Raw genomic sequence first — 273,167 nt, 5'->3', positions numbered from 1 at the left:
TTTGAGTTATGCCCCAGGCGGGCCAGAGAGAGAGAGGAGAGAAGTTATGAGAAGGGTTCCCTGGCATCAGGGAAAATATTGTCGAAATATATATCCGGGCAAGGCATTGAAAATCAAAAACATTTTAGCTCAAATATTTTGCAAGGCTCCTTTCGGTTTCTGGTTGGTGCGTAAATTTTACGCTCTCCTGGACTTGCCACAGACTTTCCAAAGCAGTGGCAGTGGCAGTGGGAGAGCAGGGGATGTGTAAGGGGATTCATCATGATGCGTTTGATTTTCATTTGTGTTTCTTGTATTTGTGCTTTGATTTAGATTTATGCATGATGATATGTTTTAAAGCGGAAGCCAGCCAGAGCATATAGGAAGTGGATTGAGGTTGGATTGGGAATCTAGAATCCAGAGTCCTTGGTTCAGGACATTACGCCTCAAAAGCTGCCAGCAGACAGCAGCCAGCTGTGCCACTTGAAGCAATTTATGAAGCATTTTACTTACTTAGCAGCTGATTTACTCCCATCTCTTATTCGCCTTACATGCTCGTATATATAGAAGATATATATATATATATATATGTATACCCCACCCAGCAAGGACCTTCAGCCAAGCACATGTGTTTGCAATTTTTCTATGAATATGAAATAAGTCCCTCCTTCGCATGTGCGTAAATAAACAAACGGAGCAGCAAAAGCCGAGACACCAGTGGAAATGCCAGCAAGGACTCCCTGAATCTGAGTCCTGCGATCGAGTGTTTACCCAAGGCGTTGCCAACTCCGAATGAAAATACACAAAGCGCACTTTACGGCTGCCTGCCAGTCAGCCAGCTAACGAAATTTAATGTGCGTTTTATGCAAAATGGGATCTTAGAAACCGGAAGAAAAGGGCGCTCCATAAGCCCCATAAATCCTCATCCGTTTCCTTATCCCACAAATAATCATCAAGGTCGGGGTTACTATGAAATTCGATCAGTTGCTAGACAACCATGTTTACATATTTTAGACTTAACACAGGGAAAAACCAATTATTTTGTGATTTATTTTTGATTGCTGTATTCGGGAGTGATGAGTTAAAAGTTAATTCGAAGTTGTTAAAACAACCAAAAGGTTGGAAAACTTCTTCTTATATTGGATTTAAAATTACAAGTTCCTTTCGTTAGCCACAAAGTGTAGTCTTGATTGACATTTAATTGATATATAATAGAGATGTTCTTTCTCCAAGTGCATTCCGACATAAGGGTGCTGGAAAATTAATCATAATTGCTCAAAGCCAAAGGGAGGAAGGCAGGACTCTCGGTTCGTTAGGGCATCAGCTTCAGCATCAGCCGCCGTCTGGCCCTGCTGCTGCTGTTGTTGTTGTCTATCCGATGATTTGCCAATTTCGTCTGGCGCTGTCTATTTGGCTTGTTTACATAAAAATATTGCCAAGACGAACACGACAAACGATGACGATGATGGCAATGGCAATGGCAATGGCCGGGTGTGGATTGAGGAAAACATAATGAGGCAGACAACAGTCCAGACGAAAGGGGGGAAAAGTCATGGAGCCAGACTTTCCCGGCTTTGTAGTTACCACCAAAATGCAACGAAAAGAAGGAAAGAAAAAAACACGAAATGCCAGACAAAATGGCAAACAGAAGTAAATGCGTGACTTTCACTTTGATGTCAAACGAGAAGAAGGGGCAGCTGCGAGGATATAACCGAGACAAGTGTCGATTTGACCAAAGCTATTTCTTCATTCCGGCAAAAATACTGCGCTGTTTGCATAGACAGGCACGTGCCATTTTCCAAGGGGTTTTCCTCGTTTTCTTTTTTTTTTTTGAAGCAGCTGCAAAACCTGCGAAGTAAGCAATCAGACAGGTTTCTTCTTTGCCCTCAGAGGTGAATTCGAGTGTGATGAGATGTCCGAAAACAAGACATTAAGGGGGCACTTTTTATCTCCTCAAAAAGGAAAAGCAAAAAAAAAAAAAAGTGCAACACCTTAGGATGGCAAACCTGACCAAGGCAAACACAAATTCTACAGGCCGCTGAAGGCGAACTCAAGTCAACTGCAAAAAACTTTTGGATGAGGAGTAGGAAATGCCAGTCAGGTTGCAGGTGACACACCTTGAGGCGCTGCAGAACAAGATACTGAACTGAGTGAGACATGGAAATTTTTGGGCAGACAGGCGGCTTATCATACCAGAAGCGTTCTCGAGTGAAATGAATGCACCGGTTGGCGGTGGGGCAGGACATGTGAAGGGGGTAATCAGAACCTCAAGCTGATGTCCACTGCCACTTGCACTGCTCCCCAGAACAGACAACTGCAAGATAATGAAGCGTAAACTTGAAAGAAAAGTGAGCTGGGAAATATAGAAATGTTTGCCCAGACTTTGCGATAAAAGTTGGCCGAGCCAAATTGTGTGTAAATACTTAAAAAGTCGTTAGGATGGTGGTTTGGTCAAAAGGAGCGGTCAGAGACACCGGGAAAATGATGCTGAAAAGAAACGCGGAGCTGGGAGTAAGGGAAAGAAACAGTCAGCGAAGTGGAAGGCTTTTAATGAGCAGTTGACGTCATCATCATTAAAAATGTGCAAGCTGCGTTTCTGATGATTGATTGGGTTCTGTTTGCTCCTTTCAGCCGCCATTAAATGCGCCTGAAAGCGCGCAGCCATAAATTTGCTTAATCAAACTATTTAGCCAGCCGGTAGATGTAGATGTCACGCATCGGAAGTCAAGCTGCTGCAGCTCCATTACGGTTACGGGCACAAGGTCCATAGTTCTGGAGACTCTCTACGGCAAGTTGTGGGGGTGTGGTAGGGGAAAACTCACTCACTCCTTCGCCGTAACGAGCGCCTCACATGTGTTGCATGCTTTTAGGCGCTGCTCAGACGACACACATAATCCTAATTAATTGCCGGCATCGGCATCAGCATTCAGGCAGCAGGCAGCCAGGATCCATCCAGGAGCAGAGGCTCCATCTCATCCCAGCCGCCAGGGAATACGCAACGAATGCATTCTGGCAGGTGCATGTGAGCACTTCGTGCGCGCCATTTACCCAGCGAGTATTTGGGTGGTAATGGGGGGCGAGGATGGTGCACTGAGAGAAAATGTCTCTGATTTTGTTTTCTTATTTCCCAAAAGAAATATCTAAAGATTCTGAATCTTTAAAGTAGAAAACCTTAAATAAAATGATTTAAATAATATCCTTAAAACTTCCTTGACTTTCTCCCAGTGTAACTGTCATCTCCTCCGATTTCCCGATATCCCCCCCTCGTTTCATGCCACTGCGCCATTATTTCCTTTTGATTTGCTTTGGCTGCAAAAGTCGTGGCGTGTTGAATGGCGTTCTAGTGAGGGGCAAGCGACGCATTTCATGCACTCGGCTGAGCTTTCGAGTTGCTTAACGCGTTTGATGTTTGCTACCAGCTCAGGCACCCTCATTCCTTATGGCCCTCCTCCGTCGTCCATAAAATTTAATGCATCCTGCGAGTGTGACAGCCTGGCGGGCCTACGAATATCCCACATAATCCGCCGGAGACATCGCCCGGCTGTGTGGGCACAGGGAAAATGCTGTAACTTTTGAGCCAGCCAAGTGATGTGAAAACCCGTTGTCAGATGAAGGATAATTGGGTTTTCACGGACGGAATTTAATTTCTGCATCTTTAAGAGCCGGGCTATGTTGATATTTGAAGACCCGGAAAGCTGCAATTGAGCTGCCCGATCATCCCCAAGGGAAACAGAAAGAAAAATGGCAAAAGTTTTCAACTCTGCGCTGGGCTGAGAAGCCCCATTAAACCAGCCACAATAATCGATTCTCAAGTCGAACATCGAAGTCTTGGGTTTTGGCCAGGCTAATTTCCTTGTGTCGAGGGAAAAGGCTTAGGCAACTGGATGAAAGGGATGACTGACTGCTACTCTGCCCCAAAGTATGCAACACAATTTTAATTAGTTTGCAAAAGTATTTTAATTTTTGCAATTTGAGTGCCAGAAAAAGGGAAATCTTGAAAACCCAATGCCCCTGCGGCTGGCAATCCCGAAATATTTTGAAATTCCTCTCTTTAATGATTATTAACATTATTAGTTGTAATGAGCGTCGTCAGCGCGTTTTAAAGTTCCCCACCACCCCCCTCATTGAGGCATGGCAAATGGCAACAGAAATTTGCCTGCCATTCAAAGACCAAAAAAAAGAAAGAAAAAAAAAGAACAAGAGGCGCGGCTCGAAAAAAAAGTGCCAGCAAAACGCAGAGAAAGTTGAAAAAGTTGGAGAGAAATTTTCGCAATTATTTTTCTGTTTTAATGTAATAGTGGGATTCTGCCTTTTTTTATGATTATTTTTTTTTTTTTCTCTTTCTTTTTTGGCGCGCTGCACGTTCTACGCTTTCAAACAAAAAAGTTTGTTTAAACTATGTGGCCGGCCGGACCGGAATGGGTTTGCCGGACGGAGTCTAGCGGTTGCGTCGGGCACGCCGGAAAATATGCTTTGATTTTTGGCCCGTCCATTGCGTGGAATGCAGTTCGAATTGTTTGGTCCCTGGTTTTTGTGTGGACTTTTCTCGGACATATATATCTATATATATATATATATATATTTTATTTTTGGATATGCCAAAGTTTTCAAATTAAAGGCTGGGGCTTTGACCGAAAGTTTTGCGGCTGTGGGCAGCGGCGGCTCTTTTTGCCATGATTAGTGATTGAGTTTGGTTCTTGGACTTACGCAAAGGCTGGAAGGCACTTACCTAAAAAGAGAAAAAAAAAAAAATACAAAAAAAGTGTTAATTAAAGTTGGAAAAACGTGGAATGTTCTAAAGGTAAAAATATGCTTAAGCTAGGATGGACCAGAGTCAGATTATCGGTTTCATTTTAGTCCCCAAATTCCCCGGGCAACTAAAAGTCTGTTCTGTGAGCATCCCGAACTTAATTACACACAACTCATTTGTCGCACACAAAAACCACTCCCAGAGAAGCGCCGCATGGGACTCGGTCGTCTGGGAAATGGAAAACCCGAAACGAGACGAGAGACGACACATGACATATAGCAAAAAAGTAGATGGAGGAATAGCCGGAGCAGTGGCCAAAACAACAAGGATCCTGTGAGCCATGAGCCACCAGCTCAGACTTTTGTTTATATGTCATAAAAATTACTCATACGTTAATAATTTAAACGGATGGCTGTTGATGATGGGTCACATGGCGTCTGCAAATTTGCTTTGGCCATGGCCAGAATGGCCAGGACTAACTGTGAATCAATACGAAATGAAAACCAAATAAGCAATGTCCTCCTCTACCCACTGATCAAACACAAGGCCGTCACCTCAAGCCGGTTGGCTTTGCTTCGATGCCCGATAAGTTTCGCTATCATGTCGGAAAATTCATAACCAAGGCAATGACAGACATTGAGCATATTATCTGATGTCTGGTGGGTGAATGGGGGGTGTATGGGGCTGGTGCGGTGGCAAATTCATTATTTCATCAATAAAACAACAAAGCAATCAATATTGTGAGCTGTCCAGTTTGTTTGCTTTAGCAGGAATGGCCGAGAGATACTCCTAAGTAAATACACGGCACATCGTATGTGTCTGCAATCATTTATATTTATTCATGAGGCAATATTAGGAAACCGGTATCAATTTCCAATTTGTAGGCTCTTTCCCAGATATCCCTTCATAAGATATCTTTGAATTTAATTTACTAAGTAAAAGTTCAATATGAAATGCTGTTTTGATTTAGCTAGCTTTACTTTCAGATTGTTGGTTTTCTGTTTATTTCGGCTATTGTTAGTTTGGATAGGAATTCGAAAATGTTTTCCTTTTAATTGGCATCATCAGACAGTAGCACATCATCCGGAACTCATCGCACCTTTGTTCTGGTTATATCTTTAGGCTAGACTCATCATCGCATTTCCCTCTAATAATTGCAGCAAAGGGCCACAACAAGGACGAACCTTTTCGTAGTTCGTCCCTTTTGTAGCCCCGTTTACTGAAAGGATTAGAGGGTGTTATTCGACTGAGCCAGAGCACCCCAAGGGTATCGTTGATGGTCAGTGCTTTCAGTTCGGGCAGCAGTCCGCGAGGGCAGCAGCTCTTCTCCAGCAATGGAGTTGGCGGTGCAGTTGGTTTGTACAGAAAGGCAGATCGTGGAAGTAGAGGCCACAGGCACGGATTGGGGAACCTTTCTCGGCTACCCTTTTGCAGGATGGGATCACACTGATCCAACTCCTGATATCCTCTCTTTGGTCTGGCTAAGCCTGTTCGCAGGAATAAACCTAACCCTTGGATCTCGAATCGGTTCTTACTTTCTGGGTTCTCTTTTCTCCCTTGATCCTGCAGCTGCTTAATAAGTTCTTTTTCCTTTCGCAGTCTCTTCAATTCGTTCCTCGCCCTCCAGTTTCTGATTTCTTCTTCTGCTGATTTCTTCCTTCTTTCGAGGATATCATACCATTTCCTTAGGTTAATTAGGGCAAACTTATCTACAGGCTTATCATCCTTTTTGCTTTTTCCCGTCAGGCCAACCTTCTTCTTAATTTTTTCAAAGGTGCTCTTGTTTTTCTTACCTGGATCTTGCTTCTTGTCATTTTCTTCAGCACTCTTCTTCTTAAGTTCGTCTTCTTCTCGTTTTTTTCCGAGTTCAAGTTCAGCACACTTTTTCCTTAGTTCGTCTTCTGAATCTTTGGTTTTATCATCTTTTGGTTTTCTCATCTGTTTTGCATAATTTTCACATCTTTTTCTTAAGCTAAATTCTGCACATCTTCTTCTCAGAGAGAGTTCTTGGCACTTTCTTCTCTCCTCTTCTCTGGCACATCTTTCCTCAAGCTCCGCTTCCTCGCATTTCTCTTTGAATTTTTGAAAGGCACATTTCTTTTTTAATTCTTCCAATTTACACTTTTCTTTTAGTTCTTCTTCTGCGCATTTCTGTTTTAATTCTTCTTCTGCACATTTATCTTCTAGCTTCTCTTTGGCACAATGTTTCTTTAGTTCTTGTTCTTTACATTTCTTTTTGAACTTTTTAAATTTCTCTTGTAAATCCTCTTCTGATTGGTTTTTACTTTCATATTCCTGAGAACATTTGTCCTTCAATTCTTCTAAAGCACATTTCTCCCTTAATTTCTCTTCTTCACACTTTTCTTCTAATTCCATTTCTAAGCATTTCTTTTTTAACTCGGAAAGACATTCTTTTGAGCTTTGATCACATTTCGTCTTTCCTTCATCTTCTGCTAGCTTTTCTTGCAACTCTTCTATTACACGTTTCATTTTCTCTACAAGATCCTCATCGCATTTTTCCGCTTTTCCAGATGTTTTATCATTGACACATCCCTCTTGTTTCTCTAATTCTTCTTCAGCTTTTCTCAATTCATCTTTTATGCTTTTGTTAAGGCTTTCTTTAGTGCACTTCTTCTTCAGGGAACGACTTTCTATTGCTTGCTTTATGCGTTCGCACTGCTTAACAATGACATCAACATGCTCCATAATGCAATGGTCCGTACTTTCCAAGTTTGTAATGCTTGATTTTGACCTTCTACAAACATCATTTCCTTGACTCTTGCGGCACTGCATGTAATGCTTCCAGAAATTTTTCACCAATTTGGATGCATTCTCGTCCTTATCAAACTCTTTCCCATTGCAAGATTCTCCATCTTCCGCTTCTATTTTCTTTTCTACTAGGAACATACATTTGGCCATCAATTCCGCAATTCGAAACTTCACCTTATCTTTTTCATCTAACATTTGAAAGCATTTACAGTAGTCATCTTTTGTAGAACCCTTATTCCTATCATTATCATCGAGTTCCCAAAGATTCTGATGAACCTGGTCCTTAAACAAGTCGTGCAGGCTTTCGTTGCAAGATTGATCATCCAAACTCGAAGAATCTGAACGTAAATTAAGTAGTTTAATATTTGGTATACACTCGACTACATGGATTTGTTTTAGTTCACCTGTTGGCTTATCACAGGATTCGTAATTGGGACTTTTTTGACTTCCAGGTTTATATTCAGTATGTTCCCAAAGATGTTTGTGGTTCTTGTTCTTAAAGATGTCATAGAATCTGCCTGGTTTCTTCTGATCTGAGTTACAATATTCTGAATATGGATCAACCAGTTCTAGTTTAAATTTATTATAACAATCACAAGACTTTTGTAGATTTCCGTCGATCTTCTTGTTTTTTATTTCTTGTCCTGAAGAAGAAAAGGGGGTCTGTTGATCATTAGTTTTCTGTTGACTCTGACTAACTTTTGGTTGTACTTTATCACTGTTCATATTTTCAGGAGGTTTGATCTCAATGGATGTAGTTTTCTTCAGAGACTGCAGACGACCGTTGGTTTCCTCCTGGGCCTTACATATTAGCTTCTCTTCACGAGCCTTCATTATCTCCAAAGAACTTGTAGGTATTTCTTTATCCTTGACAGATTCTTCTTGGCAGCCACTTGTCCTTCCTTCTTCACTTGATTTTGAATTTGAAGTGACTTTGGATTTTCCACCTAGCATGATCACTTCTTCTTTTTGTGGTCTTCTGAAAACATCAAGAACTGCGGAATCTATGGGCCTGTCATTATACTGTGTCTTTCGAACTTTTGGCCTTGGCCTTATACGCTTGTGCTTTTTATATTTATAATGATAACGCTGCATTTTTTCCATGATTCCGGGATGATACTTCATTAGGTCAGCCCGCTTGCCCTCCTCCAGCTGTTGTCTAACTTTTTTTCCCTTTGACACGAGCATTGTTATAAAATTTCGAATGGAATTTCCAGGATCCTGGTACTCGTAGTACTCGGTGTCCTCAGTGTCATCTGGATATGACCTATCAGAACGGGATTTGGGAGACTCCCTAATTACTTGGATCTCTTCTCTTCTGCTATGTGTTCTTGGCGTTCCGTCAACACCTTCGCTCATCAGCTGATTTAGCCGTTTGCTGATTTTCTTGTTGTATCTTTGATTTACGGGCCGAGGCCTTGGGCGGCCATGGAAGTCCCTAGGGTCCCTGCTAGTATCCTTGTGGTACAGCCTACCTTTGCGATTAAGAAGAAAGCCATTCCCAGGATGACTGTTACCACTGACTTTCAAGTTGCGAACTCTGCCCACAATGCAGACCTTCTGACGAACCTGTTTTATAGAAGGTGATGGGCCGGGTTTGCTAAGATCGGTGGTAAGAATGCCGCCGCACATTGGAGGCTCAAACTGGAAGGAGGTAATCGAAGGCTGCCAGCTGGAAGGATTGCTGTGAGAGTCATTGCTCTTAAACTTTGTCCAGGTCTTGAGGTAGGGACTGGGCCGAGAACAGACCAGCAGGCGGTTCAACTGAGAACTTATGCATCTGCGAAACATACCAATGACCTCGAAAGAATCCAGCGGAAGAGTCCTTCAGAGTGCTGCCAATGAAATTTAGATGGTTCCTAATAAAAACTAAGTCAACGTTTACGTGGGGGCAGTTACGGGAATTTTTATTTAAAATACTAAGCAAAGTGAAATAAAATTCATGACAGCTTTTTTTGGGGTCACAGTTTTCTTTTTGGGGTTCCGAAAGCCAGGAGGGCAATGATGCTGCGATGCGATTGATGGACGGCCTCACCATTGACATTTGTTGACACTGACTACATACCATTGATGTTGCTTAAGTTGGCCAAGACCCCGGTGGCGTTCGCAAGAAATATCGCCCAGTTGGTGCAGTCACCTTTTACCTCTTCCTCGAACCTGGAATCAGAATGCGATCTTGACAAACGGCTTGTGGTGCATCAACTGGAGGATAAGCAATCTTGAGACCGCCGCCGCATTCTGAACACTAACTGTCACCTTCATTGTGGAAAAGCTCTGAGTATTTTCGGAAAGTCTGCTTGATCTACATTTTTTCTTGAGCTTTCCTATTCGGGATCGCACTTAGCGGGCGAGGTCTTCTTTTTATCAGCTTTTTCCTTTTCAAGCTTTTCATTTTTTTCAAATTCATCACATGCCTTAAGAACTTTGTCCTCTTCTGCCCTCTTCTTTTGTTCCTCTTCCTCTTGTTTCTGTTTTTCTTCTGCTTCTTTTTGCATCGCTTCTAGTTTCTTGGTCAGCTCTTTCTCTTCTTTCAGCAGCTTGCCCAGTCTCTCACCTAATTCGTCCAGTTTCTTCTTCTTGGCTTCCCTTTCGCATTTTATCTTTTGAAGCTCCTCATCGCATTTCTTTTTCATTTCGTCATCTTCGCACTTTCTCTTTAGTTCTTCCGCCTGACACTTTTTCTTTTGCTCTTCCGCTTCGCACTTTCTCGCCTTCTCTTCTTCTAAGCACTTTTTCTTTTGCTCTTCCTCTTCGCATTTTTTCTGTTGTTCCATCATTTTGCATTTCTGCTCCTTATCGATCTCTCCGCATTTTTCTTTTTCGGCTAGCTCCATCTCTCTCTTTTTCTTCAGCTCATCTTCTTCGCGTTTTTGCTTTCTGGCGGCTTCCTCTTTGGCTTTTTTCTTCAGCTGTTCCTCTTTTTGCCTTTGCTCTGCTCGTTTTTTCCTAGCCTCGCATAGCACCTTTTGAGCTTTCTCTATGCACTTTCTTTTTATTTCCTCGTCGCATATTTCAATGTCTAATTCTTGACATAGTTTCTTGAGCTCTTCGTTAATTTTCTTTATATCGTCCTGTTTTTTGGTTCGTTCTTCGCACGTTTTCTTAAGACATTTTTTCAGTTGCGCATCTTTTTCACAGTTTTCCTGTTTCGCCAAATCATCGCATTTCCTTTTAAGACGCGCGTCCGCACATTTCTTCATGCACGCACATCTATCGAGATTAGCTTTCAGCTCTTCATTTTCAGTTTCTTTATCCTTTTCTTCGTCTTGGCAAGATTTCGCAATCATTTTTTTGGCTTCCTTAGAAGCTTCGAGGAAATCAACTTCATTCTTTTCGGCAAGCTTTTGAATTAAAGGGCAGGATTTCTTCCATTTCAGCTGAACGCATTTTTCGAGCTTTCCTTTACCGCTGGACTCTGCTCGCTTCTGACCCTTACACTCTTCTTTGTTCTTCTCCTCGCACTTGTTCTTCTTCTTTGGCTCCCCAAAGGACTCAGCACACATTTTCTTTATTACCGTTTTACCGCACCTCTTCTTGATTTCCGCCTTAAGGCAATTCTCGACGTCAGAAATTTGTTTCTGTTCTTGCGGACTTAAACGCTTTTGAGTCTGACATAAGTCGTCCCACTCTTTCTTCACGCACTCCTCTAGCTTCTGTTCAAACGGAGTTTTGGGTTTCGGAGGCTTTTTAGATTTCTTACCGTCCGTGGAACACACCGGCTGCTTTCCTTTTTCTTTTTCCTGTTCTTTGTTTTTATCTTTCTTCTCCACTTTATTGCTCTTAGCTTTCGAATCTACTTCTCCCTTAGTCGCTTTCTGCTCTTTGGCCTTTTTGGAATCCTTTGGGCTTTCCTGATCTTTAGGCTGTTCTTTCTTTGCCTTCTTGCCTGTTTCTTTATTCTTGTCGGCGCATTTCTCCTCTTTTTTCGGCACTTCTGGACATTTCTGTTCCTTTGACTTCTTGGGATTCTCCGGGCATTTCGGCTCTTTAGGCTGTTCTTTTTTCTCCTTAGCGGCGGATTCCTTCAAGTCTTCTGCACATTTTTCTTCCTCTTTAGGCTTTTTCTGCACATCCTTACAACTATCTATTTTTGGTTCCTTTTCCTTGTTGGGTTTTGCTTTGGGAGTTTCCTTCTTTTGTGCACATTCTTTAACCTCTTTCTTGGCACAATCTTCTTTGGGAGCATTATCTTGATTTTTATCCTCTTCACAATCCTTCTTGCACTGAGATTGCATCTGCTTTTCTAACTCAGCTTCTAAAAGCTTTGTGGTTTCTTCTATGCATTTCTTAAGCGTTTCTGATTCTTGATTTATCTTTGCGATAGCCTCTTTTTTTTGCTCTTTATTAGGTTCCTCGCAATCCTCCTTCGTGCTTTCCCCTTTCGTAGCAGGACATTGCTTCATCAACTGCTTTATCTTCTTCTCCTTGATCATTCGCTCGTAGCGGTGCTTCAGCTCCTGCTCCTTGCAGTACTTCTGCATCACTGACTTCAAGCAGATCTTCCTAACACCAGTCATCACGCACTCCATCATCTCCTTCATGGCCTTCTGCTCCTCCGCTGTCATGCATTCCATTTTTGCGTTTATTGCCTCCGTCTTTTTTTCGATGCAGATTTTCAACATACATCTTAGCCGTTCCGCATCTTTCCTAGCCGCCTCCTTCTTCTCGGCTGCCTTCTTCTTTTTCACCTCAAGTGCTTTCTTCTCCTTCGCTTCCTTGAAAGCCTTGCACTCCATTAGCGGTGGTGGATCGCCGTAGCAGCGCAGCTGGTATCTGTAAGGTATGATCACGGGTCCACGCGTTGTATGTCTGGACAGCCGTGCAAGAAGGCAGCCGGTAAATCTGGAGGACATATTTAATTCCCAGTACCTCGCCCCCTTGTACAGTATTAAAAAAAACAAAAAATGAAGACCGAGTTTTGAATTTTGAATAATATGCTTATGCTCTACGTCTGGAAGTAAAATTACATTTTCTTTACTTCACCTTCTTTACTTTCTGAATGCCTATCCATGAAAAGTCTACTGTGTTGGGATGATAATCTGTTACCATTAAGGATTATGATAACAATTTCGGTCATTAAGTTTATTTTTTATGTTTAAAACATTTTTGGTAAAGTTGCTTTTAAGTGGTGACCCAAACCTTTCCTAACACTTCATCTATTTAAATGGGACTTTCCCTATTCCCATGATTGATTTCTACCATTGTTTAAATATTTATTGCAGTTAGTTACCAAATTTGAACTATTGTGGCCTCGTTTCCTAAGTGGTTGTGCTGCGAACGCAAGGGTGGTGGGAGGTGCTTCGAAAAGGTTACAATTGAAAAGCTCGTCTTGCCGGCGTCAACAATTTTCCAATCTTTGCACAAACCTCAGAAATGACAACAACGCAACAGAGCCACAACCACGACATAGTTACATACACAAACACACACAGACCCCACCCACTCACACACACACACACACAAAACCCATCGAAAAAGAGAGAGCCAACGGCAGGCAAACACTTTTGTCGAACATAAAATCGAGCACAACTTAATTAAATGTTAAAAGCGCGACCGCAGCGCGTCTGTGGCTGCCAAAGGTGTGAATACGAAGGGGTTGATAGGTATGGGACGGGGGCATGGGCTTTTCCGGTGAGTGGGTGGAAATGCCGTTATCACACCAAAGAAGACGCTGACAGACGCTAACTTCATTTTCGGGGGACTGCTTCAAATTAGCAAACCTGTCAACTGTCAGTGTTTCTGAGTTGAAGTGCGGCCAGAAGTATGCGGGGCGGTCGTTTAAAGGTGTGGGGTAGTAGCTATGTGTCCCCCAGGCGAAAAGCAAGACAATGTGCCTCACCTTGCAACAACACCTTGCAGGAGAACCCCTTACCAACCCCCCTTCCAGCACTCACCATAAGGAAGTTGCTCTGCGAACTTTGCAGTCTATACAGAAGAAGCCTCTATATATGTGTGTGTGTGTGTAGGTGTGGGTGTGAGGTGTGGATGGATGTGGATGGGCTGTGCGGTGAATTATGGCATGTCTACTTCCGCCATCTGCCAACCCCCTCATTGCGTTGTTTGTAATTTGTTAATTTCCCGCATTTAGAAATTAATTTTCACTTCATGCGCCGCCAAGCAGACAACAGCAGACAGGTGAGTTCGAGTTGGCCTACCTTGGCAACACTGTCGCATATAAGTGTGCTTTAACTTTCTGCCACACACACACACTGGCAATACGAACTTGCACCGCAATTACGAGTATGCCTCCCCACTAACTCAAACCCAAGTCCAGGCCCAAAACCCAAACCAGCTCAACCCATCTACCTCACCGAGCTCATTGCGTATTTAAATTCCTTTATGTTGTCATTAATTTCTGCAACTTGTTCGGCAGTGTCGCTGTTAATTTTTAAGCGAAAGCTCTGCCCGAGCAGTCTGCCATGTGTTTGACACGTTTACATTTTAATTGCGCACATGTGTACTGGGGGAAATGCTCATTTTCATTGTTGATGCGAGCGGGCGAAAATGTGAAATGGGTCTGCGGAGTGTAAAACTTTAATTGCTTTATTATGTCGGCCAGCAGGCAGGTGGAAAATATCTCGAGAGACTCAAAATCGCAGCCTACTTTCGCGCGAAATTGGGCCAGGCAACTTTTGTCCCCCTTAAGGGTTAGAAGAAACATAATTTTTGGATTTTCCACAATTTATCTATAAAAAAGATTTACAACTTAATTACCTTTGTAAAACGAAGTTTCTTTAAAAATGTCTGCTTCAAGTAGTCTAAGAAAAATGAGTAAAACCCTGCAACTTTTTCTTTTAACTTAAAATCTAAGCCTATTTTTTCGAAATTGAATGTCTTAAAAATCGAAAAAAAATTGGTATTAAGCCATGACGTCGATGGGGCGTCATCTCTCACGATCTCTACTTTACCACCTTAAGCAGCCAAGATGGAATCGGATGTTTTTGAAATCCCACACTAACTTGCATTCAGTATCCGTTTACCTAGGACAGCCACAAGTGTTCAAAAGTAAAACCAAGGAAAACCCACTGAATGCGAGTTTAATAAGTAGACAAAAATCAAAAATGATGGAGGATCAGTCAGAAGAGAGAGCTTGCCAGAGCAAAGGGGAACCAACTTCATCCTTCTCGAGATCAGTACTTATTAGGGGAAGACGTAAAGTCCGAGTCTCTTTGTTCTGGGACAAAGTCAATGGCTGCTTACTACATTTTTCGCAACTTAAGTCCACTGGCTCGAGTACTTCTACCGATACCCTTACCTACCTTAACCAACAACGATCGTTTTGCAAAAAACCTGATGAAGATAAATGCTATTGTAAAAAGCAAGAGGAAGAGGACTGTTTTTTCGAGCCATTAGAAAAAACAGAACCTCCCAAGTGCCCCAAAAATTCCAGGTTATCAAGAAAGCGAAAACTTCTACAAGATCAGAAGAACAAAGCGACGGAGGTTGAAGAAGTTGGGGAAGAGGAATCTCCTAAAAACAAACTAGACGAAGCCGTTGAGGAGTTGAAGCACAAATGCATGCTGGCTTCCGAGAAGAAAGACTGTGAGCTAAAGCAGTACAAGGCACTCTGCGAAGAATTAAGAACCGCAAAGCCAGAAGGAAACGCAGAAGCGGTAGATTCTCTCGTAAAGTGCATGTTGTCTGGCATTAAGAAGGCCTGTGCTGCTCACGCCCAGAAGATGGTCTGCCAGAAAAAGTATGCTGCAGAGATTGCTGCGGCCGAAGCAGCGAAAAGGGAAAAGCAGAAAAAAGAGGGAAAGCCCATGGATTGCGAAAAGCCTGACGAGGACGACGAGTTTAGCGCTCTAAATAAGGAAGATAAGAAAAAGGCCAAAGAACAAGCCGAGCTGAAGCGTACACTCAAAGGAATAAAAGATAAATGCCAAAAGCAGCGTGAAGCGGCTGTGCTTAAGAAAAAAGAAGAAGCCAAGCTTGCTAAAAAGTGTGAAGAGGCAGCTGCGAAAAAGAAATGTGAAGAATTAGAGGCCAAAAAGAAATGTGAAGAAGCCGAACGCCAAAAGAAGTGCGAGGAAGCGGAGCGCAAGAAAAAGTGCGAGGAAGCAGCGGCAAAGAAGAAATGTGAAGAAGCAGAGGCCAAAAAGAAGTGTGAAGAAGAAGCGGCCAAAAAGAAGTGTGAAGAAGAAGCGGCCAAAAAGAAGTGTAAAGAAGAAGCGGCCAAAAAGAAGTGTGAAGAAGAAGCGGCTAAAAAGAAATGTCAGAAAGCAGCGGCCAAAGAGAAATGTGGAGCAAAGCCAGCCAAGAAGAAATGCGGAAAAAAGCCAGCTAAGAACAAATGTGGAGTAAAGGTAGCCAAGAAAAAATGTGGAGAACCAGCAACCAAGAAGAAATGTGGAGAAAACCCAGCGAAGAGTAAATGTTATGAAGCTGCAGCCAAAAAAAAGTGCGAGGAAGATGCAGCTAAGAAGAAATGTGAGGAAGCGGCAGCCAAGAAGAAATGTGAGGAAGCGGCAGCCAAGAAGAAATGTGAGGAAGCGGCAGCCAAGAAGAAATGCGAAGAAGCAGCAGCAAAAAAGAAATGTGAAGAAGCAGCAGCAAAAAAGAAATGTGAAGAAGAAGCTGCAAAGAAGAAATGTAAAGAAGACGCAGCAAAGAAGAAATGTGAAGAAGAAGCTGCAAAGAAGAAATGTGAAGAAAACGCTGCAAAAAAGAAATACCAAGAAGACGATGCCGCGGCTAAAGAGAAATGTGGAGAAGCAAAGGCTTTGAAAAAATGCGAGGAAGATAAGAATAAGAAACGTGAAGAAGCGGAGCGTAAAAAGAAAGGCGAAGAAGAGGCATTAAAAAAGAAATGCGAGGAAGCGAAGGCAAAACAAAAATGTGATGCTGAGAAAAAAAAACAGAACGAAGAAGCCGAGAGAAAAAGAGATTGTGAACTGGCAGAGTTTAAGAAGAAATGTAATGAGATTAGGAAAAAGGTGAAAGAGGATGATTGTGAAGAAAAGTAGGACAAATAGGTGGAAATTGCAAAGCAAAGAAACCAAAAGCGAAAGCTTACGGAGACGTGAGAGATGGAGTCCCAGGATCAAGGCGAGTTAAATACTGTTATATTTTATAATTCTACACTTTTCAGCTTTAATAAAATTTAATGGTGAAATGATATAGAGCTAAGGAGCAGAAGGTGATCCAAAGACCTAGTGTTATACAACTCTCTTGTATCCAAATCTAGATTCCAGAAGTTTTTTAAATATTCATTTCTAATTACTGTTAGTCTTTAAGTCTGGTTGCTTTTCCACGCTAAAGCATTAAAGCTATTTAAGACTGGCTTCATCGTCAGCCGGATAAACCACTATTGTTTGGTCGAGGAAATGCCAACAGACCCGCTAAGTACAGACTTGGTAAGGGGACAATGATGATGAAGAGCCGGCTGGTGGGGCCGGCAAACAATTGTGCCCGCTTGTCTTGTTTATTGTCATCCATCATGCTAAGGCTTCTGGTGGTTAGGGAGATCGTCTTCAAGCCCCCGATTTGCGGCTACCATCCGGTAGGTGGCTAGGTGACTAGGAGGCTCTAAATGTAAGAGGTGGGCGATAGGCGATGGGCGATGGGAGCTTAACGAGTGGAGTTTACTCATTCAGTCGGCGAGCCGGAGACCCATTCCAGTCTCGGCCTCATTTAGACATTTTGCTGCGCATTTGCCATTGTCAACTATTCTGCTACCCATCTCCGTTGCTCTTGTAACATTTCCACAAGGTTCTTTTTTCCGGCGCTGTGGCTGTTGCTGCTTCTGCTGTTGCTGCTACTGTTGCTGCTGCTGATTGTTGCACAAGGATTTGTCAAGGATAAAACACTCGAGGGCAGTCAGTCGACATTGTCGTAGTTGTCGTCACCGACGCTGCTTCATCATGGTTACGATTATGATTATGTAGCGACAGTTGTCCTGGCTGAATGCTGAAAGGCATTCGAGGTTGGGGGCTGCTTTCACACGTGGCAGTGTGCTGCAATGGTTATTGATTTTCCGTAAGAAATGCATCCGATTGCGTTGCTAAGTGCAGTCCGTGTGGCCTTGGATCTTGCCAGGACATTGCACTGAGAGTTTTAGTATGACTTGGGGTTAAATTTAGGCTGCTAGCTAAGTCCATTAGCCTGATTAGAAAATTCTGTTCAAGGAATGATGATTTAGAAAGTTCTTTAAGTTCTTTGTAGTTTGAGGTAAGAACTAGGTCACAGTAGTTAATTATGAAATATGCATCTTTTAAATCAAAATTATCAAAGGAATGAAGATATTTATGATTTCGTAGAGTACTTCTTAAGTTCTTACTCTTGCAAAGAGTTTTCTTTCAGTGCAGCCGCCGGATGCTTTACAATGCAGGCAGCATAAAAGCTTTTTTAAAGCATTTTCTCATATATATCTGGTATATCTGCAATAGGTGACCTTGGAGCTATATACGTGCACTATATTTGAGTTCATAGTATATAGTATTTGCTTTGGCTCCTCGCAACCGTGCTGCACTTTTTTCCGTGTCCCCAATTTGGCTATTTGCGACAACCCAAATTCGTTTGGCAAACACATTTCACCCACCGAAATGCCAAATGCAAAGCAGGCAGCCAGAAACTGCGGTTGCCAAATTATATGCAACTGCGGTCGCGTGGGCGTGGCATGTGGTTAGTTAAACAAAAAGCACCATGCCCCATAAACTGGGTCAGAATCCGGGGGAGAAACTGTCACAACGCCAGACGCATTAAAGCTAAATTACCTCGCTGGAAGAAAAAACCAAAATCAAAAAAAAAGGAAAGGAAAAACATACAATCCGCAACAGTCAAAGTTCGTAGTACATGGGGCATACTACATACAACATTGTCTCAAAAACACTCGACAAAGTTTCGGTTTCACTTTGGTTGTTGTTGCCACCGATTTTTGCCGTTTTCGTTGTTGTCAACTTCCGGCGGTCCCACCTGTTCCGCTTGATTGTTCTCGATGCTCTCTCCCGCTACCGCTTCGGCTTTGGCTCTGGTTCCCTCGTCATGAAAGGTTAATGACGGCTGCTGTCAGCGCCGAAGGTCACATCTAACGCTGAACACACCCATTCCACCGCCCACTCTGGGTGTTCTTTGTGGGGTCAAGCATGCAGCAGGTAAAAGTTTCGTTTTCCCCGGACAAAAACTCACGGGGATGAGATGAGGGGGAAAAACCGAGGACCTGTGCTAAATAGCAGGACTTCTGGGCCGGGGACAACGGGTGGTAGCAGAGCGTAAAAGTTAAATGAAACGAAACACGTTAATGGCCTCCGGGAAAAAAGGAGATGGAGGAAGGGGGAGATGGGACTCATCTGAAAGGTGAGAGGATGTCCTGTTAAAGCCACGCTCCGTGGAAAGTGAAAACGCCGGCTTGGCAAGTTGGTAGTCCTGGCCAAGAGCCGTGTAATAAAATGATATCGTTGGCTTAGTTAAGTAGCAATAAGCTGGAAAAGGTAGCCCGAAATTCGTTGGGCGCCACCTCTCAATCACAGCGTTTCAGGTTGATATTAAGTTATTTAGGCTATTTAGACGCCAAGTGAAGACCTCTTCGGGCATCTCGACTGGGTCATTAAAGCCAAATTACGGTATATTAGGTTACCGTTTTGGGACGAGGGGTGAAAAAGCCAACCGACTTTTACCAAACTTTCTCCTCTCTCTCTCTTACTGTTCAGGAATTTCACTACTACTAGCTAATAGTGCTGCTAATTAACAGTCTTGAAGCTGTGAACCCAGCAAAATAACCAACTTAAAGCGATTCGATTTTCTCTTGCCACACACCAAAGTTGCACTCAATTGTTAAAGTACACAAAGAAAACGGCGCCAAAAAGGAGCTAGGGAGGGACGCAGGACCAGCCAAAAAAAGGAGAGAAAAGTACAAAGAATTATGTATCACTTCGTTACGACTTACTTCCACTTAATTTATTTTCACTTGCTTTTACCAGCAAAGGGCGAGCCAAAGAAAAGCCGAGCGGATGGGACAGCAACTTTGTCTGAGCCTCGGAAAACGAAAGAAGTCGAAAAGCAGAGGGAATTGTACATTATACAGTTGGTCAATAAAGTCTGCACACATCCAGAGCTTAAAAAAAAAAGGTGATATATATTTCATTTATATGAGATATGCCCAAGAAGATAGCTCTGCAGGGAAAAGTAAACGAAATATTGATTCGAGATGGGCATTAATTGGTTTCTCTCGTATTTTTTTCAGTTTTTCTTTTATAATACTAATTATTATCCTGTAATTTATAAGTTTACTACATATCACTTATGTAGAACGGTCATTTTCAGTGATCTAAGCAAAAGTTAAAATTTACTAAAACTCACATTGATATAAACCAATTTGAGTTATGATTTCCCTCTGCATCTTCTCTCCTATAAACTTTATAAACTCTCCCTTGTAACCTACACTGAATAGTAGCCAAACTTTGCATACCCACTGTCCGGTTTTTGGCCCAAAAGAAGACAAGGCCCGCAGGCATTAGCCAACAACTGGAAACAACTTTAGACGGGCTTCCCGTCTGTCTGTGAAAAGCATTTGACTTTGCATTTGTCTACGACTGCAGGTTGCAACGCTTTCGGCCTTCACACCTTTTGTTGAACTGCTGCTTTGGCTGCCGCTGTTGCTGCTCCCATTTTCCATTTCCCATTTTACCATCCAACCATTTCCACTGCCGCCGCTCAAGCTTCGGAAAACGCCTTTCGAGTGGCCGGCGCATTAATTCTCAGGTGTGCAATTTAGTGTGCGGCCAATTTTGGTCGGTCGGTCGGTCGGTTGGTCTGGACAGGAAGAGGAAGCCCAGAAGCGTCTGTTACGTGTTGACCACACGATGGTTTTTTTTTTTTTTTTTGGGGATGGTGGGGTAGGGGCTTTCCCCGGGGTCAACAGGGTGAGCTTGAAATGTTAGGAAATTTTAAACGGAAGTTCGCGTTTTCTGCCCTTTGCGGCTCTTATTGTTAGCTGTGTTTCCGCTTTTCTGGTATTTTTGGCCTCTCATTCCGCGATACAACGTCCGTGCCCCGTTTCCGGCTAAAAACAACAAGTCTTTAAGAGCTGCGCTTGCTACATTTCTTAACTCACGTCTTTAACACACAAAAAAACGAAACTTTTCAGGCAAAACTTTACGCGCAAAACTTTTCAATGGACTACATTTGCTATGCCATGTTAAACAGCGCAAACCAAAAAAAAATAAAAGAAGAAAACACAAGATGACAGCGTAGAAGGTTAAGACGAGAACCATAGACAGCAAAATGGCGCCGGCTATAATTTTCAGAGCACGACAAAAGCGTTGAAGAAAAGGGAAAAATAAATGCATAAGGAGCGGACAACTTGAAAAACTTTTAATAATTGCATTTTGCGCAAGAAGAGCAGCATCGACTGGGGCACATAATAAACTCGAACAGCCCACCGCCTAACGCTGACCACACTGGCAAGGCCATCCAAAAAGCTGCACCCAACTGCTGCATCTTGTGCATCGACACCCGAGCAACAAGACAATCAGCTAAGAGAGATACTCACCCAGCCGGGGGAGAACAGGCGATGACTGGGCCACAAAAATAACCGAAAAGTAATTCCCCACAAAAGTAAACTTGAGCGTACAAAAGTCGAGTTTTAAAATAAACTTGCAGCCAGCTCTATTTTTCTTTCCATCGGATCGCCAAGGGATCGACGGAGGAAGCAGGAGCAGGAGCAGGAGAAGCAGGAGGCAGGATATGGAGGCGTCTCTGGAGTTGGTTAGCGAATAGACAAAAGTCGTGAGGAGAAACGAGAGGGGTCGCCACTTGAGGCACAAAAGGCGCATTTTCTATGAAAGAAAAGTGGCTAACTAAGTCGCCGACTTGGCAGCCTTCGTACCACAACCCCCCCCACCAACCCACCACACCCATCGACATCATCAGTGCCGCAGTTTCGAGAGACTCAAGAGCAACTGCTCCTCTTCCTTCCTCGTCTCTCCCTCTATTTTTGTGAGCCAAGAAATATGGCTTGCGGTCGGTGCTCTTGGAAAATCAGTAGATCCAGAAATTTAAGCGGCTAAGAAAAACAATCGCAGTCATCTCCAAGGATAAGTTCTAAGTAAATCTGGGTTACTTAACGGGCTGCGTTTAATGAGAAGGAGGCCCTAAATTATGTCAACTTTAAAGTGAAAATACTTTTCCATATTTCTATAGTTAATATAATCCAAGTTTTAAGCTCTAAAAACGATTTAACTTTAAGACCTGCAATTTGCTTTACAACTTCCATACAACAATATCACAATTTTCCATACATATCTCAACGGCAAACAATGTATTTTATTAGTCAGTGGTTTTAATTTTAGTACTGGTATTAAGTTTGAAGAGCTTTCTGTAACAACTCTGCTAGTAAATATTTAACTGCCTGGAGAGTAGAGTCTCTGTGTAAGGGAACCCCCAACGTAATAATATAATAAAAAATGCCATAAAACAACATGGGACATGACTAATAACCTACAAGTGCCCATGAAACAGGTCAATAATCCACGGAATGTGGCAGATCATCATCTGATTTCATCAACGCCGCCCCCTCCACCCCCTATCTCCCATCAAACACCACGCACTAATAAAATGCGACCCACTTTATTAAATATGAAATATGCTCCATCGCCGCTGTCGCCTCGTATTCGCAATGGCAAAAAGGAGTCGAGGGTCCTTTTAGCATGGCCAGCACGTAGCAAACGCAGTACGCTTAAATACATGAGATAAAATGCCGGACATTAAGTCCCTCGGGGGCGGAGGGCGAAGAGGTATAGAGAGTTCAAAGCATTGGTATCCAAGGTAAAATGCCAAAAAAGAACGATAGTATATCCAGTGTATCTTGGCAAAAATGTTCATGCTCAACTTGCGTGTGTCAAAAATGCGAAATTGAAATGCTTTAAAATTTAACATTTCTACCCGACGCTCACATCAAAGTGCGGGTAAGATGCAGCTGCCAGGCTGATGCGGCAAGGACTCCGATCCGTGTTGGTGGGCAAACATTTTTATGCAAAAATATTTTGCATGTCACTCCCATCTGCCGAGGATTGCAAAAAGGGGCATGGGAAGGCTGTTTGTAGCCAGGGTCTGTGTATTTGCCACAGACTTTTGCATGCATAACAAGTCAGCGAAGCGGACGGACGGACAAGCAAACAGAGCAAAAAAAAAGAAATGGCTAAAAGATGGCAAGGGGCAGAGTGGAGGGGAGTGCAGGAAAAGCCACGCACACAACCAGACAAGAAGGAAAAGGCACCGCCGGCAGCAGGAAGCGCATACAAAACTTTAGCGGCAACCGGTCGCATTTCGTAATCTTTGCAAATAAACGCGTGAAATTCCAAGGCGCACCACATTGGGGCATGTTGCCTGGATTGGTATGGTGTGTGGTGGGGTGGGTGGTCCTGCCACAGTCGCCAGTTGGCCGACATGTGCGCGCCATTTTTGGCATACAGCTCACACGCGAAATTGCGCATGCAGATTAAAATTCTTGAACGCGCATTTCCGTTTCCGTTCACTACGTCTGCATTTCTGTGTGTGTGCGTGTGTGTGTGTGTGTTTGTGTGAACTGTTGGGTAAAATGCCGGGCATTTTCTTCGCTTTTCCAACGGGGGAGTGCTTGAATTTCCACTTCAGTTCGGTTTTTGCTCTGTCTCTCTGTTTGCAGTACTGATTGCAACCTTGAAGTGACCCCCGCGCTGAATGAAGTTGTGAACGTTTGGGAATAAACTCAATAAAATTTGTATCGAATGCTACAGCTTGTTAGGGATTTTAAGGGGATTTCCTCTCGATTTGATTAGACTTCTAAATGTCGCTGGCTGAAATCAAATATTGCTCATACGCAGCATGGTTAAAAGTGTTTAAAGGAAGAAATGAACTTTTGATCGTTGAATACGAAACAGTTTTATCCTTTTGCCAAAATCATTTTCATATAAAAATAGCCTGTCAGATAACCTCTTCATTAAGTTGAACTAGAATATTTAACGAAGAGAAATTCTGTTTCCAAAATTTCGTATTTTTCCAAAGCCAAATATGAGTTTCCCCAACCGGCAATATTACTCATACGCCACATGGCCACTGTAAATGACAATAATTAGAGAGAAAATGCGTGATTTTGGCAGTAAAAGAGAATCCCGTTTAGCCAAAAAATAAGTTCAGTCCAATGGAAAATAAATCACAATGTCGCATATTACTCATACGCCGCATGGACCTAATAGACATTGACAATGGCATATTACTCATTGCATTAGAGAGCGAAATAACCGAAAAGAGAGGGGATATGATTTTCGCTTATTTACCGACCATTGCCATTGATATGCAGGACCTGTTTCTGGGACCCATGATATGATGCCAGAAAAACCAGAAAACGCCCAGGGTCAGCTTTCTTCGGCTTCAGCTACGTTTCTTCCATTTCTGGCCACCCAAAAACGCACATCAAATAAAAGAAATGGCTTTGTTTGCTGCATGTGGCATAGAATATCAAGCTGATAAGGGGGATGAGAAGCGGATTACCAAGGATGTGGATATGGTGGATGTGGGGAAGGGGATGAGACTTTGGGCTGGTGTGCTGGCGCATAAATAATGTGACCTGCCTGACTGCGATTATCTGTGAACTATTTTTCACACGTTGCCGGCATACAAAGTGGTCCATTCTCTTTTGCCCCAACGATATATACGAGCTTCTTGGCCTGCTGAGGCCACTTGGCTCATTCATTTTCACATCCTGCCCGAACACACACACTCACACACACAGAGACATAAAAAACATATGTGTGGAGGGAAGATTTTGGCATAGTTTTTTTGTTTGTTTGATTGTTGGCTACTTACATTGTACTGAAATAATGAACAATAATATCCAGAGGCGTCGATCGAATGTCGGTCTCATGACTTCATCACTTATCCACGAATTCGTTGGTATGGATTTTCCTGTTCGACGTGTTTTCTTCTTTTCTAACCGTCCGAAACCGTTCAGCTCAGCTTTCAGATTGGCACATGTGTACTATTTGTCGAGGAATCTGCAAAGCGGAGATTTAATTAGTATGGAGAGTAGGAAAAATGTTTTAAGCCAATTAAACAGTAGTAGGTGAGGTAAGAGGTAAAAATGGAAAATCTAACAACTGTTTGCACATGAAATTAATTAATTTTCCACAAAAACTTTGTTGCATAACGTTAGGCGGATTAACTGGGATGTGAGAGACACAGAATAGAGACATCAGGCGGCAACATTTTCGACAGCATTCTGTCTGCAGTGTTTGGAGTGCAGGGCAAACAAAGAGAGAGACGACATCAACGAGTGATGGGGGATGGGGGATGGGGGAGTGGCACCACTCGGACTCCACAAAGCGTGCACATACTTTCCACCAGCACTGTGTGACTGGATGCCCGGGTTTTTCGGGTAGCGACACAAGGCAAACAAAATTAGCAGCAAAGCTGACGGAGCTGTTAACGAATTGACGTTGCCAGGACTCCCAGGACGACTGCCCCCCCACTCATAACTGACGAGTGACGAGCGGGCCTCGATTATGCATATGTGAAATCTGGCAAAGGACTAGAAAGCAGTAAAGAGAGAGAGGAGATGGCCAACTGGAGAAAACCTGAGACCAATCAAAAGTCCGTTACAAAGTTGTCCAACATGGGCTTACCAATTTGAAGTTGTTACATCTCGGCTTTGGCTATTTGCCGGTCACAAAGGTTTCGATTTACATCGAAAGCAATTTCGTGTACCAAATGCATGTAGAATGGGGTTGTAGCCTATACAGAGACCACTGTATACAGTGTAAACTAATGCAAAACAGCGAATATGCTTGTGCGGCAGCAAACAGTGGGTGCAACAACTATGCGGCCACTATGGCACAACAATGACAGCATTGGGCAAACATATCACGCGATCAATTTGTCAAACAAGCTGCAGCAGCAACATCAGCTGCTACAATAGATGCTGCAGCACCAATAGCAGCAGCAACATCGCCAGTAAAATCAGCAATAAGAGCACAGCAGCAGCAGCAGCAGCAGCAACAGCAACAACAACAACAGTTGACCTCTGAGCAACATAAATGAAGCAACCGCTGCCATTGGGGAAAACACTGACAAACAAGCTGAGCGGAAAAAGGGGTATCCCCTCAGCCATTGTTGCCCACAAAATTGACAGCAACAGCAGCGACATTTGACGCACATCATCAATATGTGACTCTGCATATGGCCAGTCAAAACCGCCCACCAACTGCCCCTCGTATCCTTGGTATTCGTGGCATCCTGGCATTCTCTGGTATCCCATGACATGTCGCACAGCTGTCATTATAGCCAGGCCAACAACAACAACGGAAAACCCAGTGACAAACTATTACACAACGATTGTATGTTAACAGTATAGCTTGAAGGTTGACCGAAAGGCGGCTTTTGAGCCAACTTATCGGACAAAAGTGGCAGATGCATCGAGGCAAGTCCCTCGACCTTCCATTGTCACATAAATCACGCATATGCTGGGTAAAACCATAAAAGCCAGGTGCTGTCGAGGGCCAACGCTAGTGGCTACCTTCTCCATTCACCATTTTCCGCACATTTCCCCAGCGAAATACTTAAATGCCGGTGCGCTCTCTTATTTATGGTCAAAATGTGGAGTGGCTCTTTGGTTTATGGTGTTTAAAATGGCCCGGGATGAGGGTGAGAAAACGAAAGTAAGTTCTTGTGAAAGTTCAAAGATTTTACTTTAAAAGTGCAGAAATCAAATTTGAACTTCCAAGCAGCTTAAAATCTGATTCTTACATTAATGATAATTAAATTAGTTTCAAATAGCTGAAAGCTAACTAAATGTAATGGAGCGTAAGTATGAAAATAACTTTCAAACTTGAATTCCTTACTTTTCTTGATGCTTTTCTGACCCACTGAATGAGCAATTCGTTGAGTGAACAAATCAATAATCGAAAAGAGCCCAGCCCAAGGCTTTGATAAACTGTTAAATAATTAGAAAATGCCAATTATAAGTGTTATTTTGAGAGTTGAGCAAACCAATTAAAATAAAAGCAAAACTGTAAGTGGAGAAGAGAGAGCTGACATTTTAATCGCCACAATTTTAAAGCTATCATCATCATCATCAGCAGGAGGGAGCTCATGATGATAGCAGCGATACATAAACAATAAAAGCCAATGGTATGTAAATTTTACCAATTTACCGCAACAATGCAAACGATCCCGGGGAAAATTGTTAGACGCCTGCCCCGGGGGAAATGTGGGGTGAGGTAAATTCGGATGAAATCATTTCGTTGAGCTTTGTAAAACTGCAAATGTGTTGCAGACGAACATTTTTGGTTAACCGCAAAACATCAGGCAATAGAGGCGACTGACTGCCAGGCGGAAACCAGTTGGCCAAACGCAAATTAAATTTACAAAACCAAAACCGAAGCGAGCCATTCTCATTGGCAAGTTCATTTGGGTAGCTTAAATTTTTATTTTTCATTCCTTGAAAAATCATTTTCATTGACAAGTTTTACGCCCTCCCCCGGCACCCCCCAAATAATAATTGACGGGGTGAAAAACAATAAAACTGTGTTTTCGCCATTGCCATCCATCTGCGGTGGCTTTATTGATGGCAAATGAATTGCCAGTGGGTAGAGGCCATGATGGGTATTGGGTATTTTTCCGGGTTGAGTTGAAAATAAATAAGGATGAAAGACAGAGAGCGAGAGAGAGAGAGTGAGAGTGAGCGGCGGGGGAATAGTCTTAATTTTTCATTCTGCCGATTCGCTGAATTAATATGCGTAATTAAATTTTTCGGTCCTTGTATTTGCTTTTAATTTCGCAACTTTTAATTGCATTTGCGCTGGGCAAACACCAAATGTATCTAATGCATTCCATTATTGCAGATTATTCCGATTTACGCTGATTTATTTTTGAGCTGCGCAAAAAAGTAGGCAAAAGTTTAAAAGCCTCCCGTCAAATAAACTTTAAATTGCCACAGTTAAAGTTCTTTTTTTAGATTTCCCACCTGAGAATCGACACCTGGATCCTTTTCATACACAGCCCAGCTGACACTTGTAGGTGGCCTTAATCAAAGGCTACACTAAGCCCCTGCTCAGGATAATGGCACTGGGAAATGGGGTGTGGTGTAGGGCAAGGGCAAGAGCTGGGACAGGCGCTAGGAGCAGGAGCTAGGGAGCAGGAGTTAGGGACCCGGATCAGGACAAATGCAAAGTTAAACAACTTCGACAGTGTTGCCGCACAGTTCATTGTTTCGGGCGAGAAAAGGCGAGGAGGAGCCTGCCTTCATCCTCCTTTCACTATCACAATTTCCACATCGACGCGCTGCGCTTTCCCTTCTCGAACCACTTGAACAAATTTTTCTTTGTCTTTTGCATGCCCTTCCCCATATACCCCATCCTATTTTCCTTGCCTTTCCACCGACAACATGACTTATGTGGCTTGGAGCGAAACAAATGTGGAAAGCACAAAAGTCAACATATTGAATAATGATTGGTAGGCGAAAAACGAGCCCCCCTTTTTCCCGAAAAAGAGAAACAAAGTTAGAAATGGGTTTTCCCATGTTTCCCTTTTGTCCTTTATACGTTTCTTTTTGCTTCTGTTTTGTTCCTCCTTCATAATCATAGGCGATAAATTCTGGCTGGCAAAAAATTAATGATGCGAATTTCGAATTTTCCTTTCAGAATTTTAATCGAATTTTTCCAAAAACTTTTCACATGTGTAATCGATAAATTCTAAACAATTGATTGATAATACCAAGCGGCTTATCTGCTCTCTTTTTTTCCGAAAAGGGATTTATAATTAATGGGCTTAAGGCATGGAAAATTTGTAAAACTTAAGAGCAGCTTTAAGTTCTCTATCGACTAGGCCAGAACAAAGCTGAATGCCAAGTCAAAATCGACAGACAGGCCAACTGAAGACAATGGCTAGCAGGCAACTGGCATGTTGCCATGTGGGTTACCTGGAAACTGGTAGACTCTGTGTCTTCGAAGAATGTCATTCGATTACGCCGGAGTGGAGTGGAGTGGAGTGTAGTGGGGAGGAGCATGACATGGAAGCACCATTCAGGCGATGGCATATGGCCGAGAAGGCCATCCGCCGATGGAAGCCAGAGAAGCGTCAAAAAACAATCAAGCGGGTAAATTGAAGTCAACAACTAGTTGCAGACAAGTTTACCTAGAAATAACATACAAAGATAATGGGAAATGGAAAAGTTCAAAGAAAATTGACGAGTTATTGAAGAAGGTTTGTCAGTTTTCAATGGGCAAAGTGTATGTGATATGGATTTGGGTTTTAACTTCAAGTTAAGTTAAAAGTAAAGAAATTAAAGATTAAATAGTGACTTCAATATGTTAAACAGTTCAAAAAGTTGCACAACTTTAAGGTTCATATATAAAACTTCTCATAAACGAGTCTTTAAACCAAGTTTACCTTGTTAAGTAAAGAATGGCAACTACTAACTGCCTTGTAAACACTCAATAAATAATTGAGCTATGAAAAAAAAATCCCATTTAAGTTGTTATAAATTTTCAATATATAGTCAAGCCAGCCGATAAACCCCTTGATGATAACCAAACATCTTCCTTCATATTTATCCATTCAATCATAACAACTTCCCTTAACGACCTGACTCACTACAAACTTCGATGTGGGGTAACTTTTTATCTGCGGGCAAGCCTGAACGAACTGGCAAGGGCTTGATCGAAAATCAAATTAAAATTTCATGCTTTAACATTGTGTTCCAATTACTGTCGCAAACAATTTATACGCATGATGGGGGAAGAGACGACCGCCCAGAATCCCGGAACCCGGGCCAAGAGCCATTTTTCAACCCAAAAACTTTGCCCATTGCCGGGAGGATGGTCGATGGGGGTTTGTACCCAATTCGGGCTGCCAATGCCAAGCGGGTCGTTGTTATGTCATGAAAAATGCATTTTTCAGTACACAATAATAATATATGTAACACAATAAATTGCGAAACGCAAAAAACTGAAGGAGAAGGGGAAACGGGATGGGTGATGGGTTGGGCAGAAAATGTTATAAAATTGTTATCGAGCGCATAATAGCAAATGTTGCAAAATAACTTTTGACAAAGTGCACTCAATATCACACAAGAGCCAGCTTGAAGGACCTTCAATAAGAGGGTGTGAGAGTGTGTGCGTGTGAGAGAGTGTATATATATCGGCGAGTGACTGGCAGAATGAAAAATCACAGAATGCAAAGGCAGCAAAACTGCAGGCGAGAGTTTTGTATTAGAAAGCGAAATAAAAGGCAACGGGCATTGGGAATATCAGCACATAAATTGACATAGTTCGATTGAAAAGTCAAGGCGATCATTGGATTCGTTGAGCTTTAAATTCATAAACCCTTGCAATAGTAGAAAAAAATCTGGGAAAAACTCATATTAAACTGCAATAGCGTCAACATTTTCTCGTCATCGCCTTTTCCCTCAGTTTTCCTGCCGCCTGTCAAGTCGCGGGCGTGTAAACCAAATTACGGCAACACATGTGCCGCAAAATATGCAACAATTTGGAGCAGCCAGGCCAAAAAGGAGGGGGGGAAGGGGAATATGGAAAATGGAATAAAAAAAAAGCAAAGGAATCCCAAGCGAACATTTTATCGCAAGGTGGGTGGGTGAGAGGAGAGGAGGAGAAAACGTGGCACGAAAAAAAAAAATTGCAATGCATAACTTTAGGCATTTTCCTGCAACTTTACGGGGGGTTTTTGCCTTCGGGGCTGCTAGAGAGGAGAGGCGTGGCATGTCTGTTGCATGCCTGTTTGCGCCCCCGAAACAATGGCTTGCATATGTGGCGCCTAAAGTTATGCCACCCGCTGATGGTCCGAGAATGGAAGATGTTAACCCGTGCGAGGGCTAGAATGTAACTATTAGTTTCACATAGCTGGGCAGCGGCGACAAATTCCCGGCTAGTCACTAGGCCATTGTGTTGACAAGCCCGAAAATCGGGTCAGTAGTAAATCAACAAAACAACTCGCCCAGCGGCGAACAATAGCAATCATTGTTCTGCGGCTAGTGAAAAATGCATGTGCTGGTGCACAGTCCACACTGCACACTGCATAGTTTTAGAGCCACGTTGATTGCCAGGCCATTGAAAATGTGCATGCATACGAGTTTGTGAAAATGTTGCATTTATTTTTCGGTTTGGCCAGTGGAAAACCAAATGTAATGAATCGATGAGCGCCAAAGCCAATCGTCGAAAATAAACGAAAAGCAATATGAAATCATATCCGGACATTCATGGATTTCGCAGAGGTTTTTCGCAACAATTGCGTTTTAAATTATGCAAAAACAATTTTGGCATATTTTCTGTTAACTTAATAGTATTAGCATTGTAATTTAAACTCTTTCTTTGATTAAAATACCTTCTGAAGGTATCTAGTAGAAAATTGTTCCTTAATTTTATAACAAAAAGCATTTTAGGCATACTAACAACACGAAATCCCAAGCTAAGGTAGTTTTTAAGTTCCTCTCTCTTATAAAAAATCATAATTTAACTTTGTAATTCAAATCTGTAAACTCTTTCTTTGTAAGCTGACTGGAAATTCCGAATAACCCTATGCTTTCCGTAATCCCGCAAAACTATTTTACAGCAGGTTAAATACCCCGCGGCATACCACTTAAATCTGCAATCGTTGCCTTTTCTCGTGGCATGGCAGCATTTTTGAGTAACTTTTTATGACGCCCAGCATATCTGACGTTAATGGGTTAACTTAAGTGCTGCCTTAAAGCCCACATGCCAACATCAGCTATCAGCGCTTCCGTGCACACTTGAATTCACACACAAAAAGAGGGTTCTGATTGAATGCGAGGGTCGTGGAGGGGTCATGAACGAAGAGCAGAGCGCAACAGAAAGAGAGTGAGACAGCGTAGCTCTCGGCGGGGAAGTCCCGACTGGCGATTAATCAATAACCACTCAGCGGCTGGAGCCAAGCGATTTAATGGACACAGGAATGATGAAGCCTCCCGCTGTCTACATTTCGCTAAGGGAACTGCTGTGGTGGGTGCATTAAATTCGCCAAAGGCTACTTTTAGGCGCTGGCCGCAAATGCCAGGCGGTGTGTAATGAAAACGAGGCCAAATGCATGGCCCGGAATCTGCAATACCTCCCTCCCCCCTCCCAGAACACCCCTTTCAGTGTTCAACAAGAATTTCTCATTTGGGTTTCGATTATGGGTGGCCTCCGAGAAATTGAGATGGAGAGTGAGGCTCTATTTCGGCCATTAGGCGTTGCGCATTTTTGGCCTATGCGGTTTTTGGCAGCGAGTGCAGTTCCAGGTCACTAAACTCGGCACAAAGAGACAAATGGAGAGGGGCGTTCTTGCTTTCCGGTTTTAAATTTGCGAAATAAATATTCTTTTTTAGAAATAAATCTAATTGGGTTTTATATTTTTGAAGATTAAACTAGCTTTTAGCTGGCAAAATAAATCAAATTAAATATTTTTATTATCAATTTGAAGAGAAGCAATTAGATTTAATCAAATTTTAAAATTGGTTTATTATGTTGGTTAGTTTATACCAATAAAACTCTGTTGATAGCAATTAAAATAATTTTTTTTATATTTTTATTAAATTATAAACAGAAATAAACTTCTTTTGCCAGCTCTGAGCAGCCATGGTTTACCTTTCTAAACGAAACTGAGGCATTTTTTAAACTAAAAAATACTCAAACTGCTAAAAGTTAAACATAATAAATTAGAATTTGTTATTCTGTTCGCTTTTCTCTTGCACTATAGCCAGGTAGCATTCCATGATTAAAGTGTGATTTTTATCAGTCAAACGCTTAGAGGCAACAGGCCAAGACAAACAGACAGTCAGATAGACACGATTGTCGTCATAAATTTCGGTGGAACACGACCAACTTTGAGCCAAACACGCAAGCCCACACTAACACACACAGTGTCAGAGACAGAGACAGAGACACACACTATAGTTCAACTGCTGACCCACCTGGAAGTAGGCAACACACACAGAACGGAAGCCACATGAAACATGACCCTCGATACAAGCGGCAAAGTTTGCGTGCCAAACAAAACACATGGCAAAAAGGTGAGACAGAGACACGGCAAAGATGAAAGCCAAAAAGTCAACTGCAAAAATCAAAATTGAGCTGAGCTAGTAAGGGACAGGGCCGGTGGCACTCACTTTTGCATGTGGCACGAATAGGGCCAGGCGAAACAGAAGCGACAAACATTTAAAAAAGCATTTCATTCGCATATCTACGTCATACCGGAAATTCTATATCAACGCAAATTGTTTATGGCCAAACATGATAGAGGGGAGAAGAGAACCTGAAATGTGGTAAAAATATGCGGAAAAATAGCAACAAGCTGTGGCCAAGAATCCCGAATTCATAAATACCCTAGGGCTAGGGGGAAATATTCTCAAATTTCTCTAAATGGTTTTTAATGGGAAAAGAAGAAAGTTTGGGATATTAAACTAATTTATTTATTTTTTAAATATTAACAATTTAGTGACTGTTATTTAGCCAACAATTTTAGTTTTTTTCTGATATTTTTAAACTGCTTTCAGCCCTTGCAGCTTTAAGCTAAGAAAATAAAACTTTCTAGTTTATATTTCTCGAAAAATTCCTTTAAAATGCACCCAAAAATGCTAGCAATAAAGTTGAATTTTAAATATGGCACAAAAAGAAAGGATAAACATTGTCCTACATTTTTGTCCTTATTTTGTGCTACTTTTAAGGAAGTTTACCTTTTGAACCTTCGGCTTGTTGCGTCATTTATTTGGCTAGGTAATATGAGACGCCGCCTTTCACTTGAAAATTGAAGTCCCCAGCTAGGTGAACTTAGTCTGAATTTCAGTGAGGCGAGCTTTTTAATAAACCTAAGTGGATCAGAGGAGGAGAATGAAGTGAGAGAAACACGAACTGAGCTCTGTAAAGGGGACAACAGAGACAAATTTTATATATTTATCCTTTTGCCAGCGCTTATGTGGCGTGCCAAATGAAAATATAGCCGAGCGAGCCATGTGAATTTATTTATGTGGGTATTTTTGTATTCGTGGTTGTGTCGAAGCGTTTAACCCGCCATCGAGGTTAATTAAAAGCAAAGCGCGCCCAAAACTATGCCACGAATTATGCACTCCACACTCTCTCTCACACACAAACACACACACACACTCACAGCGGTGGGTCAGCGAGCAGAAAATTATAAATATAAGCTCATTAAAGGCTTAGTCGCTATAGGAGGTAACCCCGCTCTGGCCGTGTCCATTTTAATTAGATAAAATTGCATTTTGCATAATTTTAGATGCCCGCACACATCAATAAATCGAGCTCTCTCGCCCGCGCTCGTTCAGCATGCCAACTAATTTATGCCTTTGCTAATTAAACGATCCACAAAAACGCTGCCACCAAAATGAGGCATTCATTTTAATTGCATGGGAAATACCATAAAAATGCTAAATTCGATTTTCGACAGCGTTCAAATCAATTAGCTGGTCGAATAATTTTGTTACACGATAAGGGTTTTATATTCAACATGTTTTGGAAAACGAGGTGGATTTTTAACTTATTTCGAGAAGTTCTTGTAGGTTTTTAATATGTGTTTTTGAAATATTATTTAAGTTTTAGTTTGTTGTCTGATTTTCTCTTCTTTAAACCCCTTTAAGAACGCATTTTTTTCTAGAAATTTTTCTTAAAAATTCTTAATTAATTATTACACACTTTTATTTATGTTTATTTCATAATCTAACTTAAGAGACTCTTCTTGAATCTTAAGAAATGTGTGAATAAGTTATGTAACTTGTTAACATCCTGCAAAGAAAGTTGCTGCCTACTTAGCGGCATGGCAATTACCGCTCGCCGCAACCAAGACAAACTGCTCGCAAAACGGGAAACAGGAAACACCAGGCCATCGTGATGGATGGCAGTGAGGAGAAAGTGAGGTCGGCGGTCGGCGGTCGACGTTGGTTGCAACGTCGTCAGTGGTTGGAGCTGTCAATTATAACAGTTTGCTGAAAAGTTGCTGCCTGAGCAGCAAAATGCTGCCTGAACTGAACCGAACTACACAAACACCCACCATGTGCGGCCGTAATTAAACAATTAGCGAGGTGAGTGCCACTTAATTAAATAATTTGCAGCCATGCGGTTGTAAGGCAGCGAAAAAGCCAGTAACCGGAGGTAGCAAGGTAAGTCGAATCTGCGATGCCCTGTGTGGCCGTAATTCCCAAAAAATAATTCGAAAGTTAGGCTCGAACAAAAACCCAACGTGCTGTTAATATCCTCATCCAGTTTGGGTGTGTGTGGTGGTCCCTTTGAAATATAACGTCTCATCGGGAGGGGCAAAGCGGAGCGAAAGTAGGCAAATGGCGACAGGTGTTTCAACAACATTTCGTGCATGCCATAAAAATAACCCAAAACACACACTCACACACACAGGCCGGGTATGTGTACATGACATGTCTGACTTTTGCATGAGTGTGAGAGCACATAAATGAAATTATGACATATTTAAATGGCACACAACAGGCAACAGGCTGGCTTTCTCCCTCTCCTTCTTTTTTTTTCATTGCTTCTCCGCCTCCGTGACAGGCGACTTCCGTTTCCGGTTTCTGTTAGCCAAGTTCCCCTAGCAGTTAACCTGGGCGTTCATGTTCATTTCTAGTTGTTGCCTTATATAATTTACAATTTAGCGCCATAAATGCGGTGTTTCGTTTTGCTTTGCCTAGATGGGCCTACGGGGCGTATGCGGAACATTGCGTGCCTGGGTTAGGTCAAGTGCGTGTGCCATGTTAATTAGGTGCAAATGTTATCAGAGTGTCGCCGGCAATCGTTGACACGTCAGTTTGTAAACCTGATCAGCTAATCAAGATTAGGGAAATTAAAGTATAAGTTTATGTATTGATTTATTGGTGGTGAGAAACTAAGAAGAATTTTCCTATAATTTGAATATCTAAAATTTACCTTCCCCCTGGAGTAATATCAATCCTTTTTCGACAACAAAATCCAACTGTCATCACATTAATCACTCACCTGAAAAGATAAAATGATAATATGTTATTAGCAACGCTCTGTGTTTAATTTATAATTTATTTTTTGTATCTACTTTTGGCAACAAATACGAGCACTTTCGGCGATTTGCTTTTGTCATTATTTTGTTTTTTCCGGGTATGTTGGTCCCAAAAGCGAAAGGCTTAAATGATTAATTAAGCGCGTCAATGTATGCGAAAACATTCGACATGTTGTGAATGTGTGCAGGGATTTGTTTTTCACGTTGATGCGGTGTGAAAATCACGTGTTGAAAACGGCGTGAATTCGTCGTTTGAATAGCACACAAACACATTGACAGGCAACAACACACATCTCTTATATACATATAAATATATATATTGGTATATATATATATATGTATAGATAGGGAGAGACACGTGTGCGTTCGCATTTATTTTGATGTCATAGTTTTCGTTGGCGACGCGCTGATTTTAATATTTAAATAAATGCTGTCGTTGATTGCGCATACGACGCGTTGTTTGCCGTCGTTTTTGTTTTTGCTTCTGCTGCGATTGCAGCCTCGCTTGTTTGTTGTTTGCATAAGACAAATTGTATTTGTTTTCGACTTTACCAAAAACCCAATTATATGCCATTGCAGTTTCCCATCCCCATTCCCATACCCATTTGCCCAGAAATCCGATTGCACCCGAAAACATTAAAAATTATACAAATATTGATCTCGCTGGGAGAGTGCAATAATGTTGATGCATAAAGCCATTTGATGGTCTGCAGCTGGCAATGAGTGGTTTAATTGAAATACATTAGCACAGCTTTATGGGGGATTTTCACAGAGCGGAGTGCATGTGTGATAGGTAGGAGAATGATCCTGATAAATATCACCAAATACCTGACAATCCTTATAACAATAAACACGGCTCGTTGCAGTATAATAATACTCTACGGTTGTCAATGTGTGATAGGAGTTTCAAAAGTTTTAACTTAATTTCTAGGAAATATTATTCCAAGCACGTTTATATTCTCAGATTTATTTCATCTTCCAAATGATAGACATGCCAATAATTTAAACTTTCTACACCATTATTTGGGTAAAACTTTTTGATTATGTGCCCCATTACAGCTGACCTATTTAAACACAAAGGGTTACTAGGGGAAAAGTCAGCCCCATCTATCACATTCCAGGACTTTCCACCAGGGCAGCTCTGTAAATGACACAGCGACTCTAATTCATTATTTTCTGGGCGGATGCCAGAGACAGGCATACGTATTTTAACATATTATTTATGGCAAACAATATTTTGGCCGAAAAACTCTATGAACCAAAACCGCAGGACAATAAAAAAAACAAAAATAGAAGAATGCGTATGCAAATGGAATATCAATTTATTATTGCATACTTTTGTGAGCACTCGAAAATTAAAATACAACCAAGTCGCCGACTAAAAACACTTTTAATTTATTAAAAATTCTATTGTCAGGGACTAGGATAACAATAGCCGCAGGACATACGTTCATTTTTTTTATTCACACTTTTTCTGGCGAATTCCTGGTTTGTCACACACAATTTTTATGTCGCTGAACTCGCTCGGCAGCGGCGGCTACTTTGGAGACCCGGAGATCCGGGAATCCCCCTCGACATGGACCCACAATCCGTTCTCTGCTGCTGATGCCTTTCACATGGTTTTGAATGAATGACACATAAAGTTCTTTTTATTTCAGCTGCGTTTTGTTTTTGCGACATTTTTATGAATGCCTCGAAATGTTCTCCCCTTTTTTTTGTTTTGCATGCCCCAGCTTCGGGTTTATTCATGCGGAATGCGACGGATAGGTTTTTTGCCAGTCCCAAGTCCGCCCCCTTTTTGTTTGTTATTGTTTTGCCAACAGTTCAGGCCAAAACGCACACAAACATACACTCTCACACACACACACACACACACGGAGACATGGCTGGAAAACCCTTTTCAACGCAAATATGTTCCATTAGCAATGGCTCGACAACGATTTCAGTGTTTTTTTCGCCTCGGCTTTTGTTTTTTTCTTTTTTTTTCTAGTTGCTGGTAGATGTTAGTAGCTTTCCTTTTGCATTTTTCTGGCCTGGCTAGGCATGTGTTTGGCTTTCTGTTTTGGTTTGTTGGCATACTTTTGCCAAATGGAAATTATAGTCTAGTGCCCCGGCTGCCTTTTTAGCCATTAATTTATGGTGGCAGCAGATGGAGGTCACCATAGTCCCTTGTCACCCATTTGGAATGAATAGAAGAGGAGTCTGCGAACTTTTTTGGGGGGCTCCACTAACCGACGGTGCGTAAAACCAAATCACATCATCTGAATCGACTGTATAATCAAGCCAGGGCCAGTGCTGAAATCCCGTGAAATGCAGACCAGTCGAGTGGGCAGTCAAAGTGCCCTAGCAATGGCCCCGGCCACAACCTGTTTTTAGCCACGAAAGCAAACAATCAAACAAAGGCCTTTCCCTGGACAAATAAAAAACACAAACAAAATGACACGCAAATGCAATTGAATGCACTTCTATGGCTGCTTTCTCTCTCTCTCTCTCTCTGCCTTTCCCTATCAATCCAGCAGTTCTGGTCACTACGTAGTGTTGTTTACCTTTTTTTGTGTTTAAATTTAATTGGTTTCCTATTTAAATTGCTTTGGGTGTGTGTGGTGTGGGTGTGTGTGTGTGTGTGTGTTGTGTTGTGTTGGCTACCCTCGATACTTTTCCCTAGTCAATTGTTTGGCTTTGTGAAAACCCCCACTTGGATTCGTATAATTTGCCTTTGATTGCCGTCTATAAAATTGGAAAAATCCAAAATAAAACTCACATAAATTGGCCATCATTGTCCTTTATATAGTATAAAATTTGATGCCTCATACTTTTATATAGGACTTCATTTATTTAGATAACCAATTGTAGTTTTTCCAATTAAAATATTTCGTACTTCGGGTACTTGGCAAAATGTGAAATTGAATTGTTGCCCGAGGAATAAATTGCATTTGTGGCACAGAGAAGAGAGATTTTCATTTTGGCAGGAAATGAAATATATATAGAGAGAGAGATATATATATTTTTTTACAACTGCATTTTATGACACGCCCGGGGGCAGCCACAGACTTATGCAGCTCAGTGTATGCTTGCCACACTCTCCCTTACGGACTGTAAATTTACTTAAGCCCGGCAAACATTAAAATGGCTCTTAAATGTGAAGTAAATACCCAAATAGCATTAATTCTGAGTTCGTAATTCCCATTCAAATACACACGCTTGGTAAAATAAAATTGGGTCGGCAAATATGCGTTTGTTTTCCCTTCGATGGAAATAAATATAAATATTTATAGGAAAATAGTTTTCCATTCTGACACTTTGCCTGAATGCCCATTCATAATTGTTTTCGATTTTTAAAGCTAACAAAGCAGAGAGTGAGTGAGGGATTTATTTATAAGTGAACTTTGATTTTGTTTTTAATTTTGTTTAATTTTATAAATTTATTATTTGTTAAGATATAATGAATATTTTTATAGATTTTTTAAAAGGTTAAAAAAGTAAAATTTGTTAAAATGCAGATAACTTGCTTGAAAAGAAATGTCTAAAATATTTTTAAAATATTTAAAAAAAGTTTTTTGCTTTCTCAATACTGAAACCTTCTTTATTCACTTTTTAAAAATATTTAAAAAAAATATTTACTATATTAAGTTTAATGAATTTCTTTATAAGAGCTAAAATAAGTAAAATTTGTTAAAAATGAAGATGACAAACTTGAAAAGAAATGCCTAAAATATTTTAAAAATATTTTAAAAAAAGTTTTTTGCCTTCTCAATACTGAGACCTTCTTGCTTCACTTTTTAAAAATATTTACTATATTAAGTTTAATGAATGATTTTTTAAGATCTAAAATAAGTAAAATTTGTTTAAAATAAAGATGACAACCTTGAAAAGAAATGCCTAAAATATTTTAAATTTATTTTTTTGCCTTCTCAATACTGAAACCTTCTTTCTTAACCTTTTGAAAATATTTTTTAAAAATATTTACCATAATAAGTCTAATGAATAATATTCCAAAACGAGTTTTACCTTCATTTTCCTTCCACCACTCAACAAAGAAAGAGAAAAACTTTTTTAAAATACAATTTCCCGCAATCATCAAGCCGCTTTTGTTTATTTTTGCAACTTTCCCATATAGCCAGCTAGCCATTAGGCATTGAAATCAATTTTTAGATCAATTTTCTTACTGAAGTGCCGGCAACTCACTGGATAAATCCTATTTCTAAATAATCTACCAATTTTCACACATGGTATTCGCATCTGAATTCCGTATAAATACCTAAGCCAGAACAAAGCAATGTCGGAAATACAAAAAAAAATAACAATATATATATATATATTTATAACTCGTTAGCCCCTAAGGCCAACGGACTAGACGGTTGGGAAATGGAGTGCGAGTGTGTGTTTGGCTGTGGCTGTGTGTGTGTCTAACTGGATAATAGAGTCGAGAGCAATTGAAGCGCATGCACTGATTCCATAAGCGTTTTCCCATGAGTTCGGTTGGGAATGGGTGTGGTTACTAAAACCCAAACGAAAACCCTTTTATCAGGAAAGGCCCACAACAACTACCAACCGTAAGCCCAACTAAGCGGACGGCGTTTTGAAGGGATTGCGAACGGCAATAGAAAGAAACGCATAAAATATTAATAACTGGATTTGCCCATTGCTGCTGCTGTTGGCCAAACAAAGTCCAAATGCTGTACACACACACACACTCACAAACAAACAGGATGGCGAAACAGAAGTTGGCTAAAACTGCTTTCGCCATAATCCCATTACCGGGGTCAATGCGCCCCTCATCGATGGGTTAAGTTGAGTTGACTTGAAGTTGCAAGCTCAACTTGAGATTTTGGTGGCAACCAAAAAGGGGAAAATCAAAATCAAAATCATGAATCCCCCCCAGATTGGTGGCGTCAAATGCCGGACTCAATATTCGCTGGTTAAAATCCAAAAAAAAAAAAAGGGAAAAAATAGAAAACAGGAACAGCAATACAAGAGTTGTACGTGTAATTGAATTTTGTGGTGCGTCGTCGCTGGCGTCAATTTATTTGACCACGTATTGTGTGTGTTTGGTGGGGTGGGAGGGGCGTGTGTGTTGTCAAATGGGTGGAAAAACAGGGGGGAGGGGGAGGTTGGCTAGAAAAAGGGGAAAATGCGGACAGGCGGAGAGTGGTCAGCGGGCTTTGGGGCGAGTGGTTGGTCACTACGTGCGTATTACACGCCGAAAGGGTTATGGCCATCGTAATTGTATTGGCCGGGCTAAACATGGCGCTCAGTTGTCTGTCTGTCCGTTTGTCCGTTTGTCCGTCGTATACCCCCCAAACACCCCTTTACCCCGCCAACATCCCCTGCGGTCTGTGCTCCACGCACGTTTCTAATTTTGTGCGTGGCTTGTTAGATTTTTTTTCTAGCATTTTTCGCTGCTGTTCATTGCCGGGATATACAAGCGGCCTTCATTTGGCCTAAACGAAAAGCTCTTGGAATTTTCCCTCATTTGCCAGCCGCCAAATAAAAAAAAAAAAAGTTCATTTAGCTATGAGCTGTTTATTATCGGCCGGTTGATTTTTCGCTGTCAATGCTGGGAAATTGGGTTGGGATTGGTTAGAAAGGAGCCGCTTTAGGAAGTACATTTATTTCAAAGGATATAAACCTATTTTAAACGAAAAGCTTTTGGAAGTTAGTTTTTAGGAAGGAAAATGTCAAAGGAAAATATTAATTAAGTGATAAAATATGTGAAAAAACGGGAAGGCTCCTACGTTTCCATAGTACCATTTTTATACCCGTTACTCGTAGAGTAAAAGGGTAAACTAGATTCGTTGAAAAGTATGTAACAGATAGAAGGAAGCGTTCCGACCCTATAAAGTATACATATTCTTGATCAGTATCAATAGCGAAGTCGATTGAGCCATGTCCGTCCGTCCGTCCGTCAGTCCGTCCGTCCGTCCGTCCGTCCGTCCGTCCGTATGAACGCTGAGATCTTAGGAACTATAACAGATACAAAGTTGAGATTAACCATGAAGATTCTTGAGGTCACTGCCACTATCAGTTAGTCGACATGCTTTCTCCGTCAATAGGTGGCGCTTGGGTAATTTCCACTAGCAAAATGAATATTTTAAAATTGTGTAAAACAGTAACGGGTATCATATAGTCGCGGCACTCGACTATAACTATTCCTCTTGTTAAAACTTAAAATACATTAATACAGCCTTCACTTTCCACATTTTTGTCAATGTTTCAACATTTTTTCAATGATTAAGAAGATTCCTCTTAACTAAAAAACACAGTTAATCTAATAATTAAACAAAAATACTTCTCCTCAGAAACTTTTTTAAATATAAAAAATCAAAAAGCAATCCCTCACCAATCTTAAAAACTTCCCAACAGATGTTGCAGGCCTTTAATCATTTTCCTTAAACTTCATTAGCTAATTTAACACAGCACATGTTTAATTAATAACAAAGTCTGCCCGAAGTTCCCCTCAGAAGTAAGCCGTGTTTGCTTTTCTCAGCTCAAACATGCTCTAAAAATACACAATTTGCTTTGGGTAAACAGAAATGTTAATCCCGAACTCTCAACCCCTCAAAAATCCCGGCATCCGTAAGATACTTTTCGTGCTTGGGCCAGGCCAACACAAATCTCATGCATCAACGCTTAACAATGTCCAAAAGGAAGGCAGACAGAGAGAGAGATAGAGAGAGTGAGAGTGAGAGGACCGAGATTCATGCCCCATACAAACACTAAAACTGAAATCAAATACCTTTGCCCTTAAGCACAATTGACATTTTGCACATGACATGGCAAAGCGGGAAAGAAAAGCCGAAACAGAGCGAGAGTGGTGAAGGAAAAGCAGGTGAAACTCGATGCTGCATTCTCGCCCACTGACCTCGACGTTTTTGGGGAAAGAGGGGGCGGAAAAGCGAAGGGAAATGGGGGGGGGGCATGCCATGACATTATACGCTTGTTATAATCCCTGGCAACATTTTTATTGCAATTGTCAACCGGGGCCATAAAGCAGCCGAGAATCCCGACACCTACAACCGTTTTCCCGTTGTTGCCCAACCAATGCGAAGCGACACAAATTGAAAATATGACAAGAAAATTCGCTTCAGCAGCAGCGGTGGCAGCAGCAAGTAGGTCGGAAAAGCGGGTAAAATGTGTGGAGAAAAGCGGTGGCTGCAACTGTGGCAGTTTGCTAACTTGCCAAGAACTGGCGACGAAAGCATATTGATTTCGTTGGCAGTTGGGGGAAATGTTTTGCCAACGTTGCCAAAAAGGAGAAAAAAAGGAAAGACGTAGAGAAAAGTAAAGGGGAAATTACGGGCATGTATATAGATGTGTGTGTGAGAGTGTGTATGTGTGTCTGTGGATTGCAATGAAAAGCGCATGCATCAAGGTGAAGTCAGCAGTTTCCTCCATTTTCGACGACCGCTGATGCTGCAGATGTGCTCAGCCGAGCAAATAAAAATAATATTTTATCCACGGCGGAAAAATCAAGAGGAATGCAAGCAGAAACAATGAGTTGAAAATGCGTTTTCCTTCTGCGCTTTTCCCCCTCCCCTTTTGCCCATTGATATGCGCGAACAATGAAACGCCCGGAAACTGGGCGCCACTAAAGCAGCCCAAAAACACATCCAACATCCATATAGAGAGATCCAGCTTTTACAAGGCTCTACAGCTTCTTTCGGCTGACCCAGATAGTTGCGGCTCCATGCCGGAGTTTATTAGCTTGGCCAAGTTTACGAGCCGCTGCGCAAATCAGTGGTAGCGGATAAAAAATTATGGCACTTTGGGGCATTCCTAATAGTGTGTGAAACAGGAAAATTCGACTCTCCTATCGGTGGGTGGCTGGGTGGTGCGTGGCACAGTGCATTTCCACTTCATAGATTACCACAAAATATAGGTTCATTACCCAGAGGTTTTAACAGGCAATCAGAACTTAACAAACTTATAAAGGGAAACCGTTTTAAAAAGTTTAAAAGGATGAAGGTTTAAGGCCTTTGAATCTGATTTGCTTTTTGAACAGAAAAACTGCTGGAAAAGTAAACTAAAATATATTTAACTAAAATTTATGTTTACACAAAAATCTCAATGGAATCCCTGCAACTACAAAGCCTTTTTTGAAGTGTTTAGAATGCAGGAAAAAAAACAGTTAAGGACCTGCGTTAGTGGTTAAAAAGAGGAAACTACAGCTTAGTTCTGGGCAAGACTCGGCAAGGCGGCCGCATAATGAAGCTCAACTTGAGGTGCAGTCGACGTGGTCATCTGGCTAAAGTGCTTCTGTCGTAATGTCGTAATAATATTAACGCACAAAACAAAACTTTTATTGAGGCCAGTCGGTTGGTGGTGGGGGTGGGGGGATGAGGAGATTGCTTTGTGTTTCGCTTTTTTATGACCGTAAAAAAAAATGCCATAAAAATGTTTAAAGTCGGCCAAATAGGCGCTAAGCAGCGGCAAAGTGCACTTGTTGAGCGCTGTGTTTCCAGTAGCTGGGCACCTCATTTTCTCATTTTCCAGCTTATATTTATATTTTCATTATGTTTTTCACTTTTTCTTTTTTATATGAGTCGGCGGCGCATTCATATTGGTCGGTGAAGTTTTTCGGTATAAACTTTGGGTGCCTGTGTTGATATTTGCCACATTTAGTGGGTTTATTTTAAAGCCTTCTTTATGGCGCTAAGCTTGCCGGTTTTCTTCAAACTTTTACCAAACTGCTCTCAGCTGGCGCTTAAGTGGGTTAAGAGTTTTCCGCACTCGGCCATAAGATTGAAGATATACACTCGTTTCGTTTCGTTTTATGTGATCTCCTTATTGTTTCCTTCCCTCTCATGTCTCATTATTATTGCCCAGGACCCATTTAATCAGGCTAACATTATGGCTTTCGCACTTAAGTAGCTTGCCACACCCGAAACGCCTTGGAGTATGCAATAAAAACTAAACAAATCGCTGCCAATGGCACTTATTATCACCTGAGTAGATTTATCACCTGCTGACCGCAACAGACCAAAAATTAATATACAAATAGCCAACATACATACACACTCCAGCAGCAGGTAAACGACAGTCGTGTTTATAAATGGCAACTGAAATGTAACACGACCAGTGTCTATGTGTGAGAATATGGCCCAAGAGTGGGCGTGGCCTTATCACAAGCACTCACACAATGGCTGGCCGCCCTTTGATAAATTTACTACACAAATTGAGTCGCTAAATTAGAACATTTATTTTTGCTGCCCAACAGAAGAGCAAAAAAAAAAAAATACAGAACGAAGGTTGGCAAAGGAAGTGAAAAGGCAAAAAATCCCCCAAGTGCGTTTGCCACTTGATGTGGCATCTAACGAAACCCGAATCTGCCACACCCACACCGAAACCATCTCGTCCTTGTCTCCCCCCTCTCTCTTTCTTTCTCTCTCTTACCAGCAACCAGCACCCGGTCATGTTGCCTTCATTATTTTGGACCAGCGCATCGACATCGACTGGCTGCACTTCATACTTAAGCTCGTCCAAATCTCGAGAGTGTAATTTATTGTTATCATTTGTTTGGCTAAAAGCAAAAAAGACGACCAGCACGACGAAGGACGAACAGAAAGTACAAGAAATGGAGAAAGTTGTGTGGGTTATTGGGGAATTTCGGATGCTCTTAGTCGTACTTAAGGGGTAGAGAGAGGATGTTTAGTTTGTTAGATCAAAAAATAAGGAAAGGAAAGCTTGTCATTAGGGCCATTAAAGTTTACAGTTATTAGTATATTATTTTGGAAATTAAATAACGCATTTTATATATAGTTTTTAGCATATAAATGGGATTCTCAACTTAAGAAAATTTAAAATATTTTAGAAAAATTTCGGAATAAGGTTGATCTTTCTTTAGAAACATAATCCATCTATAAGGTTGGTTATAAACTTGGGTTTAAAGAGAATTTTGTGGATTTTATATCTAAAATATCCCTGATAGTCTTCAAGAAGATGAAGATGAAGATGAAGTTAAGACCTTCTTATAGCCAACATACCATAACTTCTAAGGGTATAACCAGCGATTGTGCCAAGAGGAAAAAAAAATTAAGAACCCACGAATAAAGCGTGAGGGGGAGGTGAAGGGAGCAAGAAAGCGAAATAGAGGGCGTAGCTGCACACAGACAGACGCGTGCGCACACACACACACACACGCACACACAGATAGAGACTGAGAAACACTCTCATACCCACACACATGTACAGCATTTAGATAACTAAAGTAATTTATTTTATATGGAGGTCATGTGCTCACGGACATGTGAACGTAAATAGTAAAAGGAAGAGACACTCACACATATACAAAGCATGTAGTATGAGTGCGTTGGGGAGGGGGTGTATGGGGATGCTGGAAAATTACGCACCGAAACTGAGACATTTCCGCTCGGCACAAATTTTGTGCTGAGACTGGCAGAAAATAGAAAACAGACCCCGAATCCGGATCTAGAGAAACCAGGACATGGACATCAGTTGGCCCAATTTTATTGCCCACTTTGAGGAGGATTAGCATGCGAATTAACCAGAACCAGAAACTACAGCTACAGCCTAAACCGAAAACCAAACAATCCGTAGAGAGAAAACAAAAATCGGAGTCAAAGTTGAAAATTCAATTTGCCTTCCAATTCCAATTCAACGCAACGAACTTAATTAAGTTTAGTTTTATGCTGAGGAGGCGGTGGCGGAAGGCGAAGGACTATCGAATGTTTGGCGCAAAATAGTTAGGGCATACTTTCTGGCGCCCCCGAAATGATTTAATTGGAAAATTGTTTAGCTAACTACTGGGCCGCTTATCAAAAATGCATGGCCCAAGTTGTGTTGCATAGTTTCGGGCTAGATTGCTAATTGAGCCGAATCAGGCATTAAAAATGCAGTATGCCTATTTTCGGTTACAAGCCCTACGGAGACTTAATTAAAACGGAATTTCCTCTTAATAGGTCGCTGGGGGTAAGGATATATGTATGTATATACCATCCCACCTCCCCCAATTGGCCCATTAAGTTGACCTAACAATGATGCCAATAAGCAACAACTACTCAGACCCGCTTTACATGTGGCCCCCCAAAACAAATTATTACAAAACCTAATGACCTAATATATAAATTTCAGCCAAGAGATCCCTTACCAAACAATGAAACCAGCGGGTGTGCGCTGGGCATCCCTTGCTGATAAGATTTCCCAGGCAGCAGGGTGGTAGCAGGGGTTTTGGGGGGGGTGGGGAAAAAGTAACATGCAAAATATATACACACATACATTATCTGAGCATTTCTGGGCTAAACAGGAAAAATATAAAAACAGGAAAGAAATTGCCTCTAATTTATGAGTGGAAAATGGGGAAAAGAAAAGAGCAACCCTCCCCTCCCCCCCTTTCCGACCATCACATACGCACGCATAAAATAAACGGCCCTATTTTCACTGGCTGCTAATATTTTACAAGAGTAATTTGCTTTTTTATTTTGTTTGTCATTGCATTTACTTTTTTTTTTTTTGGCTTTTTTTTTGTTTTTTTTTCAGTTAAACAAATTGGCAATGGCCGTAGATTTTATGGCTTAGCAGTGATAGGAAGAACCGCAAGAGCGGCAAACTTTGCATACTTTAAGCCAGAAAAGAGTGAATTTTAGCAGCTTCGGCTAACATGTGTGTATATAGGAGTTTGTGTCTGAGTTTGTATGCACTCAAGTGGTTGCATTCTTAAATTGGATTAAGTGGGTTTTTACCATAGAGACCATAGAGACCGCTCCCCACTGCCCACTCCCACTCCCACCAACTTCGTTAGACCAAATGGCAGCTTTTGGCAAGATATTTCCTAGTCGTATTCCCTTCTTCTCTTCTCTCTTTATTTATTTTTTTTTTTGTATTTATTCTTGTTCTAGCTTGGCTTTTCGGTCGAGAGAACTCGAATTTAATTAAGAACAAATATTAAAGCTCTGTTTTTATTCAACATCAGATAAAGTGCAATTTTAGGGTAAGCAGCAGAGATGGCCGATACTGAGGCAAAGTGTTGCCTCAAAAGTGGAAAACAAAGCCAACTTTCTGTCTTATTTAGATAGATTTAGGCACAGTGGGTAAAAAAAGTTTGGGAATTTACAAAATTTATTACTTTTTTATCACAGTTATGAGCTTATAAATATTATTAAAAATAAATGTCATTCTAAAAGTTTAATGCCTAAGAAATCTATTTAAAAGTCAATAAGACTGCCTACATTTTTCTGATTTTATTTAGTTTTTTCCACACAGATTAAGTAACATTTTAAAGAACTTCTTTCTAACATTTTTCAAAATCTCGAAAACAGGAAAACCCCTTAACAACCCTCAGTGTAATCCCCCTTTTGGGGCACAAACTCAAAAAACAATGTGGCAAGTGCAAAATACGTTTTAGTGTTTTATTTACAATTTGCATTTTGGCACACAGAGAGAGAGCGAGAGAAGTGCCAAGGGAGTAGCCGAAATGTTTAAAAACAATATGAACAGAAATTCAAAAATAAATAACCATCTCAATTGAAGGCGAAGAACTACACTTTGGCAAATTAGAAAATCCCAAAGCAAACAATGCCAGTGTGCAGGAGATGATTGCATAAAATTAAAAACAAATTAAATCGAAGGGAGAAGAAAGTAAGGCAAGTAAGGGACTTAATATCCCCTAAGCTATATAGAAAGAATCCGAAGGGCTAATGAGTTTCCCATAAAGAAGGCACATCACAGCAACGAACTGACAAAACAGTCAATCAGTGACGTTATAAATGAAACCTGAATAGACCTCCAATCCACCTGAACTCTCAGATGTCAGACTTGCCCTAAACGCGGCTCCTTTTCAGCACACAAAAAAATAAAAAACACGTGGCAACATTGGAGACGACATCAACAATCAGCCAGGGGAGAGGACAAGGGGACAAGAATGATACGAATCCTAAAGGACTTCGCCATTCAATCAATAGCAGAAGGGTGGGGAGGTGGAAGGGAGAGGGGAAGTAGATCGGGAATAAAAGTACAGAGCAATAAACATTTCATTGAAGACGCAACAAAAAACGCATGGCGCGGCATAAAACAGCATCAAAAGAGCTCAAGGGAAAAGTGGAAAGGGGCAAATGGCCGGGAAACTTGCAGCGTTTATCGGGGTAACACGAGACACTGGGACCGCCAACGCAGTAAAAATGAACCAGAAGTCATAAAAATTGAAAGCTCGCCTGGAGTATTTCCCAACCCGCAGTTTTGGTTTGGGTATGGACTTGGGCGGGCTTTTCCCCAAAAAAAAGGCCAAAACAAGGAGAGAGAAATATGTATAATAAAGAAAATTGAATATGCCCAAAGGCGGTCAGGGAGCAAAACACAAACAAAACTCAGCCACACGCGGTCCAGACGCGCTCGCTTTTGTCCCACAAAGAGCGACAGAAAGCCAAAGAAAATTTCTGCCAACAAACCGAAAAACAAACTCAAAGGGGGGGAGTTCTTTCTAGTCGCAGTGATTAATACCCTAGTTTGAGTTTATTTTAAAAATTATTGCTATATATACTATCGGATTAATATTCGTTTTTAAGGATATTAAAGACATCTTTATCCTTACAGAGGAAGTTTGATGGTTGAGTGTCGAAAAACAAAAGGGTTTTAGACTTATTTTCATTTTATTTTCAATTTCCATGGAGATTTCTGTAGATTTCTGTTCAAAATTATTAACTTTATAAACCTTTTCTAAAACATTTTTATTAATTAACAAAAATCTAAAATTTTCATCAGCTTTCTTCATACCAAAACAAACTCCCATCATACCCCTTAATACTCCTTATTTAGAGTAAATACCATGAGCTTGCGAATAGCGAAAACCAATTTCAGCTTTGGTCTCTAAATGATCCCGGTCCGCCTTCTCACCCCTGTCCACCACCTGCCTTTGAGCTTGCCTTGGTTAAAATGTAAATTTTATCTGAACGTTAAATGGCTGGGCCATGGATACAGATATATATACATATATAGTGGCAAGCTAAAGATACAGCCAACGCTTTCGTCGATTGCGATTTTTATGCGACACAAAATCTGTGGAAAATGGCCAGGCTCTCTGGCTCAATCTGCTTTTTATGGCAGACGCAGCAGAGGAAAAAGAGAAAACGCCAAAGGGGGAAAACTAATGCTAAGCCAATGAAATTTACTTAGTTGGTGACATGCGACCGAAATTGGTTGAAATCTTCGAATGGCCAAGGCCATGAAACTGGGTTGCCAAATGACTTTACAATTTATTGCGGTATCGAGTTTTGCCCAAAAAGGAAAATCAAATTGTTTCTTGGGATGAAAGGGCAATAAATGAAGTGAATAAATATAGAAAAAATACTGCTTAACTCTCCTACTTGCTAACATTTTCCCTTTAACCATCAAATTAACCGATTAGCCATCCCTTATCCATTAACACTTTTCAAAAATACAATTAAATCGGCTCAGAAAACACTGCCAAACCAGGGGAGACCACCATCACCCTTGAGGATTTCGCTGAAAGATGTTCACCGTTTGCCGGAGTCTTTGGGAAACATTTATTTATAAACTCATTTGCATTTTTTGCGAAACAAGACATCCCTTCGCAGAGCCTAAGCTGTTTGCATATGCAAAACTAAGACACAGTGCAAAAATGCGCAAACAAGTTGGCAGATATAGTCATCTATATAAATAGCCAAGGGAAAAACTGTCGCACGTTGCTAGCTCCCCCCCTTTGCCAGACTCCAAAGATTTCATTTCGATTTGGTGTCAAGCAAGTACAGATCTATCTCTGGATTTTCCACTACGTTTTTCCTATGGTTCCTCCTTAGCTTTCCCCCGTTCACTGCGAAGTTGGCTCTGAGAAATGCGCCACGTGGCTGGGAGAGAAGAATAAAGTCATAAAATTGAATTGGTAATTTTTTGTGTTAAAAGCAGAAATTAAAATAAATTGAATTGCCGCTAAGACGAGGAGCAGGAAGGAAAATGCAAATGAGTTACTTTCGATGGGAAAGAAGGCGGAAAAGTAGGGGGGCTAAGGGCGGGATATATAGGTTCGCTTGATTTTTCTGGCCCACGAAATGAAAACAAAATAAAAATAAAAACCTACAAAAAAAAAGGAATCAGAAAGAGCAAAGAAATAAAACGAGAAGGAAAATCGCTCAACAACAAGACCGAAATAAATGCATTGTTGTTGCTATTGTTTTTTTTTTATGGCTGCCAATCTTCCTGCGTGTCCTTCGTCCTTTGGCCTGCTCATTGTTCATTCTGTTGGTGTTGTTGTTGGTGCCGTTGCCGCTGTTATTGTAATAGGATTACTGCATAAATTAAAGTATTTGCCGTGGCATCATCAAATAAGATTTGCAACGCCCCCAACCGTTAGTACCTACCACCCAGGCAGCCACCCACCTAACGAGCTACAATGCGCGAACATCAAAAATCGCAAGGATAAGTGCGGTGGAAAAAAAGCAGCAGGACAAAACAGCCAAGTAAATAAATAAATGTAAGAGTAGAAAGAGATGGAAAAGATACCGACCAAGACTGACAGAAAGAGATGGCTGGCGACTGAACGAAAGAGACAGATAGCGTACAAGTGGCTGTGGGGACACGTAAAAGTAAAGTTTATTGCATAATTTTCGACGGCTTAGTTAAAGTGTAATGTAAACACAAAAGCCGGAAGAAGGGAGAATGGTAGGCAAGCTAGAGCTTGCTATAAGAGAATGGTAGAAAGGTCACACAGAGGGAGAGAGGAAGAGATAAGACAATAAAAGTGCAGATTATAAGAAAATATGTCACCGAAGCTTTTATATTCCCCAACGTTCTTTCCCTAAGAAACTCCCAGCTTAGGAAGATTCCGTACAGCCTGGCGCAAGGCACCCAAAAAAAAAAAACAAATTGATTTTATTAATGGTTCTGGTTTTTCCATAATAACACTGACCCGGCAAGATGTCATAAATGTTGGCTTAGGGTATAAGGAATAGAATTGAGTTTCAGTTAGAGAAAAACTTTCATTCTTAACTGCTTATTTTGTATCCTTAAAAAGTATTTTAAGCCTCAACCAGTAATGAAAATTCGCTCAATCATCCTTGATTTTTATTTAAATCAATCAAAACTGACGTTTCCCCTCAATGAGACTTTCAACGAGTAATTTTAAATTAATCAAACTATGCCTTTCATATTTCACTTGCCAACTTTTCTCTTCGCAATTCTCTGGGGGGGGCGGGGCCCCCGAAACATATACCGCAAAATATATGAAATATTTATCAGAAAACCGCTGCCCATCTCTGGGTTCCCTTATTCCTCAACGCGCCCGGAAATTTTCGTTCGCAGCCAGGAAACAGCGGCAGTGAAATCACTTTGGAAATTTTCAAACTAAACTAAATACACGAAAGCCGCAAATTTCATTTTGATAAAATTTTAATTTGGCCAAAAGCCCAAAGCCAAGAGCGGTCGTTAGTGGAGAACTCTCGAACCCAGAGGCTGCGACCTCGCCGCGCGCCTCAATAATTCAAAGATGTTAAGCCGCAAATTGGCATTGGCAGTGGCAGTGGCAGTGGCATTGAGGCCAAAAGTGGTTGGGGTTTTTGGGTTGGTAACGGTAGTCCGTGCCACAAACCCACAGCTGGGACTCCCGACAGACAGGATATACATCCGCTGGGAAGCTCGCCCCCCGAAAAAGGAGCACCGACTGAAGGTCTGACACGCACGCATTAAACTGTATTGGGTGCTAATGTTTTTCATCTCACCCTCGCTTACAAAATTTTCATAAATTCAGCAATGAGCTTGTCGGCACACACACACACACACACACACAGACTCGACCAGCCTGTGTATGTGTAATAAAAATACGCTAAAATGTTTGTATCACATACATAAACACGTTGCTTATTGCCTACTTCCAGGCGCAGAGTGTAAAGATACGCGTTCGCTGTATGTGTGTGTCTGCTTGGCTGAGTGTTGTTGTGTGGGTTACTGGGCGATTTGGGGGGAGGGGAAATGCTTCCGTTAGGCGGTAATGTTGTTGCTGCTGGTTAAGGTCGTTGCGCCGGCTGTTCGTTTATTAAAGTTCGAGCTTTAAAAATTATTTGGCCCCCATCGCAGGCTGTTTCCAACTCGCAAATCGATTTTAGCCAAGCTAAATAAACTAAAAAGATTATGAAATTAAAAACGCAAATAAATATTATTTAATAATAATACTGGTATTATATAATCCATGGCGTAAATTTCACTTGCCGTGGCTAATTTAAATAGCCTTTGACAAAAAATTGCATTGCTTTTTCAGGGGCTTTTATGAAATACCTTTCATGGGCATAAATATATTTTTTAAGCTGGCGGAATACAAGGATTTAAGCTTGATTAGAAATATTTTAAGCCGAAAAATAACCAATGGTAGCTGATAAGCAGCAGATAGGGTTAAAATATTTGGCTAAAACTAAGTTTTTCCTTGCATTTTTACAGCTAAGAACTTCGTAAGCCTAAATAAATATAATAAAAATATTATTAAAATTATAAATCTAATAACTTTTCCACATTTCCTATTTGCTGTTGCATAATAAGTTTATGTTGGTTTTGGCTTAAACTCTTTGCCAACTGTCAGACTAAAGTTGAACATATTTGCCGGCTTGATGTTATTGGAAATTCAAAGAATTTTTAGTGACTTTCTTTGCAGAGGAACAGAGTGAGTAAGCTTGCCATTGGAACCCATGCCCCGATACCCACACCCTAGTAACCATCTCGGCACATCCCGAATCCATTTGGTATATATGCTTATGCGCGGGCTTATCGGCGCTTCAAGTAAACAGACAGGCAGCTATAAAAATTTGCATTTGACTAATGCCAAATATTCGGAGACGACGACAACGACAACGATGGCTACGAAACGCTATCCGATAAGCTAAAGCATCCTCAGCATTAACCCTCAGCTCTAGCTCCTGCTCCTGCTCCTGCTCCAGCTCCTTTAACCCCCTACCACAGCTGCTCCTCCCTTTAACCCTATGAGTCAACCCTTGCAGACAGGAACAACAATAACAATGTCTTGAAGGAGATGCCAATGCGTTTACTGATTTTTTGAGTGCGATACGTGCAAAGATTTTCTTTCTGCTCTGCTTTTTTCCTTGAGGGTAAAATGGGAGTTTTTGGCGGTGGGTGGTCGGTCGGTCGGTCGGTCAGAGGTGGCTGATGGGAGGATGCTTTTATGCTATTTCCTATTAAGCTATTTGTTGCTGGCTCTCTTTTATCGCTCTTTACACTCTCTCTCTCTGGCGCGCTTTGGCTCTATCTCTTTTCATACCCCACTTCGCTGGCATTGTGAGTTTGCCAAATTTCGTATATGGCAGTTGCATTGCAAAAGATACTAAAAGCTTACCCCACACACACAAACACACATACTCATAGATACTGAGATACTCAGATACTAGGATATACTAACACACAGCCACACACACTCATATGTCTCGTTTATCGATTTTCTTCACCCCATCCGTTTTTGTGCACCCTCCTGTGTGGATTTTTGACATGCCAACGCATTTTAAATTTGCATTTTTTGGCACCCAAACTGGCCAAAATTTTAGCTAAAAGCATTAAGGGGCCAGCCATGGGCTGCTGGGATGCTAAACTTCAGTTCAACAACTGAAATTGCCAAAATATGCCAAACAATAGACTTAGTTTTCGTTAGCAAAATATTGAAAAATATTGCAAAGCAAATATTTAGAAATCTATATGTATATATATATATATCAAAAAAAAATAATTCTGAAAAATTGCGAAAAATTTATGGACATGTTACTAAAGAGAGGGTGCAAAATGGGAATATGCATGAATGCGGTCGAGATGGAACGAATGGGGATAACAATATTCAAATATATGGAATATATATATACGAAATATATGCAGAATAAGTTTAAAGCATGAACAAATTTATAGATGTGCTGGGTAACCGAAAATTTATGCACTTGTGATTGGAAAGATTTATTAAATTTGCAGTTCGTTTTATAAGGAAATTCTAGCTTAAAAAATGCCATACTTTAAGAGAAAGGAAACATAAATTCAAATTCCTTTGCTTTTTAGCATATTACATAATTCTTAAGCTCTGCTTTAAGCATACATGTGTAAGCATACATAATCTGTTGATGTTGCGGCACGCGTGAGTGTTTGACTTTTGGTTGAAATTTAAAAGTTTTGTCAACTTTCACAATCTTTGACCCACGCCCTAGCCTGTTAGCCGAGACAAACGGAAAGCTTTTGGAGTTCTTGTTTTATGAAATTTATGACGAACCATACACAAGAATATACGTAAAGGCTATAATAAGTCACTGTCAGAAGCTATGAGTTTGTATGTGTGTTTGGAAGGACCACAAACCAGTGAGATTTGGAAGGTAACTTTTTGCTAAAATGCCCGTTGATTTATTAAGCCTGACGTATTGGCGTACATTTGCGAAATGCTCAAAGATTCTGGCAACTTAAGACCATAAGTCCTATTTGCCACATGCAAATATTAATTATTATTTTCTTTCTTTTTTGGAATCACTCCCTGGGCGAACATTTAAATTGTTTTTTGGGGGTTTCAAGCGATCTCATTAAGTCCCGACACGCCCACAATTAAAAGCATGACCACCCCCAACCCAAAACTTTACAAAAATTATTATGAGCTCTTATAATAGATTATGTCAAAACGAAACCAAAGTTGCCTGGAGTAAAGAAAATTCCCTGGAATTAATTTGAAAATATAAAATGCGTGCCGAGGGTGGCTGGGAAAATAGCTGTGAATTTGTTGTGTGTCACGTCCAGTCGACTTTTCCTTTAAGCATGGAAATTTTCTTATTTTCTTGGAGGCCATTTCTGGCAAATGGCAGCTAAGCGACGCATAATGAGGACTCAGGCCGACGACTTTGCGACTTTCTGCGGTTTGCCCCCCCATGGCCCCTCCGAAAACAAGAAAGCCCCCAAAAGGGAACGTCTTTAAGAGAGTAAGAGAGGAGGGAAATAAAGAAAATATCTAAGAACAATTGATTTAAGCTGCTTGGCTGGGGCCCTTCACCTAATCCTATTCTTCATTAATCTAATTAAGCCTGCGTACAGAGAGAGAGAGAAAACATTTTCGGTAGACTAGGCCAATCTAATGAAATTATGGCCAAAGACAAAGGGGCCCGGAATGCAGCTCAGGCATTATCGATTAGCTGAATTGAGGTCAATTAGGCCAAGTTGAGAAATTTTTGGCAAGCGAAACTTTCTCAAAAATCCCAATTATCAGGCTCTTAAGTTAATTTTTGGCCCCAGCCTTAAGGAAACACACACAAAAGCGTTAAGGATTTACACGAGCCAAAGTGTTTCCAAAAATATAACGAAAAACAAGCATTCCCTTAGGTAATCTTCAAGCTGAAACCTTGACAGCGAGGAAATATTTAATGCTCACTGCCATATTTAATAATAAAAACCTTTTACACACTGCGCCAAAAACAGGGAAAAATAAAGAAAAGATGAAAAAAAAAAAAAAAAGAAACCGAAGAGAATGTGAAAAGGCCAACAGCAGACGTCCTTTGGGTATTTTCTAAGAGGAGAAGTGCGATAAATAAGGTTGAGAGATGAGCCGGGAGTGCAGGGCATTCAAAACTGCACACTAAATGCTCGGGCGCCTGAAAGTATGCTTTCAATTGTGCGCAATTTAGTGCGACAGGACGACAACAATAGGACCTCTTTGCCAGTTTATGTAGTTTATGTGTATATATGTATGTGTATGTGTGTGTGTGTGTGTTCGTTTGTGTATGTGAATGCAATTGTGCCAGTGTTAGTGCCTGACTAGGTGCGAACAAACACGTGCGAAAACGGCGCCTAAAAACAGGCAGCACAAAAAGGCTAGCGACTTTGGCTCATTGTTTGCCATGCTTTCTGCTTTCTCCTCTCTACCCTACGGTCTCTGCTTTCTGCCTTCTGCTTTCTGCTCTGTGATTACGATTATTATGATTATTGTTTACTAAGGCCAGGACTGGTGAGTGGTGCAAAACGCATAGCAGAAGTAAAGGCAAATATCATAATAAAAGTTCATAAAATAAAACGGCCTGGAGGCCAGGTTTTTCGCCCGGGTTACGCCTTGGTCTGTTCTGCACAGTAAAAATCACTTCTTATGTTTGCCAACTATCAAAAAATTGAGTCATTAAAATGCAGAAAATATAACTATTTCCATTTTAATGTGCCATAAAAGGCAGAAAAAATGGTAAATAGAATTTTGGGTTAAACTTATTTTTGGAATTAATAAAACTAAGTCTTCATATAAACTTCTTTATATCCTTTTCCAAAGTAAAGAAAGTAAATATAGTTCTAAATTTAGATTTATAATATAATTTCGCATAGTTTTGCCTTTTCTTCTTCAGTCAAAAATATATTTTTTCAAATATTTTAATCAAAACTTTCATAAAATTTCAACTTTTACGTATTCTTTCTATAATTTCTCTCCGTGTCGCCGTCTTTTCTTCTGTTCCGTTCAGCCAACAATGCGACATGGCCGCGCTAGTTTTATGTGGCACATAAACATAGCTGCCACTCGCGTTGTTGCACGCTTTTTGGCGCGCAAAAACTTGCTGCTCGCTCGCCATTTTATTGCTTGTCTTGTACACTCACACACCCAAAACACACATACACACACTCGCACACACACACAGCTTTTGTCATTCCATTCCGTTTCGTTTTCGTTTTGTTTTTGCCTCTTTTCGTTTCTTGTGCCAACAACCTGCCACGCCTGAAATATGCTTGCTGCATACTTTTGGGCGTTGGGCATGAAATTAAATGCCGAAAGTATTTCGCGATATAAATAATCCACTCAGGGATCTCAGGACACATAAGCCAAGCAGAAATTCTTTAATAAAAGAAGTTAAATCAAACTAACCTGTTAAGTAGGTAACACCTTTTCCAACCAGAAGATCAAAATTCACTTTAGTTTTTGTATATTAAATTCAAATTTGTATTTTTTGGGAACTTAAGTCTACTCTTTAGACGGAAATTTAGAACTTTTCTGTCTTGGGGGAAAAAAACTCGGATTTGTTTTTATTATTATGGTTTTTTTTTCTTTTTTTTTGTGGTGGTATGAGCTGTGATTACTCTTTTGGCGCTGGCAAATTAATGTTGTGCCTAGTCGGCCGGACAGGGACGTTGCTCCGGCGGAAACGGAAACCGGAAATTGCGCGCACAACAAGCGACCCACCGAAACGCTGGCCACACTCCACAACACTTCCACTTAAGTTCAATTCAGAGTTTTGCCGTTTATTTGCTGTTGTTTTTGTTCTCGAAAACAGTAAAACCGCAGAAAATCCAGCCAGCGATTGACAACAGCGGCCACTCGATGCGTATTTAAAAATGCTTGAAATGCAATTAATTTTGGATTTTTATTTTAACGCCACGCCACGCCACGCACTTAACAGCCAGCGTATAATTAATTATGTTTGCCCTGTTGTTACTCGTATTTATTGTGCGTATTTAACATGTCTGGGGCAAATTGTTTTAATGAATGAAACTTGGGCCCAAACGAAATGCCAAATTGATATAATTTATATTTAGTTTGATTTCTCCGGTTTTAAGTTAAAGAGAAAAATTCCGTTATCATTTACGCACGCCGCACGCTCCGCTGCGATTTTCCATAAAATATATTAACATCAATATATTCGCCACGACGCACGTCCGATGCTGACGACCAACGCTCGCAAACTAACGGCAAATTCGCCAGCGAGGATATAATTTGAGGGCTATGCCTTTTCAGCATCGTTCGTGTTATACGGGCAAGCCGAGAGTGTTATACGGTATTCCAGCAAGAGAGTTGCGCTCTCTGAGAGGAGCTACTCACTCTCTCTCCCTCTCTCTCTCTCTCTCTTTGTGCTCTCTGATTTTTTGTTTGGCGGCATTTGGCAGATTCTCGGAGATGAGATACTACTACATCGCAATTGCCGGCAACCGAGATCCTCCAGAGGAAACTTAACTGCATTTGCTTATAAATTATGTCTTGACTTGGGTGTTAATGTGCACTGAAGCGTTCGGAGTGACGGCATGACAGAGTGACAATCGGACGGACTGACGGCTTGAAGGGCCTGACTTCAACACACATACACCAGCATACTAATGTCTTTGAGCCCTACGACAAGGACACACCTGTTGTGCCACCTGAGTGCAGGTGAAAGGGTTCGGCGCATGGCGAAGGGCAATCGTGAAGGGGGGCAAGTGCTAAATTGCAGGGCCAATTTAACAGCATTAATGTATTTGTGATATCAGCAGGGAAATGGTGAGTCAGAGGCTGGTATTTGAAGGTATTTAGTTAGGAAAGATATAGAAAATATGTAAATGTGAAAGTGATTTGGAAAGAATGATTAAAATTAAACTAAAAATATTATAAAATATATAAAAGAAGTTCCTTAATCAAAAAACTATATTTAATACATAGCAAGTTGTATGATATATTTTTTATGCCGGACTAGATTGAAGAAAAATTAAAAAAAGAAATTAAAAATTGAGAATTGTTTTTACTAAAGTAAACTATTTTTTTCAGTCATTTTCATTGAATTTTTTTAAAGTTATGATCTAAAAACTAAACTAAATAAATAACAAATTGTATGTTCTAATGCTTAAAAGATAAACTAAATTATAAAAATATTTATTAAAATTATTTTAAAATCTTAATTAAAATCTTAATTAAAGTAATCAGTTCTAGTTACTCTCTATATTTAATTTAAATCTTTAAGCTTACACATTTGTATATTTAAACAGCGGTCATAAATCTAAACTGAAAGCAGATATTTAAGTAAGATAAGAAAAGTGTAATTTATCACTGCAAAATAAATACATGAGTCTAAAAATGATTTATTACATAATATTTAGGTAATTTGCGGAAAACATCAATTTCTAGAGCAGTAAAAAATGTTTAATTAACTAAAAAACAAGACATTAACATAATAGACATTTTATGAATAAAAGCAATTATTTAATTTCCATATGAATACAGCCATTAATATAAAGATATTTATTTGATAAATTTCAAGTTATAAACTAGATTTATGTTAGAATGAATTATTACAAACATTTTATCCATTTACCATAGATATTTCGTTTGCCCTATCAACTTATCTTTCAATGGCACTTTAAACCAACTTTGCCCAAAATAAATTTCAATTTAAAATATTTATTTAGCACCCGCTTCCGGCACTTCATTAGAAAGAAGGCACTCAAAGAATGCATTACAAAAGAAGCTACCGAAATCAATTGGCCCTCTGGACCCAACATATTTTCCTCTTTCATTTTCCATTTCTTTGGTTATATATATAGAAATATATATATGTATATATGGAAAGTGTAGAACTCCTCCAGTCAATTAGCTGTTTAATTGTTTTTACAGCAAACTCTCCTCTGGAAACTGGCGGTGAAAGAAAGGCGACATAAATCACGTCAATGCAACGCCCAGAATTTACATAAATAATTGCAGCGTGGGCGGGCATAGTCAAGGGATAGAATCTCATCGGGGATATACTGGGCTATAGTCTCGCCTAAACATCATTAAAAATAAAACCAATTAAAGGTTTCGAGTGCCTGTCGCCTGACAGCAACAATAGCACAATTTACCGAAACACAAAAAAAAAACTACCACCCCAGTGCGTTCCCAAAAATAGTTTCAACTTTGCGAAAAATATGTGAAAAATGAGTCAGGGCAATGTGCGCGACAGAGAGAGGAAGAAATGTCATTGCCATTGCAGTCACACGCATAGTCATAATAGTGCAGTTGTTGTTGTTGTTGTTGCGGTTGCTGCAGAGAGTGTCTGCGAGGAAGGGGACTCTAGGGGTTTCGGGTTCAGATTTCGGGTTCAACTCCGAGGGTTGATGCTGCTGCATCTGCCTGACAATTGTTGCCACTTAAATGCGATTTTTTCTCTGCGATAATCCCAAGTCCACAATCCCGAGTTGCAGGAGAAAAAAAAATGAGGAAATAAAAAACAAGAACTACTGAAACGACCAAAGAATACCTGAGACTTGCCTTTTAAAAAGTATAGCATGCATTTGGGGGAAGAACTATATTATTTCTATCAGAAAGTTGCCTTTTTAGGGTTACATTTTGGATATTATATAAACATAAAATTAAAAAAATAGAGTTTTATAAATGTTTTTAGTTATGGAAGTTGAATTTTGGATAGATTGATAGAAATCCCCATTATTCCCTTTAGCTAAATATGAAGCTAATTTCCAGTTTAAGAAATTAAACCTGCTATTAACTCCTATCAGATTCTTACATTGCACGCAACATATTATTATTTACCAACTTTATATCAATTATATCCCCAAACTGCCACTTCACATACCCTCTATACTAAAAAAAAAAAGCTCCCATAACCCGTACAAATTTCCAGAGAAAATGCAATTTTGTTTGCGCTTCGCCTTGACAGTGACTTGCAGCGAAACTGCCAAACCCCAATGACGGAGCTAAAAACTTGGATTTGAAATTAAATTTGCCACGCGTTCAGTTCACATTTCTGTTTGCTCAAGAGTTTATGTTTATCTATCAATGAACTCTGACCCCAGAAGCGTTTGCCATAAACGTTCTTAAAAGCGCAACTAATAAGGCTGCGAAAATAGCAAGTCATGTGGAAATATGGGAACTATTGCAGCCACTCGATTGAACTGCCACCCCTCAACCCGAACCGAAATTTCGGTGGAAAACACCTCAGACAACATTTATCAAAGTTTAATTGCAACGCTAGCTGGCAACCCTAAGACCGCTTAAGAGAATATTTTCTCTTTTCGCATTTTCCATGGGCTTGCCGCTCTCTGCGCAGTGCATTTTCCAATGAGCCAAAAGCAGAGGGACGATGCTCTTCTTTGGTTTCGAATTAAACAACAACAGAAAATTCATTCAAAAAACCTGAAGCCTCAAAGTGCTTGTAGTTAAATAATTTTTATTGTTGTTTTACGGCTTTTGAGGAAAAGTAAATTTTGCAAAATAATTTCCCAAGCAGGGAAAACTGGCAGTACTGAGAGCTGAAGAAGAGAGAGTAAGGGAATGCTTCAAGGCAACGAACACAAATCAGGGAAAATATAATTTATTATTTCTTGCCTTATCCTTGAGCCACAGCCAAGGCGCATCCTCTTCTCTCCTTTTCTATGATGTGTTTGTCTTTGGCCCCGGCCCGTTGTCTGTAGAGTCCGTAGAGTCGGTAGTCGGTTGTCGGGAGTCCGTAGTCATCCTAACCCCCCTGAAGCCATCCATTCATTCATTCGCATTCGCCAGGACCCCACCTTATACCCTCCCCTCTACCAGCCCTTTTTACCTTGTCCTTTGCAAAATTCTATGCTTAACGCCATTTTTGTGTGCGAGACACGATGACGACAAATTTTCAACGTGCAACCTGACACTGAGCTGAGATTTTCCAAATTCCTTGTCTTCACTTGTGCACCACCCCTAAAACCACCCATCCATCCATCCACCCATCTGCCCATCCGCCCACCCACCAATTTCTTCCCGCTGCATGCATGCAAAACTGCCAGGGACTCCGCTCTAACCCTCTCTCTCTATCTTTCGCTCATCATCCTCGCAACCGTCTCTGTCTCCTAGCACCATCGTCTCCAACTGTGTGACTCCGACATTTGAAAGGATTAGACCAGCTCGTGTGTCGTACGGCTATGGAGATGGCGTTGGCGTTGGCAAGTGGGTGGTGGTGTTGGGTGGTCGGGTGGCTGGCTGGGACTCGTAACGTAAAAAGTATTTGCACAACTCTCAAGTGGGTCAAATGATTAGGCGGCATGATGAAGTGCCTTGCCACTTGAGCCGCCTCTCCTGGCTCCTGGGTTTCAGGACCTCCCCCCTCTACTTTTCCTTTGCGCCCATCCAAAAATAAACAGTTTAATGTTTTGAATGAGCAATTGAATTTGATTATGCCAGGGTGTGTGTGAGTATGGGAGATGGTATGGATGTCTCGTATTCCCTTCGAAAGTGAACACATACATACTTACCACCCAAAGATTTTCCACCTCTTGGCAAATAACTTCGAATGCATTACGTAATGGGGTCTAAGTCAGAATGAGAGGGGAAGGGTGGGGGAGTTTTGGGGAGCCAGAGATTTGCCCATATAGATGGGAAATGGTAAGCGGCTTATGCGAAATAAGACAACACCTTACGTTGGCTTATGCTGCGAACTGAGATTGCCAGAAATTTGACTAGTGATGTAATTATGCCGGAGTATGTTATTGCCGGGGATTACATTTTGAACGCTTCATTATGTAGTTTAAGTCAATTTGTCCACCTTGGGCGGTTCATTAGCGGAAAATCCTTATTAAAATATTCTATATGTGGTTGACTGGAGGTACCTAGGTAACTAGGTGATTATTAATATGACCTACTTATGTTTAACCTTTAAGTTTTTCTATTTTTGTACCTTTTTTATATAAAGGGTGGCCCACGAAAGATTTGCGTTTTAAAATCGCTATAAAAATTTTAATATTTTCCAATTTTCTTCGAGCTTAAACTTTTGTAAACCGAAAACCTTCTACTAAATATCTGCCACATTGACAATGACATTCGAAAAGTCAAAATGAAAATTATTGATAGTTAAAAAAGCAAGCACTACATGGGCCACCCATGGAACTAGTTTTTCTTTATTTTAGATTGATTAATCTTCACTCATATACAGTAGAGTCCATCTAAGTCATATTTATTAAGCCTAAGCTATGATTAAATGAGACATTTTACATGATTTTGCCTAAAACTTATATAATCTTCCTTACTTAAGCACTCACCACTTTCTTTTTTACATTTCAACACACTTTTAAACAGTATCTCTACACCAACCAATTATACTTTAAAGCAATGAATTTGATTGCCTCAATCATAATCCCAAATTAACGCTGGTAGACCTGCGCAGGCTAATATCCTTTCAAAAAAAAATGCAAAACAAAAAAAATCAGAGAGACCCTCACAGCCCTCTCAGTGCCAACATATTTCCACATTCATTACATGACATGAACAACAGGGCCAGAAACAAAACAGGAAATTGCTACTTAAATTCAAAGCCAATCTCTGTGCTGGCAAATGTTCCCAAAATAAGCCAAACAGAAAATAAAAGATAAAAGCCGAAGACAATGGCGGCCAAAATATGGCAGGGACCACACAGAATGGAAATGGAGTTGGGAAGTTACGATGGAAAAGCTGGGGGAAAATCCAGGCCAAGCCCAAGTACCCGACGACATTTAACGTTTTAAATCTGATTATTCCACAACAACTGTCAATAATGCAAAGGGCGAACTAAGGGGCTGGGAATAATGGGCAAAGGCCCCGGCGAAAAGGACCTCACCCACGTCACTAAGCCAGGCCAAAAATGAGCCTGGCGATTTTCCTTCTCCTCCTGCTACGTTTTTTTCTCACTGCCTGCCTGCAAAACCGCAAAACGAGGCGAGAAAATTGTCACCGAAAAAGCGACGGCCATCGAATTGTGTAAATCAAAAAAATAATTGCGCCTGATAACAACATCAATAACAATAAGCGACGCTACCCCTAGGCAAAACAAAAAAAAATCAAAAAAAGGAAAAGGGGAAAGGGAAAGGTAAAGGTAAAGCCACCACGAATTGCACACAATAACCATAAAGGATAAGGGATAATGTTGAAAGGGGTTGAGAGGTTGAGAGCCTAGAGGGCGGCAGCTGGGCGTGGCTGGCTGGGCCTTGTCAAAATACTAGACTCAACGGTCGGGGGTTTCCGCATTTCTCGGTTCTCTCTATGTAGAAACCCTATACTTTCCCCCCTCCTTCTTGGCTAATTTATGGCTCACTCTCTTAAAGTTTTGTTCGAATTTCGGGCTCGTAAATCTTTTCAACACATACAAGCCACACAGAGCGGCACTCCATAATACACTCGACGCGGCGAGTTAACTTCACAGAAAGCCCCTCCACTCCCCACCAGGACACTCTCACAGTCGACTTCAACACTTGCCACCACCACCACCTCCTTGCCTTTATTTACTTCATATTAATATTAAGTTCATTGTGTCAAGTTGGCAGCACCGATTCCTTATCATTTCTTTTTTTCAGCTTTCTTTTTAATTTTAGTCGCGCGCAAGGACAATGGGGCAGAGCGATGAGAAGGACACTTCTCCGGCTTGTTTGCCGCCGCAGCCGGGCCAAAAAGCTTATCTCCTGGCTGCCTGGCATTTACATTCAACGCTTGACAGCTTCTTTGGGGTTTCCTCATCCACACAGTCGCCCATCCACATCCTCATCCCCATTCTTGCTCATCCCATTCAGGAGTGCGAGTGTGAGCAGATTTCTCCTTTGTGATCCGATATTTGTGGAGCTTTTTTTTTTGGGTGTCGCCTCGCCTCGCCTCGCCTTAAAGCGTCTTTAAGTTGCCGCGAATAATTATCGGCAAATATTTGCCCAAGTACACCCTCAACCGATTTCCAGACTTTGCCTTGTGTGTACATTGGATAGCATTATGTTGCAGGAGAAACTGCAAGGCAGGACTTTTGGTTAAGTTATCAAAGGGTCTGTATGTGTATATTCACTTTTTATCAACCTTTTATGTTTCACGAATAATTACGTATTCGCTTTTTCAACTTATTTTTTCTTGAGGAGTTTTCTTACTTCCTGGTTTTCCCTACAACGCTTTTTCTTTTAGTTTCCATTTTAAAATTTGTTGTGCGCTTTTCAGTTAACAGCAAAATTACTTAAGGAACTTCTGTTAAGTCGATAAGTTTTGTGATGGATACACAGGGATTAACTTGTAGGGTTTACAGTGATAACAAGAGGAAACGCTATAGTCGAGTGCCGCGACTATAAGATACCCGTTACTGTTTTACAAAATTTTAAAATATTATTTTGCTAGTGGAAATTCACAAGGCGCCACCTATTGTCAGAGGAAGTATGTTGAGTATGCTTATAGTGACGTCACTGCCCATGTGAGGCCTTATAACCTTAATTTCTTCATAAATAGCGAAACAATGTTCCGATTTGAAAAATCTTTGGTAAATTGATAGATATTAACAGAAATAAGTTATACAAGGTCAAACAAAGGCATTCATAATAATATTATAGACGCCACAGTTTTCCGCGGTTTGTGGGCGTTAGAGTGGGCGTGGCCAAATGCAACTTCGTGGCAAGTTGCAGAGGCATCTCCTAAATATGTGTTTCTAAGCAAAATTGTGTAGCTCTTATAGTTTTTGAGATTTTTGCATTTTTTCGGGTTTTGTGGGCGTTAGAGTGGGCGTGGCTTGTTTGGAAAAAAACAATTCGCTTTAGGAGCATAATAGAAACCTACATTCTTAATCCGAACTTTCTATCACTTATAGTTACCGAGATATCAGCTTTTCTAGAAAATCCGAAAACCGTCTTTTGAGCCTTGTGGGCGTATGGGTGGGTGCGGCCGGATAAAAGTACTACTATAAGATGCGCTGTCATTTAAAGATTATACTTTCTGAATTTCAACTTTCTAACTGCAATAGTTTCTGAGATTTCAGCAATTTTAGTTTTTTGCGATTTGTGGGCGTTAGAGTGGGCGTGGCAGGATGTTGTAATAAACTTGCGCTGTCCCGGGACCTCAAGAATCTTCATGCTTAATCTCAACTTTGTATCTGCTATAGTTCCTGAGATCTCAGCGTTCATACGGACGGACGGACGGACGGACGGACGGACGGACGGACGGACGGACGGACGGACGGACGGACGGACAGACGGACATGGCTCAATCGACTTCGCTATTGATCCTGATCAAGAATATATATACTTTATAGGGTCGCAAAAGCTTCCTTCTATCTGTTACATACTTTTCAACGAATCTAATATACCCTTTTACTCTACGAGTAACGGGTATAAAAATGATTGAGAAACTATACGAAACTAAGCTTAAACCTTTCTTAAATCTTTGCCTTTCTTAGTTTGTCTTGGATTAAAGAGAAATCTCTCTGAAGGCCACCTTCTGCCCATCTCATGATTAAACCTTTCCTAACTTAAATAGCCCAATTAACTCACTTCACCAAATAACAAAATACAATACAATCTTAATTAAACTACAAATTTCTTACAATTATTCAACGCAAACAGACAAAGGGCATTTCCCTTTGATACTTGATATCTTTGCGTTTTAAAGAATGAATTCATGTTGGCACCTCATTCAAGCTGCCTCCCCTTTGACACCGCCGTATCACGCAACTAATGGCCACATTACAAAAAGGATTCATTACCCAAAAAGCGAGCGAAGACCACGGCAATTCAAAACCCCTAAAGTTAATTGCAAAGAAGACATTGACCAAGCCACCCCTGGCACTCATTCAGCATCAACACCACCATTCGAGTCCTTGAGTCCCGTCATCGGGAAGTCGCCCAGTTCATGGAGAACTACCTGCTATCATGCCAGATGTGCTCAAATACACACACACACCAGGAGTCATCAAACAAATAGCTATATATCATAGCTCGCTGATAATGCGCCCTGATTAAAGGCTCGAGTATGAACCATCCGCCCACCCGCTGCTAGAGTCTTAAGACCTTGGGATTTCGAAATGGGGGGCGTGGCGGTGGTTGATCTGCTGACTTTCGCTTCCCTTACTGGATTCTGGATTTGCATGCCGCTGCTGCTGCCGCCGCCCTGTAACGTGCGCGTCATCATCATCATAATCATCAGCGGCACAGTCATCATCAAAGTAATTGCAGCCACACTCCGCGACAATCCCCAATTGCTCCATTGGAGCGTGCTTGGAAATTATTTCACAATTTTTAATAGCTTCAGCTGGCGCCGTGACTGGGCTAATTTAAGATTTTCCTCCTTCAAATTTCCCAACCAACAATTTTCTTCTGGCTTCTGGGTCCTCTGAAGACAATCGCACATTTGGGAGTCCTTCATTGCGATAGAGGGGCCAAAAGGCACTTGTGGTTAACCTTTGAATGCCTGTCGGTTGAGGGGATTTTCCTTGTTTGGCTGTGCGAGTGTGTGTGTGTGTGTGTGATTGCTAATGAGCTAGGTAGTTTATTACAGGGACTCTTGGATAATTTGTAGGCTGATAACAAACATATCTCTGTTTATTCAGTTAGTATAGAAAATTAATCTCTCTTATTGGAATTTTAGGTAAATAAATGGGCAGTCGAAGGAAGTTACTTGAGTATAAGAAATGTTTTGAGATATTTTTGAGAATGGAAGAAAACTTAAAGAAGAAATCTGTGGCAACTTTAAGCTTAAAGAAGCTTATTAAACTTTGCTTATTTTATGATTATTATGCTAATTAATAGGTAAACCAAAACGTTTCTTTAACAGATTCATTTCTTAAACTTAAAAATCTTCTTCCTTAAGCAAACACCTAACTGACTTATGCTAAGAATGTCCAGCTAATGAAATCAAACAAAAGCACTTTCAATTTGACATTGTCCGAGATATCCAAAGGACCTATATGCCAAAGTACCTCAGATCCATCAGGCTCAGTTTTCCCGTCCAAACTCAGCAGAAAAAAATTCAGAAAAAAAGCCAGAAAAAATAGAAAAGACCTCCGTTTCCACCCGACCACATCGAGCAGCAATTTGGAAACTTCAGCTTCACTCGGCGGTTTTTATGGCATTTTATGGTTCCTCCCCCCCCTCAATACACCGCCTCTTTCGGCGGCTTGCCAACTGTTTTCGGGCCATGGCCATTGCACATTGGTAGGAGATACGCTGGCCTTTTGTTACCAAAGCGGGCTCTTTAGCTTCTTATTGTTGTTGTAGCATGACAGAAAATTGAGTTAATTATCGTGTCGCATAATTAGAAAAGTTAAGGCAACTGGACGAAACAGTACCCAAGTTGGTCATTGCGTGTGGGTGGTGTTTGGGGGTTTAGGGGGGTTTTAACGGGAAAACCTTAATTTCACGCTCTTATGCGGAAAACGCATTTCAATTTTCCTAATTCCAGTTAATAACTCAACAAATAAGCCAGAAGGCAAAGAACTTCTAAATGCAAATATTGATAGATACTTTGTTGAGTGTGCCAAGTAACTCAGGCGAACTTCCTCTAAATGATTATTATGGCCAAGAAGATGATGATGAGAAAATGCACGGGCAGCAGGGCTTTGACGGTGATGGTGGCAGTGGCGGCGAAGGGGAAAATAAGTAGCACGTCTAAATATGAAAAGCACTTGGCGGCGGGTCTGGGTACTAAGAAAAGGGGGTAAAAATGATTCAAGTCGCCTTCACTTTGCTGCCAAGCCAAAGACAAACATTCCAAAGGCATCCCAGACAACGAGCAAAAGAGACGGCGAATATATGTGGGTGTAGAAAGAGAGAGAGAGAGAGGCAAGCGGCAAGGGTTAGTAAGTAACTGGGCTGACTGCCCGGGGGCATAATGACAATTACAGTTACCGCGTGCCACGCAGCCAAAGTGAACTTTTTACTTTGGGTTTAAGCAAATAAATCCGTCCGAAAACGGTTTCCATTCCTCTCACTCAGAGTTTCACTCTACCTTGTTCTTCCTCTGTGTTTGTTAGACACTCCATGCACTGAAAGAAATTTTAATTAATACTTTTACAAATTTGAACTCATTCAAAAACTAATCAAAGGAAGAAGTAAAAAGTGGTAGCTATACTTTGGATCAACTTCGGCCTCCAAATTCAAATTACATCGCTGCAAGTCATCTTTAGTTATTAATCAATCTTGTAATTGCTTAAATATCAGTAAAACAAATACTTTTATAAGCAAAACTCTTTAAATATATATCAATCAAATCAATATCAACACCTTTTTTCCATTCAACTTGCCACTCATACTCAGGTTTAATCAACTGGAAGTTACTATAACCCCCCCAACAAGAAATAGTTTTTAGATGGCGATTCAGCAAATCGATCATTAAGCAAAGACCCAAAAGGAATTTCTTTCCGTGCAATTTGGCATCCATGCTCAATGAGACACAAACAAACAAGCGGGGCAACAGCAGCAGCAACACCATAGAGACCGATGTTGCTCAACCCCTCGAGGGTCGGCTGCCAGAGCCAAGCAATTCAAAAGGGGTGAAAAAGCTAAACATGACCCCCAGCGATCCACAGATACTGGGGATGGATGGCTGTGGAGCTGCGAACGAAGAATCTCCTTTCATGTCTCCTGTGGCGGCCATCGACCACGAAAATAAAGCGTGGCAAATACAAATAGAAATAAGTCAAAATGTATCCAAGGGAAACACATTCGCAGCGGAAACGGAAGTGAAAACGAAAACGGGGAAATGCGTCAGGCAAGGAATTCGCTACTATGCTATACTACTACTACTACTATATATGTACCATCTGCTGATGTTTGCTTAATGAATTGAATCTTCTATTTATATACTTCATTTTTTATTTCAACATTATTATTTTTTTTACCACACAAAAGGAAATACGCACAGACAGGCAGCGGAAAAAACAAACAAATGAAACAATTAAAATTAAATGCACCCTTGGGAGCCTGAAGCAAAAAAATTCCTTATCGAGGGAGAGAAAAGTTTACAGCAGTTGTCTCAACTTGGAAATGCTCTATGGAAGTTGGAAAGCAAAACTAAGAAATCGGAAAACGCAGAAAAAGGATTTTTAGAACATAATATTGCATACTTTTAGGCAGCACAAGAACTAAATTACAACCAAAGTTCTTAGCAACTTTGACAAATTACACGTAACAAAGTAACTCCCATGGCTGCAAAGCAAACATCTTATTTCTAATATATCATAAATTATTAAGCAATAAAGAAACTTATCTTTTTGCGCCACGAACCCAGATTTTTAATGGTCTCAAGAAATTGAAATATTATGTTTTTTATGGTTTTGGGACACAATAAAAGAACGTTTTGTGGCGATTTGTTCACCGTTTCGTTTCTTTGATACGATTTGCCTATCCCGAAAACATTTACACTGCAGAATCGAGCAATTCATCACAAGGCCATGACACAAAAGAACTTTTCTATGGCGCATTCCTAAAACCGCAAAACCAAATCATCATCAGTTTTATCAAGCAGCCCATTCATCCTCAAACTAGAAAATACAAATTCATAACCTCAAACAAAAAAAAACAAAATGCGGGAATTATTATAAAAAAATGTGTGGGGGGAAAAACAGTGGAAAAAACAGGGGAAAAAAAACGAGACAAGATTGGACAATTGCATTCGCTTTCGATGGAGATCCTGCGGTCGCACGCATAAATCTGTTGCTGTTTTTGATTTCACTCGCCGCGGATAATGAAATTAATCGTCTGTAATGGTTTATTGTGTGCGGCGATTGCGGAGTTTGTTTCTGGCCAGGCCCAAATGGCCCCGACCGAGCCAACCAACCAAAAATGACCGACGGCCAGATACAAATTCGTTTTGATATCGTTCGTTTTTCCCTTTTTTTTTTAGACTTTGCCTTTGCCATTGCCATTGCCCCAAAATATATTGAATTGCCATTGAATGTCGCGTTGCCATAAATAAGTCGATCTAATGGGGCGCGGTCCATGCAATTTTTGTGATTTACTAGAGGGGCTTTTGGTTGAAAGCAACGGTCCTGGCTTCGAGGACCCTCGTCGCCAAGTCGTATATCAATGGATTACTTTAAAATGTCGAATCGACTGTCACGCTTCTAAACTAATAACATCAGAATAATCAACATAAATCCATAAAAGAAAATCCTATTAATCCGCCCCTAGAGACATGAACATTTTTGATGTTTTCCCCAATCGAAAAGTGGGCGATGAAAGGAAGCAAAAGGAATATTCTCACAGGACACAGGCGACACGTTGAAAATCCACCGCCCCCTCACCCCCTCTATTTTTTGTCTACTGTCTGCGGCTTATAAGCTTCATTCGCTGCCACACACTTCAAATTCAAATTACTACACATTATATAATATCCTGCAGGCTCTCACCAGCACACCACACGTTCGGCCTGATGAGTGGAGGAGTTCTGCCTTCTTGGGGGGAAATGGGTGGCAGGACATGTTGGCACAATACGACATAACAACGTGGCCGTAGGGCTAGAAATGAAAGAGGGGGGAGGTAGTTCCATCCGCCTGGACCTCAGTTTTTCAACATGGCCTCACTCTTTCCGTATCGACACCTTCATTCCAACTTGGTAGTTGATTAAGAAGACATCATTTGAGTTTAAATACACATAATGTTCGAGGAAAGTACAGTGGGTGATGAAAGGAAATGTCATGTCTCCTTAAAAGAAGGAATTTTGGATAAACTTTTTAAGCAAAGTTCCAAAAAGGAGAGGTAGGAAGGAAGGTATTAAATTTTATTATGATTTTAGAACTCTAATGATTAGTATGTCATGAGCATTAAAAAGGAAGTAATGCCTTACTTTTACTGAGAAAGTGATCATTTTTGTTTCCTTTTTTCATCTCTCTAAAACCGAATGCAGAAATTTTCGAGTCCTCGCTTTTGTTTTATCCGTACAGCTTGCCATTGTGCTCTCATGAAAGTTGTAAGAAAGTAATTTTTTGTAGAGTTATTTTTGCAATAAGAGCGCCACGTAGCATAACTGGCGCACACAACTGTACTTTCACACACAATTTCAAGTTATAATCAGTGCTCATTATTATACCAGACACGTTTTCAGATTTCGCGTGATTATGCGCCGCGGCTCGGCAACATCTTCGGAGTTTTTGGGCAAACACGCAGGCGGCCAAGGAGCAAAGTCAAGGAATTAAACTTGAAAATAGCTTAAGAGATACATTCTATGTATCCAGCAGATAGACGATGGAGCATGAGCATGTTGCCTAGGTCCTGGCCAAGCTGGATTTTCTCGAGGCTCAGGCCATAATGCTTATTGTTGTCATTTGCTCAGTGCGGGCAAAGTGGGCGTGGTGCAGAATGGGTGGGTTGGTTTGGTTGGTTGGTTGGTTGGCTGGTTGGTAGACGAAAAGTTGGCGAAAAATATGCAAATTATAATGAAAAACTTGACACTTTACATGGAAAGCAACAGCAAAAACAAGTGGGGGCTTTTCCGGAATGGTTCTCGTTTCTGGGCTCTCGGTATTCTCGTTCCTCGGGCCACCAAGCCGATTCAAATCTGTGGCGGGCGATTAAGCGGGCCAAATGAAGCGCTCGCACTGCCTGCGCATTTTAATTAAGCAAGCAGCCAAATAGAAGTGGTGTCTCCTTGTTTTTACTCCGACATCGCCGGTTGTTCGTTTGTTCGGCTTGTCGCCTCCGTGCGAAAAATGGCACAAAAGACACCAACACCCACCCAAAAATTTTCGAGAACCTCGAGACACCGTATTCATCAGCACTTGAGATCCCGAATTCCCGTAGCATTTGCATAAAGTTTTGCTGCAGCTGCAGCATTGTTACGCCGGCTCTTTGATTTCACCCACAAAAGTCAACGAATGTCTTCAGAAGTTATCAGAACTCGAGGTGTCAGGCAAATTATCTGGCTTTAAATAAAGAAACTTGGATACGTCTTGATTTTAAATATGAATATGGAAATGACTGAGGAATGTTGCCGAATTTATTTACATAAATTTTTGGGTGAGGTATTAACTAGGAATATCATATTTTCTACTTTTTAGTAAGAATCTCTTGTGGTTTGAAGGCATTTTGGAGATGCGCATAAAAGTATGCTACTCAAAATAGGACATTAACATAGTAGCATCTCTTAGACGCCATTTTCAAGTTATTTTAAGTTTTATGGGCTACTTTATGTTTATTTTGCTACTTATTTCACCAAATCTGTTTGTATAAGCTGTAGCTAACCTATTAATATAAACTTTATAATGAACAAATCTCTAATACAAGCCAATTTTAACCAAAAGAATTTCATAATGTTAGCCCACTCCCCAACCAAACGCACTTACCCCAGTTTGGCCTCAGTAACAATCAACTTTAACAGCTCTTTTAACTCCAAACCTCCAAGCCCCAAAAAACTTTCTACGATTTCTTTCGCACACACTGAAAACCCACACACACATACACACACGCACATAGAGTCATAGAAATTATAGCGGAAAATTACCTTAACGAAAGGGCTTCCGCAGCAGTAGGACGCGTATAACCTTTGCGACCCAACTGTACCCGCTTGTAAGCCACTTGTAGTGTGGCATTGCCAGTCTGGGCCGAAAACAAAAGCAATTAGATGTCGCCAACTGGCTGGCTGGGATTGTGGATGAGGATGTGCCGCAGGAAGTTGAAACGAGTGGGTTAAGAGCCTGGTGGGTTAAATGTAATTGCGAATGTGTATGCGTGTGTGTGTGTGTGTTCAAACAGAGATGTAGGAAAAGTAAAAAGTTTGCCAGCGCGATTTTCTTCTTGGTGAAACTATAAATTTACAAGCCACAATCAGGGGCGCCTCCGTTATGTGCGTGGGATTTTGAGAGAGAGAGAGAGAGTGTATTAAAAAGCGTTCAGGTGAACCATGCCCCTACCCCATTTCATCTACTATCCTTTTTCCAGGACCTGACAATTTTCAGCACTTGAGCGTTTATTTCACCGACTCTCGGAGCTGCTGTTGTTGTTGTTGTTGTTCTTGCTGTTGATTTTTATTGCCATCGTTGGCGTCGTTGTTCAACGTTAGTTTTAAAAACTTTACCGCCGCCCGGAGGTCCATTGTGGGAGGTGGTTTGGCTGATTGTCGAGGGATAACATTCGGGTTGCTGTTGCTGGGGCATCTATCTCCGCTACGTTTCGTCCCCACAAATCCTGAATGGATTTTAAGTGGAATAAGTTTAATGATCGAAATTATTCAACGTGTGCTTTGTGTTTTGTGTTTTTGGCTTTTGTGCCCGGTTTTATGGCTGGCTTAAAGTGGAATCGCATGTCGCATGTTTATGACAGCCCCGAGTTTAGGGGCGTGGTAAAATAAACATATTTAGCATAGTGCTTTTAAGTGTGTCCTAAGTTTATTCAACTTCAAACCAAATAGCATATTTGCTTAAGAGATTGTGGTTTGTTGCGAAAAAGGTCGTTTGTAAGGTTAAGTTATAATTTGGTTAAAATAAGTACATAATTAGAACAAGTTACCCAGTTTTTATCCGTCAAAAATGAAAATTTCCTTCAAATTGTAATGTTACTAAATTATTTTATTATTTTTAAAAATTTAATAGCAATAAAATGATTTCTGCAAGAAATTCCCTTTTACTTAACTCAACTTTACGGCGCTTAAGAATCTCTCTTGGCTATTCAAAGGATGCCAAGTTCTCTTCCTCAAGGGATGGTGATACCTCCAAGGACAGCAACGATCTCAAACGCTTGGGCACAAGTCCACGAAATATTCGTGATCATCCCGTTGGATGTACACCTCAAACTTTAAACACAACTGCGTTCATCACTCCGGATTTTATACCCCCGTATACTTATAGAATTGTGGATGAAAAGGAGCAAATCGGTCCAACGGCAGGCAAGGAGGAAACCTACAAGAACCCTGAGTACTACAGCTATTATCGGTACTCGTACTACGACCTTAAAACCATTGTCGATACCATTAAGAAGAAACAAGCATCCAAAAAATAACACAAAAATAAAATACTTTTGAAGCAAAATACTTCTGACAAGCTACACGGAAATATATCCAGAATATACGTAATGTGATTTCATACTTGGTTATATATTAACTATTGTAGATATAGGTAGATATTTTCTGTTTACATTAATCAGTTTTAAATAAAAATTGTAAACGAATGAAATCATTAAAAGTCATATTTCGATGGCACATAGGACACTTCTGGTAAACTGCCAAGGCCACTTTGATGCAGTTGCCACAGAAGACGTGTCCAAACATTGTTGCAGTTGGCTGACGATCTAACACATACTCCAAACATATTGGGCATTTGCAGCAGTCTTTTTCCGTTTTCCCAAGAGGACTGTTAGGGCGTTTTCCCGGTGGTTTTTCTTCATCCGAGTCGGTTAAGTCTATCTTAAGGGGAAGAATCTTTGGTCGGCTATAGTTCATCGGAGACGTCGATCGCATTTTGGAGCTAAGGAAGAGAAGATATAAAGATTAAATACTTCAGAATATTGATTAAATTTTACTTTATGATAGCAGCACGAACTTTCGATGGTGAATGACGAATTTTTTTGACAGCTCAGAAAGGATTTGGGAAAGTTCAGAGACCGAGCTACCAACTCGGCCCAAATCCAAGGTAAATGGTATTTTATAAACAAATACTGTAAAATACCTTACAGGTATTCATTTTTAATACCACAAATATTTCTTGAGAGCCCTTAAAACTTCTGGTAAAGTGTAGAAACTAAGTTGGCAGGGCCTACTTCCAAGGTAAATGGTATTTAAAAAACAAGTGTTGGAAATTACTTAAAAGATATTAAAATGGAAGGAATAAAAAATGTATTCCAACGAAAACATTTTTTGGTTTTAGGTCTATGGACTAGGAAACTAATTTTCGTTCAGTGTAATAGCTCCTCCTGCTTGGCGACACTCTGCCTTATGACACTAATCGTATTAGTTGGCTGGTCGTTAGTTAGGCGGTGCTATCTGCCCCAAATGCGATTTCCGCACAATGAGCTCCTCTTCGTGTCCGTCGTGCAGTTTCCGGATTACGTGCGGCATTTTTCGTACAGGTGACATAATGATCCGGACTCGCCAGCGCCTCGCAGCCGTAATTAGAGGGGTAAGCGGGGGTAGCTCGACTTGTGTACGTCGGACAAAAGATGCTGCGTTGCCAACTAGTGAAGGTGAGTGGGTGGAGGTTCACAGGGAGGAACCTTGTAATTTAGCAAATCGGTTTAGCAAGTCATCGGGAATTGCCGAGAAGAGTGTCGTCGGGAGTCGGAGGAGCCTTCGCGACAAACACGCCTTATTAAATTTACAGACATTAGCCTCTTACTTACACTTGTAGGCGATGTCCATTAGATGTAGCAACCCAGGTGTTTCTAAGGTGTGCGGATCTCGATAAAGCTACTAAGAAAATAAAATCACAAAACTACTAAAATATTAAAAGGAAATAAAGCTGGCTGAAAGTGTAGTATGAGAGGGTAGTAGTTAAAAGTTAAAGTTGGTTTTTTGTTCGTTTTTGGGTCCATTAACTTAAAAATATCCGATAAAAATACAAATTTTCAATAAATAAAAATGCCATCTAATAGTTATAGATTCTAAAATTAGCTAATATTTAATATTAAAACTAAAATTAGGTATTCATTTGGTAAATTTTCTTGCTATTTATGACCTTTAAAGTTGATAAAATAGATAAAAGATATGAATGGATGGATATCTTAACATAGAATAAAGTTGACCTGATAGTAAGAAGTACATATATAGACTTTAAAGTTATTTCTCTCAGTGCACCTTTTAATTGAATCCCATTCTGAGATGGTGTGGGCTGATGTGTTTGTATGGGCCATTCGAGCATACCATTCCCATTCACACATCCTCCTTGGCAATTTATCAATTTTAATCGCATGCAAATTTTATGCAGGCCCGCCATAAGACCCAAGTGACATTTGCTTTCGCTAAAGCTGGGCACACAATTTCCCAAAGAAAATCGAGAATGAGAATGGTTGGAGGATGTACGGAGTATGTGTAGAAGTATGTTCAGTTTTTCGGTTAACAACTTTGGGCCATTTCGAAAGGCTTCGGGAACGGCTTCTGCTAATCACATGGCACTCTTTATGATTGCGACCTTCTCTTCCACTCCCCCTCCCCACCCCCCTTCGATCACAACCATCTTGCATAACATTTGCATTTTGGCAACATAATTTTTGCTGTTTGGCTCTGCCTAAGCCTGAAACATGACCAAATCAAAACATTTGCATAATTAATGAGTGGGAAATGTGTGGTGAGCTGTGAGAGGGGGAGGTTAATAGTTGGAATTGGCTGAAAGTTAGGGCTAACAATCTGTCATAAAAGATAAGAGAGATATAGAAATTGGTAGTAATTGGTATTTCTTTTATTTTTATTGTTGTAAATAAAGTAAAGAATTTTTGATGTAAGCAATTTGTCAAGGAATTTTATAGAAAAAGTTTGTTTATTTAGCCAAAAAATTGAATTAGGAAATGCAATTTCTGCCAGAAGCTAAAAAATGTTTAAAAAATTGTCTCTGACTTAAAAACTAGACATTAAATCATCAAAATATATGAGATTTTTTTTATAAATAATTAAGCTTTTTAAAAATTAAATTATAAAAAAATGTGGTAAGTAAATACCAATTTCTTATAGTTTTCCTGAGTGTCTTATTATCACTTTCTTAGAGCTTTTACCGCACTTTCCTTCTATAATTAAATCCAAGTTTTTCACAAACACAAATCCTTGTAAAACTCCTTCCCCCAAAAATGGTTACAAAAAGGTGAGGTGACATTTTTTCCGCATGTCTGAATGGCCTGAAAATGTATGAGTAACGCTAATTTCCGTCTTGTGATTGATATTAGCCCTTGGGCCAATGACACACGCCATCCATCATGGAAGACAATGGAATATTGAGAGGGGGAAGATGGAAAATAGGTGAAAGGAAATGCTGGGAAATGCGCTTATCATGTAACGGTTAACGGTGAATTGACTGGAAAAGTTCAAAGGTTTTCGCCTTTGATTTGATGGATGCGATGCCAAGGCGAGTGCCTAAAGTGCAGCTTAAAGCCAACGAATCGCGGCGTTATATATATATATAACTATATATATATAGGTAAATATTACCCCAGCTTTATTTTCCAATTTACAGTGGCGAGAAAAGTTTTTGGGGCACGTTTTGCGATGGCAGCTGGGGTTTGCTTAGCTGGAAAAGTTGGCCAAAAAAAAAAAACTAAAATACAAGCCAACACGTAACAAAACAAAATTGCAAATAAATTTTAATTGTTTTGAGCAATTAAAAATTAAATTTAAAAAATACAGTATACACTAGAGGCGGTGCAGTAGGGCAAGCAAACCAAACCAACAATATTCCCGCACACAAATTTCCGTGCTTATTCAATTTGGCAAAATGTTTTGGCAACTCTGGTACTACGTGAGTGTGCGAGTACTTTTGGTAGTCAGTGTCCAATAGCTGCCGCCTGCCATTGCCGTTGCCGTTGCTCCTGCTAAACAAATTAAATTAGACAACTTTTATTCATTCGTTTGACATTTTTATTTGTTTTCAAACTCATTTTCCGAGAGCAAAGGCTGTGGGCTGGACTTTTTGCACAGGATCAGGAGGATGGTTAGAGGAGCAGGACAACAGGACAGCAGGACAACAGGACAGAAGGACAGTTGAACAATTAACAACAAATACAATTTGCAGAGTTTAGTTAAAATTTTTAGCAACTGCTCCCATTTAATTGTTCCATTTTCCCCCGACGACCCGGACTCGATTGTTTGAATTTAATTAAATGCCATTTGCATAAATTCGTCATCCCGCCTCGTTTTTCGGATGTCAAAGGCAAACCAAATTATATACAATTTATGACACTTTCTTTGTTAATCGAACAAAAAGCAAAAAGAAATAACAAAGAGTATAAAAAGAGAAGGTAGGAAAAGCCAGATAACATTGCTTATCAATTGTTGATTACAATCGCAGAGCTCGGAAGTACTCAAAAAATTTATAATGTAAAGAAAAAGGGAAGAAAAAAGCTGAGGTAGTGCCTAGGTTGACTTAAATATAAAATCATTCACAGTGTTTTTATTTTCTATAAAACTAAAAAGAAACTTAAAAAGTTTAACTTTGGAAAACTTAAAACAGATATTGTAATCAGCTAAATAAAAATTATGTAACTATTAGGATTGGTTAATAATTACTTAATTTAGGAGATAAAAAGATTAAAAATAAGTTTATTATTAGCAAAAAATCATATTTTCTTTTTCTTTAATACCACTTAAATTACATATCTTTCCTGCTTCCTGACCTATTTATAAGCCCTTGAAAAATCTATAAGAATCCCATTTAAGTTTATTTTTAAAAATCATTAAAAGCTGCTCTTCAAAGTGAATGACAGCGTATTTGCCAACTTTTTTGATAAGACACAATCTCTGCCCATCGATCGTTCGTTTTGATTGCCATCGCTGCATTATCAGTTCGTCTTCCCCAGTGGCAACATCGAAGAACCTGCCACTTACCCACCTCAAATTTAAAATAGAATATTCCCAGAAACTGAACAATCTTATCGGCAATGCCACTGAAATTTCATCTCTTCTGGCTGCCGTTGCTCCTGTTCGCTTGTCATCTGCTGGCTGAGAGTTAGTATAGGTTTTCAGTTTCTGTTTTATACTATTTTAAATTGCTTGGTAAAACAGCTCCTCAGTGCTTTCACTTCACCTGGGTTGGTGCCTACGATAATCACTCGAATATCCACACTGAGACCTGTGACTCCAGAGTGGGTGACTTTAATGATATACCTTGTGAAGAGCCCTTGGTGGTGACACGTAAGTTTGGTGAATTTTAAGATTAATAAAGGAAACTCGTTGAATATAAATCCAAGAACTAAGAACTTCTTTTAAAGTTTGCCCACTCAGTAACATTTTTGGTTTGAGTTTGTATTTCAGTTTTCTGTTTTCATACCTTTTTAGGTAATACTGAAGAGGGGAAAAGAATTTGATAAAGATAATTTATTCTAGAAACATTAACATTTGTTAGGTCTAAAATAAACAATAATACAATTTATTAATGTTATATGACAACAATAAAAATGCTATCAATAAGCTTTTATGGTTACATTTTTCTTATTAAAAAACTTATCAACTTCCAACAAATAATTAGGCTTTACCCAAAAAACTTAATTACTAAGTAATAAATTTACTTTTTTATATTTCTTTACTTTTTCTATCTACTAATAACTCCATAGCCGACGATACCGTGCCAGATGTAAAGGCTCTTTGGCAGAATACCACCGAGAACCGCGAGAACTTTCTGTGCCAAATGTCGCCCGGCCGTTCATGCGTGAAATACTCCTACATATTCAAAGGCGGAAGTGAGTTGTGCCCGACCCTCTAATAAAGTACACACCACTATCTATCCAGCATATATATATAATAAACTTAATATTTTCAGTACAAAACATCACGTACATGTGCGCCAATGTGAACAGCAGCAACGGATGCTATCGACAGACCCATCCGACTGGCATGGTTGTGGAGGCATGTGTCTGCACCTCACGAGTTGGCCTGATACCCTGTAATGGCTGTACGAAATTTGCACAACGAAATAGTTTAATGGGCTTGGCACTTTGTTTGCTTGGTTTGCTTTATCAATGGCTAAATAAATATCGAATAGTTTGAACTGCAAATACGCCTTTAATGTAATGTGACATTTCCGGACTTTTGATTTTGACAAGTTTTTTGTTTGAAGAAATTTATGTCCACTCTTTGTGGGCCATGAATGTATTTTCGTTTTGAATTTTTTTTAATGTTATTTTTTTCTTTTGGGCTTTCCATGTGGCTAAATAAACTGCCATAATTTATGTGCTCGACCATTAATCAATTGCAAGTTGATGATGACGATGATGACAATGACGTTGACTGTCCGCTGGGCAATTTGCATTTCAGTATAGGAATTTTGTTAAATAAATAAACGAAATGTGGTATATAAATCAAGGCAGCGTTTTTTTTTTCGCCACAGGAATTTATTTTGATGATACTTTCTCGTTTTTTTAATGGTTCATTTAAGCTCACCTAATTTGAAAATATGAAGTGCATGCGTAATCCTCTTCAAAGATAAGCCTTGACAAAGCCTATCAAGTTGTTTTACATTAAATTTTCTATCAATAATTACTTTAAATAAATAACAAATAGCCCGGCGCAAGGGGCGGGGGAGAAGTGTTTCTAGGGGAAGTTGGTAAACAATGCAGGCGATAAACGTAAAACCAGAAACACAACTGCTGAGGGGACACACTGCGTATGAGAAATGCACAACGAACCAATGGCCAAATGGGAAATGTGGAAAGTGGGGTAGGTGGTAGATGGTAGGGGGAAGGCGGAAGGCTGTTCCGATTGGGAATGCCCAGTGGCACAACCGGGCTCAAATAAACTAATTTTAATGCCTTCCATTGTGGCCAGAGCACGCAGTGCGGCTCAATTGGGATGCGAATGGCAGCGCCAGATTGGCGCTCTGGAATGGGTTGCCATTCGGAGCTGGTCTCATCTCCCGAATTGCACAAGATATTCGCATATTTATTTATATTTTTCCAACTACAGTTCTATCTAAAATAATAGTAGTTGGTGGTAAAGACAAACTATAACTTGAAATATATTTTTTATCATTTACTTTGCTTTTCATAAATAAAGTTCTATAAAGGGTTAATATTTTTAAATAATTTCAACATTTTTTTATATTTTTATACATTATTTTATTATCTTTTTTAACATTTTTAATCCAATTTTATTCTACAAAACAAATAAAAATCTAATAAAATCAAACTAACTACTATTTTCTTGCTCACCACTGTACATTTGCCATGCAATATAAAAATCAAGAAAATAAAAGTGTAAACTTCAACAGCAATTTGTAAATTATGCCTTTATGCGTGTGTGTATTAACACTTGAATGCCAGAAATATATTTTTTATGGATTTTTTTCTTCGCAAGCTTTTTGACAATTTTCATTGAAATAAGTTGGTATAAAAATCAGTTCCACGAGCAGATTTTACTTTTTAAGAAAGAGTACAAAAACCTTTTGATATTGATTTCATGAAATTAAAAAAAAAAAAAAAAAAAAAAAAGAAACCAAATTAAATTCAGGAGAAACCGATTCTGGGAATGCCAAAAATAATGCAATTTTCGCAATAAACGAAAATGACAAAAATGCAATTGAGCTATGGAGGAATATAGCAGATATATATATATATATACCCCATATATATATATAGCATATCTGTTGGATAAAGGAGTGGCTGTATGGATAGGCACTGCCATTTGAACCCTCTCTTTCACTTTAATTTGGCAGTTTTATTTATAACTAAGCAGCCAATATAAAGCAATAATTTAAGGTGAAGAACAATACTATAAGGCCTTTAAACTAAAATGTTTGCATATATGAATAGATTTGAAGAGAGACTGAAGGGTTTTCTTCCTTTTAAGGATTGTTTATTCTTTTTTGTATCCTTAACAGAGTTGATCTAGCCAGCTTCCTTCATCTATTCGTATGTCTGTTCTTACAGCTGTGATCTGGGGATCCATAAGAGCTAGAAAGTTGGGAAACTTCATGTTGATTATAGAGAAAAGTATACAATATAAATATATAATGTATATATAAGTACTAAGCTATAAAGTAATGACATGTATTTAACTCTTCAAACCCTTAAAAATGATTACCAAAAAACTATTTTCCACAAGAAGAAGTAGGCCTTGCTAACTCTGTCTCTGAACTTATACAGAACCTTTATAAGTTTTAAAGAAAAACTTGTCATTAACGATCGAAAGTATATATTCAGAAAAAGTAAGTAAGTATATATTAGAAAAATATTTTATCTGCATTTTTTAAACTCTTCAATTCCAGGATGAGTTCGACTATCACCACATTCGTACGCTTTCGATCTAAGGTTATTTGCTATACGCGAAGCAACTTTACCAATTCAGAAGAGGAGAAACCGCCGGAAAAGCGACCTCGCAGTATTTTTGGAGAGACGGATGGCTCCTACGAATGTCCCATTTGCCTGGAGAATGTCTATGAACGCCAGCCAACTACAACAATATGTGGCCATGTCTTCTGCGGGGACTGCATCGAAACCGCTTTGACATTTCGCAAGAGATGTCCCATTTGCTATCGAACATTAAATTCCGATGAATTAACTCGTTTATATGTTTAATGTTTTATTAAAATTGTATTTACTTATTTTTTATTTGTGTTTCTAGAATTCAAAATATGTAAATACAATAATAATGTTTAAACATTAAAATATAATAAAAACATTCAAGAACTTATAGCTATGAAACGCACTGTATTATCTATGGCAAATATATATTCGATTTATGCATATATGCATTAGGCGAATCAACCGATTGCCAGCTATCCAGGGCTTATCTTCCACTGAAGTGAAGAGGAGCAGAGGCAGGCAGTGTTAAAAATAAATAAATAAACATAATTTGTGCCCGTTGCCGTTTATTGGGTGGCTGGAGGGTAGTAGAAGGACTCCTAATATTATGCCATGTTTATGCACTGTCCAAGTTGTTGCTGTTGTTGTTGTTGGCTATTTGTTTAGCATTTTGCCCAGACAGTTTTATGTACCGATAGATACGGGAGGCAGTGGCCAATGTTCCACAGTTCGATGGAACGTTAGATGGGCAATAATTTATTTGTCTGTTTTAGTTGCTTGTTTAACAAGCACTAACAAAAATCAAACTAATGATAACCAAAATGTGATAAGAGCTAAAAGGGGTAATGACTGATCGATGGTAAGAGCGTGTGGGAGAGATTGATAAGGGGATTTGCAAAAATTGATTAGTTTATGATTTGATTTGTCTGTGGATAATCCTCTGATAAATAGCCAAAGGCTGGCAAATATTTTCGTTTTAAATTTTTTGAACATTTAAACTTAAGTTTTAGTTTTGAAAGGATTTGCTAAATTTAAGGATGTTGGGTGCAACTTTTATCATGCTTTAGGAAGTAAAGAAAAAAATAACAAAAAACTTCTTTAATCATATTTAATACAAGAGTACTGGACTTTTCCCTTCGTTTCCATTCAATTCCAAGAAGCAATTCTAAAATTTGGGTTATTTTTGGTATGGACACTCATTCATATTCACCACACACGGTCAATTATTCATTGGCAATTTTTTGCAGCTGCGATTGCAATTTGCAAATGAACCGGGATTCGGGCCGCTGCCTCTGCCGCTGCCAATGCGATGTGTATTTATTTTGAGTATTTTGAGGGACAAAAACAACTGGGCAAGAACGAGCCAAGGAAACCGCAAAAACCGCAACGAATTTAGCACGATGCTTGGCCAGAAAAAGCGTTGGAGGATGCCTAGATCGACTGCATTTGAATTCAACGCCGGACGGTCAAGTCAGGCGTGACAGGTTGGGGAAGCGGTCGCGAAAAAAAAGGGGTCAAAAAGCAGGATACAGTGGCACTAAAAGCGCGAAGGCGCATACAAATATCAAGTATACGCAGCGTGGCACATGACATTTCTTTGGTTATATATGTATGTATATATACTATGTGGCATCGAATCGAAATGCAAATGAAATCCACCGCAGAGCAGGACCTGCCGTTAATTGGCAATTTATAGCAGATACCCAACCAAACTGCCACGCCTTCACCTCCCTTGCCATCGTTTCCATTTTCACGTGTTCGCTCAAGTGAAAATTATCATTTCCAGCGAAACTAAATCTCCAACACCGCCATCCACGCCCTCGCCCAAAAGGAAACAAAGCTAAAGGCAATGGTAGAAAAATGTACAGACACCCACAAAGAAAAAAAAACAGAAAATAATGAAAATAAAAATAAAAATGGCTAAAAGGAACGGAAACGAAGTGAAGAACTGAGGGAATGAAAAGCCGCACAAAAGTCGACAAAAGTTTAGACGGGGACAAACCGTCCGAGCCGACCGCAAAAGGCAACAGCCATCCCAACCTCTACCCCTTAAATCGAGCGTTGCGATATCCAAGGAATATATATAGGCGAGAAGCTGGTTAATTCATTAGGGAGAAGTAAGGATGCCCTAACGTAGATTTTTCAAAGAACTTATAAATTTCCATGTGTCACCTCAAAACATCACCTTTGTGTCAACCCCATTGTCTTTTTTATCCCGAAAGGCTCTCAAACTGCTAAAAGACAGGTCACTGAATAAATATGTCTAAAAGTATGCAACAATATTTTTAGAAACTGAAAAACCGGGGATGAGCTTTGCAAGATGATACTTTTAGATACTATTTTAGGTGATTTTAAAACTAAAGTGATTTTTGTAGTCCTTCTTATTATATTTATACTATATTCCTAAACTAAATAATTAAGTTTATATAGCCTAACCACTGTTAAGATACATCCCATTTGTTAATCCTAAAAACTGACCTGTTAACTTTTTCAAAACCTCTAAACTTAATTAGGAAAACCTTGTAATTTGCCATCAAAAATCCTTGCTTCTTCCGTCAAGCAATACACATTCAGTATTCTGTTATAACTTATCTGAACATCAACTATTCAACTTCAAGATGTCTTTTCAATGCCAGTGCAGCTCGTGCGGACCTGAACATAGTAAACCCATTCGTACAATCGACTTAACCAGTCCAGAAAAGGAAGAACCCCCAGCAAAACGCACTCGCCGTAATCTTGGAGCAATAGAGGACTATTACAAGTGCCCCGTATGCCTGGAAAGTGTGCGTCCCCGCCAGCCATGTGCAACAATATGTGGACATGTCTTCTGCGGCAACTGCATCAAAGTGGCCATGAAAAACTCCCTGAACTGTCCATTGTGCAATCGAAAATTAAGGCCTAATCAGTTACTTCGTATATATCTTTAATGTTATTCAGTTATGTTATGTTTAAATTGTTTTCAAAGTTCGTTCCTCGTTCTGTTGAGTTATATTAAATTTGATTTTTTAACACTAACAAAACGAAAAATATGTTGAAATCTCTCTAAAAAATATTAAATTTAGTTTCTTTAACTTAAGGCAGTTTTTTTCTTAAAAATTAAACACATAAGTTAATACAACCCAAGGACCCTATTCGAAAAGGGTATAAACATGAACCCAACCAGCGATTTATCGCATTTTGCTGTGGTCGGCATTAGTTACGCTGAATTTTATCACAATTGCAATTCTTTCTAGTCGAGGACACCCCCGAAACAGCAGCCGCCAAAAAGGATTTCATTTTCATTTATTTCTTGTTTTTTTTTTTTTGCGTTCCTTTCGCCGTTGGTCTGCAGCCAAACCAGGCCGATGGAAGACCGAAAACCCAAACCCAATCCCGAACCCGAACCCATCGCTGCCTTGGCAACTGTCCGAATCTCAAAATGCCCAACGCTAATTTCCACGCGATGCCTTTAAATAATCATAATTTGGGCTTTTGTGGCTGGTGTTGCCGCTACTGATGCTGTAAATGATTAACGCTGCTGGCGGATTTTAGAGGGTTAATGGTCTGGTGGAGACTCTTTAAAGTGCCCCTTCGGTCGACTTGCATATTTTCAAGCCTGATTGCTCATTAGCAAATTCATTTGGCTGCACTCCAACCCGAGGGGAAGTCCCAGAGTTATCAGTTAGAAGGCATTTAAGTATGGAAGGGGGCAGAGGGAGGGCAAATGTTAAACGCTCAAAGAAAAGTCGAACGTGTAAATTCTCTATTCAATGGTGGAGGGAAAGACCCTAACTCTTAATGATGTTAAAAATGTAAGCTGAAGATTAGGGCAGGATTTTGTGATTTTTATACGAAAAACTTACTTCTCTTTTACAGTCATTTTTTGTCTTTAATCCTATTTCAGTTTTGGGGACTTAACTTAATTGTATTAAAGGTAAGAATAGTTTGTAATTTTAGTCAAATAATTATATTTACTTAACATAAATAACAAAAAGAAGAAAATTAATAACAAACTGTGGTAATACAGTTTAGTAGAGTTTAAGGATTTATTTTACAAATCTAATAATTTTTGTAGACACCAAAGAAGTATTCTTCAAGACCAAAAATTAATCATTAGAAGCAACAAATATACCAAATATACAAAACTTTTTAAAGTGTATTCCCGAAATTGGAAAATGCAAAAATGCTTCAAAAATTATCATTTCGCAGAGCCTAATGACTTGTGCAAAATGTCGCCGTATTAAGATACTCGCACACTCTGGCCTTTTGGCTGCCGAGGGTCCTTCAAGTGGCATCCACACTTATCTGCTCATCTTCCCCCTCATCCTTCACCACCTCCTCCTACTCCTCCATCCCCGAAATCAAGGGGATTCAAGATGAGACCAAAAATGTTGGCTTAATTGTCAAAAATTCGAGCCAGGGAACTATGCGAAAGAAGGAGCCCCTCGAAGAATGGAGGGAGTGAGCCGGATAGTTGATGAGCTGAGGGATGAGCATTAACCCAGTTAACCCATTAAAGCCGTGTCATAAATTCAAAACCACAACAGGACAGCATCACCAACAAAAACAACAACAGCAGCAGCGTCGGCTTTTGCTTTGTGGCCTTTTGTGGGCCAGGCTTGGCACCGTTTTTCGACTCATTAAAGCCAACTTCACGCAATTAGGCTAATAAGCCGCCTGCCCTCGTAACTGTGTTGCAACAACAAGAAAAGGGCCAACATCAAGATGGGTAAGGGATTGAGGGCGAGGGCGGTGGCGAGGTAGGTCGCTCAAAAGCCAGACCAGTCAAGTTTATATGAAACACTTTCCTTGCTCCCATTTCCAACTTTCGCTCAATTAACTGAAGTGACATTTGATGTGTGGAGGGGTCACGCTTAAGCCATATATTTTGAAACCGTATGGAAGTAAATCCCTTTTCAAATAGCTCTTTTTTAATATAATCTTATCAAAAGTTCAATATTTTGTCCAGGGATTATACCTATAAATATACGAAAAAGGTAAAAGGCTTTAACTTTTTAGAATTAATTTTGTAAATAAAAAACAAAAATCATTGCATTTTCAAGCCATTTAATTCTGTGCAACTGGGAGACCTTCTAGAGAAGTCAATGTGAGTAAAATCTTGGTAGTTCCATGGTAAAACCATCCCCCGGAACTCCCAGCTCCACAGGAAACTCTAAACAATAAATTTGGACAAGTCATGGAACAAGACAAAAAACAGAAGTCAAATGAAACAAGAAACGTCGAACTTATCGCCACAAGTGTCCAGGAACCGGAGATCCTAACCGGCACATCACTTGCTCTCCGGACAGGCCATCTGGTATAGGAACTGCACAATGGTCCTGGTGGGTCTTCCAGTCATCCGATCTTTGAGCAGATAAGGCAGCGGCTTGTGTCGCGTCAGCATGCCAACATTCCTGATATCTATATGGGCCCAATCCGCACAGGGAACCAATTCGTGCAACACGGCGGCAGCAATGCAGCTAGAGGCAGGGCCAAGCCCCCTATTGCTGATGTCATAGGTGAGTTGAGGGGTTATAAGTTGCTTAAAGTAACGCCACAGCGGCAAACGCCACAAACGATCGCCCGTAAGTGCGCCAGCCTTTTCGAATTGCTTGGCTATGAAGTTGGAGTTGGTGAACATTCCGGCAGCAGATTCTCCTAGACCAGCACACACGCCGTAACCCACAGTGGCCACGTCAACCACCAGACGCGGCTTATAGGTGGTCTGAGCGAAGAGCAAAGGATCAGCCATGACAACGGTGCCTGCTTTGCTCACATCTACGATGCCCATAGTCTTGCCATTCAACAGGGTGACCACATCCCCCGGCTTCACTGCCATTCCGGAAGGCATATTCTCACAGAGCGGCAGTACAGCCGAGATGTTGACGGGCAGGGAAAGAGCAGCTGCAGCTCGAACGGCGGCCACACAAACCGCCGCTCCAGCCATGCATCCTCGGTACATGTGAAGGCAATTCTTTGGCCGCAGACATAAACCTCCACTGTTGTAGGTTAATCCCTTGCCCAACAACAATATGGGTCTATCCTCGGGCGCAGTGCCACAGTAGCTGACCTCCAGGACCACTGGTGGCTCACAGCTTCCCTTTGCTATCATCAGAAACGAGTTGAGATGGTTAGCTTCTATCCAATCCATAGAGCGCACCTCAACAGAAACACCGCAAGGACATAGGGCATCCACAGCGGACTGGGCGAATATCGTGGGAGTCATTTGATTAGCCGGGGAATCGCTTAATCTTCTGGCCAAGTTTTGAGATTCCGCCTTGAAAAGACCCCTCGTCCAGGCATCCACATCCGGCGAGTCATAGAGATCCAGCTTGGGTATATGAGTTCGATCCTGTTTGCGTTTATTGCTATTGTAACGCCAGATGGCCAGAGCACTGCCCTCCGCCGCCTGTTCCGGATACTCCATGGAGTCCACAAAGACCTCCGTGCAACCCTGTAGCTGCAGGGCTCGAGCTCCCACGCCGGCAGCCACGCGAGCATTCTCCATGCCCTCGTCAATGTTCTCCAAGTCATTAAAGCCGGCGCCCTCTTGACCCAGACCCACCACAGCCACAGCTCGGAATTCGGCATCCACGTTCATAAAGACCTTACCCTTGCCGAGGTCACCCTTGATGCCAGTTTCGCGCAGCAGTTCCGATACCTTACCCTGAGTTCGGTCGTCAAACTTCTCGCCGCTGGACGTCATCTTGACTTCCTTGCCATCGCCCTCCTTAGAGTAAACGCCCACAACCACACCCTTGATGACTGCCCTGCCATCGCACTTGTCCGCTATTGAAGCCAATCCTCTCAAGATTTGGAATCGATGGTTTGTTAGCAGATCACATGCCTTCCACATGCCTTGTGCTTTTCTATAGAAGCTGCGATTGCGGGTTAAGACGCTCATCATGCGAATGGTTGCCATTTCTGGGTTAGTCCGACCTTGTGGGTCCGGTCAGATTTTTAGTGGAGGAGGAGAGGGATAGTTTTTAATTTTTGATCTAGTTGTTCCTAACAATTTTGGAAAGACAGATGAAAGTGTGTTCCTCCGTTAGGCTAAAGGGTAGACTAACAAGGTAATTCCGGACACTGTTTGGAAAGCCAACTACTTTTGACATGACATTCTCTCAAAATCCCAGAAATTTAAATTGCTTAATTAAAAAAGAACTCATTTTCTGGCAAATATATAGTAAAACTTTCGACACACATGTATTTACGCCAAAAAATAAGTCATATAACCATTTACTCCTCGTCGGAGTCACGTTGATTGGAGGGCTTGAGACTACCAAAGACCTTGGCCGGAATAGCTTTTTGCTCGAAGCGCAGTTTCTTCATTACAAGGCCTTCCTCATCGGTTTTTGTGGCTGCTTCGGTGGCGCCGTTCTCATTCGACGGCTCGTTTTCTTCGTCATCCTCCTCCTCGTCCTCATCGCTGTCGCCAATGTCAATCTCATCGGGATTGACCACCGTATCCTTCTTATCCTTGGCTCCTCCTTGGGTTTCACCGCGCACAAACATAATATTGGAAGCTGCCTTTTCGGCGGGCTTTTGTTTGGCCTCGGCTGACGCTTGGCGGGCCTTCTCCTCCAACTGACGCATAGCATCCGGTCCAGCTCCTGCTCCGGCATCTGCAGCTGCTCCTTGGTTCGTGTTTAAGAACTGAGCAGCCATCATGTTCACCTGGGTATTGTAAGTGGCCTGCACAGAGCGCTTGATGCGCAGCATTTCACGCATGGTGTCCTCGTTACCGTGCCGAACCTCGAACTCCTTCCACGTTTGCCAAAAGTCAGCGGTGATGCGGGGATCACAAACCTAGGGGATACAAATTGAAATTAGTTTAAGAAAAATGGTAAAGATGCATTAACCCACCTGTGAGCAATGAGCGTAGATAGCCCTGGCGCGATCCACTTCACCTAGCTTTGTTTCCAACTCGGCGAACTTGACGCACATGTGTCGCATATTCTGTTCGGGCAACGCTTCAATGGCCTTCTCATAGATCTCCCTGGTTCGAGGCAAGCCATAGATTTCTGCCGCCTTCTTCACAAATATGTTGTACATGTCGTACATTTCCTCTTCCTTTACAGCGGACGTGGCGCGATCATAGACCGACATGGCATGCCTGGCGAGACCGTGCTCCTCCTCCAACTTGGCGTACAGTAAATAAAAGTACTTGGCGTGCTCGGGAGGACACTGATCCAGGCACTGCTCAAAGAGATCCCTTGCACGCTCCAGTTTAGTGCCACCGTAACGCTCCAAAAACTTGCTAAGGTATGAGTTCCAGATGTCATAGACATTGGGCCACTTGAACAAAGATATACCCTTTTCATATGCTCGATAGGCTTCCTCGAAGTAATTGTGCTCCTCCAGAAACATTCCATAGTTTATGATGATTTGTGGCGTGCAGATCTTGAGGTCGATAATCCTCTCGTAGACCGCCTTGCAGGTCTTGAAAGTTCCGAATGACTCCTCCAGATCAGCATACATGGACCACACTTTCAAAGAGCGATGAAGACGCGCCTGCACCGTCTCAGTGTCATCGTGATAAGCGATCTTTCGCTTCGGCATGGCCGTTGCCCTTTGCATCAGCTTAAGAGCCGCCTCGAATTGCTGCTGACGGAGCTCCATTTCTGCCCATTCGCACCACACCGCCGCCAAATCCTCGACTTTGACATATTCCACTTCAGTGCCGCGTTCGAACACCACACGGGCATCCTCCACTTGTCCATTGGCCTCGTAAAACTTGGCAAACTCCACCCATAAGGTGTGTAGCTTACCAACCGCCTGCTTCGGCTGCACTGTTTGCACGGCCTCCGTGTATGTGCTGATTATCTCGGCGGGTTTGTCCTCGTATAGCGTCACCCTTTTGTGCCACTCATGGACGTTGTGCGGATTCTGGCGCAGAAGTACACTGTTCAATAGGAGAAGTCGACGCTCCATCAGGTATTCGAAGCGCGAGAGACGCAGTTCCACGTCAATATCATCCTCCTCGGTTGCCGCTTCATTGTTAGACACCTGCTCCATGCGTTTGTTCAACGACAGTTCCTCGAACTGGGCGTACTCATCGAAGACCTGGGTGAAATCCCTAACGGTGGTCACCGTTTGAATGGCCTCCTCGTAGATGTCCCTTGCTCGATCGAATAAACCAGAACGCACGTAGTAATCCGCCAGAGAGTTCCACAGATGACCCAGTTGATCAGTATATCGTCGCAGTCCACCACGAATAATTGCGTCTACATTCAAGGAGTGGACCTTGTGCGGATTCTTTGAGATGAGGTCACAGAGCTCGTTCCACAGCTGATGATTGGACTTTCCGTGCTTGGAAACGAAGTGCTCATTGTCCACGATGTGCGCCAACTGCTGCGCAGCTTCATCAAGACGCTCCGCTTCCTGCAGGTAATCCACATACTCCTCGGTGTCCTCGGGGAAGAGTTTCAGATAACGACGGTAGACACGCAAAGCTGTTTCCGGCATCTCAAAGCTACGTACAAACTTCAGGTATAGTGGCCAAATCCTGCCGTGCTGTGTGATGGGCAGAGCTCTAAGAGCACGATCGAAAACGTGACGTGTGCGGGTCACCTTGCATTGCGCGGTCATGAAGGCACCGTAATCCATCCAGATGCGTGGCATTTTGTGCATGAAAACCAGGGCTCGTTCGAAGGCGCTGTTGACCTCCTCGTACATGGGATCCGTGGGTATCTTTCCGCGCACCTGCTTCCTGCGGGTTCTCAGATAATTGTGCCAGATCTTATAGCTACCAGGGAGTTCCTTTAGGGCACGCTCAAAGACAAGATTAACACCATTATTCGGTGCCTTGGCCTTGTGGTCTATGTAGCGCAGCCAATGTTTCACGGAGTAGGCATTTCGCAGAATTTCCTCCTCGTACGGAACATCCTCCTCTTCCTATGGGTATGTATAAGCTAAGTAAGCTTTTTATTAATGTTTAATCTGTTATACTCACGAAGTTGATGTCTATATTCAGCGATTGCGTTGGTTTTGTTACCATTTTCTGCTATTTTCACAACATAAAAAGCCGCAAACAAATTTTTCTCTCCTCATGCGCGTCTTCAGAAAACAGCTGATCGAAACAGGGTTGCCAAGGGGTTGTAAAAGTAGTGTTTTTTAACATACCAAAAATATACCAAAATATTTATGATTATTATGAGGATATATAAATTTAAAAATAAAATAAACTATAAGTAAATAAACTCTAATATTGTTAAATATTTTTATAATAAGAATCATACAGATTGTAACAATAGTTACTGTCTTTAATTTATTTTTATATATTTACTTTTCTATAAATACGTTTTTTTATAGAAGATTCCGTGAATATAGATAAAATAGAAATACAATTGGGTTGTAACTTTTAAAAACAATTATAATTTTAAAAAAAACATAAACAATCGAAATGATTTTTCTAGAATACCGCAGAAGTATTTTTTGCATCCCGTTTAAAGTGGTATTCAGTCAACCGTAGGCTTTCCAACACTGGCTCAGTTTGTGAATTTATGTCGGAAGCCCATCGTCGCTGCGGCTGATAATTTGATTTTCATACGGTTTTCGTATTCCAAAGAGTCCACTTAACGCGCTCGTAAAATCACAAAAAATCGTGTTAAACGGATCGTATCTAAAGTTTTTATAAACACATTGCAATTGGCTTGCATTTTTGCATAATTTACGCAACGAAGGCAACTGCGTGAGTGCACCAACACACATAGGCGCGCGAAAGAGAGCGCTAGAGAGAACGAGAGAGAGAGTGAGGAGCGCAGGCGAGTTGGCAGCCGAAAAAAAGCGAAAAATCAAAGTCTTTCGAAAATCCACGAAAATATATAAATAGACCAAAATGACGCGCTTGAAACATTTCTCAGCATAGAACGACTATCAATCGACAAAAGTTTAAAATAACACTTAACGACCGGGCGAAAAGGAAACAAAGTGGTAAGTTAAATAAAAGGAAATCGAGAAGAAAAAACACGTCACACGTGCATATGTGTGTGTGTGTGTGTCAGTGGGTGGGTGTCATAAATATTTTCGCACACACTTGTTCTTGCATTGATTTTTTTATAACATTTATTTGGACAGGTTTAAACTTGTGTTTCCCGCATTCCAATTGGTCCAGCTAAATCCAATTAGACTAGATCTAAAGTAAAAACTACCCTCGGGAAAATCTATTTCCCTGCTTCGAAACAGCTGTTTCTGATGGTTTTACGAAAAATTTCCATTCCCTGTTGTTGGTAAAGGGAAATTTTTCGGCATTTTAGGGCCTCCCGATTTAATGTAAACAGAAGGAAAAGCGGAAAAGCGCTTAGATTTTCATTGCCGGTTTTGGCCTACTCTCTCTTTCTCTTTTTCTCTCATATGGCTGTTGCCACCCACAAAACTGACACACTGAGCCACCCACCAACAACAACAAAAACAACTCTCTGCAGCTTTGAGCCGCATGCAGCTTTTTTTGCAGCCAGCAAGAAAGCTTTCTTTGTCTTTGGCAACTGAGTTTTACGACTTCTGCATCCAGCTTGTAAAAATCACAGTAAAAATATTGATTTATTTTAAATTTTTTTTATATAAAATTAAAGAAAAGAAAAGATCCTCTTTTAATTTAAGTTCCGCCAAGTTAGATAAAACCTAAATTAGTTAATATTTTAACTAGTAAATTTCAAGAGAATTATTGAAAAATTAACTTATATGGTGATTTTATATATCCCTCCATAAACCTGCCTTAAAGCGCCGTTTATCATCCTAATAATAGGTAAAAATAGTGCTATAATCCATATACTTTCTTAATTTTTCTCAGCTCAAAACCTTTTATACTTAATTATTAAAATAAGTTAGCTTAAACTGTCATAAAAACAGTAAGACTGCATACCCTTTATATCCCCTGGCAACCTAGTAAACTACAAAGTATATTCCAGAAAATACCCTGCCAAAGCTTCTCTTGGCCAAAAGCAGCTTTCCTGCTGCTTTTTATCGCCGCATTTATTGATTCCATTCCTCTCTTCTATTCTTATTTCTACTTGCAGCCAAAGCAACGCAACGACGCAGTTAAAAAACGCTAGTTAATAAAAGTGCATAAATATTAAAAAATTCCAATTTTTTCTTCCGCCTTAAAAAGTTCTATAAATCTGTCATCATGTCGCGTTCAAGTAGTTTGTTTTTTAATTCGTCTGCTAAGTTAGAGACTAAAAAACTTAATTGATTCGATCAAGAAAAGTAGAAAAAAAGCAGAAAAAAGAGTTAACAAAAAAAAAAGTAATCATAATCGAAACCAGTTTTGTGAAGAATCGCGAAGAGTGTTCCAGAAAGAAAAGTGCAACATCACATTCCGATACAGTATATAGTATAAATATTGGTATAGGAAGAAGGGACTTAACCCACACCCCACACACACAAATACAGAATCCACTTCGGTTAATCTCGCTTGGTTATTAAGGGTTAATCGCCTAATGGCAAGTTCGCTCAACAAGACGAGACACAGGCGCAGACTGGCTGCGATCTCGTTCCTATCGAATATCTCGTTAGATGGCACCCATCGGGACACCAAATTCGGCGCAACATTCGGCAGCAGCCTGCTCTGCAACCAGAATAAGAACCCATCCTCGCTGGGACTCGGCTCGGGGGGCTTTCATCCGCACTATCAGCAACACCACCATCAGCGTAGCCACTCGGCGACGCATCATAACCACCAGAAGCGGCACCATCCGCAGCAGCAGCAACATAATACCCAACACCAGCAGCAGCAGCGGCAACATCACCAGCAGCAGCAACATCAACAACAGCAGCAACAGCAACAACATCAGCAGCAGAATGGCTCACTATGCTCGCCGCTCCTATGCAGCGCCGATGTCCATGTGGGCATCGATGATGGCATCGGAATTGGTATCGGACTGGAGGACTGCGCCACCGGTGCCAGCGATGGGGACGGGCATTTTAGTGAAATTGAAAATATGGGTCAATACTTGATGAACGTCATGCCGGCCGCCGAACACAATTGCAGCAGCATTGTGCCGGCCGAGAGACGCAACATAAAGCGCCCGACCTCGTCGGGTCGTCAGAATCACCAGGCACCGGGCAGTGGCAATATGAGCATTAAGCTCCAACAGCAGCAGCAGCAGCAACAACAGTTGCAGCATAAGTTGCAACAGCAACAGCGGCAGGCACGAAGTTGCACCGCCGGCAGCGGAGGATCGGGTGCCGAGAGCGGCAGCGATTCGGACAGCGTGAAGATACCGCTCAAGGTGTCCAATCTGGGCAGCGGCGGTGGCGTCGCCGGTGGAGCAGGCAACAAGCTATTGCCGCTAAGGGAACGGTGAGTAATCTTTAAGTTTTTGATAATAAGAAATGACTTGTCATTGCGTTCTTTAAAGAAAATCCAGCATACGAGGTGTGTTCAAAAAGTAAGGTGACTCTTCAAATTTCGCGAATTTCAAATTTTTCGATTATCGAAACCTTTTAGAAGTTATACGAGGTGTGTTCAAAAAGTAAGGTGACTTTTCAAATTTCAAATTTTTCAAATTTTTCGATTATCTTCAGTTTTGGGAACAAGAAAAAGTCACATGGGGCCAAATCCGGTGAATATGGTGGCTGAGGCATTATTGTGGTGTTGTTTTTGGCCAAAAAATCCAAATCCTTTGATCCATATTTTTCGATAGCAAAAAATCGCCGAGCTCGCAAAATAACTTGTAACTTTACGCCTCTCACAACCAAACAAAAGAGGATGTTCCATTGAAACTTGGTACAGATGTTAGGGAAGAGTGTACCAATATAACAAAACAAAAAAATCGATAATCGAAAAATTTGAAATTCGCGAAATTTGAAGAGTCACCTTACTTTTTGAACACACCTCGTATCTATAGTGTTGCATCATCCTAGAAGAACTATCCAAAAGCCTAAAAATGGTTTACTATCAGTTTTTAGAAAACAGTTGTTAAAAAATGAAGAAGCTTAGGGATCTTTGATGTTAAAACCAAAACTTGAACTATTTCTATTACTAATTATGAAGACTAAGTTAATGGTTATTTACTGGCCTATTCTTTTATAGTTCAAATAATATAAACAAAAACTTTTCTTTACAAAGTTCAAAAAGTTCCATTAAACTAAATTACGCACCTTAAAAATGATTAATAATTAGGTGATCAATAAGGTAAAAGCTATAAACCTTGAAAAAGTTCTTACATTTCCATTGAAAAGATCAAGGAAATGTGAAAAAAAATTCCTGATCTTGAAAACGCTAAGTTTTCCTATGATTATGCACTCCTCAAGACTCATGAAAATAGATTGACAACTGACGTCAAATGAACACGTTTTTCCCCATAAATTGTTTAATATTTTCTATAAATGCGAGGGAAATTCTGTTTGCTCTTTGTTGGTATATAAAAATAAATTCTGGCTATGAAATATGAATCATAAAGCTTGATCACTGAACTTTTGTTCAATTCAATTAAGCTGTCGTCATAATTGGCATCGATTTTCCTTCTCGTTTTGTTAATTGAAATTTCCGCTTAAGTTTGCGTTTGCCAATTGACACTTGGTCTCTAATTTGCTTACAAAAGTCTCAGTTTGATCAAAATACCGTGAAAACAAAACAATGTTCGCACCCCTTGGGTGGTGTGTGAAATCGAAAAATATTTTTAAAATTCAGTTTTGTGCGAAAATTTGAATATATTAGAGAGCGAGAGAGAGAGAGAGCAATTTTCCCAGATGTCGAGGGATTTGCACGTTTTCAACGCCTGATGGTGCATAATTGGGGGGTCGGTCTGTTGCTGGTCACTTGGCGCTAAAAATATCGCCCCTCAAAAATATATCTAAATAAAGGGTGAGAAGCTTGCTTCCATTCATCGGACGTGTGCCAGCTCAATTAACGTAAATTAGAGAGCGTGCCCAACGAAAAAAAAAAAAGCTGTGCAAACAATTGTTTGAATTGAATTGCATGCCGGCGTTTAGTTTACGTTTAATTCGGAGCTTTTGTGTGTTAGAGAGGCGCGGTTTTGTCCCGGCACTTAAACGACCTGTCACCAATGAATCATAGCAATTGACTATCTAGGTAGACAGGCCAATAAACACGCAATAATTACGCAATGTCAAAAATGCGAAAGCCGCCCAATGAATCGCTCGTAAATCGCTCGCGAAACGCTCGTAATCCTCCTTGAACTTCCGCTCTCCTTCCTTACTTTTCTTTGTCTTTCTCTGCTTGGAGAAAAGAAAAAGAAGAAGAAGAAGAAGAAAAAAGCTAAAATGCATCCCAGAGCTTTCACTACCAATGCCATGAGAGACAAGTTTCGTTGAACTCGTTGACAAACTGACCTTGTTTCTTATGCAGCTTTGCAGTTGCGCCGCTCCGCTGGCGCTTCGGCATTTGCTGCTGCCTCTAGCGTTTTCGGTTTCTTTCGCGTGTTGCCGCCACTCAACTGGTGGCTAACCCGTTTTTGGTACGGCATGGGGAGGGTCTAACTTATTGTCATCTGTTCGGGGGAGGCTTGAGGATTGCATTAGGCATATGCAGTTGGCTTTTAGCCAATTGGCTTGTCAGCGACCTGTCATTGCCATTTGCTGGGGCAAATCATTTTCCCGGCTGTTTTTGGTTTTAGTTAGCTTGGTATTTATACCCGTTACTCGTAGAGTAAAAGGGTATACTAGATTCGTTGAAAAGTATGTAACAGATAGAAGGAAGCTTTTGCGACCCTATAAAGTATATATATTCTTGATCAGGATCAATAGCGAAGTCGATTGAGCCATGTCCGTCTGTCCGTCCGTCCGTCCGTCCGTCCGTCCGTCCGTCCGTCCGTCCGTCCGTCCGTATGAACGCTAAGATCTCAGGAACTATAACATATACAACGTTGAGATTAGGCATGAAGATTCTTGAGGTCCCGGGACAGCGCAAGTTTATTACAGCATCCTGCCACGCCCACTCTAACGCCCACAAATCGCAAAAAACTAAAATTGCTGAAATCTCAGGAACTATTGCAGTTAGAAAGTTGAAATTCAGAAAGTATAATCTATAGATGGCAACTCATCTTATAGTGGTACTACTATCCGGCCACACCCACCCATACGCCCACAAGGCTCAAAAGACGGTTTTCGGATTTTCTAGAAAAGCTGATATCTCGGTAACTACAAGAGATAAAGAGTTCGGATTAAGCATGTAGATTTCTATGATGCTCCAAATGCGAATTGTTTTTTTCCGATCAAGCCACGCCCACTCTAACGCCCACAAAACCCGAAAAACCAAAAATGCAAAAATCTCGAAAACTATAAAAGCTACACAATTTTGCTTAGGAACACGTATTAAGGAGATGCCTCTGCAACTTGCCACGAAGTCGCACCCAGCCACGCCCACTCTAACGCCCACAAACCGCGGAAAACTGTGGCGTCTATAATATTATTATAAGTCCCTTCGTTTGACCTTGTGTAACTTATTTCTGTTAATATCTATCGATTTACAAAAGATTTTTCAAATCGTTAACGTTATTTCGCTATTTATGAAGAAATTAAGGTTATAAGGCCTCACATGGGCAGTGACGTCACTATAAGCATACTCAACATACTTCCTCTGACAATAGGTGGCGCATTGTGAATTTCCACTAGCAAAATAATATTTTAAAATTTTGTAAAACAGTAACGGGTATCTTATAGTCGCGACATCCGACTATAGCGTTTCCTCTTGTTTACTATAAATTAGGGGTTGACATTAGTAAAAACTGATACTAATTTAAATTATTTGAATTTATTTATTTGTTTATAACAAAATTTGAGGACTTGCTTGGGGAAATCGTTTTCTTAGGCTTTTTGGGCTTAGTTAGCTAGGCGTTTACCATAAATAAAGGCTTGACATTAAAATAAATTAGATTTATTTGTTTGTAACAAAAATTGAGGATTTTTGGCTTAGCTTGGGAATTACTATAAACTGAAGGTTAAATTTAATAAATTATAGTACTCATTAAAATAAATTAAAAATATTTTTAAATGTTTTTTTTTATAATAAAAATTGCCAAATAGTAGTTTTCACTAGCCTATTAAACCAAAAGCCTCCTAAAATTTGCATCTTAAGTTTGCAGCTCTAAAGTTTGGGCTGCAGGCTAATCAATAATCAGTCAATGAATAAATTTATTTATAAGACAGTGCAAACTGAAAACAATGCAGTAATAAAAATTAACGAATTCTGCTTAAAAACTTTACAAATTCAGGTTACAATTTCTTATCAACCTCCAAAACTCCATCTTTCTGTTTACAATTTACATTTTTTCTTTATTTTTGTGCACCTTATAGTCTCACAATGACCATCTATTAATTATATATTGACATATCTACATATGACATTCAGCAGATAAGATTAGTTAGAAAAGATCTTGATATATAACCTATACTACCATATCAACAGATCTTTAACAATCAACCAAGTTTATCTGCCATGTGGAAACGATCGAGGTTTCCGAGATTACCAAATCATACGATAAGGCAGCCCATTGACGTTAAAGACAATTTTAGGGTTTCCTTAAGTCAGGTGATATAAATACTTAGTTGCAGGTTGTATTTACCCTTTGTCTTTATAAAAGCAAAGTCATTTCTGATATATGTAAGATAAAGAGAGTCCAATTAATGTGACTCACTTGGTGAATAACAAAGGGGGAATTTCCGCCATTTCATGAAGTAGAAAATTCTTCAAATATTTGTTAAAAAATTCCTTAGTTCTCCCAGCATCTCTCATTTCGCATCTCATAAAAACAAAAATATTTTCCTCTCAAGAAGAACACAAACAATTTTTCTAATTTTACCCACCAATCTAGAGTTACACTTACTATATCCGCTCCGGAATGGGTATAACAATTTGATAATTGCAGAACTTGTTGAATCGACAAATTGTTGCAAACGAAAATATTATGTTATATGAGATGGCCGCATTTTTTTTTTGGTGTGTGGGAATCTTGCCACAAAAAGCTGCGCAGGCGCAAAAAACAAATTGCGTCGCAAAAGCGAAAAACCAAAACAAACTACTTATGTCCAGTTTTTGTTTTGAAATCTGAGAGCTGCTTTGTGGAGTTTGGCTTGATGAATGGGAATGCTGAGGAGAGAGAAAAACAAAGCATAAAAAAAAAGGTAAAACTTTAACGAAAACGTAAACAATTTTTTTTTTACTTTTCAAGCTCAATTTTCACTTCCTTTTTGCAGAGATTGCGTCATGGAATTTTAATATGATTTAAGGGAGTGGTCCTTATATACTTTTTTTTGTTCATTGCTTATCCTACCAGCCGGCAAAGCTTGGCATTGAACTTGGGCGGACGGAGCTTTTTGTGCCCTCATCATCCTGGCGGCTGCCGACGCCTTGTCCAATGTCAATGTCAATGTCGAGGCTGCAAACCTGTCCAAAGCAAAAAACCCTCCCCAAAGCCCCTCTCCTTTCTTACACTCCACCAAACTGGGTAACCTTGAGGGCAGAGTTTTATGCAATCGACGACGTAATAAGAACCGGTTTCCCTTGTTTTTCTTCTTGTTTGTTTTCATTTTGTTCTGCTCGCACTACTTGTTTGCGTTTGAAGGGTTCTAATCCTTGAGGCTTGCAGAAAAAATTGTATTTCAAGGTCGCTCTTCAAAGGGGTTCCTTTATGCCGCAGGGTGGGAAAATGTGTGTCAGTGGTGTAAAAAGCTTGAAGTGCATAGCGGATGCAGTTTTCAAATGCATTCAAGTTTACGCAAACCACCCTTAAAAACTGTTTTTGTGTTGGCTTACACTAGGTAACAAGGTTTGGGGTTAAGCTTATATACATAATAATGTTGGACATTCCATTAGAAAATTAAGGAAAAAAACAAACTATTAAGAAACCCTAAAATCTATCAAAAAGTTCCCTAATTTTTTTTTCTCTCTGTGCATTTTGAAGCTCAGGAAAAACAAACAAAGACAATAACCATAAAGCTCCATTGCCACGCTTGTCGGCCAAGAAATGAACGATAAGCCAAAAGCTGACATAGACACGCCTAATCCATTTCGTAAATATATTTATTGCAATGTCTTTGTTGGCTATATTGCACATTTGTATATGTATTTAGCCGCCCACAGCAAAAACAAAGACCCCCACCAGAGATAAAGCTCCAACTTCTTATCGGCTAATAACTGCGACTTATTATATTTAAATCGACACATGTTCAAACTCCACGTCAGGCCATGTCGCATCATTATTATGTTTTATCTGTTTGTTTCGGTGGCTTTCGCTCGGCACTTTTATGACCAACACTATACTTTTTTTTTGGCAATAAAAGCAGTTAAAAGCGGATAAAATGGGTTCTCTCTCGGTTCAGTTTTTTGTTGATTTCCACTCTGGCCAAAGTTGTTTTTTTTTTTAGCCAACTGACTTTGAAGTTGAAGCAAAGTTTCGCGAAGATGTGGCAATCAGTGAGAACATTTTAATATTTTGCAATTGTTTTTATTCTAAAATATTCGTTTAATAATTGGGTTAGTTGAATGTTATATCAACATCACGGCCCATTTTCTTTGTGTTCTTTTTTATCGACAGCCTTGTAAATACTCGCATTGTTTTGCCCATTTGCTTTATGTAATTACTTTGGACTTGTGTAAACAAACAAAGCAAAAATTGAGCGTTTTTGCTCGTCCGAAATCGCTAGCGTTTTTTGGTATTCCATTTTGTTGCCACTGTTTGTTTACAGCTCAGGCTATTCTTTTGTTACGCCTTCTCTTCCTAACACGATTATTGTTATTGCTTGCTGGCGTACCGCTTTCCACTGCTTCGATTAGGTTCAGTTTGGTGTGAATGTGTGTGTTGCACCTTATCTAGAACACCATTTCGTTCCGAAATCAACTTTTGTTCGAAGGTGAGAGGAGTCTAGCCAGCCGGCTAGATTGATTATGGTAACAACAATTTGCGTCATTCTACCGAATCTCTCACCGAAACAAAGTCTCGAGTATCAATTTTTTAGTTGTTAATTAAAAGTATATATAACATGTTCATAGGTTGTTTTAGGTAAAGGGTAATAGGCAAAAAGGTTTTACAAACAATAATTATCGTTTGAAAAAAAAATGTACTAAAACTTGGTATATATTCATAACGATTTATGACTAATTTATAATTATTATTCATAATAACAAATATTCCTAAAAAAAAAAAAAAATAATATTTATCATCTCAATGTCACGCGTTTCATTAGCGACTTCCAAGCGGTTTACTAGCGATTTCCTAGCGTTTTTAGTAACTATTTTTTCGATAACTTGTACTGCCCCCAAACATGTTTTCAAGAATTAACATATATATTGTATTGTTTTAAATTGGGTTTCCCTAGCATTTCTGGTTAAAGCTTTCAGCACAAGACTTGCCTTTAAGCTGCTTATGGGCACGTGATCTGGTCAAACAGAAACTTATATAACAAACTTACTTCCATTAACATCTGTTTGCATATACCCGTTTGATAATGGCAAATGCAACAACAAGCACACACACGATGACAATAACAAAAGCTATTGCTGATAAAAGCGAAATTGACTCAGTTGATTTGATTGCCCCAAACAAACACACACAGAGAGTACTTATATCAGCGGTAGAAGAGGGGAGAGAAGGGAGCAAAAGATAGCGCAATTAAAAAATTGTATTTTCGATTTAGCTCTGGGCATGATTTATTTGCTTGCTCTTTCGTATTCAGACGTGAAAAGCATATTTAATTAAGCTTTTAGTAGCAGTTTTCGGTCAATATTTGCAAATCAAAATCAAAGAGATAGGCTCTAGACGAAAGGTATATGTATCTTGAGATGTACACAGCTGGGTGCGATAAGCTTTACATTTTCTGTTTTATTAAAATGGTTTTCTCTTAATTTTTAAACAGAGTTTTTGTTTTATAACCCGCGAACATAAGACTTGTTTTAATAACAGAAACTGTTAACCGGTCTGTTGTTTAACATTATGTTTTGTTATGAGTGTCCTAACAGTACTGTATAACTTAACATGTAAGTTTTTATGTAAAGGAAATCTGTTAAGGCGATCTTCTAATATCAGAGCTGCACTGTTACTGTTATTGTTACATAACATACAACATTTTGGGAGAAATACATTTTAGTTACTTTTCTATAAATACTCTCAAATATTTTGGAAAAAATGAAACTAGAAGTACAAAGAAATTCAAAAAATTCTCAATCATTTTTTCAATTCATCAAATCTATTGTTAGAATTTAAATATTGTTTGTTTGGCTCACAGGCGCCCAGAACTTCGTAGGCGGAGTTTCCAAAAATACATAAAACTAAAATAGAAAAACTATACAAAGGAAAACCGGACTAAAACACGCACACTTGAATAGTTATTTGAGTTGCAATGGAGGTCTATAGCTGCTATCTCGCTTCCACACGCACTTTGTCCAATCTCTTATCAACAACGCACACAAACTCATTAGCGAGTCAATAAGTTAGACGAACCAGAAACACAAAAGGCAAACGAACAAAAATAAATGTTTGCCTCGGCCCTTTTCTTCATCCAAACACATACATACATACACATATACATACAAACATACATTTTGGAGTCATCCCCCATCCTTCTTCTCATTCTGCTGCTTCTTCCTACATTTGTAAGCATGTAAAATAAAATTCCAGCTACTATTTCTGGGCGCCTGTTAAAATGCTCCAACTAATTAACGGGTTATGACAGCCTAGGCGCCACCCTTCATCATAATAATTCTGTCTAAGGGTTGGGAGGCTCGGTGAGTTGGGGAATTTCAATGGATAACGAGCTACATGCACTTCATCCAACTAATTAACGTAGAATCGTCACCTCGAGCAATTATAACGGGAGTTTGCCACTGCCCAACCACCACAAAACCACAATTTTTTTTTTTTTTGACTGAATAACCTCGACCTAGACCAATTATCCCAAGGTAATCAACCAGGCGCACAGATGCCAACAAGACGTGTCGACTTCAGTTGGCTAATTGACTTTCGTTGCGTTTGCCCTTCGACAAATGCACAAGTGTGTGAGTGTTGCTAGCGTGTGTGTGCGTATGCGAGAGTTTTCAAGTGTGAATGCCGGTCGCTCTGTTTGATTTCCAAAAATACAACAGCGATAAGAGCGGATCGCCCTTTAAACGCATAAAGGAAAATCTTTGTGCGTTCGAAAGATTGTCTCCTCGTTTCTGCGGCCCTGTGAAAATATCGATCATTGCATGAGGGGTGTGACGATGGGCTATCGCAATGGAGGAGAGCCTCATTTAGAGATGTGAGTTTTCTCGGATCTCTTTAAAAATAGCTGAATTTAGCTATTTATAAAACTAAAGTAACAACAAACAAAGCAAGAGATAAGGGAGATGTTGTTAATGCATGTATAGGTTACAGATTAGATGAGGCATTTAAACTGCCCTTAATGGGAAAGTCTATTTGTGTAGAATTTATTTATAATATTTACATTTTAAAAATTTAGTTACAGATTAAAATATTTTTTTCATAAATGCTCTTAATAATTAAATTACTTAAATATTTCAGTATTTATAAAAAACACTTAAAAACAAAAAAGTTATATATAACAATTTGATATATAAAAGAATTAAAGCTAAATACATAGTTTCTTAATTTTTCTGACTAAAAGCTGAACAGCCACCACTGAGAGTCTCTTCGCTGGCATTTGTCATTGAATTTATAAATACCAAAAAAAAAACGTATTTTTAAACACCAACAACTTGAGGCGAACCGAACCGCCTTCAAGGTCCAGCCCAACGCGTCTTTGTATCGTTTTATGCGCGTTTTTCACGCTACTTGCATTTTTGAGCGCCTGTTGCTCCTTAGATCGCTACAATTCTAACCGATCTTTAAATCTCTTTCCTTCTTCTCACTTGCAGCACCTTCAGCAATGGGGCAAGCGATCAGAGCATGCAGCCAGAGAGGAGGGCACGGTTGAATACGGCGCCGGGGATGCGTGCGGGATCCAATTCGAGCATTGCCATGGGAGGTGGTCTAAAACGCACTTATGTCTTAAGCGGATCGAGCGTCAGCCATATCACCGACGACAGCAGCACGGAGAGCCTGACTCCGGCTGGGAATTTTGCGGGCAGTTTCCGGAACAGTTTGAGTAAATCGGTCCAGATCAGCGATAGCCGGCGAGGAACCTCCGGCCAGGCATTGGGACTTGGACAGGGAAGGGATGAGCGAATGGTACTGGTGTCGCGCAAGATTCCGTTCTTTATATTCTCGTCGCTGCCCTACTACAAGGGCAAGAATGGAAGGTGAGTGAAGAATAGTTTAGAATAGTAGATTCTAACATTAGAAATCAAGAAAAGTTTGAAGTAGAACCCTAATTAAAATCCACCCCCTTTCAGAGCTGAGTTTCGCAAGGAGGATCGTCGTCGTCGTAATCCATCTACTTCACGTCCATTGAGCTCCATTAATGATGCACCCTTCGATCCGTTTGATTTGCTGGGCATACAGAAGGCCGAAAGTGGTCAGGTATGTCACTAATCTTTTATTAAATAATCATAAACTAAAAGTTAATTAATATTTTTTTATTCACAGGACATATCATATGGCCATCTGCTGATACCTTCACGTCAGTATGAAAAGGAACGCAAAAAGCATGGCAATGCCTCAGCGAATCCTTCCATCTTCGAGAACCAAATGGAGATCACAGGGACGGCGGCTCTCAAGAATCATGGCATTGCGAGGTTGGTGCCGGCTTCCAGTCTGCTACCATATTTGGATCTTCTTTCGTATCATTTTTTGTCAAACACATTGAATCAGCTCCATTATGTCATCTCCATGAACCATTCTAAACATCCATTAAGAGTCATTATGCATGGTTAGCCATACCGAACGACTACTGTAGACTAATAATCCTTTTGTCTGCGTGAAATGAAAAGAAAACCAATTTAATTGAATATATTTTTACAATTCTTAGTCCGATTTCATTAAAACGTATTTACATAATGCTTCTTTGTTACCTTCTCGAATTACTTGGTAATTGGAGACTCTGGCTTTACCTCGTGTTTGTCAACAGCTCCAAAGCTGACCTAGCAGATCTGTAAATCTGACTCATTAAGAATCGAGCGTAATATTACCCAACCAATAATTAAAAATAAACTAGAACTCAGCACATTTTCCGCTTTTATATAACTCAAAAATCGAAAGATACTTTTTCTTGCTTAATAAGCTAGAATGATCAGTTATTTTCTTTGTTTTGGTTCGGTAATAGTTGACCCAAAAAACAAAACTTGAAATCATTATATGGCATTAACTTTTGCTAATTCATTTAACGCTTTGCACTACTTCGTTTCAGCACAAAAACCATAACCAAACGTCAAGGCAAATGGTAAATTTTGAAAAAAAGCTAATATGACAACAAATTTACAGGAAACCTAGCTTTGGAATAAGCTGTAGTTAGTTCCAAAGCCTGGTTTACTGCCAAATGCTTTTAGTCCACTAACCAATTTCACCTCCCCCACGTACACACCTCCAGCCACCCACTCTCACACACATCCAACGAACAACAATGCTTCAACTAACCCAATCCCGCCTTCTCTCACGCTTTACCTTGAGATCATTTGGATATTATTGGTATTTGAAAATTATATCATTAAATTCGCAGGTGTTTCACGTATGAGAATAACAACCGGAATAGTGCAACCAGTCCGACACCGGACATGAAATTGGATATGGATATAGAGAGTGTTATCCTGGGCGGAGATTCAGCTCGTGGACAACTTGTAAGTTTATTGATCTTATGCCAGATTAATTCTTTACTAATTTTATATAATTTCTTGCAGAACCAACAATACTCGGCCAGCATCTTGGACGATCCAGAGTTGATTGCCGGAAAGCATCGCACTCTGCTGACCTTCACCTCGTACATGACCTCGGTTATCGACTATGTGCGTCCTTCGGATCTGAAGAAGGAGCTGAACGACAAATTCCGCGAGAAGTTCCCCACTATTCAGCTCACATTGAGCAAATTGAGGAGGTAAACTAGAATCCATCGATTCAAAGTTCTTCACTAATTTATTTAATTTCCCACTAACAGCATCAAGCGTGAAATGCGCAGGATTAACAAATTGGACTCGCGCATTGATCTGGTGACCATATCGCAGGCGTACGTGTACTTCGAGAAGCTCATCCTGGCCAATCTGATCAACAAGAGCAATCGCAAGCTGTGCGCCGGCGCCTGTCTGCTGCTCAGCGCTAAGATGAACGACGTGAAGGGCGATGCCCTCAAGAGTCTGATCGAGAAGACAGAGAGTGTGTTTCGGTTGAATCGGAAGGAGTTGATATCGTCAGAGTTTGCCGTTCTAGTGGCATTGGAGTTTAGTTTGCATGTGAATCGGCATGAGGTTCTGCCGCACTATCAACGGCTACTTTACGAGTCCTAGGACTGGCCCAAGCGCTGCGCTGAGAAGAGCTTCTTGGCGGCAGCGCAGGCGGTACAGCAGTTGTGTCGCAAAGGCAGTCGCAAGTAGTGGCGTTCGTACTTATAGCATACTTTCGGGTGTTGGTTTTTCAACGATCATTATAATATTGCCTAGATCTAAGGCGTAGCTACATAAGTTTTGCTAATACAGTCACAAACAAACATACAAAAAAAAATGGAAAACACACAAAAAAAATTATTTACATATACGAGTATATACCAACATACCCCTTCCCCTGGTTCTTAGACTCATAAGTGTTTATGTTTACATATATTTTCTTGGGTTTCTGTTATAGACATTTCAAAAATGAATAAACTAAAGTTAACCAAACGAACTCTACTTATGCATTTGATAAGTTAAAAGCGCTTATCAACATTTTATGGCCTCAGCTACTGTTGTTGTAATGTTAATTTTATTCAAATTTCCACCAGCCACGATCTCTGCCTGTTGCCGTTTGCTGTTGGCCGCATGACCAAAGCTAGCTAATCCGCCACGACATGCTCACAGATCCCGCGTAGTAGCCGTTTATCCCTCAACCTTAGTACAAGTCGATTGGAATCGTATCGAATCGCTTCGTTGGGGTTTGATGGCCCATCAATCAAAAATCAATAAATAACTGACGATCGATTATTTGCTAGCTCATCAGGAGCTCAGCAAGCGGCAACAGGTGGTCGGAAAAAAAAGAAAGAAAGTAAAAAAGAGTTCTCTATAAACAAATACGACCCGGGCGATAACCGAAAATTATACGGGCAACTCACACGTGCCAGTAGGGGGGATCGGTTCTGCGGGGGGCGAACGTGCCTGCACATTGCCTGTTGTTCACAGTCGTTTGTTTGTTGTTGTAGTGTCTGTTAACTCTTTTGTGATAAGCCATAATGTTTTTGTAGCTGAGTGCCATTTGGGCGTCCAGCAAATGGACGTAGGTTGCCGTTTTATGTAATGCGATTGCATCGACTTTAGCTTTTTTGCCTTATCAGCAATATTATTATTATTAATGCGGGGAGTAGGGTATTATGACTAGGCATTACTCTCTATATAAATAAAAGAATCAGTTTTTTATATTTTTAAAAATATTTATAATAGGTCTCGTCTGCTTCATGTTCTAGACAACTTATTTCACTTAATGATCTTTCTAAATTTTTAAATTTTTTTTTTTGTTTTAGTAATATTCTGTATAAATATATATTTTATAATAAGTTTTTATTAATTTATAAAGTTGTTATATTTGTTTTATAATTTTTTTAATAGTCTTAAATAAAATATTCATATTCATTCAAAATGATTCATAAAATGATCTAAGAAAATATCTTAAATCTCTACAAAATTTAATTTATCTCAAATTAAATGAATCTAAATTCCTTTTAGTCAGCATCTGAAATGTAAGTCATTAAAAATACCATTAAAAAGTAATCAGAGAATGCTAAAAATGTAATTAAAGCAAATTGTTTAGTCAGCCAAAAAGCTCATTAGTGAATTTGCCAGGTTCGCTGAGAAAGATAGAATGGCAGAGGGGTGATGACATGGACATGGGTATACCTCCTGCCGCAGAATAAAAAGCCCAGCTGCCTCGTTAGCTTGCCACATGTAGCTGCATAATGAAAGCGCTCAAAACTAATTAACGCAAAAGCCGAGGCGGAACAGTCAAGGCATCAGATACCCTCTCCCGACCCCAAAAGTCACTACACCCACCCACCCACCAAATTCACAATCTCTCTTTTGGGCCAGAGTATGCTGCTCGATGGCTCTGTTCGCCTGACATTCAAGTCTACCGCTTGTCTAGGCCACCCAGGGAAAGAGGAGAGGGGAATTGGGGGGTTATATTGTGGGCTGCTCAACCCTCCACCATGGCCAGCAAAAACAACAAAGCCAGTTTATTACTCATTAGCACGCACAGCTGTCCAACTGCGGAAGCCAGAAGCCAGCAGCTATACCAACACCAAACGGGCCAAATAAGAACGACAGAAAGTTTTTGCACCAACTTTGGTTCATTTATTAAGAACAAACGTGCACTGAGAAAAAAGTAATTAATTTATAGGAATTGGAAGCAAATCATTTTAAATAAAAATTAATGTTTTAATGTATTTTAAACAAACGATTATAAATTACCAGAAAGTATGCTGCAAAATATTTCACAAGCGCAAAGTATGAAGTGAAAAGTTAAAAAAGAATTAGGATTAATGAGGAATATAGTATTTTTGCAAGATAATAATAACTTTTTGCAATAGAATTAACCTTTTTTTTATTTACTTTTTTTTTTAATTTAAACTAATTGAAACCTTTTCATATAGAACTTTGTTATCTAAAAATTTCCACGTTTCTCTGCTTGACTGCGTTTCCCATATAAAAACTGTAATTACTTGGCCTAATTTTCTCACAGTGTCGACACACGCACACTCGTTTAATGAAACGTAACTTTTTCATTAAAGTTTCGCTTTCATTTATTAGACATGGGCCTTGGAACCCCCCCTTGGCTTAACCACTGAGCACCCCCTTGGCCATCTGGTCTCTTATCTTTTGTGGCCAGGGTTGTTAGTTAACAGTTGTTAGTTAGTTGCGTTAAGTTTGCCATCCATATCCACATCCACCGATTGGATTGGAAAGTTCTTTCTGCTTTTCCGGGAGCAACTGAACCATCCCGTCCACGTAAGGCTTCCGACGACCCCCAGAATTGAACTGAGGGACTGACTGGCTAAGCGACCAATATTGCTGCTGCTGCTGCTGCGTTTCTTTCGCCGCTGCTGGCGCTGCCGCTGCTGCTGCCGTTGCTGCTGCTGATTTTGCTGCTGCTGCTGCTCGCCTGTCGACTATCTGCGGTTTTCTGTGCGCCTGCTACTATGCGCCGAGTTAATTGGTTTGCAAACAAATTAACCAACGTGGGTGTGTACGTTTCCTAATTAGCAGCTTTTGTAATTAAATATGCCCGCAGCCATTCAGACCGAACAGAGGAATGATGGTGGGGGGGTTGGCGCGGAGGGGGCTGGCCTATTACTATACACCCGTATGTGTGTGTGTACAATGGTATAACGGTTTAAGAGACAATCAGTGGCGCCTCCAAAAGGGTCTAATGAACACGAACAATAAGAAATCCCCTTAGGCATACGCCACTGTCCAGTTTCAGGAAGGGGAAACAGCTGGAGTTGATAGGCCTAAGGGGGGGTTTCCATGGGGGTTGGCAGCACTCTGACGTCCCAAATGAAAATGCATTTTAATTAGGCGCTTTTGTTGGGTTTTTGTTTCGAGTTGTTGTTGCCGCTGCTCGGCTGCTCGGCTGCTTGCGGTTCCATTCATTAGTTGAATGGAGCCAGAGTAACTTAATAGGGTTGTCGAGCATGGCAAAAGGGACACTAATTAAAATGTAATACTTTTTATCTCTTTTAATTGTAATATAATTTAAAGTATCTTCTTTTATTTTAATTTTTCGTTATTAAATTATTAAAAAACTTTTAATTTGTTTGTTTCCAATTTTCTAAGATATATTAAAAAATGGAATCATAATATTTTTTATTAAGTAAACTTCCGAAAAACAATGACTTTTTAAATATTATCTATACAAGAAACAAATTTTCTTATATAATCTCGCAATAGTCCCTTGTGCTCAATAGTTGGTGCCGAATATTTTATCTTTTGCAAAATGGATAACTCGACAACCCTGCCGACCCCAAACGATAAGCAATCCAAATGGAACATTGAAAAAGAGTAGAAAAAAAATAAAACCTCGTCAGTGAACGAGGAGGTGGGTCCGCACGGCACAGAGTGGGACTTTTTCGAGGGGGACGGGACGTGAGAGAATGGAGGACTGGGGCTTTTTCGGGCTTAAATGGATGCATAGAGTCCACAAGTTTTGCGCTATTCATTAAAAACGCCGTTGTTGTAGTTGCTTTCGTTGTTGTTCAATTGAATTGGAGCCCGGGGATGTAGCGGTACCAGCAGCAGCAGCGGCAGCGGCAGCACGAGGAGCAAAAAAAGGGTCCAATTAAAAAGCCACAACAATTAACGAGCCAAGTGAGTTAACTTGGCATAAGTGGAATTTTAATTGGCAACACGAGAGCGAGATGGAGATGGGGATTGCCAACTCAGGCAGGAGCCGAGTGACTTGCCGAGTGCCCCGATAAGTGCCAAGTGGGAGTGGGACGGCAATGCTCGTTATGGGTCTCCATCTGCACGGCCGCCAGTCCCGGAGTAGTTAAGTAAATGAGCATTTTGTTCCACTAATGAACACTAATGAATATGCCAGAGACAGCACTTGGATTAAGCCCAACTGGTTGAGTGAGCGGGATGGGGGGAGGGTTGGGTTGCTGTTAGTGTTAGTGTGTGTGTATGTTCGGTGCCTTTTGTTGGTTCGGGGTTTTTGTGTTGTTAATTAATAAACACGAAACCCGGAGACCATTGTACACGGGTATGTGTGACTGTGTGTTCGCACAGTTTTCAAGGGGTTAAAATAAGCAATTAGTTGGATTTTCGACTAGGCGCTCAGCAAACGGGCAGACGACGATGAGGCCAGAAACATTGGAGGCCATTCTGCTCTTCCATGCCAGCCGAAATGAGAAAGTTTCAAACTGTTGCCGGCGCTGCCTCTGCTGCTGCTGCTGCTGCTGTTGCCGCTTCTTCTAAAGAGGCAGCGGCGCAGGAGTTGGCTGCAGGAGGTAGTGGCAGATAGAGCTGGGATACGGATGGAAACGGATAACGAGGAGGAGATGGCATAGGAGGAGGATAAGGCGGTGGTGGAGCAGGCCGTGGAGACCCCGGCGATGGTGACCATTCTGCAGGTAAGCCAGCCACGCATCCAGCGAGCGAAAGCAGGAGTTTGAGGAGTGGCGCAGATACACGGAGAGCAAATAAAAAATCTTTAAATATAATTTTTTGGATTTTATTGAAAAAGTTTAAGTTACTTATTTTGATGAAAGTAAAATAAATTGAGATTAGTATGCAAAATATCCACTTTTTTATATAAATATTTTTTTAACTTAGAATGCTATTGTATTTGTCATTGCATACTTTTAGGCGAGTAAAGACATCAAAATTACAAAATATAAAACCTTCTTAAATTCTTCAAGAAAACGTATAGCTTGAAAAATGTTTATATGATTTCCATAATATTTATTATTGTTTAATATTAATAGCTTTTATATATAAATATACATGTTTAGCATTATAATTTTGTATTAAATAAATTAAATAGAATAAATAAATTATAAAAAAATTAAATAAGAACATTTTCTCTCTGTGTACCTTATGTGCCGGAGCAACCTTCCGTTGTTTGCCTGTTGCAGAGCTTAATTGGCAAACCCTGATGAGACTGGCAATTAGCATGGACACGAACCCATGGCAAAATGAATGATGGCCCAAAGGCAGTCATATCTTCGTTTGGCTTAGTTGGGTAGGGTCAGGGCAGGAGAAGGCGAGTGTGTGGGAATGTCGGCCAGCTATACAAAAATAAAATATCTTAAAGATGGTAGTTGGAGGTATAATAAATATTTTTTTATGAGTTTTTCTTCGCAAATTTTAGCTGGCGAGATGTTTTTTTTAATTTATTTTAGTAACCCCTTTTCCCAGAAAGACCAGATCAGTTCCTGTCTTTGGAAAGCTAATAAATCACCTTTAAAGGCTCTAAAATATTAAATGTAAATTAATAGAAATGCTAATGAATGATACGCCTTTTAAGGTCACAAAACAGTTTTTTCTTATAAACGGACAACGATATCTCAATTATTTTGTAGTATTGCCACCACTTATCTACAGAAATAGATCGGCAAGAAACCAAAAATAAATAAACTATGAGAATGCGGCAACGTTATACATTCTAATTGTGAACCGCCTCCAGAACAACAAATCTTATTTTGCTGCCGGGTCGAATGACTATGAATCACGTTAATCTGCTCGGCGATCAAGATATACCCCTACATTTTACATAAGACACCTATGACAGCTAGGCCACCATAACTCTCCGACGAGGCTCGGAGAGCTGCTCTCTGCCATTGAGATGCCAGACACGATGACTTTATATGGCCAAGCGCCAAGCGACGCGCCATTGTCTGCCACCGATCGAAAGTGCGAACCCGCGGAGGCGGCGACCTGTAAATGCACTTAGGGAAATTTGTATAAAAATAAATCCCTTTAATAAAATTATAATATCAAAGAGAGATATGACTTCGAGATCAGGTCCTGCAACATTTCTTTAAGCTAAAAAACAGATTTAAGTGTATAAATAATAAATCTACAAATATGTTTTCCTTTTTAAAATAGAATCTAAGTTTAATGAAGTTTAATTTTTTTTTTAATTTGGTTTAAGCATTTGTTTTTAGTAATCTTCAAAAGTCAGAAGTCTCTTTAGATCGCCCTGATAGAACTAGTTGGGAATTTTAGACTTTTATTGAGAGGATCAAAATAAAATTATCATACAAAATCCTTTCCCTTAAAAATGCAACCTACTAGAAATTAGTAACACAGCAATTAAAACCATCAATTTCTTTATTTTTCCTAAATTTTTAACTCACTTGTTTTCTTGAGTGTCTGAACCCGTTTGAAGCTGTCGGAAGAAACCGCGCTTAGACTCGTGCCCCTGACGTCAGCAATTCAAAATACGCGCAAACAAATCGCGGGGGTCGAATCTCTGCGGCAAATAACAATCATTTACATGACGAGTTTTGCGCTCAAACAAGGTGAAATCATATTTTAGAATACGACCTGATCGACAGCGTCTCAATCGTGTTTGCGATCTCAGTGTGAAAAGATCAACTGCTCGAAGAAAATAAACAGAAAATTCAGAGATGCCGCTGCGCAAAAAAGAGGACTACATCCCCATTAAGTGCGAGGGCTGGAATGGAAAGTTCGAGTATCCCGATGGAGCTGTGAACAATGTATCCAAGATCCGTCGACAGAATCAGAATGTGACCAACACCAATAACTTCTATGGATTTAGCACGGAGCCGATTGTCTTGCCCACCGAATGGGATGGCACCTTTGTGAAGAGTGGCGAGACCCGTATCAAGCAGGAGCGCAATCGTTCCGATGATCAGGATTACTTTGACTATAATACTGAACCCACTGTACTTCCGCCCACCTGGAGTGGTGAATTCGTCACCGATCCCAACGATGTGCGCATCAAGCCGGAACGCAACTTCTCCGATGTCCGGGATTATGCCGAGGCAGCACGCTTCAAATTGGTCCAACACTGAGTGAGATTCGATCCAATCCTTGACGTTTCAAATCAAACTAATCCTGCAAATGTTTCGTTTGTTTTGGTTTCTCATTGTACTTGTAACCTTATGACCTAAGCGTTTGTTGTATCTTAATTTTTATCATATTTATTCGTATACTTAATAAACAATAGCAAAAAAAGCAGAAAAAAACTGTGAAATACTAGAAAGTTCCGTTGTGCAATTGCCTTGATTTGGCTTCGCGTGGGCGGTTTCGATATTCAGTGACCTTTTATGGACAATATAACGATCGGGTTTGCAAATTCAAGTCATATTCATAATATTTGTTGCGATCAACAACAATGTTGAGATTGCCTTTTATGAGGTGTACGGAAAAGCAAAGTTTAGATTACAAAGCTAATATATGTAATATATAAAATCTAATAAATCGCATGGAAATCCCTTTGGTAAACCCCATTAATCAAGAAAGTTAAATTCAAGATATATGACAACTTATTACAGAATTCTTAGGGAGTAAAAAATGTAAACCACATTTCCTTATTTAAAACCAATTTTTCGAAGTAAAATTACTTCCTGACCAGACCTAACATTACTGATAGTATTTGAGGAATGGTCTGACAGTTTTTAAATACTCTTGGGAATTCCCAATTTTCAAAAAAGCTTCCTGTTTACCCAAGTCTAAAGGTTCCTTTTAAATCAACTTGTTTAGAGCTGTTGACCAAATTAATTAGTTTTTACGCTTGTACAAATACCAAAAGCAAGATAAGAAAATATCCGAACAAATTCTTGCGAATTGTAATGCAGCCGAGCCTTATGTAAACAAAAGTTAAGTTAAAATATAAAAATAAATGAGAGCCAATAAAATATGAAGAGAGAGATTCCATTATAGGGTCGCAGCTGATATGGCTTTTGTCGGGGAAGTACGTATTGATAAGAAAGCGAGCAGTAAGCCCATATAAACGGAGGTGTCTCCAATTGTTGGGTTAACAGTCAAGATGCAAAGCTTTCTGAGTGCAGCTATCAGTGTAGCTCTTCTGAGCTTGGTGGCGGGTCAGACGTCGAACGTCTCCCAGTCCTTGGAACTTTATATACAACAGAACCAACGGCAATATGATGCTAAGATCAAACAAATGGAAGTTCAGCTGGCCAACTTTAAGATCTTGTTTAACACACGTATTGAGGCCTTAACTGTGCAAGCGGATTCGATGCAACTGAAACTGGAGGAAGCCTCTGCTCACCTGTACCCCATCACTCTGATCGATGCCTGGAGCAGGCAGTGCGTCCAAAACTATAGTGTCATCATACCCACTATCACCGCCGCCAGAGTTTCCATTACCAAGTGTGCCGAGAATCTAAATGGTGTCCTAAACTCCCCCGAAAGTACCTACAACAGCTTGAACAGTTACTATAAAAATAATTTGAAGAACAACCTGGCTCAATGTGTTAAACTTCATCCATCGGCTCAGCTGAATTACACTCTCTGTGTTACCAATGTGGTGAGTATATATGGTCTATATATTAATAAATCATATATTCAAAATTATTCTTTCCCTTATAGATTAGCGATGCCAATAAATACACGACAACCAGTCAGAATAACTTTAATAACTATCTCAAGAGTTCCGAATGTACGGCTGAGAATCGCATTAGAAGTTCTTGGCAATGCTCTTTTGGCCAGATATACTCTATTACCTCCAAGGTGGAGGTTGCCCTACGACTCGTCGATATCTGTATTCTGAACGAAGCAGTTTGTGGCAACATTAGCTGTTCTGCTGAAAAGCCAACATGTCCAAATGTGGCCAATGTTACTTTGGAAGAGATCAATCCTGGCAATTATACCATCCAGAATCCCTTCTATTTTGTGACCGAGAAAATGAACTGTGTTGAGTTCAAAATCCGGAAATAATTAACTACAGTACATCAACCATATTGAAGCCTAAGAGTGCTTGAAAATGTAAAACATTTTAAATGTCTTTAACTATTCTTCTTTCTATGTAATTTACTTTAAAATTGGCTAAAAAGTTTTCGATTCATCCGAGTTTTCCCGAAAACCAGTTTTTTCTAAATTCATCAGTAACACTTGTAACAATTTTGCTAATAAAAAAACAATATGTAATAACGTATTTCTGATTTAAAATAAATTTAAATAATGATGATATTTATTTTAATGCAATATTTACTTTCCAGAACCTAAAAATGGCTATTTTTCTGGTTTATAGAACAAAAAAGCAAGTAGAAGTTGGCAATCCCATATTAACAGCTGAATAAACATCTCGAATTTGTATGCCACAATCATTAATGAGTTTATTCCGAATTTTGATCAACACCAGATCCATTCAATATAGAGCTATAATATATGTTTAATATTTTGATCAGTTTATTCAGTTTGTTGATGAACCCAGCCAAAGAGATCCAAGCCCCAAAAGTCCCAGCGTTCCTTTCTCTTTTCTGCCCATAAGCAACTTATGTAACAGGATCCCAGAAACGTTCAGAACAACCCCACACAACCAGCCCATACAAACTCCGATGACAAACTGGCTTTTGGACCTTTTTCAGGTACCAGCACGAACCATCTCTGGAATTTAAGCCACTCAAAGGGACCGCTCTAGCATCCCAAGCCTTAGAATTGATTCCCCGAATTAGGGAATCACATAAAGGCTTTGTGTGTGGGTTTTCTTTTATAACATTTTCTATTCTCCAATTCCATTATCTCGATAGCAGATGCGTGAGAACAAAGATCGGCACAGGCTAAAAGGAAAATCGAGGATGGTGTGGAAACCCAAGCCATTGAAAGATTTTTATGACGCGGGCTGACCGTGTGAAATATTCAAGATGCTTGGGAAACCTTTGAAAATTTGTAATAGGCTGGCAGAAATATTGGTAGATGAACGAAGAAAATCTTTGGAAAATGAGCACGAGCAGGTAGTCAACACATGTCGACATCTGGGAAACTATGTGAGAAATTTGGGTATCCTTTGTTTGGCGGGAAATGTAGGATACTTCATGGGAAAATCTTTCAAAAATTATATTTTCCATCGTGTGAAAATGTTGGACAGAGTTTTCCGAACTGTAGAACAGAAAACCAGGAGATCAGAAAGAAAAGTTGGAAGCACGAGAAAAAACGGAAAATCTTCTAAGAAATACAGGTAGGACCTGTTGCATGTGAAGAAAAGAACATGCTTCTGATCCTTAATCTTCCGTAGATCGTGTGAATTTTACAAATTTGTGAAAAGCCTAGAAGAAAGACGGAATAGGCTAGCAGCATTTTCTGTAGCTATCAAAGAAGATTGTCTAAGAATTCTACCTGTCTGTGGCATGGAAAAGTGCAGCTGAAATCTTTTCAAAGAAAAGACCTCCCACATAAAAAAAGAATCTTAAAAAACGATGCCCCAAGAATTTGATCTTGCAGCTGGTGCAGCTGTGGGAAAAATAAATCTATTACCCATCCCGATCGTGTGAATTTTCCAAAAATGTTGTGCAAATGGAAAACTATTATGCCAGGCTAACAGCAAAAACTGTAGGAAAAGCAAAGAATTTTCCCTAAAAGAATCTCTACCTGTTGCTTTGGTTTGGAAAATGCAGCTGAAAATGCAGGCACGGTACACAAAGGGCACCCGTTTTCCAGGAAACCTGTTGATTGGAAAAGGGAACCTCCTCTTTTTTGTATTGTTTAAAAAACGGAACTTTAAAAAATCAAGATCTATTCAAGATCTATGCAGCCGCAGCAGCTGTGGGAAAGTTTACATCTGCCTTTTCATCTTTTTATCCTTTAAGAATTTTCCAACCGTGTGAATTTTCCAAACCAGATGTTCCCAATGTTAACATTAACACCAGGCTAACAGCATAAACAGCAGCACGAGCCTATGAGTTTTTCCAGAGAGATAGATCGATTTTATACCTGCTGAAGGGTCCTGGGAACTAGCAGATGGTCCGAGTCACACGATGATACGACATTTCCTGCAACCTGTTGCTTGGGAAAGAAAATATATGAGTTCTTAATAGAATTCCAATGCAACCGAAAAAGGTGTGGGAAAATGCATCTGTCGATCGTGTGAAAATTGCATCTTAATCAAGGGAAAACAGTTTTCATTTACCAGGCGAACATCCAAAAGAGCAAAACACTGAATAGTTTTTCCGAAGGGATGCTACCTGGTCTCTAGTCCTGGGAAAATGCATTTGGGCTTGAAGCACACGATAATACTGTCTATACAACTTGTTGCATGGGAAAATAAGGAAAAGAGATATGCATGGAAAATGTTCTAATGCACATGGGAAACCCTCCATCAATCGTGTGAAAATTACAACTCAATCGATCGAAATTGATATTTAAATACCAGGATAACAGAAGAGATAAGAAGAATAATCTGAATAGTTTTTCCTGGGAGACGATACCTGCACTTTAGTCCTGGGAAAATGCAGATGCTTTGGAGTACACGATGTCTCCTTTCTGCCGTCAGTTGCTTGGGAAAATGTGAATTGCTAATGTTGCTCAGTAGAAGCGAAAAATATCGATCGTGTGAAAATTTCGACTAATCAAGGAAAATCAATAATTAAGTATCAGGAGAACATCAAAAAGAGGAGAACACTTTACATAGTTTTCCCGAAAGAATTTTACCTGAGCCCGAGTCCTGGGAAAATTCATCTGGGTTAGAGTACACGGTAATAGGCTACAGGCAACTTGTTGCATGTGAAAAAGATTTTCATGTACATCTTCTGTCAATCGTGTGAAAATGACAACTCCATCGATCGAAATTAGTTTTTTCATAGCAGGAGAACATGAAAATGTAAAAGGCTCAATAATACTTATTTTCTGGGAAACTTAACTACTGGGAAAATGCAGATGCATAGGGGCACACGATGTCATCTTCTTACGGGTATGAGGTATGGGAAAATAGTTGAGTTCTTTAAATATTTTAACTAATCAAGAAAAATCGATAATCGAAAATCAGGCGAACATAAAAAGAATATAGATAACTATGAGAATAGTTTTTCTAAAAAATGTTGCTGGATCGATGATTTTCTTCTTACAATTTATGGCATGGTAAAATTAAAATGCATGAATTTTCTAATGACGCTAAGCCATTACAGAAAAATATCTAATATTGCTAAGTCGCTGTAAAAATTTCTATCTTGTAAAAATGTTTACTAATCAAGGAAAACCAATACTCAAGTATCAGGCAAACATCAAAAACAGTAGATCAGTTAAAATCTTTTTTTTTTCAAAACTATCTTACCTGAACTCGTGTCCTGGGAAAATACATTAGGGTAGCATACGCTTATTCTTCTAATGCAACTTGTTGCACTGGAAAATATAGGTTTTCTGCTTATATCAAATTTCCAGCTCAATCGATGCTAATTAGTAGTTATATAACAGGATAACATAAGAATGCTACACGCTTAAAATGTTTTCCCTGGGAAACTAAAGTAATGAGAAAATGTAGATGCATAGGGGCACACATTAACCCCGTCCTGCAGTTTGTCTGTGGCAGGGTAAAATGAAAGATCGCTTTTTAACTAATCAAGAAAAATCGATAGTCGTGTATCAGGCAAACATGAAAAAAGAAGTCTCTCGGAATAGGTTTTTTTCGAAAAAATGTACCCGATTCCGTAGTCCTGGAAAGAGGTATCTGAGTGCACGATATTATTCGTCTTGCAAACTGTTACTTGGGAAAATTAAAACGCCTGAATTTTCCGAATGAGCAGCTGAAAAACATGTGCTGATCGTGTAAAATTTTCAACTAATCAAGAAAAATCAATAATCATGTATCAGGCGAACATGGAAATCAGCAGAGTATTTTAAGTAGTTTTTCTACAATAATTTTACTTGAAGTTAGGATCTGGGAAAATGCAGCAGGATCGAAGTACACGGTAATTTTCCTCCTGCAACCTGTTGCTTGGGAAATTAACTCACTGCATTCCTCAACCAAATTTTCACCTAGAGGGGTTATGCATCTGCCAACCGTGTGAAAAAAACAGACTAATCAAGAAAAATACATATTCCGGAACCAGGCAAAAAGAAAACTAACAGGATACCTCAAAAAGTTATCGAAGAAAAGGATCTGCGTGGTCTCAAACCATGGGAAAATGCAGATGGCTCCGAGCACACGATAATTATCTTCCTGCAACCTGTTGCTTGAAAAATACATTCCTTAACAAAATTTTCAAGCGAGGGAAAATGCATCAGTCAGCCGTGAGAAAATAAAAGACTAATCAAGAAAAAGCAATATTCCTGCACTAGGCAAACAGAAAACTAACAGGATCCTTCAAATAGTTTTCCAAAGTATGACCTGCTTGGTTTCAAACCCTGGAAAAATGTTGAAGGCTCCGAGACCACGATAATTTTCTTCCTGCAACCTGTTGGTTAAGAAATTTCTGCATTTCAAAACAAAATTCTCACGCAAAGGGAAAATGCATCTGTAAGCCGTGTGAAAATAAAAGTTTAATCAAGGAAATCCAATATTCCTGTAACGGGCGAACAGGAAACCAAAAGGATCCTTAAAATAGTTTCCAAAGAAAGGTTATACTTGGTTTCAAGGCCTGGGAAAATGCAGATGGCTCTGAGCACACGATAATTATCTTCCTGCATACTTTTGTGTGGGAAAAATAAATGCATTTTAATGTGAGTTTTTAAGCAACTGTGGGAAAGATCTTTTCTGGATCGTGTGAGAAATACAATTCAATCAACAAAAACCAATAGTCTGGTACCAGGCGAACATCAGAAGCAGAAAGGCTCTAGAAATAGCTCTGTCAATATAATTCTACCTAACTTCGAGCCCTGTGAGAATTGAGAATTGGAAATAGCTCACTCAATGGAATACTACCCGGCTTTCGGTCCTGTGAGAATTAAGGTTCCCATTCATGGGAAAGATCTTTTCTTGATTCAATCAACAAAAACCAATAGTCTGGTACCAGGCAAACATCAGAAACAACAAGGCTCTGGAAATAGCTCACTCAGTGGAATACTACCCGGCTTTCGGTCCTGTGAGAATTAAGGTTCCCATTCATGGGAAAGATCTTTTCTTGATTCAATCAACAAAAACCAATAGTCGGGTACCAGGCAAACATCAGAAACAGCAAGGCTCTAGAAACAGCCCTCTCAATGGAATGCAGCCTGGCTTCGGATCATGTGAGAATTAAGGTTCTCATTCATGGGAAAGATGGGGGTAATTCCTGCAATTCAATCAACAAAAACCAATAGTCTTGTACCAGGCGAACATCAGAATCAAACAGGTTCCAGAAGTAGCTCACTCAGTGGAATGGTACCTTACTTCGGGTCCTGTGAGAATTGAGGATCTCATATCTTGGTCTCCCTTTCCTTGATTGTGTAAGAAATACAATTCAATCAACAAAAACCAATAGTCTGGTACCAGGCGAACATCAGAAACAACAAGGCTCTAGAAATAGCTCTCACAATGGAATTCTGCCTGGTTCGGGTCTTATGATAATTGAGGATCTTGTACCGTTTAAAAACTAGTTTTTGGGAGCACTATTCTCGAGTCATGTTATTTAGCATTCCACAGGCAAATATTGAGAACTTAAATAAAAGTTGAGAATAACTGAAGTCGAGAACTTGCAAAAAATTTGCATAAATTTTTCATAACAAAAATCGATTTAATACAACAAATTTTTGTAATTAAAATAATAACTTTACACTTTTTAAATGTTTTAAATATTTCATAAAAATCACTTTAGACAAATTCGACTGTAAAACTTGTTGGATACCTGTTGATTCAGCTCATTAATTATGATTCACCTCTTATGAAAATTGTCTTGAGTAAGGGTTGTATCCTGCAAAGGAAATCCTACCAAGATAGCAGAAACATTTCATCTTAAAATTCTTAGAAATAGTACCTGAATAAGAAAAGTGCAACAGGATAAAAGGTATAAGAAAAGGGATCTGTGAAAATCCTTTGGTGGCATGAACTATACGGAATTGAAAATTGTTTCATGGGAAAATAATCAAGAATAACTCGTCGTGGGAAACAAATTCGGTTGGCAGTAGACAATTTTCTAGCAGGAAAACAGAACAGTCAAGAAGTGTCCCCATTTACTACCAAATCGTAATCCCAAAATAAGGTTAGTAAAGAAGTCACATCCTGTGTGCCACCGGAAGATCGCCTCTATAATAACGGAACCAGCATCATTTCATTAAAAAAACATTTTGTAACAACCGGAAGCGACCGTTATTAACACCTAATATTTACATTTCCTGAAAAAGGAAATATAATCTTTTCTTCTTAAGTGCCAAGAAAAATGTTACCTGAATAAAAAGAAGGATAAGAATAAAAAAGAGCAACAAGCAATGAACCGTTAAAAAAGGGACCTGGGAAAATCTTTGGAAATTTATGATGGGTATAGATTCGATTTCCCTGGGAAAATCAATGAAGTTGTCGTGGGAAACCCTCTCAAGTGGTGGTTTAAATTGGGAATTATCTAGCAGGATAACAGAAACGGTGGCAAGTTTCCCGACAATCTTTCCAGTTCTTATCCTTAGTTATTGTTAAGAATCCAACTGTTACGCACATGCCATCTAATGCCATCACCTGCAGGATTTCGGAAGTAGCAGCCTTAGAAGTAAAGAAGAAAGGAAGTAGAATCCTTAGAAACAGAATATTACCAACCGGAAATGACCTTTGTTAGCACTTAAATTGGCATATCCTTAAGAAGAATTTTGAAAAGAAAAAGATCAACGAGTAAAAAACAGTTTATAAAAAGAAACATGGGAAAAACCTTTGGAAAGGGCGATCTTCGGGGCTGGAATTTCATGGGAAAATTAACTAAGAGTGGTTTTCGTGGGAAATCGAAATCAATGTTTGTTTATTTTAGGAATTATCTACTAGGCTACCAGAAAAATTGGTAAGCATCTCGACATGCTATCGCTAAGAATTGTCAAGAACCCTACAGGGAAACACATGCCACTAAGAAACACCTGCAGGATTACGGAAGTGGGATCACTTCTTTAGGAACCGAATACCGGAAGAGACCTAAAGGTTCTTTGTTAACACTTTTTAATAGCATATCCTCAAAAGGAAGAATGCTGATGCTGAGAAAAAAACTATTAAAAAACTATTAAAAAAGGAGCTGGGAAAATCTTAGAAAAGCGCATTCTATTGAGGCGACTATTTCATGGGAAAATGAACGACTATTATTTGTCGTGAGAAACCGCTACAAATTGTTTAAATATTTAGAAATTATCTACTAGGATACCAGGAAAATTGGAAAACATCCCGTCCCGCCTACCATTTCGTATCCCTAATTATTGTTAAGAACCCAAAACCGAAACACATGCCAACAAAAGATCACCTACAGGATTACGGAAGTAGGATCACATCCTCTTAAAACGATTGTTACCAACCGGAAAAGGGCCAAAGGTGATTTGTTAACACTTGAAATAACACGACCTATTGTACATAAAAAGATGAGAAGGTAAAAAACAATTAAAAAAGGGACCTGGGAAAATCTTTGCAAAGCACGTTCTCTAGAGGTTACAATTTCATGGGAATATGAACGAAGATGAGACGTCGTGGGAAACCTCTGCAAATGGTGGTTAAAACTAGGAATTATCTAACAGGAAAACAGCAAAAAGGACGAGTATCCCAACACTCCTTCCAATCTGAAAATTCTAAATCCCAAATAATTGCTATAAATGCACAGCATATGCCTTCAAGAGATCACCTGCAGGATTAAGGAAGCAGGGTGAGTTCCTTCGGAAGAAGCTATTAACAGCCGGAAATGTTTTTTGTTTCCACTCGAAAATACATTTCCTCAAACAGAAAATTGGTTTCTAATCTTACAGTTTTCATTTCCTGTCCCAGCTTCCGTTTCTTTTAAAAAATAAACAATCTCTTCTTTGATAAATGTTTTTTGGGACCTTTTTTTAATGTTTACTTTTTCCTGGAACTCCACATGCCGCAAGCCACATGCTAAAGATTTTTTGGGCTACGCGTGGGAACGATCTCCGCCTAATTAGGCAATTTCTACTAGGCAAACAGCATCCTCAAGGCAATGAAAAGATTGAAACCATCCCGAGGGTCACATGATACGCGAAACCTTAGGATATCTTTGATCTTTTTATGGATTCCTTTGAGTTTGTTGCCCCTTCCTTAGGTTTTCAAGTTGCCGATGTCGTGAGAATGCTGACTTTATATGGAATAAAAATTAGTTTTAAGTATCAGGGTAACAGCGAGCAACAGATGGTTGGTATAGTAAATGTGGATCCTTGGCAGTATTCCATCGAATTTTATATGCAAATTGGATAAAAAACTAAGTTCGCTTCAATTAAAATTGCTAACAGGCCAACAGTTTGGCCAGCAAGGTGATTTCACCTTTCCAGGAATACCTTCTTACCTGGAAGGTAAGGACATAGTAAGAAGGTGCAAAACTACCACCAAACTATTGAGTTACAAGGAAGTCTTTCTTCTCTTTCTCCTTCCATTCCTGAGACGTTTGCAACCCTCATGATTTCAGCTATCTGAAAAATACGTCTTGGGCTTACTAGGAAAACAGAAAACTCAGCATGAGGGGAGATACCTTGACGACACCTTTTGCAGTTGAGGGTTGATTTCTAGTCATATAAGAAAAGAAAAAGTCGTGCAACATCTTGAGTGCCATTAGGAGAACAGCAGATTCATAGGACTCTCAAGAAGGACTCTCTTAAACTGGATTTGAGAGCCCCGGAGGGTTGAAAGTGTCACCTCCTATAAGCGGCTATCAGCAATCTTAAGGCCATAGTTTATAGAAAATATCTTTTCAAGACCTAAAAGCAAAAAAACTTCGAGTTGAAGATCTTCCAGCTAATGTGGGCGTAATCCTTTCGCCGCAGGTAAAATTCCTTGCCGCAAGCGTGAGAATTTCAATCGATTTTTGTTGATCTTGCACCAGGCGACCAGGAAAGAGAGTCGGCATCCCTGCCTTTCCCATCTCTCGAATTTCTCAGTTTTTACGCACAGATCGTGTGAACGAAGAGCAACGAAAATAACATGAAAGAACGTTTTGGTAGAGATAGTCGACTTGCGGTTACCTAGGTTGTAAATGTCACTTGAAAAAAAATATTTAAAAATTATAATAAGGTAATTTATATATTTAAAAATAAATAATTTGTTTCATATTTTTAATATATATAAATTGTACTTCTTTTATTGCTTTTTTTAAAAATAAAATTTTCAAAAGTTTTTATAAAAATATACCTTAAAATAATATGTAAATAACTTATCAATAATATTTAAATATATATAATAATATCATATACAAACCTATGAACCAATCTACCCCTTTAACTTGCAGCTACTAGGTATCACATGAAAGCGAAACCCAAAAAACCGAAAAAAACGAGAGTTGAGGATCGCGTGGGAATAAATGCCTAACCGACGGCAGGAATGGAATGTAACGTATTTTTTCCCACAGCTCCTGCAGATAGGGCATCTCCCTCGACACCCCCTCTGACTCTCTCTCTCTTAAATTACATATGCAGAGGCTTAAATTAGTTGTTAATTGTTTTCCCTTTCTCGTTTTGGCATGTGCTCGCGTGAGAACTACGAATCGAAATATTGGAAAAGGGACCAGGAGAGCAGAAGCATCGGAAGGCCACATCCACTTTCCAGATACGGCTACTCCTCCCCTCTCTATCACTTTGTTGTTGGTTCTCTTAACGAGATCCTCGATCGTTACGTTAAACGGATGTGGACTCTGTGGAATTTGTTTTTTATTCGTTTATTTTGGTTTTTTTAGGTGTGTGTTTGTGGAGGGCTTTAACGTCGATGTTTGCTGTCTGCTGGTCGCGGTTCGCTGTGTCAACATCGTGTGGGAAATTCTTGGCCATTATCCGTTACAAGAATGAATGTTCATCTCGCCGGCAGAATGGTCGTGAGAACTTTTTATGCTCAAGCGAAGATCTCGACCAGGAAAACAGAAAGACTGTAAAGGTTCAGCTGGTAAAGTGTAAAGATGCGACTAAGGTGAAGTAGTACAAGTGTTTTCGTGCGAACTTTGATACACTTGAAATTATATTCATAATTGCATGTTTTTAAGTCAATATTTAAGATTACATACATTAAGAACTATTTATGGGTTAATAATGAGTAACAATAAAATTAATATTTATTTATAATGATAATATATATATATATGATAATATACGAGGTGTGTTCAAAAAGTAAGGTGACTCTTCAAATTTCGCGAATTTCAAATTTTTCGATTATCGATTTTTTTGTTTTGTTATATTGGTACACTCTTCCCTAACATCTGTACCAAGTTTCAATGGAACATCCTCTTTTGTTTGGTTGTGAGAGGCGTAAAGTTACAAGTTGTTTTGCGAGCTCGGCGATTTTTTGCTATCGAAAAATATGGATCAAAGGATTTGGATTTTTTGGCCAAAAACAACACCACAATAATGCCTCAGCCACCATATTCACCGGATTTGGCCCCATGTGACTTTTTCTTGTTCCCAAAACTGAAGATAATCGAAAAATTTGAAAAATTTGAAATTTGAAAAGTCACCTTACTTTTTGAACACACCTCGTATAACTTCTAAAAGGTTTCGATAATCGAAAAATTTGAAATTCGCGAAATTTGAAGAGTCACCTTACTTTTTGAACACACCTCGTATGTATATAATTTGTTTATAAATTATTAAAAAATGCTGCGATTCCTTCATCTATTTTTACCACAAACTTTTCCAATGTAAACCAATTTCTAAAAGATTCCCGTTTCCCTTTTGTATTCAAATATTCTCCTGAGAAAAATCCCAAAATAAACTCAAGATAACCCCAATTCAACCGCATCATTAAGTAATTCAATTACGCACAAGGCCTGCAATCATTTCCCCCTCTTTCCAACCCAAAAAAATCAAATTCAACTTCAACCACCAACGGCAAAAGAACCTCAAAAAACTCCAAAGAAACATGAGTTCCGAAAACATCTTGTCGTCGTTCGGAAAACTCTGTTTGCCTGTTCACCTTCAAGACATTTACAAGCATCAAATTTCAGACAAAAGGAGTCCGAAGACCCTAAGAAAGTGTGGCACGTGCCACAGTTTATGGCAAAGCCAAAGAAATGTCGGGAAACATTCCACAACTTCACCAGTTGCTTGCTTGGCTTCCCTGCGTTCCTGTCACTTTGACAGCCAATTAGCGATCATCAGCCAAGATTATCAACTGGAAAATTATAGGGGTCTCTTAAGTGGAAACGCCCTCCCTGACACTCTCTATATACGAGTATATGCAACGACATGAAACATGATCGTGGCAACGATCCATTGTGTGTGGTAAATATGTTTAAACGACTTAATGAACCCTGATGTTTGTCACGATAATTTCATGTTTTTGAATAGGCTCACAGCGATGTGAGAAGGCCGGGGCATCGTGTGGGTCTAAGAAATGATGGCTGTGGAAGACCCTCATAATGGTCTTCGACACGCATCGAATTACAATAGCCAGCCATTATTGGGCTAAGAAGAACCATTCGAGTGTGAAGAGGTTGTGTTGGCTGACTACATTCCCTGCCAGCCTGTTCCAATTTCACGCCGTATTAAAATAAACAGGAAGCTCAATCGTTTTCAATTATAGGTTTTTTTTTTCCTAATGTAGGGCTAAGGAAGAAAAATACTACAATGGAGTTTCAGTAAAGAATAGGAAGTTAACGTTCAGAGTTCTTTAACTGCTTGCTTAGCCTTGCTGCTGTCCTGTTCCAAATCAATTAGCAAAACAAACACAAAACCCATTCATCATAACCAGCCTTTTGTTGTGTTTCCACTTCCAGGAACTTGAAAGCATTTGCCTTGCGGCAACACCGCCTGTGGTTTAAAGTGCAATCAAGCCGAACCTCACGATCAGGGCAGCAGCATCTCTGGGCGGCTGAGATTGAGGCCAGGAATAAGGGACCAGCCAGATACTTGGTTTACCTGCCCGAAGACAAGACAAGATAAAAGACTGTTCTGTTCTTTTCTGTTCTCCCATTCGAATGATACAGATTTAAGCCTTTGGCTGTTTAGGCTTCAGGGGATTTGCGGTGATCATGTGCCCTCCAGCTCAACCGCAAACAGATCGTGAGAGAGTCAGCAAAGGTCAATTGATGTGTAGCATCTTGGGAACACCTCGCCCATTGTTTGTCTAATCCCAGAGATCATAAATCATAATTAGAAAACTGCCGAAGCATGCATAAAGTGTAGCAAACGAACAGGTGAACAGAATTGTTAGCACAGCTTCATCTGGACTGAAACTTCATCTGAGCTACCCTCTCTCTGTCGGCACATTTATTATTACCAACAACAACAACAAGCTCATCATCCAGCAGCATCCCATTATTATCTTGCCATGATTGCCACTGATGCGCATCGATGCATAATTTTCGAACAGGTTCACAGCAATATCAAGGAGGCCAGTCTCAGCCTGGAGAAGAAATGTGCCCAAAGGCATGAAGGCATCATCGTTCAATGATGGGAAAAATCACTGAAGCGCACTCGTGTGTATCCAGGGAACAGGTTACCAAGTTTGTCAGACCGACGATCGCAGCAGGAGAGTTTAGCACCCACCGCACTGATTACAAAAATCTAAGGGCGACCCATTTTAGATTTAGTTTTTCCAAGGAAAATTTTACTTTCTGCACGAAAATCAAAGAAGCGTAACAAACATCTGCAAGACAAACAGGCTAACATGAATGTTAGACAGATTTAAGGGAAGATGTTTATACTGCAGCATCTGCTACCTGGTCTACCTGCAACCTTTCCAGATCGGAGTTGACCTTTGTCTTGCCAGCAGCTTGCTAGGTTTTTTGTAACCTTGTTCGAATGCTACAATTTAAATTTTACACATGAAAGACTTTACAACTTCATTCTTTGTAAAGATGATCTAACATAACTTCATTACATTTCAGTAGCTGGAAGTGTTTGTAATCGGGAAAGATTAATTGGAGTTTGTGGTAAGGGTATAACTACATACAGTTAGTCAATAAAGTATTCGTTTCAAGGTACTACATGACTAAAGCATGTTTTTCTTAATAAAACAGTACAAAATTGCTGCAGGCTCGATTATTGTAACCAAAAATATTAAAATTATATAAGAATTTTTTTCTAATAAAGCAATAATTATAAAAAAAACTTCACATTTTTAACATTTTTAAAGGTAAAACCAGAAAAAGAAGAGCATCATTCTATTTAATATAGAAAAAAATATGGCTCTACTGTCTAAAAAATTCTTAAAATTAAGTAATCAATTTAAAGAGTTTTTTTTACTAAACTATATATCACTATATTGTATATTGGCTTTTTATCATACCTAAAAGTATACCACCGTCGGTTCAACAACATATCGTAGTGCAAGGCCTTATCAACAGATGGCTCTATAAAAATTAAATATCGTGTTTTCTGTTTAAATTGCATTAATTTAAAAAAACGTTTAACATGATTGGAATCTCATAATCGCCGCGACTACTACATTCCCTCCTGTTATGTAATTGTTCAATAGAAACAAATGTATACTAAACTAAAATGAATTAAAAAATATTTTCCAATTATTCAAAAACAAGAAGTGAAAATATGTTTCAGTAAAATTATTCAAATTCTGTTAACTAATATTATTATGTATGTATTTTTGTTATATATATATTTAAATAACAGTAATTTCTACATTTGAACATTTACATTTGTTTAAAAATTTAATTCAATATAAAATTATATTAAAAAAGTCAATTGGTGCGATAGTTTTACTAGGTGGCAGCCTTGGTCACGTGACGAGGACACGAAGGATAGAAGGGCGATAAAAGAATAGCCGATAAGAGCTCCACCCAGTCACAGAAAACATGTAATTCTCGAAGTAGCGAAAAAATATAGTTAACATTTTTTTATTTTTCACTCGCAACTCATCCACCGCACTTCCACCCTCGTCACCAAAAAATAGTCGCCTCAAGATGGACCATAACGAGATCTCCATGACCATGGATGTCAAGTTGGATACACACGACAAGCGTCCAGTGGCATTACGCTACAAGACGTGGACTCGGTGCCAGGTGAAAATCGAGGCCATCAAGTGTGTGCCCTGCTTTCTGCGGCTCAGTTTTCAAGCTCAAGAGACGGAGTCCCACGACTTACATCCCGCCAAACCCATTATTGTCTCCGTTAACGTTCCGGGTGTCAGCCTGAGTTTAGCCACCTCGCGCACAAAGCAGCACTCCTACGGGCTGTTCTGGACGCAGAACCGACGCGACTGTTTCATATACTTCGCTCTGGAGACGGAGATCTCCTGTCGACGGCATATGAAGTGGATGCGAAAATCGATAAAGAACTTGGAGCTCTACCGGCAGGTATTCCTTGAGCAGCGTCGTCTAAGCAGGGGCCCTGGGGCTCTGGGCCCGCTGCCCAATTTGCCAGAAACGTCAGACGCAGGCCCTCTATCGCCGCGCGTTTCCCAGATCTACGAAGAGATTTTCGACGGCAGCCGCATTTCCCGTGTGTCCATCGCCTCGGGAATCTACGAGGAGATGAAGCCATCGGTTATGGAGACACCCTCGCCGCCGCCACTTCCCATACATCCTCACCGCCAGCGTATCAATACCTTTGAATGCGCCCAACTGGGTGACATTCCACGTTCCAGCACCAATCCCGAGTCGGAGTTAGCCAAGAAAAAGAAGTACAAAAACATGTTGGACAACCTGTTTGGTGGAGCCCGTCAAAAGCGTTCTGGTAGCACCAGCGAGCTCGTTCACGAACCAAATGAGGAAGTATTACCGCTCTACGAGAATGCTCCGACTCCAGAGCCAGTGCTTCCGGTAAAGCGTACATCCCAGTTGAGCAAGTCCCAACGCAACAGCTTCTCAAGTCCGGACCTCTCCAAACTAAATTTTCTAGATGCTTTTGGTGAATATTTCGGAGCACAGAACCACGAATCGAGTCTGGAGCTGAACATAAGTTTGGATGAGTCGGTCATTGAACCGATCTCCCGAAATCAGATTGTGGCCCAGATAACTAGCCAACTCAGCAAGGCCGACTCTTTGGAGAGCCTGAACGTTTCCGAGCAACTGCCGTACAATTTCAACTTTTCCGCTTGTAACACGTCCACTATCAATCTCATCGGATCGCATGGAGCTGTTCCGCAGAGCAATCTGATAAAGAAAAACAAGATATTGGAGGACGATCTAACGGGATATTGTGTAATGGCGCCCATTTTAAAGGCGGTGGTGAAGGAGCTGCCACCACAGCCAGGCGGCAGCACGGTTTCCACTTCGTCTGGCTATTCTACGGGCTCATACTGCTCCTCCACCAGTAGCTGCAACACGGAGGACCAGCCCACCAAAACCCAAATGGCCAACGAGAGTGACATTTACGAAGCAATGCACGGAAGCTCTTTAAACAGTACCGTCGGAGCGGCTGCAGCTGGATTTGCGGAACATCTCTATGAGAATTTGTTAGCTATCAAGGCCGCACAGGAGCTAGAGGCGCAACCACTTGGTTTTGGACTTAGCACCAGTACACCCACCGAATCTCCCTTAGCGCCAGCTTTGCCCCAAAAGGGAACACCCAAGGAGAAAACTTGTCAGCAGAAGCCTGATGAGGAGAACTACTACCAGACACCAAGAAAGTCGATCATTAGTGTGGACGACAAGATACCCTCCTACTATCCCAACAGCTGCGACACCCTCAAGTCAAAGCGACGCAGTCCCACCGAACATGGACCCAGTCTCAAACACTTGGTTAGCTCTAAGCTGCGAAGGGAGCGAAAAGAAAACCTATACATTTCATCGCCCCAGCAAATCATTGAACAGCGTCACAAAGCGTCCTCAATCTCATCATCATCAACCAAAACAAAAATCTCAACAAAAAAGACTGCCGCTCACAAAATCTCGGATAGCGTTTATGCCGTCACCCATCCTGTCAAGCGCCCAAATAGCACTAATAGTAACAACATCCACCAAAATAATAACAACAATAACAATGAAGGAGTGGATGACGAACTACTACACTTAACCATGCTAAAGAACATCGACTTTAAGTTTGACGACGGCCAAGTAACCGAGAATTCTGGTCAAGCAAAGGCGACGGCTCTTGTAGCATCAAACGGATGTTCAGTGTCACCAAAATTGGAAAAGGAGTGCGAGGATCGCTATCAGGCTGCGGAGCAAGCCGCTCGTCTATTGCAAAAGTACGCCACACTGGCTAAATTTGGACAATCCCCGAGCAAGACTAAGCCAGCCGCATCTCATCCAGAGCCAATGATCCAATCCGTGGCCACGTCTAATGAGTTGCAGCCCTCTGGAGGAAGCATGAGGAAATTTGCCTCGCTGCCACGCTTCAAGAAAATTGACTTTTCACCACTGAAGATGAGGCTTAACAATGTCCTGCAGAGAAATCCTTCGTCGCCCCAACAGTAGCGGGCATTTCCACAAATTATGTATCAATGTTAAACACTTCACTGTGGAAACATGCTGCTTTTTATGAATTTCGCTTTTTATGTTGTAGGTTCTTGTGAATGTGATCTGCCCATCTTTCTTGTGTTAATTGGACAAGTTGATGTCATCAGCTTATTATTATGTTATCCGAGTATGTAATACGCTTCCCCACGATGCACTTAGTATTAAGCCTTATAGGTTGATCTTGCTTTGTCAAAGGTATAAAAACGAATCATATCTGGCTCCATTTGAGGGGCCTCTCTAGTATTACTGTTGTGAACTAACGATGAATGTCTACAATTTATACATATGAATATGCTCAATTATGGAAATTTACACAAAACGCTTTTATACAAATTAAATTTAACCCATATTGTTGACTCATTTAGGCGCCTGATTGTTGAAAAGAAACTAAATTTAGCTAAACAAGTTTTTATTCTATATATTACGATCATAATAAACCAGGAGGATCTTGCGCTGCTTCTGATATTTCAGCACGGTGCAAGATTGACACTACGCTTTTTGGCTTTGCATAACATATCAAAAATTAGTTAATCCTACCATAAAATGCTTCTAGATAGCATAACCAAAGCTCAACTGTACCGTGACTAAAACTTAAGCTTAAAAATAAATGATTGCAGCAACTGAAATAAATTTTACAACCATCAGAAAGTACTATGTGTTTTAAAACCGATCTTTATTTCCACGCTATCTCAACTGTAAACCATGGGTCGTCGCTGTTGGTTTATAAACTCCTGTTCCACTCGTGAATCCTTGGGAACCACATAGAATAGGAGAGCTCCTCCGGAAACAAAGAATCCCTTCTCAGCGATAATCTCGGCAAGCTGCTTTTCCTCGGTCACCCTGTGAACGCATCCTGCTTTACGGTTCTCGTAGTACACATGAACATTACCCTGGCGGTAGCTCTGAGTCTTGTCGCAGGGCAGTGGTTCTGCAAACAGGGTCGACAAGCAATCCCGCATGGTAGCCGTCTCCGGCAGTTGCTGCTGGAAGTCGCTAAAAAGGAACTCCGGATACGAGAATGCAGCCGGCCAGATTAGCGTGCTGCCGTCTTCGTCCAGATGCACTGGATGGTCCTCCAGTGGCAAAAATTTTGGACGGAGAAACTCCTCGCTCAAATCGACCTTTTTTCCGATCTTTTGATCGTCGAACTTTATGGCCCTTTGCTCAATGGCATCACTCAATCTGTGAAAGCGGTTAAGACGACGCTTAGCTTCAGCAGCCTCCTTGCGTTGATTTCGCTCTATCTCTAGCTGTGGGAGTACAGCGGATTAGACAGATTCACATTTAATCAGATTACTCGATCTCACCTTCTTCATTTTGTTCTTGTGCAGCAAAGCATTGGCCTCTTTGTGGTCTAGGTCCACCTCGAGCAGCTCCTCGCACATCTGAGTGCAAACGTCAAACCTTTCTAGCTCGTAGGCGCACTGCGCCGACCTCCAGCGGGCTTTAGTGTAGTCTGGTTTAAAAAAAAGGGCTCTCTGGGCGTCGCTCAGAGAAGATCTGAAGTTCTTTATAAAGAAGTGGGCGGCTGAGCGATTGTTGTAGAGGACTGCCAGCACATCGGGATTCTCCGTCTTGGATTTGATGCCCTCGGTGAAGCTGTAAATGGCCATGCGGAACTTCTTGTGCTTCATATAGAAGTTGCCATCTTCCTTATAATTAAGTGCCAATTCGTCACGAGTATTCTCCTCCGGATCGTACTTAAGCTTCTGCAGGCCCTCAAACATCGGATGTACGTCGTCACCTGGCTGAGGAGCACGTTTCATGAAGAACGGATGCTTGTCCATTTCCTCTTGCCACCGGTCCTCCGGCCAGCCTTCCTCATAGCGTTTTTTCTCCAGGCCATCGATAAAAGCATCTAGTTCCGCGTCTAGCTGGGCCGCTAGCTCAAGGCGCTCCTCATCTGTCCAGTTTCGATTCGCGGCCAGTTCCTCCATTTTGTCCAATCAGAAAGAGTGTGGCCGCACACAGGCCGTTATAATATACCAACTACCCTTTGCAAATATACCAAAATATATAATTGAAAAATAAAAGTGCATGATTGTTGTTTGATTCTTACGTTTGTAAGATTATTAAAAAGGGGTTATAGCGGTAAAATAAAAATTATTGCCCAATAAATTTTCTAATTGGCTCTCTCTAGCCGAGAGTGACCGTGCTCGGCAAAAATGCTCCTCGTGAGTGTTAATGTCATCGATTAGTATCGATTGTTACGGTAGTGTTGGCTAAAACCCGCGAGCAGACCTTCCATTGGCAGAGACGCGACTGAGCTGAGACGTACCGTTGGCAGAGACGCGACAGAGAAATAAAATTAAACGTCGACCTTCCTTCCTCGCAGAAGAAACCAATCAAAATAAAAACAAACAGAACGTGCGTTCGCGCCAAATACTTAACAACAATTAGCAAACGAAAGAAGCAAAGTGAGTGGTCGTCGGCCAGTGAAAGACCAAGTGCCCACTCTGGTGTTGGGTGTTGGGATCCAGTTCTCATCCCGTTTCGTTTCTCGCTAAATTAACTCTTGTTTCCGTTTCCTTGCCCCGTCTCGTCCAGTGCACACCCTCACCGCGGCCATTGAGATGGATAAGCTGGATGCCAATCTTGAGCAGCAGTTTGATCTCAATCTCATCGAGGCTGTCAAGCTGAACCCAGTGATATACGACAGGTCGCACTACAATTATAAGCACTTTGTGCGCAAGGCCCAGACCTGGAAACAAATCGCCGAAACGCTCGGTGTGCCTGGTAAGTGAAATTCGGTTGGTTTTTGGCTACGGGTTTCCAGCTTTCTGTCTTCAGTCGCCAGTCCGTGCCCCAACCAGCCAATTGATTAATTCTGTAAGGGGAGCAGAGTGTGAGGGACGGGACGGACGAGTCAGTCGACGACGACAGAAAACGACGCAAAAGTGAACGGCGACGCGACGCAGTAGCTGGCTGATGGTTGGGAAATTACAGGGCCGAATTCGGTATGAAGAGGTTGGTGTCCAAGTCATAACCGGTTTCATTATCAAATACAATTTGTTAAAATTATTTTTCGTTAAAAAATGTACAGAAATCAACAAATTTGTTTTAGAGTGTCTAAGTTTTCAAGATCGTACGCAGTTTGCATCAAGAAATATTACGTTTTGCCAAGTTACATGTTTTATTTTTTTTACATTCTGGGCCCTTTGGGCTCTTTAACTGCGCTCCTGCCCGCTCTGTCGGTGTGAAGACGTCTGTGGCAGTGTGCTCAGTCGATATTTTTGAAGTTGCTGTACTTTGCCGTCGCGTCGCAGTAGTTGTCTCGCTCGCACCACAGCTATTCTGCTTGCGCCAGCGTTTATTTTCGTACACTGCGACTGCGATATGCGCTGCCTCGGTCGACAGCTGACTCGCTCACACACGCTCGTATGTACTCATACGTACAGTGGCGGCAAAAAATATTTGCACATCCGATTCTCTTCCCTTAATCAATATAAGTTTTATCTAAAAAATTTATAATTTTGGAGAACCGAATTTTTTTTTTTAAATCAAGATTGGCATTATTACTTTAAAATGTAGTTTATTGTTAAGAAGTGTCAATTCTTTTGTTGACTTTGTAGTTAGTTTAAATTAAATGTAACGTTTTTAAGGAATAAACTTCCAGTTTAAAAATGGAAAAATCTTAGCTGTGGCAATACTTTAGTGCCTTACTGTAGATACCAGAGACCGACCAGGCAGCTTTCGTTTCGTTTTTATGAGTATACCAACAAAATTTACCGTTCACTCCACCCCCTCTACGGCCGTTGATCAAACCCTAAATTTTCGCCTATATTGCTGTGCCACCTTATTCGGCTTTCGATTATGCAAGAAGGTGGCTTGAAAACCAGAGTTGCAGTCGTTCAAGTCGGCCAGCAGCAATGCCACAGGTTTCCGTCTCCAGGCAGAGGAGTCGAAGTCGGCAGTAACCAGTCGGCGACGTCACCGTCACGTCAACGTCTCTGCTGACGCTGGGAAGCTGCTGCTCTGCTTCAGCCAGCGATTTGTTTTGGTTTGCGATTTGATGCTTCTAGCAGATGCGCTCTCAGGGTGGGTCAGGTGGTAAAGATAGTATAGTAGTTTTAGTTCCTGAAGATGATGGCAATTCACAAGTTATATGTTGACCCAATGAGTAACAGCTGAACTGAAGAACTAATGGTGTAAAAGTTGTATTCGTTCTTCTTTATGGGAGATTTTTTTACATTAAATTAAAATTTTTTAATAATTATCTAAGCAGGAAGATTTGTATATCTATTCTGTCAGTTTTTGCCCTTACGAAAGATATTCTCTTTTCTACTAAGGCAATTACGAATACTAAGAATACTAAGAAGTAGAGGCAGTAATTTTGCCCGAATAATATTATACGTCCTATGACAAACGATTGAACTATTTATACATATACATATGTATGAATGCATCGTTTTTTTAAATTCAGCAATGATTTGTTTTTGGAAAGACTAATTAGTATAATCCAAAGAAAAATGAATAAAACTTTTAGAGTAAACCAAAAAAAAACTGTAATTAAATCAGCTGCACGCAACGTACAAGATAAGCTGTCTTATCCGAAGCCAACAATTCATTGCTTTATCCTTTTTATTGTAGAACAAAAATGTACCAAGCGCTGGAAGAGCCTACGCGACAAGTTCGCCCGCGAGATGAAACTATGCCAGGAATCGCGTTGGCGTTACTTCAAGCAGATGCAATTCTTGGTTGATTCCATTCGGCAGTACCGAGAATCACTGCTCGGTAAGTGCGCCAATGGCAGTCAAAACGCCAATCAGGTGGCCGATCCTTCTCAGCAGCAACAGCCGCAACAACAGACCGTCGTAGACATATTCGCACAGCCTTTCAACGGGAGTGCCACAACATCAGCACAGGCACTGACTCATCCGCACGGTAGGTGGTTTAGCCCTATAACAAAAGAGTTCTCCGATAAACTCTTTTATTTTTTACAGAAATCACGGTCACCAGTGATGCACAGCTAGCCACTGCCGTGGGCAAGGACCAAAAGCCATACTTCTACGAGCCGCCGCTCAAGCGGGAGCGTAGCGAGGAAGAGCACAGCGACAACATGCTCAACTCCATTAAGATTTTCCAGAACAACGTCTCCCAGGCGGTCAGCGCAGAGGATCAGTCGTTCGGCATGGTAGTCACGGACATGCTCAACACGCTGGGCGTGCGACAAAAGGCAGAGGCAAAGGTGCACATTATCAAGTATCTGACGGACATGCAGTTGTTGGCTCAGCACAACAAGTACTAACTGTCGGGCGGCTGTCACCGGCAGCTGCTGCAGCTGCTCCAACTGGAGAGCGTTCTGCCCTGAGATCGATCAAACGAGAAGGGACCTACGGCCACCCACATGCACACTGGCCGACGGTCTTGTGCGGTCATTTTCTTTAGTTCATAGGTCTAAAAGTCAAACTACAGAATAACATTAGATGTAACTCCCCACTGCGTATACCCATAACGCGTAATTATACTTCCCCAAGTCCAAACGTAGACAAACATATATATTTATATGCTTAGTTGGCCCCATGATCGACGATTCAATTCGCGCCCAGTTCTCAGCTCTGTACAAAAATTACGATTGAAAAATAGCGATCTTAGAATTATGAGTAGTTTGTTAAACGACCGTGGAAACACATATGCAGCGTATTGTAAATTTTTGACTACGATTTAGTTGTAACTTGCCATCGGGTCTTAGCTCTGTAATTAAGTACACACGTAAAAGTTATTTTAATTTTATAAGTTCTGTTGTAATATGCTGAAAACGCTTGAATGATACTTTGAAAGGCTTTATTTAAGTATGACAAAAGGAAATATAAAACACCTTTTTCATAATGAGCGCATATTACACACTTTATACAGATAAAATCGAAATAGTTGCCGGCAACGTAAGTTGCAAACCATTTTCAATGATTAATTGTGCAATTATTTGGTATTAAAAGAAATATTTGAAATGTAACAGATTCGTTTCAATCAAAAAAAAAAGTGGCAACGCTGAGGTCGAGCGGTATAAACAGAATCAGCTGTTTAAGCAAGGAATGTTTTTATGTAAGTGAAATGGCTACGAAATCGGATAATGCTGACTCAAAACCAAATAATTCAAAGGACCCAATAGTTGACACGTGGGCAGTAAGTATTTTGCTGAGCAGTTGAAAGCGAAATTGAGGAACCTTCTTTCTAGATTCGCCCCTGTCATTTGTACAAAGAGGAATATGACGACTGCACGAGTTTCAAAGCACGCTTCCACCAGTATTTCATATTTGGTAAGGATACAGACTGCTCACAGTGGCTTACTGACTATCAAAATTGCGAGAGATATCATCAGTCCAACGGCAATGATGTGGATGCCGGTACAGCAGTAGTCAAAAGCGAGGAGGAGCGTCGCCGGGTCAGACTGCGCGCTCATTTTGCCAACGATACCTGGCAGAAACGAAAGGAGCCACCCCACGATTGGGCTTCTCCTCTGCCTGACTGGATGGAGAAGCGCAACGAGAACACCTATCTGGAGCTGAAACAGAAGGAGCTCTCTGGCCAATCTGCTTCTCAGGGGGAGGAGCGCTCACTGTGTACGATCATGTGAAAATAAAAGAATAGTTAAGAAAACTAGGATATTGATGACTTTCGTTGGAGGACTAGTGTTTTTTTTTTTGTCATTCAAATAAACATACTGCTTCCCCGGCAGATCTTCGACAGTCTGGCAGCACAATGATCAGCTGTATTTGTCATTAATTGCTGCTGGTAGTGATGTACAGTTGGCTTTAGAAAAATATGGATAAAAGAAGAAGAAGTCTGCTGGTAAAGATTTATTTATTTATATAATGCCAACGACGACAAAGTTCTAGCAATATTTTATTTAAATCATAGTTAGTGTCTTTAGGAAAATTATTAAACAATTGCAATGCTAAAATATACATTTTGTTTTAATTACTTAACTGAATACGAAACATTTTGAGTAAACTCGAATACGTATTAATATCTGAAAGTCATATACTCTTTTTGTTCGCATTCATTAAATTTTATTTAAGATAATTAAATGAAAATTCCTTTAGCGTACTCGGTCAATATCGACATAATCGGCTAGGCGGCTATAAAACGGCTAGATTCTCAAAACTCGTTGTGCGATATTTAGGATACGGATACCTATCTTTTTCCGCATCCACATCCCAACGTACCAGCTTTGCCTAAAATGCTAAAGGGCAGTACACTGAAAGCCCTGGATGTCAGAATCCTACGGCCCCTTATTGAAACAAGGTCAGCAGGTAAATGTAAATTACATAACCTGAGGCTGATGCCAAACCTGTAACATTGGAACAGCAAAATTGATTGTGCCACTCAGATTGTTATTCTCCAATTGCAGTGGAGGCCACCAGCGCAGTTTCTCTAGCAGCATCCACAGGTCCTACATAACATTCAATGATTTCCGCAATAAAAATCGCTGGTACACAAAAAAGGAGCTTGTAGGGTAAGTCCATAGCCTGCCCATAATAAAGACATCACCAAAGTGTCCAACCCTCTTATGTAGGTACTCCATGCAGGACATGTACAGCGTGGTCTCTGATGTCAGCAACTATTACAAGTTCGTACCGTACGTGAAGCGCTCCCATGTTCACAGTCAGAAAAGTGGTGCCTTTAAGGCGGACCTTATTGTGGGCTTCCCACCGCTGAACGAGGCGTACACCTCTCAGGTTACTTTAGTATCGCCCAGCTTGGTCAAGTCGGAGTGTCACGATGGTCGCCTGTTCAACTACCTTTTAAACGAGTGGCGTTTCAGACCGGGCCTCAAGGACATACCAAACTCCTGCGTTCTAGACTTTAAGGTGTCATTTGAATTCAAGTCTCTGCTGCATAGTAACGTGGCAAACATATTCTTCGACCTTATATGCGATCAAATGGAGAACGCGTTTATTCAAGAGGTACGTCGACGGAGCGGTCCGCCCTCCATCCGTTCCCACGTGCTTACCTCGCAGCGGTCGTGAAGAGAGAATGTTGGTTGATGTAACCGTTTTAGTGAATTAAGTTGAAGTTGTGTACACTGCTTTGACAAACCTCTTTGTTAGTACCATTAACTAAATTGTAAATAAATTGTCTTTTGATTTGCGTAAATACGGACAACCAAAATGTACATAAGTATGTAGTTCTATAGTCCAGACACCAAATGAATCAATACACGAGTACAAAGAACATAAATTAAGTACTTTAATTTGGTTCACTTAACATAATACTCAAAATCAATAATTTTCGTTAACAGTCTCGTTTTGGGATTAGTAGTGGGCCATATAAAACGGATCCGTGGTTATATTCAAAATGGTACATGTATTCCTTGCTTAATTGACAGCTTATCAGCGATAACGAAAACTTAGGAGTTAAAATAAAATTACGTTTGGAATGGCATCGTTTAAGTGGCGAGAAATACATACTATTCTCAAGTGGCATATTCTACAATTAATTAAATTACAGGCTTACCACATAGAAGTCGTTATCATCGTGCATCGTTATTCGGGACAGTTAGTATTTGAGTGGGAGCACTACTATCACCTCTATAAGGGAGGCAAAATACAAGAGTCTACATTTGTATCTAACAGATACTACCTACAATCTACAACTATTATGCTAATCTCTCTAAATTACTTTATACAGGAAAGTGTAGTAACGAACTCTACTTAGTTTGCACAGTAAAAAAGTCTGACTAAAACAGTAAGTGTTAAATGTTCAATTCTAGATATTGTCCAGTGAGTGCGCGTGCATCTAAAATCCGCCAAACAATTAAGCTATCAATAGGGGATCAACAAATTTGTAAAAACGAGGCCAACATCTGATAATGCAATCGAAGGTAGAGGTACAATAGCTTAACACTAAGCGTCTAGCTAGACGAGCCAAATTAGGACTTTAGCACAAAGACTAAGGCGGAAATAACACAATAGAAAAAATAACTTATTTCCGGGTTAGGAGGGTGAGGGTGTGGAAAGGGCATGGGACGAGGTGCAACCATTTAGAATGGTTGAGCACAATACGTAAGCCCTACAAAATATCACTTTTTCGACGGCGATATGCCGCCAGTTTCCTTAGCTCTCAGTTGTGCTTAGCCCGCCGGCCAAACATGTAGCCCTTCCAGCGCTCTGCGGTCTGTGCGATCAATGGATCACTGTCGATAGTGGCCAGCAGGAGCAGCTGGTTTACGTGCGTCGCATGGTAATCCCAGCGCGCTAGGTTGGGAGCAACGCCTAGGCTTAGATGGCGAAGGTCGTAACTAGTTCCAGAGCCAGTGTCGTACAGCAGCAACATCTTCTTTAGTGAAAACATGCCCTGCGCGAAAAGCTTCCCAGCCTCACGTGCGATTTTTACGGGCGCAGTGCTATTTAGATCATAGAGTCCCAGTAGAGAATAGATAAACCCGTTCAGCACATAAGACGGCGGCGTAGTGGGATACTCCTCGTACCTGTAGAAGGAAAAATAAATGGTTGTAGGGTTAAAACAATAAATAGTAACAGTAATTGATGATTGTCCATACAAGGAGATAAATAGTCAGTAAAAAAAAAACAGAGAGAATTATACAATAACCTTATCTACTTACCAGTAAAATTTGTCCATGAATTGCGCCAGGACTCCACCGTCCCTGGAATATACCCTGTAGGGCTGCAGTCCGGCTGCAGCCGCCCGAAGGTAGCGTTCATCGCCACCAGAGTGCCAGTATGCTCTGGCCAACACCGAGATAGCATGCCCTTGACCCATGGCCGATATCCAACCCGGTCGTAGCTCGGCAAAGCCGTTGAGGCTGCGACGCACAGGATTTGTCCAGCCACCTGTCTTAGGGTCCTGATTATGAACAAACCACTCTGCCGCGTCGTAAAAGTGGGCCAGATGGTCACTGGTGGACAAAGTGATGTTGTCGTAAAATCCAAGGCCCAGAAAGCCAATCGATAGGACTTCCAGGTCGGAGCGTCGAACCTTTAGCGGTGAGCGTTTGTCTCCGAGGACTATTCCTTTTTGGACATCGATGTGCAAGTCTCGGGTAATGTGGCGCCATTTATTCAGCGCCGATCCGCCCAGCCCGTAGTATATGTTCGAGTCCTGCACGCTCAGAAGCAAGTCGGCGGGTATGTAGTGAAGGTTGTAGCTGTGCCGGGTGTCCCGGTTCTGGACGGTGACCATGAGGCTACTAGTGTTCGTGACAAGTAAGAGGTCAACACTGAGAAGCAGGTCCAACGTCTGATTGAGGGCAATGTTAATAGCACCTTCATAGCCAGGCGCCGTCTCAAACTGGACTACGCTGGTGTTGAACTTGTGGTGCCAGATGCGGGACATGTTGCTAGTCTTGGGAGTGCTCCATTCCATTTGGTTTCCATCACCATCCTCCAGGACTCGAACTCTGGGAGCCGGCTCCGTTAGGTTCTTACTGTAGTGTGATAACGCGAACTGGGCAATCTGTGTGGGATAGAAGTAGCCGCGCTTCTCCCACTGCGTACTCACCGGCACACCTTCAGCGGCGCTAATGCACTTTACCCGGTCGCGTACCTCCACATTGTAGTTCTCGAAGTACATGAAGACGCCACGCGCATCGTATTTGCCTCTTGGCAGGTTTACCTTGGCCGTGCTGTGCACCCAGTTGAACTTGGCCACCTCGCTGCCACTGGTGGAAACTGCTCCGCTGATGTCGAAGTAATTCCGCAGGAATGAGAACGGAACGTACACCTCGTTTGCGTTTTCGTCCCGCTTGCAGTGTACACTGTACTCCTGATTAATTGAGCATTCGATATCCTGCAGCGCGGTGACCTCTCCTCCGCCAGAGGATTGTCTCGACGTCCGGTCAACTGGGCGCACAAAGTCTGGCGAGAAGGAGAAAGCAGCGCAGCGCATGTAGACGCCTAGGGTGATAACCACCACTGCCACTGTGAGAATGAGCAGAACGGCTTTCAGGTTCAGTCGCATGATGAAGAAGACAAGTGGCTCGCGTTGCTAGGGATTTGATGAACATAGATTAGTCAAATGATAACAGTTCTGATTTTATTATGTTACCTTGTACACCTGTGATTTTCGTGGATCCCGATTTTCCCTGGTTAGAGGAGGGACGGGAACAGCGAAGGCATCTGTCTGGCTGCTGGAATATGTGGACATCAAATTGGTGGGCGGGCCCTCTAACAGATTCTTACAAATAAGGGCAGGTGAGTCATGCTCTAAATATAAGATAGCATTCATCTGGCAGATGCATGGCTGACAATTTGATAATGGTGCACCAGAGCTCTCTCACTACCTCTCTATAGTTAAAGTTCCACCAGCAGAGCCTTTAGCTCTGTGATTTTAGCTTTGGACCATCCAATGTTATTCATTCAACTCCAACGAAGGCATCTGAGCATATTTCTAGTAGTTTGTAAGATTTTCCTCTCTAACTAGACAAAAACACTGCGGAAAAACAGTAAGTACAATACAGATGAGCAAATGTTTTTACATATGACAAATATCGCTCTTTGGCAGTCTATGCACGACGGCTATCGGTAACAATGTGATCGATTATATTAGTTTAGTATTTTACAATCATGCACGATTTTTTGGGCAATTTTATTAAGTTTAACCATTATAACTAGTGGTAACTTTGACAAAAATAAACAAATCTTGATCTTTGTGACAAATAGTCAATAATTTGCAAATTTGCATAACGATTAGTCGATTACAGTCAACAGGACGGCGATTAATCAATAGTACAATGTTTACAAAATATTTCAGATGTATGTCGCAGATAACGCGATTTTAACTAGTTTTAGTCATGTCTAGTCGTAGTTTAAGTGCAATACTCGTAGTCCTATCAGCGCTTGTAGCCGCCTGTCATGCCTCCAACGGGGACCGCACCCAGTTCTTTCACAATTGTCGACAGAACTGCGAGCGAACAAACTGTTCGGCAGGTGAGTAGTCATTCCAAACCATAAGATTATATTCTTAAGAGAGGATTCCTTTGTGCAGATGGTCTGGAGATCCAAGAACAGGCAGTCAAGTTCTATAAGCAGTCAGTGTTCGACCGGCTTTTCCAGTGGAGCTGCGCGGACGAGTGTCAGTATGGTTGTATGTGGCGCACTGTGTTGGCCTTTTTCGAGCGCGGATGGCCTATTCCTCAGTTTTATGGCAAGTGGCCTTTCCTCCGTCTGCTGGGAATGCAGGAGCCGGCATCCGTAATATTCTCCCTTCTAAACTTTGCGGTGCACCTCCGCATGCTACGAAAATTCCGTCGGGAAGTGCGTCCAGACAGTCCCTGCTTCATGCTGACCCATATATTTGCTGTGGTAGGGCTATATTTTAATCAGTTATGCAACAGGATGTCCTACTAAGTAAACTTTTCTTCTCGCAGACAAGTCTTAACGGCTGGATCTGGTCTGCCATCTTTCACACTAGGGACTTCCCGCTGACCGAGCTGCTGGACTATGCCTTTGCTTATTCAATAATTCTGTGCTCGCTGTACGTCATGGTCATGAGGATGCTTCACCGCTACTCCCTGTTCCTCAGAGGTGTAATATCGCTAGCCTTCCTTTCCTACTACATAAACTACTTTGCCTACTTGAGCGTGGGACGGTTCAACTATACATTTAACATGATAGTTAACGTGGCCACAGGAGTGATCGCGGCCGTAGGATGGTTTGTTTGGTGCCATTTTGTGCGCATACGAAGGCCATACTTCCGGAGAATTTTGCGCTTCTATGTTCTCATGGCGCTGGCCATGAGCCTAGAACTGCTGGACTTTCCACCGATCCTCTGGATTTTAGATGCTCACGCCTTGTGGCACCTGGCTACAGTTCCACTGGCTTCTCTGTACTACGAGTGGGTACCAGTCATTCAACTGATGTAAATTTTTATAAATGTGTTCTAATTTCAGCTTCATGATCGAGGACTGTCGAACCTTACGAAAAGAGAAAGCTGCGGCCGGCGGCTATGCATTCTACAATTAGTATTATTCAGGACATTAAAAACTAAAATTCTGGAGTCATTCTTAAGGATGTTGAGAAAAATCGCCTTGAAAGTAACCAGATTTGCTGGAAATGTTCTCGCTTCGTTTACAAAGACATAATAGAAACTTTATTACAACAATCAGTACTTTGCTACATCTGTCCGCATTGCGATATCGTCACTGGCAGTTTTGGCTTGTTGTTGGGACCCGTGGGCACATTCTCGATCTTCCGCATTATGAGCAGGCCGTCCAGGACACGACCGAAAACCACATGCTTGCCGTCCAGGAAGTTGCATTTGGCGCAGGTAATAAAGAACTGACAGCCGTTGGTCTCCTTGCCACTATTCGCCATGGACAGTAGTCCGGGCGAGTCGTGTTTCAGGGTGAAGTTCTCGTCGCCAAAGGTGCTCCCGTAGATGCTCGTAACGCCGGTGCCGTCACCCTGCACAAAATCGCCGCCCTGGATCATGAAGTCTTTGATAACCCGGTGGAAACTGGCGCCCTTGTAGCCGATGGGAACGCCATCCGGCCGGTACTCGCCCGTACAGAACTGTCGAAAGTTCTCGGCTGTGCGCGGCACTGTATCCGCAAATAATTCAAATATCATTCGTCCGATCTCCTGCGTCGAAAGAAAAGCTTGGTTAATTCGTGGTTTAAAATGTTTTATTTTTCGTTTACCGTTGTTCCTACGGCTATGTCGAAAAAAACGACAGGGTTATTAGAGCTTCGCAATTGCGACTGTATTTGATTCCAGTTTGGCATTTGAAATAATTAATTAATTACTATTCAATGAAAACTACAAGATTTTCACCCGCCGGCAGAGTTTTGTTTACGTTTTATGCGATGGCTTGATGACGATAGATCACTACTTGACGTATATCGATAGGCTGCGACGCCGGTAATATCGATTGGCACACGTGTGGTTAGGTTTGTTTTTATTTTGCTGTGCACAAGTTGTTTAAGTTATTTAATTATTGTTTATAAAGGTGAGTTCATGATAGGTAGTGAACTTTGGATTGGCAAAGGGAAAGAGTACAGTGCGATAGTGAACTTTGCCAGCAATATATCATAACGTTTGCCATATTTGACTGTAAGTATTTATTTATGTTTTTGTTTATCTCTTCTACTAAAACTGATAAATCTGAATGCGGTGTTGATATTTAACAAAAATAATCGCTTATACAAACTAAGTTATTCTTTCAAATGTTGGCTTTATAAAACTTACTGAATGTAGCCAAAAAAGGATATATTGCTAAATCGTTGAAAAGTGAAAACCTAATTTGGTAAAGTAAAATTTTAAATGTAAATAATGAGAACCAAGGTTCTTAACAGCTAAAAGAGCCCTAATTATTTTGCCTCAAAAAGTCATGTGGAATTTGACGTGGAAGAATACCTAAACCTTTGCCGGTATATATTAATACTATGATGAGACTTTACTGTTTAATGTATTTTTGATTAAAAATGTTTTACAAGAAGTTGAATATTAAATCAAGAATTTTGTCTAATTATTTTATTAAAATGTAAATGTGGAATTTCCTTTACACAAAAAAGATACTTAATTTAATGTCCAAGAAGAAGTTCACGTTTGTGTTTTTAAATAGGTGCTTTTAGAACAAATATTTGTAGCTTACTTATTTAATTTAAATGCATATAATAAGCTCCAATACTAGTTTCCTAATAAATGTTTAAGTTATTTATCATGATCACCAGTCAGTTTATCAAATATGAATGGCCATGGTTTTCTAAGTTGTATATACTTTCTGTCTTTGCAAATATTTTAAGTTGCCCTTATAAGGTTAAAAAGTTCATATTTGATTTTTACCTATTACACAATTGCATAATGAAAATAAAAAACAAATTCATACTTAACGTAAGAAACCAAAACAAATACCTAATAAGTTGTGAAGTGGCGGGTTGGCAGATCAAAGCGTTTCAGCGTTTTCCTAATGTAACCCCCCAAAAAACACTCGCGAAATATATTTGGTTGCAATATTTTTTTAAATGTGCATAACAAATGCCAAGATAATGTTTATAAATAAGTGCTTTTGTTCATGATAGTAACTTACGGTGGATACACAATATTATCAATTACAAATGAGTCTATGCTTAAATTACATGATATTCAGCAACAACTTAGGCCCTAAATACATAAATAAATGTACTTAAATTCAAACTGAGCAATGTTAGTCGGTAGACGTACGTGCCTCATTTCAGCTCGACAATTAATACTAAGTGGAGGTAAATTCCGAAAATTCCATCGGCCCGGCGCTCAGTTACTCGCCTCGTCCGTGTCCACGTCAGAGATATCTTTGAGTTTTGTGTTGCCGTTCTTGTTGCTGTTGCCATTGCTGTTGTTCTTATCATTGTCGTCCGCTGCTTTTTGGAAGTTCTCCTGCAGAGTTTTGGGATCCACGACCAGAATGGGTGTACACCCGTCCATGAGGTGTTCACTCTGGTTCTGGTACTGCTCCCTCGAAATGCTGCGCGTGAAGGAGAAGCGTAAAGATTTGGTCCTGGTAAGCTTCTTCTTGATGGGAGGCTTGCCGGCCACTGGTGCCACTGGCTCCGAACTGGTGCGTTCTGAGCCTTCCGGCGTGGTTGGTACGGAGCTGGATTCCAACTGGTGGTCACGCAATATTTCCTCTGCAAAGCATTTTATCTGACTCCAAGCATCTAGGATGTCCTTCTCGGAGGCGTGTTCGTAGGTAACGCAGAAGCGAATTACGTAGCGGCCGTTGAATTTGGCCGGCGTCATGTGCATCTTACCCGAGTGGTTGATCTGGGCCAGCAGCATGTGGTTGGGCTCATCGCCAGTTCTGAAAAACAAAATTTGAAATAACTAAGTCATGTTTCTTTTCCAAAATACTGAGCCCTTCTTTAAATGAATACTAGGTATTGTTGTTAGAATTAGTTGTAAGACTTACCGCATTCTGAAGCAGACCAGGCCGAGGTGGACATCGTTCCGGACCTCGAATCGCTCATCCTTGCGTACAAGCATCTCAAACTTCTTGGCCAGTGCCATGTGATTGCGGATGTACTCCTGCAGGCCTCTAATGCCGTATGTTCGGAAGACGAACCAGAGTTTAAGCGCCCGGAAACGGCGACTCAGAGGGATTCCGTAGTGGCGGTAATCCACTCCGCTCAAGTGTTCGTGGCGTAGGTACAAAGGATTGACGTTAAGAGCGCTCTTCAGGTTCATCACATCCCGCACCCACAGTGCGGAGGCATCGAAGTTCGTCAACAACAGCTTGTTTGGATTTGTGTTGAAGGAGTCGGCGTACTCCAGGCCGGCAGAGAATACCCGCATTTCGGGTAAAATAAAGGAATTGCCTGCGTAGGCGCCATCCACGTGCAGCCAAATGCTAGACACCTGGCGGCAAACCTTGCCAATCTCCGTGATATCATCGAAGGCGCAGCCGCCTGTGGTCCCTACTGTGGCCACTACGAAGAAGGGCGTTAATCCGGCGTTCACGTCGTTTTGAATGGCTTGGCGCAGCAGATCGACGCGCATACGTCCGTGCTCGTCGGCATCGATGATCCGGAGCTTTACTAATGCCATTTTTGTGGCCTTTTCAACGGAGGAGTGTGCCTCACGACTGGCATATGCGATCAGGCTGGGCAGGAAGACGCTGTCGTGGACAGTGGTCTGTCCTTTCAGTTCACTGATGGCCCGGGCACGGGCTGTGATTAGTGAGACGAGCACACATTCAGAGGCAGATCCTTGTAGTGCACCTCCGCCCGTGCTGCCTGGCGCATCCGAAACAAAGGCCTTGGGCAGGCCAAGGGCCTTGGCGTACCAGTTCATCACGATCGTCTCAAGCTCGGCAGCTGCCGGACAACTGGCCCAGCTAAAGCCAATGGATCCAATAGCACTGCTCAGCATATCACCCAGGACCGAGGGAAAGGAGTTGCCCGATGGGAAGTAGGCAAAGAACTTGGGGTGGTTCCAGTGCACCACCCCCGGCATGATTTTCTGCTCGAAGTCCTCGAGCACGTCCTTGAATGACTCCGGGGACTGGGGAGCATCGGCTGAAGGTAAACAGACAGTCGGGGGGATTAGTGGGATGGGCCTTAGATATTTCTTTTATCACCCATAAATTTGGGGGCCAGCAAAGGCAATATTTATGGCGCGGCTGTTGTTTTTGGCAGTGAGTAGAAAGATCAACAAGTAAGTCTATACGCAAGGTGTGTGTTTGCGTATGCATAATTAATTGATTTGTTTAGTTGAACTCGGGATTGCGGCGTCCATTCCGGCGTAAATATTTAACTTAGCCAACTGCGCGGAATTCGCTTGAAATTCGCCAGCGAAATCTACTCTTCAATCTGCCAGCCCAGAGAGGTAGCCGGAGATCGAAGATCGGAGAGATGGCTACCGAGTGTGCCCCAATTATGCCAGGCCCCCACCCACACACCTCATTGCGGGGCACTCGAATCCGTGGGCTGGGGATTTTCGAATAGTTTACACTCGCACATTATTCACATGACTCTTCGGGCAGCGGGCGAAACAATTAGTCAACATGATTTAACAAGTTTTTGAGAGGCATTGAGTTGAGTTGCTTATTGCTAGTTGCTCTGGCCTGGCTTTCTTTGATTATTTTGCGCAAAGCGAAATATTTTCGGATTCATTGCTAATTTGTTTGGGCATAGTTAACAAATTAGTGTATACAATTTATCACTTGTGCTATAATTAAACATTTTCCTTCTGGTTTTAGATGAACCTCAGCAGAAACAATCAACAAAATAGATCTGACTAACGAAACTTAGTAGGAATACCAATCGAGAATGATATTCCAGAAAACTACTTCAGATCCTTAGATCTGATTCGCTTTGGAGTATCTACTACTACTATTATGAATTCTTTTGGCATTGATATAAATGTCCTTATTAGGACTTAATGAAACATTCCTCTCGTAATTTAAATTTGACACAAAATAACTAATTAATTTTGATTTATTTGTCTGCCTGTTGCCGGGTTTTTGATATTTTCACACTTAGTCTTTTCTGCTTGCTCACCTGGTAGCAGTTTTTTGAGGTAACCCGGATCCAAGGTAGGCGCCACATCACGCTCTTCTATATTGGTGCCATATTGGCAAATATAATCAATCACTTCCTTGCCGTATTTGCGAAACTCTTCCACATCCATTTTGTTCAATTTACACTTTTCGTTTGTTCTTAAACAATGTTCGGATTTTATAATACGTGTCCGTTGGTACTTTATCTTTATTGGCTAACTCCTGGGGTCTAGCACAGCACACACTATATATCACGATCACTAGTAAATCACGGCTAACACGTATCGCTCGCTCGTTGCAGCTCAGCTTCCTTGACGCGAATGTCTTGGCCACTGCGCTGCAATCGTTTTTATATGGCAGACAGGCCTTTCCGCCGATCGCAAGATCGGGTACTCTCGGCTCCTCTCTTTTCGCGGCTATATCCCCTCCGTATACCCTACACCTGTGCCGTGTTAGGTGCTCGTACTGACGTTGATTGTCTCGTGATCACACTCAAGTTACTAGCCCGGAGACTCGGACTTCGTTTGGCTGGGAAACCCGCTTTGGTCATTATGGCCGATTCTCTCATTCTGCTCTCGACAACGGGCAGAGCATTAGAGCTTGCTTGGCGAAAAAGTCCCTGGTGGGCAAGGGTTTTCTGATTTGGCTTAATTACATGGTGAGTTGGAAGCCATTTGCTTTGTGATTGAGTAATTAATAATAGCTTCTTATGTAAAATTGTCCAAATTACTTAATTATAATTGAATATTTGGCTCTGAACTTTAAGTTTTGAGATACACTACCCGAGAAGCATTGATCTTCTAATACCTTTAGTTTCTCTCTTCGAGGGTCACCTGTAATTGGGATCCAATCTTGATTTTAACTACAAATGATCTCTTTCCCAGCTCCACAGTTAATTTTAATGACATTTAAATTGATTTTGAACGTGTTCCCCGGCCTTATTATAGCCAAACCTGAATACATTTCTTCTTTCGCTTTTCGGGGAACTTTTGGGACTTTTAGAAAATTTCCGACTTCTTCTAAATCCGGAACGTGTCTAAAGTGTGCGCAGAGTTTTGAAAAGATGAAAAGAAACTTGTTCTTCTAATCTCTTGTAGAATTACCAAAACTTTCCGTGGCTTATGTCTTTGGCAGCAACTATTGGGGGAATCACTTCAAGTACTCAGGAAAAAGTGGCAAACAATTGTCCAAACATTGACCAAATCCGTTAACGGAAATTGGAATGTACTAATGACCAATCCCTGGCAACAGGCCGAACTCATGACGTAGCTGTGAAGAACACCCCCCATTGTTTCATGGAATCTCCTGCCAGGTGAAACAGAAAAACACAAATATCAAAATAAACAAACGTTGCAAAATGAATTTCAACGATTTGCTTAGGTTGCGCGGTGTAGGAACTTGGAAGATAATAGGTGTGGGTGGGCAACCACGTATGAATGAATAGGCTTGTTGTGAGAGTCGACTGGAGGTCCCCCGTAATTTGGTTGGGTGCTAATTGCCAACAAGTGCTTATCTAACTCTGCCCTGTAATGATCTAACATTAGCCATGCTCACCCACCAATCAATCAGGCTTCATAGTCCATGTGCTAGTATATCAAGGCTCAAGCCTTTTCTTATTGATCGGTTTTATCTTTGCAAATGCTAATGCTTTATGTTAGGAAAGATCATTCCGAATTAAATTTTATAATTTGATCTAAATAAAAAGTCAATAAAATGGCTTTTCATCATTAAAGATTTTAAATATGGTAGGACTGTAAAAACTATGCAGGAATCCAAAATATTGAAAAGACAACTAGCAACCAGTCAAGCGTGTCAGAAACGTACTATAACATAACATACATAATAGCCGGAAAACTAGTTGCTTTTCAGTTTTTTGCTTCAAATTTCTTAAAGCAGAACATCTTCAAGTACAGATTTTATAACTTAACTAAAGAATCAATAAGGGATTGCCTTTAAATGCTGAGCTTGGCTTCCATTTCTAAACCTAAACAGAAACCTGATCATCTTTTATATTCATGTCCTTTAGCTAAAACCTTAGAAGTTTTGTTAAGAAATAAACCCTTTTCGACCACCGTTAAGAGGCTTAACCAAGCTTCAGTAAACACGGCTGACTCATTCGGCGCACGCTTTGCCGCCTTGAAGAGACTCTCGGTGGGAGCAGAGTCCGCGCGCCGAGTTTCGGTAATTGCGAGACAGAGATCGCCCGAACATCGTGACTTGCCTTATTTCTCAGCTCCTCTTGCTCGGCCTGTGTTTCGCCTGAACTTTCATTCACAGTACCAGCCGCCACAGATGACGTCGTGCGTCTAAATATAAAATCATATTCAGTTTACGCGGTCACACTTCAAGATGCTCGAGGGCCATCGCCATCATCCACCGACTCCATCCGCCTTCTGAGTCTGCTTCTGCTTAAACATGGGGGCTACGTACGTGAGATCGGGGATGCGTGTTTGGAGCGCGGCTAATGCTTTTGTTGTCTACCCATTAATTATGGCAGTTGGCACTGCCAAACACCGAACGGAATTCCCATAATGTCTCGATACAGTCGAGCATCTTTAACTTCAATTTAATAGAATGTATAAAAGACTTGGTTTGAAATATGAGTTAGTCTCAAAACTAAATTGAAACTTATGTTAATTGCAATTTAAACTAACATCTCTTTTAGAAAGTAACCTAAATGGATATATGTGAAGTTGTATAAGAAAGCTATATCTTTGATCATAAAACATTTTAACCATCTTGATCTACATTTGCGGTTTTTAAACTTCAAGTGTTAACTCTGAAGTTTGAGTTTGTGTGAAATAATTTACGCTGTTTAAACAAGCCAACGAAATAAATGGTTAGGGAAGGTTGATTTGTGGACCTTCGACTCTACGAGCGCTGCCTGTAGTTTTTGAAATTTGCATTTTTATTTTCGATGGTGCACGCGCTTGACAACAGCTGACGGATATCGGTCTGGGTCTCTTCTATTTTCGTTTATTTTGGCAATTTCGTTTGTTTTGGATTTGGCCAAATCATACCTTCGGCATTTCATTCATTCTGACTGATACCAGGCATGCTAATTTTATAGGTTCGGCTTTGCTTTGTTGATTTATTTTGAGGGAGGTGTCAAAGATTTTGTTAAATGATACTTTAATTTTATGGGCGTCAGAAGCATATAATTGGGTTTATTGGGAGAAGTAGCTCGATAGAACCGGCTTTTAATTTGAATTTCACAATGTTGGTGTAAGGAATCTGCTTTTGTGGGTCACAATGAGACGGGTTGGTTGTTAGTTGTTCTCATTAGAAAATCTCTATAGCCGAACCCTATAGTTCAATTTGACTTATATTTTAAAAATAACAATTTCTCTGCTCTAAAATGAGGCTGTTAATCTGGTAACTTGTGAATTGGGAAGTTTTCTTATACATCTCTAAGATATTCTAATGGTCTAGGTTTATAATAGTGAATGTGGCTTTTAAGGCGAGTGCCAAGTCAGGAAAAGGGACAAAGCCTTCTGATGATCCATTACAAGCTTATAATGAGGTCGTGCGGAGTCTGATAAGGAACTGGGAGGCCCCCGTTGCCTACCTTAGAGACCGAGGATTTCTGCCCAGCAACTTTGAAGATACTTCAAAAATCAAGCCCAATCTGGACGCACTGATGCAGCGTATAGAGAGGGATAAAAGGGATCAGTCAAAACCCAAAGATGCCATAGTGAATATAAAACCCAAGGAAGTACAAGAAATAAAAAAGGCCACCAATACAAGAATTCAACGAGGCTTTTTGTCACCCAACTTGGAGCAGGCGGAAGCCAAAATCACCAAGGTGTCGAAGTCGAAGTCCAAGCTGAATGAACAAGAGCAACAACTGTTGGCCATGAAGCGGCGGTTGGAACAGTTGCAACAAGAATCTACCAGACAGGATCAACCAGAATATCATAGCCAGGTCCAACTAACTCCAAAGGCTAAGGAACCAGTGAAGTCAGCTCAATCCTACGATGAAATTTTGCAACGAATGATTGAGAAGACGAGTCCGCACTTCAAACATCACTCCAATATGCGCCTGGCAGCGCTTGAAACTCGAACTGCATCAGAACCATCAGTAAACCAAAAATCTGCAGATACGCCACAGGCTTCTAAGAAGGAAAACACTGCTGATTTAGGGTCCGATCAATTTTCGTATGTATAGTGCTCAAAGTAATTTATTTGATAAAACAATCAGTGATATGCCTAAATCTAGTCGAGCGGAGAAACAGAAAAACAAAGAGGCATCTAACTTGGATCTAGAACTGGTGGCTCCCAGGTATCTGAATTGGGACATGAAAAAAGGGCAACTTGACCACTATTCAAGAAACGAGAAGGAGGCCTATTTGAATCAGTTGGTTAGAATGTTCGGTCGAAATCTGGACTTGAAGGAGACCAATAAAAAATGGAAGATGAGCAGTTTTCCTAGAAGCACAGCTCCCCTTCCCGAAGGCACACATTCTTTATCTTGATATGGTTCGAAATATATATGATCTCCGTTCTCCGTTGAGTCATAATCCATTTGGAGTCCGCGCCGGTACACATTAATTATATCCATTTCCATTTCCCATTTCATGACGATCAACAGTGATCCTACGTCATATCAATGGCATCAGCGAGATGATTTCGTTTCCGTTTGTTTACCTTGGTTAAGAAAGCAAAGAAATCACAGGATATTTCTGTTTACCATGTGTCAGTACATATGCATATTTTAGTTTTCAAAGTTGATCCAACATATTGATCTCTCGAACATATGTCATTGCAAATAAGAGGAGAACGCATGATCTTGGGTGACAGCGTGAGAAAAAGAGGTGTTACTAGAGAGGCTAACAAACAAAACAAATTCAAATGATTTTTTGGTAATCAAATTTTGACAAAAATGAAATGTGAAGTCTGTTACACAATTTGCTTTCCCCACTTCCAAGACCCAAATATAATATTTTGAAATAATATTTATTGCATTTGCTAAACAAGAAAGTTATTCGTTTGATATTGCCACCAGGGAACTTATAGCATAAATATTATATGGGAGATCGTGAGAAGCCCTTTGTTTGGTGTCCCACCGCATTGTAGATTGGTCTAGAATTCAACTAGGCGCCCGGCTTAAGGAAGCGCTAATACTGCATTATAGTAGTGTGTTTTCATAAACTGAGTGGATATTTATTAGTTGGGATTATCCCGTGTGGCCGATGACTTGCGCACAACCATGGGCGATCGTCGTGGGGATCGCTGCTCCAGTTGCTGCTGCTGGACATTCACATACTCCAACTCGTTTTCTGGAGAAGGTGAGGATCCTGCTCCGGAATTTCGACGTGACGACGAGGGTCTTACGTTCGTGTCCAGATGTCGGAAGCTGTAAAAGAAGGTTTTGTGTTTATTGATTACATTTTTTTGTGATTTTTCTAACAATCTTTATTTGCTAACCTACAAGCGGAAAAGCAAAAGATAAAATATATGTGAATCTATTTTTCTGAGAGATTTTCTATTGACTTTCTTGACGCAGCGTATTTCTCTGAACTTGACTCACCGCAACGAGACATTGCTGCCCTTCTCCTCGTTGATGCTGTTGAAGAGGAAGGCCAGTGGCCAGGATATCCACGAGTTGTGATCCACCGAACTTTGAGTCCGTATAATAGGGGCACTGCCGCGACTTACCACCGGCGATGGTAGCTCCATTGATAGCTTGGGTGTGCCTGCCTTGTTGATAGCCGGATTGTAGATCTTCGGGTCACTAACCATACGCACGAAGAAGGAGCGCTTCTGAGCCAGCGTGTCCTGCTTCTTCCGGTTCATAATCTCGGACAGCTCGTCGTGTTGCTCCTTCTCCAGCAGTTCGTTGGCAAAGTCCACGATAATGTCCCAGGCGTAGTCGATGTCCTCGGCGGTTGCATTCTGGGCAACCGCACAAAACCGGATGATGTAGCGTTCACCCACGCTGGCCGGTACCATGTGCAGTTTCCCGGACTCGTTGATTATGCTAAGCAGCTTTTCGTTCAGCTTATCGGTACCCTTCAGACGGAAGCAGACCAGGCCCAGCTAATACAAAAATTTAACTTTTATTTTCTGTTCTTCATATTATTAGTAGATGGTTTTAAGAAAAATAAAAAGGTTTTTTATTGAAAGATCATTTCAAAAAGACAATCGATTGGATTTCAACCATTGGAATAAACTTTATAAAATCTCAAAAAATCACTTTTCGAACTGATTCTCTTATTGGATTTCCCTGTATATTCCACAATTTTCTATTCGTAAACATCATTTTCTAACTAAACCCTTTGGTGTGAAGTTTACTGAGCTAAGCGAATGAAAAGTTTGTCAAATAAACACTTTATGAGAGATTAAAATGATTAAATGGGGGAGGGCAAGTCAAAACCCTGATAACCTGATGTATGTTCAGCCCCCGTGTAATGTTTTTTTATAAACTTATTCTTGTTTACGATGAAATTTTTAATTGTAACAAAAAAACGGTTCTCATCAGAGCATGAACATCTGTAGATCCGCTACCGAATCGATCACTTAATTCGATTGGGCACGCTTACGCTCAGCGAGTTCGAAACAGATGTCAGTCGCTGACTCGATGAATCACTTGTGCCTGTCTCTAAATGATTTTGTATGGCAATTATGCCAAAACACTTCTATTGCCAAAGCGAAAAAGAAATCAATTTTTTGCGCCAGTTTCTTTGCGGAATTTGGCGTGTAGTTGCGCACGTTTGCCTCACTTGCCAGGCGGGTGTGAACAAGTTCACGTCTTCGTGGCCAAGGCTCCCTGACAGAGTTTAGGCACCGATACTTGCGTTACTCGCCAATCAATTTCCCAATTATAGCTGAGCCCCACATGGAATTGGTCGGCCCTTGGTCCGAAAATAATAGACCCACACACCCACAACTTGCCTCAATGAAAATCCCACACATTTCAGTGGGGTGCACAAAAGAGCTTTGAACTTTAAGCATGATTAATTACTGGAAGAAATCAAATCAATCGAAAATAATGGGAAATGAAAGAGAAAAGAAACGAAACGAAAGCAAATGTAACTCACCTTGACTTGGTTACAGATCTCGAAGCGTTTATCTTTGAGCACCAGCTCTTCAAATCGCTTGGCCAGCTTGATATGGTGACGTATGTAGTGCTGCAGCCCGGAAATCCCATAAGATCGCAGCACGAACCTATAAATACGTTCTTCGTTCAGCATTTTGGGAAATAGTATTCAGCGTTCTTAAGTGCTTAAGCTTGCTAGATTCTTTTGGGTGAGAACAATTAGCAATGACCATGTTTGCTCGTCATGTCATGTCATATTTCGTTGTGGACTCTTCTCATCTGAGGGATAGATCCAGCGTTCATGGGGTTTAGAAAACCTGGTATTTACAACTAAATCGCAAGCAAATACCGCGAGGGCATACTTCAGTCGAACAAGTCAACATACTTAACGCCACTCCAGGCCAATCCAAAAACTATTCACTTTTCGACAATAGTCAACAGACCCATTCGCACTTGGCTGTCGAGGGCCTTTCGGTCCCCATATGGCACATGCTACATACCACAGCTTCAACGAACGAAAACGACGGCTGAGTGGAACTCCCCAATGACGATAGTCGATGGCCGCATCCGAGTAGCCGTGCTTCAGGTACAACGGATCCACCACCAGGGCTGATGTCAGGCGGATGCGGTCCCGCACCCACAGCGTCGAGCAATCGAAGTTGGTCAGCAGCCATTTGTTGGGATTCGTGTTGAATGAGTCGGCGTATTCGATGCCCTGTGAATGGGTTGGAATCAGGTTGGTTGGGCTCTGGGAAACCCACTCACCTTTAGGAGGGGCTTCAGCTCGGGGCAGATAAAGCTGTTGCCGGCATAGGCGGCATCTACATGCAGCCAGACGCCCGGGAAGCGCTGCAGCTGCTTGCCAATCTCCGGCAGATTGTCAAACGCACATGAGCCTGTAGTGCCCAGCGTGGTGGAGACAAAGAACGGCACTAAGCCCTGCAGCTCGTCTTCCTCCATGGCCTCGTAGATGGTCTGACCGCGCAGACTGGCGTCTTCGTCAGGCTCAAGGATACGCAGTTTCACGAAGCAGATCATGGCCGCCTTCTCCACGCAGCTGTGCGCCTCTTTGGAGCAGTAGGCCATCAGCTTGGACAAGAGGTGGCCTTCTTCTACAAACGGATGCTGCGCCTTGAGCCTCTTAAGGGCCTGTGCCCTGGCAGCCAGCATCGTGACTAGCACGCACTCCGATGCGGAAGTCTTTAGGCCCACAAAACACATTAGAAGACAATGGAAAATAAGTTGAAAGTTAAAGTCTTCTTATTATTAATCGTGGTGGTTTAGTGGTTTAGATGCTACCTGGATGACTCCTCCGCCAGTGCTGCCCTCCTTGAGGGCGAGAAAGTGATCCGGCAAGCCAATGGCCTTGCCCAGCCAATCAAGCACAATCGTTTCCAGCTCGGTGCACGCGGGACTGGCTGCCCAGGAAAAGCCGATGCATCCGATTCCGTCACCCAACATGTCGCCCAGAATTGAGGGGAACGAGTTGCCCGCCGGAAAATAGGCATGGAAGCGCGGATGCTGCCAGTGCGTCACGCCGGGCATGATCTTATCCTCGACATCTCGCATAATCTGGTCCCAGTCTTCTGGCTCCTGTGGTGCCTCAGCTAAGCGAGTGGGGAGTTGAGGAAGAATCTAAACCAATTTCGAGAGTGTTCGCCTTACTTGGCAGCAGATGCCGCAGATATCCCGGTTCCACGCTGGGCGTGACTCGGCGTTCATTCAGAGTCTCCAGATAGTTGCAGATGTACTCCACCATTTCCATGCCACGTTTTCGAAATTCGGTGCTATCCATCTTTGGTCGCTTCCCCAAATCGTTTTCCTGCCTGTTTTCGAATTTTTTCGTTTACCCCCACGCTGGGCTTTAGTATTAAAAGTTGGAAAATTTTTCAATGAATCAGCGAAGTGGGCGATTTTAATATAACAAAAATATTTCAATATGAAAATGCACAAATTTGATAATGTGTGCGAGAAGTTTTTTAGAAACTAAATATATTTGCCATTTTTATATATTACTTAAGTTTTGAGATATAAAAGTTATAAAATCATTCGAAAATGACAAATAAAGAGGACTTTATTTGATAATTTTACTTAACAAAATTATAAGATTAATATTGTCGCATACGTTTTTAAGGCTTATCTTTTTACTGTGTCATACCTTCGTTTTAATTTTAAAAAACATATACAAAATGGGGGTCTTTTGGTTTAAATAACTATTTTGTTAATTGTTAGCCAGCCAAATTAAAAAGTTTATATTTTAAGAGATTAGGACTTTAAGAAACTTTTTGCAATGTCGCTTAGTAGTCGCAGTTGTAGTTTCTCGGCTCTGTATTATTTTTAAAAAATTTTCAATACCCATTAAACGATCAATTAAATCGATCTAAAAAAACATCAAAATTATCCCGGATATAATAGCACAAATTGAAAATATTTTCATTTATATTCCTGTTTTGGTATTTTTAGTTTAGTTAAGCAATCCACTACAATTCCTTGGCAAAAATAAACTATTTCCTTTTTTATTTATTGGGTCTGATTTATCCCCGCTGTGTTCGAAGTTTTATTTGTGGCTTTTTATAAACCCGACTATTAAATTTTACATTGAACTTGATGTATTTATATGGAGGCTGTTTGATATTTATTTCTTCGGATGTTGTGCGTGGGTTGAACATTGTTTTGTTCCTTAATTTTGCCCGATTTATTCGCTGGTAGTTTGCATAAACACAATTTTTGTTTGTAATTAAACTGCGGTTCCTTTGGGCATTTTTAACGGCCATGTAAGATATACAATTCACAAATAGTCCACTAATTGCCAATGGGTTATTACCGGATCCGTGGCACTTACTTGAAGCTAAGAGAACTCCGGTGGTTGATTTGTATTCCGAGTCCGAGACAACGAACCGTTGGCCACGACTTGCGAAACCAAACTGATCCTTGCTCTGCGGTCTGGCCAAAAGCTAAGCTCGGTCGCGGCTGCTGCGGCTTCTCCCTCGGCTGCCTTGGCATGTCTAATGAATGCATACTTCAGTGGGCTGGAGCCGGGATGGGGTGATGGTGATGGCGCTTGGTACTTGGTGGTTGATGGCTGATGGTTGGTGCGATTGAAATGGCAAATAAATGGAATTTTTGCGACGCTTCATTCATGGCTGTGAGCGGAGGAGTGGGTGACTACCAATCCTCTTCCGTTGTGCGTGAAGATATGCAAAGCCAAGGATAGGGGAGTGAGGAATTAAATATCTACCATTGCCCATGTGAGGCTGCAACGTTGCGTATGCTTGATATTGCGTATACGCATATAAAATTAAGTTTTGAGTTGTTAAATGTTAAATGCTTAGCAAACCTAATTTTGATCTTAAAATAAAACTCAATTTGGCGATGGGTGAGTTAATTCAAAGTACGTGTTGTCATAAACATCCAACAATTTACATTGACAGGACAGCTTCCCACGACTTCCCACTTATCCTCGCCGGGGGTGCGAACCGTTTTATTAATAACTTCCGCACCAAATTGAATTATTGTTCAGGACGTACTTGATAGGAATGGTGGCTATACCAAGTGATTATGACGATGGAGATGACGACGACGACGATGGCGGGAAGGGTAGCCCAACCGGGAGCAGAAATAGAAGGAATTTCAACGCATTCCTCTCGGAAAATTCCTGCCCGTTTTCCTTTTTCAACTCGGGCTCCTTTCGTTCCGGCTGCATTGGGCCATAGAATTGTCTGGGACACGTGGCTCCATGTTCTTGCCATCATCATCCCACACAATCATCATCTGATTCCTCCTTCGTTTTCTTTTTTTTTTTTTTGTTGCTGGATGAAAGTTCATTAATAAACTTTCATTGCTGCTGTCGAATTCAGCTGCAGCTACCACCCCAGGCACTAAAATGTTGTTCGGCCTCAGCTTCAACAAGTGGCATCATGCTTCTGTGGTTATCATCCCTCGGTGACCTCCATTCTTTAGCCCTCAGTCCGCAGCCCGTTGTCTAGTGGCCGACACTAGCAGGGCTTTATTTAATGGGAAAACGCTGCGAAAACGCTCCTGCATCCGCGCTCATTTAATTGCTGTAGAAATGGTTTTTTATTGACTTTTACTTGAACTCCTCTCCAAAGTGCATTAAGTCAGAGCAAAGACTGTCAAGGTTTTGGCAAAGGGTTTGTCTTACTTCTTAGCAAAATGAAAATTGTATTTAACCAATTTATTTCAATTTTATTGACTTAAAGTTGAAAAATAAATTATAAATTGCATTTAGTTTAAACAAGAATGGATATAATATAAAATATTATCAATATTTAATAAATATAGTTAACTGCTTTTTGGATTATTGTATTCAAAAATGACTAAACATTTCTATGAATTGAAAAGTTAGATATGCATTCTATTGGATATTGAGATCAGGAAAGTGTAGGTTACATAGCCGGCCAAAAGACCTGGCTGCTTACACCATTTGCAGCTTGTTTTCTTCCATACCGCCCTGCTCTCTCGGCTCATAAACCAAGCAATTATTCAATTTGCACGGACTGTGCCAAGGCAATAGCTGCTCCGGACAGTTAACGACGAGTGGTTGGTTGTTAAGTTGGTTCTTGAGATTCTGGAGCTCCGGGGTCTTTTTCTCCCATTATAGGTTCAAGGTTATTGCTGAAGGGCTTCGCAGTGATTATATTTCTGATAGAGTAAAACAATTTTATTTGCAGATTTTAACGGACGGCCTCAGTATGATGCACTACCGCAAGGCCGAGAATGTGGAAAAAGAGCTTAGCAAAAGCGATTTGCCATTCGAGGACTGCATGCCAAAGTCCCAAAAGGACTTTCTTTGGATGCATGTAAGTACTGAAATCTAGTTCTTCGAGCCTTCTCCTAAGCGAGTTTCGTATTTAAAGGTAAAAGGCGGGACGAAAATTGGCAATGTTATTGAGTATGCTCAGGCAGCGCTAAACAAGGGCGAACACAGATGCGTGGTTTGGAGCGGATCTGGCGGCGGAGTGGTAAAGACCATATCCTGTGCAGAGGTGCTCAAGCGAAGTCACCCTGTCTACCAGGTGACACGCATGGCTTACACCAGGTGAGGTTCTCATAAACATAGCGAAGGTGTCATAACTATTATAGTGAGTTTAATATAGTGTGGAAGAGCACTGGAAGCCCCAGATGGAAGGGCTCGAGGAGATTATTGTCAACCGCCAGATACCCACCTTACACATCCTTATGAGCCTGGACGAGCTGCCGGATAGTATAGAGGGGTAAGCTTAACGAGAATCCCAAATGCAACATTCCCTTAATGCAATATTATTTATATAGCCTACAAAAGCCAAATACATCCACTGATTTCTGGGAGGGCGGAGGAGCTAAGCCCCATCCCCAACACCGTCAGCAGCAGCAGCAACAACAACCAGGTGCTGGCGGTCGACCAAACAAGCGCAACAGATCCGGACGCAATAAACCAGCCCAACAACACGGAAAACCTGCCGTAGAAGAGAGTCAGCCCACTAGTCAGAGTCAAGGCTGAGATAACCTGTACAGATAGCCAACTATAACTGTGAAAACTCCTTTGTTTGCCCTTTGTAAGGATATACAAATAAAGCCTAATTTATCACAATAGCATTATGGCATTAAAGCAATTGAGGGCAATGAAAGATTAGCTCTCCGAAGATAACGGGAGGTCTTTTATTATTCATTTTTTTTAGACATAGTATTCGAGTTTACAGTAAATGCTCTTTGGGTATAGATACCCTAATTGTTTATTTTCTGATCTTATTAATCGAATTTTAGCATTAAGTGAAGGATTTCTTTAAAAAGGTAACTCATGTGTAAATTATGTTATTAACTTCTAAATTTTAATGCATTTTTCTAAACAGATTCTAAGACTATTTTCTGAAATTGTATACTAAAATATATTTTCCTAAGTAATACTCTAAGGATGGATCTATAAAATCAAGCTTAATTTTTCATAAGAAGATGTACTTAAAATCCCTTTAAAGCAGTTCACTAAGGCACCTTTTACTGTAATTCCATTATTATTTGCTGTGCACACAAAGTACTTACGGAAAGCTGCACAAATCTAATCTGGCGGATTTCAATGGCGTTATCATCACACGAATGTGCAGGCCACCGGTTAGTGTGAAAAATGTTGTGTCTGAGACGAGTTCTGCGACCGGGTGCACTGCGTCAGCTACGGTCATTGAGTGGCAAACCACAAGGCGATGTCCTTCCCGAGAGCTGCGATGTCCTGATAATCGGTGGAGGGGGTATGGGAGCCTCTTCCGCATTCTGGCTTAAGTCCCGGACGCTCCAGCTTGGTAAAAAGCTTAACGTCCTGGTGGTGGAGCGGGATGCTGGGGTAAGTACTGACATTCCATGCTAAAATTTGTAATAGTTAAAGAATCGACGTTCGTGCTGGCATTCGGAATTTTGATAGTTAACATCACTAAGATCACTAGTGATTAGAAGCACATCCCAAGAGTAACATTTACGCTTGTCTTGAATTGTTCAAATGTAATACTAAAGGAGATACCAGACGAACAAAACCTTTCTTAATCGCTTTAAATAATAGTTCGCCTGATTTCGTTATTAAGATGATTTATTATAAGTTCTTTTTTTGTTTTTTTTTAGTACACCAGCGCCTCTACAGTGCTTTCTGTGGGTGGAGTTCGTCAGCAATTTTCGCTGGCTGAAAACATAGAGATGTCTCTTTTCGGCTACAACTTTGTGGTGAACGGCCAGAAGCACCTGGGTGATGTGGATCTTTGTTACCAGCCGAACGGCTACTTGATCCTGGCTTCTGAAAAGGGTGCGCATATCCTGTCACAGAATTCAAAGCTGCAAAACGAGTTGGGAGCCCGAAATGAACTTCTTGGTCCAGAGGCATTGCGACGCAGATTTCCGTGGCTGTCTACGGATGACGTGGAATTGGGATGTCACGGGATCGATAAAGAAGGATGGTTTGATCCGTGGGCCCTGCTCATGGGCTACAAGAAGAAAGCGCGTGCCCTGGGCGCCAATTTTGCCAATGGTTCGGTGGTGGGTTTCGAGTGGAATGACTCTGGAGCCCTTTCTGGTGCTGTGGTAGATGCCGGAGACGGAAAACAGCGCACGGTCAAGTTCGACACTTGCGTCCTCGCAGCGGGAGCTTATTCGGGTCAGGTTGCGCGTTTGGCAGGCATCGGAAATCCGGGAGCAAAGGAAGGCTCCCTGAGTGTAGCTTTGCCAGTGGAGCCTCGGAAGCGTTACGTCTATGTATACAGCACTCAGGGACGGAACTGTCCGGGCGTGGCTACACCTCTTACGGTCGACCCAGATGGCACTTATTTTCGGCGAGATGGTCTCTGTGGAAACTTCCTTTGCGGCCGCAGTCCCAGCGAAGACGAAGAGCCGGAGTGCGAAACGCTAGATGTGGACCATGGTTACTTTGAATCGAATGTCTGGCCCACACTGGCGAGCCGAGTGCCGGCCTTCGAGTCGGTAAAAATCCAGAGCAGTTGGGCGGGATACTACGACCACAATACATTCGACGCAAACGGAATCATTGGGAGACACCCTCACTATAGAAATCTCTTTATAGCGGCAGGATTTAGCGGGCACGGCATTCAGCAAACTCCAGCTGTGGGTCGAGCCATATCCGAACTAATCCTGGACGGTAAGTTCACCACACTGGATCTTTCGCGCCTCGGCTTCGAACGCCTTGTGAACAAGCAGCCCATGCTCGAAGTAAATATCGTTTGATGAAAGTCTCTCAGGCGGCAAGAACCCATCTTTGTTGTGTGTATGTACTTCTTTTATTGCAATTTGTGTATATAGTAATTTTGTATAGTAAAGTTCACGTTTTAGTCACGTACAGCTTTGTTGGTGTTTTGGCTGCCAGTTTTTAAAGGGAATTTGGTTTTTGGGGTTCTGATGTGGGTTCAGCCACAAGAAGGTCGTGTGTCTACATATAATTTATTTAAAATAAGGAGTTAAACATAATCGTAATATAACTTGCGGAATAATTGCTGACTTAGGATCAGATGGGGCGAACGATGTTGAGTGGGCCTGCTTATATCTGGGTCTGCCCTTGTTACTTAGTTATCGTTATGTAGCTCTATGTGAATTTGACATTTAAACTACATACAAGATTTGCATTCGAGTCGGGTTTCCTCCGTCCATGTTTCTCTGTCAGGGTGAGCCCACTCGAGCTGCAAGCTATTGGTAAATATAAATATATGTATGTTGAATGAGTGTTCTATAAGAGTCTGACTGATCTAAGCGAGCGTCTATGCCTCGCTTTCGCCAGGTGCTGCGTTCTCGCCCACGTTGATGGGCACGATCAGATTCTCCTTAGACATCAGATTGTATTTTGTGACGAAATGCGTAAATCGGTGGCACAGATACGTCTCGGCCTCGAACTCGTCAAAGATGCGACGATGGTGAAAGTAGGCATGCGAGAAGATTCGGTAAACGCGCCGGCACACAGAGCCCAGCTTGGTCACTGACGATTCCTTGATGGACACCCTGTGGGAAACACTTTGCTCATTATGTGGCTAGTTCCAGATAGCCTGGGATCCCTCATACCTGCTCGGGAAGTACTTGTTGCTGTTAAGCAGACAGGCGGCCCCGTCCAATGTGTGGCGAGTATAGTCAATGGCCGGACACTCCTTGGGCGTCTTATGGGCAGCGCACAGGAATATCCACTGATCGGTAGCCGTCATCTGGGTGCACGTCGACGGTGAACACTCCTTTTGTAGCCGCACGGCCAGACCATTCAACTCCATGCAGAACTGCCGCAAATGCTCGTACTTCCAAACGCCCTCATCCTGCGCCTCAGGCATGGTCAGGATGAGCTCCACGTTGCTCGGGTCACGTTTGATCAGTTGCTGAATGTACTGTTGCACTGCCAGCGTGCTGTCCATCTCCTCAAGGGGTTCGTCGGGCCAGCGACAGAAGTCCTAGAAGGTGGTCAATTGGTTGAGGTTCCGGTATTGGGATAATGGTTAGTACTCACCTTGGATTTTGTGCCTGGCCGGTTCCTACGCAATATTGTCGAGCCGTCAGCCATCTTCATGTTTCACCTGCTCGGAGACGCGATGATCCACAACGCCTGTGCCTACGCCTTGGGGAGAAAATCGCTGGCAGAGCCTGAATTTTAGCGCAGTCCCTGCCCCACTGGAGTCTCCGGATTTGGGATCCTGCACTGTAGTTATCTGAATGGATTCTACTTGCGCTGGCGCATTTCACAACAATTAAATAGCGTTTATCCAAAACACTTTGCTTTGTGCGAGAAAATTTCTGACAAATTCTACATACATACATATGCCTATCGATTGGGCAGAGTCAGTGAGCTGTTATCGCAGTCATATCGCTATCGGTCGGTTTTTAGTATGTTTTTGGTACTTCCGTTAGCCCTGGTCGCAAAGTGGCCACACTGTCGGGAGCCAGTCATCATAAATACGAACAGATTGGAAAACTTACAAGAATTGCGTATTATTTGTGGTATTACGAGATCGAACTTTCCAAAAGCTAACTTGCTGTAATCCACTTATCTGCAAACATGTCCTACGCTTACTTGTTCAAATACATCATTATCGGCGATACAGGTGAGTGGATACTGCGACTCCCCTTTGAAAGGGAATGGCCAGTGAAAAGTTGGCCATTGTTAGGGAAACAATCTGTAATTGGCAAACAAAACAAAGAGTATCGGAGGTGCAGAGGTCGCTCTAATCTAGTGATTTTTGGAAATAAAATAAGAGATAAATGCCAACGGAGAACTCACGAGTCTACACAAGTATAACGAGGGAGTCGGGCGGCCGAAGGAAAAATCAATAAAACCATAACAACGCATACAGGCGTTTACTGAGATGGGAGTTTCCGGGGTGCGGGGTTCAACCCACACACTAAACCCTGCTGCTGAGTCACCCAACCACCCCCTGTAATTGAGGGATTCCGCCCCAAAGAGCCACGGGCTTATCAGCATTCTGCATTTTGGGATGCCCAACAGCTGTTGGCAGTTTTTCAGCCATTTCAACTTTCTCCTGCTCGCCAACTAACCTTTTGCTTTTTCCTTAGGCGTGGGCAAGTCCTGTCTGCTGCTCCAGTTTACGGACAAGCGCTTTCAGCCTGTGCACGACCTGACCATCGGCGTCGAATTCGGAGCTCGCATGATCACCATCGACGGCAAGCAGATCAAGCTACAGATCTGGGACACAGCTGGACAGGAGGCTTTCAGGTTCGTACAGTGTTAATGTTATCGTGTTAATTTTATCGAGTTCTAAAAACCATTCTAAAAGTTTAGGAATAATTTTTTAGTGTTAATTCCAAATGCAGATAACTTGCAGTTCTTAGAGGTCTCCTAAAGTAATCAAAATTTAATGCAATTTTATAACTTGCCTTTCCAATGATGCATAAATGGCAACTAAATTTAAAGTGGCCTCTTATTATCAGTGAGAAGAAATCTTTTAAAAACATTTAATTTTTTCTACCAGGTCGATCACACGATCGTACTACCGCGGAGCTGCCGGTGCCCTGCTGGTTTACGACATTACAAGGCGAGAGACCTTTAACCACCTCACCACCTGGCTAGAGGATGCGCGCCAGCACTCTAACTCGAACATGGTGATAATGCTGATCGGTAATAAGAGCGACTTGGACTCGCGGCGCGAGGTAAAGAAGGAGGAGGGTGAGGCTTTTGCCAGAGAGCACGGACTTGTGTTCATGGAGACGTCAGCGCGTACGGCAGCTAACGTGGAGGAGGCGTTCATAAACACGGCCAAGGAGATCTACGAGAAGATCCAGGAAGGAGTCTTCGACATCAACAATGAGGTGAGTACGATGCAATTAGCTTTCAAAATCGTTGAATTAATAGTTCAAATGTTTTTTCTCAGGCAAACGGCATCAAGATTGGCCAACAGCATTCGCCCACAAACCCATCGCTGCCAGGAGCCGGAGGAGCAGCTGGAGCAGCAAACAGTGGCTGCTGCTAGGAGTAAACCGCAGATGCCCGTTTGCAATTCTGGGATAGACGTAGCCGCTTCTGTAAAAGCTACTTTAGTGACTAACTAATAGAAGGTAGTTGAAGGGACATATTTCTTGTTTTCTATCTCAACCGTAACTAACCACGTAAACATAGCTACCACTTAACTAGCATTCAAACACTAAGCGTAATGTTAAACCATAAAGATCAGGCAACTACAAGAAATCACATCTCCTTGTTCAGCTACGTTTTAATTTACCAAAAGAAACCAAAAGGAAAGAAATCCGAAATAAACCAAAACCTACAACATTTGTGTATGTGAATGTGTCGTGCGTGATTTCTAAATTTTATAAAGTTGATCGAAACATTTATTAATGTTTTATGCATGTATTTTGTGTATATTGAAATTAGTTTGCTAGTTACTTCGTGTAAAGACCGATAGTTATACATTGGGATCTTAACAAAATGATGTGTAATATATAAACCAAACTCAAACTATGTGAATTTTCATTGTGATTCGTTTTCAGTGAGGTCCAGCTCCGACATGCTGCGTCACGCCCCTTTCTTGCAATGGGTATCTGCTCCTCTTCTATACATACATATAAAGACATAATTACATATATGAATATTTTTACGTTTCCTTTTCAACGCATTTGCTTTGTTCATATTTTGTTGTGCAATCCGCTATAGTCTTTATACATACCTTAGAAAAAGAAAAAAGTACTTTAACAAAATATACAAAACATGCGAGCTGAAATGGGATTATATAATTTACACACTCAACTTGCATTAACAGTGAAAACACGTAAATGCTGTTCATGCGATTCAATGATCAATTTAGTATTTTACGAAGTTTATATATTAAATTAAAGGCGATTGCCAGACAAAACGAAAGATACAACTGTAAACGTAAATCAAATTATTTATAATATTTGTATTTGCCCAACACAATGCAGAATAATAAATATACATACTAAATATTAAAAATGCGGATTGAATAGTGGCTTGTCTTTGGGAGAATATAAAGTCTATTGAACATTTCCAAGTCTGACTGACTATTTGCTAGAAATCCTGTTCAACATTTTCTATCCTTTTTATTTATCTCACTCATAAAAATATTTTAGTTCAAAATCAATACAGTAACAAAAAGTATAACGAATCAATCAAAAATTTAATTGCTTTTAAGATCCGGGGGTAAAAGTATTTTTTCATATTCTAGTTTCTACCATCTCTTACACGCAAAACCAAAAAACAATACCCATTGTTAAATTTCAAGTGATTTTTTATTTCTTAATAGGCTTTCGGTAGATAATTGTTCAATTGTAAATAATATAGAATTGTGATTCATTTTCGTTTATGTACATATTTGCTAAAGTGATTGGAATCAACAACTACTGTTATCTATAAGTCTATATAGGCTATAGGCTATAGGCTATAGGGCTAAGTTTGCTTCATTTTTTGAAGAGTGTTTTTGTTTAAAGGATTTTTCCGCTAACGATATAAACTATTTATAAATATGTTTGTATTCCTTGTAATAATACTTGAACTTGTAAGATATTACATAAATGTATTTTTTATTCTAAATCTTGTTTGTGTTTCGCCTAAGAAAAGCTTTGCCAAATCGTGAAAAACACATTTTTCAATTCAACAATAATTATTTTGTATACCCTAGTTTGCTCAGTTGTTTTTTTTTTGTTAATTTAGAAACTTTTGGGATCCGCGACGTTTGATGTACATTATTTTTGTTTGGTTTAAAAACAAATGCTCCAAAGACTTTATTGTGAGTTTTAGGTCGATTGAAAATGGTCGCTTGTATTATTGCATACGTTACATAGATTGTTGTTTATTGTATTTAATTAATATTCGTACGAAATGTAAGGCAATTAAAACTATTTCTATAATTTTTTGTAAAGAAGACAATTGAGGGACCCGTTTGCACCTGGCAGTGATGCACTGCATTGATATTGATTGAAATTGAACAGTTTTTCTAAGTGTGATTACAGATGCGAATAGTAAATTGCCCTAGTGCGGTAATTATATATTAGGTGTATATCGGTACTTAGCTACGATTAGTCAAGTCAAGTATAGGCTTACTGGCTAAGACTTATGAAATAGGCTCAGTTTCAGTTACAATTCTGCTCTGATTTTATGGATGCAACACCATTTGACATAAGAAACTCGTTAACATTTAATGCTACAGGCTACTGTTCCGATTTGTAGTACCTCCAGTTGTCTTCCACCTTCGGCATTCAACAGTGTATTATAAGTAACCTAGTGTAAAAGTTGAGCTTTTTTAGTCTCTGAGACATCACTATCACTCTCCTTAGGTGCTTTCTTCTCGCAGAACTCGATCAGATACGAACAGACGCCGGAGAGTGCTATAAATATGCCAGCATAGTAGAAGGTGTCGTCCCATCTGAAAAAAGGATTACGGTATTATTAACAAACCGACTGATTTAACATCTAATCGAACTCACCTGCCCGTATGCTCGTATATAACGCCGGCAATGGGGGGTCCTGCGATCATGCCCACTCCCTGCACCAGCAGCACCAGACCGTAGGCACACGTGAAATCGTCCAGGTCAACAATACTGACCAGGATGCTGGGCGTAAACGAAAATGAGCTGGCAAACGTGAATCCGAAAATGACACACATGGCCATCAGGCCAATGTAGTTGGTCATCAGCAAAGGCATAAAGAACACCGAAGCTCCGCACACTGAAAGGATTTCGGTTAATATTAGTGATAATGTGTTATCGAAAGGTTCCTGGCAGAAACTTACCCAACATGCACAGCGAATAGCATATGTTAATGTTCATCCAGGACAGATCCCCCAGATAGCCCAGTCCTATCATGCCCACAGTTTGGGCAATGCCGACATCCGATATCAACTCGGCACTCACGCTCACATCGTAATCATATTGCTTCATGTAGTCGGGTAGGTAAAGATAAGGTATAATGAACCTGTGGAGCGTGCCAAGGGATAGATTAGTAACTGTTCAGAATGGAGAGTATTATCTGGACAAGGTTGAGTTTGAATTGATTCCAACTAGTTGCCTTATCGATGGAACACTTAAAATCTAATGGACGTGGGGTTAGATAAACCATGATCTTGAGCCCTACTGCCAAAGGCGGTTCGATAACTTATTGTTTGGAATTCCACGGCTATTGGCCAATATCATTGTTGTGCAACCAGCACCTTTCGATTTCGAACAGCTGCCAAAATTGTTTGCGACATCTTCTGGCAAATGTACAATTTGCATTTGACGGCTTGGCGGCACATTCATCTATTAATTTTAGCATTTCATTCGCCGACGGTTCGTGCGCAGCTTGGGACCTTCGATATTGTTTATATTTATATTGCCAAAAAAGTACTCACCAAATGAACAAAAACAATGTGGAGAGATTGAAGAGCGCAAACTTCATGTCCAGAAAGAGGGAAAAGTCAAAGATGGACTTCATGGTGTCCACGAAATTGTCGTACCAGGTCTGCCGGGAGGAATATGAAATTTAGTAAGTTGTTATAATATATGCTCTCATTTATATTTTATTCTTAATAAATAGTATTACTAAAATAATGACTCAATTTAGGACGTTTATTAAGTGTTAAGTTATTAAAATGCTTGAGTTCTGCATTAATTAATGAACAAACTAATTAAAAGTTTAAATAACAAAATAAAATTTGTCATATCTGACTAATTTTTAATACTTTCAATCAAAAGGGGATAGTTCAAGGTAAAAAGCCGGCTAGGTTCTTCAACTGATATGATCCCGCTGTACGTAGGCATTACGGAAATCGGAGCGGTCACCTTATCAGTCGAGGAACGTTCGCCCATGTGGTCCAACTAGGCGACCATTCAGAGGACTGAGAGCAGCTGATAACCAGCTTTGAGCATTAACCAGCTGGGGCTGTCGCCAAGCGACCAGCCGATAAGGGCGGGGTAAAGGTCACTGTATACTCACATCCTCCTCCTCCTTGGCGATGGTGGTCATTGAGTTGCGGTAGATGTTGGGACAAGAGGAGGCACGCAAACGGTAGCGGTGAGTGTTCAGCATGGCCCCACGGTAGTGGATCGAGTTGCGGTGGATGCGCATGTCCTTGAGGAAATTGGAGTTCCGGATCGAGATGTTGCGGCGCAGGTTAGATCGGTGTTGACTGGGCTTCTTTGAGCGCGACAGCCGCCGAATCCCGGTTATGCTGTCCAAACGGGCACGACGTGTGGCCAGTTCGCTGTTTACCGATTGTTCCTGCTCCGGAATGGCTATAACAGTTGGTCCGACCCGCCTGCTTGGCTCTAGCAAGGCGAAAGTCTCGTCCTTCGAGTAGTAGCAGTGCATGTCCTCACTCAGGATGTCCACCGAATTGTGACGCAGGCCGTTCACCTTCAGGTTGGAGATCGATGGTGTCGTGTGCTTGGCCATGAAGAGGTTCTCGTTGAGCGAGTACCGGGAGCTGGCGTGCTTTTGGGTAAGGTAGCCCTCATCTGAGGAGCGTAGTGATCCCAGGGGTGTTCCACCGGTAGATCGCTTCTCAGACGGCGACAGCGTCTCGATAGAGGCCAGGTAGGTCTTTTTCGCCTCCTCCGCCGCCTCGTGAGCGATCCCGCCCATTAAGGTATCATCCGGCGATCCTATGACGGCTGTCGATGGGGGATAAGCGCCCGCACCCGAGGACATGGACAGAAGGTTTTCGCGTGACGGGGCCTCCGCACCCTCCTTGTGGCGAAGGGAGCGGCGGCTTAAGCTCTTCACCTCGCAGATACTGTCCAGCTCCTGTATGCTCAAAAAGGTGGGCAGGAAGATCTCGCTGCGGTAGCGCTTCAGGGCAGAGTCCAGAGGATCGTCAATCTGCTGGTTTGCCTCCGTGTTGTTCTTGGTTACTAGGGAGTCCAAGACTGCCTCCTTGGTGATGCCAGTGTCCAGTAGTTTCTTAATTTCCTCCAGGCAAACACTGGAGTTGGAAAAGGTGGTGACGCTCTGAGACCGGCTCTCCAGTCGATTCTCCTCAATCAGCCAGTCGGGATCGCGCATTAGGGCGCCACACACGCATGCATTGAGCATGGTGCCACCAAGGATAAGCGTGGCTCCCCGCCAGCCGTACGATTCGATTAAGTAGGAGGTGAGACGTGCATAAACAAAGGTCCCGATTCCGGTACCCGAGGCTCCGATCCCAGTGGCGAATGTGCGCTTTTTGTCGAACCAGAAGGCGATGGACACCACCGCGGTGACGTACCCGATGCCCAGGCCTAGGCCCGAGATGATGCCAAAGGTCACCATTAGCATCTCGATGGAGTTGCACACGGAGGAGAGTGCGAATCCGAAGGCGGAGACAACACCGCCAAGAATTGTCATTTTGCGGCAACCGTACTTGTCCACCAGGTTGGACCAGATTGGCCCCATCAGCAGGGGCACGGAGAAGAACAGCGAGGATATCCAAGCGGTCTTAGAGGTTGACTCGCCAAAGTATTCCAGCAGCTCGACATTGATCAATCCGAACGAGAAACTCAGTCCGTCGGCAATAAGGGACACCACCAGTGAGGCAAACACAACCACCCAGCCGTATCCGCCGTCGGGCATTTTGGGTGCTTTCTTCTCCGTGGAGCTGGAGTCGATTGAGTCGCCGGACTCGTTCGAAATAAGGCGCTTGCGCTTCTTCACCTGTCCGTTCCCGTTCATCAGGCAGGTCAGGGTGCCGTCGTCGAGGGCTATGATGCTGCTTCTCACCACCCGGCTGTGCCCTGCCCCATCCGCTAACTCCTCCGCGGAAAGGTTGCAGAAGGTAACCTCGGGGAAGAGGTCGTGTTTGATGGCCTTGTGGAGGGGCGTGTTGGCCGGCGCAGGTGTGTGGGGCAGAGCCTGGCAATTGGTGGCGCCACCGTTCTGATGCTGTCCATTGTGGTTGTTGTTGACCGCCTCGCAACTATTGTTGTTGGAGGAGGCATTTGGGTCCGACGCTAGCTTGGCCATGTCGGTATCCGGGTGATCGGGGTGATTTGTAAAGGGTTCAGCTACGTCTATAAAAAGGTTTGTAAAATTTGCACTTTCTTCTCCAAGCGATTATTGGAAGTGAACACAATTTGCATTAGATTTCAGCATTAATTTTCTTAAGTAGGCGTTAGGTGAATTTCCCCCCTTTTTTGTTGGTCAACTGCAGTGCGTAGCTGAAAAAATAAAGATAGGTAATAACTTTTAAACTTTTCATTTGGCTATCTAAACTGAACTTTCACTTTTTTCCCTGATTAATTGGAAAAGTTGCTCCTCTAAAACTTTCGCAGTAGGTTGTCAGTTACAGAAGGAAAACACCAACATTGCCCAGTTGGTTTTATCTACCTCGAAGGAAATATGGTTATATATCTAAATGACCAATCAACGCGACTACAACAACATCTGGCCGAAACCATTTCGTTGAAAAATCCGCGCAGAAACTGTTTGGTCATTTGGCATTTGGTTTATTTAGTTTTCGAAGCGCCTTCAACTTGACCTCACGAAAAACGGCGGACAATGTTCAGAGAGTATTCGGAGAGAGCTTTCTTCTTACATCAGTCCCAAAACAAAGTGCGTCACATGAAGGCGACGACGGCAGCTGATGTCTCCCAATAATTATGCGATCCGAAAATGAATATTTTCAAACAAAATTCGTTTTAGCGGCTTGTTTTCGACCGAAATGCTCTTCTGTCTGTCTGGTTAATTATAGACTGCCATATAGGCTGTATAGGAAAAACGTAATTAACGTTTCGGACGTACTATACGAGTATGTATGAGTACAGACTGAAATGACTGAACTGTCTGAAATCCTATTACCCTGATCAAATGGTAGTTTTCTGATCAAAAGAGTAAAGTTTACTCACCTTTTCCTTATCCAAACACGGCGCTTTCCGCACGACAACAGCTCAACATTAAACAAACAAATCGAATTCGGAGATATGCGTTTTTAAGATTTCACTGGCACTAGTTTCACTGTTTCAGCACTGCCGCCAATCAATTCACCATAATTGCACAGATCTTCAGTTATGTTTAGCTCGCTCAGAGTGCGATCAGAGTGTTTATTCAGGGTGGCGGTCTTATTTAAAATTCTTAGGCGCGGATCACGGGGTATGTAGTGCAGGAACACCTTGTTCGACTTGCCGCTGTTGTTGTAAGTACGGGGATTGTTGTTCTGGCTGTTGTCGAACGATTTAGCGGTGGTGGTCGATGCCGATGCGGATGCTGCAGATGTTGCTTTGCCTGCACGATAGAATGACTTGGACCGAATGTCATTCATTAAGAACGTTAGGGGGTTTATCACAGGCCAACGGAGAATATATTGAGCGATAATTGACGGCAACTGTGAGCAGTTGCTGCTGGTGTTGCAGTTGCAGTTGCAGTTGATGTTGTTAGTGTGGCAGTTAATGCTGCCGGTAAACCGATTTCGCCCTGGCAGCCACATGCGGTACTTTGTTTTCACAGAAATCAAACACTTTTCAATTCGATGCCAACGAATTAGCGCGCCCGTCGAGCTCGAACAAAAAATAACGAACACAAATCAAACACAAAACACTGAGCCCAGTGGCTTTGGCCAAGAGGCGGTGCTGCTCCGGCTCCGGGATCTTCTGCCGCTCCCCGTGTCAAGTGCGCGGCGTGTGGTGCGGAGGCGGATTGGCAGGCATTGTATATGTATCTATCGACGGTATGGCGACCAACGCGGCGTATGATTAATTCGTCTCTGATGGTGCAACTCAATCGCTGCCCTCTCTGTTCTCTTCTCCTTGCCGGCACCTGATAATGATTTATGATCTCCCTCCTCGATTAGCTGCCTTCAATGCGAACGCTGCAAAAGAGGCAGAAGCAGTGGGGACAAAAGTTAGTTCAGATTCCCTGATAAATTACTTAAATGCGACCAAGGCGCTTAATAGGCTGAAAGCCTATTAATATATTCAATGCGAGTAATATACGTAGTCCTCCACCAAATGCCCACAAAATGCGCAGCATACCATGCACAGGGAGCTCAACTTAATTTTCTTTACTCAATTGACAGACAATACGGAATATTTGTATGGCAGAGGCAGCTGAAATCTTTTCAAGGGGACTCAATTTCAGAAGAGCAGAGATTTTTAACGGTGTTAACTTGTGTTATCTTTGGCCGGAGTAAAGGAATGATATGGCAGAGTATACTGAAAACTTCTTACTTTGACATAGCACATTTGGAGGCCATTACCAACCAGTGCTGCCAGAATGAGAAGCTGAACTCTATATTAGTGCCCCTCAACTATCAGATACCCATTACTTTGATAAATAATAATTTTATTACTGATATTTTACCTTCACCAATTTGTTTATTAGTTGCCGGATTTCAAAATCTAAAAGGTCGACCATGTATTGTCTAAATAAATATGTATTCTATCAATGAAAGCGTGGAAGTTACAGAATTTCAAAAGCTTAAAATAAATGTTTGATTTGGCAAGATTAAAGCGAAGTCTGCAGTTCTAATAGTTCCCAAAATCAAGCTCCATACGATTTTTGTTTAAAGATTTTATAGTATTTACAATCAGTTTTTGAAATTAAGTTCATTTTGTTGATTAATTTTATGACAACATCATTTATTTGGCCTTTCACCAGCCAGCACAGGTTCAGAACCGGATTTGGAATTGTTAAAAATCCTAATCTTTCTATATGTTAAGGAGAATCTTTCTATATATAAGGAGAATTCCTGTTACCAAATATCATTATATATATCTAACTCTACAAATAAAGATTACAAAAACGACCTGCATAGTAAAAGCAACCTAAACCGGATTTCTCATTTCAACTTTTATCAGCCCTACGACTGTGCCAAGTTTTGAATGGAAGTAACGCATATTAATCAAAGGCTTTTGTTGTTATTTAAAAATAAGCAAACACGTTTGTGGCACCTTAAAAATTTTATTTCTGCAATAACAAACTACGTCGTTTTTATATCGAATAAGCCAAATGATAACTTTAAGTGAGATGACTTGCCAAAATACATAAAGTAAGCTCTAAGCACGAACAAAAATAAATTTAAAAAGCACAAGCATCCTCACTATGCACGTGTTTACATGAAATGAGCATAAATTATATTTGGCATATGAAGCTAAGTGAAGAGGACCTTGTGCTCTATCATCATATCCGAACTTCTATTCACTCAAAGAGAGTTGCAATTCACTTCCTGAATGGATCATCCCATGAAGTCCATACACTATGGTATCTACGTTGACCAACTGAACGTGATTTCGAACAGCCAAGTTCAACGTTCGATAGGCAAGGCGATTAAAATAGCTCGTACGAGTACGAGTATAATGCAGGCCGAACCGAATGCTCAAGTAAACAAGGAGCGGCGTGCTTTATTTGTTGAGATTTTCAGTTTTAAAAACGCGACAGTCTGGTTTCCGAGTTTAGCTAGACAATGAAATTGTCTCTTATCAAAAATCAAATTCAGATCACGATTACTGGCTCTTGTGTGAGCGTGCATGTCGAGGTGATAGCGATTCGAAGGCTGGCTTATCTTTACAATATAATTGGCAGAAAATGGTTTTATTCCCTTTGAAAGCGATAAGCTAATGTCTAGCCTTCATAACCAAATGATTATTGTTCAAATTTACATTGTTTCGAACACGAATGCGAAAAACCTTTCATAAGATAACTCTTTTACAGCCAACTAACTATGTTTGCTTATGATCAAAGGGATAAATTCACGTGAAATAGCTTGTAAAAGGGTGTATTAAGTGATAGCTTCACAAATGCTGTCATTAATCTTAAATATTTCCTAATTTAAGCTTAGAAAACTTCAGTTGGCATTACATTTTCCATTAAATTGGTTTGCAAACTATTTCAGTGCTAACTGCTGCGCCCTGTTGTATGCTACACTTTTACAATGCACTCGCGTTTCCAGCAGCACTTTCACTTTGCAGAGCAAATCGTGCTTGAAACTTAAAGTCCACATTTTGTTCAGTCCGTATTTACACAAAAATAGCCGAAAACAAAGAACCGCGTGAGCTGGGCTGTTGGAGAGGCAGCATCTCGTAATACGGATTCGGGCACGGATTGAGAACTGAGGATTGAGGCACCACAGACCCGCAGCTCGTCGACGGACCGACTAAAACCCAAGCCCACTCTCGCCGCTGCCGGCGGTGTGGAGTAGAGCAAAGCGGCGGCTATCGTTTGCCTTAATCTAATAAATTTCTTATCAAAGAGCGTCGTGAATATAGTATACAGTATAGTATTTACTATATCTGTGCGTTTGTGCAGTTACAAATAGACGAACAAAAACCCTCACAGTCGGTATGTAATGGCACACGCGTCGGCGTCTGTCAACATGCCAACGCGGTCTTCTTGGTCTCTTTTTGGCAGCGGTCAGATTTGGATTCAGAACCTGACATATAGGTTTACATATTGAAATAGCTATATATGCGGCTTTATAGTGCTAGTACAGAAATCATGTGATTATGGGTAATTGCTATTCTAGTTGCAACGGCAACGCCTTAGTGTCAGTTATAAAATCAGAACAGACCTTGATCTGCTAATAAATATTATTTTCCTATGGATGAGATGTGAACTGACAAAGGGCCCTGCAATTTATATAAAATTATGACTTAAATAAGCCTTTTTTTTAGAACGCAATGGACTTTACGAGCATTTTTTGTAGAAGTTGCTTTTGGCCCACTTGGTCGAAGACCATAAAATGGGAATTTATTTTTATCTTTACTCACACATTTACCCTGTGCTATTTTCAATTTATTGGCAAAACACGCATTGCTGCCAAAACAGCAATAGATTTTAATGGCGGTGTCCATTTATTGCTTTTTAAATAATTATTATTTTTAATTTCTCATAGTTATGTCACCATTTTAGTCCAAAACTTCTTGCTTTTTTAATTGACATTCTGGCTTGTCGAATCCAAAAAGATCTAGAACTATCCGCATTTCCAGGTTATCAGTTGCTAAACATAATTTAGGAATAACGACTTATTTCTAAGCACCTAACTTGGCCAAAATTGCCTATTATAATTATGGTGATAAGTCAACAAAAATTTCTGCGTCGTTCCTCAAGTTGGCTGGTTGTGAGGCAATTCTTTTGCGGGCTCTACACGTTGGCCGATAAGTTATATAGCAGCCATATTTAACACAGGGGTTCCATTTGACGCTGACCTAGGCCATCGAATTTAAGTTATTGGTCTGATTATTATATGGAGGGCTCTATAACGTAAGTTTAACTGGGAAGACTGTAATAAAAGTAGGCATTGTCTGGAGCCTAGATATAGAAGTTGTGTTCTCAAGCGGGTTTAAGTTTAAGTTTATAAATTGCTGTTTAGATTACTCAAAGGAAATAGTTTGAAGTGAACTGAAGAAATTGACATAATGTAATTTGACCTGTTGCCTTTACGTTTTAATTGAAAGAGTTAAGCGAATTGATTGAGCCATGTGACGGGGGACAAGGACAAGTTGGTCACCTTGAATCGAATTGAGTTTGCTTTTCTCAATCGCTTTCAGTGCCGCCCATTAGTGTGCCAACCCAATGAAGTTTGTTCTGCGAATTGATTGTCTAAGAAGGACAAACAACACATATTCCCCTTCTGGCTCCCATTGTCCTTCAGGTCCTGCACTTTTATGGCTGTTAAGGAACACTCTCCCACGGAGCTTACCCCCGACATCGGAAAGTTCAAAACAAAAATATTCTCTGACGCCAGCAAAGTTCACACCGTAGAAAATCGCTTTCTTATGGTTGCTCGCTCAGCTTCCTAACATCTAATGTCGGGGCTCCCATTCTGTTTAATTGAGGGAGGTATCTAATTGATAGTGGGTTCAGCTAAGATCCACTTTGCTGGCAATTGTTAATTGATTTGCGGTTCTGACGTTTTGTTCGGTTGTGGGTGGGAATTTTTGTTGCATTTCGCTTTAAGATAGATTTACTTGGCTGTACACTTTTTAGATTGAATTCAAGCTCAATGAAATTGTTAAAGTTAAACTTTCTTTATTAGCAAAAATGAACTTGCTTTACTCACGCAGCTCTACAATCTGCCTGCCTAAAGAGCTATGTTCTTCCGACCTGAGTATCGGAAGCTTAAAGATTTTCAATGAATCTAAGATTGTTTTTAATAAAACACCAAGCCAAAACCTTGATGTAGACTTTCTGTATTTTTAATTAACCTTAGTTTTAGGTACACTTTCGATAAAAACAATACCCCCCTCATTGCAAAAAGAAACGTTTTTTCGTGAGCTGCAACCACTTTTTCAACTTGAAAGGCTGACAAGAAAGCCACCGCAAAAAGTCATAAAGGGGGCCACTGGTTCCATTTAACAAGTGCTGGCACACACACACACAGTCAGACAGACAGGTGTTGCTGTGGACTGGCACCCACTTTCGGGGTCCTTTCATGTTTTATATTTACCCTTTACAGGAGGACAACAAATGGCAACAATAAACTGCAGCAGCAGTTTTGTCAGCTCTCAAAAAGTTATGGGGTTCATATAAAAAACGAAAATGGCGGCTGCATTTTCCCACATAAATGTACATAGCTATGTATATAGTTTGTTCTTATTTAAAGGATTATTATGATTTTTGCCTTCAACTTGACTAACTTTGCGGTCGTGCAAACACAAGAAAAATTCCGTATATTGATTTTTTCCCTTTCTCTGGCATTTTTGTTGTTTTTTCCGTTCAGGGTTATGAGCTCCTAATTGTTTGAGAATGTGTTTGTGCTGGATGAGGATATGCAAGATGAGATTACTGCCAATATTTGTCATCCTTTATTTTCTGTGATGAAAAAGTCAGTGCTGAATGCCGGAATCATACATCCTTCTTGACTTGGCAGAAGTTAGGAAAATGTATGTGGTACTTTATTTTGCCTCATTTTCCTTAATAATATAACAATATAAACCTATTGGCAATATTAAATCCAACTTCAGAATAAACATATTCCTTCTAAAACATCATAATATATACTGCACAGTCTTCTAGAACGAATAAATCCAGAAAATATACACCAGAACCAATTTCATCAACAATTCTAAAACGCAATTTTCCTAAATTCTTGAAATGGAATTTGAAAAATACATAAAAATTATATCACCAAAAACAAATGGCATTTTTTGTCCACTGTTTTGACAGTTTTTTCTGGCAGCATTTTGAAAAGGGCAACTTGGCAGAAAACGGACATTTGGCTGTGCGTGTATAAACAACCCCAAGGCTGGGCTGATTTTTATTTTCTAATTTTGCTCTTGACACGGGCTTGCACAGCGGTGACCAAAAGGTTGGATGTGAAATGCAATATGCAAATAAAAATGCAAAAAATTTGAATAAGTAATAAGCCCGCCGACGACTGAGAGTTTGTGCTAGGGGGAATGCATTACCAATAAAATAAGCAGACTAATCGAAACTAAACCAATGAATTATTCATATTCGATTTCGAATTAATCAATCAAACTGCCTATGAATAATTAACAAATTATTAACAAAGCCCGGATGTGGTTTCGGTCTAGTGAGATTAAAGATTCTTAAATTTTTCGCACTGTCACTGTTTGAACATTTTCAGATAGACCTGGCCCAAGGGCACTTTCCCGCAGCATGTAAAGGGGCTGGGGAAAAAGGGGCCGTCAAGGTCGTTCGAGGAGCATATGATGTAATTACGAAAAATTCGCTTTGCGACAAATTTGCAAGCAGAAATTAAGCAGCGCGTCACGCAGTCTGTGACTCGGTCGACGGATGGGCGCTGTGTTTATGTGCCTGTTTCCAAGTTTTGTGTCATTTGCATTTGCTGATCATGTGACAGCTGGACGTGAGTGTACATATGTACGAGTGCTATGGCTGTTCCCAATTGCTCCACTTACGCGCAAATGTATCTGCCGGCGATAAATCGTCCCTGTGTCAGCACTTCACGCGATATCTCGGCCCCACTGGACTCGAGTCCAATAACCAAATCGGCTCTGAATAGTCCGAACAATCAATTTAGCGCAACTCTGTAAGAAATCACTTGTTGGCCCGGCACTTCCTGCACTCGACAGTTGTTGCTCTGCTCGAGTTTAGACTCAGACTGACTGAACACCGTCTTCCCTGCCCTGCTCAGCCCTGCTCCCTGTCTCCCTCGCTCGCTCGCTTCCTTTCTTTGTCTCCCTCTCGCCCTCTGTATGTGCATCGGGAGTTTTTAATTTCCAAGTGCTGGACGCATTTCCCACCACTAAACACTTCTTTGCTGCTGCCTGTTTGGGTTCTTTTGACGCAATGGAAATTTACCAGTTGACATCATTAGATTCCGTCGCATGTCTTCAGTGTTTTGGGTCTAATCCCGAGTATTTCATATTTTATGCATCCCTATCGAGAACGACTTTTAAATACCCTTGAATAAAAGTCATTTCGAAAGAGGTTTTAAGATTAAGGAATGAGTTGTGCAAACTAATTAGTGTCATTTTAGTACTTTATCAGATTAATAAAGGTTATTTCGACTATATTCGCTCTGCTTCTGTTCGAAATACTTGAAAATATCAATGATATCATTTTATTATTGGTTAAAAACTAATACCTCGAATTAGGGAATAATAAAAACGTGAACAGCTTAAACCATAAAAATTATACTATATTTTAAACTTCCTGTAATAAATAAGGAAAGCTTTTACTTCGCATGCTAAGAACCAACTCCTTGGTCAAGGATTAGCCACCCAAAATGAATGCTTTAATTGCATGTGGAACTCATTTGAAGGTTGCATTGTGGCGATGAGAAAAGGTAATAAATTTGCAAGCGGGAGTGGGATCAGGTGCAAAGTGCACGTCACCATTCATCAAATGCAATATAATAACTCAAAAGCAGCTTTGTTGCTTTGACACTTTCTCGTTTTATACACTTTTTAAATGTCAAACAAACATCTTAAAGCTGGTTGGTGCAATATTTGAATATTTCCCCACGTAAAAAGAATATCAAGATAAGATAAAGTTAGACAATAAAAGTATGACGCTTGTATTAATTAGCAACTATTTGATTTGTTCGTGAGATTAAGCTGTAAAAAAAAACTAGAAATAAAACCATTTTAACTACATTTGCCATAAATTACTTTTCAAACAAATCAGAAAGCATTCAGAAATATGAAAATGTGCATGATTTTCCTAAACCAATTTGGATGTTTAATTAAGTCATTGTGATCTAATGTTAGTACAGTGGAACTAATGAAACGTCTTTAGACCAATTAGCATTGTTAACACAGATGTGATAAAATTCGCTGAACGACACATATGAGTTGCTCAAACCGGTTTTGAGGTTTCATTTCGATTTTGTGTGACAGTCACTGGCAATCAGCTGTTGGATTCTCCCCCGTTTCACACTGCTGACACACATTATCCGGCAGAGCGGATAAACACGGCAACCACTAATAATAATAAATGCACAAAGGTGTTACCGGTTTTATCAGCTGCTGCTGACAGTTGTTTTCGTTTCTTTACACTGCCGATTTCAAACGTTTTTAGATGTTTGAGGGTCAATGGCTTCTAAGCCAAGATTTCTAGACACATTAAGACTCCGAAATGCATAAAAATCAACAAACCGCCAGCTCAAGGACGACAGTCAAGAGAATGGTTTTCGATTACAGTAAATCAAATTTGCAGAACGACAAAAAGAACCGAAAATCGAAGCCAAAAAAGCGACTCAAGTGTGTATGTATGTCAGGGCACTATGTCTAATATTTTAACCTACACAGAGAGAAGAAAAAATATATAACTTATTTTGATGACACCATATTCTTTTTAATATATTGCTTAGTATTGAAGTAAAAACCTATAAAGATGACTTTATGCCTCAAGTCACATAAATCTCTAAAGTTTTGAATACATTTAAAAATGTATTAAAAACATTGCATTTATGTGCCTAGCAATCAATACCTTGAGTGGTAATAAAACTCTAGAAGTTTCTGTGGCCCTCCTCCAGACGAATCACTTTCCAGTTTCGGTGATATTTTCTTTAGGTGCCTGAGTAGCAATGTGCAGCTTCCATCACTGAATTTTGAATAGTGGGTATATGGGTTGGGTTGGATGGTGCCCAAGACAAAGGCAATAAAAGCCAAATGACTGGAGCAGCAAAATGGCGGCGCGTGTGTGACAAGCGAAAAGCCCGAAACTGTGCTACAGTCGCTGTGGTTTACCAGCATCTCATCTCATCTCATCTCGCCTTCGTCCTTCAAAAAGCCACCCAATCCAACAGGCTTATGTAAATGGAGCAAGAAGTGTGGACGAGGGAGGTAAGCCAGAACCGAACCCCTTAGGATTTATTGTTTCAGAGGTGTTGCAATTGAATTTTTTCAACCTGCTTTTATGATTAACTTATTAATCAGGGATGGTGAGTTCCCTACTTACAAAACAAATAACAAATAAGATAACAAATCCCCGAACAGTCCACTTGCTTTGTTTGTCTTATCTGCTACCGTTGAGTCACTACACATAATGCTGAAAACAAACTGCATTAAGTGGCAATCACTTTCAGTTTAAACAAAACAATGAAAAACTTATGAAAGCGCTTCTGCCTTTTACGTATTTCTCCAACGTTCGCAACGAATATAAATTCAAGAGTCGTGCCAAAACGAGTCCAAAATTCCCGACCTATAAATAGACCCCCCACTCGATCATAATTTCAAAAGGTTGTTCGAAAAATAAATCTAAAATTGTCTACTGATTATAGCTAAAGATAAAATCCGAAACAAATAATATTTTATCGAAAATATATAACTTGGGACAGAGACTTTTCAGAGGGAACTACGCATTTGCAATGAGGGTATAAATACTTTTCACAAAATAAAAGCAGGGTCAACGTATCGTACGAAAATGTAAAACAAACATTGTTTATTCGCTTCTCACCTGGATGTTTTCGCTGACTTTTTTTTTTGAATTCGTGGTACCTGGGCTATATTACAACCTTAGCTGGATCTTGGTCCTTGGTCATTGCAGTAAATTACATTATAATCTGGATATTAGATAGTGAAGTGATTGTAGTTGTTGTTGTGCGGGCGAGTCTTTAAATAAACCAAATAAGCTCGCTCTCTCTTTTATTTCTTTTATGTATTTCTCTTCGTCGAATTTGTTAGCCGTTGCTTTATGAATTTCTGCCGTCCCACTGTTTCGACCCTTGCACAGTGGTATAAATTGGTTAAAGCACACACCCGTATCAACTGGCCCTCTGAGTTTACAAAATTCGTTGTGTGGCGTCACTTCAAAAGCTCAAAAAACTCCGTTGTATTTATTTATATTGGGTGCATTGGTTTTTAGGCTGTGCAAACGATAACGATTGCGTGGAAAATTATTATCTGTGGGCTTCGCCCTGCGTTACCGCCCACTGTGCGGGAGTTTCGATTTTTTGCGGGGGAGGTGGGGAAATGACAACACCGCTCGGCGGCACAAGTTCACCAGCAAAATGTGGGGCGACCGGAGGTCGTATAAACAAAAGCACAGTGCGTCCGTATACGGAAATCCCCGATGGCAGAGCTCCAGGAGCACGCAGGAAACGGAGTTAACTCTAGATGTGGTCAATCGCAGATTTTTAATTGATTACTTAACGCGTTTTGACGAGAGAGAAACACAGAGGCAATCACAACTGACGAGCCCTTTCGAATTCAGAAAAATCGAATCTTCCACCACACAAACACTGCACGACCGTCCGCACTCCAATTGAAACATCATCTGACCGTTGCCGTAACAGCGGCTGTTAACCCGACGCTTGCTGAGGGTGGAAATTCCGATATAATATATCGAAAAATATGTAAAAGCAATTTACTAAAATCATCAAATTTTCTTAAAGTCGTTATTTTATATCGAATGTGCATCGATAATGGTTATTTACATTGATTTAAAAACAAATTTTTAAATTTGAATTTATACGATATGGATATATCGATGTTTGTGCAACCGCACGATAAAATGTTAAATGGGCGCTGTTAACGTAAAGAATGTAACTGTGTGCGCAACATATTTAGCTTTTCTGTTAATTCGAAATCAGCCGCCAACTGTGTTGTTACCAATTTATCAGCGTGGTTTAAGTTAATTAATTGCTAATGTTCGAATGTACGTGTTGTAAGAAGTTCTCAGCTTAGCTATCACTTTACAGTTTTAAAAGGGAATATGATAGAGGAAGAAACATTTAGGAATACATATGATAATCTTATTAACTTTATTAAAAGTCTTTCGATTTTCTAGCGTCATTATAACAAGTTTTAGAAACTGAAATATCTAATCACTATATATGTATATATTTTTAATTCACTATTATATTATTGTTGAATAGCACCACTTTAGTTGGCCCCTAACTTTATAATACTGAACTGGTGAAATATGAACATATATGCTAGGCACAAGTGAGGCTGTCATCGCCCTCCGCTTCGTCAGCTGAAAAAGAGAAAAATTAATTAATATTATCGTTCCATAGTCAATAAGAAATCCTATAACTTATTTTTAGTTATCACTTACAAAGTATTTGCAGGCCGAACATCAAAGCAAATCCAGCCACGGCCGCGACGAGGGCTTTCCATCCGGCGTGGCTCTCAGTGAGGATCTCGAAGAAGACCACATACAGCAGAGTTCCACAGGCGATGCCCTGGAGCACTCCAGAGGGCAGACTGGGCTGTCCCGCCGCCACCTGCTGGCTGATGCCCAGGCCTACTCCAATGCCGATTGGTGTGACAATGGAAAAGGTGACAATGTATAGGATTGCAAGCGTGCTTCGGGTGCGGGCCACCAAAAGCTCCATTCCTACGCAAAAGGCAAGTACCAGCTTGTGGGCGGCCACGGCTCCAAACATAAACCACACAGTGCTAACGGTGCCCTCCAGTCCAATGGCCATTCCCTCGAACAGTTCGTGAAGGGAAAGGGCAAGGATTATGCCTAGACCCCTGGCAGAAGATCCTTCGCCAGTTGATACAGGCATGTGCGAGTGACCGTGGTGATCCGTGGGCGGCTGAGGTTCTATCTCCTTCACTGGCAGTTTCTCTATTTGAGAAGGACACTGTGCCGGATGCTTCGGCCCCTTTCGAAGGCCAGACTGGCCACCGACTCCTTACGGCTCAGCTTCCGCTGGTGGTGACGCACTATGTTTGTCATCAGCTCGTCCAAGGCGTACATCAGGAAGAAACCCGAGCAGAGCAGCATCTCCGGCAGGGCAAAGGGCGTCTGGGCCAACGATCCGCAAACCTGAAGAGCATTTACCACCTCGATCACCTCGGGTAGCATGTGCAGGAAGGTGGTGCAGATAAGCACACCGCCACCAAAGAAGAGCAGGCACCGCACCACCGCCGATGAGCGGGTCTCCTCCGGACTCTGTTTGGTCCAGTAAAAGAATCTGTCCAGGACATAAGGAAGGCTGCCGCAGAACACAGTAATTACAACGAGCACTACCATGGCTACTATTTTGGCCACAAGCAGCGCATGGCTATCCCCGACTTCCGCTTGGTCCTTTAACATAGTCCCGGTAAGACCCATCTTTACGTCCCGAACAGCGAACTTCGACTGGCCTGGCTGCAACCCACAGCCAGACTAATGGTTTATATCTCCAGCCATATATCAATGGTTGCTGATTGAAATGTGATCGCTGATTGATACGCGGATTCACGGGCAGACATCGAGCAAGCGTCGCACCATTGTATTGTTATCTCCTTTGCTGTCCCCTGGACAGGTGGCTTTCATCGAATTCCCCGATAACCAAAACATACTAGGGGCTCTTCGGATCTGATGTTTGAAAGGAGTTGTGTAATGTGTGGGAACATCGGAAGTATTTATCAAATCGTGTATTATTTGCTTTGATTGATACACTGAGAACATTTATTTCGACAATTATTTAAAGACTTAAACTTTCTTTATATTACTTCGCATTTGTGATACAATCTTTCAGAAGTTTATTTGAAGCATCGTAACTATTATTTGTACTTATAAGGAGACATGGTTGATTTACTCGATCCTTATAATTTGGAATTCGAATATGGCAAATCCTCTAAAGGCATGTGAAATGACTCTTGCCCTTCGCCTCACCAACTGAAAAAAGAAATAAAGATATTGATCGTTTCACATTTTAACTTTTGAAAGACTTACTTGCTATCTGGAGACCAAACATCAGGACAAATCCCACCATCGACGAGAGTAGGACCCGAATGCCAGCATGGTTTTTGGCCACAATTTCAAAAAATACCACATAGATCAGAGTTCCGCAGGCGAGACCCTGCAGAATTCCAGAGACCGTGCTAGGCTGATTAGCCGAAGCTGATTCGCTGACGGCAATGCCGATACCCACGCCAATGGGGGTTACTATGGAGAAGACCAGTAGGTAAATGACGGCTATCACCCACCGGGTGTGAGCCATCATGATCTCCATTCCTATGCAGAAGGCCAGGACGAGTTTGTGGACAGCGATAGCTCCGGTCATAAACCACACCGTGCTCACACTCATCTCCAGGCCAATGGCCATTCCGCCAAAGAGTTCGTGCAGGGAAAGGGCCACTATGATTCCCAGGCCACGCAGCCAGTTCGGCTCGTTGGGCGTTTCTACCGGTTGGACTACAACCTCTGCCTCTAAATCCTCGCCCGCCTCCTTGATTGTCACCACTTCTCGAAGCTTCTTCTGCTGTCGCCGACGCACCAGGAAATGCATGATTTCCTCGATGCAGTACATCAGATAGAAGCCGGTACAGAGCAGAACCTCCGGCAGACCGAAGGGAGTGGGCACCAACATCCGACAATCTTGGAGAGCATTCACCACTTCAACCACTTCCGGCAGCATATGGATAAAGGTGGTGGCTATGAGCACACCACCGCCAAAGTTGAGCAGACATAGCACCACTTTGAACTCCCGGGCATTGCTCTCGGGTCGCTTCGTCCAGTGGTAAAAACGATCCAGGAGGTAGGGAATAAAGCAGAAGATCAGGGTCACCAGCAGCAACACCACAATGGACACGATTTTGGCCACAATCAAGTGTTGGTCTGCCATTGCAAATGAAAGAACTGGCCTAATATCTAGCCATTCAGTTTTTATAGTTGGACTTGATATCTAACTGCAGATATCAGCGTATTGGCAAATATTTACTAATATTAAGGGCTTAGGCGCTAGTACTAGCAATGGTCTTACTCTTAAACTTAATGCCTTAAACAAAAGGTGTAAGTCAAAATTTCGGCATGATACCTTTCGGTATTTCCCCTCAGCTTAGGCTTTATTTTTGTCTATATTTCTGGAATTTTTATAATGAGGTCATCGATCAGTTTGGTTGCATTATCTTGTCAATGGGAGTTTTCGGCCTGAAATTTCAGCTGGCGAAAACAAAAAATTAGTTACCAACGCGGGTCAAAGCCTTGTGCACCCAGAAATCTATGAGCCATCATTGGGTGAGGCCGACAGTTTCAGCTGATAACTTCGAAATTTAGTTATCGTCGCCAAATGGTCAATACTAACATAGGAGGGACTGACTATCTGTAAGTAGGGCGGTGGTTGGGGAAATTATGAAATAAATCATTCGCTTAGTATCTTTTAATATTTTATTGAACCGCAGATGTTTTATAACAGTGATTTTTAAGTATTAATTGATATTGCCAATGTGACAGCTAATAAAAATCACGACTTCATGGATTTATTAATCACTAAAACTGGCTAGGTTTGTTATTTTGTTATATAAAAACTTATTTTTAAGTCTCAATTGAAAGTATCGTCAAACTACCAAACTGCCATAAAAGTCAATATGCAAACTTTAGAAAAGTTTTACCTAAATCTTAAATTTTTACTTTTCGGAAGAAATTTCATCTGAGAAAATTAAATATTCCCCTCCATAGGCCGCCAAGAAGAGAAACACTGGTAACGTTTGACTTTTGGCCCTGTCCACTTCCAAGTTTTTCTTCCAAATCTCACATCCAGGTGGCTTCGATCTGAATAACAAGGACCGCTAGATGGCAACATATTCTCCTATAAAGCGGCCAAAAGGATTCCAAGTGTCCTCATTGAACCAAAAATGTGTTTCATCACAGATTCATTACTAATTGAAAATAAATGTTGCATACATCATCCAATAGTTTATTAAGAGTATCATGAGCCGTAAAGGTTTTACTGTAAAAATTATCATTGGCATTTATTACACAATATTATGGCGTTTAAATTTAAATTTAAAGTAATTACTATGACTTGAGTTTGTTCTTCTTTAATTGATTGTTCATGACGTACACGGGTGAGAAGACAAATGACTTTTACTTTGAAATGAATATGCTATACATGAGTTTTGATATTTATGGAAGTATCAGAGTTTGTTGTAGTTATCAAGCTGTCTCAAAAGATATTTCGAAAGCAATGGATCGTCACCGAGCACGGTTTTTATAGGCGTCTAATTTAGACGATTGGATGACAGTTTGTAATGTACATAGATGTGCGTGTGTTATTGTGATTTTGGATAATCATTTCAAGTTTGATTCGCTTTTCGCTCGCTTTTTGTGTCTCTTGTCGAAAACCCTCCATTGTAGTTGATAGCCATTCAACATGATTCAGTACGTGCTTCCAATTTTCCCAGGCTTATCCTATTCACGACTGCTTGGGGTGCTGAACAGGAGGGGGTGGCGCCGGCTTAAAGCACTGCAGCAGGAAGGCTGTATAGACCACAAAGGCCACCGCCAGAGCAATAAGGGCGTACATAAAGATGTTTAGCTCAGGCTGGCGGAAGCGGTTCTTCCTTAGCCATTCGAGCACCTCGTCTTCGGATAGAAGATCACCTGGAACGAAAGTTTTATGTTCAGGAGCTTCCTTTTTTTTGGACAATCTCTTCTACTTACCCCTGTATATGCTGGGGAAGCGTCGGCGGAAGTAGACCATTGCTGGTAGCTTGGTGACGCCCCACTTCTTGGCATACCGTGAATCGGCCATCTTAACAAAAGTTATATCCAGATTATCTGTCTCGCTGTCAATATTTTCAAGTTTCTCCAGAGCGGCAGTACTGTCCGGCTGATTGTGCTCATCTAAAGAGTTTGGAATTTTACCTCTAATTAATTAATTAATTCCTAAAATATTCTTGCACTCACAAAAGAACACGGCCAAGAACTCATTCTCTTCGAGTAGCTTGTCAAGCATTTTGCGGTTCACTTCTTCAATTTCGTTTTTGATTTCGAATACATCTTGTGACGTCAGCCAGGTAATTACCTTATCGTGTTGGTGCAAGTCTCCGTCATAGAGGACGGGCACTTGTTTTCTAAATTGTTCGAAGATTAAAGTTTTTTAAAAAAGTTTTGAATGTTTTGAATGGAGCATACCGGAAATATACCAGGGAAGGTATATTGACAATTTCGTATTTCTTGGCTGCCTGGATACTAGCAATCTTTACGAAGTCAATGCCAAACATATCGGCTTCGCCATCAATCTCCTCCAGCTCTTCCAAAATCTCCTCGCACTCAGCACAGTCATCGTCATCTGAAAGTGGTGTGACACTTTAAACCCAATCTCTGAGACACGTTAGGCTAAGTACTTACAAAAGAAAACCACCAAGAGGGTAGACTCGGCCATTAGCCTGTCCAGCATGCGTTCGTTGACCTCCTCGATCTCATCGGCCAGCTCACGGTTGTCATCATCGATGAGCCACTCCAATACTGACTGCTCGTTTTGGAGGTCACCCTCAAATAGCAAAGGATTTCCGTTTCTGCATAGGAAATTAGTTGGGAAAATCTTTTTTCTATAAAAAAACAGACCGTTTACCTGAAATAAACCAAAGCCGGGAAGGTCTTAATCGAATAGCGTTTGGCCAACTGCGGATCTTGTATCTTGACCATGTGAATGCCGAAAACATCGCATTCGTCATCGATCAGTTCCAAGCCCTCTAATATCTGGTCGCAGATGTTGCAGTTGATTTTGTCTGCCAAGAATAAAAATAAAGTCAGTTAATCTTTCAATATGAGTACTTAAAATTAGTGCCAAGCTTAAGAATCGGTTAGCGAGATTGTGAGAGGCAAAGAAAACGCCGTAACAAAAAGGTATTCCCGTCCAAACTAAATTCCAGTGAATTCTAGCAATTTTTTTTAATAAAATATGTTATCCGTTTCTGAACTGAAATATTTTATAAATAACTAATGAAAAACATTTTGAAACATAATTTAGTTTGGTCGTAATACAATGGAAGCCTGGTTTAGTGCAGTCAAGAATCGATTCAGGATATAGAACAGAGCTCCTACGGAGGGTTAGACGTGGTTAGGGCTCCGCGGAGCATGCGCAGTCGGAGCTTGGGAGTTGCTTGTTTTGTGCACATGGAATACGGAAGGAATACCTTGTTTTTCGATACGTTTTCTTTTACGTGAGATGTAGTTTTGTACGAATTGGCTGGATGAGTGTTTTGTGGATTTGGTGGTGGTCAGGTTGCTTTCTTTAAGACTAGAGGGGGAGCAGAAACTGCGGCAGAAAGCGGGTTGCTTCCCATTGCGCTCAGGTGGCACTGAGGACGGTACATTTCAGGTTTCGGTTTATGTCAGGGATAAGTTTTTTTGGTTTATGTTCGATTCATTTTGGGGCGGGGGGATACAACAATTCAGAATGTGTGAGATCATGAAAAAGTGATGGAAAACAATTGACCAATCGAGACGGCGCCCGATTGCTAGGAGCTACTCACAGAAGTACACGGCTAAGTATTGCGTTTCCTCCACCATAGTCTCAAGCATTTGGCGAGTGATGAGCTCAATGCGATCTTCGGTTTTCTGGGTGATAAGCCACTGCAGAACCTCCTCCTCCTCGCTGAGTTCACCTGAAAGAGATGATCTTAGTATGACCAAGGAGTTTCAAGGAGCTGAGAGCGAGCTGGGTTACCCTCGAAGACGTTGGGTATTCCTCCCTCGAAGTAGACCAGGGCAGGATACTCGTGCACACCATAGCCATCGGCCACGGAGAAGTCTCTGGTCTTCACAAAGGTGATGCCATGCTTGTCGCAGTCGTCATCGATGTTTTCCAGCTCCTCTAGAACCTTGGTGCACTGCTCACAGCCATCCGCATCTGGTTGTCAAAGTGGGGTTTGGGAATTAATCAACAGGTGCTGTACAGGGGTAGGGCCAATACAGGGTACTACAGCAAGCACTACACATATGTGAACGGAAGCACAGCAGAAGTTGAAAAGGGATATGAGATAGCAAACAACTATAGTAAACATCATGAGTCCTGATTCCACTAAGGCACCAAGAATTTCTTGTACTCAGGACATCTAAAACAGGATAAAAGGCCAGTGGAATCAGCATTTATGATCAGGCTAGTACACAAACAGACTATAAAGGGAGAATCTAATCGGGAATCAGGAAGAGAACAGCTAACGTTGAGTATACATAGAAGGTTTCGGGAGTGACAGAGATATAGAGAAAGAGTCGGATCAACAGAGAGATAGAGAGAGTTTCGGATGGAGTTTCTAAGTTCTTTTGGGGTTCATACATTCGCTGTACAAGGTGGAAGTGTGAATAGTGTGTGCGAGTGCTATTGGTGTGTCTGGTTGTGCTGGGTTATGTGGTTAAACATTCTTGGGCTCATTCCAGTTGCACGAGTTCTATACAGAAAGGTGGGCTACCATCCTCTTGTTTGCCAGTCGATGCATCCGGTGGAGCAGCTGCAGAGGCTGGCGCCGATTCACCCTCAGGACCTGCCCCTGGCGAATCCTCCGCCCCACCAGCGGCTGCCTCGGAAGGATCTGTCTCACTGCCGAAGGCGGCAGCGGCGCTAGCTGCACCGCCCTCCTGCTGGTGCTGATCTCGCTCCTTTTTCAGACGCGCCTTGCGCGCCGCTTTCGAATTGCAAATGTCGCACTTAGTCTTGTTCCCTACGTTTGGGGTATCGATATTGTGTGCGGTTCGGTTTGAGATATCAGAGAGCACAGTCGTAGATAGAAATATAAATAAAGTCTTGTTTGGTTAGATACACAGAGCGCTGATAAGAGGCTTAAACTAGTTTGATCTAATTGGTTAACTACAATAACACAGAGTTTGCTGCAAACTGTTTGCGCAAAAGCGTGATAATCAATCTGCTAAAGTACGTTTGACAAAATGTTATTTTTAAAAAACCCATGCCGTATTCGAGAACACTGAACTTTGACTGAACTATTTCAGTCTGGGCTGGATGTAAGACAAAACGAATGATAGAGATCAAAATTGGACATTGTACTTTCTGCGAATTGATACCACCAAACCGATTGCAGCGTTTAAAACCTGGTTCCTCAGAGGTATTGATTATTCATCAGTTAAATCAGAGAGAGCTTCCGGCTGCACACTTACAAAAGTACACTGCTATGGAGCCAGACTCTTCAATCAGATGAACGAGTCTATCGCCTTCGAGATCTTCGATAACATCTCCACTTGGATCCTTTTGCGTGATCAGCCAAGTTAGGATCTGTTCTTCTTCGTAAAGATCACCTGGAAAAGACCGAGTAGATTAGTATTGGCTTTTGGCGGCAAAAATGAGGACTTCTACCGGCGTATATAACTGGCTCCTTGGAAGTGGGCTTGAAGAAGACAATGGCAGGCAGGGCAAACACTCCGTACTCCTTGGCCATTTGCTTATCGTCGATTTTGACAAAGTCAATGCCCGCCTTGTCCGCTTCATCGTCTATGTGCTCCACCTCGGCCAGGACGCGGGGACACTGCTTGCACTCATCGCTATCTGAGGTTAGGTAAGAGGTACATGGGTCTTTATAATCGAATGCTCCGTAGACATTCAAGACTTACAAAATATAACCGCCACGTAGTCGGAGTTCTTGCGGATCTTCTCGAACATCTTGCGATTCACCTGCTCAATGTGATCAGTCATCTCCATGTTGGCCGGGCTGGTCAGCCAGTCCAGTACCTCCTCCTCGTCATCGATGTCGCCATCGTAGTTAATGTACTTGCCTTTCCGGAAATATGTGAGACCCGGGGGATTCCTGTACCCGTACTTCTTGGCCATCAGTTTGTCGTGCATTTTCACTATATAAATGCCATATTCGGCAGCCTCATCGTCGATTAGTTCGATGTGCCGTAGCACTCGTGGCGAGTCGGGATCATCTTCCTTGTCTGCAATTACAAATGACATCCATGTCGCATCAATATCTGTACTACATCGAATAGATGTAGAAATCTTATAACTATAAATTATAATTTTGCTTGTGTTTTTGGGCAGTTACAGTTTTTAGTGGGCGCGACTTAAAAATATTATATATGAAAGATCTCCTAGATTCCTTAGCTTTTACCTAAAACACTGTCCGCATGTTATACTTACAAAAAACGACCGCTAAAAAGTCTTTGGTGCCTATATACTCGAAGAGTTGATCACGATTAATTAGCTGAATGCTTTGGTCGGCCTTCTGTTCGAGTATCCAGTTGAAGACGTCCTGATTGCTGGCAATGTTACCTATTTGTAAGACATTAAAGTGTCGTTAGAAATTATCATGTTTTCATTCGAAGGAGACGCGTGGGCTTATCCATTTGCTGGCACATACCTGTTGGCTGCAGTTTGTCAATCAATCATCAGGTTTATTCTTGAATGTTTATACAAAATTAATGATCGCTTTGTTTATTTTCACCCCCGCCCAAAAAGAAATTCAATATGGGCAATTCGCCAAAAACCCCACCAGGCCATAATTAATGGCCACATTTGGCTGCCTATGAGTCAAAATAAGATGTTATATTCATGGGGGGGTAAGAGTTGCTTTTGACAAATCATACATCTTCAAGGTTTCTTCATGTTTTTCATGGTATATTAAGCATTTTTATCGACTTTGTGTTTGAAATTATTTAAGACAAAGAAATTCTCTGTATCTCAACAATTTGTCTTTAAAACATTTTCAAATAAGAGAACCTAATTATATTGAGTTGGATGGTTTTTATTGAATATTCTTACAATTTCTTTCAGGAGTTTATGTTTACAAAATGGCTTTCAGTTTGACTTGCGTTTGATTCTTACAATCTGACAATTTTCATTTTGAAAATTGGTTTGACAAAAATACATTCGCTTGATCTTGACTTAACAACTGCTGTTCAACAAAATTTGTTTACATATATTTATTTGGATTTAGTTACAATTGCGTGTCGAGTGATAGACTTTAGCTTAAGAAAACATAATGATAAAGATTTATAATTCGATATTTTTCAAATATCGATAACAAAAACAACAGCGAGCGGTACAGAAATCGCTCTCAGAAGAAAACAAATGAAACAAAATGGCAAGCTACTACATAGCTACATTGTATGCGAGGCCATTGTTCAGCGAGAAATATTGGATTTTCGTTTCCATAACAACGAGTATACAACAAAATTAAGTATACGTATTATAGTATGCTGCAACATATGCTGCTGTATCATATAAAAGTGTAGTGTGGCTCTTAATGTTGTTATTATGAAAACAATTGAAAGCTCTCATCATCGTTACACGTTTCAGTTTCAGTTTCAGTTAAAATAGTTAACAGTTGGCACTGTCAGGTGTAAATTGTTTCAAAAAATATTTTATCCGTTTGTTCGTTTCGTTTCGTTTTGTTTTGTTTTGCTTTGGCTCTTGTTTAAATTAGACTAACTACATAAATGTAAATTGTATATTGTGACAAAAAGAAGTAGTATCAAAAAAGTTTAGGCTGTTTGTTATTGACAAAAGACAATGGCCGATCGATTTGTTAATAACAAAGATTGTTTGGCTAAATATACAAGTGAAAGTTCTCAGAAGTTTGATAGTTGTTTGTTGAAGTAATTGCTTTTAGTTTGAACAAAGTTGTTGAAATCCGTTGACAAAATGCAACAAATGTTTGGTTTAGTTTAGTTATAGATCTGGGCTTCCCTCGCACGGAAGGGTCCCTCTTGAAAATAGTTTAAGCGAAAATATCAACAAAGTTTAAGTTAGTACGTTTTTTTTTCTTGATTATTTTGTAATTATTTTGAGTTACGTGTGACTCTGCTACTCGTGGATCTTCTGAACGTGGAACAACGATTTAGGTTTTGCGGCTTTTAAGTGTATGGACTATGATCTGATCTGGCACCGGGAGTTTATGAGATATTGTTAAAATGGCAAATGTGCCAATGCCAGACAATTCAAGGTTGGTGAGGGAGAACCTCATTTCTATGGACACACACAGCCATACGAGTTCAGTTATTTGGTTGGTTCTAGTCATAGTTGTTGTCTTTTGCAGTCACACATATGTAGATGATGTACATTTAATTATAGAAACCTGTCATTGAAGGTTCTTTTGGTGGCTATACAGGTTTGAGTTGGTTTTGGTATTGGTTTTGGTAGTGGTTTGATATTTGATTTATCGGTTGACAACAGTGCGTATACGTGCTACTTTAGTATGGCATATCATTCAATCATACAATCACTATTTAACTGTCTGTGGTTATCCACATTCAGTTAAATTGTTGCCTTACTCCCACAGAGAGATATCCTGAAAAATGATATCATACAAATTTTTTAGTCGATTTTGGAAAAAATTAATGCCTGCAAGACACAAGAGAGAGAAAAGAGAAGAGAAATAAACAAATAAGGTAACGACCAAATTGTGCGTAAGTCTGTATGTGTCTGAGTATGGGCACAACAACAGCAAAAATGATCAGGGGCAGGACAATGAGTTTGACTTTAGATGAACTTCGTCTTGACTTGTTTCTAGTGCTAAATGACTTCGGTGTCTGGTCCGATGGTCCAACGATTACGTACCGGTTTTCACATTCAGCTTGCCGGACTTCTTTGACGACTTCTGCTTGGACACCTTCTCCACTTCCTGGGACTCGTCGTCGTTGTCCTGGCCCTTGGCCACTGGCTTCTTGCCAGCCTGCGGCTTGTTGCTTCCTCCCGAGCGTTTGTTGGCATACGAGACCTTTACCAGGGGCTTGTCCTCATCGTCCTCATCATCGTCATCGGTGTCCTTGGCGGGCTTGGCCTGTTTCTTGGTCGCCGTTGGCTTGCTGGACGACTTGCTGGCTGTGGAAGCCGAGCCGGCAAACTGAAAATTACCGCCGCCGCCAATTGGACGCTTGCCCTGATCGCCATCGGTATGTCCAATCCGCTGGGCCGTCATCTTAGGAACTTTCGTTGACTTCTCCAATTTGGTTGGACAGCATTGGAATGGTTTGTAATCGTTGGGCACGAAATTGTTGCCGCGCTTAGCTGATTGGCCGTCATGACCCAATCCAACATAGAAACATTCGTCATCTGTGTAAGCAAACAAACAAAAACATTTTGTCAGATTGTTTAATTTGAAGAGATTTTTATTTTATTTTTCAGTTCACTAACAACAGAAGGTTCGTTACGATAAGTTATATAAAAAAAGGTTTTAACAAAAGTGCATCATTGTAGGCTAGAACTAAGAATAAAAGTCGTTAACTTTCAACACTTTTCTTAAACACCTCCGATAATTACTACAGAGAGAGAAGAAGAGCAGTTAGTACGATTTTCGATTATCGATTTTCGATTTCGATTTTGATTTGATTTGATTTGATTTTCATTATTTTCAGACTTGAAAGATTCTTTGTTCTAGAGTAAAAAGCGTGCTTTATGAGTGGAAGAGATTTGAAATTGTTTAAATATAATTGTAAATTATATTTCAAAACTACTAACTGACAAAATGCTTTTGATGCTGACTGTACAAGTTTCGGATTTTGATTCTAATTTGTTAACATATTAAATATCGAGTTAAGCCCACGTTGTACATTTCATTTCGACTGAGTGTCAGTGAATTCACTGCATTTCACTTGATCGAATTTTCGGTTGTTTTTGTTGTTTATATGCTTAAACATTTTCTATGGAACAGCAGGATCATCATTAAATAATATATATAAACAAACATAACGATTACTTAAAGTATTATAAGAAAATAAATTATAAGTCAAACGAATTAGGTATTAACACATTTTGTATCATTATTGAAATAGTTACGTTTTCCAAAGTAAAAAAAATATATATTTCCTTGCTTAAATAATTTCAAACATTGTGTCAGCTATGTATGAATTAATATTTCTTTAGATTTGTGACTTTTGAAGTACCAAGAAAAAGGCCTTGGACTAAAAGACTGGGTAAAGCTACGGGTGTAGGATTAAACATTCAATAGGATCAAACATTGACGGGTGTGGATAGTTATTTTGGCTGGACTGATCCCAATTGCGATTGTCCCTCACATGATAGTTGCTTTAGCACAGAAGCTTTGCGCACAGCACAGATAAACGGGTCACGTGAATGTGAAGTGGTTACCTTGGTTAAATGCATTTCTATTCGACTTCTTCTTCCCCAAGTCTGTAGATAGACAATGAAATTAACTGTAGTCGGAGTAGTAGAGTATATTGTGACATTGCAAAGTGTACTGGGATGAATGCTCAGGTGGGGGAAAGTGGGAACGGAATTCAGTCGGGGTGGACAGAACATTGAACAACTTCAGTTAGTGCGTCAATGGCAACTCACATTCAGGTATTACCTATTTCATCTATAAGCCGACCTGAGCAGAGGTCAGCAAGACGATGTATCGTTCGACCTCTGGCCGTGTGTCTATATTTTGGTTTACTTTTAATGTCTTCTTCGTCATCGTCATCGTCTTCGTCATCCTCTTCGTCATCCCCATTTGTATCCTTGTCGTCCCCGTCATTCTCTTCGTCTTCGTCTTCGTCGTTGTCATTGTCCCCATTTTTATCATCATCGTCATCTTCGTCTTCATTATTATCTTCATCGTCATCTTCGTCCTCGTCGTCCCCATTATTTTCATCATCGTCCTCCTCGTCATTCTCTTTATTATCGTCATCGTCATCATCACCTTCGTCGTCCCCATTATTGTCGTCGTCATCCTCGTCGTCCTTATTATCTTCCTCGTCATCTTCGTCCTCGTCTTCGTCGTCCCCATTATTATCTTCTTCGTCGTCCTCATCGTCCCCGGTATCATCTTCGTTATCCTCATCGTCTCCGTTATTATCGTCTTCATCATCCTCGTCGTCCCCATTATTTTCTTCTTCGTCATCCTCCTCCTCGTCGTCTCCATTATTGTCTTTGTCATCCTCGTCGTCGTCGTCCTCATTATTGTCTTCATCATCCTCCTCGTCGTCATTATTGTCTTCGTCATCCTCGTCTTCGTCGTCTTCGTTATCATCTTTATCATCTTTATCATCCTCGTCCTCGTCGTCCCCATTGTTGTCGTCTTCGTCATCGTCATCCCCATTATTATCGTCTTCATCATCTTCCCCATTGTTATCTTCATCTTCGTCCTCGTCGCCCCCATTATTATTATCATCTTCATCCTCGTCATCTTCATTATTACCATCTTCATCATCCTCGTCATCCCCGTTATTATCGTCATCGTCATCCTCATCATCCTTATCCCTATCAGTACCCTTCTCCCCAGTTTCATCCTCATCCCCGTTTTCATCATCTTCAATGTCTAGTCTCTTTTTTCGTAATCTCTCATTTCGTATCGAATTCTGCAGACGCTTTAGTCTTGCTCTTTTATCCTCATCACTTTCTTTGGGATAGCGCAACTTAACAATTTTTTCATCACTCTCGCCGTCATCATTGCCTATATAAGAAATTATCATTACGTTTTGTTCTTTTTTTATGGGCAAGAAACGGGTGAATGATCTTGGATTTATACATTTTTTTTTTAGCTTTATGGAACCTTTTTTGTCTCAACTGACTTTGTAGCGAAAGTTTGGCTTATGAGCGTGAGGTTTAAAGCAGAAAACACATTTGAAAAAAGGACGCTTACTCTTTTGATTGACTAACCACTGCAGCACACGGTTTTCATTTTTGAGATTACCTAAGGGAGGGAAGATGCTTACTAAAATGTTCTCTAATTTGATTTATAATAGCCAACTTACCATCATACATAATCGGGACGCCTGTCTCGTAGTAGACCAAAGCTGGGAATGCGAAAATGCCGATTTCATGGGCCAGCTTAACGTCATTTGATTTAACAAATTGTATTCCATGCTTATCGGTGTCATCGTCGATGTTCTCCAACTCTTCCAGGATATCGGAACACGATTCGCATTCGTCATCATCTAAAGAAGGTACATAATGTTAACCAGAGATCCCCTTTGTTTTAGTGGATAATTCACTTACAGAAGAACACAGCCAGGTGCTCAACATCGTTGATCAAAACCTGCAGGGTCTTACGATCGACGGACTCAATGACATCAGCTGTAGACTCGTGCAAGTCAATAACCCACTCAAGAATTTCCTCTTCCTTCATCAGGTCACCTTTAAAAATAAGAATTATTTAATTAGGATCACAATAAATATATAAAGGTATTAGCAACTATACCGGTGTAAATTGTTCTAAACTTATGTCTATAAAATGCAAGTGCCGGCAGACCGGGCAGATCGTATTCCTTATCAATATCATCGTCGGATGTCTTTACAAAGTCAATGTCTTTTTCCTCGCACTCGTCATCGATATTCTCCAGCTCGTTAAGGATCTTCTGGGCCTTCTTGTCGCCCTCAGCATCTGGAAAATCCAAAAGGGGAAAGTAAGTATAGAAGTAAATAAGCTTCATTGATTTCTTACAGAAGAACACGACAACGTGATCGTTTTCAGCCAAGATCTTATCCAACATCTTCACATTGACCTCCTCGATTTTTCCGGGAATCTCGAGGGTTTCGTCGTCGGTAATCCAAGCCAACACTTCGTCCTCGTCGTCCAGATCTCCGGTAAAGTGCAATGGATCACGGTTCCTAAAGAAGACCAATCGGGGATAGGTCTTGACATTGTATTTCTTAGCGACTCCGGTATCCTCAGTGGTAACAAAAATGATGCCAGCCTCGTCCAACTCATCGTCGATGCTTTCGAGGGCGTTCAGAGTGTGGTCGCAAGTCTCACCGGGCTCGCAAGGTCCCGTGAAGAAGACGACGACATATTCGTGCTCGTTGATCAGGTTGACCAGGATCTCATCGGTAACCTCCTCGATGGTAGCTGTCTTCTTCTGCACCAGGAGCCACTCGAGCACCTCATCCTCATTCATCAAATCACCCTCGTAGAGGGCCGGGATCTTGTTCTCGAAGTAGATGAGGGCGGGCAAATGATCGAGACCGTATTCTTTGGCTTCAGCGGCATTATCGATGCGCACGATGACGATTCCCTCCTTCTCCAATTCATCGTCAATGTTCTCCAGTTCATTCAGGATGCGCATATCCTGCTTATCGTCCTTGTCGTCTGTGGATGTAAAGGAATCATTTAAAATTCAATGCAGAATATTGCGGAAGAAGTTACTCACAGAAGATAACTGCCAAGTGTTCGGTGTTCTCGACCAATTTGTCCTTCATCTCATCAGTAACTTCGGGAATTTCGGAATAGCGCTTCTGGTGCACCAACCAGCCAAGCAGCTCGTCCTCTTTCATCAGATCACCCTCGTAGATGTGTGGAATTCCACGTTCAAAGAGTACAATCGATGGTATCTCGTCGATACCCCATTCTTTGGCCTCCTTGTCATCATCGATCTTGACAAAGGCAATATCATTCTGATCGCACTCATCGTCAATGTTTTCCAATTCTGCGAGGATTTTCTGTGATTTCTTTTGGTCTTTGTCGTCTGCGAAGATGATTTCATATTGTCAATTTAGTAACTGTCACTTACGTTTTGGAGGCTAAGAAAGAAAATGATCAACAAACTGCTGTTTCGCTCAACTTGTAACTTGAAACCTACAATCTACACTTTTCAACGGTCTACCAATTGTTGCCTTCACGTAAAGAGGTCTACTAGATTTTAGTTTAGTTTGATTAATCAGTTTATAAAGCGCTTTTAAAAATTAATACTGTAAAGCACGTCGAGCACTCGACATAGGGTTAAAGTTACGATTGCAGACACCCCAGAAGTACAACACCAAGTCAACTGTACAATATCAACAGAGATTAGGAGTCTGGAGTCGAGTGCGCATGGGTCCCGGCACAAAGTCACGGTGTGGGGCCTGAAATCACTTACAGAAGAGGACAGCAACGTGTGGCATTTTCTCAATGATCAAATCCAACATTTCGTCGGTGATGTCCTCGATTTGATCGGAACTCGTTTGGTCCGTTAGCCATTTTAGTAGCTTCTCCTCGTCCTCCAGATTGCCTTCGTAAATAGTTGGAATGCCTTTTTCAAAGTATATCAGTTTAGGAACTTTATTGATGCCATATTCAACGGCCTCCTCGGGATTGTCGATCTTCACGAAAGTAATGCCCAACGCGTCGCATTCGTCGTCAATGTTCTCGAGCTCTTCGAGCACTTTCTGGGACTTCTTGTCGTTGTTGTCGTCTGGAAAACAGCGTGTGAGCAAATTGTTGGCCTATCGGGACCTATGGGTATAGGGTTTCAATATTTACAGAACAGCACTGCAATGACGCGTCCTTCTTTGACCATTGTGTCGAGCATTTCGTCGGTGACGTCCTCGATCTCATCCCGTTCCAACTGTCCCAACAACCATTTCAGAATCTGCTCCTCGTCCATGAGATCGCCGTCGTACACATTTGGAATTTCTTTTTCAAAGTAAACAATGGCCGGAATCTGCAGATCGAATAATACATTATCCGTGTCAAAGACGTTTCAATTTCTATCGTTTGTGGGTCGTACCGAATCGATTCCGTAATCGGCTGCCGCCTTGGCATCGTCGATTTTCACAAACTGAATGCCATGCTTGTCGCAGTCGTCGTCGATTTGCTCTAGCTCCTCCAACACGGTCATCGAGTCGTCATTTCCATGATCATCTGCAGATTAATAGCGGTCGGTTATCGCGGCCTTGTCGCGCGGAAAATTCTCAACTACATACAAAATAGCACAACCAGGTTGTCGATATTGCTGATCAGCGTCGACAGAGTCTTCGAAGTGACGTCCTCAATAACATCATCTTCGTCCCCAGTCGACTTATTCTGCACCAACCATTCCAAGACGTCTTCCTCCCGCTGAAGTTCACCTGGAGACACAGTTTCGATATTAGCGACATGAATATCGAGTTCAGCATGGAATTGATTGATGTGTATTGGTTTGGATTTTGAGATTTGAGTGGAAGGCGTGGAAGTTTCAAGATAAATGTGGGTGTGGAATGGTGGGTGTACCTTCGTAAATGATCGGAGTCTGGTGGCGGTAGTAGACCAAGGCTGGCAGATTGCCAAGATTGTATTCATCGGCTAAGGCCTCGTCGTGTATTTTCACAAACCCAATGCCCAGCTGATCAGCTTCGTCGTCGATATTCTCCAGCTCCTGCAAAGCCTTGGCGCACTTGCGGCATTGCTGCTTGTCTGGCGGTCGCGGATTCGATTGGTTGGTTTCATAAAATCAGGCAAACAATAGATAATTAGGGTCGTCTGGCAGAGGTGCAAACGTCTCGGAAAGCGAGGACGGGGAGTATAAAACATCAGGACAGGGGGTCTGTTGCTGGGTGTTATTACACACGGATTGGTAGAACATTCATGGATTATATATCGTGCGGCCGTAAGTTGTAAGGTTATTATTTTGGAGCCAACACAGTCAGGGGTGAGTGCATGCAAGGGCCATGGAGTTCCATTTAACTGTACAGTTACCCAATCATTCCCCAGGCGATTCGTTTATTTACACAATTTGTTTACAGCTTCCCTATCTGTCTGCGTGCAACCTGTTGCAACATGCCTGTCTTGGTAGAGGATAAACACTAGAAGGTGGCACTTTAAGAGAGGAATACATTCCCAGAAAGCTCTCTCCTCTTCTGTCTTTCAGCTATTCCCCTATCTCATTCCGTTGGGCTTGCCACATTCGTAAATGTGTTTTCAGTAAGCTTTCGCTTTTCTGCCTGACGCTGCGTATACGTAATATTTATTTCTGTTGCTTTGTCGGTGAACTTGTAAGTGTCTTTTGATGGCTGACTGGCCACATGTTTATGGCCACCAATGGCAGCACCTTGCGAAATACAGTTAGCCGGCGGTAGTACTCGAAACTACATGCATTTTCCCCATCCAAAAATATCTCTAATTTTCCCATTCAACGGGATTCATTCTTTGCAACTGGCTGAGTGGGTGTCGCCAAGGTGACAAGGCCATTGCACACATTCGCTGGCGAAATTGGTTCATAATTTACTGCAAATGCATAAAGTATATATTGTAGGAAAATCTTGAAAATTAAACATGTTTATGGGGCTCTGACTTTCTCTCTGACGGCTTGACCAATTTTTGGCCCTGCCGACATGGCAGACATGGGCAAATGTTGCACTTAACTAAAAATAGTGCAAGTCAGTCGGGGATGGGACGAGCACATATACTCGTAGTTATAGAGCTGCAGTGGGTCCGATATATATGTAGGTATTTGTATATTATGTAAACCAGCATTTGGCTGCGACAACTAAAGATCTGCCCATAACCATGCATTGCCGGCTCGTGTGCGCCATGTTGATGTATTGCTGTATGCAAAAGCAATTAAAAGTGCTGTCTGTCTGCAGCCCCTGATGGATACAAATTCAATTGCAGCGGAATGAGAGGGAAGGGGTGGGGTGGCGCAGCACTGGGGGAGGGCGGGACAATGGGCCACGATTTCTTGTCTTGTCTCACCTACATGCTGTTCGCATCAATGCATTAGGAAAACCTTTTTTGTTTTTTGTATGCTGTCTGCGTTTGATAAAAATACCCATAGATAGTGTAGCGGATACTGCAGATATACACACGTACCGTGTGGCATGTCCGCGCTGGTGCCCGCTCTATAGTTAGTTGTTTCAGAATTAAGCAAAAATAACAGCAGCAACAAGAGCAGCGAAAAATCATTTTGTTGGCCGACCAACTGCTTGAGTTTTCTATTTATAAAACCAAAATTGTAGGTGGCTGTGTCGGAAAGAGATGGACGACAGCAGCAAATACTTTGTTGTTGGCCAAGACATCAACGCGTGTGTATTATACGACTATACCCACAATTTCTGCAAGTATTGAATTTATGTTTTTCAATAGGTAAATTCATGCCTTTCTTCCATAATTCATACAAGGCCACCGTTAGAATAATTCGTAGCTCCCTCTCCAGGTTTGCTAATTTCGAATTTTTTCTAACTTCTGTACCCCATTACCAATCTCTATCCAAAACTTTTGTCCAAATCGGTGGGTAGATGTTTGGAGAGTAGTTTCGGGGGAAATAAGGTGGTGCTGTGGCGACAAAAACATAATCTGGCGCCGAGCCCAGACGTTCATCTGCAATGCTTCTGTTGTTGTACGTTTATTATTATACGTATACGTAATATGTGTGTCTGCCTTGGTCGATAGCGAACGCAAAAATGAGAAAACTTGTTTTTCGAACAAAAAAAAATTACTAAGAATTACTACAACGTTGATTGCATCTATTTAAGAATTTGTCCTTTACCCAGGGCATCGACGTTGTCTTCGCTTGACTATATCGCTATCGGAGAGCCTATGGATTACCCAGAGAACGAGTATATAGATTTCGATCTGTTTTAAGCAGAACTAATTGGTGTAGCATCAACTTGAATCTCATAATCTCTACCCCGCTGTGCATGATTCTCCTAAAAAAAATGGTTCCACCCAAATCGTTCCATGTTAGCAAGCACCAAGGCACACTGGATTGTTCGGTTATTTGGGTTATATAGCCAATTATAAAGTACATATTTACATATCCGATCTTGGGCATTGCGGAAGAATCTTTTTGTGTGCATTTTTGGATTACTGGAATCAGGAAAATTATGGTGGAATAGGGTAAACAATGTCAATCAATTATTTTTGGGGAAACAAAGTTTCAAAGAAGGTGATTATTAGAAGGAGAGGGCAAGACAGAAGGTTCCCAGAACTGTTCACGGAAAACTTACCCATAACCCTGGGCGGGCATGTTTCATGATCTGGACCTGCAGTCGTTTGATAAAATATATATTGCATTTATAAATTGTCCATAAGTAATTTGGCTCAGAGAGGGTACGAATTACCGCCAGAAGAGATATATTTATATAGAGAGTAATATTTAATGTTAAATATGCTGCCATTAGCTTTGGTTAGTCACAAGAAAAATACGTATTTATAGAGAGATAGAGAGAGAAAGAGAGATGAGAGATACAGACATACGCTTAAGAAATCGATTCAAGAATATACAGTATAGGTAGATATGGTTGTAGTCTATACCTAGCTGTATGATTTTTAGTCACAAGAGAGCTAAACTGTTTGTGTTCGCTAAAAACTGCAACTGCTTTGAAATAGAACGTCATCAATTCGAAACTCCGACCATAAGAGAGTTCGGAGTGGTAAAGATTTGAAGGAGTTTGTGTTAAGATCAAGTCAGTCGGACTTACAGAATAAAACGGCTACGAAATCGGTGTCCTCGATGATCTTCTGCAATATCTTGGCATTGACCTCCTCGATGCGATCGGGCAGATCCATGGCCTCCAGAGAGGTAAGGAAGTCGAGCACTCCCTCCTCGTCCATGAGATCGCCATCGTAAATGATGGGTTCTTTTTCCCTGTGGTGTTCGGAGATTGGCTTGGATTAGATCGATTTTGTCACTGGACGCGGTGGGGAAGGTACCTACCTGAAGTAGGTGAGGGCGGGGAAATTCTTAATGCCATACTGTTTGGCCAGTCGTTTGTCGTTGATTTTCACAAAGTCCACACCGAAGGAGTCGGTGTCATCGTCGATTTTCTCGAGTTCCGCTAAAACCTTATCACAGGTCACGCAGCTACGCGCATCTGAAAACGTAGAAACCGGGCAGGTGAGTATCTTAGATCGAATATAGACCCCAACATCAATTGACAATCGGCAACTGCTGCGTATGACGCCAGAGCATTAGAAGTGAAAACTCAAAGCCCTGACAGAAGTGGAACCAAATGCCGTGCAGATTATTCATTCCTATAGTAGATGCAGGATGCATCATCGGACCGCTCAGAGCAGAATAAGGCTGAATGAATGAATGAAATGACAGCAGCGCCAGGCCGATTCGGTGCTATTAATGCGGCAGCAACTGCCAACAAATATGCTAAAATTTCTAAATTAATTCATAAAATTCATGCGGCCGCTATTAGGGAAATGAATTGCAGCAGACAAAAGACCACCGTTGGCCAACGTCTCCCAAAATGTTCTGGTTGGTTAAACGGCATACGGCAGACTGCAGACTGCAGAAATTGGAATAATTAAAACATCGCCGAGTAAACACTCATTTCCATTGTTTGGCTTTCCATTTGGATTGATCTTTAGCTGCTTGAATAGTAATCGCTATTTGGCCGGATCTCCTGCCTTCTCCCAACCTCTGATGTCTGTATAAACGGGTTCTAAATGGGCGGTCAAAGACATGGAACAGACTCGATTACCACAGGAAGTTCTTTCTCCAAGTGATGCGTGTGTTTTCGCAATACATTGCAATAACATAAATATCATTAACTTGCAACAATAAACACAAATAGCTTCTCGATTGGGATTGGAATGGAGAATTTTGAGCTATCTGTGATGTGATTAGCGAAACTTTTCAATGGCAGTTCTGCCATTTGCGTAGATTTTCCATGATTTTTCTTTGCTTATTTGCCAGGGGCATTGGGCTTGGGGCTTTGGATTTAAAATATTTTCATTGTCAACAATTATTTTTGGAATTGCCGCCAATGAAACATATCATTGAGAATGTGTAGGTATGAAAAGATCTATATATATTAGAGAACATTACAATCCGAAGATCGCTTTCTTGTTTATTAACTTTGACATTGGCGGACAGTGCATTAAGGCCAAATCTATTTTTAAGGTGATTAAAAAGATTTTATCTGTATATATATATAACCATTAGCAGTTTGTTTATACGACATTTTTGATCAATTTCAAGCCGAATATTTATAGAAGAAACAATGGGAAACCATTTTCTCCTGCCCCAAAAATAGATCTCTACAGATTGATCTGTGTGCTTGGACATAAATTATAAAGGGCAGGAAATCTGTTGGCATCTGGAAGGAAGTGCGAGAGTGCTGTTTCTTGGTAAGAGGTACTTTCTGTGCCAAAAGTTTGCGCCAAAATAGATAAAAAACTAAGAATATATAAAAAGTTGCCTCGCACTATGAGGCGAAGGCGAAGGCGAAGACGACAGCGACGGAGACGGGGACGGAGACAGCCATTTCTCACAGCCAAGAGAGATTTCTCTACTCATAAACAGATCGCAAAGATAGCACACAAACCAAAAATATATAGAAAAGGGGAAGGCAACACAGACTACTGGCAACATGGGGAGGAAATAAAGAAATAGAAAAAAATAAAAAATTAACCGAATGAAAATCTCGGACATTTCGAGCAACGAATTTTTCACATATTTTCATTTGTATGTGAATTTTTAGAATTTTCACTAGCGAAAATTTATATAATATGGCTTCTGTTACTATTTCGAGTCCGGTTCGGCTGGCAATAAAAGATCGGTGCCCGGACGACCGACCCTATCGTACTAGCACTCGCACACCCGTTCAACTTACACCAGAAGACGGCCACGTAATCCTTGTCGGCCAGAAGCTTCTCCAGCTGCTTGGCATTGACCTCCTCGATAACGGCCTCCGGCTCAACGGGAGCCGCTGGCTGCGAGCCCTTCTTGCTGTTGTTAGCGCCATTCACATATCCGGGAAAACTCAGTGCCAGCAGAGCACACACGAGCAGCGACAGAGTCTTGAGGCGAGTGAAAGTCATCCTTTGATCGCCCACTCACAGTCGGTAACGGTTCTATCCTCGGTTCGGTTTGTGGTGTGTGGACAGTACTCTAGACCCTTAACTCGAACATGCGTGCGCGTGTCTGCTCTTTTTGGCTATATTTTGCAATTAATTCGTTCTCGTCGTTTGGGATTATTTCGTTATTAAATTTGTATTCCTTTGAGAATCGTGCACTATTTTTAGTTGATAATGGTATTTCTTTCTTTCGCAATTTATTTTATGTATAACAACTTTTGGTACACTGATACATATATACGGTGTTCGTATATACACAGCCGAAATAAATGTAGGGTATATATGAGAAAAATTAGATTATATATATTGCTTCTTGCTTCTATTAATTGAACGTTTTCCGCGGACTGTACTCTTTGCTTTTCAGATTTTGTTCCACTCCGTGCAGAGGTCCGCTCGCAACTGAAAGTATTTTGGTGGACACTCGGTGCCATTCAAGAGGCCTTGCGGCAGCTTTAGGGATCGTGCGTTTCGTGCTTTTTTGACAGCTTTTCGAAAAGCTTCCGGAACGAGCGCAGGAGCGCCGGATGGATCGACGGATGATCGTGCGATGAGTGTGGTGGAATCGGATGATGAGCGAGAGTCGTCTCTTTGGAAATGCATTTCTCTGTTTATGCATTTGCCACGATTGCAATACAAACATAGAAAACAACCATCTTTACGAATGGGTTTATAAAAACAAATTCGGAGAAAAACATTTTTAAAGCGCTAAATTATAAGATATTTGTATGCGAGCGTTGCCTTTCATTTTATCCGATAGGTTGATAATAAATATACTTATAGACATTGTAAGAATATAAAAATGCCGGAAATAGAAAGTTAGTTAGTTATTAGAGGCACATGTGAGTGGCAAGCTACTTTTGTGAGTCGCCACTTAGTCTCCAAGTCTATTCCTTATTCTAAATAAAACGATTATAAATAAACGATATACGATATAAAATATAAAAAAAGTAATAATAGTAAGAGTAATACATATACTAAAATGTATAGTAAGTACATAATAGAAGCAAATAGTAAAAGTGTTTCCGAACATATGAAGTTAGATATTCTTGATTGGGATTAAAGTTGAGTGGCGTTCTTTTTATTACTTATGCCAATGTTGACTTTCAACAAAAAAAAAAAAAAAAAAATCTGACAAAATCTGTTGGCTTATTACCAATAATCTAGCTATTAATAATTTTTGTAATAATCATTTAATTTCTTTTAATTGCTCTTGGCACTGGTAAGTTTGGAAGTTCACTCAATGTGAACTAATAAAAATGGATTTTAGGCTTATATTTAATTATAAGAACGAGATTTAAACGAAAACAAAAGCTTGGCGCGATCCTCAGAAATGGATCATGCTAATTGTTGTCTTAGATATAAGGTGTGCCAGTCGAGTGCCTCTTAGAAAAATTTAAAGTAAACATCATTAGCGCCATTTGTATTTAAAAAACAGGTGCATCTATCGATATGCACTATCGCACAGCTGGCAATCCGTTAAAAACTCTATCGATAGCTCGCAGCCGAGCGTGATTTACGTAAATGTGAGCACTCACTTTACATTTTCGTTTAGAACGGGTTGTCGTTCAGCTGCGCACCAAATTTTTTCGGCCCCAAATGCAAATGCAAAACGCTTTCGCGGCGTGAGTAGTGCATTCAAAATTACCAGTCAATTGACGGGACTCGTGGCTCCCTGTGCAGTACCTCTCTGGACTCGATGTGACCACGATCCAACGGATACGGAAGAAACTTGCGCCTGGTGTACAAAAATCGATCGTTGAAGCGGTTTAAATAAAGGTAATAGCGCCATCCATGAATGAGAGCAGCTTTTCTCGCGGTCGTTTCCTCCTTTGGACCATATTGTGGGTATATGGGTTCACCTTGAACCCAGAACTGCCGATGGGGCCGCATACCAAACCCAATCCCCACAGCTTATGTGTATACCTGCGCCCCTTCCGCATGTGTGTGCATAAACATTAACGCCCACCCACCCGTAAAACAGCTGTTCGGCCGTTTGCAGTCCGCTTTTCACGCTTTTCAAGGCAAGCGATGCGGAAAAAAGAAGAAAAGTCAGATATCCCTTTATTAATGGTGCACTTCTTATCGCTCTATTGGGGCCATACGTTAGCCAAGGGGCGGGGTCATGGCTGTGGCAAGGCGAAGGTGAAAGTCATCAGCTGATATCAGCTAACCGCTTGCAAAACCCGTTATGCTGAGCAGCTGTTCGACGCCAAGTAAGTGGGGCAAAATCCCCGGCGCAGTACTTTTGAAGTGGGTTTACTCCCCAGTTATATCCGGATAAGAGGCACTATCGCGGTCTGATGTAAATTAGAAGCTTTTGCGACACAGCTGTAACGCCTAATTGAAGATTTCTTTGTTCGTTCGCAGGCTGCACGGCACTTCGAGGGCTTTTATGTTATTATTAATATGAAATTGGATGAAATAGTTGCCTGGTAAGCAAACAAAGCTCCATTATTTTTTGTATTATCTCATTCACGCTTTTTGTACCCAGGTACGAGAAGAAAATCGGCACCTATGACAAACAAGAATGGGAAAAGACTGTCGAGCAGAGGATCCTAGATGGCTTTAATAATGTCAACTTAAAGAACACAAAGCTAAAGACTGAGCTGATCGATGTAGACTTAGTGCGCGGTGAGTTTAGCAAGTCTCTCCTATACATAGTGAAGGTAATGAAATTATATTTTTCAGGTTCCACCTTTCCAAAGGCCAAGCCCAAACAGTCTCTGCTTACCGTCATCCGTTTGGCCATATTGCGATATGTGTTGCTGCCCCTCTATGCCCAGTGGTGGGTCAAGCAGACCACGCCCAACGCATTTGGCTTCATTCTTGTTCTCTATCTAACCCAGCTGTTCAACTGGGCCATCTACGTGCTGCATAGCAATCGCTTAGTACCGTTGGTCTATGAAAAGCCGTCAAATGTCACCGTGCTTCTGACAGATTCAGCTGAAGATGTCCCCGCTGCGGATGCTGATAAGCAATCCGAGGAGCATGCTGACCTCCTCAGCGCCCTGTTAATCCCGTGTGCATTAAGCTTGTTGATCAGCCTTATCCACTCCCAGATCGTTGCTACCAACACAGCCACGGGAGGTACTGGCGGAAGCAGCAAGAATAAGCTGCGACGCATCTCCACAAGCTGTTTGGGGGACAAGCCCTCGACCCGTGACCATCGGATGCGACGACGGAAGAAGTTTGTGCGGTAAGTCAATTGAAAGTAAGAAATCACTATTTAATTCCTGAGTTTGCAGAGTTCGCCCAATGGAAGCTGATTTATCCCAAGCCAGCAGCAACATTTCAATACCAAACAGACGCACTACACCCAGCACCATCGAAGTGCTTCCCAGACCGGCCACGCCCTTACCGTCACCCACAATCACCAGTGCCGTTGTACCAGATCCCAGCCTTCCAGCCACTCCACCTCCCGTCGTAATCAGGCGGAGCAGCAATGAGGAGACCTATATGACCACTACTGCTATCAGCGCAATACCGGAAACATCGCTAGCCACAGATGAACGCTTCGATCTCACAAGGCAGTCAGGAGGAGTGGCTCCTGAAAGCCCCAAAAAGCGCAACGTTAACTGGCATACACCCATTCAGATCTACGCTACCTATGAGCGCACAGAGCAGCCTTCCTCGAGCCGAAATGTTGGTGAAGTCCGGGCGGACGCGGATGGCGAAAGCAATGTGGGTTCCGTCAATTCCGCCTATCAATCACGTCGAAGTATCGGTGAAGACGATGGATTCGAAAGTCTGAATGGAAAGAGCTCCAGTGGGGAGGACAATAACCATTCACCCCTCCCCAACGCGGGAGCTGTCCCTATTACGCCAGCCCCGGTCCAGTCCAATCAACTTCGCCTGCGTCTAAATACAACAATCGGTGGATCAACTAGTGCCCCACCGACTGAAAAGAAGACTCACTCGAGAGGCAATGAATCCACAACCAGTTGTGCCGAGTCAGACGAGTGCGATGATGCTGACATTATATCTAGTCCTGCCTCGGCCTGCAACCAGGAGTGCACGACCTCTGCTACAGATTGGCTGGGAGTAACTACAAATAGTGAGGACTGCAGCTACACCTCTGACTTGGACCACTCTGACGGAGGTTTAAAACACACGGCCTGCAGCGACGAAGATCCTGGCGAGCTAGACATCACACCAACCACCATATTAAATCCACACAGCAGCCTGGACCGTAGTGAGTACTAGAAATGCAATCTTGTAAATCTATTTATTTGAATCTTAATTTTAATGATTCCATACACTATTCTTAGTTAGCTGCACCATTTGGGATCAGCGAGACGCTAAGAAGGCGCAACTTTCTGTGCTGGAGATCGCATCTTGCATAATCGAACGCGTAGACTCGATGGGTGAGACCAATGACTACATTTACATAGGTGTGGTATTTTCTTTCCTGCTCACACTAATTCCCATCTTCTGCCGACTTTGCGAGGTATGTATGAAACTGACGAAGTAAGCAGTTAATTTAAACTTGCTGTATGTATTTAGGTCACTATCGGGAGCGACGCAGAAAAGGCGAGTGAAATTAGCTACTTGTACTTGCCGCAGCTGCTGTGGGAGAAGTCGTCGGCTTCGTTCTTTACCCTGCTGGGCTTTGCTTTCGGCGATACCCAATGGGAGCGCACCGTACTGGCTCTGGGCTTTGTACAGCGCCTTTGCCTGACTCTTATTCTGTTCATCATTTTCGCCGTAGCAGAGCGAACCTTTAAGCAGCGATTCCTTTACGCCAAGCTCTTCTCACACCTTACGTCATCGAGACGGGCTCGCAAGTCAAATCTTCCCCACTTCCGCCTGAACAAGGTGCGCAATATCAAGACCTGGCTCAGCGTGAGGTCGTACCTAAAGGTAAATTGACACACCTATTTACATCTAAAATCTTACATTATATTTTGATATCCCATAGAAACGCGGGCCGCAGAGATCTGTGGATATTATCGTTTCCGCCGCCTTCATAGTAACCCTTTTGCTGCTGGCCTTCCTAAGCGTGGAGTGGTTAAAGGACTCAGTGCACCTCCACACACATCTCACACTGGAGGCACTTATCTGGTCAATCACCATTGGAATATTCTTGCTGCGCTTCATGACGCTAGGCCAGAAAATTCAACACAAGTACCGCAGCGTGTCGGTGCTGATAACTGAACAAATTAACCTGTATCTGCAGATCGAGCAGAAGCCGAAGAAGAAGGACGAGTTGATGGTGTCAAATAGCGTGCTCAAGCTGGCCGCCGATCTGCTAAAGGAACTCGAAACGCCATTCAAGATCTCTGGCCTCAGTGCCAACCCATATCTATTCACAACCATCAAGGTTGTTATCCTGTCGGCCCTATCGGGCGTTCTTAGCGAGGTTTTGGGCTTCAAGTTGAAGCTGCACAAAATCAAGATTAAATGAATCATGCAAGGCGCAGATTGCATCATATTTTTGTAGTACAACTTTTTCGAAACGCTTTAAGAGAAATCTACAACTACATCTTACTCTAAATTAGTTAAGTGAATAAATTTAAGCGAGCCAATGTTTATGCTTGTCAAGTGATTGTTTAGCAGCGTTAACAAGTCCACTACTGACTACGTAAATCAATATAAATTAGTATTTACCACCTACCTTCTAGAGCGACCTGCACAATCACAAATCATGTTAACTCATATTGTGTAATGAATCGTATTAAAGTTCATAGAACTTTTAGCATAAAAGCGATGCACCCTTCGTAGTTGGCTGTTTGATCTGTTCCACAGTCTCAAGTTCAATTCCTAAAGAGGTCTCAGCTAGAGTGTTGCAATTAATAAATGTTAGAAAATCATATTAAACAGGACGTTTAAAATTAAGTTGTGTTATCTTGTCTAACGGTTTAATTTAAAACTTTCAAAAGAACATCGGGTTTTAGTACCTGTTAAATTCTTGGTTATTAAACTATATAAAGAACCGAATGACTACAACCTTTAAATGCTGTTGTTTTACTAACTCACCTTATGCTTAAACACACTTTTAATTTATTCAGCCACCTGGGTCGAAAATCCGTAAAGATAAATATCTTCAAAAACTTAAAATGAATGTTCTTTTATTTTTTGTTCTATTTTTAAATGTACTTTAAATTTTCACATGTGGGTCATTGAAATTTTTTATATTATTAATTCATTCTTAAATATCCTTGTTTATCTAACCAGTTTTTTTCAGTGTAATGTGTTTCATTATCGATTATTTCCACCATCGCGATCAACCAGCTGTTGCTGTTTTGTTATCGTTATCAGCTCGACTGCCCAAACCTGACGTAACATTCGCCTGCATTCGCGTGGTAATTTCAGTTTTTAGCTCCCATAAGTACCCTCCCCCACAAAATGATTCGGCTAAATGGACTGTTGAGGAGTTCATCCAAGATATTGAGCAGCCAGGTGCGATTGCTTCATGTGGGGGAGGCCAATATTCTGCCCACCGAGGTGGATAAGCAGTCTGCCGAGTACAAGGTACATATAAACACCAGTTTATTTACTTTTGTCCACAGTCTCAATTTTGAGTTTTTATCCAGGAAAATGCCAGTGAGATGGGCAGGTTGGTTGGAGAACTGCGGAACTTCACCAACCAGGTGCTCAAGGGCGGCGGGCAGAAAGCCATCGAGCGCCACACCTCGCGCGGCAAACTCTTGGCCAGAGAGCGCATCAATCTGCTCTTGGACAAGGGATCACCGTTTCTGGAACTGAGTGCTCTGGCCGGACATGAGTTGTACGGCGAGGAGGTAGTCAACTCCGGAGGAATCGTGACCGGAGTGGGACGCGTATGTGGGTAGGTTCAACTATATCTCACCTTTAGGGAACTAATTGTATCAGGAAAGGCATTGGTTATTAGCCGATAATCACAATTGAAAACTTTAAAACGGAATTTGTTTATTGAAAAACAAAGCGATTTATAAAAATATATATATATATATAATAATCAATAAGTGCAACAAGTTACATATCATATATAACTAAATCTAGATCATTTACTTATTAATAAAATTTCCATTTTAGTACTGAGTGCTTGGTGGTGGCTAACGACGCTACGGTAAAAGGTGGCAGCTACTATCCTATTACCGTAAAAAAGCATCTACGCGCCCAGGAAATCGCACAAGAAAACCGCCTGCCCTGCATCTACCTCGTAGACTCGGGTGGCGCCAACTTGCCACGACAGGCTGAAGTCTTTCCCGACAAACTACACTTTGGGCGGATCTTCTACAACCAGGCCAACATGTCGGCCCAGGGCATTCCCCAGATCGCCGTGGTTATGGGCAGCTGCACCGCCGGAGGAGCCTACGTTCCGGCCATGGCCGATGAGAGTATCATTGTGAAAAAGCAGGGAACCATTTTCTTAGCTGGCCCGCCACTGGTGAAGGCAGCCACTGGAGAGGAGGTATCTGCAGAAGATCTTGGAGGAGCAGACCTTCACTGCAAGACATCGGGTGTCACCGACCACTTTGCCGTGGATGATGAGCACGCCTTGTATCTAGCTCGGCAGATTGTGAGCAACCTGAACCTGCCAGCCACTAATTCTTACAACGATCAGCTGTTGCACTCCAGCCAAGCAAACTTCAGGGATACTATTCCCAAATCTCCAATTGAGGAGCCACGTTACGATCCTCGCGAGCTTTACGGAATTGTGGGTCCCAATCTTACTAAGAGTTTCGACGTTCGAGAGGTCATTGCCCGCATTGTTGACGGAAGTCGCTTCACGGAGTTTAAGAAGCTATATGGCGAGACCTTGGTGTGTGGATTTGCAAAGCTTTATGGGCACACGGTGGGAATAGTCGGAAACAATGGAGTCCTTTTCTCGGAGAGTGCCCTCAAGGGTGCCCACTTTATTCAGTTGTGTGCGCAACGTAAGATTCCTCTGATCTTTCTGCAAAACATAACTGGTGAGTTGCTGATAAACTATACTTTAAGTAGATTAATATTCTTACCCTTTCGATCTAGGTTTCATGGTGGGACGTGATGCTGAGGCCAATGGCATTGCCAAGAACGGTGCCAAGATGGTAACGGCCGTTGCCTGCGCCAATGTGCCCAAGCTGACAGTGATAATCGGTGGATCCTACGGTGCAGGAAACTATGGTATGTGCGGACGGGCTTACTCACCTCGATTCCTTTACATGTGGCCGAACTCGCGCATTTCTGTGATGGGCGGCACTCAGGCAGCCAATGTCATGGCTCAGATCACGCAGGACCAGCGCAAACGAGCTGGTAAAGAGTTCAGCGAGGAGGAGGCCCAAAAGCTGAAAGCTCCCATTGTCGAAATGTTTGAGGCGGAGGGCTCTCCTTACTACAGCACAGCACGCCTATGGGACGACGGCATCATCGATCCGGCCAACACGCGACAAGTTCTTGGCCTCAGCCTGAAAGCAGCCGTCAATAACGCCGGCCAGGAAACTAAATTCGGAGTCTTCCGCATGTAAATCTAATTTGCATGCGTTTGAAATGAACTCGTGAGCATTTACAGGCATTTAATGCCAGCCTTTATATTGAAACTGTTGCATTTATTAGAGTTAAGTCAATTGTTAACTGTTTAATTTACTATTGTGTGTCTATTTAAAAAAGAAAATAAGCCAAGGATCGAGTAGTGACCATTCAGGTGTTAAAACGTTTACAACTTTTTATATTTTTAATACAATAGAATGAATGTTTATGTCAAAAAGGTTTTTCATTGGAATTACGGAAACCCAAGAAAAGTAAATATTTTAAAAAATCAAACCAAAACTAATGCATTTATTAGGATGATTTAAAATCTTTTGTGATTCATATACGGTTAGAAATGAATGAATTAAATACCTAAAAAGATCATTAATTTCTCCCAATAAAAACTACTTTTTTTCTAAATGTTGAAAAAAAATATTTAAAAAATATTTTTAGCATATCAGCTCTTTGAATAAAAACTTGCATATTTCCTTAAAAAATAACAGTCAAAATGGCTGGAGGTCTCGCCGCACTCTACAGTCCATCTCTAGCGCTTATCGATAGTTCTCCGTGCTGACCTGCGTTGGGCGGTCGATGCATCAGTGTACATTTTACATCCCTAGCGCTCGCTCGTTTTGCAGAAGACGGTTCGCCTTAGAATTTATATTTCTTTGTTTAAAGTCCAGAAATCATTTAATACGCCTTCGACCCGAAGGACATCCAACTGACCAACTGAGAAGGTGAGTTTGTCAAAGGATTTACCGGTTTATTGCCACACTGCGTCCGTATGAGTCAGTGAGTGTATCTCTCTCTGTGTGCGTGAGTGTGTGCGGCTCCTCGACTTTTTCGCGAAAAAAAAACGGAGAGAAGAAGAAATGGCAAAATCTAGAAGTAGCGTCAGCAGAAAAGAAAGTTCATCGGTATGTGGCGATTTAAAATAACTTAGCCGAAAACTTCAACTTCAAGTGCACACTTGAGCGAAATAGCTGTACATTGCGGAGCATCCGTCCGACTGTGTGCGTATGTACGTGTGCGTGTACGTCGTATATTTAAATGTCGCCTGCTGCTGTTTCGTTTCCTCCTCCAAAAATAAAATTCCCTATCCTGGTTGTGTGTGAGTGTGTGTGTGACTGTCATCTTGGCGTACGTGTAAATGTGTGCGTGTGCTTGCCACAGCCGCAAAAAAAGAGGCCGCAAAAATTCCGGTGCATATAGTGGATAATGTTGCCCAACCCCCATCCGCCGATGGCCTCAGCGTCTGGAAAAAGCGGGGAAACCATATTTTCTCGGCTCTTTCTGGTTTTAAGCCACCATTTCGATGACGTCACTCTAGCACGGTTTATCTGTCAAACCCCCGCATTTCTTCATAGTGTTGATATGTGTGTGTGTGGCTGTCCAGTTACCAATAATTCTCTGACTTGTTTTTGTTTTCTTTTAGCTCGAGTTACTATTTTTATTGGCTTAATTGAAATCGGCTACGCCGACGCAGCTTTCTGGCCTTTTCTGTTGTTCCAATAGCTTGCCGGTTTCTTTTCGGTTTCCCCACTCAAAAACACACTCGCTCACACTCTCAAGCGGATTTAGCTCATAATATCGGAATGTTTATTTGTTGCTCAAACAGCTTATTGTTGTTGACACACTTCCATCCGATTCAGATTTATTCACATTTGGGATCTTTTAAGTATGGTTAATATATGAATGGCCATTAGAGTGGGCTAGAAATGGAAGGCCCCGTTTTCGGGCACTTATCCGCTTTTTCGCTGCTCGCTTCTGTTTTCCTGGTTCTGCTTAATTAGTTCGCATTCAACATCCGCTGCACGCGCCCACACTCGCATACATGTACACTTACTTATCGACAGCCACAACAAACTACACTGGGAAAAATATATATCATCGGATGGGTCATCTATTCGGAAATTCTTCGAAGTCAAATGACACACTTCGGTGATTTACCAACTTGGAATTTGGAAAACAAAAAATCTATTTCGACCTCTCAAACATATTGCTCATTCTCAAAAAAGTCAGCCTTCACAAATCTTAGGTTCCAAACGTGAAATGTAAACAACGTCTGCACATCAGGTAACACGGTTGGAAGGAAGGGTTAAAAGGAAAACATCTGTGCATGGAATAAGGAAGGTTTGACAAACAACTCTAATGTTCCAATCACAGTTTACGGTTTTGTTTTTCTTTAACTATGTGAGCAAAGTCAAAGATAATGTATTATCGTTCAGTATTGAATCATTCAACTAGTCATATCGACTAACTTAAAATATGAAACCCGTCATTTATAATGCGGGTGATAAAAATAAAATTAAAATTATTAAAGGAGTAAACAAAGGCAAGTACGATCTATGGGAACAAGCTTACGATTTCTTTATAGAAAGCATTTTGCATTTTGTGCTGTGGACAAGTCCCAACTAGTTGTATTTGGGGCATGGCTATTGTTGAGCCTTCTCCGGCAGGGGGGCACTTAAATCAATAAACTAGCAGCAAATCGCTCCGCATTTGAATTGGAGTTCCGCCCTTTCGGGTCAATGCACCGTACACTCGCACAGCGAAAAGGTGGCGAGGCAAAGTTTTACGGAAACACCAAAAGGCACATGGCGAAGTGAGTCGGTGTATTTATAGTCTGGCTCCCAAATGCCGGCTAATTCTTTATCTCACTGGCCCACGTTCGCGTTGCCCATGCTCTAGGTTCCTGCTGGCCAGGCTGACATTGATAATGCCAATGACGCGGTCCATGAGTAATCTTCTTCTGCGAGAAAGGAGCGGCGATGGCAGCGAAGCGGATCGCTGACGACGCATCGCGACGTCGAACAGTCCAAGTTCATTGTTCGCCCGTTCCACTATCCGCGGAGCGTTTTCTTTCCACTCGCCTAACATTTCGTTTGATTGCCGCTTGTACTCTCGTAAGTATTGAAGACGGGTCGGAAGAACCTTTATCTCTGGAAGTTCAGAAGGGTATCCGCAGTTCTGTTCTGTAGATTTGATCTCTTTCTCGAACTTGACAAAATCAAAGTTGCCGCAAGTGGATTTATTTTTAGTAGCCGTTGAAGTACAACAAGTTGAGTCAGAAACATACTGTTTATCTTTTTAATTTAAGAATACATATGAAACAAAGATATATTTAGATAGATAGTACTTCTGCACAGTATTTAATAAGATGTAAATCATCCATTTCATATCCAAGAATTGCAATCAAAAAAAAAAAGAAATAGAAAAATAGAATAGAAAATAGGCCTTGAAAGTGTTGTATTTCAGTTAACATCTGAACTTTACAACAGTTTGTATTGTAATCGCCAGTAAGTCATATAAATTAAACGAAACAAAAGGAAAACAAAAGTAACTTTCACAGTTCTTTGTAATTTTGAAGCTTCAATTTGTAATAGGGAGTATAGGTAGAGGGGAGTTAATAAAAACCCATCGCATAAACACAACTGGTGAGTGCATCATGGTAAATACTTAGACAGATTGTTATTCTCATTCCGGGAAGTAAGAAAATTAGTTTTTGCTTTGGAAAGGCTTTCGTGTGGCTTTCCACTTCGGAGCCGAACAATCGAACTTCTCTGCGATAGGCCAACCCGCCAAACTACTTTCGAGGAACAAATTCTGCAGATTCGTGGAGTGAGTGTGCAACGGTAACATGTCCAATAACAATCATTTGGCGTTCCCGGTTGCCGTTTGCTTTTGCTGATGGTTATCGTGATCTTGATATTGAGCACGCACATGGGACACGCTTCAATGCACCCCGAGCCAAAACAATTATTAGCTGCCGCAATTAAGAGCCGGCCATGGATGTAGCACTCCCACACGGGATTGTATGTAGAGCCGCCAACAGAGCAATAACCAACTAACCAGCTGTTTGCATCTTCGTTTCAGAGCCGCTCAAGAAAGCAGAGGACACCACCATCATGGCTGTTAACGTTTACTCCACAAATGTGACATCAGAGAATCTCTCGCGCCACGACATGCTGGCCTGGGTCAACGATTGCCTCCAGTCGCAGTTCTCAAAAATCGAGGAGCTCTGCACAGGTAAGTGGTCTTGATTCATATAAGAAGTGCTAAGTGCTTATTGGGATCGACCTACGCTTCCGCTTTTAGGTGCCGCATACTGCCAGTTCATGGACATGCTGTTCCCCAATTCAGTGCCCGTAAAGCGTGTCAAATTTCGTACAAATCTGGAGCACGAATACATACAGAACTTCAAGATATTGCAGGCGGGATTCAAAAAGATGTCTGTGGATAAGGTAATATGCTTGCTCGCTTCGAGTAGTTTCGTATGTTTTGAGATTTTTATTTGATTTAAACACACAAACCCAACCAATCCCGAGAGCGTAGAGTGGACATGGGCACGGTACAGTGGAAGCTCTTGAAGCGAACAGTTTTCGCTATGGGAAGCTGTCTACTGTACCAATCAAATCTTGTTTGTTGTAACTAACTACGATTTCCGTTACAAATCAACCACCCGACCACGCAAACAACGACGACCACAGATCATACCAGTTGATAAGCTGATTAAGGGACGCTTTCAAGACAACTTCGAGTTCCTTCAGTGGTTCAAGAAGTTCTTCGACGCCAATTACGACGGTCGCGAGTATGACCCGGTGGCCCAACGGTCCGGAGTCAAGCTGGGCAATGGCAACGGACACGGCAGCAATGGAGGCAGTGGCGTGGGCAGCAGCAACAACGATCTCCACCTGATGCACCGACGACCATTACAAGCACCAGCCGGAGTTGGTCGCTTGGCACCACGGGTCCTCGGTCAGACTGGTACGGTTACTGAGATGTGTCGAAGCAACAAATTCTGGTGTTGGGAGCGCGCCATTTGCTTGTCATTTCATTTTGAGTTGCGAAGCGAACGAACGTGAAGCACGCAGTGGGAACTGGAAGAACTCGGAAGTCACACTACATCACACACTTCACCGCACTGGTTTTGAGCAACAGGAGCACAAACTACTACCCAACAAGCACACACATTCAGTCGCATCCCAGCACAAAACACACAAGTCGGAGGATCTGTTGTTGTCCCACATCCAAACCCACTAACTCCTCTTCATCCCCGTAAACAGAGTGATGGGAATCGATAGTTGTACCTTTGTCATTAGTAGGAGGTTCTTATCAAACACCTTATTTCTGCCAGAATTTTTCCCATCAGAGACTTTGGTTGACCAAAGTTTTGTCTCTCCTAAATTCATACTTTATGTTTATCCTTATGTTCCCATTGCATTGGGTTTCACCACACTCTCTCACCTATCTGCATATTTCTCGCCCATTTTACTTTTAGATTATACCTATTGACAAATTGATCAAGGGCCGCTTCCAAGACAATTTCGAGTTTTTGCAATGGTTCAAAAAGTTCTTCGATGCCAATTACGATGGCAGGGATTACGATGCCAGTGCTGTCCGAGAGGGAGCTCCAATGGGCTTCGGCTCGGGAGCGGTGAAGTCTCTACCCGGCACGGCAGCCAGCGGCGTGGCCGGTAGCTACCGACGTGCCCCGACGGCAACAGCGCGCCCCGCGACGACGTCTACAGTGAAGCCCAGTATGTTGATATGGTTTGGTTCCCTAGTATCCTCCTACGCTATCTATCCTTTCATTATCGTAGTGCACAATCCACATGATCAGACAATTGTACATATCGCATGCCATATTCTCATGATTAAGAAACTAAATGCACATCCTTCAAGTTAACACAAACATACACTACGAAGAGCTAAGCTGTCTGTGCTTCACGTTTGTTGATACCTTTAGTTCCTTAATCTGTGCCGCGGTTGTTCGCGTACTAACTTTGCTCGTTTTGCCCATTCAAGCAGTCTCCAAGGTGCTGCCACGCACAAACAACGCTGCGCCAGCGAGCAGAATAACCGCTGGTGCCAACAGCACGGGCACGGTCAAGAAGAACGACGCGAGCAACTCAGTCAACAATCAGCAAATCGAAGAGATGTCAAACCAGGTGGGTGATGAACAAGAAAATATGAAAAAAACCGTTACTAATGTTCGGGATCAGGTCATGGATATGCGCATTAACCTGGAGGGATTAGAAAAAGAGCGCGACTTCTACTTCTCCAAGTTGAGGGACATTGAAATTCTGTAAGTATTGAATTCTATCTGTTTAATTAAATGCGACTTTTTTTTTAACTAAATTTTATTTTTAAAGTTGCCAAGAAGCTGATGACGGCGAGGCACATCCGCTCATTCAAAAGATATTGGACATCTTATATGCGACTGAGGTAGGACAAGTCTGTACACTTTTTTGGCCGGACTTGCAATCGCTTAGACTTAAATTTTTTATTTTTAGGATGGTTTTGCGCCGCCAGACGATGCACCGCCAGAGGACGAAGAATATTAATTTAAATCGATATAAAAACAACCCACTAAATTCATTTGCTGCATACATATTCAAAACATAAGTCAAGACGCAAGACGGAAAGGACACAAATAAAATTTATTAATTAGACGGGAACCAAGGAGATGTTTAGCAAACAAGAAGACTTACGAAAGGGAATAGTGTTTAATTCCCAAAGACGAGGTTGACTGACAACATGAGCGTTATTTTTTCAAACATTACTTTAATTCAAATATGCCGCTGCTCAAAGATAGAAGACGGGACTTATTTACATATTACACAGATGTTTAGGTTCAAAATTGTGCTCGCGATTGTACTCCTGGGTCCTGATGATGCCGATCACTGTAAAGATCACCATCAAAACCATTTCATATTTAAATTGTTTGTATATTAGCAGAATAAACAAAAACTAAATCTCACTAATGGAAGGGCCAGCCTGCACTAAAAAATTGTTCGTTAAACTCACCGACTTCTTATTAAGAAAAGTTTTAAAATTCTCAGTTTACCTTACCAATTTATCATGATTAGTTTTGTTAGTTATCTGTATCATATGCTTTACACAATTAAAACCTATTTAATACACTTATTTTTTGTATAAGTATAACTTTTCATTGGCTGACTTTAATCGTTTTGAGTGTTGTATGTAGTGGATCACAAGAGCCCAATTTGTATAATCTGAAAAATATTTAACAGCGAGATGCCGTTCATCAAACGGGATTTTGTACTTTCTATTTTTAAATCATTGGCTTCATAACAAAATGATTATATATATTAAGTAATTTTTGCTCTCGCTTCTTTTAAGTTCTATATATTTATGTGTAAAACAGGTAGAACTTAAAAAGTTTGAATAAAAAGCGAACATCTTTCTATTTTCTAAACACATTTTTGATTTTTGGCCTTCTAATTTGACTGTCAACGGATAAAAGTCAACCTGGCCGGAAACTTTTGTGAACGGCTCCCGTTTTCATTTACTCATTTCTCTGATCATTGTAAATAATTTGTTAAAGCTTGTAACACACACTAACTATACACACATAATAGTCAACATGTGCTTTCGTCAGACGCAAATAAATTGTATGTTTATGTGCTCGCACACCGAAAAGAGCATTAGTAGGAGTACCAATTACGTTCTATAATCTAGAATAAAACATGTGTTGCTTGATTCAAAATTAATGCATTTCTCATTCTCACACACGAGTACTTCAACGAATCCTAAAACTATTTAACGGCTGACTGGATGTGCGGCTGCTTGTGGGTTCCGTCGCAAAAGGGTCTATGGGTGGTCTGTTTGCAGTTGCACAGCCAATAGTCCCCCGACTTTTCCACCTTGAAACGTATGGGCCTGAAAAGTATTAGATTGAGCTGGGAGACTTACGTTTAAGCTCGTATTACTTACCTCTCCTTGATCTTGAGGAATTCGTTCTTGTGCATACCGTCGCATAGGGGCTGAGATTTGGACTTGCCGCACAGGCACCAGCTGTAGGTTTTATCTGTTGGGATCGCGATTTGTGGTTATGTAAACACCGTTAAAATCACTGATTTTTTGAGATGTGTGAATTGTACCTTTGTCCAGGTGGATCTTGAAGGGTCGCTTGTCAAAGATAGCACCATTCTCCTTTTGCAGAACGGCTGTTTGCTTGTCCTCGAGCAAATTCTTGGGTATTGTCTTGGCAGAGTCCCCTGATTGTGAACTGGAACTGTAACAAGCCTGCAAGGGAAAGTATTAGGAAATTAGTGGATGATTCTGCTTTTTTATTGGATACCAACTTTTAGCACCCAAGATGCTTTTAAATTTCGCCTTAATATCATTGACATTTTTCCGCCGCTTTATTTATTTCCTTTATTTCAGCTGCTTTTTGTTCCGTTGAATGTATCGATAATAAATCGTTTGCTGTTTCATCGATGATTATATTTGGCCACTCTGGTTTACCGCCAAGAAATATATTTTAAGGGTAGAACTGGACAATTGAATATCTCCGCAATGTTACATTTCCCATAAGGAAATTAACAGAGAATATAAAACTAACTAATATTTTTGGGCCGTAATAACAATGTTTAATTTTGGAGTGCTGCCAGATCGCCTTAAATAAGTAGGTACAGTGCTGTGAAACGCTCTTTCAGAATGTTATCGAAAGTAATGCATATCGATGCTCTGCAACTATCTGTCGTTATCGCTGCCCAAGGTCGCCACTTTAAAATTTGATTTCACAATTCTAGAATCTGTTTCACTGATAAGCGGAGATATGATTCGGATGCGTCTAGGAAATGTCTCTATGTTCGCAGGTATTTCAGCTACTATCACAGGCATTCATCTGAATGAAAACTCGCTTTATACCCAATACTGGAAGGCGCACACGCCAAATGCTCCCAGATAACACGATTTATCAAGCGACCCCTTTAGACAAACTGATTAGCTCCACCGACCAGAGATTTTCTACGTAATATACTTTATTTTACAATACAAATACTACACATGCGGGGGTGTCTTACGAATCTCTCGTAATTAAATATTAAAAGAATTAAAATATCGGTGCACCAGCAACCTCTTCGACTTTGAGTAAACAATTTTAAACATTTCGATATGATATCCCCTATAAAAAAGTACACATTCCTGAACACCGTTGAGTGAGTGACATCCCTGATGTCGCCTAGAACTCGTCGTGGAATGGGTAGTACTTATGCCCGGCCATTCCGGAGAACGGAACCGTGCGTTGTCCCGTGTGGTACTGCTCCATGCTGGCAACGTCCTCTGGACTCAGCTCGAAGTCGAAGACCCGGAAGTTCTCTTCTATGCGAGACTTGTTTGAGGATTTGGGTAGTGGTACCACTCCGAGTTGGACCAAATACCGTAGGCAGATCTGAGCCGTGGTCCGACCGTACTTCTTTGCCAGCTGCTGGGCGTGCTCGTCGTACAGGAAGGGTGGCCACTGGCGGGCTGGCTGGGGGCGTGCCAGTGGGCAGTATGCGCAGATGACCAGGCCGTGACGCTTTGCGTGCTCCCTGAGCTGACGTTGCTGGAATCCTGGATGGCACTCCACCTGGTTCACCACCGGCTTGATGCGGCAGTTGGCCAGCACACGCTCCGTCTGGGAAGCATTGAAGTTGGACAGGCCGATGCTTCGAGCCAGGCCCAAGTCCACAAGTTTCTCCATCTCCCGCCAGGTGTCCAAGTAATCCACATCCGTCAGCTCCAGGGTTCCGTGTACGTTGCTGTCGTTGTGGAACTTCTGGCCCACGGGCATGTGCATCAGGTAGAGATCCACGTATTCCAGACCGAGGTTGCTCAGGCTTAAGCGGCAAGCGCGCTCTACCAGCCCGGTATCGTGATGAATTCCGCCAAGCTTGGTGGTCACAAATACCTGCTCGCGGGTTACCACTCCTTCAGCGATCTTCTCGGCGATCGCTTGACCCACCTCCGCCTCATTCTCGTAGACGAAGGCGGTGTCTAAGTGCCGGTAGCCCACGTCAAGAGCATGGCGCGTAGAGTGGTAGGCGTCCGACTCGAAGGACTTCCAGGTGCCCAGGCCGAAGATAGGCATCTCGCGCCCATTATTTAGTCGGATGGTGGGAGCCAGATTGGTCATCGTGTCGCTGGCACTGATAATTAACGCTGTGCAAATTAGACGCTTCTAAATCAGTGTGATTACGTTTTTGTGTGGCTCTCGGCAGCAATCTCTATCTCGAGGTTTCGCGGACAACTGTTGGCCCGCTCCGCCGGTTTCGTTGTTTTGTCACCGCGACCGAGCAGCTGCTGTGTCACCCGGTGACGTCACGGACAACGCGCGGTTATTCCCAGCAGGCAAAAGCTCGCTTCAAGAGCGGAGAGACCAGAGCTTTGGACGCGCATTTACAAAGGTAATCGGTTTTAGCCAAAATAAATCGATTAATTGCTGTTGTAAAGGTGATCCTCTCTAAGCGATTAAACTTTAAAGCGTCGGGTAACGGTTTTTATCTGCTTTCTGGAACTCAGAGGGAATATTGAAAGTTAAATTATTGGCTTAATAATATCATTCCAATCAAATTCTTTAGCTGTACCTATTTCTCAAATTCAATAGATTTTTTTAACTCATAAGTCAAATATATTATTTGGACTGGATTCCCCTTTTATGTAGGACTTAATCCCCTCTGTAAAACGTTTCCTATGACAATAATACAATATTACACTGAATTCCAGTTTGCTGAAAATAAATAAAATTATATTAAAAGGCAATTAGCTTTTCGCTAACACATAAATCTTTATTCGAATATTAGTTGAGTTCAAAATGTTAGACATTCAAAGATACATGCTGGTTTACACTTAGTTTCAACATTTATGGTTGCCATTAAAATATTTACTCTGCTTTGCATAAATCTCACGTCGCCCTTCGCAATACGGCAATATACATGCTATTAGAATATGTAATCTGGGTAGTACGGTTAAAAGATCTCTGATTCTGCTACACAATATGCATGTCTATTCCATGCTCGATGGATTTAATTACTTCTAAGTGGTTTGTTGGTGTTGTCTTCTTACTTGTGAGCTCTTGGGAGCCGCCTCTTTCGTTCCTATTACGAACTATGAATTTTTACTCTATTTTTCTATATGGTAGGTAGGTAAGTAAACTTCAAGATTGTTTTGCATTAGACATGTAAACACTGATTTGAACATTTAGTGGTTAGTACTAGTTACGGCTCGAACATTTACTGATTGATTATGATTGATTGGTATAGCTATATCTTGGTAACGGAGGTATATACGTATAGCATGAATAAATCTGTCTGTGTCTGTGCATCCGTGAGTTACCCAATGATGTTTAATTTATGCAAAGTGCTTAGGTAATATTTGAGAAATCAAGAGTTCGTAGAGTTATGTTTTGAGATTGTCAAATCGAATCACAAGTTAAATTTGAAATTTTCCCTTTTTTTTGGAGGACTTGCATATTTAATATATATATATATATAGTATGTATATCTGTATTATTGAAAGTGCACAACAATAACAACAGTGGTGGTGGTTTATTGTTGTCATTACTTTAACGTAGCAGTACTCAAAAATATAGAAACATTCTTGGTTTTGACACATTAGGGTTTCCTCTGGTTGGAAACATTTGCTTAAAACTAGTATAGAATCTACAATCTATATAGATCCATTTCATAATTATATATATATAATGTACTCTAATATTCCATTTATGCTAGTTTTGTCAAGAACTTCCTCAGAGGATGTTGAGTTGCGTCGGGTTTATAACGCCTACACAATTCTATGTGGATGATTGTGATAGATTCTACCCGTTTCCGTAGCACATGGTGTAGATAAAGTAATTAAAGGCTTCCAACTCTACTTACGATCTGTACCATACTAAATTGGTGTTACGTTGTTTGTAAATCAATACGAAATTTTTACATCTCTTTAACTATAAACTAAAGAATATTGTTTCGTTTGAATGGTTTGCTATATCTATAAAACTATTATTGAAAATTCGTTAGCTCTTGTATTAGTTTTTGTTTTTTTTGAAGGAGAAACCACTGGATACTTAATGTCTTGGATTGTAGTTGGATATACTGGTTGTCTGATTGCGTTACGTAAATGGAAAAAAATATTATTCATTACGTCAATTATATACTACGTTTCGTGGTCAAAGTTTTGGTTATATCTAGGAATGGCGTTTGTTTATGTGATAAATCGTTGTTTGAGAGACCTTTACTTGGGAGAGGAGTTGGGTTAAAATGGTGGTTACAAGTACAGGATTATCTACGACTTACAGGAAATTATTTGTGCCTTTTTGGTTGGCAAAGGGCTTATAAATATTTCTTAGAAGACTTCCTTCTACACAAATTGGTTTCACTAGAGGTTGGTTGACTTTAGAAAAGGAAAAATATAATAGTCGAGTTTCCGACTTTGGGATACTCGGTACAAACTTATTTTGTTTGAGTATAAGGGCAATGATTGATTTTTAATAACAAATATAATTGCTTGAGTTTAAAATTTAAATGGAAATTTAAGGAATTTCTTAAAAACCAAAAGTACAAAAAAGTTTACTTAAAAAACAATTTGAAAGCACATAGTAAGACAAAGTTAGAAGACCTTTTTAATTAAGGAAATAACTTTTTGAAACTGCTAATTATCCACATATAAAATATTACAAAATATTTAGTTTGCCCTCTTAAACTTCAAGTACCGAGTATAGGTTGGCTTACAACTGTATTCAAATATAGCTAGTTTTAAATTTCATTATTGAATAAGCACTTTTTAAAATAAATGACAGCAGCTTTTTTCCAATAAACTTTAACAACTCAAAATTGATCAAAACTCTGCAAATGTTATTAGTCCCAAGGGGAAAAACATTTTAAAAAGTAAATAGTTTAATTATAAAACTTTGAAAATGAAGTAGAATTAAACTTCTCAAGATTTTTTGCCTTCCAGTCCTTTAACTCCGACACTCCATTGAAAAGTGTTTTTAAAATGACAACCTAACACAGAAATTCACCGTATAAGATGTTGTTTTTTAATGGCTTTCTAAATACTATCCATATTTTGAACACAGCTGCACTTGTATGATCAATCTAAGTGGTGTTACACGTATCTATGTACAAGACTACAACTAATAAGGTCCCTCTCCAGTGTTTAATGTTTTGCATGCACTTGAAAATGCATATCTAATAAGCTTACTAAACATAAACAAACGCTGTATTTTCTACAAAATAAAACAAATAATGTCTGTGTAAATAAATATTAATAAATGGTTTCGTATTTTATTTGCTAGTCGCAGTACTTAGGGGCAAGAAATTACCAAATGAAAGAAAAACTTGAAACTATAAGTAAAATAACTTATCCGCTACGTAGCTTACATGTTAATAACTAGCTTTAACTAGACTGTTTAATAGTTGGTTTTAGTTTAGGGCTTTTAAAAAAATAGATTCCATGCTCTCGGGTACGATATACAATTTTACAAATTATTTTTACTAGCTTGCGCAGGATTTACAGAGTAAAGTTGGTTTTTGGGAAATTATGCTGTTTAGTGCTGTTTGTTTTGATGTTGCCTCCCTCTAAATGTTTAGTATCACACACGTCCAAGTTTTTGTTTTTATTCGCTTCGGTTTCCGCCGGGATTCCCGAATTTTAAATTTGTTCACCATCTTTCGTTTTGTACTAAAGCAAAAAGTTTCTCGTTTCCATTGAAATGCGTTTTGGGTTTCAGTTCATTAGAAGATTGAGATAGTTCTTAGTTGGGTCATAGATACTCGTATAGTACACTGTCACTTAGGCTAATGCGAATGCGAATGCGGATGAAAGTTGGTCCGGGTTGTGGTGGCCGTGGCCCAATTTGGCATCCCGAAAACAACCCGGCTAAGCTCATAACTGTGCAGCTAATTGCGGTTTGATTAACACACACTCAGGATTAGACACTTAATACGCGCTACAAGCTAATCGGATAACAGGGCTCTTCGGACTTAGAGCTTCCTGGTCGGCTCCACCTTCTGGGACATGGCGGTGAGCACCCGCTGGTTGTCGATGACGCGGAAACTGCTGATGTACGACCTCACCTCGCCCTCGCTCTTCGGCGACGGCGGCTCCAGACCTGTTCCGAATCGAACTCAATGAGAAAATTACTTTCGGGGTGGTGGGCTGGTGTACTTACCCAGACTCCTGGAGCGACAGAAGCGGATGGTGCGCATCGTCTGGGCCATCATGTGCATCTTTTCGAAGTTCACCAGTCCGTCCAGGCTGGTCTTGTTGCCCTCATGGGCAAAGGTCATGTCCTTCAGCAGCAGCGGCATGAACGGGATTAGCGGCGGCTGCAACTTGCCCACGAACACGCGGTACGCCCTGTGGTTACGACTGGGATCGATCAGGGCCTCGAACTCCTGGAAGATCTTGCGGAACTTCGAAGGTATCTTCTCCCAGGTCTGTTGTAGACGGGACACCGCCATATTTGAGAGGCCCATTACCACGGCGAAGAAGGCGTTCAGATTTTGGTACTCCTTGCAGCTAGAATGGATTGGATTTCATAAAGGTAGTGCTTTGGGTTAGATTACTTCTAATTGCTGCTTCTAATTGTACATTAAAATGATATAGTACAATGTTATATAGGTATCAATAAGGAAGATCAAAAATCTAGGCCTATATCTTTATGATTAATACTTACTAGGCGGCCAACTTGATGAACTTCCGGACCAGACCTACGCGTTTGCTCAGACTGGGCGTTGATACCAGTTCGGTGACAATCCAGTACTGGACTTCGTTGAAGCGGCGCAGGAAGACATCCAAGTTGGCAGTGATCTGTGGATGTGAAAGTGGAATTCGAGCAATGTGGAAGTTAGGCCAGCCAAAAGTTAAGGCCCATAGTTTCGGGCCATCTTTAATTACTTAGAGTGGCAAAACTCTTGGCTAACTTAATTTGCAAGCAGATGACAAATGGCAAGAGCTTTGCGGTCAGTGTCTGGCAGGCTAATTACCCAAACGAGACTTTTGAGACTTTTCGGCAAAGTTGGTCTTCTTACCTTGCCAAAGTGATGTCGCCCGAAGGTGTGGTAAAGCAATTCGTATTCATGAACGGCCCAGAAGAGGTCCCACTCGAACAGGGTGATGTGGTAGGCCAGCTCCTTGGTGCTCAATATCTCCAGGTCGATGTCCACTCCCTCAGTGGGACACTCCTGCTCCTGCAGCTGGGTCTGTGTAATAAGCAAGGATAACAAATGGTCAGCCGAACTGAACTGGCAAAAGCTTACCAAGGCATCGAGGTGATCCTTGACGGAGACAAACAAGCGACCGTTGAGTGAGAGGCCCGTTGGTATGCTGACATCGTTGTCCTTAAATACGGAGCGTTCTCCGTTCGACTTGACCTCTACTAGGACTAGGTCCTCCGGTCCCCGGTTCAGCTGCAGCTTGTCGGCGGCACACGCCTTGATAAGCTCCGCCGTGGTGTGCATGGGGAATCGCAGGGTGCAGTAGGTGTGGTCGGCGCAGTAGACGCGGAATATGACTGGAAAACAAATTGAAGTTTAGGATGTATCAATCATAAGGTACTAAACCGAGAGCTGAACTCTTAAGGGGATACTTACTGTCATCGTCAGGCCGAATGACCGTCTTTGAGGGCGTCGCATTGCCGCTAAAGAGGCAGATGGGCTGTCCGTTGGGCGGCAGTTTCCACTTCTGTCCGGCATTCTGGTTGCGGTCCTCCTGGTAACGCGCCATCTGGGTGAGCACGTTGTGCACTATGCTGGTCTCCTCGTTCAGGTCGGGATCGGCCTCCACCTCGGCGGCAAGGTCCTCGATAAAGTCACAGACGCTGGGCTCCTCGAAGGCGGCATGGCGAACGGCCATGACCCACTTCTGCATGAACTGGATCACGCGCTTCTTGAAGTTGATAATGTACTCACGATCCTCGGGTGTCTGGGCATCCTCATGGGCATCGCAATGAAAGGTGCACAGCGGTTAAGGGGGAAACCAATTTCATTTGGGATTGAGAATCGGATTTAGTAAGGGATTTGCTGGGTCCTGCATATCTGTCCGGCGGAACTTTTCCTACACTACCTAACAGGGTCAGCCAGTCCCAAAGTGGTTTTTCCGGCTTGGGGAATTTGGTTATTGATTTCTGTACCGCAGTCTTCCTAACCTGGTTGCTCGGATCTGCCTGCTTATTAAACTCATCACGTATTTCGATGCAGATTGTGAGATTAGTTTCAGGCATCATTGACCAGAGAGACCCCCACGAAACTCCACGACATACCATCACCACCATCCCCAAAGCATTCCGAAAATGCTGACCCAAGTCATCATTGTGGCTTTTGTTTCGCCTGAAGTTGGATTGTTCTGCCTGCCCCGAAACGGAAGTGTTGCTTGTTAGCATTTTCTGCTACACTCGACCCCAAAAAACCACCCGAATGTTCCGCACAGCCGCACCCCAACCGCTGGCCGGGATCAGGGTCATGTGTGGAGGCTTGCGTGCCGCCGGCACTTAAACTGTCGCTGTGAAAATGTTTCGTGTTCCTATCAGAGGGAAACGTGACTCGGACGCGAGATGGACTAGTAAAAGAGTTCGTTTTTCGCAATTTTAAAGTGCAGCCTGGCCATGGAGGACCTAGCTTGGAAACGCTAGAAGCTCTGCGAGGGGGTTTAAAGTGGTCAAAGGAGTAGATTAAGCTCGGAGACGTGGCTGAAATAGCAAAGGGCACACAAAAAAGGTTTACCGAATTTTTCGGTGATTTTTGTTGTTTGAAAAGGATATTAATTGGCCAATTCATCAACCAGCTGCACGACGGGCATGAATACAATGTGCGTGAGCAGGAAGTCGTCCAGAAAGGGATCCATTCCGCCCACCGACTGGCCCAGTCGCGTCTCCAGCAGGTGCTCCAGCATCTTGGCCGGAGTGCCCGACATAACCGTGTATCTATGGGAAGTAAGAAATATGAAATAATGAAATTATTAAAATGAAATGAATAATAATATTAAACAAATCCTTGAGGAAATCCTTAAGGTTCTTTGCTATGGATATAGACAGGTCAGATTGGGTCTCAGAGTCATGGATATTCAGTCACGGAGAAGAGTGGTCGTAAAAAAAAACCAAATATACGCGACCATCAAATGAAAGTCCGGCTGCGACTTTCAATTAAATTTTGTAGGCACATTAAAAATTGATTAGACACTCACTTAAATGCCGAATGCTGTCCACGTTGCTTGGCCACGCGCTCGAGCACTAAAACATCCTTGCCGTGCTCCTGCAATCTCAGTGTATTGGCCTCCACATCGCGCAGTATCCGGTTGAAGTGCTCCTTATCCACGCGCAGCAAGTGGCAATTGTTCTCCTTGAGTACGATGGTAGCAGCTCTGCCAGAGAGTTGGAAAACTAATTAGTTGCGCTCTTTAATAACCAGCTTATTAAGTTTTTGTGCTTAAATTATTGATTCAAAAGGCAACTTAAATCCCATGCCATACACAAACGTCATTTGGAAAGTTGAAAAGAAAAAACTCATAACTAGCTTTAAATATGGAAAATGGATGATGCACTTGGCCTGCCACTGCAGAGTCGGAAAATATTTTAAATTGGATTTCAACGGCAGCAGCCACCAAAGGTGCACCTGCAGTTGGCAAATAAACTCAATCGATATGCGGAATTATTTACCAGAATGCACGGCAGCGCGATTTATTATATTTGCTGATGGCAAACAAACTCTCTCTGACCATTTTAATTAACCAAAAAGCTGCATGGAGCTTAAACTAGTTATCCTTTCAATCGTAGCATTAAAAACGGAAGTGCACGGATATGAATTAATAAGCCTGCCGATAAATCGAATGTAGAAATAAACACACATCTACCTATTCCCCTATTCAACCGTTCACCAGCCATTGGCCAACGGACAATGCAAACGAATTCCATTCTTTGGCAACTCTTTGATAGTTCCCTTCCTCCGCTCCGACAGCTTAGGAAGTGGCTTACAAATTGGACATGGGCCTTGGCTAATATTTTGTTTCAATTTTCAATTGTTTGCCTTAAAATGGAGCACAATGCCGCTTGTTATCTGTCGCTGTTGCGGAGGTTGTAGCCTGTTATCTTGTCCGTTGCACCAAGTGGTCCGTACTATTATCCGCCATTGTGGCTATTTGGCCATTGTTGGGATCGTTGTGCTGTCAACCCAGGCAGACCTCAAGAAATTGAAGGAGGAGGTAGTCTCTCAAAAGATTCACTCCGTTGAAGATGCCCTAACCGCTTACGAGTTCCTCAATGGCGTTGACAGTGGTAACTGATGGATGGCCCATGGTTAACCATCATTCACTTACCTGGGTGCGTCGTTTATCAAGGCCAGTTTGCCGAAATCATCCCCAGTCTTCAGTGTGGCAACCGTTCCCTTGCCGTGTATCACAACATCCACAGATCCCTTGAGTAAGATGTACCAGGAGCGTCCTTCGTCGCCTTGATTGAATACTGTTTTTGTTTTTACGGTCGTAATGGGTTAAACGCGTTAAAGGATTAAAGTCGTTATTAGTACTTAGAACTCTAGCATCCGCCGGCTTGGGCCAGTTCGTTTATTGAGACATAATTAGCTGGGGTTTAATTAAAAAGTTTCCCCAACTTTTTCGTTTCCCTTCCCATCTTCGAAAATCACATCTCCGCAATTAGCGGAGTTATGAGTCCTGCGGCCAGATACTCACATATTGTGCCCGCCTGGGCATGAGCCTCGAACACGAAAATCGACGACAGCTCCCGCTTGATGCTGGTCGATAAGTGGGAGAGTGCCGCAATGTGGACCAGCTCCTCGAAGACCAGCTCCAGTTCCTCCGATGTTCGTTCGTGCGAGCTGTGGGTTAACGGATAACGAGTTTAAGGAGAGAAAATGATTTTTACGTATGGAGGTGCATCATTAGGATCCACTGCAGTGTAAATTCTCAATTCTCAGCAACTTAAAATGAACTTAAAACTCATAATAAAACTAAAAATATTTATACGAGTATTAAGATATTTTTAAGTTGTGACTAAACTAAGCTTACATGCAGCGCTGGGCATGTTTCAGCGACATTCATAGGCTTGTATTATTTAAATTTTGGAATGCTCAATAAATAATAACAAAAATGTTATTGAAAACTTAATGAGTTCCTCATTAAATACTAAGAAAAGTTGTTATTCAGTGGAAGTATCATAACTAAGCTGATCAAAGCGATTTTCTGTAGAATAAAACTTTTTCGATTTGAAAAACTTTAGCGTACTTTCAGGATATTTTAGAGAAAAGTAACTTGCTAATTTGAACATTGCAAAAATATTTATAAAATCTGCCATCAAAAGTTATAAAATTAATATTTTGTTAAATGTTTTTTAGCCTCTTTGTTCATAGCTGCCATGTTTTTCCACAAAAGTCAAACTAAATCTCATTTCTAACTTAATTTTTAAACTAAATTTAAACTTAATCGCCTGCGGTACTCACGGCTTGCGCAATATCATACGCAGTGTGGCATCCGGACCGCGCTGGAAAAGTGCGCTTAAAGCCTCGCGGATGTGTTCGTTAGCTGCTCCAAGATCCTCCGCCTGGGGAATGCCGGCTGCCGCCGTTCCACCCTCTTCGTCGAGGCGAAAGCGGTACAGGAAGCACTTGTCCTTGAAAGGCTGCTCCTTATTGACTGCGAATTAGTGCCCATTGGTACATTAATCAATCGAATAGTCGGCTGTGATGACTTACCGTGTGCTAGAACTCCTTCTTCGACAAGAGCTTGCCACATGCCCGCCGCCTGGGCGCGTGTGTGGACGATGGGCGAGAGGTTGACCAGCCAGTCGACTAGCTCAGTGCCGGGGGCGCATTTGCGGATTAGCTTGCCGGAGACCTGTCCAAGTGGGGATAATTAGCATCGCAAAAGGCGTTGAGCCCCACTACGTCCCACACTCACCTTGCGATCCTTCAGACAGCTCGAGTTGTCGGCGACGAGTAGAGTGCGTAGGGCCCAGCCCATGCGGTTCATAGCAGGACTCGGCGTCTGCAAACGGAGAGGAGAGGTTCACAGGCTGACTAACCGAATTTCAAATTTCTTTAATTTTCCACACCCGAAAGTCCAGCACTTTCGGCCTGGATGTCACAGCCAGAGAAAGTGTCCCGAACGAGACCTTTTCCCCTACCCCCGCATCCACATCCGCACTCATGAATAACACATAAATATTTTGTAATTCCCTTGACAGCCTCTGGAGCAGCAAATTAACTCATTTGTCGTCGTCAATGTCAGGACATAACATTTATAATATTTATGTGAGTTTCAAGGTGGCTTCTCTCCTGTTTTCCTCATACACTTATATATATATATATATATATATAGCTTACCTCGGTAATGGGCAGCGCTGGGTTCGGATGGTCGGGGCTGAGAGGTCGCTTTGTGGGCGATGTGGCTGCTGCTGCTGTTTGTACACTTGGACCAAAACCTAAGAAGGCAGCCATAGTGTTAATTAGTTAGTTAGTTGTTCTTCTAACTAAATGTTTGCTTAATTTAATTTGATTAACTGAGCGCAACAAGTTCGCGTGCTTGACTGTTGGATTTCAGTTTCAAAATGACGAATCTGCTCAGTCTGTGCCAGTAAAAGTTCTCAAAATATTCGAAAAAACAAATACTAATCGCATTTACAGGGTGCAACAGCTCACAATAAACTTTTACTTTCCAATGATAAATAACAATTAATCACCGATTGATGCACCCAACGTTAGTCACAGCCTTTGTCTACTTACCGTTCTTCAATTTGCTATTGGTGAAGATGTCGTTCATCAACTCCTTGTTTTTCTGCAATGGAAAGCAAAAAGGTACTTTAATGGTTGGTGGTTGGCTATGGTTTTCATGTGCCTGCTCTGGCAGATTCCAATTACATTGCTCATTTCAAATGCCGTCGACTGCGGACGCGTCATCTGCCCACGCTCCAGCCGCCTTCGCCGCTTGACGGCTGCGGAAGTGGCGCCAGCTGTGGCCTTGCTAGCTCCGCTTGTGGCCGCTACTTGCCCCATGTCCCCGCCGCTGTGACGTCGGTAGCGGAGCAGAAGCACGCCGGGAGCTATGTCACTGCCGGCCACAATCTGGGTGGACCAGCGCTGCTGGCCAGCAGCCATGCAGACCAGTCTGTGGGGTCTCTTTCCTTTTTCACTGGTCTGGAGTTTAAGGTGGCAGGTAATGTCTGACAAACGCTTCTACGTTTACTGATACCACCACGATGTTGACAATCACACGAACGCCCATGTTCGATGTTTGCCATTACTTATCAGTCACAAGGGTTGCCATGGTTGAGTTTCTAACTCTTTAACCCACTAGGTACTTAACCCTCTAAATTTGTATATTTTCAAGCTGCAAAACTTAAAACTCAAAATGATGTGGAAGATTTTGATAAAGACTATTCTTTGGCTTGTAAGACAGTTTACAGAAATAGACTTGACTTCGTTTTATCTTAAACTTCTTTACTACTCTTTGGTTGAATCATCTTTTAGCAATTAATGTGTCACTTCTATTTAAAACACAAGAAAGTGAAGCCAAAAACAAATATTTGTGAACTCTTAGTTAACTAAGTTGTTTTGATAGTTAAGGTTAGTTAATGTATCTTTCAGATAAATATGAATCTTTGCCTAAAAAAAGAGTATCAGTTTAGAGCTTGGCATTCATCTTCTTGTTACCTTTTTTTATTTTCTGTACCTAACAAGGGTTATTCAATGGAAATGGGTTAAAATCGAAGCCAAGACGCCTGGCAACTCTTAAGGTTCCGCTCGTTGATAAGCGACAAACGCTGCGTTGGCGTCGTCGTCGTCGTCGACGCTAATTAAAGTCGCTTTGCTTATCAAACGCACAGCACGCCAAAATGAGTGCCACCCACTGGGTGGGCGTAGGAAGTGTGAGATGTCTACTGAAGGGGGTTGAAGGGGTTGGACCAGGGGTCAAAGAGCTTTCGCCTTGAATGCGAGACACATTAATTGAACCGTAAAGTTTCCTACCGAGTTTTCCATTTCGTGGAAAGCTTTACATTGCCTTTGATTGTTTAATCAACCATTATGGCAATTTCATTACTATATTAACGGGGCCTAAACGAAATATTCCTTAACTTAAAGTTTAAAAAATCTAGAAATAAAGTTGAAGAAATGAAGTTCAAGCTACTTTGTTTGACAGCAATTATAATTTTAAATAAAAAAAATTACAAATTTATTTACTTAAAACTTTCTAGGCTAAAGCAACTAGAAACGAAGCTTTATCACTAGAAATGCAAACAAATTTCATTGAGACTTTGTAAATTGCCGCTCTTAATGACTCTGCTGTGATAAACCAGTGGTTAGACGAAAACCAACAGCCAACGGCAACTAGCTTAAGGTAAACAAGAACCACGGCCGTTTATGGCATTTATAAGACGTTGTACCAATCTTGGACCAAATTAGAGTAATTTAATTTCAAGACTTTAAAGAAAAAACACTTTATTTTTGAAAAAAATTACTATGCATATTTGGTAGATTTATGTAATTTTTATGTTACCAAACAACCTTCAAAGAGAAAACATCGGAATGCTCTTCATGGAAAATACAAAAATTTGTTTTTTCTCCGTTCATTGAGACAATGAAACCAAACCATCCGCACTAATAGAAGAAAATATTCGTTCTATCAACTTGCAACTCAAGCAAAAGGAAATCAGGGGAAAGCATCATCAAGATACAGCAGAGTGCTGAAGAAGAAACTTTCTAGTAAGGCCCGGGGGTTTTTCAAGAAGTGTGTTCATTGAACAGTATTCATGATGAAATTTAAATTGAGCGATGCAGCAGTTCGTTGGTGACTCAAGTGAATTTGTGTCCTTCTTTGCCAAAGGCTTCGAAATCCTTCGGAGAAGACTGCAACTACCAGCTCCGCCTCATCGTCATCATCATCCCAGCTCCCTTGCGGGTTCACATGTGCAACTTGTGTTTGTGCATAAATAAATAACCCCATGACCATGGACATGCAACTGTGCATGCTCTCCGTAGAGTTCGCTTGCAATATTTATGGGCTGGTTATTACGCAGACCACACATGTTTGGCAATGCCGTGGTTACATCAGCGGCCAGAACATAAAGCACTCCCCAAAATTAAATGCAAATATTCGGCAATCAAGTGGCATTGAATCGAGCTACATAAATGCTCCCCCGCACCCGCCAATTGAGTTATATTCGCACACTCGTCAGCAATCTGGGAATTAACCGCAAGTGCCAAGTGTAATTTCCGCCGTTGATGCAAGACTTGCATCCGCCTGAGTTTCGAATCGAATCGCATCCTAGTACATTTTTCCAATGCCAATTCCAATCCCAATCTGAATCTGAATCCCAGTCCAAATCCCATTGCAATCCAATGCCAAGCCGAGTGGATGCCTGAAACGCTTGTCCACAGTAATTGGCAGCCATTGAATGGTAAGTGGCCCTACTGACTGCCAGTTGCTAGTCGGTTCGGTATTCACTTTTGTGTACCCCCTGGTTTCGTTTTCGTTTTCGGTTTCGGGGGAAATGAGAGTGGTAATTAACCCGAAACTCCCTTTCACCATCCATATGGGACAACAATTGCTTTCACTGGCATTTTCAATTTGGCCCACTCAAGCAAATATTTGCTCACAAATCAAATGCTCGACTATGCTATGCCAAGAGGGCGCAGTGGGGCGGGACGAGCCAAGGATGACAAGTTCCATGAACTCAATGGCTTATATCCCTTACACTCCTTCGAATACTTTTCTTATTCCCTTTCAATTTTCCCCCTGATTTTATCGCATTTACGCAGTGCCTGCCAGCAGTCAGTGGCTGGCGAAATTCCCCAGTTCGCATTTTTATGGCACTGCATCCGCAGCATCCACATCCACATCCACATCAAGCACCCTAGCATCCACTTTCACTCCATTGTTGCACACTGCGTATACGTGACATGTGGTGGCCTGCTGTCGCAGCTACTTTGTTATCGGTCGGTTCAACTGGGGCTGCTCTCTGCCGCCTTTCTGGTAAGCCAATGTTGGCATAATGTTGCAAAATAGTATATGCCCCAATTTGAGGTTTGCTCCTGCTGTTCCCTCCTGCTCCTACTCCTACTCCTATTCCTACTCCTACTCCTGCTCCTGCTTCTGTTCGCAACAAATAAGGTAAACATACACGTCCCTCACTAATTCTGGTTGCTCGCATGTGTGTGCGGGACTTATACCTTTTGTGGCTGCCGCAGGGGATGACTTTGGGCTACGGGCTGAATGGCATTGTTAGAGGAGAGGGTTCTTTGAATTTAACACAGAAATTCACATTGAGCTTTGCATTTCGGGCACTGCCAGAAATAAAGTTCAAAGCAAAGACAGATCCTCTTGGCCAAAAGGCAAATCAAATCGCAACTAGGACTCTAAAGTTGAGTTTGATTTGATTTGAGAATTCTAATTTCGCTCAGTGCTTTTTGACAATTGTGTGGGCCTCTCAAATATTTACTTTCTGGCATATGTAAGCCATGTTGTGGTTGACTGTGGCCAAAAAGATGCTTTGCCACATTCCTGCCTTGTGGCTTACCAAATGCAAATATAATTCCGTTTCCGGTCGAACGCATTTTCCACAGAAACTAATCCAATCGAACCGTACCAAATAACCAGTTCGGCTTAGTAGCAAGCCTTTTCCGATTAATTATCGAATCGTTTTTGGCCTTTGTCCCCGGAGTCCTAAAATTTCATTCAACGGCGCGGCAACATGCAACATAGGCATAAATGATACATTGCAATACGTAAGCCTGTCATTAAATTCTAATGGCATTTTCTGTACTTGGAACTACTTAACCCATAAGAGAAACATGGCTTAATTCCCCATTCTGCGGCAAAGCCAAGGCACTTAACACCGAAGGACCAAATTGCTTGCCATGTGTTCGGGCTTAGGCTTAGGCTAGGAACTTCATTAGGAAAAAGCTGTCCTATGGCCCGGCCCCGTCCCAAGGAGCATCATTAAATGTTAATTGAAATTTTAATTAAATATTTTCGACAATGACGCAGGAATACCGCAAATAGTCGAGTCCCCCCGTCCCTCACATTTCTGCATATCAAATTTGGCAACTCATGCTCAGCAGCAGCTGCTCATTAAGAGGGCAGAGGGAGAGCAGGTGGATTGATTCCATTTGACAGGTTTGGGAAAATAAAGTACAAAGGGCATGGAGGGAATCGATTTGAAATTCAAGGAACTTACCTCCCAAATAAGTCGGAAGTCCTGCTGTTCCACGCGCAGCAACTCGCAGGTCGTCTTCGTCACCACTGTGCTGTCCCGCGGCAAGTCGTGCAGTACGGACTCCCCGAATGTGGCACCCACTCCCAGGTTGCACAGGGTAACTGCGCTCTGCAAGTAAATAAAGTCAGGAATAACCAGTTAGACAGCTGCTAGGGATGTGTTCTGTAAAAGTATTTCTCTGCTTGGTAGTTTTGGATGGAAATGTATATTTTATTTAAGGACTAGAGATGCACTTAAGGGCTAACGGAGAAGTTAGTGATTCTGTTTGTCATATCTGTGACGCAGTTCAAACTGTGTTAAATATTAGTAAAAACCACACTGAAACTAAGAACTAAAGGATGTTTAGAAAACTTATAAAGGTAGGTATTGTAAATATAAATTCAATTACAGTCTAAGAGCTAATAAATATTCTTCGCCCACTCCTTTCCGAGTTCTAGTTAGCAATATCTTATTCTCAATTCAGTTAAGATGTAACCCAAAGTCGGAGACTGAAGAGTCTTGGCCCAGAATTAGGACTTTGGCTCTAAGACATATCTCTGAAGATTAAACATTCTGCGTTGGTCTGACTGATCCATTCTTGGGCTTGTCTTTCGCTGGCGTCTTACACAATTAGTGCAAATGGCCGCAATTTGCTCGTGGTGGCAGGGACAAACATTTGCTTAAAACTCTGTAATCGCTCCATTGTCGCTTTTCCCGCAAAACCACAGGCCCTGAAACAGTAGATTGGCCAAAAAGAAAACAGGAAATGCAGCAGAGGAGGAAGTGCAGCACTTTCCGCTGTCTCCAAAGTAATAAGTGCGACGTGGAAATGTCTAACCGCAACATTGCAATGACATTTTCAATTACCCAACAGCGTTTGCATCTGCGTTCTGGCTGTTTGTTTTCCCACCAGACTACTTGGGGACTTCTGAGCCGTGGTTCTTGGTTCTTGCAACTTGGCAGTTGGATCTTGGCCCAAGGGCTTCGCCGCCCCATTTCTAAAGACGGGTAAAACTGAAACCCAAGAAGCCGAGAATCCGAGCCCTGCCGTGTAATTGGCTTAACAAGACCGCAGAAATGGTTAAACTCGCATTAGCCGGCACATGTGTATGGCATTGAGCACAGTTATTACACCGCACGGAGACCATAAAATATACTTTAATTAATTCCGCTCTGTGTAATTACAGTTTGCCGGCGTGTCACCTTTTCTTTTGGCCAACTTTTTGGTACCCGCAAATCTCATTCGCTTTTCTCGTTGATTTATTGCGGCTTTTGTTTTTTGACAAGCGTCAAAAAGAGTCTGCATAGCCCCGCCCCGTTCCGTGCCCACATTAAATTTGATTGCTTTCTAATTTATTGCAGCATTAAAAGTTGACCCACAGACACAGAAAGAGATGGCGGCAGAGTGACAGAACGAGACGGCAAACGGTTGACAGAGAGGAAGGGAGATAGATAGAGGAGAGGCAGAGGCGAAGAGGAAGTGAAAAGCGGCCAACGGAGTGAAATTTGTCCACCAGCATTTCCCTTTTGTAATTTCCTTAAGCCGGCAAGAACTGAATTGAATTTGCCGTCCAAACAATAATATTTGGAAAGCTGCCCGGCTTTGTGTGTTTTCCAGTTGGTAAAAGCTGTGGGCGGTAGTTTTGCCTGTGATGAAATTTTACGATTTGAGCCTACAAATAAATTTAACAAGTGTTAAGCAATATCTTTTAGATACTCGGATCTCGTAAAGTTACTATTTTGCTTTTAAAGGTTTTATATAAAAGGTTATGCCCATGAATTCCTTAAGCTAGAATTGTAAGTTGAGTGGATGATCACAGCAATGCATTTCTATATTTTGCTATTAAGGAAATCATTCAAAAATATTCAATGTTAGGGAAGAAGATTCGAGGTCTTAAACTGAACTGTATGAGTTAAGAAACTAACTTCGCAACTTAGGACTTCTTTAGGAACAGTAAGGCAGATGGTTTAAAAGGATAAGATATTTCCTATCGGTCATTACTTTTAAACTGAAGTGTTTTCAACACTAAACGGGATTTCCCACTATCAGAAATATTTTGGAAATGCTAATTTCACCATAACAAGAACTGATGTCGGGTACACTCTTCAACTTTAAAGCTAACGAAATAAGGAGGGCGAGCTGCTATCTTTTCTGATATCAGCTTTTATTCCCTCGATGGTGTTCGATTGGCAACCAAGCTGGTGTAAAAGAAATATTAAAATGATGAAATAGTAAAGCGTTTCAGAATCATTGATATCGCTGCAAAACAGTTGCTGATGACTTATATCTACGGATGGAATGAAGTGGTTTCGGTATCTGCAACCACATGTGAGCACGTACATTTTTCTCGTTTTCGTTTCGCCACTGGATCTTTACATAAATGTGGGGTTGCAATGCAATGTTTTACCTTTGCATAATGTCGCGTTGATTGCTCCACGTTATACGTACAACTGCGACGAAATAACATTTTCCCTCCTTGTCTGTCGCCCTTCCCTCTCACTCACTTGCTGGCCAACTCACTCAGTCACCGCCCCTCAGTCCAGTTTATGAATTTCGGACAGTCGGCGGACAGTTTTGCATATTCAAATTCAGCTGAGCGACATTTGAAAATATGAGCAAAAAACACAAACACGTTACGCGGATTAAATGGAATTGCTGGCTTTTTGTTTGTAGTCATGGACGTGGGGTCAAAAGAGCGACCTGCCACTAACTAAGGTAAAAGGCAACAGCACGCGCTGCCAAAATTATGGCCGAGAATTCCGGGGCCCACATGCTCCACATCTGCCATTGATAAACGAGCTGGAAGCGTGTCGCGGCTGACTTCAATAGGGCATTCTTTTTGCGAATCTTTCAGACCCGTATGGTGTGTGTAGCACATTGATTGCTATTCACCCAACTATTCTGGTCCCGTCTCGAGTTTTTCCAACCGCACGGCGACGACTCGCGAAGCCAACTGAAATTGAAGTTGAGGCCACCTGACAGCGGCGGCGGCAGCAGCTAAAAATCAGCGGAACCGGCAGAGACTCTGTTGCATGTGGCCCACTCTTTTGTGCAACTCGTTGTTGCAAGTTGCTCGAGTGTGGCCAACAGCAACCTCTGAAAATGCAGAAACAGCAACAAAGAATGCTAAATTGGGCCGTTCTGTGCGATGACAGCTCAATTGACCATGTCTGTCTCAAATCATGAATGCCATTCGCAAAACGGCAGCCAAATATTCGGAATCTGAATTGGAACCTTACGAGTATATTGGGTTTGATTTGTGGTGATGGGATTGATGCTCTCGAATTGTAAATTAGGATTTCAAAAATAAGATTCACTTTCTTTAACTAATTGGGGCACTAATTTTTCTTGTTTAAGTTTTTGAGTTCGAAGAAAGCAGACAATATCTTAAATTCTTAACACAAAGTTAAAGTTTTCTTGGAATGACTTGAAATCTGAGCTACTTTTTATGAGCTCTCAAATATTTATAGGATTTTCTTTCCGTTCTAAATGAATAGATAAGATGTAGTATGTAACAAACATGCAATGCAAAATTAGTACTCCTACCTCTTAGTATATATATTACTTATAGTTTAATCTTCCTGAGTATTAAGGGCATTTAATATTTGGTGTGCATCTGAAAGTGTTTTACCTCCCAATTTGGCTGGAATGACAGCCTTTGCTTTCGTTTGATGCCTGCAATTAATCCGCACAAAAGCCCTGGGCCAAGACCGTGGCCATGTCCATGTCCGCGTCCACGTCCATGTCGGTGTACATGCGCGTATCCATATCCATATCCACATCCATATCCATAGCCAAAGCGATAACGATAGTGTCTGTGAAACCTAAACCCGATCCCAGTCCCTGTCCCAACCACACGCGGACCTAAGGCATTGTTTTTGGCCAAATGTCCAGTGCCCCACGTCCATGTCGACTTTTTGTTCGCTGCCGCGCTTGAAAAACTTTTTACGCACATATGAGCACGCTTCCGTCCGTTGCAGCTGCAATTGCTGATGTTGATGTTGCTGCTGCTGCTGCTGCAACAACAGTTGTTGCTGCTGCAGTTTGTCTCGCATTGCAGCGAGCACTCTGGCCAATTCAGTTGGGCAAACAAGGATGTGGATACGATGTGGACTTAACTTTGGGCGGTGGCCGTGCGAATGACTTGCTTTGATGATGCTCGTGCTAATGGAATTTCAGATGAGATGTTGCTGGATGGGAATTGAAAGTTTTTAGCCGACAGCAGCCTTTAAAGTTGTGGCTTTAAATAGCCGAAATAGTTTATGGTTCAGGTTGAACAACCTTGACACTACTTTTATTTCAGTTATGCTTTATGTCGGTGGTTTTTGCACTTGTTTGCTGTTTGCCACATTTGTTTCTTGCGTTGCGGGCTGGTAATTAAATTTATTTCGCCCTCCTACGGCGAAGGTAAAAACTTGAGTTCCAGACCAAGTCAATGACTGCTCGCAGTGCTGAGAAAACTCATAGAGTTGGCTGCTCAAGCAGCGTGTATCCGCCAGATACCACATACAATTGCCACATATTTATCCATAAATTTCCACTATTTGCTTTCATCGTTTGAGGTGTCTAAATAAATCACGGCTGCCTTTTTGTTTGTCCAATTAATTATGCTAATTAGGTCATCAGTTATTAATTGGAAAAAGTGCAGTTGTTTTGTGGTTTTTAATCAGTCCATCTATCAGTTCATGAAAAAAGGTTAATTCCTCGGGTGATGAACTAATGATATGAGTCTAAGCCAACAGGGGAGGATGTAATTAGTTTTATCAAATTCAATTTTATGTTCAGAAATCGCACAACCTCTAACGGTTGCGCTCATTATATAGCGGATTTTACACGCCCTCAGTTTTCCCAGCTTTCGGCACTTGCCTCGATTTCCACGCGTTGCATGCCGCGATGACGTTAGATAAACATTTCCCTACCTGCATAATTATATAGTTTATGGAACTAAATTAATCCGAGAGAGCATGAAAAACACTTTAAAGGCTGTCCCATTTTGTGCGTATCAAAAAGTAGATTTATCGTTTGGAATAATTAAAAGAGAAAGCTTAAAGTTGCAGCTTGCAGGTGGCTGTGGAAAAGAATGTTCGATTGTTTTAAATCCCTGAAAATGCCTCCTGAAACTGGAAACTTTCCTTATGCGAATAATGTGCTCACAACATTATTCGCCTGCCTGCAGTTCCCAATAAACTCAAAAGAATTATGCTTCGAGATGAACTGGCTGGGCTGGCTAACATCATAGACCGGAAACTTAAATCACTCAATCGAACAGTAAATAGGAAAAGTTGCTGAAACGAAAAACAGTTTCCCAGCTAAAAGAAAAAATGGAAAATACTCTCGACTGGTGCTTCAGAACTTTTGCTTAAGCGAAAAACAAAAGATGTAAATTATGCCAATAAAGTGTTAAGAATCAAATATTTCACTGATATTATGAAGTCTTAGCTGGATTGTAGAATTCATATAGCAAGTGTAGATATCTCTGTTAGGTAGCTACTTATTTGTTTTGATAACAAATGTTTGTAATTAAGGAACCTATCTCCATTGTCAGCCTTTGTTTTTATTATTACTTTGTTTTTATTACTACTTAATTCAGGCACTTAAAGTGTTATCTATACAAAGTTAAAATGGGAATTGCTGATAAGAACGGGGAACCCAGCTGAGTTTAGACTTGAAAATTATCTCATTGCCTTAAGAAGGCATTGACATTAGCTTACTTCTCATTATGTCATTATAATTTTTCCAGGTACATGCTGTCTAATCAGGTAGAGCTCACCTCAATTAGCCGACCCGTGTTGCATGCTTCGCAGTCATATTTTAATTTGGGGTTTTCCCTGCTACGGTTGAGCAAGCCAACGAGTGTGGTATGCAAAACATTAGAGCGTCTGGGAATATTAATTAGCTTAGCTCACAGCTACACAGAGAAAAGTCATTGACTTCGGCAACACTAAACATGACTAGCCAGGTGGCGATTCGTATGGTGTGGCATGATGCCACAAGATAAACGACTTCAGCCCGAATGCAACTTATGAACTTGCAAATCTGATGGGAACAACAATTGTCTGAATGCATTTTGTTAGAAGACATTTGAATTGTAAACATAATGTGTCATACTTAAGCACTCACTGGTTATAAATTTAGCTTACTTCAAGCTTCATGAAGTCTAAGAGCAGGTAAATTAATTGACCTGAAGCTTTTAAGGCCTTAATTAACAAATATTTGTTTCGCAAGAGGGGCTTAATATGTAGCTAAAGCGAAAACGAGAGGTATTGAGTGAACGGGCGAAATATTATTCATTGTTAATTTTTGGTAAAAGGTAATTAACTCGAATCTTGATTTAGATTAACATATATAATGTATTTAACAAATGGCGGAGTTCAGTCATAGACAAGATGCAAATGTGGTTCTATGTCTTCTATAAACAAAATCTAAACCTAATTGTAATATCACTCGTGATCAATTTAGATCCTCTCCAGCCGCAAGTAGATGCCCCCAACCGTGCCCAAGACAATCGACATGGGGGTGTACTCGAGTGGAAAACTTGTCTTGTCGCAAACAGACAGCTTAAACCGGCTGATGATCTGGGCCAGGCCAATGCGCACTTGCATCTGGCCAAATCGCATTCCGATGCAATTTCTTGGTCCTTCGCCGAAGGGCAGCCATTCCACGGAGTCACGGGCGGCCACTTTCTCTTGCGAGAAGCGGTCCGGATCGAATGTTTCCGGATCCGGATACAGATCCTCGTCACGGTGGTAGGCACAGGCAGGAATCAGTATTTGAGTGCCCTTCTCAATAACGAACTTTGGATTACCCGGCACCACATAGTCGTTGAGGGCCCTCCGTTCGAGATGGGGAACCAGTGTGTATAGCCTTAGAGTCTCTATATTGCATTATTATGGAAGGTTAGTTAGAAATCCTCCATGGAATCAAAAAAAAAATCAAAACCAACCTGAGATAACCTGGTCCAAGTAACGCATGGCTTTGATGGACTCATAGGTTAGCTGACCCTCATGCTCCTCCAACAGCGTTTGGATTTCGCTCCTCAGTTTGTCTTGGATGCCCTGGTTCTGGGCCAACTCGTAAAGGCAATAGCTCATGGTCGAAGAGGAGGTCTCGAATCCGGCCACATAGAAGACAAACACTTGGGCAGCCAGCTCACCGATGTTCATTCCTTCGATCACCTCACCGTTCTCCATCGTGACACTGCCCTTCTGCTTCAGCTCGATCAGCAGATTCATGAAGTCGTTCCTTTTGAAGTTCTCCTTTTCCCTAATGGCAATCGTGTCGTTCACAAGGCGCATGAAGAACTGATGGACGTCCTCGGGCATCATGCGCATTCTCAGCTTCCTGGCAAGATTGGGAAAACTGAACATGAACATGGTGAGCAGATTTCCATGACGCAGTTCGTTGAACACCTTCTGTCCCATGGTGCGGAAATCACTGATGGGGTTGCGCAGTGTATTGCACTCTATGCCAAAGGCACAGGAGCCGATCACGTCGGTGGTGAACCTGGCCATCAGATCCTTAATCTCCAGAACAGCACCATTCTGCGTGGCCGGCACCTGCTCCGTCATCACCTTCACGAACTCCTCGGATACTTTGATCACCGTCGGGAACATGTACTTCATTTTGCCGGAGGTAAATGTGGGGGACAACCGCTGGCGCATATCCTTCCACTTCTTGCCGTCCAGGTTAAACAGATGCTGGGTAAGCGGATCATCACGCCCATTATGGAACTGGCCGCGGTCGGCGAAGTTGGAGAAGTCCTTGATCAAGATATTCTTGGCCAACTTAGGATCCATAATGAAGGCAGCCGGTTGGTGCAGAAAGTAGAAGCCCACGAAGGGGTTGCCGCTCTTCCGATACTTGTTGTAGTAGTCATAGAAGAAGTCGTGCATCACCCGATCCTTCCGGAACCCGACCATGTTGCCATACAAGGGATGCGGTGCATCGTGGGCTATTCCCCGGCGCTTCCAGTAGTTGATGTTTCGGTGGAACAGGTAAGCCAAAAGCGACGAGATCGCGATCAACAAATAAACTAAAACAAACATTCTGTTTGGCAACTCCCAATTCGCATTCGTCGTGCTCGACCTACGACGATTTACTGATCACCTCCAACATGTTCGGCAACAATTTATACGATTTTCCGACAACGCACAATCGGGAGAGAACCCAAATGCTTGTCGCTACATTTCTCCTTTGAAATATCAGCGTGACTAGCATAATTTTTAGTCAGTAGTCACGATTACAGACTCGGCGATATCACTAGGCGCTTTTCGATCGCTTCTAAGAGCGCTTTCTAAGAGCTATTCAAGGAACATTCTCTTGGCGCTTCACTGTACGAGAGTTCTTGGTTGGAAAAATATAAACAACCGATAACGAGATTGTTGTTAAACAAACCGGTCGGTGCTCATATCAAGTAAGTTATTCGCGTCAGGTTTTATCACTCATCAAAATTCTGTTTTATAATAGAGATATATGGGTGTAAAACTATTTACTTCTCAGTTAAGGTGAGGTATATAAAAATATGTATTGAAGATAAAGATTATATAACTTTTAACTAAGAACCAATTTGATTATATGGCGCTTTAACAGCAAACAAGATCGTAAGGAGCATTATGTAAAAAACTGTTTCCAGCGAGGTTATAAGTTATCGATCAATATTCATTGCCAATCTTATAGGATATTGATCTCCAATTTAATTTTCCTTAGATAGACGAACTTATTTAATCCGAAAGAGATTAAAACTGCTTAGTTTTAATAATATAAAACTCATTACTGGTTATCTTTTTTTTGTTTTTGTCTTTTATTCTCACCACCGTTATATTTGAGAGTCAGAAATGCCAGTGAGCGAGATGGTCATATATCCAAACGGTCTCTTAAAGCTAACTTACATGATAGAAAGAGATAACAATATATAAGGATGATAGCAAACTTACATGATAGAAAGAGGTAACAGTATATAAGGATAATATTTACAGTTAAGTTGTTTCTTAACTTATCTTACAGTGGGTCTTATACCTTTACCTTATGCTAAAGATTGTACAGTGGGCCTTAGTAGTACTTATCCTACCACACAGTCTTCTTAAATTACATAAATTTCTTAGTTTTTGCTTATTAATTAGATGATCATTAGGTTTGAAAATCAATTAAGAACGGGTTACTTAGCCTTAGCTGTAATAATTGGAAGTGAAAAGAAGCATTTGTACTTGAACGTCGAATAAATATCTTTGTTAGACGTAATAGTTTAATCGGCAGCGTTATTATAAGTAATAACTTCTCTGTTCCTCCTAGACTCGCAATTGTGTGTGCTCAACGCCCCGATTAGGCTTACGGTTAACCGCTCACAAGTCGCCTTCCGAAGGGGTATAAGCCGATTAGGATGTGCATTTGTCGCGGGAATCCCGCTTTTCTGCCAGCGGAAGGAGCGGGAACCCTAACGCGATTATGGCGGATTTATTTTCTACAATTGGAGGAAGGGGATGCACCAGCGAGGCAATATTGACCTTGTGCATCACTTATCACAAGTTGCTGGAAGTATTGGCATAGCCTTAAGACGGGGAAGAGTCCTTGTCCTGGAGTGTCCTTGGCTGTCATTGTCTTGCACTGGGAACAACCACACTGCTCCTGTGGTTTACATGTGCAACTGACACCTCTAAATCCCACTTTTACCCAGGACTCTGAGCTGTGAAAAGTGAGCAACGGATTCAATTCTCCCAGTCGTTCCGAAACTAAGTCCTCCAGCTTGACCTTGAGGTGCTCAACCTCGGCCCACATGTGTCACTGAGTTTGATATGGACTCGCATTAAGATGGGAAACAAAAATAGTGCCGAGCGAGGCGTTCTTGGCATAATGAAGCCCACAAAAAGAAACAAAGAACGCATTGAGGAAGCGGCGAGAAAAAACCAGATTGCCTCCTCCGACTGCACTTATGCGCTAAATAAAAATGCAAATCTAAATGCAGCTAAAGAGCCGAGAAGGGCCCCAAGAAGCCATCCAAGCTTACAAAGGAAAACCCCACGCCGGCGGCGCACAATGCAGATTCTTGAAGAATGCGCTCGAGGGCCCTCTAAGTCGACATCTGACTGCTGGTGCAGTTCTTGCGGATTGTTGTCTCCGGGGAGACGGCCTGGCTAATTGCAGATGCTGCTGCATCTCGGGAACGCTTTTGTAAACAGTCAGCTAATTGTTTGCTCTGCAGAGGTGTTGGGCTCTTTCAAATGCAAATGCTGAACCAGCCAGGGCAACTCTAATCTTAATCCCAATTCCATCCCAGCTCGGCGATCCCCTCCAGGCTGCTGGGTGCTACGTAGGTACATGCGTGCGAGAGCGTGCGCCTTGCATAAATTAGTTTTATTTGTGTATGGATGTCGAGCAATCTAAACAAATCGTGAGCAGGGCAGAGGTTTCTGCATTTCCTGTAGGGTGACAAAATGATGTTGCGTTTGCGTATTATGTAAATCACAATAAGAAGCCAAATCGAAAAGGGAGCACGAGGAGGAGGAGGCGGCAGTCAGGGGAAATCCCTTACGTCAATACACAGAAACACACTGGAAAATTCAGGAGAAGCCCTCCGGGCAGAGCCAAACTTCCTCCATAATAATCGCCATAACCATGATGATAAATTTTAATAAGCTTTTAGCTTTTCGAGTGTGGAAACGAGGATGTAAAACCTACTCCAATTAAAGCAGCCCCAGGCAGCGGTAATAATTAGCTCGAAGGATTCTTTTTGTCATTGGATGACATGGCGAATGCCTCTTGCGGGATTTTTCAATCACAATCGGGCAAATGGAGCGGCAGGATGATGGCTGATTGAATTTCTGGGCTGACATATTCGATTCCGTGATTGTCTGGCGTGTGTGGCATCTGGCTGCTCCATGCTCCATATTGATTCGGTGCTGATTGTGTGCCAAGGGCTTTGTTTCTCATCTCAGCATGGGCATCGGCATCTTCGGCGGAAGCCATAAAAAGTGTTGCACTGACAAGTGCTGGGTCAATGTGTCAAAAGAGAGAGCCCCGATGTCGCTGTCCATCAGGCGGGATGACACAAATTGTCACTCAAACCGCTGGCCAAGTTGCAAAATTGTCGACTTATGTTGCTGCAACCAGAGCACGGCGTCAGAAGCTTCTCACAGAGTTTCAGCTTTACGAGGGGCGATAAAACGCTCGCTCGAACGCACCGAGAATATGTTTTATATATGCCCAGATGGCACCACGTGGCGGATACGCACTTTAAACCGAAAATTGCCTTTTGTGCCGTGAATACAGGAGCAGTATAAGCCAGGCCCGGGAAATAGAGACCGAGCAGAGCTTTGGCCAAATAAATGACAAAGCCATTTGTAATGAAATATTAAAGCCGGCAATAAAAAGAAAGGCTGAGCGAAGGGCGGTAGCCACAGCGGGAAATGGGCCGGAAAACATCAGCATAATACTTATTCATTATGCTGCTGGTCTAGGCGTGGGCGTACTCACATTCCTATTCCAAGTCGTGGGCGGGCGAGGGAGGTGGGTTACACAAATTTTATTGGACACACAGCACATAAACATGATGTGGACCGGGCATTAAGAACGCCGAGCACATGGCCCGAAGGCAGGAGAAAAATCGATACTCATACGGACATATATGCAGCTCAGAGATCTGGCCGAAAACCGAATGGCTAACCGTTGCAGTTTCCACGACTCAGGTGGCAGAATTTAAATGGATTAAATAAAATGTGTCAGAAAGCAATTATTCAAATGAAGTCGCATTCACGCATCAAATTAAACTTCCACTCAAACGAAAACCAAGTGTGTTTTCAAAAGGAAATTAATTGTTTTCAGCTTCCCGTTTTGGCAAATCCAGTTTTGGCCCACAGCAGCAAATATAAATTTTAACTAGATTTCCACGATGACAAGACCAAATCACGATTGCCCTTTATGGACATGCCGAGAAATAAGGAAAACCGTATGATTGTCTGTAAAAACCTTTTCAAGTTGTCACTGCTGAAGTGGCTGTTGCTATTGCTGTTGCTTTTGCTGTTGCCTTTGCTTTGCTGGCAACTTGGCTTCATCTCCCCCCTCTGGGCCATAAGCCTCGGAATCACCCACCTAAATGTAAATTTGGCAAAACGCATGCCGAGCAAACTTTTCCCATGGTTGAAAGCAGAGGGAAAAAGTCGATAAGAATATTGTTTAACTCAATTCCGCACGCGAGTCTGAACTCAACCCGATTTGTTGATAAAAAGTGAAAGTGGAAAAGCAAAAAAGCAAAGAAGCAAAAAAAAAGCGAAAAGGCAACAGAACAACTGGCAGTCGAAACTCAACCCCGGGCAATCAAATTGAAAATTCTCCATTGTGCAAATATTGATTTTGTTCGCTGCATAAAGTTTTATGCGCCCAAAAAAAAAAAAATCGGAAGGGAGATTTCGAGTAGACCAGGGCCAAATTTGCTTTCTAATTTCCAGTGCGACAGGCAAGAACCTCAGAGCCATTCTTCAGTTGGACTGCCACAAGTGTCTGGGGCAAGGTCGAGTCCCGCTTTCTAAGTCTGTGCCCCGGCTAATTCAACGCCTTCTGTCTGTCCGTCGCGTCGTGTGTTCCCAGTTTTATCTTTATCTTTCCTTCAACATATTATTTATGGTAATCGACATCAAATGCTGCCATTAAGCTTATTGCCATGGCAAGCGGCAGAAGCAAAAACGTTTCCATACTTTTTTGTAGCTGATTTTTTTTGTGTCTTCCCTTTGCTTCTGCTGTTTATAGGCTTCGAAAGCTAAAAAAATTGTACATCTGCCTGGGTAAACTCTAAAAAAGGCGGGCAAACAAGTAACTCAAACTGAACTTTTATATACCCTTTCTGTGAATTGTATTGCAAAGGAAATGTATTGATTAGGATTTCGTGTTAAGGCTATAAAGATATCGCTTATTTGCTTATGATAAAAACAGGTTAGTGACCCCACGAAAGTCAGTAATGAAGTGTTAATTGGCAATATAAAATTGAAATTCATTTCCTCAGTGTAATCTCTCTTAATAATGGAAAATTACAAATGCCATCTTATCGACCTTGTCCAACGTTCTTTTTGCCAGGGTATTTCGAGGGAATTTACATACAGTGTAGGCGATTTCTCATATTTGGCGCGTTTGAATTTCTTAACGCGAACGAATTTATGACAGGCACGTCCCTCCGCTGAAACTCTCCCTCTATCTTGGCCATAATTTGTTTGTATCTCATATTTGATTTTGGCTACATACTTGTTTGTGAGCCAGGGCGTATCTTTCGGCACCTTATCAGCAGATTATTTGCATAATTTGAGAATATTTTTCGAATCGAACAAGGCTTTCCGCGAATCGCTCGTTCGGGCTTATCTAATGAACCGATGTGAAAGATAGCGGAGGGAAGGAACGATAAGAAATCTCCTTATTCCGATGGCGCGTGTTCAATCAGCCTAAAATGTATGCTAATTAAATTATCCCCCGAGTTATTAATGGGAAAACTCGCACGGCAAAACTGAAATTATTGCATTTTTTCGCTTCATTTGGCATTATAAACTTATTTAATTACAAACTTTTTCTATGCAAATGCGAACTTTTGTGCCAGCGAGAAAACTTTAAATTGCCCAAATGGGAGGGAGGTGGTGGGTCTGGTGATACCTGGAGCAGGATAATGGCCTCGAACTAAATGAATTAAAATTCCGAAAGCCACTTTTCACTGATTATTATCACTATATATCCCATGTGCAAACACACACAAACACGAGTTTATGTTTAAACATATTTGTTTATGGGACCAGAAAACAGCTTTTTAACCACCCACTCATACGCGCTTCTCGCCCAGGCTATTAAAGATTATTAAAAGCACCTTGATCTCGGGAGAAGGAGTTCCCTTGTGGCAGACGCCGGTTCTGCCGCTCCGTGGCACGCAGACCAAACTTATTGATCCATAAAATGTATAAAAACACGAGCATTATTAGTATCTGGCATATGGATGAGATGAGGTGGGTGGTTGGCTTGCAGACGAGCAGGAGAGGGTGCAGTTGGAAGGGATTGTCTGCCAAGTGAAATGTGCAGTCAGTCGCTCTTTGACCTTTGGCAAGGTTGTACTCCCCCCACCCTGAAACACACTCCCAATTAAGTAGCTGCAAAGTTTCGATGGGAAGAGACCGATAAACATAAATCTCAATATATATACGTATTTGAGGGTTATGTCTTCATCTTTATCGGCGGTAGCTACTCCATCCCCCTGGCAATATCAATCTTTCATCTTCATCTGCATCTATTATAGTGCTGCCTCCGCCCGCCCTCCTTAGGCATTCATTTATGCATTTTATTGGCTCTTGGCTAACCTGTAGCACCATCAATCATATCAATGGCCACTCAGCTGGGATCTGCTCTGCCTTTTGTGTTTATATTTATTATTTTGACTAGACCGATGGTCCGGCAGACGCAAGTGGTTCACCTGCCTAGCAGTTGGCAAATAATTTTAATCAATTATGCAAATCGTATTTATTGGGCTGTGATTTATGCGATTTATGGATTTGTGGGTCTGTGCTCATTGATGATGGGTGTAATGAAGCGAGATGAACCTGAGGAGACTGGCCAAGTTGACAGTCGGAACTGATTTCGAGAGATTACTCATCTTCCCGGAAGTTCTATGTGAGCCCAAGACAAAGTAAAGAGCTCTTCGAGGTTTAAAACACACATAAACTTGTTGACATTTTATGTACCAATCTGTTTTTTTGGTTTACCCAACTGGGTTCGAAAACAGTTCTTCCCAGGCAGAGATAAGAACCCAGGTCGAAGATAAGAACCCTATATATGTACATACATATAATGCAAATAAAAATACCCACCAGAAAAGTATTCGCTGGTCTTTCCGGCACTATCCGTGGCAACCTTCCAGGCAGATTTAATGAATGAAATCAACTCGAGCTAAATGCCTCCATATTGCGGCTTTGTTTCTCCGCTGGCTTTCTGCTCGATTGTTTTGTTTACACACACTGCAGCTGTTGAATCACCACAAAAACCAAGAAATGTGTTTTCGGCTGCCTTGCTTTGTTTCGCTTTGAAGGTAATAAATTTTTAACACAATTGCATTGCATAAACAATTTCAAAACTGCACTCGAAACGGGCTGCCTGTTTACACTCGTCTGTTGTCGTGTCGATTACACCTCCAGCCATATAGCCAAACACCCGAGATTTAACTGGTTTATTTTCGATTTTCGATTCTCGATGTTCGTTTTGGCAAACGACGCCCGCGCGCAAATCTTTCAGTACAGCCCACGCACTTTTCGTCGCATTGCCAACTTCAACTTCAATTGCCGAAGATACAGAGACGATCTCGGAAAGAAACCGATACGGTGAGCTCGAGGCAGCGATCCGAACCTCTGGGCCAGCGATCGAGTTGTGCGCCGCTGGAGTGCTCGGCACGTATTAATTTCTGTAGCAGCGCTAAAGTATCCGAAAGATACATTCCGCTGGTCGCGCACAAGCGCATATGTGGGCAACTTCGCTGCCGACGTCGCCAACTTGTTTGACAGAAAGGCAAACAAACATAAACACAAGCACAAACCAGAGCACAGATCTGCTTCCCCGTTTCAGTCTGGAGATGTTGGGATGTTTATATTTACACATCCCGAAACCTGGACGGGGGGGCAGGCAAAAGATGATCATGACGGGTCAGACGGTGATGGGCATGTGGGTGTCGTCGCATTTAATGAAAAGCGACAAATTGTTGTCACTGCCGCGTCTCAAGTGCCAGCATCAGCAGCAGCAGCAGCAGCCCTCGATTATCTCTATCCGTCGTCACCGATTCGGTGGCTTTGTTTAGCGCTAGACAAGTATCTCGCTTCATTCTAATTCTGGCATCTGACAGCTCTTTTCAGCCGGCTGATTGGCCTTCCACGAACATTAATTGCCAGCTGGCTAGTTGGCTCTGTGAATCTGATTAATCGCTAAAATGATTAGATTTAACTGAGCCGACAACAGTAAATTCTGTCTACAGAACTCTGGGTCAGGTGGCTGGGTGATTCCATCGTATGCAAATGATTCCCATCGAAATTGGACAAGATTGTTGTTGGCTTTTTGGCTAATTAAACGTTTCACCGAACGGGGCCACAAAATGCTCGAATGAGGCCAGCCAAAAAAGAGTATCTTTGATTTGGACTTTGCATTTGCCTATTGTGGCAGGCGGGCTCTTGACCAGAAATCTCAAATGCTTCCGCTTCAAAGTGCCTTTTGCGGAAATGGTTAATACAAGTCAAATGCTTTGTGGTTTCGACTCTTTTGCTCTCCATTACCTTGCCATGATGTGTTCTATTTAAGCCGAAAGTTTCCACAGCTCTGTCCAATTATTTATCGGATACCCAACAATGGAGCTGCTTTCTCCAGTCTCGGGTCGCTTAGATCAAATGGCTTACAACACCTACGAAGTGCTTGAACTTGAATATCGATGCTAGTCGGATCGCCTGGGTGGCCCTGGCCCCGAAACTGGTCTGGAGGAAGCCCCCGACACCTGCACCTAATGATGTATAATTACATGTGGGTTAAGTTTCAGTTTCGAAGCATTTTCATTAGTTTTATGGCTTTTCTGGCAGGGATGGCCTGCCCGGGCGTTCCGGCCATAATTATATAATCATTTTAATTGGATCCGGCAATGTTTGCGACTGAGACCGCGGCAGCGTCGTCGTCGTCGTCGTCATCGCCGTCGACACATAACAAAGATTAATCGTGCTCATGTCGGCGGGTCAGGAGGCAAGAAATCGAGCTAGACGAGCTCAAGTACAAGCCATCTTGCAGATACTTTCCTACTTTGTTACTTTGCTACATGCACCCCCAGCAAGGTCGAGTGGGTGGGGTTCAGTTTCCCGAATGCAGATTCCATTGCAGAATTACATTCAATTATAACGGAGCCCTGCAGGTGGGACGCCCACGCTTGACTTTGCCTCGAAGAGCCCGTCTCTTAGGTTTTCAAGTCTCCCAAGACATTTATGAATTAGCTGCAATTTGTATCTGCTTCAGCTGTTTTTGCTACTTGAGACCGCCTGCTCGCATTTCATTAGTCCCAAATTGGCTTAATCACGTGATCGCAGAAACGGAAGGGGGATCTGCCGGTAGACCCCGGGCCAAAAAGGGGAAATCCAAACATCTCAAAACGGAACTCGCACCAAATGGCAGCCGGCGAAGTCTCACATTCTCACATAAATTTCCAGCACTCCGGTGTGCGAGTATCTTTCAGAAGCGGTTCTTCTATTTTTGATGAGCACCTCTCGCATCTCGCATCATTCCAAATTAATTGCGGGGCTATTGATAGGTCTCTTCTTTGTTTAAGGGACTGACTCTCGCTGCTCAGCAGATAAATATATATATATATAATATATTTATCCGGCTGTGGAAATTGGGCTTTGCGTGTCGCACGCCACGTTCACGTTCATCCACGAAAATTCATAACACTCGCCGGGAAACGAAGTGTCAAAAACAGTTTCATAGGCCCAAAACATTGTGAGTTCTCTTGAATAATGTATTATGGTATAATTGCGGAGGGTAGCCCAACAGCCAAAACCATTTCGGGTTTTTCCCCAAACTCAATCAGCTGGAAAAAATATGCAAAGGCAAATGAAGGCAGCGGGAAAATCGGGTCAGCAAAGATGTCAACAGGAACCAATCGCTTTGATAAACCGGAGCAAAAGATAAGCTATCCGTGCAAAGGGGAATACATTGAATATTGATTGCTGATAAAATGCCATTTAGTTTTCACTTCCTTATTGTTGATTAAAGGAAGTCTAGGGAAACTAAGTAAGATAATAATAATAAGATAGATAGTAAGATAGTATGAAACATAAGTACAGAACCTTTTACCTACACTAGCAGATGTATTTCTTAGATTTATCTTTTGAACTATTTAATGAAACAAATAATAAAGTTCATCTCTTTAACATACCTGGATAAAATTATCTATATATTATAAAAACTCAAAAATGATTTCTACAAAAGATTAAGAGCTCATATGGACAACCTATATGTTAGATTTGATAAAAATTATTGAAAAACTGAGTCCGCTTTCCTCATAAGAAAGAGTATTAGCATTTTTGATAGCTTTAAGTAACTATAGATACGTGTCACTAAATCAGCGAAATAAAACAGAGAATTCTTCTTAATAAAAAATAATGGATTTTAACCAAAATTAAAGTGTAAAACAGTTGTGATTATCTTAAACCAAGAGCATTAAACATACGTACCGACTTTGTCGGTCTACCAAAGAAACTTATAAATTCGCGATTATTAAGACATAAATATTTGAAAAGCTTTCCAATACTAAAAAAGTAATAAAAAGTACTAAAAAGGACTAAAAGTACTAAGATAAAAAATAAGATTTCCAATATTTCATTTTATTTATTAAATTTAGTTTCTAACAAGTACTAAAAAGTACTAAAAGTACTAAAACAACTAAACGGGCTAACTGTACTAAAAGTACTGAAAAGTACAAAAAGGTACTAAAAAGTACTAAAAGTACTAAAACAAAAAATTAGATTTCCAATATTTCATTTTACTTATTAAATGTAGTCTCTAACAAGCACTAAAAAGTACTAAAAAAGGCACTTAAAGTACTTAAAAAGTACTAAAACAATTAAACGGACTAAAAAGTACTAAAAAGTACAAAAAGTACTGAAAAGTACTAAACAAGTACTAAAAGTGCTAAAATACTTTAAAAAGTACTAAATAGTACTGAAAAGTTCTAAAAGTACTAATTACTGAAAGAAGAAGGTTGCTTAATCTTTTCTTGATAAATCTAATTAAAGCAACCTATAACCTAGTGAATAAATTCCAAAAAATCTTTAAAAAGTATCTTTTAACTTTTCAAAGGACCTTAATTTTAGGTGGCTTTAGAATGGTCGGAGGACTATCATCCTGTGATTCCAAATATGCTAAAAATGTAAAGAAAAATCCAGCACACGAGTAAAGGAGAAACTAAAAATTGTGAGAGAAAAAAGAGAATTTGTAAGGAGAAACCCTGAATTGGCCACCTGCACGGGCAGAGTTAGAGCAAAGCGAGAAACGACAAGGTTTCGAATGATTCTTTCTCATAATTAAATCATGTGCATTAAAGGAATCCTTGGATAGCGATACCAAAGAGGGATTGCACAACATTCCTTCCACACTTGGAACACTTGGACCACTTGCCACCAGGCCCGCCATTGCAATTTCCATAGCCACACACTCGACAGGCCACAGTGACCATATTAGTAAGTTGAGGTCAGGCATGCTGCCACTGTCATGCCCCACTTAACCATAAATACTCGAATTTCCATTGCTGCCACTCGTGCACGGAGTGTGGCATGAGGAGCCTCAGAACCCATCAGATCCTCAGAGGCAATTCGGGCCATTTCAATTAGCAGACACCTCTCTGAACAGGCCCCGCAAAATGAACTCGGCCATGTCGGAATACACGAGTACATATGTAGTCGCTGGAATATGTATGTATATTGGTACATATGTAGTTGTACATTCGGAACATTGGGCTGGAAAAAAACTGCTGGCCAATATCCTGGCGGAAATTAATGTTGCTGTGGCAAGCACAATGCCAGAAAGAGGGCAAAAAATGGAACGGAAAAAAATGAATGCCACAAACCGATATGATTCGCCGGGAGGGTGGAAAGGCGCGGAGGGATGCCCGTCCTTTCTCCGTTGTCAGCAGTTCCTTTTTCCTGCTGCTCACATCGAAGGATAAAGAGGGGGCTTAGACCGCAGCCAGGCATGCACCCCCCTGCTTATCCCCTCAAACCGAAATCCCCGGAATATTGAACGTGCACCGCGCATCGGATATGCAACACGACGGGTATGCCGTATAATCGCTATCAATTATATTGCTCAGCACGGGCATAGCTGCGCACTCCGGGGCTGTGACAGTGTGCCATCGCCTCGTCGCCTTTCTGTCGCTGTAAACAAGGACTTACCTTGCCATCGGCATCGGCATGGGCATGATATCGGACCTCCAGCGACCCGCCAAGCACTGCATACCAGAAGCGGCCCTGCTCTCCGGCACGAAAAACTGCGGGGTATGGGAAAATGTACGAGGTTTTTGTTAGCCACCTTCGCTGCATATAAAAACCACTCATCCAACACTCACGAGTCACTCCCTTCTCCAGGTCCTCGTAGAATCCGCACATGGCCAACTGCTGGAGGGCAGATCCGGGAAGGCGACACAGCGGCTCCACGCGACGCAAGCGGCATGAAATCAGCTCCACATCACGCAAGTTTCGGTCGCAAGGACTGAAAATGTAATGGTTTTATTAACGGTTAGTATGGAGTGGCATTCTATTAGGATAAGCTACTTTTTGAGTAGATATATTCCATAAGTGTTATCTGTATGTAATGCTTAGTTGGTTTTAGTAGTTCCTTTGTGTTTAAATTATCGAATATAAAAAAGTAAAGTAAGGTACGAGTAAGTAAGTTTAATAAAAGCAGCGAATTTTAAGTTATCTTAAGGCTGTAAGCTCAGCAAATGCAGATAAAAAGTAAAAGAAAGAGAGCTTCTTTTACTCAAACTGCTTAAAAACTGTCATAAAACAAGAGTAATATATTTATGTATAATAAAAACTCATATTAGTTAAATTTTGTATAATTATAATGAAAGTTTTAACACATCTAAGCTGCTTGTCTATGCAGGAAGTTCGTTCTGCTAATAGAAATACTCATCGTCATTTCTTTTTAATAAAACGCAAAATCACTTAAAGCTAACTTTAAGCAATAATTAGATGTTGCTTTATTATTAAGACAAGTTATGCTTTCGTCAGCGGGATTACATTTTCAAAGACTAGTATCTAGTCTAGATACCTTTACATACTTGAAAAGTTTGCAATTTAAATGAAAATAAAAAGTCTATGCACCGAAGGAAAGATTTAACATGCGTTGAAGATGTCATCTTCGAGAATTTTATGTCTTTCACTGGAAAAACAAGCGCCCTTGCATAGAAAACGTTGTATTGCACATTCACTGTTTTCTTTACATTTAGTATTTCCACTAAATAAAATCAACGCTAAGCATATCAGTTTACTTCTCTTTTATATTCAACCTTAAATGAAACAAGAAACTTTCGAAAACTCCTACCCAATCAGGTTAAGTGAGTTTGAGATATTTTAGGATTTTTCTAGGTTATTAAGTTAATGTTAAAACCCTAAAAAACAATTATGAAAATGAATAAATAATTCTTAAAAACAGTTGTCAACGTTTGAACAAATTAATTCTTTAACTTTCTAAAAATTGTACATCGTGGGATAATTTAATTCGTGTAAACCCCTATTTAAAAATCAGAAACAGTTCCCCCCTATTCCCAAGTAATAGTCTTTAAAATTGCCAAATATATCAATTATTCGTCTCACTAATAAACATTAAAAGTATTTTAAATTGACAAGAATAAAAATAAAACAAGTCCTTGGTTAATTATTTCAAAGCATTAAGAAATACCACGCTGAGTTCCAAGCCAGCCAAAACAATAGACAGCAATAAAGCCAAAGGGAACTCAGAAAGGAATACAACGAGTATTTTGCATTTATAATTTACTGACTGAATGCAAAGCACTGCACTTGGATTTGTTCTATTTCGGTACCCGGACAAGGCCATAACCGAACAAAGGAGAGAAGACGGAAAGCAAAGGAAAGTATTAGTTCAACAATAAACTCAAATTAAAAATTCCAGTGTCATTTGTGCATGGTTGTGCCGGCATTAAATATGCAAATTCTGTTTTTTATGTCTGGCCTGTCGGTGGGCGAGTCAATTGAAAAATGAATAAATAAATATAAGAGTTTCCGGGCAAGAATCTGCAGGAAACGGAAGCCAGCCCAAGGAAAATGAGAAGGGGGAATAAGGGGGGGACCAGAAGAGCAGAAAAATCTAACTTAATTAGTTGATGAAAAAGTTTCTCCGTAAGATCTAATAAGCACTCTGGAAAGTATTTTTAAGTCAGTTTTCTAATAATAATATTTAGTTAGTTTTTTATTATATTTGCTTAATCTGAAAGTTCTTTAAAATTGACTAAGTTTCGAATAGTTATGCAGGTTTTTATAGAGCTTTCATTTCTCTAAGAATAAAAACAACTTTTCTGTCTTTAAGTCAGGGTTTTTCGAAACCATTTTGTTGCCACGTTACCGAAAGTTTTAGATTTTATTTAGGCGAACGCCCGCCCACAATAAATCCTTCAGGACCGCCCACATAAAACACTCCTCGCTGGGCTTCCGCCTAATTAAAAATTCCATAAAATTGTAAGAGAATGGACGAGGCCAGGCGGGGTCCAGAAGGGATCAAGGGAAGAGGTGAACAGCTCCAGCCAGCAGACAAAGGCCGCTTGCAAATCAGAAATAAAACACAAGTTGGCCTTCGCCGGGGCATCATCTGCATTGAGGGCTACTTTTGCAGCGAGACGTCTACTTTTTGGCGCAGCCGTTGAGCAACTTTCAGCTGGCTGCTGAAGGTGAACGGCTGTCTTGCCAGGCTCATACATAATTCATTCGCCAGTAGAAGCGGCAATTTCGGGAAACCGAGGAGCGCCAGCCAGGGGATGATGCCGCCCCGGCGCCGCCAACTGTTTCTGGGTTTGTCGTTAACCAAACAGTCAGGTCCTAAGTGCTTTCGTGGGGAATGATGGGTCAAAGGGGATCCAACGGGGGTCCAAGGGGGTTCCAATGGGGATCCAAAGAGCCGGAAGCGCGTTGGGGCGCATCCTAGGCAGCCAGCCAACCCGTGGCTCGTTGTTTATTATAATGGTTTTTGCGGTTTTTAGGCACACGCCCGAAAGTTTAGTTTTGGAATTTTGTAATTGCCGTGTTGGCGATTCGTCAGCCTTAAAGTTGCAGGAGAGGAATCGCTGGCATACATTAAAGCTGCTATCAGCGGCACACGTGGCGTATGATAAGTATCCTGGCGGTGGCACTTGTGGGTAAGAACAGTCCTTCGCCGGGAAGCCATCAATATCAATTGCTGTCTGGCTTTGCCACTTTTCGCTTTACGAACTGCGATTACCTTGCCTTTGCCAAGGACTCGCAGGATTCATTGGCTCTTCGTTGGTATGCACCGACTGTATAACTTGTCCTTGTCCTCCAGGTGTGCTTAAGCCCAGATCGCTCTCGATAAGCCGAATCACCAGCCAACGATTCCTGCCGTGTGTCTTGCCCTTCAGGCTGTGCCATTAATTCTCCGCAAATTAAATCATTTATTTTCTTAGGTTTTACCGAGTGCGAGGCCATTTGTATTAAACGCAGAGTGACTTGCCACTTGGCAGAGGGCCTGGGCCATTAGGAGAGTTGCTAAAGTAATCTGAGCAGCAGCTTTGATTATTATTTTAGTTTTCCCTGTAGCCTGCATCCTGCAGACCTGCATACTAGCAGGAACAGGACTCTTTGAGCGGGGCAAACAAAAGGGGCAGCGAATGGCAAATATTTGCCCCAGGCACAAGGCAAACAGTTTGCTTTAAGCCTTTGCCACTTGACCTTTCTTTTTTGCCGGTGCCTCGCGCAGTCACATGAGTGCCCGCTGACCCCTGACCCTTGTATGTGAGGGAGAAACGTTTAAGCGTTGACAGAGCATGAAATTTGAAGAGATTGCCCGTGATTGATGGTGTGAGGGCGGACCAGCTTCACGCCTCTTTCGAATGGATACCAGCAATGAAATATAAGGCCACTCCGCAATAATAGAATGTGCCGCAGAACAGAGCAGTCGTTGGCTAATGGTGGCACTCGTCAAGTGATTCTGCCGGCTAAAATCGAGCAAATTGCATCAAGTGGCTCATTGTGAACGACCATTTACGCTTGAACAAATTGATTTGGACACACAGAGATAGCAATGGTGATTTATTGTTTAATTTCTCTTGATGTTTAGCTCTTTTCAATTTTAAGTTCTAAGGCTCCTTACCTGATTACTTAACTTAACTTAAACTAAAACTCAACTCTCACTCTACTCAAAAGCATTTGTGTTTGTGTTTTCTTTTATTTCTTCTTTTTCTGAAAAAGAGTATTAAAACTTTAGGGGGAAATCCAACCGCACAAATTGCTGGCTATGTGGCACAGAAACCGCAACAACCAGAGAGACAGATAGATATGTAAATGATTTGGCTGCCTAAATCTCTTTCGATCTGGAATTATAGCTTTTACAAGGCGATAGGCGCGGTAAACAAAATTTGCATTTTTCTGAGTATTTATATGAATAATGTTTAAAGTTTTCTTTGTGCTTTTCTTTAAACTTAAGAATTTTCATAGATAATGTTAGTTATCTTTTCTTAGTAGACACCTAACTTTTGTGAGTTAGAAATATCAGTTTTTAAATGGCATATTTAAGATTAAGCTTGACAAGGCTATGAAACTTTATGACCTCAATCTTAAATCAACTGAAAACATTAAAATCCTTTTTTACCCAAAATCCGAATCGAGAATATTTAATTTAATACTATCACAACATTAAATCCTAGTCTCCCGCTTGATATGATGGATGGACAATAATTGAAAAATATAATTTTATTTTAATGGCAATCCCAATAAGTCATAATCATGAGTAGTTTTCCGCTTGTCAATGAGCCTGTTTCGATGAAAGAGTAATGAATAACAATTAAAAGTTTTTAATGTCGTCATTAAATATATTCCTGTCATATATTTCAGAGTGCACTTTTATACTTTTATTAATTTTTGGCCTGCCATTCAAGCCTGATGATATAATTGTTTGGCCAATGGCGGCTCAGTGAGTCACATGGAATTGGTATTGAGATTTAATAAAGCGAATAATTCGTGGCAAGGCGTGTCCACAATATATGGATTCGCCTTTTGGCAGGCCAGCAATGATGGAGGAAGATCGAGTGGGACCCAGATGTTGGTTCTTGACAAATGAATGTGAAGCATGACGGTAACATTTTAAAATGTTTCGTTTCTTGTTCTTGTTTTGTTTGTACTCCACGTCGGGCTTTTCATTTAGTGTACATGTGTGTGTGTGTGTGTGTGTGTACGTGTCTTCTCTGGGAAAACAAGAGGAAAGCAGCTTGTGCACTCAACTTGAAAATGTTTCAGAAAATTTAAGAAAATGTGCAGCATTTGAGGAAGAATTCAATTTGCTTTAGAGGAACTTTTTGTTCCAGCCAAGAACTTATTATTTAAATTGCCAAAAAGTTTCTCATTTGAATCAGAGCTAAGTCAGGTAATTATTCTGCTGATTTTATGGAAGATTTAATTAAAGTGCTTGCCATAACTTAGTAAGAACTTAAAAAACATCTAAAACAGCGAATTTTACTCACCGTTTGTCCATTGCAGTTATCCATTCCATTGCCATGTTGACTTTTTTTAATTAAATTTCCTTTGCGCGATTAGTTTTTGTCGTTTTTAAAAATTAATATAAATTATGAAAAGCACATTCCACAAACACCGAACGAAAATGTTGCCCGGGCACGCCGCAACTTTGAACAGAAAAACATAAATCGAAGCGGAAGGCGGTCGAAAGTTCTGCAAATTAATGCCGCATTGCGGGCCGGGAAAGTGAAATCAAAATACCGGAAAATGGCGGCCTCTCGCAGTCGTCACCTCAATCCGCGATGTTGCCTCCAATTTGCGATTCCCTTTGAACATTACATGCCAACGTTTGTGGACTACTTGCAGATGACTTAACCCAGCATCGCACTCGAAATCCGCTTTCGAGAGAGCAACGGAGTTTGGGCCAAAGGGTAAGCGAAAGTAACTTGTTGATTAAGCGAAAGTTCCGAGATAGATTTTAATTCGAGTTTCCGTTGGCTGACGCTGGGGGAATCCTTGCAGCTGCAAAGTTAAATTGGGCAAATGTGAGACAGAGTTTTGCACACTCTAAATTTACTACAAAGTAAGTGTAAGCTGGCCTTGGGCTAGCAAATGGAATCTAATATAATTTATATAAAATGCCAACAGCAGATGTAAAAGTTTTCTTCTTTTATATATTTTTTTTTCCAGCTACAAACTAATGTGGATTGCTATTGTTGGACTGGCCAAAAAGGGTTTTTCCAACTGCTGACAGCTGCCCAGAAGGCCCAAATGCAGGGCGGTGTGTGTGCTGTGTGTTTGGGCTTGTGTGTGTGGGTATCTGTGTCCCCGCAACAAAAGCAAATGTTATGAATAAGCTTTGATGCGAGAATCTATGGAATAAGAGGGATTGTTTTTGTTAAGGGGAGAAACAAGCTACCCAACCCACCAACTGTCGGTTACTAATCTAACAATAGTTTTTCAGATAACAATAGATTACTCCACACACGGCGTATACTTAATGCGCTGTCAATGGGCATGCTGATTTCCCAGAATATCAAAATCCAGATCGTATGGCATGCAAAAGTACGATCTCCCCTTTGAATAGCCCTAATGGCTTGGATTCATAACCATACTCTCTGCTGTTTACTCATTCGCTGCACTATCTATATCTCTATATCCATATAATGGCTGCGTATTTCACTTCTGCGTCAATGCGTCAAACCATAATTTATGGCAGTCCGTCAGAAGTGCAGTGTTCTTCATCAGCGAATTGTGAGTGCAGGAAGAAGAACGCTACACTCATGTTGACTCAAAGAGAAGACACCGCGAAGAGTCATCAGTTTACATATGAATAATTAAGTATACGCCACCATGGCCAGCAAAGGCGCCGCAATGTATGCCACGTTTTCTGACGTGTCACTCGCTAGCTGGCTGCACGTAAATGGCAACAAAAGCCCCAAAGGGAGATAAGGCCGATATTGTCGATATTCTGCGTGGGCCGATACGATAAGAGTCCACTATCGAGCGTGTTCCGCAAATGGCCATCGTGACCATAGAGGAGCAAATTCTCCTGCCAGCCAAGTGCAATTAGTATCCGGAATGAAGGAGGTGCCCATCAACGTTTCAAGTTTTCAAATCGTTCAGGAAACAGATGTTTCATGTAATTTCCACTTTAGGGGTTTCAAACTTAGTTTTTAATTAAGCAACCGACCGAAAGCAAAACTTTGAGCCACAATAAATGTGATTTAACTTTCGACTGGAGTCGTTGTTAAGGGGAAAACTTGGCCATTTAGCTTGGTCATTGTGTGAGAAATCTAAATGAATCAACTACTTACGCATCCTCTGAGTGGAGAACGAGATCAGAAGATGCAACTATGTTAGGCACCAGAAGCCGAGCATAGTTTGATAAACTAAAAACTTGATCTTTTTAAGTCGAAATAACTCAAGTCCCAAATTCAAGTTCACAGCGAGAACAAAAATACTAATGAAAAATTCACCGTTTTAATATTAAACCGACACTAATCACTGAACTTAAACCAATATTTAAAACCAACTTTTTCAAAAAGGTTTTCAAGCACTTGGTATATACAGTTTCTGAGTAAACATCTCAGTTAGAAACTTCCGCTGGAGCGCTGGCGCGTCCGATTCGTTTGGTAGTCGCGTCGCAACTGTTTGGCCGATTTCCGACTTGCCACTTCCGAGCGAGCTTCTCTTCACCACGCTCCTGTCCACGCTCCTGCGCCTCACAGGTGAGTTTCCCGGAGGAGATTTGGGGGCTGTGGTGGGTTCTGTTCATGTTTCTGGCCGTCTTGCTGGGCGGACTGTTGAAATTACTCATTGCCAATGACTGCAGTGTTGACGGCTGCGGTGCGGTATTTTTGGCCTTGTTGTTTTGCCTTCTTAGCCCCATCCTTTCATTCACATATTTTTTGGCGGGTTTTTTAGCAACAAGTTTGGCAAATCCTTAGCACAGTGGTTGCAAAAGGGTTAAAAGGTAGTTAAAAGTAAGTTTGGTTATCTATCACCAAAGGGCTGATGTTTTTGGTTTATAGTAAAGAAAAGTTATAAAAAGAGGTAATTATTATTATTATAAATTACATTTAAGATATACAATAGTATTTGTTGATGTTTTTAACCGGTAAGTTGGGTTTAACTTGTGAGTCTTCTTGGAAAGCTTTTCCTAAAGATGCAAGTTAAAGGGTGCAGAAAAAGCTTACTTGTACAATTCGTTTCTTGCTAAATTACATTAAATTACATCAAATTGTTAAAATGTGTTTCCAAATTCTATTTCAGCCGCCATCCTAACGCTTAAGGACAGTCAAACCTATTATTATGTACCCCTGCAGGCATTACAATAACTGAACAAGGAGAGATGTCCTCTCAATAATATTGATTAAATAAATCCCATAAAACCAAACATGGCAATGTTTCTTGTCATAAGAAAACGAATCGAACTTTAAATGAAAAGAATATTTTCTCTTTTCGTATTATATTTACTTTTCTGAAGATTTAATTTAAAAAATTACTATACTTACTCCAACTAGCATGTTTCGGCAACATTTGTTGCCAGCTCTCTCTCTCTCTCCGTTGCTCTTTATCTTTGGAGCAACAAACTGTTGAGCGTTATTTTGGTGAGTCGTCGCATTAGGCCAGCACTTCAACAGGCAACTGTCCGTCTACCCGTCCGTTGGACGTACAACCCACAACCGCCCCTTCTGGCCAGTGCTCCATCATACACTTGCCTGAAATTGCACATAAAATGGATTCGCAATGCGAAACAATCAACATGTCAATTAAATAATGCACCCCGCCAACGGACTTGAAACTACTGGTGGAACAGAGGTAGAGGATTGCGTGGACATGGACACTCGGACTTTTGGACATTTGGACACATGCTGACGGTTTGTCACAACCAGCAAATGAATCAAATGAAATTCACTCGTGTG

The 273,167-nt window shown here is 41.3% G+C and overlaps 38 protein-coding genes and 1 long non-coding RNA gene across 70 annotated transcripts in view; 19 read left to right on the top strand and 20 right to left on the bottom strand.

Annotated features, from left to right (window-relative positions):
• Positions 1-58,113, bottom strand: part of LOC108106442 (irregular chiasm C-roughest protein) — a 125,552-nt gene extending 67,439 nt beyond the window's left edge. Inside the window, exons 1-2 of the mRNA XM_017213475.2 lie at positions 57,288-58,113; positions 24,281-24,468 (exon numbers count right to left, since the gene is read on the bottom strand). Coding sequence (XP_017068964.1) covers positions 24,281-24,338 — 58 coding nt within the window. The 5' untranslated portion in view covers positions 24,339-24,468; positions 57,288-58,113. The remainder of the gene's footprint in view (positions 1-24,280; positions 24,469-57,287) is intronic.
• LOC108106440 (axoneme-associated protein mst101(2)) lies at positions 5,546-9,298 on the bottom strand. Its single transcript, XM_017213473.2, has 2 exons — positions 7,903-9,298; positions 5,546-7,836 (listed from the first exon to the last, which is right to left on the bottom strand). The coding sequence occupies exons 1-2, from the start codon at positions 9,287-9,289 to the stop codon at positions 5,840-5,842; spliced, it is 3,384 nt and encodes a 1,127-aa protein (XP_017068962.1). The 5' UTR covers positions 9,290-9,298; the 3' UTR covers positions 5,546-5,839.
• Positions 9,379-12,490, bottom strand: LOC108106441 (axoneme-associated protein mst101(2)). Its single transcript, XM_017213474.2, has one exon. The coding sequence runs from the start codon at positions 12,349-12,351 to the stop codon at positions 9,823-9,825; it is 2,529 nt and encodes an 842-aa protein (XP_017068963.1). The 5' UTR covers positions 12,352-12,490; the 3' UTR covers positions 9,379-9,822.
• On the top strand, positions 14,276-16,616 carry LOC108106443 (axoneme-associated protein mst101(2)). Its single transcript, XM_017213476.2, has one exon. It carries the CDS (start codon positions 14,365-14,367, stop codon positions 16,462-16,464), a length of 2,100 nt encoding a protein of 699 aa, XP_017068965.2. The 5' UTR covers positions 14,276-14,364; the 3' UTR covers positions 16,465-16,616.
• A 16,255-nt stretch (positions 58,114-74,368) lies between the features above and the next one.
• On the top strand, positions 74,369-74,935 carry LOC108106312. Its single transcript, XM_017213282.2, has one exon. It carries the CDS (start codon positions 74,423-74,425, stop codon positions 74,819-74,821), a length of 399 nt encoding a protein of 132 aa, XP_017068771.1. The 5' UTR covers positions 74,369-74,422; the 3' UTR covers positions 74,822-74,935.
• Positions 74,936-79,280: 4,345 nt separating this feature from the next.
• Positions 79,281-80,509, top strand: LOC108106325. 2 transcript variants are annotated; one of them, XM_017213296.1, is made up of 4 exons: positions 79,281-79,463; positions 79,521-79,649; positions 80,069-80,194; positions 80,275-80,509. In XM_017213296.1, exons 1-4 carry the CDS (start codon positions 79,397-79,399, stop codon positions 80,499-80,501), a joined length of 549 nt encoding a protein of 182 aa, XP_017068785.1. In that variant the 5' UTR covers positions 79,281-79,396; the 3' UTR covers positions 80,502-80,509. The 2 variants fall into 2 exon arrangements, with proteins under 2 accessions (XP_017068785.1, XP_017068786.1); XM_017213297.1 differs by having other exon boundaries at positions 80,069-80,221; positions 80,275-80,362.
• Positions 80,510-87,782: 7,273 nt separating this feature from the next.
• On the bottom strand, positions 87,783-89,857 carry LOC108106728 (cytosol aminopeptidase). The gene has a single exon (XM_017213964.1). It carries the CDS (start codon positions 89,652-89,654, stop codon positions 88,023-88,025), a length of 1,632 nt encoding a protein of 543 aa, XP_017069453.1. The 5' UTR covers positions 89,655-89,857; the 3' UTR covers positions 87,783-88,022.
• A 57-nt stretch (positions 89,858-89,914) lies between these two features.
• Positions 89,915-92,796, bottom strand: LOC108106727 (pre-mRNA-splicing factor syf1 homolog). Its single transcript, XM_017213963.2, has 3 exons — positions 92,688-92,796; positions 90,599-92,629; positions 89,915-90,541 (listed from the first exon to the last, which is right to left on the bottom strand). The coding sequence occupies exons 1-3, from the start codon at positions 92,730-92,732 to the stop codon at positions 89,972-89,974; spliced, it is 2,646 nt and encodes an 881-aa protein (XP_017069452.1). The 5' UTR covers positions 92,733-92,796; the 3' UTR covers positions 89,915-89,971.
• Positions 92,797-93,212: 416 nt separating this feature from the next.
• On the top strand, positions 93,213-108,431 carry LOC108106661 (CDK5 and ABL1 enzyme substrate 1). 2 transcript variants are annotated; one of them, XM_017213885.2, is made up of 9 exons: positions 93,213-93,667; positions 94,750-96,035; positions 105,546-105,929; positions 106,023-106,149; positions 106,216-106,364; positions 106,976-107,008; positions 107,285-107,402; positions 107,463-107,656; positions 107,717-108,431. In XM_017213885.2, exons 2-9 carry the CDS (start codon positions 95,173-95,175, stop codon positions 108,060-108,062), a joined length of 2,214 nt encoding a protein of 737 aa, XP_017069374.1. In that variant the 5' UTR covers positions 93,213-93,667; positions 94,750-95,172; the 3' UTR covers positions 108,063-108,431. The 2 variants fall into 2 exon arrangements, with proteins under 2 accessions (XP_017069374.1, XP_017069375.1); XM_017213886.2 differs by lacking the exon at positions 106,976-107,008.
• Positions 108,432-114,793: 6,362 nt separating this feature from the next.
• Positions 114,794-115,442, top strand: LOC108106777. The gene has a single exon (XM_017214018.2). It carries the CDS (start codon positions 114,869-114,871, stop codon positions 115,274-115,276), a length of 408 nt encoding a protein of 135 aa, XP_017069507.1. The 5' UTR covers positions 114,794-114,868; the 3' UTR covers positions 115,277-115,442.
• A 785-nt stretch (positions 115,443-116,227) lies between these two features.
• LOC108106776 lies at positions 116,228-117,381 on the top strand. Its single transcript, XM_017214017.2, has 2 exons — positions 116,228-116,754; positions 116,817-117,381. Exons 1-2 carry the CDS (start codon positions 116,254-116,256, stop codon positions 117,162-117,164), a joined length of 849 nt encoding a protein of 282 aa, XP_017069506.1. The 5' UTR covers positions 116,228-116,253; the 3' UTR covers positions 117,165-117,381.
• Positions 117,382-130,994: 13,613 nt separating this feature from the next.
• LOC108106635 lies at positions 130,995-134,305 on the top strand. The gene has a single exon (XM_017213840.2). The coding sequence runs from the start codon at positions 131,159-131,161 to the stop codon at positions 133,613-133,615; it is 2,457 nt and encodes an 818-aa protein (XP_017069329.1). The 5' UTR covers positions 130,995-131,158; the 3' UTR covers positions 133,616-134,305.
• A 1-nt stretch (position 134,306) lies between these two features.
• LOC108106636 (DNA polymerase interacting tetratricopeptide repeat-containing, protein of 47 kDa) lies at positions 134,307-135,624 on the bottom strand. The gene is made up of 2 exons (XM_017213841.2): positions 134,965-135,624; positions 134,307-134,907 (listed from the first exon to the last, which is right to left on the bottom strand). Exons 1-2 carry the CDS (start codon positions 135,592-135,594, stop codon positions 134,347-134,349), a joined length of 1,191 nt encoding a protein of 396 aa, XP_017069330.1. The 5' UTR covers positions 135,595-135,624; the 3' UTR covers positions 134,307-134,346.
• Positions 135,625-135,900: 276 nt separating this feature from the next.
• On the top strand, positions 135,901-139,610 carry LOC108106638 (transcription factor Adf-1). 2 transcript variants are annotated; one of them, XM_017213842.2, is made up of 4 exons: positions 135,901-136,074; positions 136,205-136,393; positions 138,248-138,541; positions 138,601-139,610. In XM_017213842.2, coding segments are annotated over exons 1-4 (789 nt in total). In that variant the 5' UTR covers positions 135,901-136,073; the 3' UTR covers positions 138,906-139,610. The 2 variants fall into 2 exon arrangements, with proteins under 2 accessions (XP_017069331.1, XP_017069332.1); XM_017213843.2 differs by lacking the exons at positions 135,901-136,074; positions 136,205-136,393 and adding an exon at positions 136,482-136,624.
• Positions 139,611-139,658: 48 nt separating this feature from the next.
• On the top strand, positions 139,659-140,260 carry LOC108106406 (UPF0545 protein C22orf39 homolog). The gene is made up of 2 exons (XM_017213418.2): positions 139,659-139,780; positions 139,833-140,260. The coding sequence occupies exons 1-2, from the start codon at positions 139,709-139,711 to the stop codon at positions 140,229-140,231; spliced, it is 471 nt and encodes a 156-aa protein (XP_017068907.1). The 5' UTR covers positions 139,659-139,708; the 3' UTR covers positions 140,232-140,260.
• A 401-nt stretch (positions 140,261-140,661) lies between these two features.
• LOC108106400 (coenzyme Q-binding protein COQ10, mitochondrial) lies at positions 140,662-141,838 on the top strand. 3 transcript variants are annotated; one of them, XR_001772395.2, is made up of 3 exons: positions 140,662-140,910; positions 141,009-141,113; positions 141,174-141,286. XR_001772395.2 is itself a non-coding variant. In XM_017213408.1 (3 exons), exons 1-3 carry the CDS (start codon positions 140,838-140,840, stop codon positions 141,625-141,627), a joined length of 645 nt encoding a protein of 214 aa, XP_017068897.1. In that variant the 5' UTR covers positions 140,680-140,837; the 3' UTR covers positions 141,628-141,754. The 3 variants fall into 3 exon arrangements, 2 of the variants coding, with proteins under 2 accessions (XP_017068897.1, XP_017068898.1); XM_017213408.1 differs by having other exon boundaries at positions 140,680-140,902; positions 140,988-141,113; positions 141,174-141,754; XM_017213409.1 differs by having other exon boundaries at positions 140,684-140,902; positions 141,174-141,838.
• On the bottom strand, positions 141,824-145,101 carry LOC108106392 (D-glucuronyl C5-epimerase B). Its single transcript, XM_017213400.2, has 3 exons — positions 144,665-145,101; positions 143,223-144,604; positions 141,824-143,087 (listed from the first exon to the last, which is right to left on the bottom strand). Exons 1-3 carry the CDS (start codon positions 144,842-144,844, stop codon positions 142,721-142,723), a joined length of 1,929 nt encoding a protein of 642 aa, XP_017068889.1. The 5' UTR covers positions 144,845-145,101; the 3' UTR covers positions 141,824-142,720.
• An 81-nt stretch (positions 145,102-145,182) lies between these two features.
• LOC108106397 (post-GPI attachment to proteins factor 3) lies at positions 145,183-146,719 on the top strand. Its single transcript, XM_017213405.2, has 4 exons — positions 145,183-145,545; positions 145,604-145,920; positions 145,986-146,452; positions 146,508-146,719. Exons 1-4 carry the CDS (start codon positions 145,410-145,412, stop codon positions 146,578-146,580), a joined length of 993 nt encoding a protein of 330 aa, XP_017068894.1. The 5' UTR covers positions 145,183-145,409; the 3' UTR covers positions 146,581-146,719.
• LOC108106403 (peptidyl-prolyl cis-trans isomerase H) lies at positions 146,685-147,450 on the bottom strand. Its single transcript, XM_017213414.2, has 2 exons — positions 147,258-147,450; positions 146,685-147,198 (listed from the first exon to the last, which is right to left on the bottom strand). Exons 1-2 carry the CDS (start codon positions 147,339-147,341, stop codon positions 146,731-146,733), a joined length of 552 nt encoding a protein of 183 aa, XP_017068903.1. The 5' UTR covers positions 147,342-147,450; the 3' UTR covers positions 146,685-146,730.
• Positions 147,451-147,499: 49 nt separating this feature from the next.
• LOC108106402 (ribonuclease P protein subunit p25-like protein) lies at positions 147,500-164,222 on the top strand. Of its 2 annotated transcripts, none has more exons than XM_017213412.2 (5): positions 147,500-147,669; positions 163,322-163,450; positions 163,508-163,689; positions 163,748-163,864; positions 163,923-164,222. In XM_017213412.2, exons 2-5 carry the CDS (start codon positions 163,343-163,345, stop codon positions 164,128-164,130), a joined length of 615 nt encoding a protein of 204 aa, XP_017068901.1. In that variant the 5' UTR covers positions 147,500-147,669; positions 163,322-163,342; the 3' UTR covers positions 164,131-164,222. The 2 variants fall into 2 exon arrangements, with proteins under 2 accessions (XP_017068901.1, XP_017068902.1); XM_017213413.2 differs by having other exon boundaries at positions 147,518-147,565.
• LOC108106394 (aromatic-L-amino-acid decarboxylase) lies at positions 148,559-151,904 on the bottom strand. The gene is made up of 3 exons (XM_017213402.1): positions 151,593-151,904; positions 149,504-150,608; positions 148,559-149,395 (listed from the first exon to the last, which is right to left on the bottom strand). The coding sequence occupies exons 1-3, from the start codon at positions 151,720-151,722 to the stop codon at positions 148,849-148,851; spliced, it is 1,782 nt and encodes a 593-aa protein (XP_017068891.1). The 5' UTR covers positions 151,723-151,904; the 3' UTR covers positions 148,559-148,848.
• LOC108106396 lies at positions 154,941-156,066 on the top strand. Its single transcript, XM_041819820.1, is given in 3 exon segments — positions 154,941-154,966; positions 155,024-155,738; positions 155,740-156,066. Coding segments are annotated over 3 exon segments (1,059 nt in total). The 5' UTR covers positions 154,941-154,949.
• LOC108106393 (tyrosine decarboxylase) lies at positions 156,529-161,546 on the bottom strand. The gene is made up of 8 exons (XM_017213401.1): positions 161,473-161,546; positions 160,296-160,492; positions 159,930-160,237; positions 159,396-159,830; positions 159,131-159,345; positions 158,632-158,758; positions 157,122-157,630; positions 156,529-156,947 (listed from the first exon to the last, which is right to left on the bottom strand). Exons 2-8 carry the CDS (start codon positions 160,423-160,425, stop codon positions 156,758-156,760), a joined length of 1,914 nt encoding a protein of 637 aa, XP_017068890.1. The 5' UTR covers positions 160,426-160,492; positions 161,473-161,546; the 3' UTR covers positions 156,529-156,757.
• Positions 164,223-164,729: 507 nt separating the features above from the next.
• Positions 164,730-166,455, top strand: LOC108106395 (FAD-dependent oxidoreductase domain-containing protein 1). The gene is made up of 2 exons (XM_017213403.2): positions 164,730-164,961; positions 165,234-166,455. The coding sequence occupies exons 1-2, from the start codon at positions 164,749-164,751 to the stop codon at positions 166,341-166,343; spliced, it is 1,323 nt and encodes a 440-aa protein (XP_017068892.1). The 5' UTR covers positions 164,730-164,748; the 3' UTR covers positions 166,344-166,455.
• Positions 166,456-166,540: 85 nt separating this feature from the next.
• LOC108106399 (MOB kinase activator-like 4) lies at positions 166,541-167,922 on the bottom strand. 2 transcript variants are annotated; one of them, XM_017213406.2, is made up of 3 exons: positions 167,599-167,922; positions 167,169-167,542; positions 166,541-167,120 (listed from the first exon to the last, which is right to left on the bottom strand). In XM_017213406.2, the coding sequence occupies exons 1-3, from the start codon at positions 167,656-167,658 to the stop codon at positions 166,871-166,873; spliced, it is 684 nt and encodes a 227-aa protein (XP_017068895.1). In that variant the 5' UTR covers positions 167,659-167,922; the 3' UTR covers positions 166,541-166,870. The 2 variants fall into 2 exon arrangements, with proteins under 2 accessions (XP_017068895.1, XP_017068896.1); XM_017213407.2 differs by having other exon boundaries at positions 166,541-167,108; positions 167,599-167,921.
• Positions 167,923-167,993: 71 nt separating this feature from the next.
• Positions 167,994-170,550, top strand: LOC108106401 (ras-related protein Rab-2A). 2 transcript variants are annotated; one of them, XR_001772396.1, is made up of 5 exons: positions 167,994-168,190; positions 168,660-168,819; positions 169,076-169,412; positions 169,475-169,658; positions 170,091-170,550. XR_001772396.1 is itself a non-coding variant. In XM_017213411.1 (4 exons), exons 1-4 carry the CDS (start codon positions 168,145-168,147, stop codon positions 169,571-169,573), a joined length of 642 nt encoding a protein of 213 aa, XP_017068900.1. In that variant the 5' UTR covers positions 167,994-168,144; the 3' UTR covers positions 169,574-170,058. The 2 variants fall into 2 exon arrangements, 1 of the variants encoding a protein (XP_017068900.1); XM_017213411.1 differs by lacking the exon at positions 170,091-170,550 and having other exon boundaries at positions 169,475-170,058.
• Positions 170,551-170,827: 277 nt separating this feature from the next.
• On the bottom strand, positions 170,828-175,532 carry LOC108106391. The gene is made up of 5 exons (XM_017213399.2): positions 173,527-175,532; positions 172,943-173,052; positions 172,346-172,527; positions 172,041-172,281; positions 170,828-171,979 (listed from the first exon to the last, which is right to left on the bottom strand). The coding sequence occupies exons 1-5, from the start codon at positions 175,528-175,530 to the stop codon at positions 171,835-171,837; spliced, it is 2,682 nt and encodes an 893-aa protein (XP_017068888.1). The 5' UTR covers positions 175,531-175,532; the 3' UTR covers positions 170,828-171,834.
• Positions 175,533-175,616: 84 nt separating this feature from the next.
• On the bottom strand, positions 175,617-187,202 carry LOC108106404. Of its 3 annotated transcripts, none has more exons than XM_017213415.2 (3): positions 186,388-187,202; positions 176,412-177,370; positions 175,617-175,724 (listed from the first exon to the last, which is right to left on the bottom strand). In XM_017213415.2, the coding sequence occupies exon 2, from the start codon at positions 176,987-176,989 to the stop codon at positions 176,495-176,497; it is 495 nt and encodes a 164-aa protein (XP_017068904.1). In that variant the 5' UTR covers positions 176,990-177,370; positions 186,388-187,202; the 3' UTR covers positions 175,617-175,724; positions 176,412-176,494. The 3 variants fall into 3 exon arrangements, with proteins under 3 accessions (XP_017068904.1, XP_017068906.1, XP_017068905.1); XM_017213417.2 differs by lacking the exon at positions 186,388-187,202 and adding an exon at positions 183,384-183,585; XM_017213416.2 differs by lacking the exon at positions 186,388-187,202 and adding an exon at positions 179,359-179,662.
• A 665-nt stretch (positions 187,203-187,867) lies between these two features.
• LOC108106357 (zinc transporter ZIP1) lies at positions 187,868-188,997 on the bottom strand. Its single transcript, XM_017213338.1, is given in 3 exon segments — positions 187,868-187,908; positions 187,990-188,511; positions 188,514-188,997. Coding segments are annotated over 3 exon segments (1,047 nt in total).
• A 508-nt stretch (positions 188,998-189,505) lies between these two features.
• Positions 189,506-190,495, bottom strand: LOC108106240 (zinc transporter ZIP1). Its single transcript, XM_017213166.1, has 2 exons — positions 189,604-190,495; positions 189,506-189,546 (listed from the first exon to the last, which is right to left on the bottom strand). Exons 1-2 carry the CDS (start codon positions 190,493-190,495, stop codon positions 189,506-189,508), a joined length of 933 nt encoding a protein of 310 aa, XP_017068655.1.
• Positions 190,496-191,185: 690 nt separating this feature from the next.
• Positions 191,186-191,564, top strand: LOC108106538. Its single transcript, XR_001772399.1, has 2 exons — positions 191,186-191,350; positions 191,411-191,564. It is a non-coding gene; the product is annotated as an uncharacterized LOC108106538 (long non-coding RNA).
• On the bottom strand, positions 191,551-211,513 carry LOC108106536 (FK506-binding protein 5). Of its 12 annotated transcripts, XM_017213674.1 has the most exons (28): positions 210,845-211,513; positions 208,936-209,092; positions 208,700-208,866; positions 208,226-208,261; positions 205,512-205,694; positions 205,226-205,369; positions 205,030-205,163; positions 204,783-204,963; positions 204,400-204,714; positions 203,695-204,009; positions 202,989-203,633; positions 202,746-202,928; positions 202,544-202,681; positions 202,300-202,482; positions 196,745-196,876; positions 196,216-196,539; positions 195,962-196,150; positions 195,766-195,903; positions 195,066-195,314; positions 194,324-194,506; positions 194,130-194,261; positions 193,791-193,955; positions 193,226-193,382; positions 193,003-193,169; positions 192,787-192,943; positions 192,559-192,725; positions 192,313-192,495; positions 191,551-192,252 (listed from the first exon to the last, which is right to left on the bottom strand). In XM_017213674.1, the coding sequence occupies exons 1-28, from the start codon at positions 211,050-211,052 to the stop codon at positions 192,065-192,067; spliced, it is 5,520 nt and encodes a 1,839-aa protein (XP_017069163.1). In that variant the 5' UTR covers positions 211,053-211,513; the 3' UTR covers positions 191,551-192,064. The 12 variants fall into 12 exon arrangements, with proteins under 12 accessions (XP_017069163.1, XP_017069164.1, XP_017069165.1 ...); XM_017213675.2 differs by lacking the exon at positions 193,791-193,955 and having other exon boundaries at positions 210,845-211,512; XM_017213676.1 differs by lacking the exon at positions 195,066-195,314 and having other exon boundaries at positions 210,845-211,512.
• Positions 211,514-212,638: 1,125 nt separating this feature from the next.
• Positions 212,639-217,039, top strand: LOC108106731 (protein phtf). Of its 2 annotated transcripts, none has more exons than XM_017213968.2 (8): positions 212,639-212,864; positions 213,456-213,520; positions 213,580-213,719; positions 213,777-214,284; positions 214,334-215,280; positions 215,357-215,535; positions 215,592-215,948; positions 216,007-217,039. In XM_017213968.2, the coding sequence occupies exons 2-8, from the start codon at positions 213,495-213,497 to the stop codon at positions 216,490-216,492; spliced, it is 2,643 nt and encodes an 880-aa protein (XP_017069457.1). In that variant the 5' UTR covers positions 212,639-212,864; positions 213,456-213,494; the 3' UTR covers positions 216,493-217,039. The 2 variants fall into 2 exon arrangements, with proteins under 2 accessions (XP_017069457.1, XP_017069458.1); XM_017213969.2 differs by having other exon boundaries at positions 213,436-213,520.
• A 313-nt stretch (positions 217,040-217,352) lies between these two features.
• On the top strand, positions 217,353-219,747 carry LOC108106639 (probable methylcrotonoyl-CoA carboxylase beta chain, mitochondrial). The gene is made up of 4 exons (XM_017213844.2): positions 217,353-217,559; positions 217,622-217,875; positions 218,103-218,983; positions 219,042-219,747. Exons 1-4 carry the CDS (start codon positions 217,434-217,436, stop codon positions 219,515-219,517), a joined length of 1,737 nt encoding a protein of 578 aa, XP_017069333.1. The 5' UTR covers positions 217,353-217,433; the 3' UTR covers positions 219,518-219,747.
• A 361-nt stretch (positions 219,748-220,108) lies between these two features.
• On the top strand, positions 220,109-226,740 carry LOC108106640 (microtubule-associated protein RP/EB family member 1). 7 transcript variants are annotated; one of them, XM_017213849.2, is made up of 8 exons: positions 220,109-220,255; positions 223,395-223,547; positions 223,617-223,762; positions 224,009-224,285; positions 225,330-225,469; positions 225,524-225,606; positions 225,674-225,746; positions 225,815-226,740. In XM_017213849.2, the coding sequence occupies exons 2-8, from the start codon at positions 223,427-223,429 to the stop codon at positions 225,863-225,865; spliced, it is 891 nt and encodes a 296-aa protein (XP_017069338.1). In that variant the 5' UTR covers positions 220,109-220,255; positions 223,395-223,426; the 3' UTR covers positions 225,866-226,740. The 7 variants fall into 7 exon arrangements, with proteins under 7 accessions (XP_017069338.1, XP_017069335.1, XP_017069340.1 ...); XM_017213846.2 differs by having other exon boundaries at positions 225,327-225,469; XM_017213851.2 differs by lacking the exon at positions 224,009-224,285 and adding an exon at positions 224,800-225,058 and having other exon boundaries at positions 220,112-220,255.
• A 280-nt stretch (positions 226,741-227,020) lies between these two features.
• LOC108106641 (CDGSH iron-sulfur domain-containing protein 3, mitochondrial) lies at positions 227,021-227,744 on the bottom strand. Its single transcript, XM_017213853.2, has 4 exons — positions 227,630-227,744; positions 227,426-227,570; positions 227,259-227,352; positions 227,021-227,204 (listed from the first exon to the last, which is right to left on the bottom strand). Exons 1-4 carry the CDS (start codon positions 227,675-227,677, stop codon positions 227,081-227,083), a joined length of 411 nt encoding a protein of 136 aa, XP_017069342.1. The 5' UTR covers positions 227,678-227,744; the 3' UTR covers positions 227,021-227,080.
• A 548-nt stretch (positions 227,745-228,292) lies between these two features.
• LOC108106565 (aldo-keto reductase family 1 member B1) lies at positions 228,293-229,647 on the bottom strand. The gene has a single exon (XM_017213731.2). The coding sequence runs from the start codon at positions 229,444-229,446 to the stop codon at positions 228,511-228,513; it is 936 nt and encodes a 311-aa protein (XP_017069220.1). The 5' UTR covers positions 229,447-229,647; the 3' UTR covers positions 228,293-228,510.
• A 2,911-nt stretch (positions 229,648-232,558) lies between these two features.
• On the bottom strand, positions 232,559-271,875 carry LOC108106561 (rap guanine nucleotide exchange factor 4). Of its 4 annotated transcripts, XM_017213726.2 has the most exons (20): positions 271,557-271,875; positions 269,748-270,261; positions 264,606-264,748; positions 264,433-264,527; positions 244,492-244,638; positions 240,041-240,092; positions 239,642-239,739; positions 239,217-239,303; positions 239,012-239,153; positions 238,760-238,952; positions 237,993-238,138; positions 237,621-237,765; positions 236,493-236,669; positions 236,071-236,232; positions 234,905-235,266; positions 234,572-234,825; positions 234,344-234,514; positions 233,989-234,122; positions 233,482-233,831; positions 232,559-233,421 (listed from the first exon to the last, which is right to left on the bottom strand). In XM_017213726.2, the coding sequence occupies exons 2-20, from the start codon at positions 269,780-269,782 to the stop codon at positions 233,294-233,296; spliced, it is 3,021 nt and encodes a 1,006-aa protein (XP_017069215.1). In that variant the 5' UTR covers positions 269,783-270,261; positions 271,557-271,875; the 3' UTR covers positions 232,559-233,293. The 4 variants fall into 4 exon arrangements, with proteins under 4 accessions (XP_017069215.1, XP_017069217.1, XP_017069216.1 ...); XM_017213729.2 differs by lacking the exons at positions 232,559-233,421; positions 233,989-234,122 and having other exon boundaries at positions 233,592-233,831; XM_017213728.2 differs by lacking the exons at positions 264,433-264,527; positions 264,606-264,748; positions 269,748-270,261; positions 271,557-271,875 and adding an exon at positions 259,333-259,932.
• Positions 250,774-252,594, bottom strand: LOC108106562 (cytochrome P450 6a2). The gene is made up of 2 exons (XM_017213730.1): positions 251,454-252,594; positions 250,774-251,384 (listed from the first exon to the last, which is right to left on the bottom strand). The coding sequence occupies exons 1-2, from the start codon at positions 252,553-252,555 to the stop codon at positions 250,966-250,968; spliced, it is 1,521 nt and encodes a 506-aa protein (XP_017069219.1). The 5' UTR covers positions 252,556-252,594; the 3' UTR covers positions 250,774-250,965.
• Positions 271,876-273,167: the final 1,292 nt, after the last annotated feature.

Source organism: Drosophila eugracilis, unplaced genomic scaffold (assembly GCF_018153835.1).
Source record: "Drosophila eugracilis isolate 14026-0451.02 unplaced genomic scaffold, ASM1815383v1 contig_1765, whole genome shotgun sequence".
In the NCBI taxonomy this organism is placed as follows: domain Eukaryota; kingdom Metazoa; phylum Arthropoda; class Insecta; order Diptera; family Drosophilidae; genus Drosophila; species Drosophila eugracilis.
This window is presented reverse-complemented; position numbering and strand designations above follow the sequence as displayed.

What these genes read in the sequence shown, in the direction of transcription:
- LOC108106440 (XM_017213473.2), bottom strand. Translation starts at nt 9,289, where the DNA reads ATGTTTCGCAGATGCATAAGTTCTCAGTTGAACCGCCTGCTGGTCTGT. An exon ending in ATCCTGTGATAAGCCAACAG is followed by an intron (nt 7,837 to 7,902) that starts GTGAACTAAAAC and finishes ATTTACGTTCAG; the next exon opens with ATTCTTCGAGTTTGGATGAT.
- LOC108106441 (XM_017213474.2), bottom strand. Translation starts at nt 12,351, where the DNA reads ATGTCCTCCAGATTTACCGGCTGCCTTCTTGCACGGCTGTCCAGACAT.
- LOC108106443 (XM_017213476.2), top strand. Translation starts at nt 14,365, where the DNA reads ATGACGTCGATGGGGCGTCATCTCTCACGATCTCTACTTTACCACCTT.
- LOC108106312 (XM_017213282.2), top strand. Translation starts at nt 74,423, where the DNA reads ATGATTTCTGCAAGAAATTCCCTTTTACTTAACTCAACTTTACGGCGC.
- LOC108106325 (XM_017213296.1), top strand. Translation starts at nt 79,397, where the DNA reads ATGCCACTGAAATTTCATCTCTTCTGGCTGCCGTTGCTCCTGTTCGCT. An exon ending in TTGTCATCTGCTGGCTGAGA is followed by an intron (nt 79,464 to 79,520) that starts GTTAGTATAGGT and finishes TTGGTAAAACAG; the next exon opens with CTCCTCAGTGCTTTCACTTC. An exon ending in CTACATATTCAAAGGCGGAA is followed by an intron (nt 80,195 to 80,274) that starts GTGAGTTGTGCC and finishes TAATATTTTCAG; the next exon opens with TACAAAACATCACGTACATG.
- LOC108106728 (XM_017213964.1), bottom strand. Translation starts at nt 89,654, where the DNA reads ATGGCAACCATTCGCATGATGAGCGTCTTAACCCGCAATCGCAGCTTC.
- LOC108106727 (XM_017213963.2), bottom strand. Translation starts at nt 92,732, where the DNA reads ATGGTAACAAAACCAACGCAATCGCTGAATATAGACATCAACTTC. An exon ending in TGAATATAGACATCAACTTC is followed by an intron (nt 92,630 to 92,687) that starts GTGAGTATAACA and finishes ACATACCCATAG; the next exon opens with GAAGAGGAGGATGTTCCGTA. An exon ending in TCTACGCTCATTGCTCACAG is followed by an intron (nt 90,542 to 90,598) that starts GTGGGTTAATGC and finishes TGTATCCCCTAG; the next exon opens with GTTTGTGATCCCCGCATCAC.
- LOC108106661 (XM_017213885.2), top strand. Translation starts at nt 95,173, where the DNA reads ATGGCAAGTTCGCTCAACAAGACGAGACACAGGCGCAGACTGGCTGCG. An exon ending in TACAAGGGCAAGAATGGAAG is followed by an intron (nt 105,930 to 106,022) that starts GTGAGTGAAGAA and finishes ACCCCCTTTCAG; the next exon opens with AGCTGAGTTTCGCAAGGAGG. An exon ending in ATTCAGCTCGTGGACAACTT is followed by an intron (nt 107,403 to 107,462) that starts GTAAGTTTATTG and finishes AATTTCTTGCAG; the next exon opens with AACCAACAATACTCGGCCAG.
- LOC108106777 (XM_017214018.2), top strand. Translation starts at nt 114,869, where the DNA reads ATGCCGCTGCGCAAAAAAGAGGACTACATCCCCATTAAGTGCGAGGGC.
- LOC108106776 (XM_017214017.2), top strand. Translation starts at nt 116,254, where the DNA reads ATGCAAAGCTTTCTGAGTGCAGCTATCAGTGTAGCTCTTCTGAGCTTG. An exon ending in CTCTCTGTGTTACCAATGTG is followed by an intron (nt 116,755 to 116,816) that starts GTGAGTATATAT and finishes TTTCCCTTATAG; the next exon opens with ATTAGCGATGCCAATAAATA.
- LOC108106635 (XM_017213840.2), top strand. Translation starts at nt 131,159, where the DNA reads ATGGACCATAACGAGATCTCCATGACCATGGATGTCAAGTTGGATACA.
- LOC108106636 (XM_017213841.2), bottom strand. Translation starts at nt 135,594, where the DNA reads ATGGAGGAACTGGCCGCGAATCGAAACTGGACAGATGAGGAGCGCCTT. An exon ending in ACAAGAACAAAATGAAGAAG is followed by an intron (nt 134,908 to 134,964) that starts GTGAGATCGAGT and finishes GTACTCCCACAG; the next exon opens with CTAGAGATAGAGCGAAATCA.
- LOC108106638 (XM_017213842.2), top strand. An exon ending in CGAAACGCTCGGTGTGCCTG is followed by an intron (nt 136,394 to 138,247) that starts GTAAGTGAAATT and finishes TTTTTATTGTAG; the next exon opens with AACAAAAATGTACCAAGCGC. An exon ending in GGCACTGACTCATCCGCACG is followed by an intron (nt 138,542 to 138,600) that starts GTAGGTGGTTTA and finishes TATTTTTTACAG; the next exon opens with AAATCACGGTCACCAGTGAT.
- LOC108106406 (XM_017213418.2), top strand. Translation starts at nt 139,709, where the DNA reads ATGGCTACGAAATCGGATAATGCTGACTCAAAACCAAATAATTCAAAG. An exon ending in CAATAGTTGACACGTGGGCA is followed by an intron (nt 139,781 to 139,832) that starts GTAAGTATTTTG and finishes CCTTCTTTCTAG; the next exon opens with ATTCGCCCCTGTCATTTGTA.
- LOC108106400 (XM_017213408.1), top strand. Translation starts at nt 140,838, where the DNA reads ATGCTAAAGGGCAGTACACTGAAAGCCCTGGATGTCAGAATCCTACGG. An exon ending in CGGCCCCTTATTGAAACAAG is followed by an intron (nt 140,903 to 140,987) that starts GTCAGCAGGTAA and finishes TGTGCCACTCAG; the next exon opens with ATTGTTATTCTCCAATTGCA. An exon ending in ACAAAAAAGGAGCTTGTAGG is followed by an intron (nt 141,114 to 141,173) that starts GTAAGTCCATAG and finishes CCTCTTATGTAG; the next exon opens with GTACTCCATGCAGGACATGT.
- LOC108106392 (XM_017213400.2), bottom strand. Translation starts at nt 144,844, where the DNA reads ATGAATGCTATCTTATATTTAGAGCATGACTCACCTGCCCTTATTTGT. An exon ending in GAAAATCACAGGTGTACAAG is followed by an intron (nt 144,605 to 144,664) that starts GTAACATAATAA and finishes TCAAATCCCTAG; the next exon opens with CAACGCGAGCCACTTGTCTT. An exon ending in TTCATGGACAAATTTTACTG is followed by an intron (nt 143,088 to 143,222) that starts GTAAGTAGATAA and finishes TTCCTTCTACAG; the next exon opens with GTACGAGGAGTATCCCACTA.
- LOC108106397 (XM_017213405.2), top strand. Translation starts at nt 145,410, where the DNA reads ATGTCTAGTCGTAGTTTAAGTGCAATACTCGTAGTCCTATCAGCGCTT. An exon ending in GCGAACAAACTGTTCGGCAG is followed by an intron (nt 145,546 to 145,603) that starts GTGAGTAGTCAT and finishes TCCTTTGTGCAG; the next exon opens with ATGGTCTGGAGATCCAAGAA. An exon ending in CTGGCTTCTCTGTACTACGA is followed by an intron (nt 146,453 to 146,507) that starts GTGGGTACCAGT and finishes TTCTAATTTCAG; the next exon opens with CTTCATGATCGAGGACTGTC.
- LOC108106403 (XM_017213414.2), bottom strand. Translation starts at nt 147,341, where the DNA reads ATGCCAAACTGGAATCAAATACAGTCGCAATTGCGAAGCTCTAATAAC. An exon ending in ACATAGCCGTAGGAACAACG is followed by an intron (nt 147,199 to 147,257) that starts GTAAACGAAAAA and finishes CTTTCGACGCAG; the next exon opens with GAGATCGGACGAATGATATT.
- LOC108106394 (XM_017213402.1), bottom strand. Translation starts at nt 151,722, where the DNA reads ATGGATGTGGAAGAGTTTCGCAAATACGGCAAGGAAGTGATTGATTAT. An exon ending in CCTCAAAAAACTGCTACCAG is followed by an intron (nt 150,609 to 151,592) that starts GTGAGCAAGCAG and finishes GTTTACCTTCAG; the next exon opens with CCGATGCTCCCCAGTCCCCG. An exon ending in CTGGTCTGCTTCAGAATGCG is followed by an intron (nt 149,396 to 149,503) that starts GTAAGTCTTACA and finishes TTTGTTTTTCAG; the next exon opens with AACTGGCGATGAGCCCAACC.
- LOC108106393 (XM_017213401.1), bottom strand. Translation starts at nt 160,425, where the DNA reads ATGGATAGCACCGAATTTCGAAAACGTGGCATGGAAATGGTGGAGTAC. An exon ending in AGATCTGTAACCAAGTCAAG is followed by an intron (nt 157,631 to 158,631) that starts GTGAGTTACATT and finishes TTTTTGTATTAG; the next exon opens with CTGGGCCTGGTCTGCTTCCG. An exon ending in GGCAGCAATGTCTCGTTGCG is followed by an intron (nt 156,948 to 157,121) that starts GTGAGTCAAGTT and finishes CTTCTTTTACAG; the next exon opens with CTTCCGACATCTGGACACGA.
- LOC108106402 (XM_017213412.2), top strand. Translation starts at nt 163,343, where the DNA reads ATGATGCACTACCGCAAGGCCGAGAATGTGGAAAAAGAGCTTAGCAAA. An exon ending in AGGACTTTCTTTGGATGCAT is followed by an intron (nt 163,451 to 163,507) that starts GTAAGTACTGAA and finishes TCGTATTTAAAG; the next exon opens with GTAAAAGGCGGGACGAAAAT. An exon ending in CTGCCGGATAGTATAGAGGG is followed by an intron (nt 163,865 to 163,922) that starts GTAAGCTTAACG and finishes TTATTTATATAG; the next exon opens with CCTACAAAAGCCAAATACAT.
- LOC108106395 (XM_017213403.2), top strand. Translation starts at nt 164,749, where the DNA reads ATGTTGTGTCTGAGACGAGTTCTGCGACCGGGTGCACTGCGTCAGCTA. An exon ending in TGGTGGAGCGGGATGCTGGG is followed by an intron (nt 164,962 to 165,233) that starts GTAAGTACTGAC and finishes GTTTTTTTTTAG; the next exon opens with TACACCAGCGCCTCTACAGT.
- LOC108106399 (XM_017213406.2), bottom strand. Translation starts at nt 167,658, where the DNA reads ATGAAGATGGCTGACGGCTCGACAATATTGCGTAGGAACCGGCCAGGC. An exon ending in GGCCAGGCACAAAATCCAAG is followed by an intron (nt 167,543 to 167,598) that starts GTGAGTACTAAC and finishes ACCACCTTCTAG; the next exon opens with GACTTCTGTCGCTGGCCCGA. An exon ending in AACAAGTACTTCCCGAGCAG is followed by an intron (nt 167,121 to 167,168) that starts GTATGAGGGATC and finishes TAATGAGCAAAG; the next exon opens with TGTTTCCCACAGGGTGTCCA.
- LOC108106401 (XM_017213411.1), top strand. Translation starts at nt 168,145, where the DNA reads ATGTCCTACGCTTACTTGTTCAAATACATCATTATCGGCGATACAG. An exon ending in CATCATTATCGGCGATACAG is followed by an intron (nt 168,191 to 168,659) that starts GTGAGTGGATAC and finishes CTTTTTCCTTAG; the next exon opens with GCGTGGGCAAGTCCTGTCTG. An exon ending in GCTGGACAGGAGGCTTTCAG is followed by an intron (nt 168,820 to 169,075) that starts GTTCGTACAGTG and finishes TTTTTCTACCAG; the next exon opens with GTCGATCACACGATCGTACT.
- LOC108106391 (XM_017213399.2), bottom strand. Translation starts at nt 175,530, where the DNA reads ATGGCCAAGCTAGCGTCGGACCCAAATGCCTCCTCCAACAACAATAGT. An exon ending in ACATTGTTTTTGTTCATTTG is followed by an intron (nt 172,528 to 172,942) that starts GTGAGTACTTTT and finishes CACGCTCCACAG; the next exon opens with GTTCATTATACCTTATCTTT. An exon ending in CTATTCGCTGTGCATGTTGG is followed by an intron (nt 172,282 to 172,345) that starts GTAAGTTTCTGC and finishes AAATCCTTTCAG; the next exon opens with TGTGCGGAGCTTCGGTGTTC.
- LOC108106404 (XM_017213415.2), bottom strand. Translation starts at nt 176,989, where the DNA reads ATGTGGCTGCCAGGGCGAAATCGGTTTACCGGCAGCATTAACTGCCAC.
- LOC108106240 (XM_017213166.1), bottom strand. Translation starts at nt 190,495, where the DNA reads ATGGCAGACCAACACTTGATTGTGGCCAAAATCGTGTCCATTGTGGTG. An exon ending in GTTTGGTCTCCAGATAGCAA is followed by an intron (nt 189,547 to 189,603) that starts GTAAGTCTTTCA and finishes TTCTTTTTTCAG; the next exon opens with TTGGTGAGGCGAAGGGCAAG.
- LOC108106536 (XM_017213674.1), bottom strand. Translation starts at nt 211,052, where the DNA reads ATGACTTTCACTCGCCTCAAGACTCTGTCGCTGCTCGTGTGTGCTCTG. An exon ending in CTACGTGGCGGTTATATTTT is followed by an intron (nt 196,151 to 196,215) that starts GTAAGTCTTGAA and finishes ACCTAACCTCAG; the next exon opens with ATAGCGATGAGTGCAAGCAG. An exon ending in CCGGCTTTGGTTTATTTCAG is followed by an intron (nt 193,170 to 193,225) that starts GTAAACGGTCTG and finishes TTTCCTATGCAG; the next exon opens with AAACGGAAATCCTTTGCTAT.
- LOC108106731 (XM_017213968.2), top strand. Translation starts at nt 213,495, where the DNA reads ATGAAATTGGATGAAATAGTTGCCTG. An exon ending in TTGGATGAAATAGTTGCCTG is followed by an intron (nt 213,521 to 213,579) that starts GTAAGCAAACAA and finishes TTTTGTACCCAG; the next exon opens with GTACGAGAAGAAAATCGGCA. An exon ending in CGACGGAAGAAGTTTGTGCG is followed by an intron (nt 214,285 to 214,333) that starts GTAAGTCAATTG and finishes CTGAGTTTGCAG; the next exon opens with AGTTCGCCCAATGGAAGCTG.
- LOC108106639 (XM_017213844.2), top strand. Translation starts at nt 217,434, where the DNA reads ATGATTCGGCTAAATGGACTGTTGAGGAGTTCATCCAAGATATTGAGC. An exon ending in AGCAGTCTGCCGAGTACAAG is followed by an intron (nt 217,560 to 217,621) that starts GTACATATAAAC and finishes GTTTTTATCCAG; the next exon opens with GAAAATGCCAGTGAGATGGG. An exon ending in CTTTCTGCAAAACATAACTG is followed by an intron (nt 218,984 to 219,041) that starts GTGAGTTGCTGA and finishes CTTTCGATCTAG; the next exon opens with GTTTCATGGTGGGACGTGAT.
- LOC108106640 (XM_017213846.2), top strand. Translation starts at nt 223,427, where the DNA reads ATGGCTGTTAACGTTTACTCCACAAATGTGACATCAGAGAATCTCTCG. An exon ending in AAAAGATGTCTGTGGATAAG is followed by an intron (nt 223,763 to 224,008) that starts GTAATATGCTTG and finishes CGACGACCACAG; the next exon opens with ATCATACCAGTTGATAAGCT. An exon ending in TTGAGGGACATTGAAATTCT is followed by an intron (nt 225,607 to 225,673) that starts GTAAGTATTGAA and finishes TTATTTTTAAAG; the next exon opens with TTGCCAAGAAGCTGATGACG.
- LOC108106641 (XM_017213853.2), bottom strand. Translation starts at nt 227,677, where the DNA reads ATGTCAATGATATTAAGGCGAAATTTAAAAGCATCTTGGGTGCTAAAA. An exon ending in AAGCATCTTGGGTGCTAAAA is followed by an intron (nt 227,571 to 227,629) that starts GTTGGTATCCAA and finishes TTTCCCTTGCAG; the next exon opens with GCTTGTTACAGTTCCAGTTC. An exon ending in CAAGATCCACCTGGACAAAG is followed by an intron (nt 227,353 to 227,425) that starts GTACAATTCACA and finishes CGATCCCAACAG; the next exon opens with ATAAAACCTACAGCTGGTGC.
- LOC108106565 (XM_017213731.2), bottom strand. Translation starts at nt 229,446, where the DNA reads ATGACCAATCTGGCTCCCACCATCCGACTAAATAATGGGCGCGAGATG.
- LOC108106562 (XM_017213730.1), bottom strand. Translation starts at nt 252,555, where the DNA reads ATGTTTGTTTTAGTTTATTTGTTGATCGCGATCTCGTCGCTTTTGGCT. An exon ending in CTTGGACCAGGTTATCTCAG is followed by an intron (nt 251,385 to 251,453) that starts GTTGGTTTTGAT and finishes AATGCAATATAG; the next exon opens with AGACTCTAAGGCTATACACA.
- LOC108106561 (XM_017213726.2), bottom strand. Translation starts at nt 269,782, where the DNA reads ATGGCAATGGAATGGATAACTGCAATGGACAAACG. An exon ending in CGTATGATATTGCGCAAGCC is followed by an intron (nt 238,139 to 238,759) that starts GTGAGTACCGCA and finishes GTTAACCCACAG; the next exon opens with CTCGCACGAACGAACATCGG. An exon ending in CATTCGGCCTGACGATGACA is followed by an intron (nt 234,826 to 234,904) that starts GTAAGTATCCCC and finishes TTTGTTTTCCAG; the next exon opens with TCATATTCCGCGTCTACTGC.